The sequence below is a fragment of the Xenopus tropicalis genome, chromosome 5 (assembly GCF_000004195.4).
Source record: "Xenopus tropicalis strain Nigerian chromosome 5, UCB_Xtro_10.0, whole genome shotgun sequence".
NCBI lineage: Eukaryota > Metazoa > Chordata > Amphibia > Anura > Pipidae > Xenopus > Xenopus tropicalis.
This window is the reverse complement of record NC_030681.2, coordinates 112,525,339-112,769,131: the sequence shown is the minus strand read 5'-3', so window position 1 is coordinate 112,769,131 and position 243,793 is coordinate 112,525,339. Positions and strand designations below refer to the sequence as shown.

The 243,793-nt window shown below is 38.4% G+C and overlaps 2 protein-coding genes, 1 long non-coding RNA gene and 1 other non-coding gene across 14 annotated transcripts; 2 read left to right on the top strand and 2 right to left on the bottom strand.

Moving 5' to 3' along the window:
* Nucleotides 1-289: 289 nt before the first annotated feature.
* Nucleotides 290-25,154, bottom strand: LOC101734375 (transient receptor potential cation channel subfamily V member 6). 6 transcript variants are annotated; one of them, XM_012963422.3, is made up of 16 exons: nucleotides 25,049-25,154; nucleotides 22,820-22,858; nucleotides 21,636-21,730; nucleotides 20,719-20,841; nucleotides 19,602-19,742; nucleotides 15,151-15,252; nucleotides 13,936-14,108; nucleotides 11,635-11,781; nucleotides 10,156-10,350; nucleotides 8,864-8,950; nucleotides 8,148-8,224; nucleotides 7,128-7,293; nucleotides 5,903-5,969; nucleotides 4,124-4,389; nucleotides 1,364-1,473; nucleotides 290-1,022 (listed from the first exon to the last, which is right to left on the bottom strand). In XM_012963422.3, exons 2-16 carry the CDS (start codon nucleotides 22,846-22,848, stop codon nucleotides 878-880), a joined length of 1,923 nt encoding a protein of 640 aa, XP_012818876.1. In that variant the 5' UTR covers nucleotides 22,849-22,858; nucleotides 25,049-25,154; the 3' UTR covers nucleotides 290-877. The 6 variants fall into 6 exon arrangements, with proteins under 6 accessions (XP_012818876.1, XP_004914897.1, XP_012818875.2 ...); XM_004914840.4 differs by lacking the exon at nucleotides 25,049-25,154 and adding an exon at nucleotides 24,709-24,831; XM_012963421.3 differs by lacking the exons at nucleotides 22,820-22,858; nucleotides 25,049-25,154 and having other exon boundaries at nucleotides 21,636-22,249.
* Nucleotides 25,155-30,733: 5,579 nt separating this feature from the next.
* golim4 (golgi integral membrane protein 4) lies at nucleotides 30,734-98,038 on the bottom strand. Of its 6 annotated transcripts, none has more exons than XM_031901810.1 (16): nucleotides 97,431-98,038; nucleotides 64,351-64,425; nucleotides 58,608-58,657; nucleotides 57,097-57,150; nucleotides 54,684-54,834; nucleotides 53,786-53,868; nucleotides 50,614-50,697; nucleotides 47,570-47,719; nucleotides 46,655-47,026; nucleotides 45,721-45,959; nucleotides 44,819-44,898; nucleotides 38,868-38,977; nucleotides 35,853-36,011; nucleotides 35,257-35,322; nucleotides 34,333-34,407; nucleotides 30,734-31,278 (listed from the first exon to the last, which is right to left on the bottom strand). In XM_031901810.1, the coding sequence occupies exons 1-16, from the start codon at nucleotides 97,615-97,617 to the stop codon at nucleotides 31,138-31,140; spliced, it is 2,076 nt and encodes a 691-aa protein (XP_031757670.1). In that variant the 5' UTR covers nucleotides 97,618-98,038; the 3' UTR covers nucleotides 30,734-31,137.
* Nucleotides 98,039-126,482: 28,444 nt separating this feature from the next.
* LOC116411061 lies at nucleotides 126,483-165,667 on the top strand. The gene is made up of 3 exons (XR_004222797.1): nucleotides 126,483-126,844; nucleotides 154,536-154,680; nucleotides 162,717-165,667. It is a non-coding gene; the product is annotated as an uncharacterized LOC116411061 (long non-coding RNA).
* mir551b (microRNA mir-551b) lies at nucleotides 156,257-156,336 on the top strand. The gene has a single exon (NR_161936.1). It is a non-coding gene; the product is annotated as a microRNA mir-551b (primary transcript).
* Nucleotides 165,668-243,793: the final 78,126 nt, after the last annotated feature.

Genomic DNA, 243,793 nt, shown 5'->3' with positions numbered 1-243,793 from the left:
TCACAAGGGCAGTTGGTATTCAGAATTACAGACGACCTGTCACCCCAACATAGAAAGCTGCATAAAAAAAGTCCGTCACAAATTAAAAAAAATCTAGCTTGGCATATGCTAGTCAGTTACACATTATATATTTTGTCAAAGTTTTGTTTTACATAATTCATTCTGTAAAAAACTGGTTCTGCTGTATGGATGTTACACATTTGTGACAGATTCTTGTTAAAATTTACAGAATGGAGTTTGTAATATAGTAATGTCTTTTGTATATTTGTTACCAATTTATATGGCCACACATTCATTCTGTGTACTGGGGATTGTTTTCTGTATACAGAATGTATATTTGTAGACAAAATGTACTCCGGACAAACAGCACCCCATAGGCATGAAGGGCAAAAATGGGTGGATATGTCAGTTCTGCCAGAATCAATATCCTTCCCTATATAAACCAGCTCACCGCCCTCCACTTGCTCGACTCGTTCTGTGCCACTGAATGACTCTTGTTGATTAATTCCCTTTAGAACTGCAGTCTCTCATTTTAGAATTCAGCTCCAGCCTGCAAATGAGTTACAAGAGCATCCAAACACTGAGTGCACTGCAGTAATGTAGCCTTGAGGAGATTAATATATGTGCCACCGTAAACAGCTCACGTGTTGACAGGGCACCCCTGCCGAAGAACTTGGACATGATACATTCTATTCTTTAGCGATATAGTCACTGTGAATTCTATGCCGATCTCTTGCTGAGAAAAAAAATATAAAATATATAAAGAACAATTTCCATCTCTTTGATTCATGTAAAAAAAGAATATGTGCTGAAATTGTAAGTCTAATGTAGCATAGATTTCATTTCCCTTCCCAGTGCTGCTAATTGCACGACTGTTTCATGCCGGTGCATCTGAAGAATCTTTCATGTTGATGATCCATGAGATACTTTTTCTGGTGATATCCCAACAAAGGTAGGGCTGGGTCGGCTTAACTGCTGCTTGGGAGTTTTCAGGAGCGTTTTCGTTCAAGATTTCTTCAACCCTACAGAACAAAAGGAGGACATTTGCAAATTTTTCAAAATTGAAAAAATGAGAAAAGCACCAATGTTTCCTTATTTATTAAAACTACAACAACAAAAAATGCGGAAACCAAAATGATGCAAAACCTTAAATTGTGGATTTGACATCACTTAAATAGCTCCTATTGACTTCTACATGACCGCAACAGCTTTTAGATGCATATTATTACATTTTGCATTTTTCTTGGTTTTGATGCACAGACAGAAATAAGAAAAATAACAAAAGCACTATACATTTGTTTTATACATTAGTTGCAAAGATTGGGTTGCCTTATAAAGTCATTAGAATTCCAAAAAGCCATACCCAATGTACCACTTGTCATCATCCAGGCCCAAAGATTTGCCAGAAATACCAGATCGTGTCTTTAGGCATCTTGGGATATGGCGCTCGAGGAGGAGAATGGTAGCTGCAATCTGGGGAGAGGTTTAAACAGTGGATAGAGGTGAATAATATTCTGTTGAGAATGTGAAGGCCGTATGAGTTTTTCATTTAAGGTGCAAGATGCTCTTTTTGGATGCCAATCAAGTTTTTTTTACCCACAATGCATAGACAGAAAAGGGAACTACCGGGGTTTCTTAGCATCCATGTGTGCACTTATGGGCAAATTTGCATGTATACTATTATTCTATATTCTGCCCATAGTTTACAGTTGCTACACTCCACTATGCTCTTCATTTGTCACATCCAAGCTAATAATATCTGGCATTCAACCCTCTAATCTCCATGAATGCTTTTTGCCAGACATTTATTACTTCCAGAGGTTCCCTGTTTGCTTCCAATTTTGCCATTTCATGTTATCCGCATGAGGCCTGCAACTGATCTATAAATATAATTCATAATATTTCCACTGTCCTTCTCATAAGCCAAGATAAGTGGCCTGTACTGCCTGGTGGCACAATACTACCAATAACACAGGTATCTCTGTAATGATAAAACAGTGCCTTGAAGTTGATCCAAGCTAATATATAATTAACCCTTACTGGTTGCAAAACAATCCTATTGGGTTTAATATTCCAATCATTTTTTAGTAGACATAAGTGATCCAAATTACAGAAAGATCCCTGATCTGAAAACTCCAGGTCCCAAGCATTCTGGATAACAGGTCCCATACCTGTACTGGTAAATGTATGGTGCCTGCAGATTCCGACCAAGCTATCCACTAATCCAGTGCTGTCCAACTTTTGTGGTGACGAGGGCCGGAATTTCTCTAGCATACATAGTGGAGGGCCACTAATGGAAAACAGTTTTGACCACTCCCCTTTTTAAAACCACACCCATGTTATCACAAGAGCTTTTAAGACCATGCCCACATTAAAGGAGAAGGAAAGGTAAAAACTAAGTAAGTTTTATCAGAAAGGTCTATGTAAATACAGCCATAAGCACTCAGAGAAAAGCTGCACTGTGTCCTCTCTTAATAGAAACATAGGATTTCTCGTCTCGTTTTATGTAAACATGTTCTTTGGGTATCTGACTTCCTCTCTCTGAAAAATCCTCTCTCTTCTCTCCTGCTCCCCCCTCCCACAAGAATGCTAAGAACTCCCTCCCTTAGGAATGTGTGAGCTGAGCTATAATGGCTAGATCTGTAGCAGGAAGCTACTTAAAATGGCAGCTGCTGTCTTAAGCAAATGGAGAAAGTTTCCAGCATGGTAAAGTTCTCGGCTGAATAAATATAGTGTTTAAGGTGGCACTAATGTGGTGAAGCTATTGCCAGTAAAATGTCAAAATGACTCTCCTTCTCCTTTGATGGTGGTAGCGCAGCAAAAAACCCAAATGGTTGGTGCTAACTGCAGGGATATCACCCTTCATTCATATGTAAAATAATTATATTTTGTCAAATTAAGACACACCCTTAAATCCATATGCCTCCTCCCATGTGGATAGCACAGCAACCCCAAGCACATAATTACACACCTTAAAGACCATTTATTGGCCATTTCCAACATTCACAAAGGCAGCATAGGGCAGGAAGAGTATGGCACACACAGGCAGCATAGGGCAGGAAGAGTATGGCACACACAGGCAGTACTCTGCATGCCCTACCCTGCCTGTGTGTGCCATACTCTGCCTGGCTTATGCTGCCTGTGTGTATATGCCAAACACAGGCAGCATACAATGACACAATGCTAGCACTGCTCTTACAGTCAGTCAGAGTTATGAAGAGGTGAACAACGTGGGTGCTTACAGTCTGAGCCTGAGGTGTGAACACTGCAGGAGGTGAACAATGCAGGGACTTAAAGGTAAGAACAGTACAGGGGATTACATGTTTAAACAATACAGGGGGTTTACAGCCTGAATTTGAGGTGTGAACCATGCCAGTACTGATACCATTTAAAGCTTACACAAAGGTAAGCCATCAAAGCAGTCAGACAGGTGGGGGACTGCCAGTTGGACAGCATTACACTAGGCAACCCTACTGCATAATCTGCATCCAATTGGCCTATGGGCTTATTGGTCAGTGTGTATCTGATCAACCCGTCTATAAAAAAACTTTCCTAACTACAAGCTAAAACAGACATGGGGCCTACTTTAGAGGTCATTGATCTCTTTGTTGGTTTTGGCAATAGGAACCCCATCTTTTAGCTGTGGAGTTGCCTTTCTCATACTAAAGTTATTCCGCCTGATGTCAGTGGCATTTATTGACTCCGTGTAAGTTTATCTCTTTGTGTTTTTGGAAAGAGCGGGGCTATTATATGAATGTACTGCTAACTGCCCTTGCTGGAGGGTGTGTGTATATGTTTACTATAAAAACAATGTAGTGTGTTTGTGAAGTTCAAGTACAAGTTGTACAGATAAAAGCTAATACTTTGAATAATAACAAGATTGATATCATAGTGCGTAAATGAACACATCTTCCTGATCTAAGGATTTTGTGTGCATATTACACAATGATGGCTACAGGCCACAGCAAACAGAGGTATAGTAAATGCAGTACAAGAAAGAAACAAACACAGCCATAAAAATAATTACTGCTTGTTCTGAAGATGTTTGACATTGTTATTTTACAGAGAATGAAATATGCTGCCTGGTAGAATATATGTTGTATTACACAGGACTGACACATACCTGTATTTTCCACAATACCTCCCTCTCATGCGCTATTCGCCAGAATGTGTCTTCCATCTTGGCAATAAGCATGTTTGTCATGAGTAGGTAAACAAACACCATGTACACAGTGTATGTGATATAGAGAAAAGGAGGCGCTTTGTCCATTGGAAAGGGAAAACTACTCAGTCCCATCATCATTTCAATTGCGGCATAAATTGTCATAGGATAGTCCTTTAGGTGAGAATTGCTGTCAAGTTCCAGCGTCTGACACATGACATAGAAGGCTGTGGATGTAGAAATATTTTCATTTATCATTGAATAACTAAAGAGACTACAGAATATCATTGAAATACCACAGCACTGCTATAAATAACCCATTTAATACACCCATATAATAATGATGTGGTATGACACGGGCACAGGACTTGTTATCCAGAATGGTCGGGACCTGAGGTTTTCTGGATAAATGGTCTTTCTGTAATTAGGATCTCCATACCTTAAGTCTACTAAAAAATCATTTGAACATTAAATAAATCCATTAGAATTGTTCTGAATCCAATAAGGATGAATTATATCTTAGCTGGGATAAAATACAAGGTACTGTTTTATTATTACAGAAAAAGGATATCATTTTTAAAAAGAAAATGACCCTCTCCCTAATTTTGAATTTTCTGGACAACGGGTTTCCAGATAATGGATCCCATACCTATATAAGAAGAAAATCCCAAGTTAGCTTGTCTGCTCACCCCAAGCAGAAGGCTCTAGACAGTCAAAGAAGTTATGTAGTAGCAATGTCATCCTCAGCTAAGTAACACACTGCTCTCACATGTTATATTTCTTTATTTAACTCTGCTAGATCAGTAAAAACTATATTGTCCCTATCAACCCAACCAAAGCAAAGTCTAAAGCTGTCCATAAATTAAAAGGAGGGTGATACCAGGCTGATTCAATCCTTTGGCCCATATCTGTAGTATGAGAGTCATATTGCAAATTTATTTGCAATTGTAAATGGCCCATATGTATCTTTTTGTACATTCGAAACGTCTGCTCTTTTAATTTGTATACACTATAGGGCTCAATTAAAATAGTAGATGCACTAATGAAACATTTCACCCATTGAAACATAATAACATAGTAAGTTAGGTTGAAAAAAAGAGACACGTCGATCAAGTTCAACCTTTTATGCCTATATGTAACCTGCCTAACTAGTGGGGTTATGTAATAAAAAGTTTGCCCAGGAGCAGTCACCCATAACTACCAATTGCTATGGGTTACTGCTACTGGGCAATGGAAAACATCACAGAAGAGTATTCAAGTGATTGCCCATGTTCTTTTTGTGCCTTTGGTGGTAGATGCACAGATTTGCACTTTATTACTACAAAACCATATTGCACTGTGGGTAACAAGACATGACAGTCTGCGCCATTTTTTGCTCTTTGCCCATCTGAACAAGTCCTTATGTGCCCTTATAATTTAGTAATTTATGGTTGCACATTTCCATTTTCATAGACCATAAATAAGCATTGCTGTGTGCAGGAGGAGACAGTTCATCTTGCTATGCGGGTGAATACACTTTAATTTGATGGATGACCTCACTGTTTTAGTAATAGATGGCCTGAAGCTAAATTCATAAAAAAGCTTTGTTCTTTTTACGTGGCCCAATATCCTCCTGAGCTTCTTGTATTCAATTATAAATCAAAGACTTAACTGTGAAGTAGCGATGCATTTCATACACAATGTGATTGTTTTATGCACAGCTAGTTTAACATGGAGTACATTATATGATGTGCTTCTCACCTGAGCTAAAGCCAACAATAATAATAAACACCAGGCAGAACCAGGGGAAAAGGTCTGCAAATATTATCTGTGGAAAGAAAACATGCACAATACAATGTGATTACAGGGCACTTACTCTCCAAAATAACAGCAATTTAAAATAATAAATATATTTTTCAGCAAATCCACAGTTACATAGGTCATGTGAGCTAAAAAGGCACTGGGGTTAGCTGGTTCAGCCATTCACAGTGTCTCATAGAAATGTTATCTATGGATCTATGTCATATATGGATATATGTTTTGAGGCGACCATACAGGCCAACCAGATGCATCCTCCGACCAATAAGCCCACATGCCAAAGAGGGCCTCTCTGCAGAGAAGGAAATGAAGAAAAGTAGAATCTTCTCTTCACTTCCTCCTCAGCCATTGCACCATGTCAGTCTCTGTATAGTGCATTGGTAAATGAAATGTCCAAACCTGCCCAATTCCCAAACAGACTGTTCCCTATACACGTTTTGTACTATATTATTAGAAAATGCATGCTTTAGCCCTTTAAAGAAAATTGATTGAATACTGTGGGGTTGAAATTTTTAGGAGTTGTTCCCACTGGCTGATCTTTTTAATAAGCTAGTTCAATCAATGCAATAAATATCGGTACTTGGAAGCTTATTTACCAATATTAAAATTCAAGCTTTTTTTTTAAAATTCAGTCACAGATAAAAAGACAATTGATAGCATATTTCAGAAAAACTTGTTTGCATTAATTTGAGGAAAAACGTTTCACTGCAACAGGTATGCTCCATTCATTTTCCCAAATGTTTTTTTTTTTTTTAACTTGAATTTAAAGTTCTAGTACATCAGTCGCAATTGACAGTCTTTCCTAATTATTTTTTTGATCAATTAAGTTGCACATCTAGGTACCTTCTTCAGCTCAGACATATTAAAGCATAAAATGCCTTTACCACTTTTAAATGAAAGTACTTTGTTAGTCGAACCAAGCTCATTATATATATATATATATATATATATATATATATGTATGTAATAAAAGCTGCAAATGTTGTTACGTGGCTAGTAACCCATAGCTACCATTCTGCATTTAGCATATACTGGTCAAGTGTTAAAGCAAACAGCTGACTGGTTGCTATGGATTACTAGACTTTGGCAAACTTTGCTATTTTTTTTACATTACCCCATATATCATGGGAGAAAACTTGCCCTGTTATTGTTAATTTTCACAACTTACCTTTTGAATCATTATTGAAAACTGGCCCAGCATTTTAAATCCTCTAGCAAAATAGATTGAATTACACCATCCAATTATCAAAGCAAGAGAAAGTGGAATTACTTCCCCTTCGTGGCATAACACTCTCAAAATTGCAGCAGAAAAAATTAATATGGAATATCCCACCCTAAAAGAAATACAATCCCATTAGTGGGTACAGGATGAAACATACCACCATAATCAAATAGCATAGACTTTTATTTTTTAACTTTTTAGATTGGAACCAAGGTCACAGTGCTGGCATACAAAGAAGCCAATAGGTTGGAACTAGAATTTGAAAACATTTGCATTCCATGGTGTCCTGTAATTCATGTCCCTGTGTCATCTGCTAATTGTGCTGACTATAAAAGCCCATTGAAAGAAAGCTTTCATAATATCCATTGTAAAGTTGTTCCATACAGCTTGCCAGCTTAGTATATAAAAAAATATTACTTTGGATGGTAATGGAATGTATTCTAGATAACGGCAGCCAATTAGCTCTTTATTGGGGTTAATAGTTCTTTCTATAGCTATACACAAAAGAGCTGCATTTCCATTTGGTTGCTGTAAGAAAGCAGTGACAGAAGGTGTAATCCTGTGCATATGGGAGCAGATAAACATTGCTCATTTTTGCTTGAAAAGCAATGCTCCCTGATTATCAGAATAGAACATGCCTCTTTTATGTGCAAAGCTGGCATATTGGCATACAAGATGACAGCCGCGCCAGAGCATGGAAGAGAAATACTTCAAATGTTAGAAATGATTCTGTTTCTGTGAACACTTTATTTACAGGAACATCATCCTGTTTTCTTCAACCAATATCAGGGCTGATTTCTTTGCAAACCTGAGTATAGCTCAGTATAAAATGATCACAAATAAATATTCACCCATTGTTGCCTTGAGCATAAGGCTATATTAACATACTAAATACAAAGCAATTTTCTCTTTTCCACTGTTCATTGTGTTTATATACTGTATAAAGACGGTAGAAGGTTACCGTACATTAGCAAGGAAAATGGTCCTCCAGTGGATGCATTTCCAATGTATATTTTGGGGCCTAGTTTAATGAGCAGTGGTATCTGTAAAAGAAAAATAACATTATAAAATAGTTGAAGATACATTATGTATTGTTACGCATTGATCATTTCCTGGTTCTGGGATTAATGAAAATAACAAATATGACCTGATCAGTTTGATACAAAAGCATGTCTGTGGTTCCATTGATATTGATCTTATAGACAGGAAAAAAGACAACCCTTCTTTCAGGGACCCAAGATATTGTATCTCTGGAAGGCTCAAACAATGTTTTACAAGTATAGGACCTGTTATCCAGAATGGTTAGGAGTCAGGACCTGGGGTTTGCTGGATCTTTCCGTAACTTGGATTTCCATACGTACAAAATAATTTAAACGTTAAATAAACCCAATAGGGTTGTTTTCCCTCCAATAAAGATTCATTTGGATCAAGTACAAAGCATTGTTTGATTATTACGAAGAAAAAGTAAATAATTTAAAAAAATTAGAATTATTTACTTATATTGGAGTCTATGGGAGATGGCCTTCCTGTAGCTTTCTGGATAACGGATCCCATACCTGTATATGAATTTTGATCAAACTTGCCTTCAGGATTCCCAGACTAATTTCTAAATGCCCCCTTGATTTTATTGCATTTTCATTGGTTTTGGTAAATCATTAAATAAAAAAAATGAAAATCTGTACCTCACTGATGAATATTACAAGTGCTCCCAATAGTGTAATGAGCTCCCCCGTCAGTCTCAAGAAGTCCCCTTTACACTGATATGAATCCTTAATAGCAAACAAAAGCCATTATGATTTTTACCTGTGAACTATAAACATGGTAACTGAGTACTATATAACATTGTATCAACCAAATGTATCTTGGGAAACCTAAACTGACTAATAAGTGAAAAACCTTTTGATTACACCCACAATAGATCATATTGCTAGAATGGTAAGAGGAATTCTACCTTACAGGCAAGTACAGGAGTATCTTTTTCTCTGTGTCCATCCCGACCATGACACAATGGTTATTTATCAGTTTTCAAATAAACTAGATTTTTTTGGTATGTTTGCTTATTTGGATAAATAAATAAGCAAACTGGAATGTTTGGTTATTTATTAAAAAAAAATGTAATAAAAAAAAAACTGCAATGCATTGAATTCGTATACATCTTGTAATTTTCAATGGGTCTACAAACTCTCAAAAAAATGTTAAAAATTCAAAAAAACTGAGAAAAAAAATGTAAATTTTGCCTAGGACAACTCCCATTGACATGTACATGAACTCCCAAGCATTTAGAAGCTGAAATTTTATATTCCAGATTTTTTTTAATTTTTTGCTCTTAATAAATATCGAACATTCGAGTTTTGGAAACCACAGTTCGAGTTTTTCCTCACAATATTGGAATTACATAAAAAAATGCAATTAGAACATTGATAAGTCAGTCCCTTCTTCTACCACCGACATAATTACAAGTAGATTTCTTAGCTTTTTGTCCCAAAGGCTAAAAGCTTGCACTACCTGCATTAGACTTTAGACAAATGCTTCTCAATAAAACAGAAATCTCATGAATTACTTTATGACAGTTCATATTTTTGAAGACAGATTCACTTAGATAATTAATACAGGTTTTTTTTACATAATATGTAAAGGACTAGACACAGGATTGAGTCCTCTGATACACTTACATTTATATATATGTAAAAATATTCTTAGGAGTTAGTGCCTTGGATTCAGTTAGGTCTTCTAATTATGCCTTCATAAAACACAATAGATTCCTTCAATATACTCTGATCTTTGGTTTATTCCTATTCACTGCTTGGTGCCCTTGTTATTATGAATTCCTGTATATGATCTCTGGATATGGCATCCTGGTATTTTTCATTGCTGTGCTATAACCATTATAGGACCATACCCCAATACCAGAGCTCTCGCTATTTGGTAACTACAAAACAACAGCTGACTGGCTACCCTGGCATATTATACTTACCAATACAGTTACATGAGTGTTATTAAACTGGTTAGTGGTTACAGTGTTGAAAGGTCGGAACATGCTAACAGTGGTAAATACAAGCATGTAGAGAAGGTAGCTGATCATCCATATTAGAAAGTTTTTACGTCCAAACAACTTCCATTTGAGATTGAGCAATTCTTTGATTGGTGTTACATCAATGAGTTTACAAACCTTATAAACAACAAGGTAAGCATTAGAAAAAAAAAATTATGTACAATAACCATTGTTTCACCTTTGGATATATGTATATTGATTTCTTTATTTGAATCATTAATACATAAGGGCAAGGTGCAACTACCTTATGCATATTTATAAGCAATATTATTATTAACATTTATTTATAAAGCACCAACATATTCCGCAGCGCTGTACAGTCCCTTACTTCATGAAAAGGCCTGAGCCCCAGTGGAACAAACATTATGGGCAGGCAGTAGTATGGCATTTACAAGACTTATATAAGTTCAGGTTTTAGGTTCATTTTGCTACGTTTCATTCACATACTGAAACGTTCATCAAGAAATTGTTTGTGACCAAGGTCTCAATCTGTGAAGGAAAAATACACCAGATATAGATATTTGAATAATATACTGAATATATATATATATATATATGTCTTGACAAAGGCCCAAGATGGGGGCTGAAAAGTTGACCTATTTTTCCATGTACTAAGTTTTATATATTTCAATAAAAGCTAACTTTTAAAGGATTCCCAGTGTGCACCGCTATACCCTTGGACTATATATAATATAATATCACCTAAAGCTTCTGTTGTTTTGTATTGCAGTGCCTCCAAACAAACCACTAAAATGATCCTCTCTTTTTATTCAAATCATTAAAGAACAGGTTAATTATATAAAGGTACGGGAGCTCATGTTTAATTCAGCTGCTTATTATGACAATACATTTTAGCGCAAATAAATGAAATTTTTCCTAATGGTCCAAACAAAATATTTATGAGGCACATTAATATTTACTCAGTGCCCTTTGCAGGAGGCTTTATGTGGAAAATAATTCCTTAGAAACTTGTACTTTTTCATGAAGACATTTATTTCAGAGCTGCAATAGCTGTAACAAACAGAAGCAAGGAGAGCAGCCAAACTACTGTAAATGGTATTGCTGGCTATGAATGCACACTCATTATATAGGAGCATGGTTTCACTTGAATAATTCATCACAAAACATATTAAAAAGCTCTGTATTTCAGGTATAAGTGGAAATGGCATCATGTCAGTGATGATTGACAATAAAAAGCCAATGAAATGATTGTGGAGAAGGATATCACTTGGGAGCAGATTAGGTTTGTGTTCTTGGTACATTTTTATAAAAGACTATACTGATAGACATCACAATGGCCCTTGGTTTGTTACCCACTTGAAATCCTGAGGATTATATTAAAGATAGACAATGCAACAGAGAACAAATACAGAGAACAGAGAGAGATCATTTCCTATTTACCTTGGAGCTTTTATTGGATGTAATAATATCCAGCACAGATCTTTCGGTATCCCATGTGTCAATATCAGTTAGGTTATAAATGCTGTATGAAACTGTACCAATAGTCCAGTATATGGCCTTTTGCTTCTTAATAAGGTAGTTGAACATCTGTGGGTTTTCAGAATAAATTTGGTGAATACATTTGTATGAATATATTTTCTTTGTCCTCTAAAATCCAGAAGGACTTGCCAGTTAGCCCTGTGTAAAACATCTGACCCATGCAAACCAAGTATCAAACAATACAAAAGCCAGGGACAAGCAAGACCTAGTGCCACCAGACATGCTGTTCTGTTACTGATAGACTTTTCTACTTCCAGCTAATGGTGGACTTCCTGGAATTCTGCCTTTTAATACGATAAGTATCCACAAAGCACCCTCTAACTAACTTATATACCCCATTTATGTCTATTTATGAAATTTCAACAATTTTTGCTAGAACAGCTACACAAATATCTACACAGCTGCCACAGTTTGGGTTTCCTAGAACCCTGCCACCTTTTGCAAGTGTTTCTTATGAGTCAGAGGGCTTTCCCCCATTCAGGCACCTGAAGAATGAGAACTAGTTGTTTGTAATCTTACATTAGTGAGTGCCCACTATCAACAAGTAACTTTTGGATTTTTCTTTCTTTGTCTGTCTGCAAAATTAAACACTCTGCAGCCTTCTCATGCAAACTCAATTGGTTTGGAATGTTGTATTATAAATAAAATGATTTAATTGTTGACTATTGTAGCAGAAAATTTTACTAATAGGAGCCAAGACAACCCACCATAAACAGCATGGGAACCAATTCTGGGTCGTAACCCATAGGTTAAGAATCATTGTTCTATATTATATACCTAACTGCAGATGCCTGGTATTGTTGATCTGGTATCAACATAATGGCTTATTTTAGTTAATGTGGTGGTTCACCAATTTAACATTTAGTATGTCATAGAATGACCAGTTCTTAGCAACTTTTCAATTGGTCTTTATTATTTATTTTTTAAAGCCATTAAATTATTTTGTGCATACGTATGACTTTTCCAAGTTTTACCCCAGCAGTCAAAAGACTCTTGCTCTGCGAGGCTACAATGTTTTTGTTATGTTAAAGTTAACTCCAAGGTGAACACCCCCTTTAATTAGACCCAGTGTCTACAGTGCTACAACAATTATGTGCAAATAATGAAAAACATTTTTTCAGATTACTTGCTAGGGTTGCCAACTGTTTGGTTTTGACCCAGACAGCTCAGTTTTTGGAAGGAATGTCAGGATCAAAACTGCTTGCCTGGTTTTCCAAATCACAAAAATGGGACAGGACTGCCCCAACTGACATGGTGGTTTGCCAATCCTAGATCACCACATCATAGCCCTGCCCCTGTGATGCCATGGTTCCCGTCCTTGTGGTGTCACTGCTCAACCCTCCCCCCGTGACATCACCTGCTGAAAGGTGCAACCTTATTTTTTCCTAGACTGAAGCTTACATACCAAATCTTATCCTTATTTGGGTAAAATATTATTTTCAATTATAGGGAAAAAATAAAAAATAATGGCATAAATAAAGTCTGCAAGTGCAGAATCGAAGCCTTCCTAATGAAGGGATACTCTTTAGTTTGTACAACGCTGGTTCCTTAATTAACCTCCTTCATTCTCTATTATACAAATGCAGCAAAGCTTATTGAATCACATACAGCTTTACCCCTTTTTCCATTTAAAAGTATGTGTCATAAACACTGAGTGTTACAAATGCATCAGAAAGTTTGCAATAATAACAGAAATGTCCATCGAAGTCTGTGGGGTTTTTTTTTGTATTTAGGCTTACTATTAATATGTGCCAAACATTGCTTAGCAAACTAGATAAGATGGAGCAGCACTGGCTGAAGGCAGTCAGTATTGTTCTACATTGAGATTAATGTAACCTTATATTTAATATTACTGTTACATTAGGCTGTTAAATAGAACTTAGAAATTAGAACTGATATAGGAAAGATGCTTAAATGTTAAAAATAGAAAACGTCCCATATATAATTAATACTCACACACCCACAGAAAGATAAGATTATATTGTTAACATTTTTTCCTGCAAGATTTCCTCTTTTCCAAAATTCTTTTTGATTTCAGCGCTCTCCTAAAATTCTTTCGCTTGAGCATGTGGAGGCAGGCTGCATTATTTATGAATTTTTTTGCAAGAAAATGGAATTTCAGAAAGTTAACAAAGGAACTCAGCCAATGCTGCTAGTTAGAAGCACAGTTATGATGAATAATTAAGAAACTTATTCACTAACTTCCATGTCTCCCTCGTTGGCTGCCAAATTTAATGTAGTGAAACCATCGTTATTTTGTAGGTGTTCTACGCAGTGAGAATCCTTGAGCGGCACGAGTGCTAAGATCATTTCATACATAAGACAGGCCAGTTCTTTATTTGGCTGCAGGACCAGGATATGGAGCACTGTGTTACCTAAAACAAATAAGGGGAGGTTAATTATTTGTTTGCATGCAAGAAAACTTACTGGTCAGCTTTTATTTGTCAGTTGTAACTGTGCACCAAATAGTAAAAAAGAAACAAGCATGTGTAAAAAAATACAGGACTGAAGCTTTCAGAGAAGATGCAAAAGATATATAAAGCAAAGCTGTCCTGTTAAAAGGCTGTACCTCAAAGTATTTTTATCGCCCTTTATCTGCCCATTGACTCTATAGACATTTTAACATAATTACACATATTTTTCATCAGCTTATGGGCCCACGACGATATAGGAGAGTGCGTTGTTAGAGGATAAAGGGAAAAGACAGACCATGGGGTCTGCTTCCGCTGTAGTTTTTAGAAATAACCTCTTCCCAGCCACTCTCTTACCTACCCTGGCACAAGCTGTCAGGGAGCAGGGGAGGCAAACGCACAGGCAGATGGGGGGAGGGCTGGGTAGGGGCTGCTACGTGCCACTGAAAATGACCCCTGGTCAGTTTCATACATGCAATACAATGGACATATTTTTACCAAAGAGATAATTCTGCCATAACAGTCTGAAGGTTGTCATGCACAGATATTTGTGGCAGACAGGCAGATATTTGTGTACTGAATATGCACCAGTGGTTTCTATAACTGTGATAGTTGCCTGCCTCCTGAGGTACCATATACATATATAGATGGTCAAGGAGTAACTGCTGTAAGAGGCCTGAGGTACCATATACATATATAGATGGTCAAGGAGTAACTGCTGTAAGAGGCCTGAGGTGCCATATACATATATAGATGGTCAAGGAGTAACTGCTGTAAGAGGCCTGAGGTACCATATACATATATAGATGGTCAAGGAGTAACTGCTGTAAGAGGCTGCATTACATACACTGCACACTGGCCCAAACGACAAAATGCACAACTTTTGTTCCACTGGCAGATAAGTAGCTAACTCACTTCACAAATATAATATAATATAAATATATATAATATAAAAATAAAATCTATATTTGTTCACCATTCGCCAACATTTGTGGCACAGATTTACCTAAAGAATCCTGAGCATTCACAGGGGCATTATGATCCACCAGAATGAGTTTTGTAATTTCCTTATGTCCTGTACATGCCGCAAATGATAGAGGATATTCTCCTGAAAGGATCATTAGAATTTCAAGTATTAATTCATAAAATCATATGAATACTCATATATGTCCTTTTAGGGTTGTATTTAAAGCTGTGAAAAAAATGTGCTAAACAAATCAAACCTATTTATAAACCTGTGCAATCATTTAATGAGGATATGAAGTAAAGTGTGAACATTCTGGTGTAAAAATAGGCGTTAGACTTGTAAGAAACAGTTTTGATTACTGCTGCTTTTAACAGCCCCTCTCTGAAATTATCCCAATGACTTAGGTTAAAACCAGGTCTGAAGCATTAGACTGGGCTAAACCATACCTTTATAAATAACACCAATTATCACTTTAATTAGCACTAAAGTATGCCTAAAGGTGTCTTCTATTCATTTGCAGAGAGATGTAATTACTGAAATTGACTCAGAATGTTGAAATCATTGCTGTACTGTATTCAGAACATTTTGCTACATAATAAACTATTAAATAAGCAGTACAGGTATAGGATCTATTATACAGAATGCTTGGGACCTGGGAGAGATAATTCAAAGAACCTTTTTTTAAATCTCAAACGTTTGAGATTTATAACACGTTGGGGCAGATTCATCAAAGTACAAGTTTGAATCCCGAAATGGGTAAAATTCGGATTAGATACGATAATTTCTGATGATCGAAAATGTCACGAAAATGCTTCCGAAAAAATCGTAATAGGCACGATAATATCGTATTGGCAATCCGAAAGTCACAAAATTTTTGTATCCGAATGATTGTAAAAGGCGGGAAACCTTTCTGACATTGATCCTTCTGTGCATGATTTTGGAAGCCTCCCATAGGACTCAATGGCACTCTGCAGCTCCAACCCGGCCCAAGGAAAGTCTCCCATAGGGCTCAATGGCACTCTGCAGCTCCAACCTGGCCCAAGGAAAGTCTCCCATAGGGCTCAATGGCACTCTGCAGCTCCAACCTGGCCCAAGGAAAGTCTCCCATAGGGCTCAATGGCACTCTGCAGCTCCAACCCGGCCCAAGGAAAGTCTCCCATAGGGCTCAATGGCACTCTGCAGCTCCAACCTGGCCCAAGGAAAGTCTCCCATAGGGCTCAATGGCACTCTGCAGCTCCAACCCGGCCCAAGGAAAGTCTCCCATAGGGCTCAATGGCACTCTGCAGCTCCAACCTGGCCCAAGGAAAGTCTCCCATAGGGCTCAATGGAACTCTGCAGCTCCAACCTGGCCCAAGGAAAGTCTCCCATAGGGCTCAATGGCACTCTGCAGCTCCAACCCGGCCCAAGGAAAGTCTCCCATAGGGCTCAATGGCACTCTGCAGCTCCAACCCGGCCCAAGGAAAGTCTCCCATAGGACTCAATGGCACTCTGCAGCTCCAACCTGGCCCAAGGAAAGTCTCCCATAGGGCTCAATGGCACTCTGCAGCTCCAGCCTGGCCCAAGGAAAGTCTCCCATAGGGCTCAATGGCACTCTGCAGCTCCAACCTGGCCCAAGGAAAGTCTCCCATAGGGCTCAATGGCACTCTGCAGCTCCAACCTGGCCCAAGGAAAGTCTCCCATAGGACTCAATGGCACTCTGCAGCTCCAACCTGGCCCAAGGAAAGTCTCCCATAGGGCTCAATGGCACTCTGCAGCTCCAACCCGGCCCAAGGAAAGTCTCCCATAGGGCTCAATGGCACTCTGCAGCTCCAACCTGGCCCAAGGAAAGTCACGATAACGAAGCTTGAATGAATCCGAAACTTTCGTACTTCGTGAGACAAATACGATTTTGTTGCACAAATTGTCGCAAGGTATGAAAAAGTTGTGCAAATTAACAAAACAGTTGCAAAAAATACCCACAGCACAAAAACTTCGGATTCAATCGTACTTTAATGAATGTGCCCCTTTATGTGACTTTTTTAGACTGGCAAAAGTACTTCAGGTTTAAGCTGCCAAGAACCACGGAGTCCTGTGGAAACTAGAGAGTAATAGTAGAGTAATAGAATAGTCAGTGACAGCCTGTCCTTGACAGTTGAACACATAATTATTTTCTATTTTACACACTCTCAAGGCAAAGTTAATCCCATCATTGTTTTCTGTTTCACACATTTTCAAGGGGAAGTTAATTACATCATTGTTTTGTATTTCACCCAGATGTATTTCACACATTGTTTTCCAAGAATGAGCACCAATGCTCCTAAAATGGCCACCCAAGCACTTCCTGTTTGGGAAAAATAAAGAGGATTCATGGAAATGAATGACCATTTAAATGTCACTAATTTATCAAATTTTTTGGGCTCGGAAAAATTGTGATTTTCAGACAATAAACTACATATTTTTGTTCGACCCTACCAACATTATTGTGACATTTAATAAATGCAATAATGATCGTGTTTTATTCGAAAAAATACCAAGTTGAGTTTATACAAGTTTCAAATCCAGAAAAATTCTAGCTTTAGTAAATCTGCCCCATAGTTTAGAAGGAAATGAGTTCAATGAGTATAAAATAATACTGTAAAACATATGATTTTGGGTTCTGGGGCTCACTTGTTATATCTGAGCAAATTTGCCCCAGATTTTATTTGGTTGCTATGGGTTACTGCTCTCAGCATATTTTCCATTGTTTCCTGAGGCCCAATGACTACAGGTATTGCCATACCATTTGTACACATCAATCATTTTTTCAGGTAATGAAAGAGCTGCACTAATAAGCCCAACAACATATCTAAAATGTTTCCTAACAATTCATCGTACTTTTTTCTGTAGTTCAAAAGTTTAAAATTGGAAAATTTGCTTACATATTTCCACTGTGCCGAATAAGCTCTCGGAGCCAAGAAAATACATCAGCATTCAACATAGCAATGAGCTTAAAGTGCTAAATGCTCCCGCTAATGATCCCATTACAAGGCTTGTTGTACAGGCTAATCAGCACTTATTTGGGCAAGTCATATTGCCGCTGATTGCCAAGTACTGCATCTAGAAACATATCATATCGCTTAGATGTAAGGATATCTCAATAGCAGAAAATGATTGTGCACTCTAGTTTAAGTGACTGCAACTCAGGAAGTTGGCACAAATGCACAAAAACAGAAGGTACATTTGTATTAATATTCAAAGGGATGGCAAATAAAATAGCATTACCAGCAACCTTACTTCAAGTTAAATGCATAAAAAAGTGTTCAGACACAGCTCCACGCAACAATGTTTAGCCCATACACTCAACATGATGCATAAACTCCCCAGGTGCCTGACATGGCACCAATACTCACAATATTGCTAAACACAGGAATCATACACACTATAGATTCTAATACCAGCCATGATAGAACAAAGAATATGTCTAAAGGTAAAATATTCCCAACTGCCTATAACATAGTCATATTATAGTCATGTTTAGTCATTAGCAATTCTTTTCTTACTAGAATTGTATAACCTAATGTTTGGATCCCACAGCATCATTTGGACCCAATTGTCATGAACAGAAATGGAACCTACATACAGTATACTGTACAACTATTAATCAACTATATAGACACTAATGGACTTATATATTACAACTTTACTCCAGGGGGTGATGTCCTGCCTCTATGTGCATTGTGGGAGAAGCTGGGTTTGTTAAAGTTCATTATACTGACAGAATGTGGCATATGCCCCAAAACGTTAATGATTTTCAATTTTCTGTGTCTGCAAATAAATTGGTTAAATATCTTTTGCATTCTTAGTGGTTGTGACTCCTGTTTTCAACAAAAGTATTAAAATATCTAGGAGTAAGCAGTTTTGATAAGAATACAAAAATATTGAAAAATATAAAATAGATAAAGAGAAAACCTATTTATCTATATATGCATAAGCAAATAATAATAAACCAGGCGTTAAAGAAGCTTAACTAATCAGTAGGGTGATGGCCAAAGCAACAGTAAGGCGTTTATTGAATATGGTCTGTATCATGGTCCCAATGAACAAATATACATGACATGGCAGTCTTTATTAGCAATCATGTCAAGAAAACTGGTTATGATAATGGATCATAAGGTGTGTGTGTCATTTTTATTATGTTATCTTAAGCTAGAGTGGAAGGAGCAGGATGAATATTTGGCTTACAAACAAAGCAGCGATTTGCGGAGTGGCCCACCAAAGATTGCAAAATGACCAATTTCATGGTCTCCTCTATGCCATAATTGTCTCTGTTGGGTTACATCAACCCCCCCTCTGCACATTTCGTAGCTCCCCTGTTCATAAAAGAACATTAGATAAAAGAATAGTAAACCATACAGTATAGAGAGATCGAAAATGCAGAGGATACATGTATTTATATGTGCCTGTTAATGTAACAGCAAGCAAACTCAGTAAAACATTGAAGTTAGGGAAGTTCACAGCAATTCAAATCTTACCAAAGTAGCACAGGCTCTTCTTTCCAGGGACAAAGCAGGTTCCGGTGGCTCTGGCGTTGATAACATCGGCACCATACTTTAGCAGCAGTTTAACAGATTCTATATCTTCTTTCAAGATAGCTATATGAAGAGCAGTTTCACCTGAAACACAGCCATAATGGGCATCATGATGATTCTACTCTATACTTACTTCTAAACAGGGTCGCTGATGAAATATGCATGGTGCGGGGTGTATAGGTTTCAGCAAAGGTTAGCCCTATGCATTTTTTATAAGCATCTCCCGTTAAAGGGGATATTTGATACTGTTACTCTAAATAAATTTTAACTTGATTGATACTTTAATTGTCTAAACAATAAACAAGGAAGGTTCCAGCACTCAAAGTATCCGAGAATTTGTGAGGGTCTTTATAGATTCTTCTGTGAAAGCAAGTTTTTAAAGTGCATACCTTCATGCTATACCTCTTTCCATGGATAAATAAAGCAGGGGTCCCCAACCTTTCTTACTTGTGAGCCACAGTCAAATGTAAAAAGACTTGGAGAGCAACACAAGCACCATAAAAGTTCATGGAGGAGCCAAATAAGGGCTGTGATTGGCTATTAGGCAGCCTCTATGCACACTATCAGTTTACAGGGGGCTTTATTTGGTAGTAAATCTTGTTTCTATTCAACCAAAACTTGCCACCAAGTCAGGAATTCAAAAATAACTACCTGGTTTGGGGGCACTGAGAGCAACATCCAAGGGGTTGGTGAGCAGCATGTTGCCCCTGAGCCACTGGTTGGGGATCACTGAATTAAAGGGACCAGAGTGCAGTAATATATATAGGAAACTTGCTTAGAATTAAATTTACTTTCATTAGACAAAACAATATTTTGGGGTTTTGTGTGCCAATAGTTACACGCATTATGCAGCAAGAGCTGCACTGGGAAAAAGTGAATATTTGTCAAAATTTATGTTAATTTGCCATTTTTTTAATCTTCTTGCCAATGTTGTCGTGAATTTTTATTTTTGACAAAAATGCTCCAAAGTTTAACTTTTGCCTATTTCATATATTTTTGCACCACAATGAATTATCAAAAATAAAGTTAAAAGTGTAAACTACTGAATGCCTAAACCTACCTTTGTACATGTCTGAGGTCATGGCATTATTAACTAAGGTCGGGACGTTTTCTAATATGACTTTGGCGAGTTCTCTCTTTCCATTGAGTACGGCAATATGAAGGATTGTTTCTCCCAGGCTTCCTAAACATAATACAACAAATAAACAGCATAAACATATTTTCTATGTGCATAACTTAAGGATATGTTCCACTATCTGCAACTATCTGTTCCATTATCCTAAACCTCATTTTACATCAAGCGCCTTGTAAGTTATTCATGTATTAAAGGGATAGCTCATCTTTAAGTTAACTTTTAATAGGTTATATGGCCAATTCTACACAACTTTTTAATTGGTCTTCATTATTTAACTTTTATAGTTTTTGAATGATTTGCCTTTTTCCAGTTTTCAAATGGGGTCACTGACCAAAGTCCAGCTTGGGACTCCTCCAGTTACATGGGAGTAGGAGAAACAATAGGTTACCTGAAAGCAGTTCTAATGTGTAGCTCTGGTTCCTTCTGAAAGCTCAGACTCAGGCACAATGCACAGAGATGGCGCCTACACACCAATATTACAGCTAAACAAAATACATTTGCTGTTTTAAGAATACAATTTTAAATGGTAGAGTGAATTATTTGCTATGTAAACAGTGTAATTTAGAAATAAAGAGTACACCATAAAAATCCCTTTAAAGAACCTTTCAAAAGTTTCAGCTCTTTATTGTAGGCCACTGTGGGTCATAACTGTATTATGGGGCTGTCTTTCTTCATTAACATCTAAATCAATGATTTCTACAGATCCAAGACATGTCTTGTAGGGGAGTCAATCTATGCTGAAATTAATTTAACACTAGATAGCTGACCTAAACTTGGCCACTTCCCATCTTATTCAGTTTAATTAATAGCTTAAATTAACAAGGGAGAAAATGGGTTGTCACCTCTAGCAAAAGGATCAGCGTGTTTACTTTTCAGCAGTCGCTCCATAGCCAAGCAGTCATTTGTTCGTGCAGCCTGAAACAAAAGTCTGGCGCTCCTGAAATAAAATACTACAAACTGGCATCGGCAGCAGGAAGTCAATGAAAAGCGTATTTCCAGGCACAAATGAGATCCAGTTTTCATACATTTGTCTATTTCATGGGTGGATTGTGGCTGCACTAACATTTTAACTTATAATAAATGTAACTGCATATTAACATTCTGTGAGGCAAGATTTTTCTGCACATTTAACATTAAAGCTGTGTGTGATTCCAGAAGGGCACACTTAGGGGCAGATTTATTATGCAGTGTAAAAACTCTGATAATATTCTCCACGCATTGCCAGGCTTCACCACATAAAAACATCATCAAATCTGGCATTTGAACGGCAAACTTCTCTATTTATTTTACACAGTTTTGTACACTGTTTTTTTCTGAGAATTTCATTTTACACAGCATAATACATAGGCCCCAAAGTAATGGTCTAATGAGGAATATTACATTGGGAAATGCAAAGTACATTGACACTAAGCGGCAGAATGATCAAAATGTGAGTTAAGAGATTCATACATAAAAGCTCATCCACATACTATTCATTCCTATAGGATTTTTAGAAGCATATTTCTCAATGAGTGAGAGTTCACCAACTGATAAATACACTTCTTAAAATCCCATAGGAATGAATAGAATGTGGTTGAGTTTTTATGTATTAAGCTCTAAACTCACATTTTGATAAATATGCCTGGCAATGTAATAAAAGTGATAAATGGAAAACAAAGTGGCATAAACATGAACAACAATTTACATATTGTAATATAATATTCTTCATTAGGCAGTAATTACAAATTGTTATTTCACAGAAAACATATTTAAGGACCAGTCTGAAATTGGCATTATTTTTAGTGCAAATATACTGACTTTTTCAGCAAGAAGTTTATTACATGCATTTACAAAACATAAATGAATGAATGGATGAATGGACCCTGTACTCTTGCTAATTCCTCTATTAATATCAATTTGTCTACCATAACTACTATTATTGTCTCAAAATATTATTGTTTTGTCATTGTTTTACAAAAAGAACAAATACTGAAGTAGTTTCCTCTCAAAGCTGAGAATCCTTTATTTATTGATATATATTGCATACCTTTGAGATTCATCCATAGTTGTACACATTCAAGAAAACCTGGGAGATAAAATACAGGATTCAGCAATAGCAATATATATATATATATATATATATATATATATATATATATATATATATATATATATTGTATATAATCCATGCCTTGTTGTTATTTGATTTGGAAAAGGACATTTTCAAGCTAACAGACACAAACCTTTAATAACTGCTGGATGTATGACCTTCTATTTAAAGCAGCTTATGTTTCAGATACTACATTCTGTCACTATAGCTATTGTATCTGGCAGTTAGAGCAACCTTAGGGTATCAATCCACAAGTCTTTTTCAGTGCATTAGCTGCGGATTATTATGCATTCCATCACAGGGTTTTGGAACTGTTAGCTGATTTCAGTCTGTAACCTTGTTGGTGGACATTAACATTGGAAGCATTAAAAATAGGTACAACCCCATGTTAATAACTAATTTACCCTGTTGTGGAGCTTGGCCTACACAAGGAATAGCACCAGTGGGTAAATACTGTATTGGTTTTAATGGTCACAGTTTCCCCATAAGTCTTTTTTTGAGGCCTTGACATTAGAAAGTGGTAAAGACACCTGACCATAAAAGTTGTGTTTAAAAACTGTGGACTTTTTATATCTGAAACTTTCTCTGCTTGTGCCCAGAGGTAGTTCATTATGATTTAAGAAACAGCCTATAGTTATGGGGTGTCAAATAGTTTTCTGCTTTCTCTTCTTTGAGCAAGCACCAAGGACAAATATCTGCTCAGTCATACGGTTTGATTCTAAAAGTTGATAAAACCTCTGTTCTACATGTTTTGGGTAAACAAATCCATATTTGGGCTATTTGATTCCAGGAACTTAACTTCTTGTAGACAAATATATCCTAGAGGGCTGTACACAATTAGCTACCATTAGGATACTCAATACTCGGAAAAAATAGTATCCCTCCCATAGAGAAATGACTACACAATAATCTATTAGAGGCAAGGGAAGGCACACACAGGTATATTGAGATTCAGTGTTATGGTCATTTTTGAGGCAGTTAAGTGACAAATGATCTTTGTGGTTTTAGAATGTATTTATCCCTGAGTTGTATATGCTATAGCACATGTAACTGTGCTTCCATAGAAGATCAGAATACTGTAACTTTGTGACTGTGTAGCGACACCTGCAGTACATAAAGCCTGATACCATTCATTTTACTCACTGATATAGTATTATAAATCAGCAATAAATTATGCAAGGAAAAAGAACCATAAGCAGAGACAGGGTGCTTTTTGCTGAAAAATAAATTTAGCTGGGGCCAGGCAGGTTTTCAAATATACTGCAAGTTGAAATGGTTGTTTGAGAAATTGAAATACCCAAGTCTTCCCCCAGCATGTGACCTGCACCTTTCCAGGATATCTTGAAGGAAGAGAGGGGCAGCTAGTAGGTAGACTTGGGGGATCAAGATTGGCATAGAGTATGACAGAGACAGACATGTGGGATCAAGCTAGGGACAGATTAAGATTGAGACACAGGGCCCAAGGAATGTTATTCTTTGGCCCCACTTTATATTTCAGCTTGCAGCTCTCTAGTTGTTGTTAAATTTTGACAGTCACCATCCCCTGATACCATATATTCCTGCTTGGACTCCTCTGAGAAAAGCTATGTAAAATGCACCACTATATAAAGTTTATACATTTAGCTCATTGAACACTTAATTAAATAAGTAAATAATTAAAATCATCCTAAATATAATCAGTGTGAGAAAATCTATGTAAAAGGCTTTTCCCAGCCTTCTTAAAAAAAAGCATATAATACATTTATTAACACACAAACACATTAGGGCTCATTCACAACCAGGGACAAGGGGCAAAATACTAAGAAATAGGCACAGGTTTTGCTTACCTCCCCTGGACATTTTACCCAGTGCCCATAGATGCAAAATATGTGCTGTTACACCTCTCTCAAAATGAGGTGCTGCCTACACCTGTCAATGCTTCCTGGCGGAGGGGACTCACTAAAGCCACTTGTGGCCTTCCCCTCCAACACACCCCTACATTTTGTGTTAAACAGGTCATGCAAGGCAGCACCAACCAAAGTGTTATGTGTACAGGCTATAAGGGAAGCAAATTTACTCCCTCTTGTTAGCAAGTCAATGTCTGCCTCTGTCAAAGAGACCTTTTGTCCTATATGGGTTAACAAACATTAGCAAAATTGCATTATTAAAAAAAAGACAAAATCTTACCTGATTGAAATGGGCTTAAATGTAGGAGCAGGTTGCTGTGTGTTGCAGTTAATGGCAACATTACTCCCTGTAAGATGTCAACACTGAATAGTGTCTCCACTTAATTGGTCTGAGGCTGCTGAAACCAGAGTTTCCTATTTTACTGGAAAGTAAAACATGTAACACCTCTGCCTGGGGGTAAATACGGAGTATTTTAAAATAGCTTTCTGTTTTTCACACTAGGAATAAATCAGAATCTTTGTCCAACACAGAAATGCATTTCAAGTGGCTCACTCAATTGGCCAGCAGTGTCATAGCATTTAGTGAGACCCTTATCAAGACCAAAAGCAAAATACTTTGCCCCCAAGCATTACAAACCCACAACACACACACACGCAAATATATGTGCGTTCAATGCATTGGATTGGCATGTAATTCATATTGGTTTTTGTCATGATTGAAATAGCAAGAAAGGGGTGGCATTGGAGGAGATTTAAGTTATGAACAAAGCATGTCAGGTAAAGAACACGAGACAAGTGTGCCATAGCCATTGGAATACACATCTTAGCGTAATAGATTGTGCTAAAACAATAAATGCTAATAGCATACAGGTTGTCAAGGCCCCTCTCACCCTATACATCTTTTACCGGTGGCAGCTATCTTCCATTTATATGAATAGGACATGGGTTGTCTATGACAGACACTGGCAGAAGTAGATATACCCCCAACTCTGGATGCACCGGGCACACTGCAGCAGATATCCCCCCAAAAAAACAGTAGACACCCATGTGCCAAATGTCTACATCTGCGTGCCATTGTTTTATGTCTATTGCAAGTTCATTACCTTAAGCAAATTAAGAGCTCAAGGCTGACCAGATAAGAAATAAATAACTAGAAAAGTATAACTAGAAAGCACACAGCAAGTGACAGCAAAGTAAGGGCAAAGTAGTGGAAAGAGGGGTTGAAGGAGAGAGGGGAAGTGGAACTAGGAAGAGAAAGCATAAAGGAAGGTCTGAGTTAATTTTAGGGAAATGATAGAGAAGGAGAGAGAATAAAGGAAGAAGAGGCATGAGCAAAGAATAAAGGAAGAATGGAAGAGCATTGTTAATATGGGGAGAAAAGCAGATAAAAAATATGGATAATTAAAGGTTTACTGAAAAGTAAAAGAGAAATGTAAAAGAAGGGGCAAAAAGGAAGAAATAAAAGAAGAAAATAACATAAAGGAAACAGAAGCCTAGAATGTGCCACACATGTATGTACGTACATGCACGAGCACGCACGCGCGCACACACAAACACGCACACACAAACACACGCACGCACACACAACTCCCTCTGTACAAACTCCATGAACAGATCTCAACTCATTTTAAGGTTTTGTGTGCAAATTTATTGCCAATGAACCCACATCACTAAAGGAGAACAGAAACCAAAAACTTTTTTTTTTTTTACTTTATTAAATAGAGGAATTCTCATTAAAAAACACAAACTAAGATATCAAAATAGTTTTTGCATTCAGAAATACCTATGTACATATTATACATTTTACATAAAAAAAACTACACAGCTTGTATTTTCCTTTTTCCCATGATATACTGTAAGCCTAAAATTGGCAAAGTTTATAGTGCCTGGCCTATTAGATTAAATAGCAGCCAGAAATGTCCTATTGTCTTCATGCAGCACCTAAAAAAGTACATTTACAGCATAATATCAATCATATTCAGAGTTTTAAAGTTAGCATTGAAAAAATGATATTACATTTGTACCAAGGGTATAAAATTCCATTCAGGTATACAAAACTGTTGCACGCAAGGGGATCCTAAAGGAAGTAATGGTCCCTCAAAAATGGGCATTAAATACATTTCCAATGAAAAGACCTTAATTTCACACTTGGTCCCTGCTCAGTGTTTCATAGATACGACAAGTACTGGAAAGGGGCAGTTTAATCACACGGAATGGCAGCCGAGGGACTGGGCAAACACATTGTGTTGCAGTGCTGTAAAGCGTCTCCTGACAAATGCAGCAATTTATCTCTTTAGGACATGTGCAAAATCATTAATGGAAAAGTAGTGTCGAGAAACAAGTTTTTTTTTACCTAGGGAATTATTTTGCCTACACTCTTTCCCTTGTTAGATTAGTTTTGCGTAAAAGGATTGAGGGCACAACAGACCTATTTAAAGACAAGTTATGCCCAGATACACTTTAAATACCAATCATTGTTTTTATTTTTTAGTCCTATATGATTTATACAGAAGCTTAAATAGTGCAGTGTTATTGGTTTCAAAAATGTCAATAGTTTTTTTGCCCTGCCTTTGCCAAGATTTATTTTCTCTTCTAATCTCATAGATAAATCATCTACAGGAATCTCTAAATATGGAGCAAAACTATGGGCATTTGTGCGCACGTTGCACCTAGTCCTTCAGAGCAGTTCTGCCTTATAAATGTAAATATGCCCTTCATTTAAAGGGTAATACATTTTAATGTTTCTTTTAGACTACCATATGAATAAATAAATAAAGGGGTTGGCTCTCAGTAACCAGAGCTTTTGGGACTGTATCTTAATGAAGGCAGCCATGAGCACCAAGACATCCACTTTACAAAATATTGCACATTGGTTTCAGTCATAAGTAAGCACTTATTTTTATGACAGCCTCCCTATAACTAGCGTATTTTTCACCACATCTGACAATTATAGAGACCTGATTTTAGGCATTTGCTCTGGGGCTCCAGCCATAGTTAAGGCTTCTTGGTCACAAATGTAAACTTGTAAGCAACATAATAATAAATAATGTAATCATTATCTTTATCTTTTTAGTCAGGGTTATAAAGAAGGTCATACACTGCATCTCCAACAGACAGTTGGGTGCTACAGAAATCCTGCATTGCCCTGGGCCCCTTTCCACCATTTATGGCCTTGTGTATTGTTCACTTTAAAGGGATACTTTCATGATTTTTATGGTGTACTTTTTATTTTTATAAAATAATTTACTCTAATAAAATAATTTACTCTACCATTTAAAATGTTATTCTTAAACCAACAAATGTATTTGTTTTAGCTGTAAATTGGTGTGTAGGCGGCATTCTCAGTGCATTGTGCCTGAGTCTGAGCTTTCAGAAGGAGCCAGCGCTACACATTAGAACTGCTTTCAGGTAACCTATTGTTTCTCCTATTTCCATGCAACTGGAGGAGTCCCAAGCCGGACTTGGATTTCTTACTATTGAGTGCTATTCTGATATCTATAGGGAGCTGCTATCTTGCTCCCTTCCCATTGTTCTGCTGATTGGCTGCTGGGAGGGGATGATATCACTCCAACTTGCAGCGCAGCAGTAAAGTGTGACTGAAGTTTATCAGAGCACAGGTCATGTGGCTGTAGCACCCTGGGAAATTTCAAAATTAAATATGAAAAAAAAATCAGTATTTTTGAAAAACAGATTTCAATGCAGGATTCTGCTGGAGAAGCTCTATTAACTCTGTTTTGTTTTATTTTTTTGGAAAAAAAATATGTTTTCCCATGACAGTATTCCTTTAAAAAGCTAATTTTTGATTATTTTATTTTTTTGAGATTATTTTTAATATTTTATTATTTTGGGTCATTTACTTGTATCTGATTCAATAGGCAAAATGCAGAAGCATCATGGTACTTTAAGGCACTAAACATAAGGCACTGTGACAGTATTGATGTCAAGTCACTCATACAAAATGCACATCACAAAGGCACAGCATTTAAATACCATACCAAGGGGGTGAGCAATGGGATAGCATGTTTACAAATATGTTTGTATATAATTTTCATTATTCTTCACTGGAAATTCTGTTAAGGAATACAATGAAAATAGATTGCATAGTGTTGTTATTACATAGCGTTTTTAATAGTCATTACAGGCTGAAGAGCACTTTAGTGTTTGGCACCTATGGATATCGACATTCCATGAGAAATAAAAGGCAGCAGTACACACAACCTATAGTTAAAGGCAATGAGACACAAACGTGTGGTAGGATGAAGAGCAGTTGAAATATTTATAGAGGGGAGATTTATTCTTTTCTAAGAGCAGTTTGCTCAAAATAACTTTAAAAAAAACAAATCTCCCCAAACCCAATTTGCTAAAGCAAGAACATAAACCACAAATAATTCAATCATAAATAAATAAGTTGCTTGTATTATAGTTTCACCCACAGACTTTCCACGGGGATCAGACAAAGCAATCTGTGCAGCCCAAGGGCTTGTATCCCCATCTATATTTTTTTCTGAGAATACATATACATGTTGTGTAAAGATCTCTCAGCTTATCTAGAAGCCTTCCATTTCAGAGAATGCTTTGATCTAATCATATTGCTAATGAAAGGTACTGTAAGGGCTCTGGTATACGGGGAGATTAGTCGCCCGTGGCAAAACTCCCTGCTCGCGGGCGACTAATCTCCCCGTGTACCAGAGCCCTAAAAGAGGTTTAGATTATGAGATAAGTCATGGTACATACTATGACATAACAAGACCCCTGTCACTATGCATTCTGATAACTTCTGAACAACCCTAGAATTTGCTGAAGTAGAAGTCTAATGGGTTAATAGAATAACTATAGCAAATTAGGTTTTGTAGCCTACAGCATCCTTTCACATGTTGCTCTCAAAAAGCCATTAGCTGATTGGTTGCTATAGATTACCCCAGCCGGAGCAAACTGTGCAGTGATTACTTCTGATAACTCCTAAGGCTGTTGCTTACAAAAAAGTTATTAATTATATAATTTTATTTGTTTGAACATTTTCTTGCTTTTAAAAAATATATTTCATGGATAGTAAACCTAAGAAGAGGTCATTTAATAGTGTTTGAAATGGCTGGAGTGGATGAAGTACCTCCACCCATAAGTCATAAGCATACCTGAAGTATGAAAGGCCACAGGCTGGGTGTATTTATGCAAGTCACAGAACTCCAAAAGAGATATATATATATATATATATATATATATATATAAAGAAACAGAAAGGAGCACACCCTTCAAGCAGAGGCAAATGCCCTCGGTGCTGGTCAAAAGATTCAATAGATAGACAGAGTACCGCACACATAGGGACTTTGTGAAAAACAAAAAAGATTTATTGAAAAAGATCCAACGTTTCGAGCACCAAACTGTGCTCTTCCCTGAGGAAGAGCACAGTTTGGTGCTCGAAACGTCAGATCTTTTTCAATAAATCTTATTTGTTTTTCACAAAGTCCCTATGTGTGCGGTACTCTATATATATATATATATATATATATATATATATATATATATATATATATAGCTGTATAAGTATGAACAGAACACGTAGTAAAGGAAAAATCTGCCTTTTAACTGGACTGTGCAACCAACCAAACATTTTCTACCTTACAAAGGTCACCCCTTTAAACTATGCTTTGCCAATGCACCCATCAAAATACTGCAGTCCAAAAAGTGGAAGCTATAATGTTAATTTCTGTCACATGCCTGAGAAATGTGTATTATAATATATAATGCACCCCCACTGCTTTATTGCTTCCACTGTATGCAATTGGGAATATACATATTTATGTTGTTGCTTTGAGGGCATTAGAAGACACTTTATTCTGTAAATGAACTTTCACATTATCGCTTGAGACAATTTTGTAGTGTCTAATAATTCAAGAGAAATTTCTAAAAGCTGACTTTATATTTCTGATGGAGGGTCACAAGTTGGATATTCTTGTTTCTCATAACCTTTTTGAACCTGACCCAGTGAGGCATATCTAAACATTGTGGTACATGCTTTCCATTTCATAAATGGCAAATTCCACATATATATATTTTCAGACCATTTATATAATGCATATTGCATCTAATTGCCAAAGTGCTGCTATATAAAACTAAGCATCAGATGTATCTAACACAACACAAGGCAATTTTTAGGTTTTGAAACATCTGCTTGGATAAATTATGGGTTTAAGATGCAGAACTACTTTATAAAAAAAAAAAAGCCTATATTATTAAAATAAGCATTATTTAATAAAAAATACAGTCTTTATATATAAAGGTCAGATATATTCGAATATAAAAATACAATGAAAAATGATAAAGGCCAACTTGGTTTTTGCATCTTATCGTTTTCAACAGTACTGGCTGTAACTACATCTCGGCTCTTCGCTTATTTTTCACCCCAGCTGCCCCATCTTCCTCCTCCTCTTCCTCTTCATAGTTCTCTTCATTTCTTTCTTTGTTCTCTTCTTGTTGTGCATCAGGTTCTCTCTCTGCACCGATCTGTCTTTCCTGTTAACAAGTCAAAACAGAACAGTAATGACATCTTATGTTCTAGGTGTAGTGGCAAATCAGATTTTAAATTGAGAAAAAAATGTACAATGGTCTTTATAGTCTAGTAGAGCAGATGCAGTCAAATTCATGGTAAGTGAGTTTAGTATCCTTAAAGGCTCAGTAACATCAAGAATTGTTTTTTTTAAAGTGGCCACACTCACAAGTAAGCATATGCAAATTGCATGCACGTTTGCTTGTGCTTGAACCTGAGGGTTCATCACAATTTCCTAAAAAGCAATAGCCACCATAAAATCATTACCATGCAACTGAGAAAAAAATAGTAGATGTAAAGATTGTATGGGAAATGTATTATGTGGGTGACATGGTGAGGCTGCCACTAGTCTGCTTAGCATTTTGTTTACACTGAATCGGTCATGATTTTATGGTGCTTTTTATTTCTAAATTACACTGTTTACATAGCAGTGTAAGCAGCCAATAAGTGCATTGTGCCTGAGCCTGAGCTGTCAGAAGTAGCAGTACTGCACAATAGAACTTTCAGAAAAGCTTAAGTTTCTCCTGCTCAGTGTAAGTCACATGATTTCTCCTTGTTGGGTGCTGTTCTTATGTTCACCACTAGATAGGGGCATGGGAGCATGTTTAGCAATGCAAACGATTTCTGAATCTGTTTTGACCTACAATCCTGAAATTTTATTCAGCCCTCAGGAAACCTGCTTTTTGGAAGGGTAAGTGGGTGTGGGGTGTCAGATATCATTGCCTCTAAAAGTTCTTACAGCTTCTCAATTTATCTAATGTATTTTTGGTGCCACTACCCTCTGTCTCTTACTGCATTTAATGTATTTTCAGCGCCATGCCCCTCACTGTATAATGTATTTTGGATCTGGAGTTATTGTTCATAGAAGTCTATGTGCCATTATTTGCAAGTGCATATTGCGTGTATATATCTATATCTATTTTACTGTACAAGCTAATTGAAGCTAATGGAAAATGGGGCAGTTTTTCCATAGTGTATTTTAGCAGGAGAGAAATGCTGAAGCCACCCTATATTATTGGAAGGCAGTACAGGCAGTTTTGCCTGTTTACCCACTCGCTAAAATTCAGGACAGAACCAGCAGTGCTATTAGGCCATGCAGCTCCTAACAGTTTTGGAAGCAGAATCCATCAGCAGAGGTGTCAGTAAGCTTCTATCTCGCTACCTGCCCACTGTTCTGCTAATAGGTTGCTGGGGGTAGGGGGGTGGGGGAAGAAGGAATGGGGATGACAGTAGTCCAACTTGCAGAGCAGTAAAAAGTGATGGAAGTTTGCTAGAGCTGAAGAAGGTCTTCAGTGAAGAATTCTGCTGGAGCAGCACTATTAACGGAGGCATTTAAACAAAAAAAAAAAAAAAAGGTCCAACTTGCAGAGCAGTAAAAAGTGATGGAAGTTTACTAGAGCAGAAGTCATTTGGCTAAGGGCACTTGGGAAACAAAGAACATGTCTAGTCCCAAGTCAGTTGTTTTGCTCTTTTTAAAAAAGGATTTCAGTGCAGAATTCTGCTGGAGCAGCACTATTAAAAAAGTGGCAATGCCATCCCACCAGCTGGAATGTAAATTGCCGGTGGGATGGTATACGCAGCTCCGCAATTTGTCAAAGTCACCTTTAGAGGAAACTTTGGGGCGACTTTGGCAAATCGCGGCGCCGCGTATGCCATCCCACCGGCAATTTACATTCTAGCCAGTGGGATAGTCGCCTGTGACAACGAAGATTTTTCATGCGGCGACTAATCTCTCCGTGTGTCACTGTCCTAAAGAATGGAGAATTACAATAAAATGAAATGAGAAAAGGTTAGTTGTATACTCATATATATGACGGTCCCGTGGGGATTGAAACATGTAGATATTATGTCTGAATAAAGGACTTGATTTGGAGATGTTTATGCCGTGAGTGCTTTCTAAGGATTGTGTGTATATATATATATATATATATATATATATATATATATATATACAAAAACAGTGCGGTACTCTGTCTGTCTATATATATATATATATATATATATATATATATATATGTAATTTGGAACCCATACCTTAAGTCAACTAAAAAAAAAAATCAATAAAATATTAATTAAACCCAGTAGGATTGTTTTTCATCCAATAAAGGATTATTTATATCTTAGTTGGGATCAATTACAAGGTTCTGTTTTATTACTACAGAGAAAAAGGAAATCAAGTTTTAAAATTCTAAATTATTTGATTAAAATGGAGTCTATGGGAGACGGGCATTCCGTATTCGGAGCTTTCTGGATAACGGGTTTCCGGAAAAGGGATCCCATACACATATATATATATATACATACACACACAGGTGTCAGTTTTGCTGAGTTTTGCTGAGTTCTTTAAACAGTGAAATGGACACTGAACAGAACAGACAGCACACTGTCATACTATCAACGCATTTTAACTCTTTGTATAGTATTTGAACCAATGGACTCTCTGTACTTCAGTTTTTTGTCTCCAGCTACAAAGAAAGCAAGATTAGAAGGGAATATTATGTTCCCAAAGAGGCCCCAGACGGGCCCTCACATGCTTATAAAATGATTTATGTGATTTGCCCTACTTATTGAAATAACAGCCGTGCGTGATAACTGGAACATATAAAGCCGCTACGGTTTGCCTTCTGTTCCGGTTTAAATCCTGCCAGTGGTCTCCCTGGAGCCCAGAGGTTTAGATAAGCAATGAAATGGATTTCTGTATTACATTACAATATGCTGCGAGTGTCAGTGCTTAAACAGATAGATTTTATTATTTACAGTAGAGAATAGACTGAGAAACTGGTGGATGTGTCAGTCAGCGTGGGCTTCATGTAAATGCACAAAGGCTGTTGCTAGGAGTGAGCGCGGCCTGAACTGCTACAGATCACTGTAATGCACATGAATATAACACAGTGTTCCCCAGCATGCAGTATTAGTACCACAGGAATAGCAGCATTTGTATTATTCAAGCCTGGGTTAGGACACACTATGAGAATGCTAAACAGACTACATTATTTGCTTTCATACTGTAACAGCCTTACATTTTCCTCATTTTCCCCATACATCTCCTCAGCATTTTGTTCCCTTTTCCTTTCTTCTGTTAAATCTTCTTGGACCTTAACAATATACAGGCAGTTTTGTGAGAATTACAGCAGTTAGTTATAACTCCCGACATTGGCAGTACTACAAATGGCCCGGCAATTAGACTTCTATCATGGCAGTCACCTAAATATCATAGCATATGACTTAAGCATAGTCAATCATTTGCTAAACTACAACTCATATAATCCCTTTATAGTCAGTAGGTTATTATGAGCTAGAGATATGCAGGCTGGACAACTCTGCATGGCCATGGGGAAAAAGTAGGCCCAAGGTCTTTGGGTGTAAATAGTATGATTGGATTTGTAGCTCAACAACAGCTAGAGGGCTGTACATTGTTTATCCCTGAAGTAAATAAGAAAAGAAACACAATTATTACCTAGAATAAAAGTACAAAATATTGGCCAAGGGGCCCTCTGAGCCATTACCTAAAAGCAGCCTTGCAGAGATGGATACAAAGTGGAAAAGCCAAGCAAAGCAGCTTATCAACACAGCAAATCTAAGGAAACAGCCAAATGTGGCTTACCATATATTAGGAAAAGAATAAAATGTTATTGCATCAATGTAATGGGTCACTTGGACACAAGCAAAGCAGTGTTTTACTGAGAGGAATATGCAACAGGGAATTCAATCTCATAAGCAATCAATTCACTTGTCCCCAGTAACCTTAAGTAAAACCATTTGTGGCTCTGCCAGTCGTGAAATTAGTTGCAGTCAACACTTGTACAAATAGTTTTGTCTTCCCCCCTCATTCAGCTTTCTTGAATGGTCAGTCCTTTGCTCAGTCATCCAATGAGAACACATTATATGTCTCCCTTCTTTTTATTTTTAACCCCTTAGGTATCAAAGACAAGAAAAATGAATACCTCCTCCTCTTCTTCTTGGTATTGTTGGTCAATATTGTCTTCTTGCTGATCAGGGTTCCCAGCCATCTTTAAGACAAAAAAGGTAGTATGATTAAAGCAGGTTGAATGAGGAAGGCATCCTGTTCCACATAACAACCAGTCTGTGCGCTCACTGTGGGGGGCATAACACTCAGACGCTAACAGGCAGTACTTTAATGTCGCTGCTGTCGGTTTGTGTGCTTTTGTTTATAATGTCTGCCTGCCACATTTACAGTGGCAGAACACAGCAGGACTTACCAGTGTTCACGGAATGCCAAGCTGCTAGGGGCTTAAAACATAAATTATTTTTCACTGTACGGTTTTAAGGCAGAACAAACAGGAGAATTTTGTAAAAACTAATTATAGTGTCAGGCGGTAAAAAGGTTGTTAGCCATTTGCATTGGAGCTGAAGCAGAACAATTTGTGCTTTATACATGTGTTTCCTGTACTGGCTCAGAAAGCATGATGAAGCTTAGGTGTTCTTACTAAGTGCTGTGTGGAATTCAGTCTTGTGGAGTACTTCTGCCTCCAAGTGACTCCTTGTGGCACTATCATCTGAAATAGGGAGAGCTGCTTACCGCTAAATGCTCCTGGACCTCAGGATGCTCTTGCTGTTGCCTCTGTGCCTCATTCTCATCGGGCAGGTTCTCCTCTCGTTCTTGTTCTGCTTCTTCAAATTCATCTTCCCCTTGGTTATTTGGATCATCAGCTGGATTCACATCTTCTGCAGCAGCCTTCTAGACAGACATTATTTTCTTTATTTGGCTGCTTGCATTAGAATATTTCCTTTTTTCATGCATTAAGTTACGTGGTGGGGAACAATATTTAGTGCATTTATTCCTGTACTAGAGGCTGATGCAAGCTGTATTTGTACCTTGCCCCAGATTAAAAATTTGGCACATGACTGTGAGAGTGCATAAGTGCAGCTCAAAAAGGCACAAGGGAGTCCTTAACTTAATGGCTACCTTTAGCAGGCACAAAGTACAGGCCTCCTTATAGCCTTTTATCCCCAGGCACACCTGCCCTGCATATTCAAGGTGGGGGCATGGCAGGGGAATGTCCAACCCTTGGCCCGTAAGTGCTGCTAGCGCAGCTCAGCCCATACAGTATATAGGTGCTGCCAACTCTGCTCAGCCCATACAATATATAGGTGCTGCCAGCACTGCTTGACCCACAAAATATCTAGGTGCTGCCAGCACTGCCTGGCCCATACAGTATATAGGTGCTGCCAGCACTGCTTGGCCCATACAGTATATAGGTGCTCCCAGCACTGCATACTTAAATGGGTGCAACAACTCATTCGAGAGGCAGCAAGTTCAAAATGCAAAAAAAACAATGTGGAGAAAAGAAACCTGGGTTGTCCAGTATAGAATATTCTGTATGTTTTTTGCTTTATCATTCATAATGTGTTTGCATTCCTATCACTGATAGACTAGCTCCCTCTAACCCTGCCATGAATTATTCTGCCATCCATTCAATCAGTCCATCCATTCTGACAGAATTTTTCTTTTTTACTGCTGGTTATTCTTTTTTTTTTTTTGGCTAAGTCTGGGCAGTGCTGGAGGATGCAATTTGTCTATGCTCTACAGACTCTCAAATGTTATTCTGGCTCTGTCTGCAAAGAGAGGTTCAAGCCCAAAAAATATGCCAACCTCCTATTTAGGGTATTGGCAAGACCACAAACAACCACTGTAATTTGATACAGACTGACTTACAGATTCTTTACATTGCTGTGCAAGAAGATGTAACTGAGATAATGCTAGAAAATTGCCTTAAAATGTAAAACTTTATACCTAGTACCCTTTAAAATATTCTGTCCTGTTAAACACCATAACATTAGAGAGAAAAGAAGCATTTCTTTCTATTAGCCATACCAGCTTGCAGCTCAGTTCATTTTTAAATAACTGAGGGGTTAATGAAGCAGCAGCCAGTCTCAATTCTCTCCACAGGGGGTTGATACGAGGTGGTATATTGTTAGAGTCTGGGCTCTTTTCCAGGTCAGCTTCAAACATTATATGAGCGCATAATTTCCCTAAGGTGAGAACTGCGGCATCCCTAAGCTTATGTACTTGAGAATGAGAAGAGAGAATAAAGAATGTTTACAATGTTCTGCCCTGCGAGCAATATCCAAGCTAGCAGAAAAGAACTTATGAGTCATCATCGATCATCAAACGTCTGATAGGGGAGCGTTTGCAGCTTCAAAAGCCCACAATAAGAATTTCTAACTTTAGAATATATTGTATGTCTTAGGAGACTATAAGGGTATGTAATAAAAGGTGCAAAGTTTGCTAAAGGTCTAATCAGTAGGCAGCATTTACTGGTCATAGCTTACTGCACCTGGTCAAACTGCATCCCTTTTACTACATATGGGGGATTAAGGTACAACATGTAGCAGGGTTCTTTTGTGAAGTATATTTAGTATATACACTTACTTGTTCGCCTAATTTAAAAAATCTGCTTTTCTTTATACAAAAATAATAACTGTTTGTTAAAGAGGTGCTGTACATAATCAATCATATCCACACTTTCCCAATTTACTGTGCAGTCATGCCCACAGCAATGGTCTAGACTCAGTGCATGCTATACAGGTATGGAACCAGGATGCTAGGGTCCATGTGTTTTCCAGATACAGGATCTTTCTATAATTTGGATCTCCATACCTTAAGTCTACTAAAAAATAATTTAAACATTAAATAAATCCAATAGGATTGTTTTGCCTCCAATAAGGATTAATTATGTGTTAGTTGGCATCAAGTACAGGTACTGTTTTATTATTACAGAGAAAAAGTAAATCATTTTTAAATGAAAATTTGAATTATTCTATTAAATTGGAGCCTATAGGGAAAGGCTTTCCTGTAATTCGGAGCTTTGTAGATAAGATAGGATTTCCTGATATTGGTTCCCATACATGTACAGTATATGCATATAAAGCAGTTTCAAGCATACTCTGCAATGCTAGAAGGGGTTCCAGAAAGAAGTAGAAATAATGATTATACTGATGACACATGATCTAATCATGTAAAAAAAACCATGTAACAGCGTACATTCTATTCCAGGTCTCCAAACTGTGATATGGATATCAGCGAATTTTAGGAATATAATATACTTTTTCATTAGCATTCTTTAACATTGGATACGGGCAACTTTACAGTTATCATTAGAATCTCAGCCTGTCAAAGCACTCATAAGTCATCCGGATTCTCTCCGCAAACATTCTGCTTGACTGAGCAGACTGAATCAATCTCTTACAGAGTGCTATTCTCCTCCGTAACAGTCAGTGAAATATTATGAATCGATAGGGGCTATGAGTCAATGGATACAATCGCGCCAGACAAACGCATACCTTACAGAGGAGCAAACTTTCTGACACTGATCAATAAACAAAATTAAAATGCTCCATTAGATGTCTCTACATTGCATACAAGAGTTTCAATCACTATAACATGGTACTGTACTTTGCGAAAGAAGCAATGAAAATAATCTGTATGTTTCCTACAAAAAAACGACTATGCTGTGAAGATTTTCATTAAATTAGATTGGTCAGTGTCAGAAAAAAAAATTGCTATCAATTTATCTCAAATGCCCATGTGTACCTCTTGCCCCTCTCTGCTTTCAGCTTCTTGATCCAAGGCTTGCTCCTCATTCGCATTGTTAGCAGCATCTACGTCTTCTGCCTCATCCTGGTGATTATCTCTTTCATAAGCTAAAATAAAGTAAATATACAAAGACATTGGATCTTGAAATGGATGCTTAGTATCTGCATTGGAAGTTTTGTTTGATGCAGCAAATTATAATTATATTATATATATAAAACATGACTTTTATTACATCATACTGATAAAACAGGCCGGTTTTATCAGTATGATGTAATAAAAGTCATGTTTTATATTTAAAATCCTGGTGTGCACCTTATACTTCTGGATTTGTGGATAATTGGATACACGGAGGTAGCACCTAGGTAATTTGCATTTATATGTTTGGTGTGCTGAAATTCTTTTGGACTGTATATATATATATATATATATCAAACTCAACAGTAGAAAGCACTCACAGCTACAGCATCAATCAGGTCAGTGATTTATTTCAGCATACCATCTACGCGTTTCGATCACCACAGGATCGTCATCAGGATGATAGACAGGAAGTGAAGTGTCAGGTTAAAAACCCGCAGTATCCAATCAGTGTTTATACAACATTAACCCATTCAATAACATGTGCAAAGTGTAATCAAATACCAGGCACTTAAAAAATCCCCATATGATCAAAAATAAAATCATCATCAAACATCTAGACATATTAATACATAAACTAGGACATATCCCATATATATCAATGTGGTAAGCCACATGGCAAAGCTCATAGTGAAATATAATTTTAAAACACATATAAGTCAATCTATCAAGACACATGACAAAGTCACATGTCATGACTAAAAATTGAATTTATAAATATCACCATTAACTTCAATACTCATCTAAACTCATAATAGTGCATAAAATAGGACATATCCCATATATATAAATGCGATAAGCCACATGGCACAACTCATAGTGAAATATAATTTTAAAACACATATGAGTCAATCTATCAAGACACATGACAAAGTCACATGTCATGTCTAGAAATTAAGATGATAAATATCACCATTAACTTTAATGCTCATACACATTAGCTATTACATATTAATAGGGAAAAATAAGTTACCCACCCAAAGTTATAACGTGATAAAAACTAGCGTGTTGTAAAAAGTTATTTCATATTCATAGTGAAATTTAGGAAATGTGAACAGATAAACGGACAAAAATTGTCCAATACTAATAAAAAGCATTTCTTACAATCTTTATAAAGTTAAAAGCAGTCACACTAAAAACATTTAAGGAAGTCACTACATAAAGAGAGTGGATGATCAAAATAGCATCAAATATCTTAAATTAGGATCACGTTAATTAACGGACTTCAAATTACATAAACCAATGCTATCTAAAAAATTGGTCATAAGGCCATCATATAGGAAATACCCAGGGACACAACAGTCAGTTTATATAAAACAAGATAGTGATAACATCTCATTTAATCCCCTAGGGGCAATTGTGTCAAGTCTCCGGATCCATTGGGCCTCCCTCTGCAGCAATAGCTTGGATCTGTCTCCACCCCGTGCAAGGGGGGGGATATGATCAATCAATATTGCTCTCAACATAGGCAGTGAATGTTTGCACTGTACAAAGTGTCGGGCGATATTTATAAATTCAATTTTTAGTCATGACATGTGACTTTGTCATGTGTCTTGATAGATTGACTTATATGTGTTTTAAAATTATATTTCACTATGAGCTTTGCCATGTGGCTTACCACATTGATATATATGGGATATGTCCTAGTTTATGTATTAATATGTCTAGATGTTTGATGATGATTTTATTTTTGATCATATGGGGATTTTTTAAGTGCCTGGTATTTGATTACACTTTGCACATGTTATTGAATGGGTTAATGTTGTATAAACACTGATTGGATACTGCGGGTTTTTAACCTGACACTTCACTTCCTGTCTATCATCCTGATGACGATCCTGTGGTGATCGAAACGCGTAGATGGTATGCTGAAATAAATCACTGACCTGATTGATGCTGTAGCTGTGAGTGCTTTCTACTGTTGAGTTTGATGTATTATTTTTGTCAGCACCCAGCCTGTGCCCGATACTGGTGAGTGCCGATTCTTTGCAAGACTATATATATATATATATATATATAATATACAGTGGCTTGCAAAAGTATTCGGCCCCCTTGAACTTTTTCACATTTTGTCACATTACAGCCACAAACATGAATCAATTTTATTGGAATTCCACGTGAAAGACCAATACAAAGTGGTGTACACGTGAGAAGTGGAACGAAAATCATACAAAATTCCAAACATTTTTTACAAATAAATAACTGCAAAGTGGGGTGTGCGTAATTATTCAGCCCCCTGAGTCAATACTTTGTAGAACCACCTTTTGCTGCAATTACAGCTGCCAGTCTTTTAGGGTATGTCTCTACCAGCTTTGCACATCTAGAGACTGAAATCCTTGCCCATTCTTCTTTGCAAAACAGCTCCAGCTCAGTCAGATTAGATGGACAGCGTTTGTGAACAGCAGTTTTCAGATCTTGCCACAGATTCTCAATTGGATTTAGATCTGGACTTTGACTGGGCCATTCTAACACATGGATATGTTTTGTTTTAAACTATTCCATTGTTGCCCTGGCTTTATGTTTATGGTCGTTGTCCTGCTGGAAGGTGAACCTCCGCCCCAGTCTCAAGTCTTTTGCAGACTCCAAGAGGCTTTCTTGCCCTGTATTTGGCTCCATCCATCTTCCCATTAACTCTGACCAGCTTCCCTGTCCCTGCTGAAGAGAAGCACCCCCAGAGCATGATGCTGCCACCACCATATTTGACAGTGGGGATGGTGTGTTCAGAGTGATGTACAGTGTTAGTTTTCTGCCACACATAGCGTTTTGCATTTTGGCCAAAAAGTTCCATTTTGGTCTCATCTGACCAGAGCACCTTCTTCCACATGTTTGCTGTGTCCCCCATATGGCTTGTGGCAAACTGCAAACGGGACTTCTTATGGTTTTCTGTTAACAATGGATTTCTTCTTGCCACTCTTCCATAAAGGCCAACTTTGTGCAGTGCACGACTAATAGTTGTCCTATGGACAGATTCCCCCACCTGAGCTGTAGATCTCTGCAGCTCCCCCAGAGTCACCATGGGCCTCTTGGCTGGATTTCTGATCAACGCTCTCCTTGTTCGGCCTGTGAGTTTAGGTGGACGGCCTTGTCTTGGTAGGTGGAAAAGTTCAAGGGGGCCGAATACTTTTGCAAGCCACTGTATATTATATATATATATATATATATATATATATATATATATATATATATATATATATAATAATTACGTATCTATATGTATTCCTTTGTACTTTTTTCTGGCACTTTCTATGATTGATACTTTTTTGTATAATTGTTGCGATTTACAACACACTGTGTATGTTAGGCATCGTATATATTGTATTTTAGATCATGCACTGCTTTTTTACTATATATAATTGTTTGGGCTTTAAACTGTCTGTCTATTGTTAGAGTGATGTCACCAGCACTTATTCCTTGTCTGTATTTTCCCGCCGTTTGATGGCTGAGGGTTCAGCCGAAACGTCAGTTCACCATACAATAAAAGATACTTTATTTTGCACATAAGACCTGTGAGAGCGACTTCTTCGTGTTCAACTTCTATATATGTATATATATATATATATATATATATATATATATATATATATATATATATATATATATATTCCTTTGGAGCAATACCTAGACATTTCAAACAACCATTATTTTTTAACCAGTATATCTATTGATATACATATAGAGGAATAGCATTTTTCACAGTGCTGGAATTATATAAAACACTGCCTTCAGCAGTTACATGGGAGCTGTATCCGTCCAGATGAGAAGCCTATTATCTGCATTGTTTGCAACAGCAGTAAGTGAGGTGCAGAAAATGGACTTCTGAATAAAGCATGTTGTTCTGTGCAAATGGTGCAGTTTGTTGAAGTGTTGCAACACTACTGACCCCTGCTATTCAATGTGGGTGAATGATGTGGGAGCAGAGCATGCTTCAGTAAACTGTACTCCGTGGGTATAACTTTAGAAGTTTGTAGCATTCAAGTCAACAGAGGAAACATTAGCTATAGCATTCTGTGGAAAGAAAGACATCGGCTGCCAATTCCAACTTTATGTTCTTTTTAAAGTGATACTGACACTTTTCTATAACAAATAGGAACATCTAACTATTGCTAAAAATAAAGGGCCACAATCTTCACAAAACTGTGCCTGAGCCACCCCTAGCCCAGATGTACTCTCAGACAGCAATGAGGCATCAATCGGAGTTGGTGTGACTATTCCATAGGGTGATGTACAAAATGTTGTAAATAGTACTCCAGATTATGCAAGGAAGGTGCCGAGCCCAGGATGGGTGACAGAATTGGCTCTCTGCAATCAGGCAACTTAATTTTAGTTGAAGTGTCAAGAATGGTAATTACCACTGGGTTGGAGGTATAAAGATTCAGCTCTTTATTAGAAGCAATACTGACACGTTCATACTGACGTACTAATTACTGAATGTATGTAATTACTATAAGCAGCTAGCAGTCTCACTATAAGCAGCTAGCACAAACTCAACATGGCTCAGATGTGTGTTTGTAATGCTTACTTTACATTTAAGGGCCACAGAAAAAAAGACCTCAGACTCAGGAACTTCATCGCCTACACCACAACCAGAAGGACCATCTCTCCATTTATTAATATTAGAGATAAAGCAGACCAGGCAAGCTCTAGAAGCCAATGTAGATTCCATGGTTAATGAATTAAAAACAGACATATTACTCCTCGAGAAGGATCTGCAGTCCCTACAAGAGTGTATGAGAGAAGTTGAAGGCAGAGTAGGAACAATGAGCATCATACAGAGCTTCTCCCTAACAATATCAGAGAACTGAAGCAACAGTTGGAAAAGTACTGAGCCAAAGCTGACTACACCTTGAGGGCAGAAAAAGACACAAAAGTTTATTTGAAAACCTCCCAAATGTAAACAGGGTGCAGAAAACTTTGCAACTTGTGCCTACTAGAGCACCTGCAACTAGGGAGTCTTACTAAGACATGGAACCTAGCAAATGTGTTATTAATAACCTGAAGTCAGTCATACACAAACGCCACGTTGTGATGATCTTCTTTTGCCCCAGCCCAGTGCATGCATAATAATTTGAAAAAGCCAGCTTTTTGCTTAAAATTTGACTTTTCATACTACTGCACATCCAAAGACGGAAAAAAATAAAATGATCCCTATGTGGTGCTCTACAGCAGTACGCTGGGCCAGTGCAGTTTTCAAATAACAGAAGCACAGGCCTGGGGTATCAAGTGATTATAATCACTGGGGGGTGCCTAGCATTAAGCCCCCCCCCCCAGTGAATATTGCTTTACTTCTCCTTTAAAGAAACTGTATCTAGAGGGACTTTTTCTCCCTTTGACCATCTGAAAGCAAATATGGACCCACCTCAGTTAGCACATTATCAAGACTTAATCCAGAAACAATTTTGAACTCCATTTTTACCCATGGCCCAAAAGAAGATGATCAGCAATGGATCCACCTTAAAACTAACACTCAGGCTAATGATATATGCCTAACATTAACGATCTGCAGAAAAAACTTAACATTGGCGGGAAGAAACCACAAAGTACTCTCCCTCTCCCCCCAACGTGTTATAAGTGTATATACTGTTCACATTGTAAAAACAAATAAAAACTACATTTAGTAAAGCCAATTTCCCTGTTTGACCTACAGGAGTTTGCTAGTTCATTGCTGTCTGAGAATCTGCTAGTGTACTGTGCACACACAAATAAAAAAAAATAAAAAAAAAAGTATCTTGCCCCCAAAAACATGTGCTGATCAACAAATACTAACATTCAGTGGTGTTTATAAGTCAACGGAAAGTAACAAAGCAAGAAAATACCTGCTTCCTCCTGCTGTATAGGTTGCTCTTCTTCTCCTTGTACAATATCATGGTCAGCATTCTCGTACTCTGCCTGCTTCCTAAGATGTAAAACAAAAACATGATATTAAAAGAATGGATTTACTGTGTAATTGCTTAGTTTAAAGGGATTTAACATACAAACTATGTCAAATTTAGGAGTGGCTGCCACAAAAAAGGATTACCTCTAGTAATATGGTGTAGATTTACTGAGAACAAAACACCAAAAAAATCAACAGAAAGTGGTGCTGTGAAATCAACAGAAGGAAGAATTAAGGAAAACAAGAAAAGTCACAAATGTGCATTCTGCAGCTACTCATCAATTGGCACCCCTGGTTCTCACATAGTTAGGTCTACAATGCCCAGCATCTTTTTCCAGCCAGCACAAACACCAGCTTCTTTAGAAAACTGAAATTGAACTTAATAATGGTAAATTATTTGTAATAAAATCACAATAACTAAGGTAAGCTCAGGTGAATTAAAAAGGCAAAATTGTGCTCAAGTGAATAACTATGCAAGCATAAAATGTCTTATAAGAATTCCAGGAAATGGTCCCTGGTATTAAAAGGGCCATTCATATTACATCATAACACATCCCTTGGCAGACAGGCCCTGGTTTTCTGTAATAGCATAATAAACAACACTGGAGCTGTGTGGGAAATAATAAGGAGTTTGTGGCCAGCTTGCAATTAGACAATGGCTATTTAGGCCAAGCTAAAATTGAAAGTACAGCTAGCAGTACATTCACTTAATCTATGCAGAAGCAGGGCAAATATAAAATAAAATTCATTTAGCTTTTAATATTTCCATTAAGCAAACCTATAGGGAAAATATCAAATGACACTATATTTAGCCCTCTCATAAATGAGAACGTAAAAGGCAACCTTAGCTTCTCAGCAAGCTGCTCCTCTTTATATTTATTTTGCCTCTGCAGTTCAATGTCATTCTCATGTAGTTGCTGCTGGCGGAGAATATGCTCTTTGAGCCTCTGTTGGTGCAGTAGATCCTGTTGCTCTTTGAGGTGCCTAGCTTCCTCCATTTGCCGTGCTGCTAGTTGCTGCTGCTCCAGCTGCTCCTCATAGGCAGATTTGTACTTGCTGTGAGGCTTGAGTGTTGGGTCCCTCTATCACAACATATAGGAACAAGAAAGACAAGGTTACATACAACCTACATACCCGCAATGGCACAGGAACATTAAATACAGGCAGTGCATATCCATTCCATGTTCTAACTGTATAGTTGGAACAATACAGTTTTTGGAGAAAACCAAGCATGTTTGACAAGGTTCAGTTTCACATAATCCTTTCAGTTTCACTTTAATCCTATTCAGCTAAGCCAAAAACAGAAGATGCATTTATGTAGATTGGAAAAAAAAAAAACTAAAATTTATGCTTGAGCTTTTATTGGGCCTGCAAATATGGTGCTATATAAAGGAAAAAATATTGGCAGACACACAAGGCCATAGAATATATACATATTTATTTAGTATCCATACTTTTATAACACATTGCATGGCATGAATACTTTACAGTAGGGCACAGCTCTACTAAACATTATATACACAGTCATAATGAGAAGTACACTACATTCATACTGAACACTAGAATACTCAAGTTTATTCCTCCTTTAAGTTTCTCCTTTAATATGGAGCACAATTTAGTTGCCTTACATTGCTGTGTGCTACAGTGTCACAAACTATCTTTGAAACGTAGCTCTCATTGTTTTGGAAGGATTAAATCATACCAGCCATCACATGCTTTCAGACATGCGATAACATATTGTCTAAAGATTTTTATGAATTCACAGTAATTATCTCACCTCAGTATGTTTATTTCCTTGCATATTGTTGGTCTCCTCTTCCTTTTGCTCCTCGTTATTTCCTTCCAATGCATCGTCCTCTTCTGGTTTGTGTTGTTCCTGTTCCTCTTGCACTTGATCCTGTTCTTCAACCAAACGTTCTGGCTTTCCAACCTGTTCCATTTCTTCTTCCTCCAGTTCTTTTTTGTGTTCCTCTTCTACTTCAACAGGATGCTCAGTAGCAGCCTCTGCCTCTGGCAATGGCACAGTGTCTTCATCTGGCTTGTCAAGATTTGTTTTTACTCTGTTCAGATGTACAGCTTCATCATTGGCAGCAGTGCTTGACCTGATGATGATATCATGATCCACTACTTGGCGAGTCTGAACATTTGTCTGCAGACATAAAAGATACAGCACCCTCTTTAAATGACAGTTTTTCGATATGCAAACTCTCCAGAAGAGTAATTCAAAGCTATAGCAATCAAACATACAAGTTCCTTACAAATACTGACTGAAATAGGAGGTAAAGAGAGCCTGCTTATTAGAGCTTGCAATCACTCAGATTATCAAATGCTGACTTCAATGTTTTAATAAAGTAAATTTTGTTTCTATTTACCATCTGTGAGAAATTATAGGTGACAAAACACTGCATTTGGGTATAATGAAAAATTAAGTACCCCCTGTTCCAAAATATAAGGATATTAGAAATTACCTCAGAGTTACATGACCTGTATAAAAGCACTCAGCCTTCGGCTTCATGTTTTTATATGGTCATGGAACTCCTAGGTGACTGACAATTATTCTTATATTTTACAATTAGGGGTACTTTATTCACAATATAAATATCTAAATTATCTATATATATCAGACACACACATATATAATAATTTAGCCTTAAAACAGTCTTAACCAGATCAGACTCTGCTCAGAGCTTACCATAAGCTCTTGTTCTGTGGCGTGTTCCTGAGTGGGTGCAATGGTCGGTGAATTATTTCGTCCTATTGGTACAGTGTCCTTTTCTGGTTGGCGTAGGCTTGACATTTTATTGAGCGCTTTTTTTAACTGCACATACTCTTCTACCTGGCTCTGAGAAACATACAGAAACAGAAAGTATGCCCTTTATACATAACAGTAAATTTCATTTGGAACAGAATTCGATATCATAACTTTTAAACAACTGATTGCATAGCCAGGCAAACAAAGCAACAGACAGTGTACAGAAAAATAGAAAAAGTAGAAAAATGGATATTTCTGGAATTAAAAGCCCCAGGAAAAAGAAATGTTTAGGGAACAATAAGTACTGCAGACAGATTTTTTTAGCTTTCAGGCAAAGTACCAAAGGAACAACTGTCAAATGGATTTCTTAAGTTAGGATTTATGGGAAATAAATTAAAGTCATGTAATCCTACAGACGGGTGCGGGGAAGTTAAATCTTCTTCAAATCTTGGCAGATTGCAAATTGACATAAAGTCAAAAGGTGACAGAGTCTGATATTGTCTTTAGCATTCTGGTCAGGCCTCAGCAGTCAAAGCAAAAATAAAACCAAAAGGCATTTCTATTCCCACAAATGACTAAAGAAGCTAGGTAATGTAATGCAACTATGCACGTGCACATACACACCTTGGAGTTGCCCCTTTGTACTCATTAAGGGTGCCAAAAATCTAGTACAGGTAATATAAAATATGTTTTAAGTCTGCAACTGCTTGCGTACAGGATATCTGTGTGACTGGTTTGCTAAATTTGCCATTTATGGTTGTACCCCACATGGCAAGTACATTGTACATATAAAATGTGTATGTGATGATCTGTATTTTCTTATTGTATGTAATGCACTGAAAGAAGTCAATAGTAACATTCACCTGGCATTCATAAACCTAACATAAATAAATTATTTTGATATTTATTTCTTTATGCATATGGAAATTCCATGGCTAACAGAAGGGAGTATGCTCAGACATACTCATCTCAGACATGTCTGTGACGGTTCTTATTCATCTAGATCAGGGATCCCAAACCTTTCTTACTCGTGACCCACATTCGAATATAAAAAGAGTTGGAGAGCAACACAAGCATTCAAAAGGTTCCTGGGGTGCAAAATATGGTCTGTGATTGGTCATAGGTAGCCCCTATGTGAACTCATACCATACAGAAGGCTATGTTTGGTACTACTCGTGGTTTTGATAAAAAGGAATTTAAAAATAAGCACCTTCTTTGCTACTTTGAGGCCACAGGGAGCAACATCCAAGGTAAGCTTGTGAGCCACTGGTTGGGGATCACTGATCTAAATCAGTATATCTATAGTAATAAGTCTGTAGGTTTGTAGAAACAAAGTAGAAAGCAGCAATACTTCAGTCTGCAATGTAAATTTGGTGCTTATCATAATATGTTTTGGGAGCTTAGTCCCTTTTTTAAGTGATCATTTACTGCTGCTTTCTGCTTCATTTCTACATTGAGTTTTGCATTTGCTATTGCATTCTGGATGGTGTGTGTGCCGTATACCTACTAGTGACTAAGTCTCAGAGACAACACCGATACCTGTTTTTTTTTTTTCATACCATCTGTGGTCTTACCCCTAAGCCACAGGTTCTAAAAGATTTGTTAGCAAGAGTTTTTGGAAGACCGATGCATTCAAATGTCTAGTTTGACACTAACGTAGGGTAACTAAAAGTGGAATGAGGGAAATAACTGTTGATTATTATCAGTGGGATGTGCTAAAGTTATAGCTCAACAGGGAGAGTATCAAGAGCTCATTGCTTCCCACTGACAACAAGGTTATCTGTTAAGTCACTGAGATTTGCCACAAGGAAATTTTTAGAGATCATGCAGGGTGTGTGGTCACACTTAAATTAGAACCGGACAACAGCTTAAAGACTATATTCTAGAAAAAGCCAGAGGCAAAAATCTGCTTAAGCTCTCATGCTTATGAAAATTTGGGGTTTGGACTTTCCATGCTGTTTGGAATGTCCATTACATACTCATTTGTCAATGTTATAAAATGTATTTTCATATTGGGCCACCTTGAATATCAGGTTTGATCATCATGGTCCTCTCTAATGCAGAACTGAACCAATTAAAATGCCCTTATCTTTGATCCGGTGGGGAGTGGCACATCTAAGCAAATATTATTGGAGCACTTTGACCCATCAACACTACAGGCCCGATTCACTAAAGTCCGAAATAAGGAGTGCTATTTATAGCATGCGTTAAAAATCTTATCACTTCTTATTTTTCGCTCGATTCACTAAAAGGACACTTGTCATAATTAAGAAGCGATGTTCTTGGCGTTATTTATCTTGCGACGACATATTTTCAAGCAATATATTACGCTGCACACAACATATTACGCAGCACATTGCTTGAAAATATGTCGTCGCAAGATAAATAACGCCAAGAACATCACTTCTTAATTATGACAAGTGTCCTTTTAGTGAATCGAGCGAAAAATAAGAAGTGATAAGATTTTTAACGCATGCTATAAATAGCACTCCTTATTTCGGACTTTAGTGAATCGGGCCCTACATAACCTAACGCAGTTATATACACTATTATAGTGATAATGGGGAAGTCTTCAGGTGTCTATTAAACAGTGCTAATTCAGAGCTATGTTGTTCACACAGATAACATTTGGAAAAACAGAGGAGGCCACATACAAGATATTAGTAAACAAAATAAACATGCACAACACAGAGGTCCCTACTATTAGCATGCATTTTAAATAGGGGTGTCCAACATAGCCAAAAGGGGATTTTGGGAGTTGTAGTTTAACAGTGACTGGAGTGCTGCAAGTTGGACATCCTTGGTTTATAATGTTGCTATCAATGGGAATGGAACAGTCATTAACATATAAATGAGATTTTTAATTAAAGCTTTTACAACATTAAGGGTTACTGAGGGTCAGAGCACCAGGATTTTCCCCGCATGCAAGCAGAGCAACATTTTAGAGAAATGACAGCAGTCTGGATGCAATAATTTCTTCTGACCTGTGCGGCTGCTAGCGCACTCTTGTGGGTTTCCAAGTTCATTGCAACTTGTTCATGTTCAGAGAGCAAGTTCTTATGCTGTTGCTGTATCAACAAAAAAAGGTATGCTTCCATGATATTCTGTACCACCACACCAAAATTAAAATAGTCAGTAGGGCTAGCTAATATATATATAAAATACATAGTATATGTTGCAGGGATGTCCTCAACGAAGTAACATCGGTGTCCAGAAAATTTGCATTACTATTCATTTAGTTATTGAAGGAAAAGGCCTGTTTTAAGATGTGTCACTCACAGTGCCTGCACAGTATCATTTTGCTTACAGAAATTGAGATTTTGACAGTCACGGAAATGTTTTAATTTCATATGCAAAATAAAATATGGTACTTTTCAGAATTCCAATATTTATGTGGAACAATGATTCTTCATCACAAACCCTGTGGATTTTGAGCAACAGTCCAATGAAAAATACATCCAACTAATCAGGATGCTGATACCACAACTGCTGGGTACAGAAGTACCCTATTATTGCTTATTGCTCTGCTAGGAACTGGATGATAGTAACAAATCTACACCTAAACAACCCGATATTGATCTACTTTGATATACGGTGTAATTGTAAATAAAAAGCACATTTAAAGCCTATATTTAATTGGTAGTACAGAGACAACACACCAAATTTTGAAACTGAGAAATTTGGGTTCTGAAAAATATATGCTCGTTTCAAATTAAATGCCAGCAACACGCTTCAAAAAAGTTCTTTTGACACCACTCAGCAGTTTAGGGTCCCGTTTGCTATATTTCTTGTTTAATAAAGTACCAAATATTTTTGATGGGTCTGAACTGCAGGCAGGACAGTTTAGCCCTCCAATTCTTTTATTGCAATTTTATGCTGCTGTAATATGTGCAGAATGCGGTTTGGCATTGTCTTGTTGAAATAAGAACGGTCTTCTCTGAAAAAGATGTCTATACTACAGCATATGTTGTGCTAAAAGCTGTAGATATCGTTCAGCATTAAGTCGTGTCCTCCCAGATGTGCAAACTATCCATTCCCTGTGCACTAATGCATCCCCATATCATCATGGATGCTGGCTCTTAAACTGTCTGCTAATAACAAGCAGGATGCTCCTTATCCTCTAAAGCCCAGAGAATGCTGAGTCCATGATTTACCTTACTTCAGTCCATCTTCACTAATTCACCTCAGTTTAAATTAAATGAGCTTGGGCCCAGAGAAGGCAGTGGTGTATCATGTTTACATATGGTTTCTTCTTTGCATGTTAGAGTTTTAACATTTGTGAATGAAGCGATGAACTGTGTTCACAGTCAATTGGTTTTCAGAAGTATTCCTGAGCCCATGCAGTGATTTCAACTACAGGACTGTGTCTGTGTTTAATGCAGTGCTGCCTAAGGGCCTGGAGATCATGGCCATCCATTGTTGGCTTTTAACCTTGTCCCTTGCGTACAGAAATTTTTCTAGATTCTCTGCATCTTATAATGACAATATGTAACGAAGGTAATAAAAAACCTTAATTCTTTGTAGTTTTATATTGATGAATATTATTCTTAAATTGCTGTATTACTTGCCCTTCCCCATTTTTACCTCTGAGACGGATCTCAGGGATCCACTCTTTTTAGAATTACATAACATTTATAATCTTTTGTTGCCCAACTTTTTTTTTAAGCATGTTGCTGGCATCAAATTCAAAAGGTGCATATATTTTTCAGAATAATAATGATTGGATTGGTGGAAGAGTATATATGCTGAGGACTTCCCATACCATTCAGTTGAACTGAAGAAGCTGCTCGGATGAGTAGTGAAACGTCTTCAATGATTACTTAACTTAAGTCTAGTTGCTTTAGATTTATTTATACTAGATATACCATGACCTGGATGAATGAAAATCTTCATAGTCTTAATTGGTAGCGTTTGTGCAGTAGTTCTACTTAAAGATTCTAGCACTACCACAGTGTTCTACCTGGTAAGCTCGGGCCTGTGGCTCATTTCCAGTTATATAAGGAAAACGGTGTCAGCGGTTTGCCAGGCTCTGTTGTAAGCTTTAGGGGGTCATGTACAAGCTGAGCATCAATAAGTGTTTTTTCCATTATATGGAAATCCATTTGTTCCCCATTTCCAGTAATGTAGCACATAGCTTTATTCTGAATCAAGACAAGAGTTGCTTTATAATGGAAATTATATTTCAATCATATTTCCCTCCCGGTGCTCATTACAAGACAGAGGCACAGATGTAACAAATATTTTCTTTTATAGCACAGTGGTGCAATAGACACTACAGCAAGAAAAAAATAATGTCTGAAAATTCAGCTTCTCCAGGATCTGTTTACAAAGTATTGTGCCCACTTCTGTAACCCGCCAGTTTTATAACGTGTCCACACAGACACAAGGGGAAACGCCAAAGCAATGCCAGCTGGCTTGGACAGTTGTACGAGAGATAAACATAAAAAACAGTTACATTTTTAAAGGAAAGCCAATAAAAAAAGTTTAAAAAGCAGTCTAGAAACTTCCATATGTTTTAACTTTGTTTAAAGACAGATTATTATGTGAATTGTACATTCCTTGACTGTGTACTTTCATACATACTATACATATGCTTGGGCTGAAATATTCACCATTGATAAGTACATGTCTGGTGTCACAATGATAGAGATTTTCCAGTTGTTACATATGTAAAAATCTTAATTGCCTGAATAAGCCCCCTTAAAGTCATAAGTGTGCCCTTTGAAGAAAGAGAACAGTTAGATAATTTATTAAATAAAAAATAAAGTTGAATATTATTACAGAACCTGGGCTTTCCAAATAAGGGATCTTTCCGTAATTTGGATTTCCATCCCATAAGTCTGCTATATAATAATTTTAACATGAATTAAGCCCAGTAGGATTGTTTTGTGGCAAATAAGGGTTAATTCTATCTTAGTTGGGATCAAGTGCAAGGTAGTATTATTACAGAGTAAAATTAAATCAATTTTAACAACTGTCCTTTCTGTAATTCAGACCTTTTTGGATAATGGATCCCATACCTGTAGAGCTAAACTGTATGCTATGTTAAAATAGGCAAAAACTAAGCTGAAGAGGCTAGTCCTCTGGGCTGTGGCACAGACCTTTCTCTTGTTCTGACACAGAAAATCCTCTAGGGGTATGTTAGACAATTTGTACCTTGACATCTTGAAGCTGGAGGTGAACATCCTGATGGGCCTTCCTGAGCTGTTTATTCTCCTCTCGTAGATTGTAGATACTTTCTGTTATATTGAATAAATAGAGAGGGCACACAGAGCCAAGTTCATATATATGTAACATTTCTGCACAAGCAAGTAAATGGATAACACACGGACAACACCTGGCTAGAAACATGTTGTATTTTAGGAGAAGGGAAATTAATATATCTACCAGTTAAAGTATCTGCATTACCCTACAATAATGAATCAGAAGATGGTATAAGATGTAGGAGCAGAGATGTTACATTTGTAGCTAAGGATGCAGAGAGATAACAACTACTTACACAACTACGAATACATTTTAGCACCTTTATACATCTTTAGTAATGGGAGTGATAGACTGTATGGAGTGAATCCAGTGTGAAAAGGCATGCTATCACTAATCCTAGTAAGAAAACAATTCCTTTAAAGGTGATACTTATCTTCCATTGTTTCTCCTTATGCAGCCAGTATAATATGAGGACATAGCTTTAAGTGTTTTACTTTAAAAGAAAAACTTAATAAGAGGTTTAGCTCTTGTATCAGAGAGCACAGTAGGGCACTCTCTGACATAGGTCCCCACTCCTCAGTCCAAAAAAGTATTAGCTTTGGAAGCCAGGTGAATAGGGTTGTGCAAGTTATTACATTTCTAACATTATATGTGCTCTCATAGCAACTGCTACTTTCTCTTCAAAGGAAAATCATGACCAATTGACTAAACAGGGGGTGAAACATTACAGAATGAGAATGTGCAGAGTAGTCAGAGTAGAGTAGTTCTTAAAATGTGTTTATTTTTTTTTTTTTTTTTTTTAAATAAATCACTGCATTACTTTTTTTTTTACATACTTTGGCATTATTACCTTTTAGCTTAGAGTGTTCCTGCTCCTTTTCTTGCTGTAAAAGTAAATACTTCTCTTTGTGATTGCTGTATGTCCTTGTAAGGTCTTCCCCCAGTTTCTGATGTTCTCCTTGAAGCTCATTGTGCTGTTTCCGTAACTCTTCATGCTGACTCTAAGTAAATTCAAAATTAAATTATTAGAGAATAACATTTAAAAAACAGTTAGACTGAGCTGATAGGTGCACATTAATGTACATTAACAATGTCCTCCTGAAAGAAGAATTTTTTGCCAGGCCCTTCTACTACAGGACAGCTTCTGCAGCTCCTTAGGTAACATAAGGAAACCTGTCTAAATATAAATTCGATTCTGTAGGTAATGGTAGGCTGTTTGATAATTTCACTAATCACCAATTTTCCAGTCTCCAAGTGGTGCTGACATCCTGCAAGAGTCACCCCATCCATAGTGTTCTGCTGTGGCACACTAAATTGTAGGGTACTACTACCCACAACTCTCCTATCAGTAACTTTTTCTACAGTTCCTTTGAAAAGTTGCCTTTCAACGTGTCACCTTTGGTGGAGAACTTTTTCCGTCTTAGAGCTAAACTCTACAGGAGATTTTGTAACATGGTGTCGGATTGACAAAACGCATCCCATGTTGGATGTAGTTGTATGGGTCAAAATAAAATGTGACAGATCTGATGTGTAAATCTGATGTGTAAGCTACATGAAAGGATTGCCATCCAACATGACACGCCTGTCAGAAGGGAACGCTGCATGCTGCGTCTTAATCTCAAGAGATCTAATTGTGTCTGACAGGCGTTTTTTCTTATTGAATTGCATTGACTGTCTGATGTAGATGCAGGAACTTTATATTACAGCCTATGGAGATCAGATTTTGTAGGATTCTACAAAATCTCATGCTGCTGCATGTTGTGTGCTATTGCAAGACAAGAATGGATAAAATCTGCCCCACAAAATCTGTTCAGAATCTCCCATGGAGTTAAGCTCATAAGTGTCTCCCTATTTTTCAAAAGAAGCAATCTCCATCTTTAAATTATTCTGTGAAACCCTTCAAGCCAATAGCCTAGAGTTTAAAAGGAAAGGCTAAGTCACTGGGGGGGGGGGGGGGGGGGGGGGTGTTGCCAAAATGTTAGGCACCTCCCCAGTGACTTTAATAGCTTACCTTTTACCCCAGGCTGGTGCTCCAGGAGAAAACAGTACCAGTCCGGGGTACCTGAAAGCTAGTGTCTCCTCTTCCTTCTTCTGTCTTTGAACGCTTGCACATGCGCAGTAGAATGAAGAGCTGAACAATAAGGTTGGCTTTTTCACTGTACTGCACATGCGCTGGTGCAGTTTTCTCCTAACAGGAGCACCAGCCTGGGTAAAGGTAAGCGATTACAGTCACTGGGTACCTAACATTTTTACCTTTCCTTCTCCTTTAAGCTATGGTGCAACATTCAGGTTTCTAGTCCACAAGATGCACCATGGTGACACCTTCAACACTACAGTCCCCAAGGTACAGGAGTTAAAGGGATTTTATCATTAATTTTTATTGTGTCCTTTTTATTTCTAAATTACACTGTTAGCAAATAATTCACTCTACCATTTAAAAATGTATTCTAGGACCAGCTGTAATATTGGTGTGTAGGCAGCCATCTCAGTGCGTTGTCTCTGAGCCCGAGCTTTCAGAAGGAGCCTGCTAACTGTTTGCAGGTAGGCTATTTTTTCTCCTACTCCGATGTAACTGGAGGTGTCACAACCCCGACTTGGATTTCTTACTATTGAGTGCCATTCTGATATCTACTAGGAGCTGCTATCTTGCTACCTTCCCATTGTATTGCTGCTCAGCTGCTGGGGGAAAAGGGAGGGGGTGATATCACTCCAACTTGCAGCTCAGCAGTAAAGTGTGACTGAAGTTTATCAGAGGACAGGTCACATGGCTGTGGCACCCTGGGAAATGAAGAATATTTCTAGCCCCATGTGAAATTTCAAAATTAAATATAAAAAAAAAATCATTGCATTTTTGAAAAACAGATTTCAATGCAAGATTCTCCTGGAGAAGCTCTACAAACTGATGTGTTAAAAAAAAAAAAAAAAAAAAAAAATCATGTTTTCCCATGACAGTATTCCTTTAAATTCATAGATTTTTCCAGTGAGACAAGTCACTAAGTTAGCCTATGAATCTGTTAAATGATGGGAGCTCTATGTTATTACACCCATAGATTCCATCTTTAAGTTTGCCCACATCTAGTAATCCATAGCAATCAGATCTAAATTTACAAACAGTTAATGCCAGTAAATGCTACCCTGTTTGCTATGGGCTACAAAATAAATAGTTAAGTAGCTTAACCATTTATTACATTGTCCAACAGGTCCATGATAAAAAATAGAAAGTGTATCAGATTCTAGAACTGAAATTACCTTTCTTTACCTACCTTTAACATTTCATGCTGTACGCCCAGAGCATTATATCTGTTATTGGAATCTTGCTGCATGGCAAAGATAGAAAAATAGATTATTTGTCACAAATAGATAATTTATCTAGAACTAAGAAACTAAAAATAACAGACAGAACATTAATACATTTTTGGCATGGGGCGATACATTAAAATGCATAAATTGCCCACAAACTGGGAAATTCTAAGTAAACTAATATGGGTTGCACTGTTAAGAAAAAAAAGAAAACCTGTAAATAAAACTGAAAATAGCATGAATGTATGCCACAAAATATTGATCGGATATATCCACTGTACCAATTGTGTCTGGAAGAACAGCTCGGAAAAACCTTGTAAATTCCTCATCGTAGTATTTGCAACCCATGCCATAGGAAAAGGGATACGGTATATATTACTTTTTTGACGTACCCCAGTTAATATCTCGCCAGGTATCAACTGGGTAAAATAATGCCATTGAAAGGATATAAAAGCTAGGAAGGACTTGTCCATAGGTCTTTCTGAGTGATGATCAGGGATAACTAATAAAAGGTGAAGGCCTAAGGAAACTTATCTTGAGGAAAGTGACCAGGTACAAGTCAGAACCATCTGTATGCCTCGGTAGGCTATCTAATGACAAGCAGAGTGTCACCATAGGCTAATGTCAGACGAGGCGTCTGGCTTATATTTTCAGCAAGCTGAAAATCGCTTGCCGAAAGTAGTGCCATCCGCCTCCTACCTGTGCCTGCACCCGAATAAATGAGATACGCTCATTATGAAAATATATGCCAGACGGCTCTTTTGAGATTAGCCTTAGGGGTAAAAACCAAACCCAGGCTGCTCAGCTGACTGGCCTGTTCCTGGTCAAAGAGTTGAATGGGGATAGCACCCCAACAGGCATTCCTACATTCAGGGTGACAGTAAGGTTCTGTTGGTGGTAGGAACCATTAGTGTGTGTGCCAATGTGGGTGGATATAAATTACTGCTACTTTTTAAAGCAGAACACTACTTTTCAGAAAACAGTGATATTTCTGGCTGCAAAACAGGAACAGAATTATATAGCACCTGCAACAATTCGGACCCAGGCACCTAAAATAACCACTCTAAATTAAGTAAGCCGAAATAACATTTCACTTGGTCTTACATTTTTATTCTGGCCAAGAAGCTGTGAAAGAAACATGATGGAGCACTATTTTCCTTGTAAACCACAGAGAAAGGGAGACCAAACTTCTTGAGAAAAATACCACCTTTCCATCTTTCTAACTTCCTTCACTGTTAATGAAACTTGACACTGAGAGCCCTACAACATGCCCCATTTACATGTCTTGATCCCAACTACTACTATATAATTAATCCTTATTGGAGGCAAAACAATCCTATTGTGTGTATTTAATGTTTAAATGATTAGGTTATGGAGATCTAAATTACAGAAAGACTGCTTATTCGGAAAGCCCCAGGTCCCAAGCATTCTGGATAACAGGTCCATATCTGTAATTAAAATGCATGGTACTTACCCTTCCTTTATTTAAGGTTTCTTGTGCTTCTAATTTATAAACAAGGAAATCTAAAAGGGAGATTGGAAGAAGTCAAGAGAATTGAAAAACAAACCCAAACTCTTTTACCTTATATTATATTAAGATAATCTACATGTAAACTACACCAGCGTTTTTCAACCGCTGTTCCGCGGCACACTAGTGTGCCGCGAGATGTTGCCTGGTGTGCCGTAGGCAGGGCCGCAATTTTTACTTTAAAAAAAAAAAAATCCGGGCCCTGTCATTGGTTGCGCCCCGTGTGTACGGGTGACGTCAGTACGCACGGGGCGCAACGTTATAAAAGGGCCTGTGTGCGGTCACGTGTAGGCAGAAGTGCAGAGGCGGCGCGCGTGAGGGGAAGATGCTGCTGAAGCCGCCGAAGAGTAAAATGCTGCTGGGCACCAATGTATTAGGGGGGGCCACGGGGCACACTGACTTATGGGGGCACTGCTGCTGGGCACCAATGTACTAGGGGGGCTGGCTCTTGGCACCAATGTACTGGGGGGCACTGCTGCTGGGCACCAATGTACTAGGGGGGCTGGCTCTTGGCACCAATGTACTGGGGGGCACTGCTGCTGGGCACCAATGTACTGGGGGGCACTGCTGCTGGGCACCAATGTACTAGGGGGGCACTGCTCTTGGCACCAATGTACTAGGGGGGCACTGCTGCTGGGCACCAATGTACTAGGGGGGCACTGCTCTTGGCACCAATGTACTAGGGGGGCACTGCTGCTGGGCACCAATGTACTAGGGGGGCACTGCTGCTGGGCACCAATGTACTAGGGGGGCACTGCTGCTGGGCACCAATGTACTAGGGGGGCACTGCTGCTGGGCACCAGTGTACTAGGGGGGCACTGCTGCTGGGCACCAGTGTACTAGGGGGGCACTGCTGCTGGGCACCAGTGTACTAGGGGGCACTGCTGCTGGGCACCAATGTACTAGGGGGCACTGCTGCTGGGCACCAATGTACTAGGGGGGCACTGCTGCTGGGCACAGAGTTACATTTTTTAACATTTTCTAATGGTGGTGTGCCTCGTGATTTTTTTCATGAAACAAGTGTGCCTTTGCCCCAAAAAGGTTGAAAAACACTGAACTACACAGCTATTGATTGCAGAATATTGTGTATTGCTTTGTAAATGGCTATCTAATAACTTGCAAAAAGTTGCAGAGAAATGGACACATCCGCTTTATAAATTCACTTTTTTAATTACAAAGTCACTTGTTATTTTATTTAGAAGAATTTCGAAGCTGCTTACATTTACAAAATGTTGATATAAATGAGAAAATTGCACTTTTTGTAGCACTGTGGCACTCTATATAACAAAAACACGATATTATTTGTTGAGACTGGATATCATTTATTTATATTAAACTATGGGGCATATTTATCATGTTGTGTAAAAAGTGGAGTAAAACATTGCCGGTGATGTTGCTTATAGCAGCCAATCAAATGCTTTGCTTTGTTTTTATAACTAAATTTTAAAAAAATTTGAATTACAAAAAACTGAATTCTAATTGCTGATTGGTTGCCCTGGGAAAAATAACCGGTAATGCTTCACTCCACTTTTTACACAGCATGATAAATATACCACTAAAATTGTTTTGTTATTTTTATGCTGAATATTGAGTATCTACTGAAGACTGGTTTATCTCATTGCAAATATCAATTCAATGATCATCAAAAAAACAAAAGGATTTACTATTTCTACCACTGTTGTAGAGTTGAGTTGTGCTAATGAAACACATATAGGGTTGCCACCTTTCTGCTTAAATTCTACTGGCAGCTGGCCAGGACAATGAAATCAAATGGACGGGCGATGAGCAAATGGGCCGAGTTATGATGTGGCAACAGCCAGAGGGAGGGTTATAGAGCACATTCAGGAAGAAATAAGGTAAGTTCTTGGCAGAATGGGGCTGATTGGGGGTGGGCCAGGGGCCAAACACCTGGCTTTGGCAGGTGTTTTACTGGCTAGGCTGGAGTCAACTGTACACACATGGTGCTTTCTAGGCCAGCAGAGAAACACAATTTAGCCCCTTACCACACTGTATGTGTGATCATGTGTGACAAAAGCAGACTTTGCCTGTCCCACTGTACACAGAGGGTGGATTTCAGCCAGTAAATTATCACTTCTTAACAAAATCTGCCCCATGCTACAACCTTGCATACACTCTCAACTGCTGCTGGACTAACCCGGACTTTAATGAATGAGATTTGTGGAAACTAATTCAACAGAAGGCTGTGGAAAGCTGGTTTCAGTACCAGAAACACTAATATTACTAAGGGAAATAGTACTTATCTGTAACCACAACCTACATAACAGATATCAGAATTTATATTAATTACAGGCAAGATAAACTGATGCCAAGCATGATCTATTCTACATATGCAATCTCAGTACTATAAAAAAAAAATAATGCTGCAAACTTGGGAGGTGAGCAGGAACTTAGACTTTGGAATGGTAGTGGATGTTATCTACACTGGATATAAAAAGTCTACAGTACCACACAGAGGGTTAATTAAAACTATTTGGAATACTGGCTTGGAACACAATATTTGTACTTGGATAGAGAACTGGCTGAAGGATAAATTACAAAGAGTGGTGGTAAATGGAACATTTTCTAATTTGAACAGTGTTGTTAGTGGAGTGTTAGGGGTCTGTCCTTGGTCCTTTGCTTTTTAACTTGTTTATTATTGACCTCGAGGCGGGCATTGAAAGCACTATTTTTGCTAAAAATACTAAATTGTAAAAAAAAAACAAAAAACTAAAACTTTTATGCAGGATGCTGCCACTTTACAGAGCAATTTCACAAAACGTGAAACACTGTGCAGCAAACTGGAAAATAAGTTTCAATGTTGATAAGTACAAAGTTATGCACTTTGGTAGTTTTAGACTTTGCAAGTTATACACTAAGTCAGGGGTGGCCAATATGTCGATAGCGGTCGATCCCCCGAGAATTTCTGGTGGACCGCGATGAAGCCGGGGATGCGAAAGTGCTGTGTGAATGCGTACGTACGCTACCTCACATACATACACATTCACACCGCACTTCCGCATTCCTGGGTCGTCAGTCGATCGCGGCGGAAAAAAGTCTGGCCACCCCTGCACTAAGTGATCTTCTTCATTGATTTCAATATTTCCTTCTCCTTTCAAGGCAATGACACAACAAGCTCCTTGTAGCAGCTACAAAATACTGATAATTGCCTCCAAGTGTGTTTTAGCTAAGACAATTCTCAGTATTTTCTATGGCAGGGAATTTTCTGGTGCTGCAACAAGTAGCTCCATGTGTCATAGCCCTAAGGGTGAAGGATTTTTGTAGATAACAAGTTGTCTAATTCCAGACAGTGTCAATCACTGGCTGCTAAAGCAAATAAAGTGCTGTCTTGTATAAAAAAAGGGCATTGACTCAAGGTATGAAAACATAATTTTGCCATCATTTTATAGGTCTCTGGTAAGGCCTCACCTTGAGTATGTGGTGCAGTTTTGGGCTCCAGTCCTTAAGAAGGATATTAATGAGCTGGAGAGAGTGCAGAGACGTGCAACTAAACTGGTAAAGGGGATGGAAGATTTAAACTATGAGGTTAGACTGTTGAGGTTGGGGTTGTTTTCTCTGGAAAAAAAGTGCTTACAAGAGGACCTGACTACTCTGTTCAAGTACATTAGAAGGGGATTATATATATATATATATATATATATATATGGTGTTCTTTTTTTCCATAAACAAGATCAAAGACCCCAGGGGGCACACTTTAGATTAGAGGAACAGAACTTCCATTTGAAGCAGCATAGGTGGTTGCTCACGGTGATGCCAGTGAGGTTGTGACTATATCGCAGTAGTACCGTATATACTCGAGTATAAGCCGATCCGAGTATAAGCCGAGGTACCTAATTTTACCTAAGAAAACTGGTAAATCTTATTGACTCGAGTATAAGCCTAGGGTGGGAAATGCAGCCGCTACTGTTAAGTTTCAGTAATCAAATTATTTGTCTAATGGCAGTAATGGGGCTTTCTGTCATGGCGCTGCCCAGGGGGCTGGCTGGCTTCTTCCAATAGCTTGGCCCAGAACACACAACAGTGCCAATTCCTGATTTTGATATGCTGTACTACTGTATTGGATGTTGTGATGCCAAGTGCCACAAAAATGCCCTGTGCACAAACCAGCCAGCCCCTGGCAATGCAATGTGTTTATAAGCATTTCTGCATAAGCTTCAGTTTCATCCTACTGGCCCTTTAATTGTTATTAATTATTATTATTTGGGACATTTTCCACAAATTACTTTTAGTTTTTTGACTAGACTGTTTTGTGTTAATGTGTTATATTTGGCCAATACTGGTTGGCTGCATAAAGATAGGGCAATAGAAGCAATTGAAGATATGTGATGGCTGTAGATATGTTAGCAAGGATATACCAGAGTGTATATATTTAATGCTGGTTCTATATAGTTTGCTTGGGATGTTAGTTAATAGTGATTATTCCCAATAAGCTGGGCCTGCATCTGTGGGCCCCACTGAGCTGCCAGTGCAGGTAGAAAGAATAGGGGGAAGCTGGTACAGTAGGCAAGAAGGTCACAGCACTGTTTGATATCAATGATGCCCTTCACGTTTTGCTGAAGTGCCTTAGGTTGGGCATGACTACTTTATATAAATAATCTGTTTGGCATTAACCCCACCAGTATTTCAGAGATACCTGTAAACCAGTAAAAATAGCATTTTATTTTCTTAGTGCCCTTTAACATAGATTTAATGCTAGGGATATCATATACTGGTCCAGGCCTAGTGCAGAGCATTAAGTCTCTTATGCTCATCACTGGTACAAATAGCCACAACACCACCCCCCCGAGTGTCACCCGCGCACTGTCACTCTAAGTCGCGCCGCCGGAGTACTCACAGTCCTATGTCGCGCCGTCGGCATCCACCAGTCCACGCCGCACCAGGCGCTGGCCCGTGCTCTCCCAAGCAAACCATAGCGTCAGTCATACTGACTTAGTACAGGAACATCAGGCACGTCGCGCGCCAGTACCTAACCCCTCCCCTTTACATGCGCGTGTGTTGTCATGCATGCACGCTCATCCGGCCATGAGGGGGGGTGCGTGTGGCTACACACTAGGACAGCATTATATCAGCATCTACCATATATACGCGAGTATAAGCCGAAGGTTACTTTTTGAGCTCTTTTTTAGTGCTGAAAATCTCGGCTTATACTCGAGTATATACGGTAAATATTATAGGTACAGAAAAAAATATTAAAACAGGTGAGAGAAAGCCTTAGTGTAACATAATTACTCCTACATGCTGACCCGTGGCTCACCAAAAACTGCCCCACTAGAATGCTAACCTGCAACACACTTCATGGCTACACTTCGCCAACAGCTCTGCTAATATGGCATACATGCTCTACCTGGTCCAAGCTTGCTCAGGCGGGGCTGTTCAGAAATTTGATGGGAGTATACCCTCTGAGATGCGAGTCACAACTGATCAACCAAGCGCCAAGCTAAGCTCTGAGCATTTGTACTTAATTTTGGGAGGAAAGAAATTGTATCCGTGTATATAACCTCAGTGGATGCATTTTCGCATAAAATATTTCTGCAGGACATCTGCTTAGCACTTCAGCTACAATATTTTGGTTCATCAAATATTTATAAGTCTGTAAAAGAGATGAGGTGCTAGAATACAATCCCTCTGATAAACCTGCTAAATTCTTTGTGCTAAAAAAAGAAATATTTACCTTCTTTAGCTTTCTTGTGTTCCAGTCTTTCCTTCTGTAATGATTTTTCTAGTCGTGACCTGTGCTCATACACCACTAAAAAACAAGAAGATTTGCTGTGAATGACTGATGTACATCTGTTCCACCAATGAATATTCAGAAAATAATAAAAAACATGTTATTTCAAATATCATTAAAGCCAAAATGCCAAGGTTTGCCTTGGTTTAACAACTGGTAGATAAAAAGCTCCTTGCTTAAAAGTGCCTAGCTTGGTACAGGGGAAAAAAAGGTCAGGGATGAGAATGCTAAAGCTTTATTAGTATAAATAGCAACATCTTGGAGATGAGATTTGTTTGCAAGAAATATTGTTTAGCTAACCTCCCATGTATGTAAAGACACAGATAAAAAATCAGTCAGAAGCATCATCTTCTGCCCCTATTATTCAATCATTATGGTTAGTGTGACAACACACAAACAAATATTATTCTTCATTTGAGACCAACTGACTGGAATTTTCAAACTAGTCCAACCAACAAAATAATTGTATCCATGGTATGAGGATTTCTGTTCTGATCCTTAAATTGATATGTTCTGAAAATAAAACCTTATATCTGAGCTCATGGCTTTTTGTTTATGCCGAAACAGAAATACAGAAACAGAAATGCAGAAACTCACACATTTGCCTTCATTGAAGCAATGTATTTTCTAAATTCAATATATGTTGTTGTGGGCTGATATTTCTACAAGTATTGATCACGTCTAAAACAGTTCAGTCATAACCAGTGCTAAATATTGTCTGCTTTAGGCACTGGCAGATTGGTACCTGACTAATAAAGTCATGTGCAGGCCCAGAGTCCTTGCTTGCCATGAGTACAGACAATATCAGAACATGAGTACAGACAATAACAGAATGGCAGGATCTTGTTCCGTATGCCATTAAAACTAGTTTGGTGACTCTGTCAAAAAGCGTGATTTAACTGTTCTTTTTTACTTAGAAGTCACTGGACTACTAGGAATTGAGTGGTGTGATGTATGTGAAAAGTATCAAAGAAAAAGTAAAGCGCCCCAGGTCAAGTTGACTATCTCAAAAGTTGCTTAAGCTTGTTTACCAGGAATTAATAAAGCAGTACAGTGAAGTTAAAAAGTTAAAAGCGTAAGTAAAGAAAAAATTATAAAAAAGTGCTACTCAAAGATTAAACCTATTTTTAATTATCATAACAAGTGTTAAAGACATAAAAAAACGCTGTTGAATAAAAGGGGGAAAGATCCGAAAATGAATTGTGTTCTGCATCTACTGTTCCATTTTGCGAATCCCAGAAAACTGTAGCAACAAAAAAAATAGGAGTTTTCGAGTAAATTCATCAGTAATCATCCGGACCGTATTACTTATTTACCAGGGCTGTAACCTTCCAGCATTTCAGGATTTTAAGCCCACTTCTAGCCTGGGCCCTGCCAATAAAGTAGAACGGGACACAAACGGAAAAAAAAAAGCACAGAGACCCGCAGCAATTGGTTTACAGAGAGTGCAAAGTCAAAATCATATGGCAGATTGTGCCCATTTTTGCTTGTCTTCTTGCTTGTAAATACAGTGATCTTTTAAGAACAACTCTTGAACATTGGTGCCTTTTCGGCCTGGCAACATAAATATGCTTTTTCTTGTGTTGTTTTTTTTTTTTTTTTTTGGTGATGACGTGATTGGGAGTAAGAGGGCTTTAAAAACCAGTTATAATTGTGTTATATATTTCTAATACACAGTATTTCTCTATATTTTGATCAGTTTTGCTTTATATGTATTTAGAGTCATACGTCTTGTACAGAAGTCGATTTACACAGACATTCTGGCAGATTTAGAAAGATCAGGTCATCCTGAACACATACAATAAATGTTAAAATGACAGCAGACATTCAAAGGGTTTAAAATATATTCCCTTTGTTTATTCATTTCAAACACTATAATGTTTTAGAGTTAAACCCGTTTACACCACTGTTATGCCACTGAGCCGGTTTCTGTGAGGTTCTTTTCAGTGCAAGCTGACACTTAGGTGTGCACAAGAAACAAAGCGCTGCAGAGATAACGGAGGTGTGGTACTTGCCGTTTTGTCTCTTTACATGTCATTTTATTTAACAGTAAAGCAGGAGTGGTACAAAAGCAAGGAGTATGAATCAGCTTACACAGTCCCCTTGCTGCTGTTTTAGAGAGAGCAAAGCCAAACAAAGATTCTACAATTTTACATAAAGTAATGTTATATGAATGTGAGCACCTGGCATGCAGAGTAGAGAAGCGTTCCTACCCTCAATATGGCTAATTCTTGTACATGACTACGGTAACCCTGTGTCTGTCCCAGACTTTCCTGAATCCCTCTACTGTGTCGGCACTTACAAGACTTCTGGCCAGCTCCTAGAGGCATCCACCACCTGCTCGGTAACAATAGCACGTTGTATTTTGTCAGAGAGCCCTTTTTTGAATTGTGACTTTCAGTTCATTTATACATTTCACAGTCACACAGTGTTATCGCATTTAAATATCCATTTATGTCTCAAGAAGGCAAGAACATCTACCGGAAATATTCTGGTTCGTGATTCTGGTTTCATAATTGCTAGATTTGCTTTGATGAGCATATAGCAGTATGATTGCTTGTATAGTGAACTTCCTACCTTGTTAACTAAGCCATTCAGTTAAAAATGGAGAAGTATGCACTCATGGCTTACTAAACCACTGATTTAAGCACCTTTAAGCAGGGCATGAATAGATGGGAAAAGTCTGAACTTCTTCATGCCTTGACAATCACTGCTTCTAAAGATAAGGCTGAAAAGAATGATTTCTAATTAATCAATGTTCTCAAGAACAAGCTCTGCAGGTCTTACTAGAACTTATCCAACTCTATGACTAAAGTTTCTTTTTTTTTTTTTTATGATTAGCATTCAGAGAGTCTGGTATAAAAAAAAAAAAAAAAAGTATGATTACAAAATTACTTGTTTGTTCTAAAGTTTCCAAGATAAAAACCAGATAAAAAGGATTTGAGGCCAGGAAAGCTATAATAGCTGGACATACATGTACCAATAATTTGTGAGGTCTTCCAGATAAGGGATCTTTGTGTAATTTGGAACTTCCTTTAAGTCTACTATAAAATCCTTATAACATTAATTAAGCCCAATGGGTTTGTTCTGCATCTTGGTAGGATCAAGTACAAAGGTACTGTTTTATTATTACAGAGGAAAGGGAAATCATTCTAAAAATTCATCTAAAAATAAGATTTGTTTAAAATGAAGTCTATAGGAGATGGCCTTCCCATAATTCGGAACTTTCAGGATAATGGGTCCTATACCTGTACAAAACTTTCTCAGAATGTGCATGCTGGCTGAACAATGGCAACTAATATCTAGGTACCATGGAGAGCATGGAGGTTAATTAATAGGGCAGGTTAAAAATGAAATCTGTTGATGCACCTGAAGAAAATTAGAATAGAAAGTGGAAAGGTGCTGTAGAGATTCTTATTGTCTGTTGGGCTGAATGAATGGACAATAGAAAGGTGTTCATTACTAGAAACAGACCTTCATATGGTAAGGCTTGCATGCCAATCGGCCAGATACAGTATAGTAATGATAGGACTGGCTCGTGTACAGCTGCCTTTACAGTACATCCCCTGGATCCACTTGCTTCCCTTAAAATACCGCTGATTCCTGACCCAGAATATAAATCCATCTGTAATATGATTCTAAATTAACATAACACAACATGAGACTGCAACTACTGAATATAGCAACAGTCAAATACTAAGTATTAATGGTATTAATGGTATGAGCTTTCACAAATGGGAATCTGAAATTACATTCCCCAAAAGTGATGCTGCTGTAATAAACTGTCATGAAAGAGATGGAAATCGAAATGGTTTTCTTTTCTTCTGCTCCGAGCAAGGAGTGTAATATTTCCACTATAATTACTGGCAACAGTTCCGTCCTGTTACATAATATTATTTATTTTTGTCACATTTTAATCATGGAGCAATAGATGAATTGTTCAGTCTCCTAATGCAGAACAGCACTCATCAAACTAAAAGGTGGCCATACACAGGCTGATTTAAGCTGCCAATTCAGATCGATTTGGCAACCTATCTGCCTGTGTAGGGGGCCCTGATACAGGCCTCCCAGACTGATCTGTCCAAAAATCTGCTAGATTTCTTTTGGGCAGGCTTGATTTTTCTGTCAGACTTGTCACTCTAACTTTTCGTATCCCCTTCAAAGGAACGCATTAGCGGGATATTGCCCAGCCAAGGTTGGCATATCAGGGAAAAGATTACCGTATATACTCGAGTATAAGCCGAGATTTTCAGCACTAAAAAAGAGCTCAAAAAGTAACCTTCGGCTTATACTCGCGTATATATGGTAGATGCTGATATAATGCTGTCCTAGTGTGTAGCCACACGCACCCCCCCTCATGGCCGGATGAGCGTGCATGCATGACAACACACGCGCATGTAAAGGGGAGGGGTTAGGTACTGGCGCGCGACGTGCCTGATGTTCCTGTACTAAGTCAGTATGACTGACGCTATGGTTTGCTTGGGAGAGCACGGGCCAGCGCCTGGTGCGGCGTGGACTGGTGGATGCCGACGGCGCGACATAGGACTGTGAGTACTCCGGCGGCGCGACTTAGAGTGACAGTGCGCGGGTGACACTCGGGGGGGTGGTGTTGTGGCTATTTGTACCAGTGATGAGCATAAGAGACTTAATGCTCTGCACTAGGCCTGGACCAGTATATGATATCCCTAGCATTAAATCTATGTTAAAGGGCACTAAGAAAATAAAATGCTATTTTTACTGGTTTACAGGTATCTCTGAAATACTGGTGGGGTTAATGCCAAACAGATTATTTATATAAAGTAGTCATGCCCAACCTAAGGCACTTCAGCAAAACGTGAAGGGCATCATTGATATCAAACAGTGCTGTGACCTTCTTGCCTACTGTACCAGCTTCCCCCTATTCTTTCTACCTGCACTGGCAGCTCAGTGGGGCCCACAGATGCAGGCCCAGCTTATTGGGAATAATCACTATTAACTAACATCCCAAGCAAACTATATAGAACCAGCATTAAATATATACACTCTGGTATATCCTTGCTAACATATCTACAGCCATCACATATCTTCAATTGCTTCTATTGCCCTATCTTTATGCAGCCAACCAGTATTGGCCAAATATAACACATTAACACAAAACAGTCTAGTCAAAAAACTAAAAGTAATTTGTGGAAAATGTCCCAAATAATAATAATTAATAACAATTAAAGGGCCAGTAGGATGAAACTGAAGCTTATGCAGAAATGCTTATAAACACATTGCATTGCCAGGGGCTGGCTGGTTTGTGCACAGGGCATTTTTGTGGCACTTGGCATCACAACATCCAATACAGTAGTACAGCATATCAAAATCAGGAATTGGCACTGTTGTGTGTTCTGGGCCAAGCTATTGGAAGAAGCCAGCCAGCCCCCTGGGCAGCGCCATGACAGAAAGCCCCATTACTGCCATTAGACAAATAATTTGATTACTGAAACTTAACAGTAGCGGCTGCATTTCCCACCCTAGGCTTATACTCGAGTCAATAAGATTTACCAGTTTTCTTAGGTAAAATTAGGTACCTCGGCTTATACTCGGATCGGCTTATACTCGAGTATATACGGTACCTCATTTGTAATAAGAGATGTTGTGGTACCATGTGCTGCTGTACACAGCAGGTTTAGTGCTAGTTATTATTATATACTTTATATAGCACAAACACATTTATATAAAGCTTTACAGAGATGGTTAAGGTCCCTTTCAATCTCATACTACCAGGGGCGCTTCTGCCATTAGGCGAGTTGAGAAACTCGCCTCAGGCGGCAGAAGCGCCCCAGTTACCTGGGGCGGCAAAAAGCCGCTCCTGGTAACTTTAAGAGCCGAATTTCCGGTTTTTAATTGCGCTCTCTGCACTAGCGATCTCACCGCCCCCGGACCCGCTCCTGCGCACAGAAGGTAAGTGCTGGGGAGCGTCATCCAGGAGCCGCCTCAGGCGGCGATATGTCCAGAATTGCCCCAGCATACTACGTACATTGAGGTCAGTTCTATTAGGAGCTAGTTAACCTCTCCGTAAGTTTTTGGTCTGCAGGAGAAAAGCAAAGTAGCCAGAGTTAAAAACCCATGCAGACACAGGGAGAATATTCTAACTTCTAAAGAATAGTTGAGCTGGAAAAAATGAACAAAACAAAGAGATTATTTTATATTTTTTTAAATAGAATGGGCCTTTTACAATGCAATTTTTATTCATTGCACCCTGTCTTATTAGACCTATTTGATGCCTACAATTAATTTACAATGGCCAATGGCCTACATGTAAACTAATCATTTTCTAACAGCCTGATTCGGATTCCTGTAGCAGACCCTTGTAAAACTGGATATATTTCATGCATACGATGGCTGCGCTGATTGCTGTAAGCCCCCATAAATTCCAAATAATAACTATAAAATTATATAATAATTTAATTATATAATCAAATAAATAAATATAAAATGTGTAATTGGTACATTGCTTCTTACAGTACATTAAGGCCATGTGGTGGTGTTATCAAATTAAGATTCCGATTAGACAGATCAAAAACTATGTTTAAGAAGGCTATTCTCCCATACTACTTCCCCAAGCAGAAAGGTAAGTTTTCTGTCTTCAAAAAATGATCAAAAGCATCTAGTAAAACAACTCCAGTGCTCTATAACACACCTGTGAGGCACTTCTAAGAATGTGGCATTCTCTGTGACAACCTTTCAGCGGCTTTATACACTCGTTATGTGCTTAGTGTTATAAGGAATGCTTGTTGCCTTGAAGTATAAATGAGCCAGTGGAACTGGAATATCATTCAGCCTTATAACCTCTCCCTGCTCCATGTCACCCCCATCGTCCAGAAACTCTCTGTAGTGATGCTAAGAAAGAACAGATTTAATGACCAGCATTCAGATTACACAAACAGGAGGCTTTCCTTTCACAGCACTACAGAAAAGGCTGGACGTGCCAACTTTACGCCAGCCAGGAGCAATTTCTCTTTTTTCAGTGGAACAAAGCTTTATTTAAATGGACCTGAAAGGACACTTGTTTATGTGATTATTAGAAATGGGGCTTCCCCTATACATATTTAAGGATTCTAGAACAGTGAGAACAAGGTATACAAATTTAGGGAATGGCACATTCTTTAATTTTAATACTTATGGCCTCATCATTCTTGACTGTTCTAATCCACTGTGGGAAGATTCAGGGCTAAAATAAAAATGGTGTTTTGACTGCCCCCCCCCCCCCATTGCTTCCTGTTAACTGGCGGCTATTGCAAGTCCTTCAAGAGTAAATGCAAGAAATGATAGTTTGAAGTGAGACAGAGTATGACTCCCCATTAATATGAAATTTAATGGATCACAAAGGCCCAAAGTACAAGGAGCAGCACTATAAAAAAAGTATTTGCTATTGCAGTATAATACTACACAGCTGAGACATCTTGGCATGGCACACCCTGCAGCCATTATATAAGCATAACACATCCCATTCCCATGTTAATATCACTTTACACATACCATACAATATGAAGCTAGGAACAAGAAAATGGGCTCATTTGCAATAGGCAGAAGGGAAGGTGCAAAGAACACTAGGGAGCAGATTTATCAAAACATGAGTTCAAATCCCAAACGGGAAAAATTCGGATTGGAAACAAAAATTTCTGAAGACCGCAAATAGCACGAAAATGCTTACGAAAAAATCGTATTAGTCATGATAATATCGCATTGGCGATCCGAAAGTAACAGAATTTTCGTACCGAACCATTGTAAACAGCGGCAGAGCCTTTCCGAATTTTTAGCACGGGCGCTGAAAAAATCGTGCGGACGCGCAAAAAAGTCGGCGAGAATATGCTCGGAGCGTTCGGATCTTGGTACAGCTCCCCCTAGGAGGTGTATTTATTAAGACCGGAGACAAACATCACCAGTGATGTTGCCCATAGCAACCAGATTTTTCCTTTTGTTTTTAACTTGTAGGTGACTTTCTATGGGCAACATCAACATTGAAGTTTGTCTCTGATGTTAACAAATACGCCCCAAAGAATCATGCTTTTGCATCAATGCATCTTGCCCCCTCAGCAGCTCACAGGAGAAACCCCTTGTGCCTAACTCTACAAACAAGAAGCACACTGGTAGGATAAAGGCATCCTGTGAGACTTTATCGTGACAGAATATCAAGGCAATGCTTAGGGCAGCCTCTAAGTACAGGGCTCCCTTATACTGTGCTCGCACTCTATGAACCATTAAAGGCAAATATTGAGCAAGGACACAAACAGCAGCTGCTCTGACCCAGTGCCATGCACATGCACAAGTTGGGCCCAGTTGCATGGATACTGCTTTTGCTTGGCATTAGCAAATGACAGCTATAACTTTTTTACAATCAACAGCTGACTGCACTGGAAATTATCACATTTAGCTCTTGATGATAGCTAGAAAAGTCATTCTGGTCTGAACCCAGCAAGAAACAATCTAGAGCAAAGAAAAAGTCAAGCTGCTATGAAACAATCATATTTTACAAATAAAAAATAAATCTTGCAGAGAACATAGTTAGAAGGGGCTTTGTAAGACAGATACATTTGCCATTTGATTTTAAATGAAGCAGGGAAGATATAGCCAGAAATTAGTAAATAAAGTGAAGAGTGTTTTACAACCTGTAGCCTGCCCAACCTCACCACCAACTTTTTGTACTGTATTACATTATGATTTTATGATAATCCACAGCCCTAATCCATGCACTATAGTGGTTAACTTAATTCAAAATGTTGGATAGCACTGGTCAGGACATAACAACTTGACAACATGATAACTTGTTTGTTTTGACATGATTTGATTCCCAGGAGGCTGAAGTGTCAGGGTGATCTTCAGTCAAGTTGGTTCAACAAGTGCAAATCCAGTGAATTGAAAGTGACTGTTCCTGCTAGTATAAATGATTTTTGAAGCACAGAGCGGCGGAGATTTTATTGCCAAAAGCATGGGTTTTGCAGTTTACTTCTCCTTTATGTTTTAAAGTAATCAAAATATAATGTACTGTAGCCCTAGCACTAGTCAAAGTTGTGTGTTTGGTGCAGAAAGACTTCTATAGCAAAAAATAAACAAAATAAAGCTGCTGTGTAAACATGGAGCAGCTATTCAAGGTGTAAAAAAAGGAGGAAACGCACAGGTTACATAGCAGATAACAGATAAGTTCTGTTATCCGTTATCTGCTATGTAACCTGTGCCTTTTCTTCTTTCTTCAATTTGAATAACTCCCCATGGCTACACAGCTACACATATAAACTATATTAAGTTTTCTGAAGCAAACACACAACTTGTGTGCAGTACTACAGCACATTATATTTCAATTATTTTAATACACTTTCATTTTTTGGTGTTCCTGTTCCTTTAAATGACAAAAAAGACGCCTCTTTCACGTCCTCTTCTGCCTCTGTATGCAGTTAGCAGGGATCAACATTGATTTTTCGGTAACCCTTGCTGCCTGAAATTAGGGAATTTGTTTTCTGGAGATTTAGAGCTGGCATTTCAGGGAAGCCTTTGCAGGCAATAATAATGTGAATTTAAATGAGAAGATCTGTGCAAAGCTTATTGTTCATTCACACAACTCCTGTAAATAGTGTTCTTTTCAAACACCCTCTCTAGTCATGTAAAAAGTATTTCCTTAGTGACGAGAGTTTCCAATGAATGAATTCCAAAGCAAAATTATTCAGGGGTGTGCCAACCAAGTGTATAAAAAAAACTTTAAATATTTTGCTGCAATTAATATGGCATCTGGACTATATCTAAAACAACATTTATAATTTCCTTGTAAATTTGTAAACCAACACCCACTCTATTTAATTTGTTGCACTGGCAATGAAAAAGACATGAAGGGCAGCATAACACTATGAACTTATTACATCACTTCTAATAGGTTGGCTCCAATTGGAGAACCAGGGGCCGTTTGTGGCCCTCCAAAGGATATTTATGGCCCACAGCCAGATCAAAAGCTCCTTGGATTTTACTGTACAACATCTACATTTTAATATAATCTGTCTCTCAAACATGCTGTATGAGAAAAAAATTATTACTATATGTAATAAGTTGGAGAGCACTGCTTTAGCTGACTGGAGGCTCTTGGGAACTCAAAAAGACTTACAGCCCTTAACCATCATAATGCAGACATGTCAACTCTTCCAGGGTTCTTCAGGAATCATCCATATTATAAAACTAATTGTGTTATGAAATCAGACAAATACAATACCCTGGAGGTTAAGGTCTATGCTTATGAGCAAACAGACTTATTTTAAACCATCATCATTTTACTATAATCTGTCTGAATTAATATAGGTATGTTATGTTGAATGATTGTCCACTATATTTAAAATGTTGGACAAAAAAATACAAATGTTTAAAGGGTGCAATAGGTCCTACAATATGTAGTTCACCACCAAGGCTCTTTAATGTTTAAACGTATATGTAGCACATGCTTATTTTTACCTTTGCTAAAATAAAGAATACATTTTACCATTATATATCTCTGGTGGTTCATTTATGTAGAACACTTTTTAACAATTGCTTTGTTTTCATTACATGTAATTACCCTGTGAAGGCTTCACATCCATTCACAGAAACAGGTTTGGTGGAACTAAAAAAGGCAAAAAAAACACTTCCAGACTGAGTGCATCAGTGATTGTTCAGTTTTCTCTGGTACCATAGGTAGGACAAACATACAAAATCTGGTGATCTGACTCATAACACATAACAATCAATATTTTTTAAGGCAAATGTCCCCCCTAATAACAGACCTATTCCTTACATCTTAAAAGTCTAGTTTCTAGAATTAAGATGTTCTGCTGATTGCACCTGATGTTGACAAAACGTCCCAACATTATTAATATTTCTTATTTAACAAGATTTGAGCTTTCTTTCTTTGGTAAAACAGGCCAAGTATATGAAAAGACAACTTGAAATCTCAGTATTACAAGCTATTTGCTCTTTTCTGTATGATTTATATGGGTATAAGTGTAAGCTAGGAGCAACTCCTCTTTCTCATGCAGAATTAACTAGGGAAACAACTGCCTCTGTCATTAGCTGAGAATCAGCCCCTACGCTGGCATCAGCCTTTGCCTGTGCCTGCACCCGGGGCCATTGTTTCTATATGCAAGGGGGCATTACTCTGCTGAAAGAGGGTGAACCTTCATCCAACTGTTGTTACAAAGTAAATGCACAGCATTGTTAAGAGGCTTGCTTTCAATAGAACCAGATGCCCTAGCCCAAACCATGGAAAACAGCCACAGATTATTACTTCTCTTCCAAAAAAACGTTACCATCAGAATTATGTAAATCCAGTCAGGTAGTGTTCCCCTGGCATCTGTCAAACATCTGTCATTTGGTCCACTGCCATTTTTAGCTCCAGAGAAGTTACTGATCCAAAGTGGCCTTTACACTATTCCAGCTTATGTTTGGCATTGCACATGAGAAAGTCAGGGTTTTTCTATGAACAATTTATGTGTTGACTTTGCTTCCACAGACAGTTTGTTTTAAAAGAGGACGTGTTGTTTTAGATAAGTACATTTGGCTAAAAATATACTTGTGTACTAGTGTATGTTATAGAAATCTACATTAAAAGGATACAATCTTATCTCTTCCAATTTTCTGAGTGCATACCAGAAAATAGATGTGATTTATAGTAGCTCAGTCAGGTGTATGTCTGGGTGGATCAGGGGCCGGAGCTTAAAATGGCAAGGATTTCTGTGCAGGAGTGATGGGAGTAAACCTTCTAAAATATTTTGATTCATTCTTGACTAACTGGTGATAAAACATATCTGCAGTTGTCATAAAATGATATAATTATACCTCACGGGAGTAATATCCATTGCAAAATGTTATCTCAATCACTTTTCTAATTAATTCTGGTATGGGCTTTAGGTCTGCATTGATGTAAATAAAGGGATTCAGACAGGATTTCAGAACACTGTAGTTTGAATTATCTCTTAATAAAATAGTTTGAATGTCAGCTATAAAAGAGTACTGCTGCCAAGCAAATACAAGGAAGAAGACTTTTTGACCATTTTATTAAAATTCCCCATGCAAGCACTGAAGTGAACTAAAACTTTCATAACTACTTTATTAAACTCCTCCTACCAACCAATCAGCAATCTCATTTGTAGCTATGGTTTATCATTACACCAAAGACACAATCTGCAAACCGTTTTGATGATAGTGTTCCTTTAAAAAAATGAGAATAGCGGAAACAGGTCTGCTTCTTCATTTTATTATTAGCACCCAGGCAAGCCACCTCAGCTGTCAGTTGGTTAGGGCTATGTATGACATGAAGCATTTGCAGTCATTTTTTCTAATACAATTCAGAACTGAACAGGGTTAAGGGTAAAATCACTGATGAAAACATCTGTTTTCACTATAGCTTATGATGAAAAGGCACATTGTTTTCATTGCACTGCAATGATTAAGCTCCACCAGCAATAAAAAGGGTGCATTTTGGCTACACAACATGCTGTTTTATTGAAGAGAAAAAGAATCCATAAGATTCATATCATTATAAAGAAACAGCTTGACAGAGCAGCTCTGTCAAGGCAAATGACATGGTAGCTTACATATACCGGAATAAAAAATTGATAATACAGAGGAGGAATATACTGGGCAGACATTAAAGCTGGCCATACACGAGCAGATCCGCTCGCTTGGCGATGTCGCCAAGCGAGAGGATCTTCACCCAATATCCCCACCTACGGGTGGGCGATATCGGGGAGCATTTAGGTAAAAAAAAAAAATAATTCGATCGTTTGGCCCTGGGGCCAAACGATCGGATTATGTGGGCGCAATGGGGCAGTCGGTTCGAGGACCGCATCAACGAACCAATGCGGTCCCCGATCCGACTGGATTTTCTAACCTGGCCGATTGATATCTGGCCAATTTCAGCCAAGATATCGGTCGGCCAGGCCCCTCGGTTCTGCCCCTACACGGGCCGGTAAGCTGCCGAATCGGTCCTAGGGACCGATATCAGCAGCTACTATCGGCCCGTGTATGGGGACCTTAAGCTATATACTCAAATGTGATGCCGTTTAAAGTGCACCTTAATTAGAGAGCCATATTACAGAAGAAGGAAAGAGTAAAATCATTGAGGGGATTCCAAGATGTTTGGCACTGCCCAGTAATTCTATTTACTTACTTGTTACCAAGGGCTAGTGCTTTTCCTGTCACCAGAGCTACAAAACACTGGGTGGCAAAGGCTCCATATTGGCCTGTATGCCATAAAACTTATAGTATCTGATCTTCAACATGTCCTCTGACACAACGATAAAAACATTATAAATTTGAATGCCAAGTTTGTGGCATGCAGAGAATATTATGGCCAAAAATTATCTAGATAAATCCAATACACTCAGTCAAGTAGGTTAAAAGGTCAGTTCCACTTTTTTCCCCAGTCCAATTTCTTAGCCTGGAGCTATCTAATAAATCTGGGTAATTTCACCTACACATTTGGCCAAGTGACTCACAATCCAATCCTTCAGTCCAGTGCAGGTGTGTTGCTAGTTTATAAAAGGTACTAAATGCCTTGCATTAAACTTGCTGTTTACATCAAAGCTGTTTTATACAATGAGGCCACTAATAATAATGTCCAATAAACCAAATGTTACTAAAAATATATATTATATATATATATATACACACACACAGTGGCTTGCAAAAGTATTCGGCCCCCTTGAACTTTTCCACATTTTGTCACATTACAGCCACAAACATGAATCAATTTTATTGGAATTCCACGTGAAAGACCAATACAAAGTGGTATACACGTGAGAAGTGGAACGAAAATCATACATGATTCCAAACATTTTTTACAAATACATAACTGCAAAGTGGGGTGTGCGTAATAATTCAGCCCCCTTTGGTCTGACTGCAGTCAGTTGCCCATAGACATTGCCTGATGAGTGCTATTGACCAAATAGAGTGCACCTGTGTGTAATCTAATGTCAGTACAAATACAGCTGCTCTGTGACAGCCTCAGAGGTTGTCTAAGGCTGATGCCACATGCGGCGTAGGGCTGATTTTTTCGGCAAGCGGAAAAACGCTTGCCGAAAATTCAGCCCTACGCCTGCTACTTGTGCCTGCACCCGAATGAATGGGATACGCTCGGGTGCAGGCACATGTAGCCGATATACACACGAAAACGCGAGAGAATGCAAAGTCTCGCATTTTCATGCGTATATCGGCTACATGTGCCTGCACCCGAGCGTATCCCATTCATTCGGGTGCAGGCACAAGTAGCAGGCGTAGGGCTGAATTTTCGGCAAGCGTTTTTCCGCTTGCCGAAAAAATCAGCCCTACGCCGCATGTGGCATCAGCCTTAGAGAATATTGGGAGCAACAACACCATGAAGTCCAAAGAACACACCAGACAGGACAGGGATAAAGTTATTGAGAAATTTAAAGCAGGCTTAGGCTACAAAAAGATTTCCAAAGCCTTGAACATCCCACGGAGCACTGTTCAAGCGATCATTCAGAAATGGAAGGAGTATGGCACAACTGTAAACCTACCAAGACAAGGCCGTCCACCTAAACTCACAGGCCGAACAAGGAGAGCAGAAATGCAGCCAAGAGGCCCATGGTGACTCTGGACGAGCTGCAGAGATCTACAGCTCAGGTGGGGGAATTTGCCCATAGGCAACTATTAGTCATGCACTGCACAAAGTTGGCCTTTATGGAAGAGTGGCAAGAAGAAATCCATTGTTAACAGAAAAGCATAAGAAGTCCCGTTTGCAGTTTGCCACAAGCCATGTGGGGGACACAGCAAACATGTGGAAGAAGGTGCTCTGGTCAGATGAGACCAAAATGGAACTTTTTGGCCAAAATGCAAAACGCTATGTGTGGCGGAAAACTAACACTGCACATCACTCTGAACACACCATCCCCACTGTCAAATATGGTGGTGGCAGCATCATGCTCTGGGGGTGCTTCTCTTCAGCAGGGACAGGGAAGCTGGTCAGAGTTAATGGGAAGATGGATGGAGCCAAATACAGGGCAAGAAAGCCTCTTGGAGTCTGCAAAAGACTTGAGACTGGGGCGGAGGTTCACCTTCCAGCAGGACAACGACCCTAAACATAAAGCCAGGGCAACAATGGAATGGTTTAAAACAAAACATATCCATGTGTTAGAACGGCCCAGTCAAAGTCCAGATCTAAATCCAATCGAGAATCTGTGGCAAGATCTGAAAACTGCTGTTCACAAACGCTGTCCATCTAATCTGACTGAGCTGGAGCTGTTTTGCAAAGAAGAATGGGCAAGGATTTCAGTCTCTAGATGTGCAAAGCTAGTAGAGACATACCCTAAAAGACTGGCCAGCTGTAATTGCAGCAAAAGGTGGTTCTACAAAGTATTGACTAAGGGGGCTAAATAATTACGCACACCTCACTTTGCAGTTATTTATTTGTAAAAAATGTTTGGAATCATGTATGATTTTCATTCCACTTCTCACGTGTACACCACTTTGTATTGGTCTTTCACGTGGAATTCCAATAAAATTGATTCATGTTTGTGGCTGTAATGTGACAAAATGTGTAAAAGTTCAAGGGGCCAAACGATCGGATTATGTGGACGAATACTTTTGCAAGCCACTGTATGTCAATATATCTCTCTCTCTATTATATATATACAGTGGTGTGAAAAACTATTTGCCCCCTTCCTGATTTCTTATTCTTTTGCATGTTTGTCACACAAAATGTTTCTGATCATCAAACACATTTAACTATTAGTCAAAGATAACACAAGTAAACACAAAATGCAGTTTTTAAATGAGGGTTTTTATTATTTAGGGAGAAAAAAAATCCAAACCTACATGGCCCTGTGTGAAAGAGTAATTGCCCCCTGAACCTAATAACTGGTTGGGCCACCCTTAGCAGCAATAACTGCAATCAAGCGTTTGCGATAACTTGCAACGAGTCTTTTACAGCGCTCTGGAGGAATTTTGGCCCACTCATCTTTGCAGAATTGTTGTAATTCAGCTTTATTTGAGGGTTTTCTAGCATGAACCGCCTTTTTAAGGTCATGCCACAACATCTCAATAGGATTCAGGTCAGGACTTTGACTAGGCCACTCCAAAGTCTTCATTTTGTTTTTCTTCAGCCATTCAGAGGTGGATTTGCTGGTGTGTTTTGGGTCATTGTCCTGCTGCAGCACCCAAGATCGCTTCAGCTTGAGTTGACGAACAGATGGCCGGACATTCTCCTTCAGGATTTTTTGGTAGACAGTAGAATTCATGGTTCCATCTATCACAGCAAGCCTTCCAGGTCCTGAAGCAGCAAAACAACCCCAGACCATCACACTACCGCCACCATATTTTACTGTTGGTATGATGTTCTTTTTCTGAAATGCTGTGTTACTTTTACGCCAGATGTAACGGGACACGCACCTTCCAAAAAGTTCAACTTTTGTCTCGTCAGTCCACAAGGTATTTTCCCCAAAGTCTTGGCAATCATTGAGATGTTTTTTAGCAAAATTGAGACGAGCCATAATGTTCTTTTTGCTTAAAGTGGTTTGCGCCTTGGAAATCTGCCATGCAGGCCGTTTTTGCCCAGTCTCTTTCTTATGGTGGAGTCGTGAACACTGACCTTAATTGAGGCAAGTGAGGCCTGCAGTTCTTTAGATGTTGTCCTGGGGTCTTTTGTGGCCTCTCGGATGAGTTTTCTCTGCGCTCTTGGGGTAATTTTGGTCGGCCGGCCACTCCTGGGAAGGTTCACCACTGTTCCATGTTTTTGCCATTTGTGGATAATGGCTCTCACTGTGGTTTGCTGGAGTCCCAAAGCTTTAGAAATGGCTTTATAACCTTTACCAGACTGATAGATCTCAATTACTTTTGTTCTCATTTGTTCCTCAATTTCTTTGGATCTTGGCATGATGTCTAGCTTTTGAGGTGCTTTTGGTCTACTTCTCTGTGTCAGGTAGCTCCTATTTAAGTGATTTCTTGATTGAAACAGGTGTGGCAGTAATCAGGCCTGGGGGTGACTACAGAAATTGATATTGAAATTGATAAACCACAGTTAAGTTATTTTTTAACAAGGGGGGCAATCACTTTTTCACACAGGGCCATGTAGATTTGGAGTTTTTTTTTCTCCCTTAATAACATAAACCTTCATTTAAAAACTGCATTTTGTGTTCAATTATGTTATCTTTGACTAACAGTTAACGGTTTTTGATGAGCAGAAACATTTAAGTGTGACAAACATGCAAAAGAATAAGAAATCAGGAAGGGGGCAAATAGTTTTTCACACCACTGTATATATATATATATATATATATATATATATATATATATATATATACAGTATATATATACATGTATGTTTATGCCCCTCAAAGCCATCAGTTGGATAGCCCCTCTTAACATCTTGTTTATTTATTAGGCAACTGAAAAATAAGATAAAAAAAGAAAAGCAAAGGCAGAAGAAACAAGTCATATGACAAATCAGACTTTAATCAAATGTGCACTTGCGTATATGTTCCATAGAATAAATAAAATTTATCATACTGTACAAGAAAAAAAAAACAGAACACTGCAAATCAAAATACAGATTCCCTGTTGTTCTGGCAGTCTGTACTGAGTTGGGGGGGGGGGGGGGGGGTTGAAAGAAATTAAACATATTTTGTTAGAGTACAAATTACAAAAGTACAAAATACACTAACAGGGTAATATTGTGAAAGCGGGATGTCAGAGATCAATCTACACAGTTTGATTGGTAGGTTTTGGCAGATGTCCAGTTATCTGGAAAAATTCAGACAGGGAAGAAACCCAAAAAATCTTAAATGTCTGTGTTTAATTCATTTTAACTGCAAGTTTGTAAAGAAAGTTGAGGGAAAACTAAATCAGACCACTAAAACCAGTTGTGTACACAAGGCCTTACTGTAAGATTCATGGTTTTCTCTCTCTCTTTCCTTTGAGTTCAGCATACCATGTAATTTGGCTTCTCCTTCCGATTTCCTCTCAGTATTTTTCACACTTTGTCTGGCCAAATCATAACCTTTTTTAGCTTCACAATTCTATGCATTTCTCGGCTAACAAGACTTTACTTCTGGCCTGATCAGGACCTTAAAGAGTTCCAATTATCTCTACTAATCTGATCAGGTATCCAAGCAGCAAGAGTATCTGTGCCGGGCCACAGAGTGTTCTGAATATAAAATGGGATTTACATTATGTATCTTTTCTAGTGGGGCAGACAACATATTTCTCACTTGCTCAGCCAAGATAATTATGTAGTTCTCTTTTATCAGTTTATTAGAGTAGTCCCTATATCCTAAGTACACTGGTACTTAGGATATAGGGACTACTCTGCTAAACTGATTGAATTGCAAATAAAGCTGTGTTGCTGCTATGCCTTTACACTGTAGTTTGCTCCACACAGCAGTTTGTTAAAGCTTCCTTCCCCTCGGGCTCCTTATCTGAGTGATGAATTAGTCGCAGAACATGGCCGGCCTATACAGTACCTCACCAATCGGCCCATGCAACAAACAGACAAATATAGTATTAGTGGGCATGGCCCACTAATACTGTGTATGGCCACTTTTCTGTTGTTCATATCTGGCTAGCTTTAGTCTGTATTTTTTATAGATGCAGAGCCTACACTAGATCATTTATATTCATGCATCTCAGCAAGAATTCGAGACAGTTACTATATACTGGTGACACTGGCTTTTTAAAGTTATGTGGGGGGGGGGTAAAAAAAAATTCAAATACTGTTTAAATCAACAGGTAGATCTGTCAGCAGTCCAGCAAGTTCAAATGGCACTTGGTCAAACATTGGGCTTATTAAACTTAATGTTGGACTTCAACTCTTTGCACTTTATTGTTCAATTTCTGAATGGGGGTAGGCAACAAATGGAATCCCCATTGTAGGACGGACCTAAGAAAGTAAATCCTCATTGAGTACCAGTGTGGACTCTGAAAGGTCATCTGTGAGAGTATGACACATCTTTCCAGCACTTGCATGTGGTGAGGGGTTTAACCAGAAAAACAAGTTACCAAAGCAGCATCCATGATAACAAAACATGGTTCATGCAATAGACAGCAGCAAAACCCTGCTATAGTATTGCCTACATCTTGCAGCAACTGGAACCAGGTCTCTTTTTCCACTTTTGGCCTTTGCCCTTTGTACCTCAAGGTCACTCAGGATAAAGATCACTGTAAGTACACAAAGTCAAATCACAAATGTGTCACCCCCATTCTTGTCAACAAGATATATAGGCCAATGAGGAGGATTTCAGTTATTTGAGATCCCATTCCCAAATGCAAATACACAGTCAAGGGGCTTAATGTTTATTGTCAAGTCATCTCTGAAATAAAATGTTTTCTCAGTGCAACCGAGGCCTGTCACCTGAGTAAACAGAGTAGGAATTTCACATTACTGTTCTACATTCTGGGGTGCATCTCCAATGAACACATGGCTTCAAATACCTATACTTTTAACTTAACAAGGAATTATACATTATATCAGCCTAATGTGTACTATTTATTTACATTTTATTTGACTGCAAGTGCAAAGCAACATTGGTGCATTTGTTTTAAAATTTTACAACATTTATCCTACATTTTGTTTTAAAAATGTGTAGAGTCATTGAAGAACTGAATATAATGACACTTTGGGGCACATTTACTAACCCACGAACGGGCCGAATGTGTCCGATTGCGTTTTTTTCGTAATGATCGGTAATTTTGCGATTTTTTCGGCGTCTTTACGACTTTTTCGTATTTTTTGCGATTTTTTTCGGCGTCTTTATGATTTTTGCGTAAAAACGCGAGTTTTTCGGCGTCTTTACGATTTTTGTGTAAAAACGCAAGTTTTTCGTAGCCATTACGAAAGTTGTGCAAAGTCGCGATTTTTTCGTAGCGTTAAGTTTTAACGCTACGAAAAAGGCGCGACTTTGCGCGCAAGTGTTAACGCTACGAAAAACTTACGTTTTTACGCAAAAATCGTAAAGACGCCGAAACAATCGCAAAAAATACGAAAAAGTCGCAAAATGTTCGTTTCCAATCGGAATTTTTCCAATTCGGATTCGAAATCGTGTCTTAGTAAATCAGCCCCTTTGTATAGGTTAGGCAAGCAGTTCACCAACCTACAGGCAAACCAGAAAAGTATTGTTACCCAGTATTCTCTTACAATATTGTATTCTTTTAAGCTTAATCTCTACTTAAAACCAGTAAAAACTATGGCGCAGTAACTGTGAGGGTATAGAAGTCTGCCCTCCATGAGACAGATTGGATTGGTGGAGAATAACTGGGTCTGTGTTCACTTGAGAGTACCAGTGCACCAATCTGGTTTCAGATTTATTTTCATTTGTTTTTCTGCATGCCATGTGAAAGTAAAAAGATCCCTGTCTTGTGGAAAACCCTCCTGTGAAAACACAAACACATACCTCTTTGAAGAAACACTGGGGGGCAGATTTATTATGCAGTGTATTATGCAGCGACAAAATTCGCCACAAGTCACCAGCCTTCACTGCATAAAAAAAACATTTATTTAGGAATTTTTTTTCTTAAGGTGACCATACACAGGAAGATTTGCTGATTTGGCGAGGTCGCCAAGCAAGGGGATTGTCTGCCTAGGGCCCTAGGACAAAATGATCGAATTACAACGGGGGCATTAGCGCCATTGGATCAGAGGCTGTATTAACAAGCCATTGTGGCACCCAATCCGACAGAAAACCAATCCTACTTGATTGAGCTCTTGCCAATTTTAGGCCAGATTTCGGTTGGTAGGCCTGTCGGAGGTGCCCATACAATGGGCAATAAGCTGGATCGGTCTAAAGGACCCAAATTGGCAGCTTAAATCTGCCCGTATGGTCAACTTCCACTGGAAATAGCATCAGATCTGGCATTTGTTTTACACAAAAAAATAATAGTTGTATTAGTTGTATTACAGATATCCAGCATATCAGCTCTTTTACACATCTTGGAGGTCACTATAATTATCAACGGTCACACTCTCTACAGGCGATAACCAGCTCAGATTTAAGATGGCCATACACATTTATGATCTTTGCACAATTCGGTCATCTACCCAAAGGACCAACAGTAATACACCCTGCTTTATTCCTGATCAGCTAGAGAACTACCTTTACCATTACAATTACAATACATATATAAAAGCAATGTGACAATAACATGCACATTTATGATTAACGGTTTAAGTAACACAGAACGTAGATTCTATGTTCTACAGTATTTTTGGGTTCTGGAGCAGAGGAGCGGCTTTTAAAGTTATAATTTGGTAAATCGATGCATATTGGGCATCAAACTGTTTAGTAGGTACGTTATGAAATGTGGGGTATAAAATGGGGTAAAATGCAAGCTCTGAGACAATTTTCAGAAATTACATAAAAATAACTACATTTAGCTTAGCTTTGCTGTTTGGTGCTTTTCCATACAAAGACATATTTAGCCATTTCATATTTCTGTTGTCAACTTACTGATTTCCCCCTTTTACCATATGTATTCTATATTTCTACTACCAAAAAATACACTGCCTGATTAACAGGCCATGAAATATGCATGCACTAACTTATTTTGGGGTCTCTAAATGCCAGATACTTTGCACAATGGGCATCAAACCATTCATCAAACCATTCAGTGGACCGTTGGCTTTCATATTTAGGATGTTTTTCTTGGTACCTAATGTTATGTGGAAGATAAGGTGGTTGAAAGTGGAAGCTTTGAGGCAATGTTTTAGAATTTTCATAATTTTTTTATAGAAAAATTCAGGAAAGCATTGCTGTTTGGTACTTACGAGTTAGAGGACATGGTTACCCATTTCGGATTTTGCAAAATGTGTACTTTTCAAAAATATATGGTTTCCTGGGGTAAACCTAATGATTTTTGGATTTGGAGTATAAAGTATGCCGTATTCTGCTGTAATGCTTTAAGAATTTGGTAATTTACTGCAGGGAGTTTTGATCTATAGAAAGTCAGAAATCTCCATAAAACTATACATATAAGGTATTGGCATGTTTGGGAGACATGAGGCTTTCTGAATCAGTTGAATTTTTGTCCATAAAATAAAATATTTTTCTGGTATAAATCCTACATTTTTTTGGTATTTAAAGCTCTAACTCTTGCTGCAGAAGTGGAAATACACAAAATGTCAGGCAGATTTGGAAAGCTCAGGTTCTCCTGAAAAAAACAATATATAGTTTGCCTACCTAAACTAACCCCCACCCCCAGTAAATGCCCCTAACATAAAGAGCACAAAATGTTTGCAAAACGTCTGGCACTGGGGGAACTAAAATGTGAAATTCTGCTGCCAAAGGGTTAAAGGGATTCTGTCATGATTTTTATGGTGTACCTTTTACTTTTAAATTACACTGTTTACATAGCAAATAATTCACTCTACCATTTAATATTTTATTTTTCAACTAACAAATTTAGTCTTTCAATGAGTCTGAGCTTTCAGAAGGAGCCAGCGCTACACATTAGAACTGCTTTCAGGTAACCTATTGTTTCTCCTACTCCCATGTAACTGGAGTCCGGCTGGAGTCCCAAGCCGGACTTGGATTTCTTACTATCGAGTGCTATTCTGATATCTACTGGGAGCTGCAATCTTGCTACCTTCCCATTATTTTGCTGATCGGCTGCTAGGGGGAAAGGGAGGGGGGTGATATCACTCCAGCTTGCAGCTCAGCAGTAAAGTGTGACTGAAGTTTATCAGAGCCCAAGTCACATGGCTGTGGCACCCTGGGAAATGAAGACTATGGGGCAGATTTATCAAAACACGAGTTCGAATCCTGAATGGGAAAAATTTGGATTGAAAACGAAAATTTCTGAAGATTGCAAATATCACAAAAATGCTTACGAAAAAATAGTTTTAGTCACGATAATATCGTATTGGCAATCCGAAAGTCACAAAATTTTTGTACCAAACGATTGTAAACAGCGGCAAAACCGATTTTTTTGCGCTACAGTTGTGCACGCGTCGAAAAAGTTGTGCAAGGTACGAAAAAGTTGCGGAAAATACAATTGGACCGATCGAACGCTCGGAGCGTAAATGTGCCCCTATGCCTAGCCCCATGTGAACTTTCAAAATTAAATTAAAAAAAAATCTCTTTGCATTTTTAAAAAAATTAAAAATTTCAATGCAGGATTCTGCTCTATTAACTGAAAAAAAAAAAACATGTTTTCCCATGACCATATTTATTTAACTGTTTTTAGAATAATAACAGGGGATAATGCTACTTCCCTCTATATATTAATTAAAATTGTCAATGATTTGAAGGTTACAATATTATGAACTGCAATGTGTTATGTGTTAGTGGTAACACTTCATGTTTCGGGCCTATTTTGCAATTGAAGCAGTTTCGGTCTGTTCTTTGTATTGCGTTTTCAATTTGCCAGCCTACAGAAACAATACAGTAGAAACCAGCTTTCCTCCAGACAAGACTCTAGTACCCACAATCCATCACACACATATGCTAATCAAAGATTATGCAAGGCATCATGGGAATTAAAGTCTTGGCCTGAGAAGAGCTGATGATTGATACCATGTTGCAATGATAAGTAATCAGGGGAAAAAGAAGGGAAATGTTAGAGACGAGAGAAACTGTTTTTAATAGCAATTAAATTTACAAATAAATATAATTGCATATTTTTAATTAAAGTTTATACAGCAGGGAAAATTTACACCAGATGTTGGTAACAACCAAGTAATCCACACATAGAAAAAATTGGAGAAACTGCATTGCTCAGGTGTAATTTTGGCTCATTCTTCCACACAAACTGTTTCCAAATCTTGAAGGTTCTGGGGGCCTCTTCTATGAACTCTGATGTTCCATTCTTTTTGTTGATTTTCAATGGATTCAATGTGATTAACTGGGTCATTCTAGCAGCTTTATTTTCTCTCTCTGAAACCAATTAAGAGTTTCCCTGGCTGTGTGTTTGGGATCATTGTCTTGCTGAAATGTCCATCTTTCTGCATCCTGGTAGATGGCAGCAGATTCTTATCAAGAATGTGCTGGTACATTTCTCCATTCATCCTACCTTCAATTATATGAAGTCTGCCAACACCATATGCTGAAAAACAGTCCCACACCCTGATGTTCCCAGCTCCAAACTTCAATTTTGGTATAGTGTTTTGGGGGTGCCATTTCTCCTCCAAACATTGTGTGTGCAACAACATCCAAAGTGTTCAATTTTGGTCTCATCTAACCAGACTATATTTTCCCAAAATTTAAATTGGCTTGCCCAAGTGTTGTGCAGCAAACTTTAAACGAGCTTCAACATGCTTTTTCTTCAGCAGTGAAGTTTTGCACAATGAGCATGCATAGGGGCCATGTCGGTTGAGTGCATTACTTATTGTTTTCTTTGAAACAACTGTACCTGCTAAATCAATGTCTTTCTGAAGCTCTCTGTGAGTGATCCTTGGCTCTTGGACAATCCTGCTAATTATTCTTTTGACGCCTCTGTCAGACATCTTGCGAGGAGCACCTGATTTTGGCTGGTTTAGGGTGAAATGACGTTAAATACTTATTCCCTGTGTCATTCCATTTTATTACGCATAACTTAATTTAAAGACTTATTTGTTTTGATTTCTTTGTATATGTGGATTACTTGGGTTGTTACTGACTTCTGGTGTAAACTTCATGGCAGTAGCCCCAATAGAAATATATTTACTGAGAAAAATTTGACGTGTTTAAATGAGAAGGAAAAACTAAGTCACTTGGGGGTGCCAAAATGCTAGGCACCCCCAAGTGACTTGAATCGCTTACCCCATACCCCGGGCCGGTGCCCCTGTACGGAGAGAACAGCACCAGCCCGGGGTACCTGCAGCACTTCCTCCTTCGCCGCACGCGCAGTAAAGTAAATAGTGGAACTTTAACAGAGAAGTCGGCTTTTTCACTCTACTGCGCCTGACTCACAGTCAAGGCTGAACGGAGCAGGAAGGAGGAAGGGCATCGCCCCAGGTGCCCCGGGCTGGTGCGGTTTTCTCCTAACAGGGGCACCAGCCCGGGGTATGAGGTCACTTGGGGGTGCTTAACATTTTAGCACACCCAAGTGACTTAGCCTTTCCTTCCCCTTTAATACTTATTTTCCCTGTTATAATATATGTTCTTTTATTATTCTGAAAAATGAAGCTGAATGGAGGCTGAACATAGGCTGTGACCATAATGATAGCCTTAAAGGACCAGTAACACAAAATGTTTTTATGTAAAAACATAAAAAATTCTACCCCACTCCTTTAACACACCTAGACAATGTAAATTATTTTGATTGCTGCATTTGAAAAAAAGGAAATGGGGCAACATGGATTCTCAGAGCTCTTATGTGTACATTCCATTCTCCTGGTAGCCTGACATTCTTGAAACCGGAAGTTAGTAGCTCTAGCTTCACAGAGGATATCTTAGCCTGCTAGGTTCTCTGTTTATTTGTTTGTTTCCCCGCAGCATTCATGTTCAGGAAGATTATGTGTGGGCAGTATTATCCTCAGCATTAGGAGCTATGAGCAGTAAAGGAAAGATTGTGTGCTGTGGGTACTTGGAAGATTTAGGGCCGACTCCAGTGCTGCCTAAATGAACTGCTTGCAACTGATGCACAAAGAAAACACGCTGATAAAAGTTACAGTGCATTCTGAAAATCATCTTTAAAGCTGGAGCTCCTAACTTCCGGCATCAAGAAAGTCAGTCAGTCTACAGGGAGATTGGAACATGCACATAAGAGCTCAGAGAATCCATGTCGCCTCATCGCCTTTTTTGAAATGCAGCACACAGCCAGAAGAGATATTTTACCAATATTTTACCAATACCAATAGTTAACTTAGTCCAGGACAGATGTGTTATTGGAAGGGGGTAGAACTGATTTTTTACATAAAATTTTTTAGTGTTACTGTTCCTTTAAGCCGAAATTTGGAGCACATTTGTGGGTAAAACCATAGCCATGTGTGACCTGAGCATGCCCACATTTACACAATCATTTCTTTGTATTAATACATTATTTGAGTATAATTACACCTAAGGGTATGGGCACACACACAATTTAAGTCTGCTAAAAATAACTGAAATACTCAATAAACCCAATAGGCTTGTTTTGCCTCCAGTAAGGATTAATTATATCTTAGTTGGGATCAAGTACAAGGTACTGTTTTATAATTACAGAAAAAAAGGAAATAATTTTTAAAAGTTAGCATTATTTGCTTATAATGGATTTCTGGATAAGGGGTTTCCAGATAAGGGATCCCATACCTGTATTACAGATGCTGCTTTCTTTTTACCCCATTAGTACAAATTATGTTAAATGCTCCCCTTGTTCCCAGTAGTAGCTCAATAAACCAGGTCACAGACTCTCACTCTAAACATTTACAGTTTGATACAAAAATGGCTCTCATATCTCCTACAATTTCCTTAAGTCCGTTACGGAGCAGCTGATACATTACGATACATTACATGCTGGCAAAGATTCAAGTCAGAGAGTATGTTTGGTCATTGAGAAATATATTAAATAACATTTCTAATTTTAACAGTTCAGAGAGTTGGTGATATAGCTTAGGGAACGAAAAATTTAATTTAATTTAAACTTAAAATTAGTTTTTAAAAAAAGGAAGCAATTGAAGAAAGTCACTTGAAGGCAAAGAGTCAATGTCAACTAACCCCATTTAATTGAACAAAAATGATGCGTCACTGGAGGTTTAGGCACTGTTGCTTAAAGGAATACTGTCATAATTTTTATGTTATACTTTTAACATGTGAAATTCCAAAATTAAATATAAAACTAATCTTCCCACAATGGCATCCCACCAGCAAGAATGTAAATTGCCGGTGGGATGGCATATGCGTCGCTACGATTTCCGAAGTCGCCCAAAGTTTCCTCTCAAGGCAACTTCTGGAAATCATAGCAACGTGTATGCCATCCCACCGGCGCTTTACATTCTAGCTGGTGGGATGGCATTGCAGGGAGATTAGTCGCCTGCAGCAATGAAGATTTGTATTGGGGCGACTAATCTCCCTGTGTGCCACTGCACTAAACCTACAACCAGGAGACGTTCAAGACAAAAAGTCAAAGGGGCTCTATGCAGGGGATTATCTGTGTATTGGTAATCAAAATATCTACCACACATGGGCCAAACATGGAGTGGCTAAAATTTCACAGTTTAGGTCAAGAAATAACAAAAAACACATTTTTTGTGATTAAAACAATACAAAAAACTGGTTAAGTGCGTAGTACATCCTTTTGCGCATATTACATTATGATCTATAAAAGTAATACCCTGCTGTAGCCTTGCAGCAGAGTCCAGGGTCAGCACACAGTTTTGCTAGAAATGCTACATACAAACAAAAGATTTTTATCCCTTACTTAGGAGGCAACCACAAAAGCCTTTTAAATAAGTCCGGTCAGGGGGGTAGAAAAATCCAGAGTCATTTGTGCGTCTTCCCTTTAAATTCCTTAAGTGAAGTTTAAAGCCTCTCATTTTTGGTTTTAAAGGCTCTCATTTTGGATTTAAAGCTGTGATATGTATGTAGCATTAGGCATTTTAGCTTCTGTTTTAAGAAGTCTATTAACCTACTGCAATCAACAGGCATCGCTTACTGTTCTATAGCATTGCTAAAAGCAAGCACCTGATTGGTTAACATGGGCTACTAGACCTGGGGAAAACATTGCACCTGTTTTTACATACACCATATATTCAAATGATCAAAAATCATTTTCAACACAAGCCTCATTTATTTAACTTCTACTGAACAAGTAGTGGTAGTATGTATTATAACTCTTTTGCAGATTTTCCGATTCCGACATCAAAATATATTCTTCCTACGCTGGCATGTAAGGTTCCATTATGCTTTATTGCATTGCTCAGTGGAGAGCCTGACAGTGAGGTGTTTGTTGTGGTGTGTTTCACACACACACAGCACACTCCCCATGTTTAGGGGCATGAATGTAATCGATTGTAATAGGAAACACCACCAAAGGTGCACACAATGGCACTAGTATAGATCGGGGCTGTTCTCGGTTGATGTAATGTAGCCATCATATTACACAGGGATGACAAACATTAGAATAAATAAGCATTACTACACAGAGATTAATATCCCTGTGGTGACACACAGGCACAAAAAGGAAGGAAATGTACAGATTTGGGCATTAGCCCTTAAATTCCAAAACAGGGTAAGTAAAGGGAGGATCTTTAACTTTTAAATAAATAACTTTTAAATAAGTATAGGATCCCTTATCCGGAAACCCATTATCCAGAAAGTTCTGAATTACAGAAAGGCCATCTCCTGTAGACTCCATTATAAGCAAATAATTCTAATTACTAAAAGTGATTTCCTTTTTCTCTGTAATAATAAAACAGTACCTTGTACTTTATCCCAACTAAAATATAATCCATGCTTATTTGAGGCAAAACAATCCTATTGGATTCATTCAATATTTAAATGATGTTGAGCGGATTTGCGTTATGGACATCCAAATTACGGAAAGATCCCTTATCTGGAAAACCCCATGTCCCGAGGATTCTGGTCTCATAACTGTATATGCCCCTGATCTTTATGTCTCTAGCTGTGCATATCTAAGTCATATATTTCCAAGAGTGGTTGGAAGTAACCCAAAAAACAAAGGCTACACACTTTAATTGTTATGGACTCCATATGTTAACATTTCAAAATGGTTATGATACATACAAAGAAAAGCTTTCTGGCCCTTACTTAGAAGCTAACCATAAAAGTCTCTTTCAAATAAATTCTGTCCCTAAAGGTAGAAGATGCCAGAGTCAAGTCTGTACAACAGTCAATATTGCCTTGCAAAATGGGCTTTGTATCTGGTCTGAAAATAGCAGGCTGCCCTTGGGTAAATGGCCACAATCCAAATAACACTTGAATAATGGAACTTTCAGTGTACAACTCACTCACTGCAGCCTGGTGCAAGAAGAGCGAATGCTGATTCTATGGGAAACCAGCAAGAATCCCTTTTAGAGCGGTGGCAGACGGGGAGATTAGTCAAATCTCCTTTGTCGAGGGGGACTAATCTCCCCGCAATGCCATCCCACCGGCTAGAATGTAAATCGCTGGTGGGGTGGCATACGCGGCGCCAAAATCACCAAAGTTTCCTCTCAAGGCAACTTCGGCAAATCGCCGCACCACGTATGCCATCCCACTGGGACTAATCTCCCCACGGCCCTTAAAACAGAAGGAAAGTTTAAATCACTGGGGGGGTGAAATGTTAGGCCCCTCCTCAGTGATTAAAATCGCTTACCTGATACTCTGGGCCGGAGCTACTGTTCAATAAAAACTGCACTGGTCCAGGGTATTTCTGAAGAAAATTCTTGTCACCATCTTTGGGGTATCAGGTAAGCTATTACAATCACTGGCGCTTGCCTAACATTTGACACCCTTCAGTGATTTAGACTTTTCTTCTCCTTTAAGTGCAGGTCTTATCAGATTAGTTGATTTAAGGAGCAGCTTCCTTTGGATATCCTTTAATGTAAGTAAAATAGAATGTAAATCGCTGGTGGCATGGCATACGCGGCACTGCGTATGCCATCCCACCGGCAATTTACATTTTCGCCGGTGGAATGGCATTTCGGGGAGATTAGTCACCCGCGACAAGGAAGATTTGTCACGGGCGACTAATCTCCCCATGTGCCAAAACCCTAAACTGACGCAAGAATATAAGAAACCTGCCTGTTCTGTTTATACTTCACTCTCACTTCACTCTTGGTTTTATACAGTTGTGACCAAAGGAAGAAACAATATTAATTCTCCACTGCTTAACCCTTGTCATTAACACAGTAAATATTGCATTTCAAAGTAAAATTGACTCCTGTGCTTTTATCCTTTGAGCACTTCAAAAATTATTTGCTTTAACACTTTCCCGGATTTCCCTTTATTTTTCCTGGTCTTCTGAAAAATATAAAAGGGTTCTACTATAATATTATAGGTTTTCCAAATAAGGGACCTTTATGTAATTTAGATCTGCAGACGATAAGTCTGCTAAAAATAATTTAAACATGAAATAAACATAACAGTAAGTATAACCTACTGTTCAATTATTACAGAAAAAAGGAAATAATCTTTAAAATCTTTAGAAATTAATTTAATTTTCAATAAGGGGTTTCAGACTGTAAACTCTGTTGAACAGGACCCTCTTTTTCCTCTTGTATCAACCAAAGTATTTTTGCTATCTGTTTGTATAGTGTGTACATACCCATTGTACAGAGCTGCGGTATATGTTGCCACTTTATTAATGCGTTTTAATAAAATATAACTCTGAAGTTTGAATACAGTGCAAAATTTGCACGCTGACCTGGGAATGTTAGTTCAAAAGAAAATCGATGTAGCACTAGGCGGGATGAGCCCCCTTGAATCCCATTCTCTTTCATGAGCAATTTCTTTTGGGATAGCTACTTTGCCACAAAGAAGACAGTTTCAGTGAAAGGTTTTATCCCCTTTAATGCACACACCCTCCCTTCTCCTTTTATTATGTATGATTATTTCACATGAATTCCTACCGCTAAGAGAAGTTTCAGTGGGTATAATCGATAAAATGCTGCAAACCTTTCAGGAAACTGCCCTAGAGCAGAAAAAGGGTGCTACACAATTTTCAGCACGACAGGCTGCTAGCCAATATCCTTTAACATTACTAAACATGTTCCTAAATACAGTACAGTGCAAGTAACTCAAAGAAACATATGGATCCCACTGTGTGTGTGTGAGTAGGGAAGGCAGGAAAGGGGGAGTTCTGGCAAGTGCGGTGCCTATCCAGAAACTGTACACGTCTAGTAGCCTGAGGGGGGAGGAGGGTAAGGAAAGCAGAAGAAAAGTTTACTTTAGAGGTAGGATCAGAGCTCTGACATTCCTATGGACAGGCGGATGTGCTCATCTGCAAACACTCCCAGGCCAATATACTAATTAAAGACTTCATGCGGGGGGGGGGGGGAGTTTAATATGTAGGGGATATTTGATCTAAGCTATCCTTCACTTGCCTCTATGTGACTTATACCCTAATATAGGATTCGAGGATTTGTTAATCACTACATTCTAGCTGGAAATAATTGCTTTTCTCTGCCTGAACTTTGGCTCTCATGCTGTCCACACACAGGGGGGGTCGTTTTTAGGCTACCAAATCGATTAGCTTGGAATGTGATTGTTTCCACTCACAGAAATAATGATCTCCCAAAGCAGTCTCCAAAGACTGAATAAGGGCTCTGGTACACGGGGAGATTAGTCGCCCGCGGCAAAATTCCCTGCTCGCGGGCGACTAATCTCCCCGAGTTGCCTTCCCTCTGCCATCCCACCGGCGAACATGTAAGTCGCCGGCGGGATGGCAGACGCGGCGGCGCGATTTCGCGCAAATCGCCGAAAAAGACTCGCGAGGCTTTTTCAGCGATTTCCCGAAATCGCCTCGCCGCGTCTGCCATCCCGCCGGCGACTTACATGTTCGCCGGTGGGATGGCAGAGGGAAGGCAACTCGGGGAGATTAGTCGCCCGCGAGCAGGGAGTTTTGCCGCGGGCGACTAATCTCCCCGTGTACCAGAGCCCTTAGACAGCAAACAGCATTTGGCAATATTTGTGTATCCCTGTGCACATACTCCCAGCAAATATTGCTTTTGTTTTTAAATCAATAGTCAGAGAAAAACAGTAGAATGTGCTTTATGACTTTTCAATCTTCTGTACTTGATAGGCCAGTTTTTTAGCCTGCACAAGGAGAAGTAATCTGTGTATACTGACCAGAGGCACCCACCCTGCAACAGTTACTGAACTATATCTGAATGTGGCATGTTAAACAACCTAGAAAAAGTTAAAAGTTAGATTCAGCACTCTCACCGACACGGCCTGGGTTTGATTTCCGGTCAGGGAATGTTTGCTTTTATTTAGATTGTAATCTCTACAGGACAGGGACCTCTATCCTCATGTCTCTTTGATTCTTAACTTATTGCAACTGTACATTGTATTTATTTGTATTTACTGATATACTTTGTATTTATCTACTATTATATTAATAATCCCCAGTTTGTTTTAATCTATTCTACTGTACAGCGCTGCGTACATAAGTAGCGCTTTATAAATAAAGATACACATACTGAGTTGGAACCCCCTGTAACAGAGCTATGTAAAATGATTCCAAGTAGATAGAGAAGTGGAACTGAATTGCAGAGCAATGCCCAGGCTTGCAGGCACAAGTCTATTTATTAGCTCACCTTAGAATACCTGATTAGCCCATGACTGGGGGACATGTAACTTTATCAGAGCTGCCCTGCCTGCTCTACCGTACTGACTCTGCTTTGTATCATGTGTGTTCTATTGGATCGCATTATTTTCTATTCTGCTAGGGGCCCAAATGTACAAGAGCTTGGCCATGAATAGCACAGACCCCTTCCCAGCCAGATCTCATGCAGGTCACAGCATCCCTCCTGCTTGCTCCTAACAGCACCCACTGCACCCCTCCTGCGTGCTCCCAGCAGCACCCACTGCACCCCTCCTGCGTGCTCCCAGCAGCACCCACTGCACCCCTCCTGCGTGCTCCCAGCAGCACCCCTCCTGCGTGCTCCCAGCAGCACCCACTGCACCCCTCCTGCGTGCTCCCAGCAGCACCTACAGTACCCCTCCTGCGTGCTCCCAGCAGCACCCACTGCACCCCTCCTGCGTGCTCCCAGCAGCACCCACAGCACCCCTCCTGCGTGCTCCCAGCAGCACCCACAGCACCCCTCCTGCGTGCTCCCAGCAGCACCCACAGCACCCCTCCTGCGTGCTCCCAGCAGCACCCACTGCACCCCTCCTGCGTGCTCCCAGCAGCACCCACTGCACCCCTCCTGCGTGCTCCCAGCAGCACCCACTGCACCCCTCCTGCGTGCTCCCAGCAGCACCCACTGCACCCCTCCTGCGTGCTCCCAGCAGCACCCACTGCACCCCTCCTGCGTGCTCCCAGCAGCACCCACTGCACCCCTCCTGCGTGCTCCCAGCAGCACCCACTGCACCCCTCCTGCGTGCTCCCAGCAGCACCCACTGCACCCCTCCTGCGTGCTCCCAGCAGCACCCACAGCACCCCTCCTGTGCCGGCCCAACCCTACATCCCCATACCTTGCAGCTGCGCCGACATGGACTCATGATGTTGCTGGTACTTCAGTGCCACAGCTTCTGCCTTTTTGAGATCGTTCTGCAGATGATAGTTCAGCATCGCTCCATATACGAATCCTATGGCCACAGCCAGGCAGGCGAGAGCCTGGAAGATCCTCTTCTGTCTCCTAGAGCACATACCGTTTCCCATAGTCCCTTCTCATAAGGCTGCAGCTCCGGCTTAGATGTGCACAGATGCTGGCACTAGGGACGCTGCAGGCATCTCATAGGATCTGGCAGTCACACTCAGTGATCGTTTGGAAGTTGCAACTTTGTTTCCTCTATGCAAACCTGCGCTCGGCAAAGTTGGGCTGGCCCCCGGATTACAGGGAACAAGGGATGAGCATGCTACTTTAACTCTTCCTTGTGATATTTGCTTGCCAGTCAGACTTATACACACAAAGAGAGCTGCTCCAGCTGAAACATCCCAGCAATGTGAACTGCTCACTCCACACAGCCCTCTAGCTCTCTCCTCTCCTGCACCTTTTTTTTTTCTTCGGAATACTTTATTGGCAGTGTAACAATATGAACACACAGCACAGCCTTCTCCGTGCACTAGCAGGAAACTGCCGCTGCGCTGTGTGTTCTGACTCTGCCATCGTTCCTGGCATGTTACTTAGTGGGAAATCACTTGCATTTACTTTAGGTGCATGGTTATTCCACCTATGGCCCCCAAAATGTGTAAAACTGGTGCAAAATAAACCATGTATTTATAAAGCGTTCTTGTTTTGTGAATGAATCAATGCAATGCATTGTGACTATTTTATAATCCATAACTAATATATCTTTTTTTTTTTTTTTTTGTGTTTCACCAAAATCTTTATTGCAATAATAAGTACAAAGTTACACATAATCCATAACTAATAATCTTATTTAGAAAGATATGTATTTGAAGATATTTGTAAGGAAAGGGGTGTCTACATTTAACAACTAAGGGTTGCAAATAAAAAATATACTGGGACATATGTATTAGCATATTAAAAACAGAGGAGTCGGAGTCGTGGAGTCGAAGTCGGAAGTATCAGAAACTGAGGAGTCGGAGTCGGAAGTGTCAGTAACTGAGGAGTTGGAGTCGGAGAATTTATCTACCAACTCCACAGCCCTGGTACATGCACAGTATGGGCTCATTAATAAACATTGGGCAAATTTGCATCTGGGCAGTAACCCATAGCAACCAATAAGTGATTTGCTTTCTTCAGCCAGCTGCAAATTGAAAAATTAAAACAAACATCTGATTGGTTACCATGGTGAAAATTTGCCCAGTGTCATTCAGGGCCCTCCATATAGACCATGCCTACCCCCCCCCCCCCCCCAGCAGTGACCAGTTTTCAAAGATAACATGTCTGATTTGTGGTGTAAACCAATTTTGTATGTGGATTTTATAACATAGCCAGAATTTGCTCTTGGCTACACAGCTTTATAAATAAACACACTTTTACCTGCTGTAATATAGACTTAACAATGTAATAGCAATGTCTGGTATAGTTCAAAGGCCTTTTATTACACACCTTTATACCTCTCTCGGGTATGGATAGGAAATTAAAAGTCCTTGTTCCCAGTTAAAGGGCTTGTCAATCCGGCAAGATGACACTGTGATGTCAATTCTGACGTTAGACAAATTCTAACGCTATAAGGACACATAATTTATATTATTCCTTTTGCGTAACAAAACGTTGCCTGTTCCCTTTGAAACTGTAAATGCAAATGAGCCACTTTAACTGCAGACATTGTTGCAAGAGAGGACCTGGGACCCAACTGCATCTGGGAAATGATACATTTCTTCTGTTTCTTGCAGAATTTTCTTTATAAACACAGGACAGGCATTATATTTATAACCATTACTCAGAACAGACATTTTGCATGACACTTGAAAAAAGTAATGGATAATGCTTCTTTACAGCAGCACATGTAAAAGGATTCAAACTCAAGCTTGCAGAGATGACATTAGGGTGCCAGAGAGAATCCATTGGAGGGTGTGTGAAATATGAAAATAAGTGAGAGATTGCTTTTATGAATAGAGGCTGTGCATTATGTTTTATATATTATTCGGCCAGATATTAGAGGCTATCGTGAATTCAACAGAGGGCTAAATGCAACCATTAATGCAGGTCTTTCCCAACAAGTCTGTATAGGCTGCTATTGTAACTGGATTGTTAGTGACCTTGCCAAACAAGAGGGTCTTTCTTTTTATAAAGAGTCTTTTTCAGTTAAACTGGTACACCGTGGGTCAGGAGATTATAATTTGAAATGCTCACTACCGCATTTTGAAGTAATAATCGCCTTAACCCAAGCACAGAGTGCAGGGGCAGTTCCTCCCTAGAATACAGCCCTAACTGGGTTAGTCAGCTCTATATTGATGAGGACTTGGGGGCATCATTCAGACATGCAATCTGGCATAAGAAACAGATCAGAGCTTCTCTGGGGCACAAGTGCTTGCAAAGTGATCAAGAAGTGGAGCCATTTGCACCCCTCAGTGCTCTACCACTTGTGCCACAGGTAGTGATGAGCGAAATTTTTCACCAGGCATGGATTTGCGGCAAATTTTTCGCCATTGGCTGATTTTTTCCGCAAAACGAGCGGAAAAATTTGTCTCGTCATGATGCACGACATTTTTATTATGCAAACAACAGTATGTTTTTCGCTGTTTTGTTAATTTTTTTTTAATTTTCACAAATTTTTCCGCAAAGTGCAACGAGGCAGGATTGCTCATCACTATCCACAGGGATAGTAACATAAATGCCCCCTTATATACAGAAATGGGATCCGTTATCTAGGAACCCATTATCCATGAAGCTCATTATTACAGGAAGGTTGTCTTCCATAGACTCCATTTTAATCAAATAGTTAAAATTTTAAAAAATTATTTTTTCTTTCTCTCTGTAATATGAATTAAGATATAATTCATCTTCATTGGTGGCAAAACAATCCTATTGGGTTTAATTAACGTTTAAAAGATTTTTTAGAAGACTTAAGATAAATTATGGAAAGATCTATTATCTTGAAAGCCCCAGATCCTAAACATTCTGGATAATGATTTCAATTTAAAAAAAAATAATAATATAAATCCAGATCTGTCAACTTGCAGGGTAAATGTGTGCTGCCAAAAAATCATAGCTCATACCGAAAAATTCTACCAGCTCAAGCGCAAATGTATCAGATGACGCCACCAATTGTTTATTGCGTGTGCACACCCAGAATTCACTGCCGGACTTTGGGAGACCAGGGGAGAGCCACCATATTTGGTAAAAAACGAACAAATAGAGGGGGTTGACAGCTCTCTAAATCAGGTTTCTCCAAGAGTGATCTAACTGACTAAACATTAAACACTGTTTCCATGAGTAAATTTACATGTTTCTTTGAAGTGCCTGCAGCTTACATTGCTGGTGGTGGTAATTTGTGGCCCACGGCTTGTGGGACCTGAGTTATACATTATGTTAAGAAACTATATTTATTTGACACTGGCAAATAAAGCCACAGAGGACATTTTAGTGCCACTCACCGGAATAGTTGTTTGTCTACCTAATAAAATGACGGAGCAGGTTTTATTAAACCATCTGGCATAGTACATCTGGGACACAGTTCAATTAATCTATGAAAAGAGAGAGCCATGTTGTTGTTGTGTCAGATACTTCAAAAAAAGCTGTTCCATGTGTAAATAAACTTTCTTTGATATGTTATATGTAAAAAGTGTTTTAACTAGATTTTTTTGGCTATTTACTGTTACAATGCTAGGCGGGAATTCTAGGAGCAATGCTAATCCAAATGAGGAGTAAAAAGTAAAAAGTAGGCACCAAGAGAGGTGCAAAGAATTGCAGTTGCCATGCAGAGTTTTTATTATATTCCTGTATAAATGTGTGTTCTAAAACCTAATTTGCATAGTACAATTAGCAAAATCCCTCCAAAAAAATTCAGCATGCAAAAAAAAAAATCATCTTTTTCTAAAGTTACATAATACTGTATATTATATACATCCTATATTTTAATCTTATTAAAACGAAGCCAGGCTTTACCTTTTCCCGATAATATTATAGATTTACAGTATTCCAATGTAAATAGTTTAGGGCAGTGCTGTCCAACTTCTGTGGTGCCGAGAGCCAGAATTTCTCTCGCATACATAGTGGAGGGCTGCTAATGGAAGCCAGTTTCGACCACTTCCCTTTTTTAAACCACACCCACTTCAAACCACACCCATGTTATCACAAGAGCTTTTAAGACCATGCCACAGCATAAACCCAAATGGTTGGTGCTCACTGTGGGTATATAAACCATCATTCATATGCAAAAGAATTATATTATGTCATATTAAGACACACCCTTAAATCTATATGCCTCCTCCTCCCCTGTGGATAACACAGCAACCCCCGGCATAAACTGTAACTACACCTTAGGGACCATTTAATGGCTACTTCCAACTTCTAACAAACTCCCAGGTTCCCCTCCCTCAGGCAGCATAGGGCAGGCAGAGTATGGCACACACAGGCAGCATAAGGCAGGCAGAGTATGGCACACACGGGAAGCATAGGGCAGACAGAGTATGGCACACACAGGCAGCATAGGGCAGGCAGACTATAGCACACACAGTCAGCGTAGGGCATGACGAGTATGGCACACACCTCAGAATAGGGCAGGAAGAGTATGGCATACACAGGTAGCATATGGCAGGCAGAGTATAGCACACGCAGGCAGTACTCTGCCTGCCCTATGCTGCCTGTGTGTGTCATACTCTGCCTGCCCTATGCTGCCTGTGAATGCCATACTCTGCCTGCCCTTAACTGTCTGTGTGTGCCATACTCTGCCTCTGCTTCACTGCCTGTGTGTGCCATGCTCTGCTGGGGTCGCAGGCTGCCAGTTGGACAGCACTGGTTTAGGGGATTTAATAGTTTGGTCTGTAAGTGGCTTCCAAAAACATGCACAAAAGGTTCAAAGTCAGAATGTTTTTCGCTCCTGTTATGATCGTTCCGATAAGAAAATGTCAGAACTTTTGGATCGTACCACAATATTTTTGTACAACCACAATGCGATCCGACATTTTTGTATCTAATGCGATTTTTTCCCACTCGTAATTTTTGAAGTCCTAAATTCGGACTTTGATAAATCAGCCCCTTAGTGATAGTGAGTGAACATACTGTATATTTATGTTCATGAGAGGAAAGTGCCGTTAGTGCTAAAAGTCTGTAATATTGTCAACCCTGTGGGAGCTGCTGCAATAAAGTCTGTTCTTTTGTTTATTGCATCCACATGTGCCATGTGCTCCTCACAGTAATGGCCTGGCTAAACTAGTGACAGGAGTTTGCCTGCCACGGGTGGCCCCATTATATGTGTAAAACTAAATGGAAATGTTTGGGCTGCCCTCCTAGGCTGCAGTCCTAGGCATAGGCCCTTGGATGACTACATGTAAAAATATAGCCCATTTCTATTTCTTTTCAACAGAAAAGCTGGGTGTGTTTTTTCTTAAAAAAAATGTTGACAACAGTACACAAGGCATTGTCTCAAATGGCTTATCATTACTGCTTATGACAGTACCATAATTGGCTCCGTATAAAAATCATTTTAGGGTCTCCCTAAAATGTTAAAATTGTTTAAATAAATGTATATGTAATCTGCTTAGCAAACAGTGCCCTGCTGGGCCCCCCATACCTCTTTGGCTTCTTTGCAGTTGCAGGGTTTGCTTTCTCTGTAGTTACTCCACCATAAGTCTAATGGCACACAAAAGGAATTAACACCACAAAACACAGCTACAAAACATTACATGAGCAGCCTACGTTACATACATATCCCTGCACTGGCTGTTAGGGTCATTTCTGCATGTGAAATTTGCATTTTATGTTGCTATACCTGTAAATTGTAAAATACAGTCAAAGATATTTTAATAAACAACTGTAAATATCCCAAACACCATGCCACCAGGGTGTAGAACTATAAGCATGTTGTTCAGTAACTCAGTAAAGAGCATCCTGAAAGCATTCTCTGTTTATTTTATATTTGGCAGACATGACCTCACCTGTTTGTCCAAACTGGAGTCATTCTAATGTGCAGTACACTGTGCAATCAGATCTTTACCTTGGGAGAATTCCTGGAATAAATCAAAATGGTTTGTGGCACTTACAAAGTTAGATACAAATGTACTAGATAGGTTATTAAATAATTTTAACAAATATTAATTTATTAAAAAATGTTACTAAATTATTATTATTATTATTATTATACACATATCAAAGTGGTACTTACACTTAACTGTACTTTTTAGTAATAATTATGTCAGTATGATATAGAAGCATTACATGCACTGTTTTTTGTTTTTCAATCTGCCTCATAACCCTCTGAGATGGCCAGCCTTACCACTGAGTACCATACTCTGGCCCTCCTGCTGGTCCCAGTGTTGTGCTCTTGTATGCTTTAGTATCAATGTACATGAAACGGCTGCCACCCAAAATCTTGGAGCCCCATACAACTAAATAGAAAGAGCCCTCCTATCCCCATAAGTAGCACAGCCAGCCATTTGTAAACCTTACTGACCCAGATTTTGCCTTGTATTGCCTGCCTGACAGGCCCCAAAGGACCCCCTGTTAAAATGACACACCAGGCCTAAAAATTGCTGAGACGCCCACAGCAGTGCTGTGTGCCAATCAATTGCATCTCTGCAAACTGTATTTTAGTCCAGCAAGATTGTTGTTTCTACCTTAAAACCCACAGAAGGGCTAGAGAGCATGGTTAGATTTCTAATAGAAGAGAGATTATTTTTGTGAAATGAGGTGGCAGTGGGTTTATTTATGTGTAATCCTATCTTGCTATGAATGGTCTTGTCCGATTAGTTGAGATAGAACACAGGTTACATTGGACTCTCTTTCTACAGGATAGGTCTTTCCTTAGTGGAAATGTAAAGGTGAGATGGTATTGTGCAACTACACCTCTCCACCGCCAAAGTAATAAAATTAAAAGAAATTACCCCAGAGGTTCTTTGCAAGCAAAACAGGATTGAGTTTTTATAGTCTGTGACAATCCACAGAGTAAATACTCACAGCACTTAAGGTAGTAGACTAGAAGCTAAATATCAAGTACAATCATAAATAGAGCAAAGATCTGTGACACCACTGTGGAGACAGCTTAGGGAAGTTTAAAGGAGAACTACATCCCCAGGTATAAAAGCCCCCTTAACCAGGCCTGCATCGACCCCACTCATCTCTCTCTTCTTGCATAGCCTATAACTTTAAAAACTGGAACAATAGAAAAACTGTTTAGGGGAAGACACATTACTGGGCCTTGTTAATCCCTAAGCACATTCACTCATATTAACCAATGAAGGCCAAAGAATACCCCACTCTTTCAAGTACAGGTATGGGATCCCTTATCCAGAAACCCGTTATCCAGAAAGTTCCGAATTACAGAAAGGCCATCTCCCATAGACTCCATTATAAGCAAATACGGTAATTCTCATTTCAAAAAATGATTTCCTTTTTCTCTGTAATAATAAAACAGTACCTTGTATTTGATCCCAACTGAGGTAAAATTAATCCTTATCGGAGGCAAAACAAGCCTATTGAGTTTATTCAATATGTAAATGATTTTTAGCAGATTTAAGTTATGGAGATCTAAATTACGGATAGATCCCTTATCCGGAAAACCCCAGGTCCGGAGCATTCTGGATAACAGGTCCCATACCTGTACTATAATATAGTGTGCATGAAGTGGTCTCTATCCTATGGGCCAATAACAGAAATATGGTAATACTTGGGCTTTTGCCTAGTAACTAGGTAAATTAACTGGCACGGGACTTAAAACCATAGGGACTATTAATCCTATGGGTCCTTACATATTTTAAAGAGGGAAGGTGATCTGACACAGATAAAGTGATATACCATACCATACAGAAGTAAGGTGGCAAGGTGAGAAGAACTAACACTTTTTGACAAAGGGCATGTTGCAGAGTGGAAGAGCAGAGACCCTGTTTTATGTAGGGTAGGTGAGAGTGGAAAAAGAGATGACATTTATGGAGAAGGAGATCTGAAAAAATAAATTCACAGAAGTGATGATGCTGGGGGTGGGGAAATAACACTCTTTCAAAAGGGTAGAACTGATTTTCTGAGAGAGAGTACAGCATGTGGGAAAACTGGAAGCTAAGAGAAGTATAGTTGCATAGTATATTGTGTAGTGTATAGAATTCTTATTACAGAGAATAAAGCAATTCAGTGAAAAATCAGAAATGTTTGTTTAAATAAGGCACTATGGTAAATAGTATTCTCTTATTAGTAGCTTTTTGGAAATGGCATTTCCCAATTATGGAGCCCATAACAACAGAAACTAAAAAGTATAATTTTCTGTATGCCATACATGTGAAATATGAGAAAGCATATTATGGAAGTATGAAGACATGTACTGACTTATAAAGTGCAAAATTTCTCATTGGAAATCCACAAATAATATGCACACTGTAGCAATGTGCTTATATCCTGCACCCTTAAGAACATGTAAAGTCTTCCCATTCCTGAGAGCTTCCCATATTTCCTTGAGAAATATTTGCATTAAACATTCAGCATCACAGCTATAGTGAAGGAATGAGTGCTATATACACAGTAGGAGAGAGCATGATCAGTAGCTGCTAATTACTCATTAAACTCCACCACATCCTGTCACACTCACACGTCAACAGGATGTTAAATTAAATCCGCATCCACTATATATATACATATCAGTGCTGCTGTAACCACTGGGATTCCACCTGAGAACTAAACAGAAGCGTTCTCCGTTCTGCTTGCTTAACCAAAGCATATCCACGGAACATATTTATAAGGGTGTGTAATGCTTTTATTCAGCACCTTAGATCTAGTGTAATTCACTTCATTTAATGGGACATGTTGAGGTAGAGAAACATTTCTGGCATAAAAATTGGTGTAAAAGTTATGTGAAAACATCTCTTTTTATACTTGGCTACCTGTTGTACTGGTGGAGGAAGGGTTAACTACACCGAAATCAACACAGAACTTGACCTCTCAAACAACTTGGGCATCATAAGCAAAATAATTTCTCTTTTTAATTGAAAGGTTACAGTCTCTTGGTTTGTGCTCATCTAATGGTACAGACATCAATCACATACACTTCTTAGTACTCTTACATTATCAACTGTATTGTACCAACACCCCAGAGCTTGTACTCACTGCCTTAGTAAACAGTCCCCAGTGCTAGGTGAAGCAGTCAGTGTGCTATGAATTTCTACTTTAAGTGGATCCAGGGGTTGGGTATAGATAATCACTAGTTTTATGACAAGAGAACAGGCAATTCCCTGGTAGACAGCTGCAATGAACACTGCCTGAAAAGGTTCCAAAGTTACAAGATCTTGATTAAACACCAAGGCTTTTGGCAGAGTAAGCAGATTATACAACACAGGATTCTGATACAAAGGTAACAGAGGTGCAGCAGCTTACAACAATTCAGTACTAGGGAATTTACACTGGGATAGTGACAGAACAGGCCGAGTCATGAACATAACGTAGGCAACCATTATTCCATGGAATTGCTATCCACAGAATAATGGGGACACGTACAGGGTCATACACAAATTAGCAATAATAACACAGTACCCGGGATTTCAGTCAAACAGGCCATAATCATACACAACTGCTAAATCACAACACTCTAATTTGATTGCTGGAACACCCTTAGAGGCATATTTATTATGCTGTGTAAAAAATGGTGAGAAAATTTGCCACACATCGCCAGGCTTCGCTGTGTAAAAAGAGACGGTAAAAACTAACGATGTAAAGGTCCCAATACACGGGCCGATTCTAGCTTCCGATAACAGTCCCTTAGACCGATTCGGAAGCTAATCGACCTGTGTATGGGGACTACCGACGGGACTGCCTGACCTATATCTGGCCTGAAATCGGGCAGATCTCGATCGGTCAGGTTTAAAAATCTAACAGCAAAAAAATCCAGTAGCACACTGAAGATGCAAGCCGTAAAAAAATTGTATTTTATTTGCCCAAGTTCATATAAACAAGCAAAGAGCAATGTTTCGGGACCCTCAAGCTTGAGAAAGGGTCCGGAGGGTCCCGAAACGTTGCTCTTAGCCTGGATATTGACCCCCATGCAAGGTGAGGTTCTTCCAGTATTTGCACCTGATACCCGTTTGGGTAAGTTAACAGAGGGTTGAGCTCCCCAATACTGCTATAGGTTTAAAAATCTAGTCGGATCGGGGACCACATTGGCTCGTTGATGCGGTCCCTGAACCGACTTTGCCTATACCCGTCGTTATAATTCAGTGGTTTGGCCCCAGGGCCAAACAATAGAATTAGCCTGGATTCTCCCGATATCGCCCACCCGTAGGTGTGCGACATAGCTAAGCGAGGGGATCTTAAAGTGTATGGGGACCTTTAAATCTGGCGTTCGGATGGCACTCTTCTATTTATTTTACACAGCTTTTTATGACGTTTCTTCTGCACATTCATTTTACACAGCATAATAAATATGCCCCATAGTCACAGAAAATACCTGTTTGCTCAGGCAAGGAATGACAGGGGCGAGGACTATAAAAAAAGTCTTCTCCCAAAGCTGATTGGAGGAGGCCATCCAGTAATTAGCCCCCTGCCCTGACTGGAAGGATTCTTACACAGTAGTTCATTACTCCAGGAATATCCTATTCCTGAGCCTATTTGAGTCCCTAAACTAGTGGTATTAGCACTGAGTACTAACCCTTACTTGACACCTCATGGGAGCCTCTGGCTGCTCTACTAACTTCCCTGGTCCTGCCTCTCACTACTAAAGTGAGCTATTACATGTCTTTCTAACACTATCTTCACCTACTGGGAACTACCTCTGTTTGAGGCTTATCACCACCCCAAATAGGGGGACCAAAGAGACAGAACAGGTGGTGGCTTTCCCACTTAAAGACTAAGGAACCCAAGGAATGAAGAACAACTCCTTCTCCCAGCTGTAAATCAGGCCCAACTCTTAGCCTTCCAAAACCCACCTGCGGACAAAATAAGGGTTGGCAAAATCTTAACCCAGGTGAAAAATGTTGTATTCTTAAAGTTTAGTTGAGCCTTAAAAGGATTTTGCTATGGACCCCAGTAACTTCTTGTGCCTTGTGAGGGGAATAGTAAACTAGAACCCCTTAGTATATTATATTCTAGTGGGACAGGGAGAAAGTTAAACTGCTATTCTCTGGACATAAATAAAAATATACATACATTTCACCCGAAACATTGATCCTTAAAAATTCAATCAAGAATTCAATAAAGACTTCAAAATGAGCTACAAATTACCAGAAGGTTTTCTACTTTTGCACTTTTGGACACAGGGCCACCTTTACCTCTTGTATTGGTTATTAGTGGTAATAGCATGTAATTTTTTGTGTTCAGTATTTCCACCCATTTACTGTACAGTACTACTGAATATGTTGGAATATGTTATACGTACGTATAAATAATATTACATGATAATGATGCTTTGGTTGCAGGGGCACCAGTGTGGCTTTTAAAATATGTATTTGTGTATGTAGTATAGCAGCTCCCACTCAATGACAATACAAAATGAAAAATATATTATATATTATATATTATTGGTCCCTTTGCAGAAGAACCCTTAGCAGTAGACTAATTGCTAGGATTACTATTTTGCCAGTATTTTACCAGCTTGGCTGATTACAAAGATGCCAATGTTTTTAACTAGTAGCACATAGCAGATACAGAAAGACTGGTATTTATTTTTATTTTTTATAAAACCTAATGGGTAATTGTTTCCAAATCCTAACATTAATCTTAGTCAGCACTTCATCCAAGACTGTGAGTTTATTGTGGTTACATTCATGAATATGTATTGAAAGCAAGGTATGCTCTTACAGAACTGGGATTATCTAAATTCCATATGCTGTTTGAATTTGAGCTATATATAATGTAGAGACAAGTAAGCAGCACCATCTGGTGGCCAATAAGCCTATACACAACCTACAGATTGTACTTTAGTCGTCCTTCACTTCAAAGCACAACTGTATTTATGTAAATGTTCCCTTCATATATTGCAAAGGCTTCATAAAATAAATTACCTCTGTCTGAGAAATGCTAGGGGAAAGACTTTTCGTTTAACTTACACAGCATATGGAATTTAGATAATCCCAGTTCACCCTCCCATATAGATTGTAAACTCTACGGGGCAGGGACCTCCTTCCTCTTGTGTCCTCGACTTAACTTATTGCTGCTGTATTTATCTGTATTTATTATTATACTTTGTATTTATCTATTATCTTATTAACACCCTGTTTGTATTAATGTATTCTACTGTACAGCGCTGCGTACATAAGTAGCGCTTTATAAATAAAGATATACATACATACATACATCTACCTGGGGAAACCCCAGTAACCTTTGAAAGCAAACTTAAGTACTACCAATATAAAAAAACATTCCATATGCTTGGTAGTAAGATAAGTGATATGTTCTTTACTTGCTGAGATATAGAAAATGCAGATATGTTGGTGCTACTTCCAAGCAATATATTGTAATGAAATTGTTTAATATTATGTATAGTTGCACACAAGCAAATGTGCTATATCCATACTACAGTATAGCTTAGCAAGTCTAGAGCCTGTTGAATAAGGCATAGAATTTAGCTGAACATGTCGTTTATTGTCAGGTCAGTCTTCTAAGACAGGTTCACTTTCCAGGACTCTCAGCTGAGAGCAAAACTGGGAACCTGGCTCCTTCTAACAGTAGAGGGAGACTTTGCAACCTTGTACAATGCCTGCAGCTACTAGGTCAGAGCTATAAACCTAGCAATAAACTATAAAACTATAAAACTTTATATATGTGAGGGGGAAAAAAGGACATCTTATCTGACAATGCACATTTTTAATGGGAATACACAGGTTCAACCTTGCTAAACAGCATACATAAATTAAAGACACAATACCCTTATAAAGTTTGAGTGGTAAAAAGTATATGCAAAGTTAAGTCAATACAATAAGTTCAAGCTGAGCTATCTTCACTAAAGTACCTTCCCTTGAAAAATAAAGTTGTATCTACCTATCCAGTACTAACTAAGGTGATGGGTGCAGTCCTGCCACTACATTTCCAATGGTGGCTTGTCGAGTTCGAGTAAATCCCCCCCCCCATGTGTCTAATCTGCTCAATCTACAATTCCATGAGGTTCCCTCATATTTGGGAACACTCTTTTCCTATGCTCACTTGGAACAAAACCTGCAAAACAATCTCACCCTAATTGTGGTGCATTACTGGACACTATAGTAGGTGGGAAAGAAAAATGGAAAGGAAAGGGTTTTTATATATGGCCCTTTACCATGATGATTTGTTGAAGTCCTAATGTGGCCAAACAAGACTAGACTTTCATAATCTTTCCCCAACTAAGCATACTTTTAAAATGATAAAACATTTTAGCAAGGTATTATTTTGAGCTGGCAACTACTGGCAGAATAATGTGTTTGCTAAAGATATTACATTTAGCACGGGTTGATAAAGCACCATTAAAAAGGTACAAAATGCTGCACTTTGCTGATTAGAATAGGTTTGGGTGGCTGATAAGTGATGTTATGTTGAGGCTCAGAACAGTAATTCATAGGCTGCAGTGATAAATTGGCAGCGTTGCCGACATGAGGTCTATGGGATCGGATAAATCTCTCTATTCCTACATGCTAAATTTTAATTTACAATCAAAATCAGTCCAGCCCTGAGTCATTGAGCTGAGAACAAAATGTAATCTTCATGCAGCTTCCAATAATGAAAACATATTTCTGTAATCATCTTATGAGCACATTATGCAGTCAAAAGTACAATACCTGAAAGTCAATGAAGTGTTGTTAATAGGTTTTGATTTATTTTTATTTCTCTGTTTATTTTCTTATGGTCAGTGTATTAACACAGAGATATAGAAAAATCATTCTCTTAGTAACAGCCATTTCTGTGGGGCCTGATCTTACAGTACAGCATGTGAGGGTTTGGTTTCTCAGTGCATTGGAGATCCATTTTGCTAGGGGTGAATCAGTACAAAAAAAGGCCCCACTATTTGCAGGCGACTGGCTAAACACTGCAGCCCCTAAACCTAAAGGGGGTCCTTTGAATTATTCAGGAATGGGCACATGCACATTAGAGGGAAGTTGGACATTTTAATATACTGTATCCTAGACCACCGAACCGGATGCACAGGAAGAAACTGAATGCATGCGCAGCCCATGGAACCCCTAGGTAACTAAAGAAAGATGGCAGTGTGGTGCTCACATATAAGTTACCCAAGGTCAGTGCAAAGAGGAGTACTGGCCAAGGGTTCAAGGTTAGCTATTACATTCACTGGGGGTGTCTAACAAATCAGGAGAATTTTCCTTATCCTTAAGGTAATTGCACTGTAATATGATATTAGAGAGACCAGAGAAGGATCTGGTATAGTCAGTGCAGCTTTTTCCAGCTATGAGTATGGCTAATTGCACCATGTCCAGTCATTCTGTCCTGAAAGAAGCACTGTGTGTGTTGCAAGGGATTAGATCATGGGATTACTGTCTGACTGAATACTGTCATACAATTGTACCATGAGTCACAAATTGCTTTCTACAACATTAACTGTGTAACAGATCATACCAATGACTTGCTCTGACACTGAGCACAACCAGAGATTGAAGATTTACAGAACAAAATCAAACTGAAAAGAGCCAGGGACTATTGTGAGGTGGATCTAAAATCCCAGTTCTCATAAAACATGCAATATTCTTCTCCTGCAACCTGCCTATGACTTACAGTTTATCAGATTCAGAATTTTCTTTTAGCGATCTCACTCCTAGGACCTTCTATCTGGACTCACAAGCTATAAACTCCACTTATTTCTTGTCTTAGATGCTTTAGTCAAGCCAACCAGAGACCTCTCTCCAACTAACACAGGACAAAGGACCTTTCCTTTCAACACCTAGCTAGAGGCCTTTCCTCTAAACACAAGACCAGAGACCTCTCCTCAATACACTTAGTTAGAGACCTCTCCTTCAAACACATGGCTGGACCTCAAGGTACATAGAAGCCCTGCATTTATTTGCATCTTAAAGGGAAACTCTGACCTAAAATTTGTTGAAAAGCCCCACACAACACAGAAACCCCTAATATACTTACCACTGTAATCTGTTTCTTCAAAATGTATGAATAATACAGTTTTTATATGCTGAAAAAACTAAAAATGTTACAAACAACTTCTTCACAGCTTACAGGCAGCATGCAGGAACTAAATAACCCATAATGCATTGAGGGCAGGCTGAGGACCGTCGACTACTGACTATGAAGATTTTCATTCATTCAGGTCATGGTATATCTATTATAGGTAAATCTAGAGCAATTGGACTTGCTGAGTAATCATTGAAGACGTTTCACTACTCCGAGCAGCTTCTCCAGTTTAATTTATGTGGTGGAGAAACCATCCCTAAACAGAGGTGGGGGCCTTCAGCACCACCTGTCTGATACATTCAGTGCTGTTGTATATCTATAATCTGGCGGTTTCAGAACAATTCACACATCCATTCATCCAACTCTCACAAGTAACACCTGTCTCTATGAGTTGAATGATACCTTGGAAATCCTCTCACAGTAACCCCACAGCATTCAGGTGTCACTTCTCTGAAGAGTTACAAAGTGCCATTGTGATTGGACTAATTTATGGAAGAATTTATGTGCCAAGGACTTCCCATACCAGTCAGTTGAACTGAAGAAGCTGCTCGGATGAATAGTGAAATGTCTTTAATGATTACTTAGCAAGTCCAGGTGCTTTAGATTTACTTATACAAGATACAGTCGGCTACTATTACATTTGAGTCTCAAAGTAGTCAACTAGATCAGCAAGAGAACAGGCAGCTGGGCTTGGGTAACTGTTCCAAACCATATTATTACATTAAAAATCATGAAAAGGCTGCATATCTTTTGATTTTTGATTGATGCATATTGCAAAGTTGCTTGAAATTATGTTTAATGTTGCTTGAAAAGTGTAAGTTGTGTTTGGGTTGTCCTTTAATCATGTTCAGTGCCAAGAGGCACCCTATGGATGCTCCTTTATTTGTAATTAGAGTATAGTGCAGTTACTTACCTAACCTGCAATTAATACTACTAGAAATTAAATGTAAGCCTTGTCAATGTGTTCATTTTTACAAGGTGCTTTTTATAAGCCCAATACATACATTTTAAACAATTTTAGGTCCACGTTCTGCCAGTAAAACAACTAATAGCTGTATTCTTGAGGATGAGGAATTGCAATGCCAGATGTTTACCAGCTAGTGGTGCTATGCTTTCACCCTACTACCAAGGAAGCAACAGTGTATCTTACAGGCACAATAGAAATATCACTTATGTCCTGGCTTACCTTTTCTCTGCATTTAAATAAATAGCTCATTGAGACAGTACTAAGGATATTCCCTTTATACCTGTATACATGGAATAAAAATGCTGCTAACCTTTTACTTTGGAGGCTCCTGAGAATGACAAATCTAACAGAGAAAATGTAATGTACAATCTGAAAGTACTGTGAGGGCATACAGACTATTGAGAAACTTGCCATAGCTAAAATTTGAAATGGAAGAAGTTACTCCTCTACTACTTTCATTTAGGACATTTTAACCAAATGCACTTTTTATAACCACAGACGATGCAGATTTATATTTATTGTACTAGAAAAACCACAAACAACAATGTTCTTAAAATGTTTAGGCCCCTACTGAGTTGACCCCTTTCTCTAAATAAAAATGTCATATAAAGGGTGTGGTAAATGGCAAGTGTGGTTGTTATAAAATAGCCCAATAATTGCACTTATTAATTCATTAAAAGTACTTGTGTCCAAACATACTCCTTGCATTTGTGGATAGTTGCATTATTCTTTTGCATCCATCCTGTCTCTTTTGCTGAATTGTTCACAAGTGTGCCTATTGATTCTGGGTATCCCTGCAGGTACCACTTTCATGGGCTTGTTTGCTATTCCTAGCTACCTTGTATTCACTGTAAACATTTATTTCATGTGGGTGACTTAGTGCCATGTGTTACAGGATGTAAAGGGTTAAATTATTCCCTGATTTGGATAGTTAGCTTGCTACAGCCATTAGCAGCACTGGTGCCATCTGTCTTCTGAATCTAACACCTAGCCAAATGAGAGCTTCATTTTGTGGGATTTGCATCAGAAAATTGTACTTTGCACACTGCACTCTGTTGATAAATTACCATTATAGTCTTATTTTGCTTAGGTCCTGGACATCTGACACCAAGTGATACTTAAAGTAAACCTTCCCATGCCATCTGCAGTGATAATCCCTGAGGCTGGCCAGCCGCTTCTACCTGCATCTAAATGTATTGAGTAGCTTAGGTCTGAAGTTCCCTTGTGGTCCCTGCAGTTGATACAGTAAAAAATTGTTTTAAATCCAAAGTAACCTTATTGCTGGTTCAGAATACTTGGGTGACTCTTCTTGGCCCACATCATATCGTTATTACTTGTATGGCCTTATCTTAAGAAGGATGTGCAAATGTTATTACATTTCCATAACTTATGCTGAGCCATGCCAAATTAAATTCAGTTCCCTTTGCTGGTGTGTTTGCCTCACTCCTGAGAGGTTTGCTGCTATATAATGTGTATGACCTTCCCTGGAATTCAGCCCATGTCATCCTTCTTTAGCCGCACTGTCTCTCCATACCCCCAGGGTGTAAAGTGGCTGCATTTTGCATTGTACTTGTGCAGGCTGGCATTAACCTGTTTCTGCTGTGCTATAATAAAGTCTTTAGAAAACCCTTTAATTATTAATTAAGAACTGTAACTTATACTTGAAAGGGTTTGGATGTAGTCATGGTAACATCTTTTCCAACTTTAAGGGAATCCGTCTGAGAAAACTATGAGTGAGATTATAGCACAAGGTTGTTATTTAGAGCAGAGCAGCAGAATGGCAGATGATGCTCACCTTTCATAGGCTTCCCCGTGTCCCTTTACCTGGCCCTTGCCAGTGTGCATAATAGTTAAATGCCTGTACAATAGAAGGATTATGGAATCTCCGTAAAATTATAGTGCAGTATATCAGAGGCTCCCAACCATTTCTGTGGATTCTGGCAAATGCCAGAGGGGCAGCGGTAAGTTACCATAGACCGTCGCTATTCATTGGCTGGTAGGGGGCTGTTTGGGCCCCTGTGTACTTAAAAATGCTAGAGCCAATGCTCAGTCTCAGTCTGGACCTGCTTGCAAGTAGAAAATTCAGCGCTATTTGCTAATTGGTTTCTATGGTTTGTTGCACTAGTGCAAACCTTCCCAGCGCAGCTTGCACTTGTTGGGAGAAATGAGCTTTACCATGCAGCAAGTAAGTCTCTCTGTGTAGTTGGATTTCAAAGGTTTCTGAAAGAAGGCTGCTCTCAAGTTGCACAATGTATTAAAAAAAAAAAAGAAAAGTTTATATCCCTCCAATTAATTAAGATGCTTTTTTTTTTAATTTTACAGATGCCAAGCTCCTGGGACCCATACAAGGGTACTTGGATAGATTAGTGGCCTGCGACAAATCTTTGCTACCGCAGATGACTAACCTCCCAAAATGAAATAAAGTGGAAAATAAAGTGAATCGCCAGTGGGAAAACATACGCAGCAATTGATTTTTCCTGAAGTCTCCCAAAGGCAACTTTGGAAAAATAAAGCACTGCATATGTTCTCCCACCAGCGATTTACTTTATTTCTAGTGGGAAATCATTTTGGGAGGTTAGTCGCCCGGGGGAGGGGAGATTTGTAGCAGGCCACTAATCTCTCCATGTGCCAGTAACCTTACATGGATCCCAGGAGCTTGGCATCTGTAGATTTAAAAAAGCATTTTAATATAATTGAGGGGATATAAACTTATCTTTTTTTTTTAATACTTACATTGTTATTGTATTTTTCTTATACACAAACATTCAAAATGAAAGTGATACACAGAGGCTGTTAATGGTTTAGTAAGTATTTAACTACCTATCAAGGTCATGAATAAATAATAGTATCATGTGTAACTGCTAGGGGCCTGATATTGTAAGCTCCACTGGGGCAGGGTTTGATGTAAATGATATATATGTATTCTCTGTGCTGTGCTGCGCTGCAGAATACTGTGGCAGAATATAAACAGAAAAAATTAAAACTGCTAGATTTCAAGCAGATAAACATTCTTTTTTGTCCCTTTTAAGTTGAAAATGTCGTCATTATCAGTCACATCAAAACCAGACATGACTGCACCGTACGTTACAGATTGTATTTTATGAAGAACAATAAAATAACTGATTCAGAGGGGTATAAATCATGAAGTAGTGGAGACACACTGGCACAAAGAGTTTTAAACTAGAGAAATCACATATCAAGGCTGTGTCACCCTTTTTGTGCCACGTTTTACTGTTCTGCAGTTGTAGTTTGTGCTTGTGGTGGGTTCATGATCATCACAGATCTATGACTGCAGTAGTTGTGTTCTGTGGGTCCCACTGGCAGAAACTTTCCCATCATCAGTTAAGGGAATGGAATACAAGTAATGTATGAGGAAATCATGCGCAAGAGTATCACATTTCCCTTTGTGCAGATTCAACATCAGTTTCGACAATCTCCAAAAGCAGTACCAAAACAGTACTGTTTTGAGCACCTTCCCCTTAAAGTAGAAGGAAAGGCTAAGGGGCATATTTATTATGCTGTGTAAAAAACGGCGAGAAAATTCGCCACACATCGCCAGGCTTCGCCGTGTAAAAACGGCGTAATTTTTTTAGATCTTTTCCATTTATTTTACACAGCTTTTTAGTCCGTTTTTTTGGCGAATTCATTTTACACAGCATAATAAATACGCCCCATAGTCACTTGGGGGTGCACCCCCAAGTGACTTTAATCGCTTACCTCGTACCCCGGGCTGGTGCCCCTGTTAGAAGAAAACAGCACCAGCCCGGGGTACCTGGAGCGATGCGCTTCCTCCTTCCGGCTTCGTGTCGCTGCAACTAACACAATAGGTGCATGCGCAGTAGAGTGAAAAGCCGACTTCTCTGTTAAAGTTCCACTATTCACTCTACTGCGCATGCAATTTGTAAGGCGAAAGTGTGCACCAGTGTGCAGTGTATGTCACGAAATTTCTCACTGAGAAAATCATTATATTTGCCCTCAAATATATCCCACCTTCAAACATTCTCTTGTCATTGCCATGGGCATGGCTTCTATAAATTTTTTCCCCACTTCTTGAGTGGCCTTTTACCTTGCGCAGTGCGTTGCCAGCGCAATGCAACCCTGTATGTTAAAGGTTGTAGAAAAATTCCTAAGTGCTGCCCACATACACAGTTGAGCTCCAAACATCTCCGGACACGATATGCTGCTAAAACCAGGTCTTTATTATTCCATCTAAAAGCTAGACGCCTGACGCGTTTCGTGCACGCACGCACTTACTCATAGGCATATGAGTATGAGTAAGTGCGTGCGCGCGCGCACGAAACGTGTCAGGCGTCTAGCTTTTAGATGGAATAATAAAGACCTGGTTTTAGCAGCATATCGTGTCCGGAGATGTTTGGAGCTCAACTGTGTATGATATAGATTCTCCCTCCAGCTACGGGTTCGGGGCCCTGAGCACCCGGACCATTTGTGGACTCTGGTGAGCTTTTTCTGATTCTGCATCATTTGCAAATTTCTATTTGGGGCCCCCCGGGGATTCTTTGCAATTACGCTAGGTCTGGGGTGTTCACACCTGGACCTTACTTATCCATTTGGTACGGGTTTTGATTTATTTGGGGCTTCAATTATTATTGTTTATATTTACTTTGTTATAAACATTATTTAGACTTTAGGCTTTATTAAGTGCTGCCCACCCCTCATACGTACACCATACACATTATAAACTTGGTAATACTTTTTCCAGGTCTTGCTTGTGGTTTCATTGATTGCCAACAATGAGAAATGTAGGAAAGAGTTAGTTTAGGAGTCTGTGATAGGGTCAGGAAGATGACTGAGGCCAAATTTATTGCCACAGATAATCAGGAGAATGAAAAGAAACTGTAATATATATATACTGTATATAGATTACCTAAAATCAAAATATATTATGGAGAATCTGGGCTGTAAACCAAAGAATGTTTTAGGGCTCATTAATGTTTGTTGACCCTTGATATCAGATTCTTTGGTGGGCCCTTCATGTCCCAGTCCCACACTGTGAATACAGAGCTGTCAAATGCACAAAGCACCATATTCACAATACAAGTGCAGGTCTTTGCCCTCCATTTTGGAGTATAAATATCTGCATGTATGGGTGCTAACAATGTTCCCTCTAAACTGTGAACTCATGTATGTACACACATGGTGCAAGGTGGTAGTTTCTGTCTATTTCTTCCAATTTGCAACTTGTCTACGAGTAGTAAATAAGCCCTAGGCTATGAAAGGATGACAAACCAAGTAAACCTTTAAAGGGGAACCCTATCTTTCTCAAAAGGGTTGTCAAACTTAGTACCTAGTAGTATAAGGTTTAAAAAACAATTTTTATATTTTCACTCATTTTCCTTTCATTGGATTTTGGCCATATGCACGCACCCAGATTGTAAATCTTTACCACCTGTCATGTAATAATAATAAAACATCTGCAATACATACAGTAAATTGTTTCTGCTTCTCCCCCCTCCCATTATTGTTGGTAACTAAGCTGCATATGTTTTTTTTCCAAGTGCTTTAAACTGCATCACCACTGATCCGTACGCTGGAGCAATTTTACAGTATTCATTGTGATAAATATTGCTACAAGCAATAATCCTGAAACAAATTTGCGATGGCTTTTGTCCTTGCTCCTGTGATATATGGATCGGTCTATCTTTTTTCACCATGTGAAAACAAAAAAGACAATTGATGGTCCTTTGGACAAATTGATCAAAAAGCAGGCGTTGGTAAAGGGACATGACAGCATGAAAAGAGAGAGTGCGTCCGGCAGTTGCACACATTTGTGCGAATAGATTTAATGTCCCTTTTGTGAAGCATACAACACTCAGGCAGCACTAAAAATGAATGAACAAACAGACCTCTTAACAGTAAGATAATTATTCTGTCCTGTGCAATGACAAAGCTTTATTTTCTAGACGAATCAATTTTGAAACATGAGTCAAGTCTTTGTGATAAAAAAAATTGCAGATAACTGATAATTCAGCCATATTTTATTTTTTTTTTGTTAATGGGCATTCATAGATCTGTATATCATTGACCAATGGTCAAAAAATGCACTAAAAATAAAGAATAAATTGTATTGAATGTTATTTTTTGGGGTTTCCAAATAACCTTCAGCAGGAATTGGACTAAAACACCTAGCATCCCTGCTGGTGATGCTGGGAGCTACGAAGCTGGAGAATGGACATCCCTGTAAAAGAAGAACTATATCAGCAGAGCCTCTGTTCTCAGTTCATAATGAAACCATCTTAGTTGACCAGACTTCACAATGGCCAGGGTTATACAAGTGACATGGAGTAGAATCGATATTTCTCCGACCTTTACATTAGGGTCCAATGTACTCAAGACACAGTATCTCATGGAGAGGTTGTTGCATTTCTGAAGCATGAGCTCCAAGGTCTTGATGTCCACTCATCCCAATGTATCAAAGCTGATGAGAAACAATTCAAAAGTAGACATTTTTAAAATTGAAATGAAGCACTGTCTAGGTGAGGCCCCAGAAATATCTTTACGAAGGATAAATAAGATTTGCCTAAGATGGGGAAAGAACCCCTGTAAATGTTTTATCTTCTTTATGGCTAATGGTACTGTATATACAGATCTTCATGACAAGTTTTGCTCATCATTAGATGTCATGGGGCGATATTGTTCACTTTGTACACAGAAGTCCAAAAAGAGGTCATCCTTACACAACTGGAACTTTGACCATATCTATCCTATGTAACAACACAGCTCTCATCTGCAATACATTTTGAAGACAGTACTATGGGAAAATATTAAAAACACATATTAATATAGTAGTTTATCTTGAAAAAAAAAAACCATAAAGTGCGCCACTACCTGAGTATACTGTGGAAGATTGTGAGGGTGTTTGAGACATGCCCTCTAAAGTAAATATGACTCTGTATCAACACAGCTTTAATGGTACCCAGGTAGTAAAAAACAATCTCCTGTTTGATTTGTAAGCAATTTCTTGCCCCACTGATTTCTCAGAAGATGCTCATCCTTTTAGCTCAACTAGTGTTTCAAATGGTTAATTGGGACATGTTTTTTAAAAAGTAATATATGTAGAAATGTGAAAGAGGCTTTGCATTTAACTTTACTATACTTGTGCCCCAAGAATTAAGATGACAGTTTGATCTGTACCTATTAGCATGAATGATATTAAACTATGTTCCGTTAATCATTTCCCAACTGACTGTAGCATTTTTCTTCTGTAATAAGAGGGCCATTTATGTCTGTGCTGCATTGCAGGAGATAACCCAGCAGGAGGTCCACTGAAAGTAAATTCCAAAGGAGTTATTGCTGTCTCCCAGCAGCAGCAAGCTCCGAAATTTTCAACATTCAACTGCATTTTACATGGATTTTATTTTAAAGGCAAAATGCTCATAGAACTGCTTCCTTTATTAACTGTTAAGGTGAATTTACTGTGCTTAACTTCAGATTTTTGTATGGATAATATAGGAACCATATTAGTATAAACTAAATTACAGGAAGACTGTCTTCTGTAGACACCATTATTTAAATATTTAAAAATATTAAAAATTAACTCTCCACAGAAACATTCACCAACTTTCTATTCATTCCTATAGGACTTTTTTGAGGTGTATTTTTCAAATGGTGAACTGTAATGTTCACGCATTGATAAATTTACTTTTAAAAGTCCCATAGGAATGAATAAAAAGGGGGACATTTTTCTGAGGTGGGCTCTCATCTAACATTTTGATAAATCTGCCCCTATGTGTATAGGTCCATAGGCAACCATTTTGGGCAGAAGAATCCTTACTGAGCCACAGTCAGTTGTTTAGATGGTGCCGCATCCCACATAAATCTATACTATATTCTATTCTTATTGGGAAAACATAGGTTCATTGGGCACTAATAAATGTGGCAAAGAGTTGGCAACTAAATTTACACCACATATGGACACTGTTGTTTAAGGGGAGGTTCACTTTTAGATAAAATTATCTATACTAGGAACCAGGAACCTTTAGACCAGGGTCAACACACCTAAATAAATAAGATGGCTTCTCTTTGTATATTTCATTTTCTTTCCTTTAGACACTTACCTTCCCTCCTCTGCTTTTTGTCCTTCTTCAACCCTCTATTTTCTTAATAATTTTTGCCCTTTGAACTTTCCAAAATGAAACAACTGATTGCAGATCCGATTAAAAGGGCAATCTGATTTTAGGTGTATAGATCCAGCAACTCTGAGCATAAGTGTACAGTCAGCGTTCCGTGCTTACAACTTTAGCATTGGAGCAGGTCCAGAAGGAGCTGGATAGCTAGCACAAAGAGCACTATAGAGCTCTCAGCACTAGCAGAGCTGATTTTTTATTTAAAAAAATTAAAATTCAGCTCTGCAAGTTACCAGAGGTGGCTTTTTGCTGCCCCTGGTAATTGGCTGCTCCCTGCGGCCTGAGGCAAGGTTCTCACCTTGACTCATGGCAGGAGCGGCCCTGAGTACAGTAGCAGTTGCTGGTGCATTATTCAGCCTACATTCCCTGTACAAACTGGCCTGGTTATGGCCTGGTATTATTTTTATGTGTATTTACACATGGGTGCCATGAACCTGGTTTGCTGTTCCTACTTCCTGTATTTACAGAACACTTTACTTCATGTAAGTGATTTAGTGCCATGTGTCACAGGATATACAGGGTTAAAATATTCTGTGATTTGAAGAGTACTCATGTTATAGTCCTTAGAGGCACTGGTGCCATTTTGCCTGTTGAACTAAACACCTTTTAATTTGGGAGCTCCACCCCCTACTGTAATTTCTGTCCATACTTTGTCTACTTCTATTTCTTCACACCTACAGCTCAGAAAGTTTAGCAAAGGGAATGAAATAGTATCCTCTTTCTGAGGGGAGGGGTGAGGAAAGTCAATAGATAAGTTAGGAAGCACAGTATGTTCCAAGGGGGCTATGAGTGACTGTGTAGCTTTAGGCAGACTTAGGAAAAGGAAGCAACTGGCAGATGCCCATGGAGGTTTCAAACCTTTGTAGCGGCTACTTGTCATGGCTACTAAACGCCAGAAAATACCCTGCTATAGACAACATTGGGAATTGCCTCTGCTAAAACACACATAGAGAAAATTTCAGTGAATTAATCATCATCGTCTATTTTTGTAGCAGTGACAAGTAGCTGCTACTAGTAGGTCACCCTAAAGGAAAGGAACTATCTTTCCCAAATGAACTGAGGCCCGGAGACCTACATCCCTCCCAGTAATGCCCTTTAAAATCTTATGGAAACATCAGCCTCACTGGATCTGTGCAACCTGGAGGAACAATAACTTCAAGGACTGCAGTATACCAGGTAATCTGTGGCTTGGCTACACATGTACTATCAGTAGGACACTCTAGATAAATCCTGCCAGTTGGTGGTGCTAACTGTTATCAACTTAAAATGGCACCAACATCTTGTGCTAATTACTGATTACAATTTCATTAAAAATCTTAGTTTTCTTGCCAAAAAATATATCATGTTATGGTCATGATGTTCCAGTGGGTAACAGTCTAGCACTAAATGCCGGAAAATGGGTCAGGATGTTTTCTTATTAATTGATATTTGATGTTTTCCCTTGTGCATACACACTAGGAAATAAAGAGAATCTTTTTGTACACGTCTGCCATCTGCAGGGTGGAGGGCAGACAGGACGGAGGCTGAAAGGTGCCAGTTCTACATAGCCCCATCTGCAGTACTAATAGATCCACTTGTGCTATAATGGATGCATATTTTAATGTAATAGAAAGAGAAAGCGTTAAGAAGGATGTTTAGAAAGATGACAGAATGCAAGAGTTTTACATTCTTCCTAAATGATTATTGTTTTTCGCATCAGCTGCCAAAGTCTCAATTAAAAATGTGAGATAAGGTTACAAGCCACAGTGCTTTTGTTTTTATGGAAAATCTGATATATGTCATTACTCAGAACAAGGAGATCTAAATATACATCTTGTGCTTGCGATCAATGCCAGCTCTAACTACAACCCATTGCCGTGAAAGTTTTAACACCTTTGGAAAAGGTAAAATCAACAAAAGCATTTTAATGGCACATAAACACTTATCTCTGTACCTTTACCTCATTATTAAATATATTTAGATGTTCTTTTTCTTCCTTAACTCCCTGAGCAAAAGGCTTGATCTGTGTTGCTTTTGATTTACTGACCAGTTGGTTCTGGAGATATCTGTGTTTATGTGCTAGTGTTTCTGATCCCTTTAGGGAAATCAATATGGCCACTTCCCACATCTCCCTATCATGCCATTATGTTATGACCTTGGTTGCTATGTTTGATTTCCGTATATCACTTTCTCCAATGTAATTATTTACCGTGCTTAAAAAATAACCACTAAACAGCTATTCAATTTTGTGAGAGAAATGCAAATGAAGTATTTTTAAACCATGATTTTAATTTGATATCAGACATCCACACAGATAAGATAAAGGTCATGACTTAAAATATGAATTGGTGTAAATGTATTTAGAGTGGTTCTCTGAGCACTTACAATTTACATTCAGTTTCTATTATAAGTGGTTTCTGGGATATTCGCAATTTTAGACCGCTTTATACTGCTAGGCAGACTTGACTTAAAAGCTCTCTTTGAAGGCCAAGAGTGTTAGTTACTCTAAGTGGCATATTTATTATAGTATGTAAGCCAACATCACCGGTGATGTTGTCTTTTACAACCAATCAGATCTTTGCTTTTGTTTTCTTACTTGTAAGTGACCGTTCTAATAGCTGATTGATTGCTATGGGCAATATCACTGTTGATGTTGGCTTACACCCTATATTAAATATGCCCCTAACTGTCTAGACACTTCCTGGATTCAGTTAACCCTAGGGTTGCTGACTTCCAGTTGAGCCAAAAGCCTGGTATTAGCAGTCTAAACATGATAATATCTTAAAAAACCTTAAAAACAGAAAATTAATGTAAATTGCGAAAATGCTCAGTGATGTACTGTGATGTAATTTGACATCAGTTGATGTTTTTGGATCTAGATCCCCCTGACAAGAGACAGAGACCCACAAAGGTTAAATAAAATTTTGGTTCCTTCACTCTTAGATATTTTAGTTATTTTTCTCCTTTTTTTTGCTGCTGGCAAAATAGAACCCCTAGATGGCTGTTGTCCTGATAGCACTATGGATGACTAAATATGCACTTTTTCCTATGTAATGCTCTGCTCGCATAATTTTTTAGTTTATATGAATTACTAGAGAAATGGAAGAACTCTAGACTAGAAAGCTCTCATAATATTATATCAGGTCACACTGACAAAAAATCTGTTTGCTGTCCATGGAGTTAGTGGGGCTCATTTATGAACACAGGTACTAAACTGTACAAGTGTAGCTGAAAATAAGTTTTAATTATGAATTTGTTTTGTAAAGAATACTTCAATTAAGAAAATTAAAGAACCTTGCACCTATATGAGTAAATCAGCCACTGTATGTTCTGCTTATTGTGTGGCTTTCTTTGTGTGTTCTGGTTCCCTCACATAGTCCAATAACACACTGGCAGTTAATGGGATTTAGATTAAATTAACCCTACCATGCATTTGTGTGACTATGATAAAGGTATTAAGCTGTAGGCTTCCTTGGGGCAGGAACTAATCTAATATCTGAATATTCACTGTAATGCGTTAAGACTACATTGATGAAATACTGTCACAAACATTGTACGAAGGCCAGTTTGTAGGTGAATGTCACTTTTTTACTCGAAAAAAGCATATAAATAAGGCAAATTTGTGGGTGGGCGTTAAATAGAAATAGAGAAGGCCAAGGATAGTGGATTAAAAATTAGATGGAGAGAGCCTAATAATGGGGTACTGAAGAGAGAATACAAAGGTATGGAAGAAGGCCAGAAATGCCATTTGCTCTATTTCCTTAATCGCAATATAAAATGGCAAACTACATACGCTGTGTAATAATGCATCATAACACCTTGGCATGTAAACCCTGTTGCTTTTCAGATGTTGTTGAACCTCCTTCAGCAGTCAGTAGGCTATGGGGAGTTGTAGTGCATTTCTTTCTTGGTTTGGAGGCCCAGAATTGGAGCATTACCCATTATTAATTGGCACTCATTGGTATAGAATATATCCATAGGGCAGAAAGATATTGTTTAATACTTGTGTTGGTGTGCGGTAGACAGCATAAAACTTGCAGGCAAGGCAACATTAAATGCCTCTGAGTGCCTTCCCTTAAACATTATTGCTCTGTAGGTGTAAATTTTTCCTGGGGCATTTGCCCTTATACATCTGCACCCCTGCAGCAATATAAATCAACAAATTAGTCTTCATCTATATATTTCATTTAAAATAACAAAATAAATGTTGTACATCGTGGCAAATTTCAGTTAGTAAAGAGTCCTCTCGCTATAATGTTTTCAGAAGTTGCACTTAGCTGCCTAGGCAAGGGGAGATTAGCAGTTAGAGAGGGATATAAGTCAGCATTGCAGGGATAAGCAACCTTTGATGATCCAGCTGTTGGAGAATTACAGGTCCAAGCATGGATGCAGGGTGTTCTGGTTCTGTAACAGCTGGAGCTTGAAATGTTGCCTATTCTTGCGTGTCTCTGCCAGCACAGTGTCTTGCAAAGGAACCTATGGCTAACTGCAACTTGCCCAAGTCACTCGAGCTGCCTGCATCTTTCCTAGATACTGTCTGTCCCTGTGCAGGGAGAGAAGGGAAAAGGAATTCACTCATATATAGTTCCCTACACCAAGGCTGAGAGTAAAGAAATCTGGGGGATCTAAGACATATTTGCAAAGAAAGGGAAACAGTGACAAAGGAATGAGTGACTTGGACAGGAAATGAATGACAGAGATAAAAGCAAATGGGGAGGGTGAAGGAGAGGATCAGAAAGTACGAAGAAGAGATCTGGGGGTGGAGGATCAGGCTCAAGCTGAGCTACATTACACTCTCTTGAGACCCTGCTGACATCTCATTCAGTGCGAGTAGGAAGCGCCCCTGCTTCCCCACCTCATTCATTAATTCAAACGCTAGAGAAATGACAGGGACGTGCAGCATCCTTCCACTTATTCCAGCGCTGCAGCACCAAACTCTTCAGTGATTCCTGCTATCTTTCCCAGGCTTCTCAACCCTATCACTTCTTAGAACTGCACTGTCCTGTTATGACTGTCTCCCTACCCCTAACTTGTCTTAGCTGTCTCCCCAGTGTCCTGTGTATAATGGGCTTTATCCCATCCGGAGGGAACAGTTTATCTCTGGAAGAATGACATGTTCAGCTTCATCGGCTTCTACTTTAAACTGTAAGTCTATTTACATTTCCTTTCAGCATGCACTGCCTATTGCCTCAGGTGAGACCTGTTGTTCCAAACCTGTTCTTTCATTTACTAAACTGTAACTCGAACTCTGCAAATTATAGCTAGTTGGATTTGAAACTGTGTTGAATGTATGAATGAGTGTTGTGTTATCCCTGTATTTATTATACTTGACCTTGAAATATGCAATTTATACTTGTTAAAGGAAATATATTTGATCAGCATATCGTTTGTCAAACAGAGGCGATATAACCAAGCAGGGGGTAAGCGCATGGTCTGGAAAAATGTATACTGGTCTGTATCTAGGGGCTATTGTATGATTTACCACATGCAGGAGTGCAGGAAGATACTTTGCGTAGTGCACACAGCAGGCAGAACCTAAGGTTAGAAAAGAAATTTCATGTGCTATTCACAACAGAAAAGTTCTTTGTATGCTGTTAACCACACGTAGCAGCTGAGGGCCTGGAAAGACACTGTTAGCAGAGAATCACCTATTTAGTCAGAGCTTCATGAGGCAGTCATTAGGGAATATGGCTTTCTGAGTGTAGCACAAACAGCAATCCATGCATACAATATATATAAATTCACATACACTAAGAATATACAACTTGGGCCCCACTTCTAAACCTATCGATAACTTACTTCATTTAAATGCAATGCACACCAGCAATTTGCATTTATTAGTCATGCCCCTGATAATTAGAAGGATTTGGCTACCTTTCTGTAACTCTTAACACACACCAACAACCAATACCCCTGTGTTAGACCCTAGATGTGCTGTCAGAGTATGCTGGGACTTTAGCTTCAGTCACAGCTAAAGAGCTTACAACTAATTACCATATATTTCCACCCATTAAGTAACTCAAAAAGCTAATGTGAAAATAATGCTGAATACTTATTATATACAGTATATGTTTGGATTATATTACAATACAATTGGAGGGAAAGTACTGAAAATTACTAAGGACATTAAGGATCATTTACAAACACAGTGGAGTGTGCAAAGTGCAATTCATGGCAAGTCATGTCCCTGTGGGGAGCTGTACCTGCTGTGTTTGCACCTAATGCATCAAAACAAATGTAACTGCAAGTGAGTGTGCTAACACAATGTGAAATTGTGGGTAACATGTAAAATTGTGCCACTTTAAATTTTAAAATTACATAAGCATGTTGGCACAATGTGTTGTGGGAACCCTGGAATTCTGCTATGTTCTATAGGTGCACTTGTATGTAATTCAGCAGAAGATACAGGATGGATGCAATGGTGCTTGATGCACTATATAAAAATGCAAGGGGTATGTGGGGCACAAGCAACTTCAATAGGGTCAATGATGTATTTACTAAAGCTAGCAATATATTGAACGATCATGGACCAGTATGGTTGGTGGTTTGGCCTGTGGATCACAATTGGGCCCATCTAATCCTGTTGGTAGAGAAGGGCATAAACATGCCAGTGTGGTCCTAGACTGAGGAGATTTTCAAACCCGCTGGTACGGCTGTAGTTTTAGCACCATCCACTGCACTAATACTCTACTAGTGTGGTTAAGACAGTTGTAGCCTGTATATGACCACCTAAATGTTGGAGAAATGCTTTAATAAACAGTGGAAAAATACACATTTAAAATTTTGCAGAAGAAAAATAAATTAAAAACTCTACCTGATTCTAAGTTTATGAAACCCTGAGTTTCATGTTCTCCACCCCTTCTCCAAATAGCAAATTGACCAGTATTGATATGCTGTAAGGCCAGTAAAAGTATTTTGCTTTCCAACTGAATGCCTCCTCCTAATGACAAAATCATTTATTTTTTAGCAGTGGCTGTATGTGTAAAATGTAGCAGCTCCCCAAAAGTGCTCTTCTCTTTCCTTCTACTCTTGAAAGGCCTTAAAGACCACCATGATTATTAATGCTTTGTCATTTCTTTTTCCCCAAAATTATTTTCCCTTGGTTGGTGGTATAGGTACATCACAATGAAAAGATTGATGTACTGATGACATTATTAAAAAATATTTAAAGCATTTTCTGTTTTCTTCCATATGTAAAAAAAAGTATAAAATATTTCTATATGAAACACACCCAGGCTGTTTGTGTCAGTATTGAACTAATGTTTGCAGAAAAATCCATTGGAAGTAAAGAATTGTGTAGAAAAAACCCATAGATTATGTTTGGGTCCATGGTTTATGGTAAATTCTCAGCAAGTGTATGATCATTCTTAGCATCCATGACTCTTTTTTAACCAAAGTACTTTTTGTTAGCAAGTTGGATGACACAGTAAGGAAGAACATAGATGCATTATTCAGAGCTGGATGGAAAAGTGCTAGGATCTTAATAAAATATCACAAGGTTTTTGCACATTGCATGGTTGTGTGGGTGCCATACTCTTCTACAAGCAGCAGGAGTACCAAAGTACTTTATATAATAGGATGAAGCAAGTTCCAGCTGTGCATTAGGATTTATGTATCAGGCTCTTCTGTTCCTTTGCTGGGGATGGACGTTTGGACATTGGTGGTACAAAGCAGCATTAGATATCTGTGGCAGTATAAAAGAAGAAAGGTAGATAGGAGCTGCGGATAAAATAAAGTCCAACAAATGTAGCCTTAGTCTTAGTCGGTCCCCAAGATTTTCACCTTTATACCTTTATAAACCTTTATATGCTCCTAAAGCAATTAAGAACCGACCAGTGGTCTTATACAGTATAGTTACACAAACCTAAGGATCGCCAAAGGCAACATAAATGATCTTTGGAAATATACAATCTTTTCAAATTTTGGTTTCAGAAAAAGAGGCACAAACATTTCCAATATGTAATGTAATTTGTCATAAAGAAAACAGTGTGTTTAGTCTAGGGCTCTAGGCCATTAACTAACCCCCCTCTCTCTCTCTCAAAAATGTTATGTGAGACTTTCTTAGGTGGATAAGGACAAGCACGGGCAGAGATTGAGACGCATCTGAAGTATGATTAGAGTGCACTTGATAACAGTGTGTGTCTTCTGATGTTTGCCATGCATCTGAGGGGACCCCACTGGGGTCATCGACAGGGGAAAAATGCATACATAGTCCAATTCTTGTTGTTGTGGTTAAGGCAGAATTATGTGGGGCTATGTACATTTCTAAAATTTTTAGAGTGTGATGGATTCAAAGAATTATCTTAAAAGAACTTCCTCTGTCTGTTGATTATTTTAAATAGAATATACATATCAATATTTCCGATATAATAAAATGAAAAGCCGGCAACATATATAGATACGATAAATTAATTAAATTAAGTAACTGAAAACAGCAGAACTGTATAAATGGAAACAAATGACAATGCACAAAGTCAAACGAGCATCTGATCTATTGCACTGCCTATAATACTGCAAAGTATAGCGTTCATCCCTATCATGCATTCCTATTCATCTCACAATGTATCCTTGCCATTTTATCACTGCTTTAGCTGCATCGAAATTTTCACACATTGTTGTCTTTTTGCTCCTGTGTTTAGGCAGCTACTATCCGAGATTTAATTCTCCTTTAAAGAACATGTCAACTCCAAAAATAATTTGTTGCCTAACAATAGAAAGCATAATTTGCTAAGCAACTTTCCTATATGATTCTATTAAAAAGTTTTAAAAGGTATTTGTAAATGTAATTGCTATTGAAAGCAGCATTTGCTGAACTCCTGCATGTTACTTTTTAAACAATGTTGCAAAGGTCAGTCTCCTCCAGCAAGGCTGGTCTGTCAGCCTGCTGGTTTGTGTTACATTCTCAGTCAGAGCCACCAGAGCAGAGAATAGAAAAGGACAGGCTAACATTGTATTTAATAGCAATAATATAAAAATAAAAACCTTTACAAATTTGTATGTATATTTCAAAGTTGCTTGGAATTATGTTTTCTTTTATTAATCCAAAAAAATATTTTTTTTATATGTTCTTTAATGTATGGTTGTTATTTACTGTCTTTAAGGGTCTCTGCTTTTGCAGAGGACAGTGGCAGTAGACTTTTAAGGTAGACTACCCCTTTAAATTCTCCTTTCTAACATGAGCAATTTTGCCAAAATACTGTTTTTGCCAGCTGCTGTGAGCTTCTCCAGTGAATTTGCAATGAATGATGATTCTTTTTATCCTGCCTTGTGTATAATAACCCTTCTACCTGCCCCTTCTAGCTTCCTGTAACATCAGTCATGTTAGAAGCTTGGCCTACAAAGAAACAAACAGAGATAAATGAAGGCAGTGTTACAGCAGAGAGTTTTCAATGGCAAATCAATACCAAGGGCAGAAGCTCAAGCTGTAAACACTATACCATCAATGGAGCAAGGCATGTTAGTGTCTGTAAGCTGCAACACGTTTAATGACTACTGAGCACATTTTCTTAGTGACATGTGTAGTTTGTAGTATACATGCTAGTTGGGGGACTGTGGACACTTAACTGCTTGAATTTATTTAAAAGCATTAAATATCAGTGACGCTACTGACTTGTCACTAATGAGGGTTAGAATGAAACATATCAGCTCTCAAGCTCAATATGCAACTTATTAATCACTACCAGGACTGATATGGCTAACATCTACCCCCCCTTTAATATACCCAGCACATATACACTGAATCTACACCATTAGGAATCCCTGATGCAAGAGAACCCATATGAATGTTCAAGTACTAAAAATGTATTATATTATTCATTTTATAACTTAAGCTAAGAAGGTATCTAAATAAATAGGCAGATGTCTTTAATGTGAAAATATTTGGTCATTGGTGCCTGTCTGATGTACTTGGGGGGCATTGCAGTTATGCCTGATCCTAAGGATAACACCTGACCATTTTTTTGCTGAGTCCTCTATCTAAAGAAACACAGGATTTCTTGTCTCCTTTTTTGTAAACATGTTCTTCAGGTATCTGACTTCCTCTCTCAGAAAGATCCATTTCTGTGGCCAGAGTCTGCGCAGTTCTCTCCTGCTTCCCCCTCCCACAAGAATGCTAAGGACTCGCTCCCCCCTCCCACAAGAATGCTAAGATCTCACTCCCCCCTCCCTTAGGAATGTGTGATCAGAGCTACCAAGCTAGCTGAAAGCAGGAAACTACTTAAATGGCAGCTGCTGTCTAAAGCAAACAGAGAAAGATTCCAGAGCTGTTACTAAGGTATGGTAATGGTTTCTGCAGAATAAATATAGCATTCTAGGTGGCACTATTGTGGTGAATCTATTGGCAGTACAATGCCAAGATGACTTTCCTTCCCCTCTAAATGACTTGCACTAAGTGAATCATGTGCTACCTCCATTATTGATCCCACATTTGCACCAGAAGTGATGCCATTCACAAACAAATTGACATTTTGCTTATTTACTAAAGTGGATGCTAATCTGTGCTTACAAAACACAACTCTCAATAATCCTTTAGTATATTCACAGGTCCTGTAACTCATAGCAACCAATCAGATGTTTATTTAAAATAGCTGAGCAGAGAATGTTTCCTGCTGATAAGTTGCAACAAGTCCAGCAGCAAATGTTTATAAATCTGTGCTTGTGTCAGTGTTCACTTACATAGAATTAAGTAAATTACAGAATAATATTTTTTGGTGCTAGATTTCAGAGAGGTATTGTTGTTATATTGTAATTGATGAGTCATTGTAATTATTTGCTAATTACTGATTTTTTTTTTTATTATGTTGGGTTGAAAAACCCAACAGACTGTTATTCGACTTCAGCTTATTCTTCCGCTTCTTCTTCTTCTTCTTCTTCTTAGCGCCCCCCATTTTCTAAACGCTACTCCCCTACAGTTTTAGGGGTACAACACCCAAACTCTCCACACTTCTTCGACTTCTTCTTGACTTTGACAGGGAAGATTTTACAACTGCTGTCACTCTTTGAAGTGAAGCTACACCCCCTCAAACTTGAATAACATAATTATGGGGTCACTCCAAATGAAACAGCAACATTTGTTGGACGACCCAAAGTGGGAGGGGCCAACAACAGCCAATCAAATATCACCCATTGACTTTAATGAGGAAATTGAAACTGCTGCCAATCTTACAGCTTTGAGGCAACACTCCCCAAACTTGAATCACATAGTCATGGGCTCAGCCTGAATGAAAATATGATGACTGTTGGATGCCCAAAAGTGGGCAGAGCTATGGACAGCCAGATTTTATCTATTGACTTGACGGTAATTCAACCTGCTGCCATTCTCACAGTAATAACGATGGGGTCCCTAAACTTTACAGAGTTAGGCACCAGGTAACTGCAGTTTAAGGTTAGAAAAAGTGGGCGGCGCAACCAACAGCCAATCAGATTTTACCTATTGACTTTCAATCAACCTGCTGCCATTCTCACAGTATTAACCCCAGGGTCCCCAAACTTTTCACAGTTGGTCACTAGGGGACTGCAGTTTTAGTTTTAAAAAGCCAATCGGATTTCACCTATTGAATTTTATTGGTTTGATGCCAGGGTTCCCAAACTTTGCACAGTCAGTCACTGGGTGACTACATAGTCAAGTTTTTTTTTTCCCTAAAGTGGGCGGGACCACCAACAGCCAATCGGATGTTACCTATTGACTTTCAATGGGGAAATTCAATCTGCCATTCTCACAAGACCAGGGTCCCCAAACTTTTCACAGTTGGTCACTAGGGGACTGCAGTTTTAGTTTTGAAAAGTGGGCGGAGTCACCAACAGCCAATCAGATTTCACATATTGAATTTTATTGGTTTGATGCCAGAATTCCCAAACTTTGCACAGTCAATGTACTAAAAGAAAAAGTGGGCGGGCCACCAAAAACCAATCACATTTCTTTCATTGTTTTCAGTGGGAAATTCTGCTGCCATTCTCAATGTTAGGGTCCCCAAACTTTGTACAGTTTGTCACTGGGTGACTAACTTCAAAGTTTAGAAAAGTGGGTGGGGCCAACAACAGCCAATCAGATTTTACCTATAGACTTCATATGTTTAAATTTAAACTGCTGCCATTCTTTAAATATTAATACTAAGGTCCTCAAACTTTGCAGAGCTAGTCACCAGGTAACTGCGGTTCAGAGTTCAACAGCCAATCAGATATTAACTATTGCTTTTCAATGGGGAAATTCAACCTGCTGCCATTCTCACAGTATAAACATCAGGGTCACTAGGGGGCTGCATTTTTAGGTTTTAAAAAGTAGGTGGAGCCACCAACAGCCAATCAGACTTCACCTATTGCTTTTTTTTTTTGGTTTAAATTTAAAATGCCGCCTTTCTCTCACAATTTTTAATGTCAGGGTTCCCAAACTTTGCACAGTCACTCGCTGACTACGTATTCAGGGTTAGAAAAAGTGGGCAGAGCCACCGACAGCCAATCCATTTCTACCCACTAAATTTCATTGGTTTATATTTAAACGGATTCCATTTTTAAGTATTAAGTTAGTCACTGGATATTTGCCATTCAAAGTTAGAAAAAGTGGATGAAGCCACCGACAGCCAATCACATTTCGCCTATTTACTTAATGGTGAAGTGTAAAATGCTGTCAGTCCCAAAATTTTTATGCCTAAATCCCCAAACTTTGCAAAGTTGGTCCCTGGGGGACTGCAGTTCAAAAATAAGAAAAGTGGGTTGGGCCACAAACAGCCAATCAGATTTCATTGTTTGAATTTTCTTGGTTTAAAAATGCCCTTCGTTTCCCTTTTCCTATTGATGGCACATGCATTAACCCTGTCAACTTGTTTGGGGTGATCATTGATGACTCTCTCTTCTTTTCTGACCACCACGTCAAAACCACTGTCACTTTTTGTTACACAATACAATATTGCCAAAATCCATCCTTTTCAATCAACTGTAACAGCTACTGTAAGATACTTTCCTGGCTGACTTGTTCACTACACTCAGAACAACCACTTGGTTGCACCCCCCAGTGTTACTGCTGTTTCCTACTTAAACCTTTCTGCCTTGCTGCTCCTTACATTTGAAATGCTTTAAAAATAAAAGGGGGTACTTCAGGGCAAGTTCAATGTTAAAAAGTCATAGTATAATATATTAATACAGAGGAACCTGTGCAAATCACAGTCTTAGTCGCTAACAATCACATGTTGGTCAAACCGATTAATAGCTGCAAAATAAATTAAAAGAAGACCACTCTCCTTGGTGTAATACATTCATGTAACTTTTATTAAATAATAAAATTGCACTTACTAGATTGTAGTGACATACTCGCTCATCAAGAATCAATGCTCAAAGCAAAACAAGTGAACCTAAATCGAGCATCATTTTTAAAAATACATGGTCATTTTTCTTTAATGCTATAGATATAAGTAATAAGGATCAGATTTATAAAATGCTGCATATATAGATTTATTTCAATAATTCATGAACATATAAGCAAAATTATCCTTGATTTTGCTCTCTAGGAAACTTTTCTTTTTATAGTTTATTCACTGGGCATAGTTAGTTAATTTGTTTTGTTTTTCTCTATTTAAATTACTTATTTTGTTTCTCTGTAAGTATTCTATTTTCTTCATTTCTTATCCTTTTGAAGGACAAACTGTCGAATGTGACTATTGTTGTACAACCTATATTTAAATCATTTGCCATTATTCACCCTACATGTTTATTGCAATACTTCAATAAAATGTTTAAAAAAAAAAAAAAAAGAACCAATGCAGCTGTTCCCAATGCTTTTTATTGTACATCAACTTCATCAGGGGTGGAAAGCTTTCTCCCAAGCTTGCATATTATGCCTACATATGGCAGGTCTTTTTTACACTGTCCATATTATTTCAATCACCTTTGGTACTTTGGTGCTATATACACTAGAAGGTAGGCACACCTTGCAACTGTTCATGGTGTTGGAGCCTGAAAAACCTTCTAATTAGTATAGGGCAGTGCCTATCTATACTTTAGAGAGATAAGTAAATAATATTAGTAAGGAGGAGCATAATTATACACAAATGCATGCAGCACAGATAAATCATTATTGCAGTTTTAGCTTTATGGTTCTCCTGATGCTAACTCTTAACTGAGGCTCTGCTAAAGCAGTCTTACCAACTGAGAATTCTGGTAGAAAACAAGACAGATATAACAACACAGTTCAGACTAAGTTCAAGCATCTTCCTCCCCAACTCAAGTTTAACTGGCATGTGTCTTTAACTGATTATACTACAACAGTACACTTTGAGGTGCATAATTATTATAGTGTGTAAGCCAACATCACCTGTGATGTTGCCCATAGCAACCAAACAGTCATCTACAAGTTAGAAAACAAAAGCAAAGATCTGATTGGTTGCTATGGCCAACATCACTGGAAATGTTGGCTTACACACTATAATAAATATGCCCCATATCAATCTTTTTAGAATTCTTGCTAACTCAATAGCCACTATTGTCACAATTGTCAATATCATCCCAAACGAGGCAAGGTCAGACTGGCCTTCCAAAGTTCCAATGGTACTACCAGTGGCCCCAGCCCATAGCGGGCACCAGGCTAGATAATTCCCATCAAACCATGCTTATCCAATATGAGTCCTTATAGAGCCCTATTCCCTTTGGTACTACCTATATTTAATTGCAGAAGGAAGACCCATGGTGTTCGGATCTCCAGTGTGCCCTAGCAGACCAAGTCTGAACAACGGGCTACTCACACTGAAGGTTTTTTGCCGTTTTCTTGGGTTGGGACCACTCCTGTACAAAGTTGCTGCCTGTAGAAAATATTGTGTGTGCTCCAAGGGAATTCATGTAATTTTAAGAGTCAAGTTTTTTTTATTCTTTTTTTACAAAATTTCTCCTCTTACAGAGCAGAAAAGCACTTACTACATAGTGCCTCCTAACTACCCTAGTCATCTAGGTAGCCTAGCAAGAGTAGTGCTTAGTGAGGAAACGGCTGATAAATAGAGCAGGTCAGTGTGCCTCAGGCAGCAGAATTGTCCTAATCAAGAATGATATCATAGGCACCAGTTGAATGCACCACAAGGGAAGAGGGGAAGGAGGCAAAGGGATCTACAATGGCACTAAAAACCTAACAAAATTCTATGTGGCTATGGCATTCCCTCAATATATTCTAGAATACATGTCTATATGACAGTGCTACCAATTTTCAACAACACAAAATATAGTAGCATAATGGGGTGATTTGTATATTGTCAACTTGACTTAAGTAAAAATCAGTGATATGTTATGTCATTTAGCTCAAAATATAATTACTTGTAGAGCTACATTTCCTTACTATAAACAGCTTACATTAACGAAGGGTAAACATCAGGATTGATCTTCTACTTACTATTTAAAAATAGTAATTAATTGAAGCTTGCATGTACAGTATGTGTAGTGAAAATTGTGCCAGAAGGAATGGTCACTTTACAAATGCAGAAAAACTGAATTTAGACAAGTGAGTAGCTTACATATCTTTCCCAGTTTGCTATGGGTTACCAAACAGTATCTTATTCTTCATTACAATGAAAAAATGATAAATGTTACTGTATATAGAGCCAATTTTATCTTTGTTACACAAAAGCTTGGTCGTGTGGATCCATCAGATGCTGAAGACATTTCAGACATTTATATAGTCAGCAAGTTTCCAGTAATTGCAACAACCTACTCATGCCTTGCAACTTTACCGTGGGTTTCTTTACTTTGAACTACATAATGTTTAGCGTTGTAATAAGGCAGCAGCTGTTCAATGGGAATAATGGGCTGTGAAAAGAAATGTTTTAACAACCTCTGCAACCACTTGCCGGCACAGAACACAAAATTATCGCATTTTGGAGGATTCAATCTCATCTACAGAACAGATTGGTAGTTTGACATAGTGAGCTTTTTATTTTTGCATACTGTTTTATGGCACAGCATATGAAGGCTCAGCTGGTGTAGTGTTGTTATGTCTGTAATCCACAAACACTGAAAAAGGGATGAAACTACTCCTAAATGTCTTTCTGACAAATGAAATGCAGTTTCAACACACAGCTATCTTCAGAATAACAAAAATTAAAGAATATCCCAATTATAAGCTATCGGTTCCATCCATTATGCTTGGAATGTGATATGTAATGATTACTTTTCTCAGGTAGAGCCATTACACAGAGTATCCAAAGCTAACAGCACAGTCATCCGCTTCAAGTAAATGAACCTTTAAAAGTAATCATCTCTGTATTAAGTACTCAAGAGATATCAACAAATACGGCTCTCAGAAAATCTCTGCTTGACATTGATGTTGCCATTAACTCGAGGCAAAGCCACTCCTGCACATTAAAAATGGGACAAATTAAACAAATTAAAGCACTTTTAGTCCGTATATCTATTTGACCCTGTTCCGTCCCTCCATAATTGTACAAGACCATCAGTGCCATCACGCTTGGCCACCGGGCCCCGCACCCCCCAAGGTGCCGCGTCCCTGCAGGGGCCCCCGCCAAGCACCCCTAAACCCCCCCCCAGCAGGGGGCCCTGTCTGACGTCCTCCCCATAAATCGTATGTGAAACTCGTCAGGGGAGGACATTGGAGGCCAGAGGAAGCAGCAATAGGGTCAGGTCTGAGCCGCTGGGGCCCAGCGGATATTTTCCCGGTGTCCCCGCGGCCCAGTCAGACCCTGGCAGTAAGCGACCCCTTATATGTGTTTTCAAAGCAGCACAACTTTTCAGACCTGCCTGGTTAGCACAATTGAAGTACCTCAGAACAGCCAAGGTAGCATTTATAATCTGTTACTTCAAAGAAAGAAGTCATTAAAATTCACACTTTTTCAATAACATATTCACCAAAACAAAGCATTTCTAATGCAGCTAAGTCTTATCTATGGGGATTTCATACTTTTATCAAAAGCTGAAAGTCTTATTCCTCCCCAGCTACAGGAAAAGAATAGAAAAAGCATACCCTAAGCATAATCTTGTGCTTAAAAGACATGTTAACCCCAAAAATAATTTTTTGCCAAATAAAAAAAAAACATAATTCTAAGCAACTTTGCAATATACATTTATTACAAATTTCGAATGGTTTTAAAGTTATTTGTATATATATTTGATATTAAAAGCAGTGTTTGTCTGTCGTCTTTTCTCTGCCCTGGGGCTCTGACTGTTGAAACAATGTAACAAACGCCAACAGACTGACAGACCTGTCTTGCTTTAGGAGACTGACCGTTGCAATTTTGGGGGAAACTCTGGAAAGTTGCTTAGAATTATGTCTTCTAAATTATTTTGGGTTGACATGTCCTTTAAGTTATAGTTGTCAAAGAAAAGCAAAACAACACTGTGGGAAGACCTGCACTAAACATTGGGTATGTCCATATGGGACGGATGGGGGAAGCCCATATTGCTGTCAATATTATTGAGGTGTGAGCTGGCCTGCTTGCTAAGTTGCTTGCAATTTTCTTCCAACAAAGAAGCCCATGTTACCATGTAACCATGCTCACCCTATTTTTTATTCTGGTAAAAGAAAACAGTGATAATTATAGCAGGAAACATGCTTTTTGCCTAATAGGGCATTATTCACCATGTTAAGGATTGTGTAGGGCTTTGGGTTACTTTACTTTTCCTTGTCCAGACTGGCTCCCAGTCAGGGCTGACTGTATAGACTAAGGCCCATTGTCTCATACATTGCTCATTATTTTTATATGTAATATATAAACAATGATAATGGTGTGGGGATCTCAAAAGATATGATGTGACATTTTCTTAAATACTTGCTTATAAGTTTCTGTGGTCAATTTCAAAATCCCTGGTCTTGACAAAGTCACAATGGAGCTTGCACCCAGCCTGTTCTAATGAATTACAAGCAAGTGCCCTTATTTACATTAGGGATCCCTAGAATAACTTCTGGTGGACATGGTGGAAGGGCTCTACCAGCAAGTTGCATTAATAGCTGCAACTAACTTGCTTCAAATGAATTATATGCAAACTTTAGCCATTGTGTCCATATGAGTCCATATGAGTCCATGCATGTTGCAACAGTTTCCATTTAGGAATTCTGGAAAAACGCTGCATTGAGTAAAAAAATATGATTTACATTTCAAAAAGTGCTACTATAAATACAGTGCAGCAGTATTCATACTGTAACAGCCTAATTGTATTTCATAGAATCCCCCAAATGAACTGAGGACTCTTGCAAGCCTCTAAGGGGGCAGTGCTGCAAACATTCAAATGTGTCTATTTCTTGGAAAGGTTAGCATCTGCATATCCAGGGGAATATGTTGGGAGAACCATGGGGCTTGCTGGGATAAACTCTAAGACCAAATCATTAAGAATTACTGCCAGGAACCAGCTTTACAAGGCCAATGGCTGCCACTTTGCTTGAAAGTAAAGTTGCCACCTGGCCAGTAGTTTACCATCCCAGCCTGTAAAAATAAATGTTATTAATAGGGGAGAACTATAACTATATAAGTTAGGTTATTAAGAACAAAAGGATCATTTAAATAAATACACACTTAAAGGACAAGGAAAGGTTAATATAAATGAAAAGTAAGTCTAAAGGCATTCTTTTTAAGTACTTACTGCATATCTAAATTCCCAGATCCCTGCTTGCTTCTCTGAGATATGGTGCTGGCAGCCTACAGCAATGGGAAGACTACAGTGACATCACTGAAATCTCTCTCCCCTTCCTGTAGGTGCCAGCGGCTGCCTTCCTATTCTCTGAGCATGTGTGTAACTTGATCCTGTCTCCTGTTCTGAGCTACACATGCCCACCAACCAATCAGAAGAAGATCTGGCAGAGGGGGGGGAGGGAATGAAACACATGTGCAGTATGAAGCAAGGAGGGAAAGGAAGGGAGAATACTTTTTTAGAGATGGCTGCCTGTTCTAGAAAATGTGAAGTAAGTGTGACTGAGTAAATATTTGATTAGGTGAGCCAAAAGTGTGGCGTTTTTACTAAACAATAGGAGGACTATTGGGCAGTATGCTTTTTAAATTTTGACTTGCATTCTCCTTTAATCTGTAACATATAATATACTATTTCCATCTATTCATGCTGTGGCTACACTGTGCTCACCATTATATGTACAGGATGTGCCTAGTAATCAGGTACAAGTGACTGTACATTAGTATATACCAGTGATTATACATCATCATGTGAATGTGGGACAGTCAGCCTTTACTGCCTTTAATCGTACTGCTTTCTGAAATACACAGACCATGAGAAAATCCTTAATATTTTCAGTTGTTCCCGAATTAGGTAACTGACTGCTGGCATTGCTGGTTAAACAGTCAAGTCAGATATTTCTTGCCATCATAATTTTTTATAAGATGTTATTGCTGTCAGCATGAAGGGAGTTTATCCTTCAATCACCCATACAATTTAAGCAAACAGCTTTTACTCCCTGCCAATATACAGTAACAAGTCTTCAATTTTCATTACAAGGCACATATGTTATGTGTGACAAGCAATTATTCATTATATAAAATCAGGAGAATAATATATTTAACTATTGATAAAATTAGTTGATAAATTGATCAACATATTGATAAAACAGAAGGTTTTGCAGTTTGGATTTTGATTCCTGTGGTACTTAAGGTGCAGTACTCACCCCTGCGTTAACCCCTTGTCTATTACCATGTTCAGCCCTAGTTAAATCATGGCTTGTTGTGCTTGATGTTGATGAGCATAAATTAAAAAGAAAGTAATTTACTCCTGTAACTTATTTACTCCTGTACTATATTACAGTACAAAATCATTATTTATGTATATAGCACAATCAAGTTATGCAACAAAAGGTTTTACAATAATTTATTAAAGCAGGGATACAAAATGGTAATAGGATCATAGGGCCCCTCTCACAAGAGCTTACAATATAAAGGGTAAGGAAGTTGAAATAGATTGGCTTTCTTGGTATTTTATGATAACTGCTGATCAACCATGGTGCATTGGGTAGACATCTCTAGACAGATGTTTTTTAGGAAATGTTGGTGCATTAAGGGAAGGGGAGAGTCTGATATGTCATGGTAGGGATTCCAGATACAGGCAGAGGTTAGAGAGAAGTCTTGCAGTCAGGAATATGATGAAGTCATGAGATGATAAGAGAGGCAAAGGTGTGAAGGAGTGTATTGTAAGATCAGAGATATAAGAAGGGGCTTCATAGATAAGGGCCTTGAAGCAATATGAAATGGTGGGTGAGTTAAACCGCAGCATTAAAAACAAACTGAATTTGTGAAAAAATGTATAGTGTAATACCTGCAAGTAGCAAGCTGCAGTAGTGAAGGCAAGAAATTTGTTTGTTTGTAAGCTAATGTAGGAGTTATTCAGGCAGTGTTGCCAGATGAAAGGTACAGGATTTGACAAGGGTTTGAATTTGACAGATGGGAATCAAATATTTCTTCTAGGAATTAAGCATTTGAGGTTAAGTGGAAGGTAATATTGTTGACTGCGAATGAAAACCTGGGGTACAGGGGAAAATGATGGTGGATATATATTACATTTAGTTTTGGTGAGGTTTAAGTATAGATGATGCTATGACATTGAGGTGATGACAGCAGAAAGGCTGTGACTTGGGAAAGAACAGGAGGAAGAGAGGTCTGGAGGAGACAAATTGGTTAGGGTGCCATTAGCACACAGGTGGAATTGTAAATCAGTTTTCCTAAAGAACTGGTATAATGTGAGAACAGGGGCCATTAGGCAGAGCCTCGAGGAGCTTCAAAAAAAAAAAATAAGGAAGAAGGTGGAGCCAGGAAAACTAACTTTAAAGCAATGATCCAAGAGATAAGGTTTAACAATCAAAGATCAGTGCCACGAGTTCCAATAGAATACAAACACAAAAAACTTGTGAGAGGGATATGATGGCTCATTTACAATACTGGATGCCTTTTGGAAACCATGTACAGGTATGGGATCCGTTATCTGGAATTCCGTTATCCAGAAAGTTATGAATTACAGAAAGGCCTTCTCCAATAGAGTCTATTATAAGCAAATAATTCTAATTTTTAAAAATTATTTCATTATTTCATCCCAACTAAGAATAAGAGACAGACAGAGAGAGACAGACAGAAAGACAGAGAGAGAGAGGCATTCTGTACGATATTCGGTGCGTGTATGACATCGCAGGAGGCTGCTGATATCGGTCGACTCACCGATCGGCCAGGTTAGAAAACTTTGATCGGGCGTCATAGAAGGCGCCTGACCAGAATCTGCCGTCAGGGCTGAATCGGCAGAAGGAGGTAGAAATCTGCTGTTTCAGCCCTGACGGTGTGTGGCGGATCTGACGATGTTTCGTGCGACTTATTGATCATGATAAATCTCCTCCACTGCAGGCAACTAATCTCCTGCAAATGCTTAACCTAAACTTAAATTGCCAGTGGAAAAAAACATACGCATTGTTTCCTGATGTAGCCTGAACTTGCCTCATGGGTGACTAATCTTCTGCCATAGCCATAAAGGTGAACCACCCCTGTAATAGTCTGCACAACATCAAAGGGCAACTAATGTTTGAAAAATGATTAGACAGTGTTGTCATATAAAGACAAAGATAACAGTTCCAGTAAGGAGGTACATGCAAAAGGTATTACTGAAGAAGACAATGGGGTTAAGGATAAAATGTTTTATTAATAATGCAATAATAACTCAATTATTAACACTTTTTTACATGTAATTTGGCCGCATTATTGGCAAAATACATACTGTATGCAGTGTTTCCTCACATCTGTCCTCTGCTATGATACTCCGATATGGAAGACTATTTTCTGTATATTGAAAGATTTTTTTGGTTGCTAGTACAATAAATGACGGTGCCCTTATTAGAGAGAAGGGATTTGACACAGACAGAAAAGGATTTGATTTTCCCTTTCAAGTAATTCTTTACTTGAACTTTTTTTTATACCTCAAGTGAGCGTGATTTCAATCCCGAGTTTGATTTTTTTTTTATTGTCACTGCCATTCACCATTTGCATGAAAAGCTGCTCTGCTCTCCTTTCTCCCTGCTTAATTGGGATATTTAGAATGATGTTCTGGGTTTTATGGGTAAAGCTGATTGCGCATCTACTTTGCAGGATCCATTACATGGTTTATTTTGGGATTGTTGTGATTTCATTGTTAAATATATGCGAAGTTAATCATATAAGCACACACTGTTGGCATACTTTATTGAAACAATCAGAAACACACAGGGAATATATTTACATTCTATGTGGTAATGAAATGCCACCCCCACCCTTTAATCAACCAGGCATTTGCTAAGTCACTGACTTCTTTTACACTATTAAGGTGTCTTGTAAATGTATTATGCAGTGTAAAGACAATATCACAGTTAACATGTTGCTTGTCATTCCTAAGCACATCTCAGTTTTGCTGCAATCAAATTAACTTATTCGCCCCCAACAGATGTTATTATCTTAACTTTAATTTAGATGTATATTCTTTAATTTCCTTTTGACCATGCCACATAGAGTATTTACTACTATAGGACTTCATAGAGAACATGTTTCTTACATACCCTTGTTGCCATAGTAATTGGTTGCAGAAGCTTTCAGATAATATTCTAAACCAGCACATAATGCAGAGTTCCAAAAATTGTTGAACTTCACATTGTTTTTTTTTACCCAAAATGCAACATTCTTTCACAGAATTCCAGCAAAACTGTATCTGCTGCAAAGTGGTGCAACATTTTGTACTGTAGTGAATTGAGTGCAATGCGGCACAGTTTAAGTCTGTGGTGTGGTACCATGAAGGCAAGATGGACATGCCCTTTAATTATATGTAATATAACCTGTGCTTTTGGCACAGTAGGGATCCCATACTTACCACCTAATCAAGACAACTGGACAAGACAAGGAAATAATTTTTCCCCCTCCAATTGGAGAGGCTTCAGAAGGGGATTTTTTGCCTTCCTCTGGCTCAACTAGCAATTAGACAGGTTATATATAGGTATAAAAGGTTGAACTGGATGGACATGTGTCTATTTCAACCTAACCTTCTATGTTTAGTACAGCATTGTACTGCCTTGAGCTTCATGCACAAAACTGAATAAATATGTGCTCAAGGCAAGTGTTCAATTCGAAAATATCAGTACATAAATCACAGTGCCGTAGTAGAAACATAGATGCACCAGCTCTACGAGCACTTAATCATAGGCCAAATGAGATCAACAGAAAATGACTATTATACAAACATCCACCAATAAAAACATAGAAAAAATGGGGCCTTAACAAGAAAGGACACTCTCTTAGACACCCATTTTTTATAAACATAAATATATGCAAATATATAAAATTCATTATTTTTTTACAAACATAGAATACATCTAAGCAATAACAGATTCAAGAAGCATTTATCAAGTTTATAGTAAAGTACATATAGTTTTAAAAGACAATGTGCAATAAATAGGTAAATGAGGGGAATGGCCACACCACTCAGAAAGGGCCTCATCTTGGCTGATCTCAGCAGCGAATTGGGCTGGACCTGGTTAGTACCAGGATGGCCGACTGCCTGGAAATATCAGGTGCCATAGGCTAAATAAGATAAGAGCCTATGGCCTCACCACCGTGAAAGAACCTGATCTCAGCAGTGAATCAGGGCTGGGACTGGTTAGTAATAAGCTCTAATACATTCCTCTCCTGAGATATCAAGCTTGAAGTTTATGGTAAATTCTGACTTGATTTGCCATTCAGTAGTTACCTCCTACATACTCTTACATTGTATACCCTCCAAAGTCATTGGCAGTGATTTGGTGAAAAGCACAATCATTAGGGCTTGTTTTCCCCATGCAGCCTTTAGAAAGAGAATTCCTGGCTTACAATTAAAGGTTATGTTCTGTGTTCTACTCAGCAATCTTGTAAACTAAGTCCATCCCCTTGGGTATCTTTAAAGGGACAGTTGAGGATTTTAATCTCTAAGAGGTTTTTCCCTGTCTCTTTTACTATTCTGTTTATAGAGAGTCCTGCTCTGAAAGGTCAGTGTTTAATGGATGCAAGCTCCTGTTGGCTGTCCTTTCCAATAAGCTCACAAATGTAGTGTAGTGTATCCATAAGGATAAAGAGCCCACTTATGATCTCACTAATCATGAAAAATATGTTATGAACAATGTCTAATTTATAACCTTTGTACCTGTTCAATAAATCCACTCCAATAGCATACCACATGTTTTATACAGAGATACGATAAAATATTTTGGATAAAGAAATTCAATGATTATCTGGGATTTGCTAATATACTACAACTGCTGCATATACAAAGGATTTCTATAATAGGATGATATTGTATTCTTACATATACAGGATGGACAAACTGTAGTGCCCCAGAAGGTGTTGACGTACTTTACCCAGCATCTCTTAAAGAGGATCTCCACCCAAAAAAACGTTTCTGCATAATGGACTGTAGCCAGAATCAAGTCTGCATTTGGGTTCGGTGCTGTTCGAGGCACTGGGCTTGTGCATAACCTTTGGTGCATGGGCAATGACACTGGCGGAAGTGACATCAAGGTATAATGTTCCTGTATGTGTCATCACTTCCAAGTGACTGACATTCTGTTCCCTGTGCCACACAATATACCCTCTACACCCCTCCTCTGCTGCTGGATTTCATAGGAAAGTATCTGGCGGCAGTGGAAGAATTTAAATTTTTTTTTGTGAAAAATGTTTATTTACCATATATGCATCCAAGGGCCACCCCCTAAAGCTGCCGCCCTAGGCATGGGCACTTTTCCAAAAACCTGTCCAGTTTAAAATCATACAGGTGGCAACTCTAGAGCCGTTCACTTTCCGTAAACTGTGTATTTCGATATAAGAAACCTTTCCAGAACTGTTCAATTGCTGATGAAAATTACTAGAGCACTATGTTAACACTTCTATTTAAGTAGCACCCCAAGAAATAATAAACTTGGCATAATGAAGTTGTTTAATTAAGTGTGAAAGTTGCTCGCACTTCTTAATTCCCATGAAAGTGCAGCCTCCTTAATCTGATAACACACATTGGTTCCATTTAATAAAGTCCTTTCTTTCTTTCTTTCTTTCTCTTTCTTTCTTTCTTTCCACCATGCATGCATGCCTAAGAATAAATGAAGAATACCTTTTTTGTCTTATTAAATATGTATACGGAGATGCAAATAAAAATATTGTACTGCTGTAGCTGCTGTAGCCCCTTTTACCTATAGCAACATTCTAAGCAACCCTTTGTAAGACATGGGCTCTCATTTACAAAAAGTAAATGCAAAATATAATTTTTAAAGGCACACCACCATAATTTTGCAATGCAGAAATTTTTCCTCAAAATTCCAGTGTCACTGCTTAGTGCAGTAGTCCCCAACCAGTGGCTCCCGAGCGACCCTTGGCTTAGTGGGTACATCAGCTTTCACTCAATGCAACAGTACAAATGTTAAATATGCTGCTATTGTCCCCTGCATTTGTTTTGGAATGGTGTCACTTCAGATTCTGTTCTCCCCAAAAGCGAAACAATTCACTGCAAATACATGCCTGGCGAAAAAATAAAGTCATCACTACTCAAGAATATCGTCCTCTGCATTTTTGGCCAATTGCCAGGGATTGCTCCGTGTAATGTGTTTTACATGTTGTGATTCAAATGAAAGTAAAGGAAAAGGTATTGTTCACTTCATTGCCTGCGGGAGAGGAGATTTCTTGCCAGGTGATGAAGTGTCCATGTGTCATGGCCCTTAATGTTAAGCTAAAGACGTTTATTTGGCTCTGGTTACTTGGGAGGTGCTACCCCCTGAGGTAAGGTTCTCACAGAGACTTATGGCAGGAGGGCCCCTCTTCCAAAGCTTTAATGAATTACTCAGCAGTGTATTGTTGCAATTTATGTAGGAGTCAATGGTGCTAGCTGAGCTTGTTTATGCGGTCTATTTGCTTAAAACCTTGTAATTTACCACCCAATGCTGGGTTCCAACCCACTTACCAGTAACACTGTGGTATTCTGTATTACCGAAGAACTTCTCAGCTGTGGAAATATTTTGGTCACTCTATTATTTTAAAAGATATAGTATCATATTTCCAGAGAAATGGTAGTTACATTATATTCCCCACAAAGCCTAAAAATGGCAGCGGTATAATAAATCAATGTACAAAGTAGGTGGACAAGTTTGGGAATTAATTTGCCACAGGTTTGGGAATTAATTTGTCACATTTTATCCTGATTTTAAGTTTATGACAATGCTTTTTTATTTGCAGTAAATGGATTTTGTGACTATTTTCTCTTGTGGGACCTTACACTGCAAAAGTTAAATCCATTTCATACTGGATGTGATCTAATGAGATTAAATACTGTGTATTTGGCAAGGTGCCTCAGGTATAGCTTTGTATTTGTACAGGTATTGCTATGGTTCAGTTGGCACAGAGCAAGAAGGTCACGAGCCATAAATAAGACATCTCCAACAATTCCTTGGTGCAGAGTAATATATTTTTACTCTGTTTTTTTTGTAACAAAATTCTTGTCCTTAACTGACTGTGCAGTTCTCCTGCTTTGTCTGATAAGTAACAAAAATTTAGCTTTTTCCACTGTATATTGCAAATGTGGGCTTGTTGACGGTAGGACTGCATTCGTGCAAATGGCAATTTCCATAGCAATATGGTCACCAAAGTGGTCATTTCCAATTGTTGCTTCCCATAAGAGACCATTATGAGGTGGTTTTAACAGTTGTAAGCACACAGAATTAAATAGTGGGGTTATGTAGTAAAAGGTGCAAAGTTTTCTACATGGTCACCTGTTTAAAAACAAACATCTGTTGCCAGGTTACTGCATCTGGGAAACTAACCGTTTTCCCCTTCATGCATGCAGAAATAAAATCAGTTCTGCAAGTGTTTCCCATTAATGCATATGTGTGGGCATCAGTCATCTTAAAGACCAAGCAAGTACATCAGTGCTATATTCATATATACATTTCTTATAAGAGTTTTCATTTTTGTTTTAATATTACAACTTTTTATTCAGGTCACTAACCCCCATATTGAATAAAAGACACTAAGTTTGCCCAGGAGCAGTAACCCATAACAACCAACAAGATGTTGGCTTTTAAAGGAGAAGGAAAGGCTAATAAAGAGTTAATCTCAAGCTGCAGGCATACCTTCAGTTCTCTCAATAGTGCCCTTAAGTCTCCCCATATTTCTCCGGTTCAGATGATCAGAAGCCAAACAGGAAAAAAAAACGCTGAGCTGTGTAAAGTAAGTTCCCATAATGCCTCGCTCCTGCACTGAGACCCAGACCAAGTGAACATGCTCAGTTTGTAAGACTATGAGGAAGCTTCCTGCTGATTGGCTCAAATCCACATTCCTAAGGGGGGGGGGTGAGTTCTTAGCATTCTTGAGGGAGGGGGGAGCAGGAAAGAGCAGAAAGCAAAGAGCTGCGTGTCTCTGGCAGAGGAAAACAGACACAATTAAGCTTTTGACAGAGAACTCTTTCTGTGAGTGCTTATGGCTGTATTTACATAGACCTTTCTGATAAAGCTTACTTAGTTTTTACCTTTCCTTCTCCTTAAAACATGTTATTGGTTGCTATGGGTTACTGCTCCTAGGCAGACTTAATGCCCCTTTATTACATAACCACCTAATAGCTCAACATGAGTGCAATAAAAAGGGCTTTTGTCTACTTGCAAGGACCAAACATGGAGTAAAAAGACTTCTGATAATTAAAACAGACAAAAAGTATGTTCAGCCCAAGCCCTATTTATTGCTCATGTTAAACAAGGGGGTATAGTGCCCTTTTATTGTATCAAGGTAGATATTAATTGTGCTTAATGCAGATGTTTGCTTTCTGTACATTTCCAATTCCTTAGCTTGGCAGAAGAAGGTACGACTTCAGCATCTCAAAATTCTCAGCGGTGAAACAATTTGTCATCTCCTATTAAAAGTAAAGCTAACAATTACATATTGTTAGTGATACCATACCATAACACCGGGTAGGCTGATTAGAAGTTGTCACAATGCTGGATGCTATAGAAATGTTGTGATCCTATGATCTTAAATGTATAAAACTTAACACACATTTATTCCACTGTTATATTTGGGTGCTGTGTAAAAATAAATCATTACAGCCATTTTATATATGTATTTTGGAAAAAATCCTGATTTGAAGGTCACTTGCTATATTCAGAAACCTTTAGGTGTGAGATAATACATGAGTATGTGTATGTGTACAGCAAAATAAGGATCAACATCTGTCAGTTTATGAGAATGCTAGAAACGAACTGCTCTGATTCCAAATACAGGTCTCTGGAGAGATTAGGATTCAGTGAGGAAGCACTGAAATGGAACCATTAGGCAACACTGATGGGTTTTTCAATGACAGCCTCAGTGATAATTACCTAGTTTAAACTTCATGTTGAATTTATCTAAAACCCCTGTTGATAATTGTGCTGATTATGTCTAAGTATAAAAAGAGCTATAAAGGTGCACGTTTGAGTATCTTACAAAACAACAAATAGGTATGTATAATTAATATATATATATATTAAATACATCAGGCTTGATTTACCAAGTATTGACCTGAGCAACAGCAGCAGTTCAATATTTACACCCATTTATCTAAACTTTCTTGACAGTCAGGAAAGTCCTGAACAAAATGACACATTTATCAAAGTTGACAAAGGTGTAGTTTGTCAGAACCAGCATGACTGCCTCAAATGCCATTCTATTCAGAGGGGAGATAGTGCTCAGCGCTGCTCAGTTATTACTGCTGAGGTAAAAACATATCAGGCATAGGTAAATTGGCCTCATAATATCACAATAAATAATATCAGGAATGGATACATAACAGAACTGTACACACATACTGTATATATAGGGGACCACAAGCCTCTAATGATGCCACTGTTCTGAGCTGATTCTATGAGCTTTTATGTCCATTTTGAACTTCTCTGAAGAAACCCCATGTATATATGTATAAAAAAGAAATATTTCTGTATATTCTTCTTCTGACAGCCCTGGTCAGTCAGGAAAGTTGAAAACAAAACACTATAAACCTGTGTTTATAGGTAAATAAGTAAATATAATACTAAGTTTCATTACGGACGGAATCCACATTTACAGAACAGTTAAACTATTGAAACCTTATCTGTTTTTGTGTCTGCTTTCTTGTGAAAGGATCTGCTCCATGGCTTTGCTGTTGCTAATTTAGATAGGCATGCTGCTTTTCATAAGATAAAATGTTAATGCTAATTTAAATACATTTTGATCATACTTCAAAGGCATGTCATGCAGGGATGAAATGAAAATAAAGGATACAACTTGATGGAGGATGAAGACTTCATGGCTTAATGCCAATGGCGCAGACTAGGCTCTTTTAGAGAAGCTTATTAACGAAAGCTATATATCAAATACTTTTTTTGTTCAAGAAAGCAATCATTAGTTCATATTATTTACATGAATTTCTGCAACATTAATTGTAATATTGAATCATTTGGAGGAAAAACCAAAGACTTTTTACTGATGCTTTGATGTTTTGCTAAATCTGTTAATAAGAAGTTTAACAAACAGGATTGAGAGACTTTTTCAGTGTGTCCTTGTTTTTAATATTGGGCATGGGGTGCTCGGAACATGGATGAAAGTTTACCAGGAGATTCATTACAGCACCTACGTTACTCTATGAAAAGCTCTGTTACAACTTGTAATTTTTTTAGGTTTGCAGACCTGTTTGGGAACTGCAGAACAGCAAACCTAACATAGATATTTTGATTCACGTGTTGTCATTTTTGTGAGCTGCACTGCTTGTTTTATTGTTGCATATTTACAGTAGTAGTCCCTGAGTTACTGCACTGGAAATATCGAAATCTGTAGGTACCCATTTACAATCTATATGTAGCTGTATTCAGTTCTGCATTATATTCCACTAAATGCATCAAAATGCAGGGTTAATCACATGGGTTTTGGCCTCATATTTCAATAAACATTAATTTCTGTACATCAGGGGAAAATTCTGCTTGGGATCTGGAGCCAAATGACTTCAAGTGACAACATCGGGCTCATTTACCAATGGTACTGCCCAGGGATATTTTCTTCTGTAGCATTGGGAGGAGAAAACTCCATCCTCGGGAGTCGGGGCTGGGCTGCCGGGGCCCATATTTTTCCCAGTGTCCCGGCAGCCCAGTCCAACCCTGTCAGCATTGTCTATTTTAGTAGCCATGAGAAGTAGCTTCTACTAATAACTCTGTGTGTCTTCACCCTTATACAGCTGGAGATTGTGCCTCGGTGCTTGCTTATAATGGAGTCTATGGGTGTTTATAGATAAAAGGTTTCCAGATAACAGATCCCATATCTGTGCTTGCAGAAATTCATTTTACCAAGATAAACCACATTCCTATACCCTGGCTTCCTAAAAACACTTTATATTTTTCAAGAAGGTACATATGCTTTCTAATCCAACCAACACTTAAATCAGCACATTTAAAGAAAAGTAAATTAATTATTACATTTTAATAAGAAGCTCCTGCCTCTTACTTTGCCACAGTGTAGCAATACCAGCTTTCTGAATGTTATTTCATTTTCTGAAGAAAAAAAATTATGGCTTGGGGCATTTAATAATGGGGGCACCATAACGGGGGATGGGGGGGATGCTCAACACTGACATATTTCCTACTGTGACATGAGCATATTTTACAATACAATTACCAATATATTTAGCAAACTGTATTCTGCTTTTTACCAAAGGTTATAGTCCAATGCAGTGAAATCAGACAATGCAAAATGAACAACTTTCTATCAACCACATTATTGTAATGCAAATACAGGTATCTCTGAACCCATTTGTCCTTGAAGAAAAAGATTTAAGGATGTTTTTTTTTGCAAATAAATTATTTTTAATCAGGTATAAAAGTATGATGATCTGTACATAAACTGTTTATACTTGATCCCCACTTAATGTCCTACTTTTCAGTTCTTTTAATATACAGTATACAGAAGCTTTATAACAACATTTCAGTTTCAGATACATTTGGATCGGGAATATGACCTTTACTGGTCTATTGTTCACTTTTTTCTTTCTTCTTTGTAACAAAATATATTTTACAACGTGTGCCTTTGTTTCGTGTTTTGGCTATGGAATTACATTTCCAACAATGAAGCTCTGTAATAATGCATTCTTGAAATTAATAGAAAGGGCTATGGTACATTTCTGTTAATGTCAACCACCTTTGCTCTTACAGAGGAATAATGCTATTCATAATGGCTACAAAGGAAAAGTCCTTTTCTCCCCGTAGTATAACTATTTTCTTAAAATTTCTGTGCTCTCATTAGTAATTCAATTCTTTGTCATTTTCCTATCTGAGCAGCTATTATGTTTTTTGGGTGAGACCCTCTTCGTGTTTGAATTCACTACCGTATGATATGTCTGCCAATATCATCTATCATTTCTATACTGCCATTTCTGATTTTTTTTGTTTACCTAATTTGCACTTCACAACTCAATCAAATTCTAACTATGCATCGTCTCTTGAATAGATGATTTCTGTACAAAATGCAGCTTTCTCATTTTGTTGGTTATTATTCAGTTCTAAGATTTTGCTTGCTACTCTTGCAGATTCTTTACTGGTCATTTTTCTACTATGCTACCCTGTATATTTATGTGCTTGATATTGCATATCTTTGATGTTCATATGATGTTTCATCTATAAACTATGTTGCTCCTATTGTAAAATACTGTGTATAACTCACTGTTTGTAGGTAAAACAGCTTTACAATTTACAAAAAGAAGAAGCAGATATACTGTGATAGATATTGAGACTTGAAAGTTATGGCTTAGTAGTAACTTTTTTTTTTATAACAGACTACTTGTAAGACTTCACCTATTACAGTATATAAGAATACATATATGTATGCCTTCTGCCTTTGCATGGTGATTTAATCATTGTGCATCTCCTAGCTAATGGGTGAAATCAGCAGAGCAACCATGCCATACCATGATGATCAAAGGATAGGAACTGACCCTTGGAGTTTGCCTGTGACAGGAAATGGAGCAGATGATATCTCAAAGTACTATCTGACCACTGGGGTTTGCCAATAGGAAGCAGGAGACCATATGATATCTGAAATGACTATCTGACCATTGGGGTATGCCAATGGGAGGCAAGGAAGCAGGTAATATCTGTAATTACCATTTGACCCTTGGGGTTTGCAAGGGAGCAAATGATGTCTGAAATTACTATCTCATCCTTGTGGTTTGCCAATGGTTGGCAGCGGAGCAGGTAATATATGAAATTACTATCTGACCCTTTGGGTTTGCCGATGTAAGACAAATTACTATTAACCCATGGCTTGTCATTGGGAGGTAAGGGAGCAGCTGATGCCTGAAGTTACTATGTAACCATTTAGGTTTGCTAGTTAAAGGCAAGGGAGCAGATTATATCTGATATTACTCTGACCCTTAGTTTGTCCTTGAGAGACAAAGGCCCAGGCAATATGCACAGTTGCTATCTGACCCTTGGGGTTTGTCAGTGAGAGGCAAAGGAGCAGATAATGTCACATTTTAGATAACGTCTCTGCTGAGTAAAGACTGCACCTAGCTGCTGTACTATGATCAGTTGGAATTTTCAATGCTGTAGAAAGTTGGTTTAGGACAAAAGGGAAGAAATTGATGCTCTTACTGTTGAGAATACAGATTTACTGCAAGAATGTATATGCCTTAATTCAGATCTTTTGCACCATTTTTCATCTAAAGGCCATATACTGTATGTTTAAAGGCAAAAGTTGTCGGCAATGCAGTCATTTTTCTAACCTCACAACCAGTGTTCTATTGTAGAAAGACAAAACATTTATTAAAACTTTTTTTCCCTCAGAATAAAATATATATATGCATTCTGTCTTTCACCTCAGTGCTCAACTAAAGCAGCTTGCTTGTCTATTTTCAGAAGTTTTAAATTGAACATTTTGACATGATGCTTGGCTCCTTTGGATCTACTTGATAGCACAGCCTACTGTAAAGAATGAAAGAGCAATCAGGCCTCTGACATGAAAGAAGAGATTAATGTGGCAATCCAGGCAAAATCGGAGCAGGTAGTATCTCTTCTTATTGTATTGCAGGCAGTACTCCCACTCTCTCCTCAAAAAGTAATTACGGATGTCGTGTACATCTGTTGGAGGGCTACCGCACTTAGCGCAACATCCACAAAATAAAGATGTCAGTGATTTATATCCAGCTATGGAGGACGATAGCAAAAGTACATTAAATTAAATATCTTACTGGGCTGAAATTGACTGCTTTGGTATCTGAAACACAATCAGGTTCAAAACTTTCTTCAGAAAAGGTGAATACATGAACTGTATGATAAACTATTCAGTTTGTTTATTGCAAGAAGCTTGGTGAGATTCTGTTGGAGTCTTTCTACACTGAAGCTGTATATCTTTGCTTGTGCCAGGAAATTAGACAGGCACTCTGATATATTCACCCTCCATTCTAGCCGCTGCCCTGTTGCTAGGTAAGAGGCATCCTAGAAACAAGATAACAGCGGAATTTTCAACTACAGGGGTGCAGAAAAAATATTTCAAATACCCGGTGCTCAAAAACTATTTCGAAAGGCTACAATTGTATTGTTATTGTTCCTTTTTATTACTTAATTTTCTATCTATGCCCTGTCTCTCCTTCAAACCATTGTCTGGTTGCTAGGTTAAGGTGTACCCTAGCAAACAGACTGCTGCCGAAATTCCAAACTGGAGAGCTGCTGAACAAAAAGGCAAATAAACTAAGAAAATGAAGACCAGTTGCAAATTGTTTTAGGATAGCACTCTCTACATTATACTAAAGTTTTTAAAGTTATACAAGTTTTTAAAGTTATAGAAAAACGATGCGAGAAGGGAGAGGTGAAGGAGGTCTATGCAGGCCAGTTAAGGGGGCTTTTCGGCCTGGGGGGGGTGTAGTTCTCCTTTAACGCAACAGTGCAGCAGTTCTAACCATGTTACTATGGTGATGCTGTGGGCAGCATGGTGGCATCCTGGTGGACATTGCTGCACTAAAGCTCTGGGTCTTAAACTGAGCAAGAATTTGTTTTGCATGGGCTTTCCTGTCTACACTAATTTCTTACCACAATCCAAAAAGGTTAATTAGTACCTTATAAAACTGACTTAAAGGGGACCTGTCACCCCAAGAAATAATTTCAATTTCTTTTCTATTGTGCTTGTTAAGCAAACTTAACTTCACATACTATATAAATCTTGTTTCCTTCAGTCTTGGTAATATACAATCACAGCCAGCAGGCATCTGCCATTTTCTGGGCACTGTTATTAAGGCACGCTTTGTATCGCCCCAAAATCTACACAATGAGATGGTGAGAAGGTAGGGAGAATGTGAGTTCTGAATGCCTAAGGCATAGAGGCGGGACAGGTAGTATATGATTGACAGCTGGGATATTTAAATGCATTTATAATGGGTTTGAATGTGTTAATATAAAAATGAATTTTGGTTTCATGTTTCATTTGACTTTTATTATTCAGCTTTTTATGTCTGGGTGACAGGTCCACTTTAAATAACAAGAATAATGTTCTCTGTGCTGCATATTGGTGCTTTATAAATAAAGGATAATAATAATGTTTGTTCACAGGAGACATGCGGAATAATCACAGGGACTGATCACTCTGACCTTAGAAATCAAGCTTGGGTTAGACCTGGTTCTTATACACTGAGGCGACCCATACTTGGTTTCTGAGGCTGAAGTGCTATAGCTGTGAATGCACACTGAGCAAAATCATCATTGCTTTCACATGGTTTGCTATTTTACAATTCAAATACAATTCCATTAACTTTTTCTACATTTTAATTGGAAAATGAAGGCAGGATTTAAAACACATTTTCTTTGTTTAATGTTTAATATGCCGTTTTAAAGAAAAAAGACAAAAACTGAGTGGGTGCCATTGTGAAGGGGTCTGTAGAGGGATAAAAAATGATCTTCATATGGGGGTGGGTAAATGATTAACAGGAAAAAGAGGGAAGCAATGTTTACAATTACTTTGTTGGCTAATGGATATTGGAATTAACTGATTAGCAACATGTACATTTGCTGAAATAAAATAAATTGCAAAGGGAGGTATGGCTGCCTGTAGATTTCTTCAAATAAAGTAGAGAATAGCTACAGTATATTAAAGCGGGCAGGATATGAAAATCCCACCACCTGACATGGTGAAGTAATAAAATAATTGCAAGCTTCTATGACAACTAGGTTCTTTCATTATGTTGATTTGAAAAACCCAAACTACTTTTCTTCCACTTTAGCTTATTCTTCCGCTTTTTCTATTTCTTATTCTTAGCGCCCCCATTCTCTAAACGCTACTCCTCCTACAGTTTTAGGGGTACAACACCCAAACTCTCCACACTTCTTTGCCCTATAGTGGAGCAGGTTGCTTGTGCTTTTCTAAGCATTCCCCCCTCCGGTTTTTAAATATAAAATGCTGCCTTTCTCACACTATTTATGCCAGGATGCCCAAACTTTGCAGTTTGTCACTGGGTGACAACCACCAATCACAATTCACCTATTGACTCTTATTGATTTAAATTTAAACTGCTGTCATTCTTTAACTATTAATCCTAAGGTCCCTAAACTTTGCAGAGTTAGTCACCGGGTAACCACAGTTCCAGGCAAGAAAAAGTGGGTGGAGCCACCAACCGCCAATCAGATGTCACTCATTGACTTTCAGTGGGGAAATTTAAATTACTGCCATTCAGACACTATTAAAACTAGGGTCCCCAAACTTTGCACAGTGGTTTTTACTATATCACTGTGGTCCAAGAAAAAAAAACTGGGTGGAGCCTGCAACAGCCAATCAGATTTTATTCAGTGATGAGTTTTTCAAACCAACATAAAGTTTGTTTTTAAATTTTTCATTCTAGTTAAATGTGTTGTCCATTTTTCCCTGAAAAGTATGAGGCCTAGTTTATAAAGTACATGGCAGAATGCAAAGAGCAAAAATGCTGGTTGTCTTGTTAAATATTTCTTGGATGGTACTGTCAATAGTGCCCAAGGGAAAGAGGTAGGAAGTAGAGGTTATTGTACTGGGGTGATTGGCACAGGGTTACATGACACATATCCTTACTCTACTGCACTGGAGGTTCTGCTGTAAGATGTCATAGACAGTCACTATTTAGTGGGCCTGTGGGGGCTGTTTGAGCCTCTGTGTTCTTTAAATGCTAGGGCCAATTTTGAATTCCAGTCTGGACCTGTCTGTATATATTTAAGAGTCTGATCACTCCCCCCAGGTCTCTAAGGGCGAAGACACACAGGGCAATTAGTCGTTGCAACTTTTAAGGAAGTCCATTGCGGCGACAAATCTCAGGGACTTTTCTTCCATAGGCTATAATAGAAGTTGCTGCAGCTAAATGCTCACAAATTCTCACTGCGCCCTGTTTGTTATTGCCCTAATGTTACAGTCTAAAGGAATCTTAACATAACTACTGGCATGGACATTCAGGTATGACTACTTATCAGGGCAGCAGGAATGACTTAGTCTCAGAAGTCACATTAGATTCTTTTGGATTGATCTTCTGGTATTTGACCCTCCTGCTTGATTGTAACCATTCTGTTTGCTGCCCAAACTGACCTGTGCCCTGAATATGATTACAAGATTGTTTAACCCTTCTGATACCACATTGTCGGACGGTTTGCTGGCCTGAACACAAGCTTCCTCCTCAGAAACCCATAAGGAGCCGAGTGGGCCCTAAACAGTGAGTAGTTGGTCAAAAAAAAAAAGAATTCCTGTGTGAACTGCTTTAAAGCCAGGATCTCCATCAGAACCAGGGAACCATTCTAATGAAGAGCATTCCATCCACAAAAGAAAGTATTTCTTAGAATATGTGCTGATTTGGTGCCTGTGTCAGGTATGAGTGTGTCCATAGCCATAGAACAGTTAAGGGCTTGCATTAGTATGTGGGTGTATACTGTGTAAAAATGCCTGTGCTGCATAAGGGAAAATTCATGTGTTAAAAAAAGAAAACATTGTAAAAATAAAATTGTACAAGGAATTGGCTGCTAACATACTACAGGGGTACTAATGTATATAAGGGGGAAGTTAAGCGCTAATATACTTTAAAAGGAAATTTCATGGTGAGCTGGAAAAAAAATTAAAGCAATCAACATTTTTTATTTCACAAAGCCCTTGGTCCACCCCATTAGCTCACTAACTGCATTTCTAATCAATTATAAAGAAAAGCTATGTAACCTGCTGTGTTGCCGAGGATTAATGCATTACATAATCAAGATCAAGTTTAGACATCAAAGACGGAATAGAAGCAAATTTGGTTTTCAATTTGTTATAGTTTGTAATAATTTTATTACTTCATCATGGGAAGGCTTTTCTGGTTCACAGACACTTAGTATAAAAAGCAATTTTCAGTGTCAAAATCTGCTGTATAAATGTAGTAAGTTTGAGAGCTGTCATGTTCAGATAGGCTATAGATTGCTACCCATTCTTTTACCCATCAATGTAATTTTAGTTGCATCACAGCTAGAGTCCTGCCATGGGCACATGTGGGTTACTCACAAAGAGCAATAGTTGTTTGGTTTGCGCATGTCTCATAGTCGCATGTCTCATAGTGGGATTCTCTGCCTCACTGCCTCCTTCCCCTAAGCTTGGATGGCATCACTTTTATGGGGTTATATAATAAAAGGAGCTAAGTTTGCCCTGGTACAATAAAGTTAAGGGCCGTGACAGATGGGGAGATTAGTTGCCCGCAACTAATCTAACTTGTCACAGGCGACTAATCTCCTCGATATGCCATCCCATCGGCTAAAATGTAAATCGCCGGTGGGATGGCATATGCGGCGATTTGCGGAGAGGCAACTTCGGCGATCGCGCCACTGCATATGCCATCCCACCCGCAATTTACATTTTCAATGGTGGGATGGCATTTCGGGGGGATTAGTCGCCCGCAACAAGGGAGATTTATCGTGCGCCGACTAATCTCCCTGTGTGCCACAGCCCTTAATGGTTGTCTGGATATAAACAAGCATCTTATTGGTTTGCTATGGGTTACTGAATCTGGGCAAACTTAGTGCCTTTTATTATATGTGGGAGTTAGTGTTGTAGTGGCCAATGGGAAGTAAGAAGCAATGAAACTCTCCAGTTCGGAGAAGTCTAAACAGTGTCATACCAGCAATCCAGAGCCTACAGAGTTCAGTGAAATAAGCTGGGTTGGACAAATAATTGTACACATTTGCTTTCTAAATTTATGACATTTGGTTTTCTTCAGACAATATGTTAATGTATTATCAATCTCTTTAATGTATTATCAATCTCTACCAATATTTTTTTGCCCTCATTTATGGTATGCCAATGTGTTAATGCCATGTAGTTGTATATGCACGGCACACAAAGGGAGGAACTTCTCAAGGCAAGTGTTAATTCCAGAGCTCTTTTGCATCCACATATCCTCTACTTTGCACCTTGCATGCATTCATTAAGAGCTAAACTACATGGGCAGTTTTGAAGAATGGTGTTGGATCGACAAAACACACGTGAGATGTAGTTGCATTGGTTACAAAAAAAAATGGAACTCATTTGGAAAAATCTGATGTAAACTAGATGGAAGCTTTGCCATCTGACATGACATGCCTGCTGGAAGGGAACACCGAATGCTATGTCTGCATCCGATAAATGATGATCTGATGGTGCCTGAAATACTTTTTTCTCTCATTGAAATACATTTGCTGTCAGATGAAGAGGCAGGAGCAAAAGACATCAGCCTCTCCAGATTAAAATTTGTGAGGGTTTGTTCAACACCTGTTATCAAACCATGCCTAAGAACACACAGACATACTTTACCTTTTTCTTACCTCCCCAAACGCTTAAATAACTGGTGATTTAGATATCAACCACTGATCATGAACATGGAGAAGAGGGGGTGAGCTGACTTTCACTTTTTTACTACAGCTGCTTGAGCAAGGTAACTCTGCGACCCTCTCCCTCAGCTGAGCCCTCATGATGGTGTTGGAGGAAGTAGAACTACAAATTAGATGCTGTGATGAACAACCAACCATGAACTGTTGATTTAACATTAAAAAGACACTTGTGTAGTAGAATGGTCCCACTCTAGGCAATGTGAATGTAGTCATTTAGTACAAGATACAGACAATTAGGAACCTGTACCAATTAGAAGATGGGCAGAAGTTTATGGTAGAGACACCCTGTAGTTGTCTGGATTTGCTGTAGTGGAAACCTCTCAAGGACTTATACTGACTCTTTTCGCATGAGTAGCCCCATAATTTAGGTGAGGTATGGCCTGGGAGAGCTACCTCTGGTCTATCAATCCTTGATGGATCCAAATGCTGCTTTTGCTAAGATAACCTGATTATCTAAATCTTTAATGAGGTCCCTGGTGCTTGACTTTGCTAAGAGGTTGGTTCCCATAGGGTGTGATCTTCTCTCTGGGGTCTTCTGCTCCAAGCTCTCCAGCTGCATTCACCCATGGTAACAGGTGGAAGCGTCATGTGCACCCTCCCATACCTAGTACAGGTATTAACCCTTTGGATCCCCTACAATGCAATCTCCTAATGCAAAATCGATTTTGTTATGCAAATAAAAATGTTGCCATATCTTTATAAAAGAAAATATGAATTTGAGTTTTTTTGCATCAATCTAGATGAACTTAAAAAGTTTCTAGTTGTACAGTCTGCTCTTTTACATGCACAGTATCTCTGTAATTAAGCAGCTGCTTCAGAATGTGAGTCCATGACCATGGCACTGGATACCAAGTAATAGAATTCTTCATCAATTATTTTAGACCCCTGAGGAAAGTGTTCCCTGGCAACACTTTGTTATAAAGGAGAAAATTGTTTATTTAATATTTTTGTCATAACCACATGATTTTAAACGTGTGCTTTAGTATTAAACATATAATTGTTTTAAATATCTTGTAATAATAAAAAATGTAATGTTGACATTAATAAACCCTGTTCTACAGAGCAGACTCCACCAATCAAACTAGTACAGCCATCAAGAAACATATTATTTTTAAGGTGTTGGAAATATGAGCATGGTGACTATACTATGGTGACATATAAACATTGCAGTCTTATTTGCCAAACCCTCCCTAAAATCCCACCCTTACCCCTTTCCCTAACTTACCCTAACTAAATCAACCTATATTAACATAACTTATACTTTGCAAATATGTCTTTTTGATTGTAAAGAGAAAATGCATTACACATCTTTGCAAGTTATAACTTGGATAAAAAGGCATATTAATAAAGGATATCAATACAAGAAATGTGCACCTTTACTCTGTGTAATGGATCCTATAAATACATATACACCAAGGGGGGGAATTCAGGATAAAACTGAATGTATATATCATGTTACAGTCGGCTGCACAAAGTAATAACCATAAGAACAAAGGGTCAGAGAAGGGCAGCACTGAAGCAAAAGGTCCTATGTATTAATAAAAGGTATTCTTGGTGTTTATTCATACCCATGGCCTGATCAGGACACAAAATGGATTAGTCACAAGCTGTTTGATGCTGATGGTTGAGGATTTATTTTGAAATGCATGTCCCAAAACGGGGCTTACTTAATTGGTGTGTGCTTCTACCAACTTTTCAGACATTGGCGTTGAGAAAACCCCAATGTTTCGGAACACAGTACTTTGTCAAGAGGATTCAGCTGTACCCACGTCCCCTCCCCCCTGCTTACTTCCTGGACAAAGACTCCTTTCCTTTTCCATAAGTGATTACACATCAGTTTTGACACCTGGACTAGGCTTTTCCAGCCTAAGTGAGCACAGCTCCTGTTATTTTCCACACTTGCTCTGTCTTATTGAGCATTTCAGAAGAGAGTTACCTCTAAAATCATTTAATATCATTTAATATCATTTAATATCATTACTAGGGATGCAGTTTTGTATATGTGGTCATAAAACTTCAAAAATATCATTATATTCTATAGTAGTGGAAACATGGTAATATTACTGCATAGAGATTTGAATGTTGCATTGCTAATAACATCGTGTTTAATATCACTAGTCAGATAAACCATGTTCAGCTTTGTCAGAAGTGCTATAACAAAAAGTAACCTTTTCCGCTTGAAGCCACTAATTATTCTTTGTTCTACAGATGATCGTTATGCAGGCATCTACCTGTTCCTTGTGTCCGGGGCTCGCCATGTGAGTGAATAGTGCAATCCATTCAAGTGTGAAAGGTTCGCCAATTAAGGACTGGAAAAGGGCAAATTGAATTAAAAAGCAAATGGAAGATTAAAGAGAAGAAGTGCTTTATTGCTATTGTCCTGCATAAGATAAAACATTTCCTTATTGCTTTTCCAATGAAAGAAAGATACTTAATGATCAAAAGAAACCCTAATATTATGCCTGACCAGCTTCTTTGGCCAATATACTTTAGAAGGACATTGCTCCATGTTGTATGAACACACTCATTATCTGACCTTCACCATCCAGCACATCTTTACCCAGGCTAGGGAAACAAAACACAGCAATATATCACTTTTTGATAAGTGAATATGAGGACAGTAGTAAAATGTACAAATAAATGCAGTTATAGGTGCACTATCATGTTCATGTGGCACTGCAGGTGTATATGTATGTGTCCCTCTCTCTGTCTCACAGAAATGAAACAGTTGCAACCAGTGGAGGAGGCCAAACTGCATTAAAGCTGATGAGGTTCCCTTACAGGATAGCTCTCTGTATACATGTTATGAACAAAAACTAGATTTCTATTATAAGTTAAATGCATTTGAAATACCAACGTGGTTCTTTTAAGAAACAAATGTTTTTTAAGAACCATTACACAAAAAATATATATTTATGATCCATAAGTTTTTAATGCATTAAAACATATCCTCATATTTGTCTATCTTTCCTTATATCTAAGGTCAGAGACAAATACATTGGTAATTAGGCAACAAAATAAAGAGAAACATATGCTCATAAGTAAACAAATCATCAGCATCTCACCCGTAGTATAGATGGGCCCAGGTGCTCATGCCCCAGACCTTCAGCTTAAGGGAGCCATCATGGATACATCACAAAGGTAGAAAAAAGGCAGCCACTCCAGGATTTTAGTGAAAAAAAGGCAGTTGTTCACGAAAGAGTGAAGTAAAATCACAAAAGGTTTATTATACTAACACATAATACATTAAGGTACCTTATTTTAAAATATCATTGAACTTCAAGGGGACTTCTTATTTCATGGATAACATTGCCGAAATATAAACCCATATCCATATCCTTTACATTCAGGCACCACTGAAATACTTTGCAATTCTTTTACACATTTAAAACCTATAGTTTGAGTCTATACCCTCCTTTGGACAATGCTTGAAATCTGCCCACTTTTACCAGCAAATGTCATTTGTATGTCATACAGTGGTGCCAGCCCCCCTGCAAAAAAAAGAATCTTCAGAGGGGTCCAGCACATACAGTAAACCCTCACTGCCTGCCCTGGTCCCTGTCTGCTTATGTGATAAGAAAGCAGCTGGGGAGGGGTGATTTTCATAGCTATAGAGGAAGCTGTCCCAGTGGTCTATAAATGTAATATTTGAAGCATTTAACTTCACTTTCACACATCACGCTCTGCTATAAGAATATCAGTAGGATTGTCAGAGGCATCCTACCCACTTCTGTTAAATGCAATAATACTGGGAGCCATAAAAAAAACTCATTGGCAGCTTGTAATATTACACTTAACAGAAAGGCTTTCTTAATAAATTAAAAATGTGTCCCTGCACAGTCACCAAGACCTCCATAAATACAGTAGAATTTGGTTCTACAATATGAAAATATAATTAAAGCAAGGTGCATAACTGATTGTAAGCCAAATTTGGGCCATAAAGCTGATTCTGTAACTTAATTTAGCTTTCTCGAGAAAATCTGCAGTAAGGATTATATTTATTGATGTTATAATTGAATGATTAACATATAAATGAACATTTATGTATATGCTAAAAATCTACAGGGGTTTTAGTGAAATTGAGGAATATTTGCTCCATTTTTATCCATCTTTTTAAATTCCATACAGAGCAGAGATTATACATCATTCATAGCAGCCCAGAAGAGGCACGTACCTAGGGTGCAAGGATGGTGGGGGTGCTAGGACCCTAGGCACATACCTCCTCTAACACTTTGCAATGGATATTCCGGGCAGGGACTGGATATGAGGGTCAAATTGCTGAGCAGAGTTAGAGAGTTGGTGAGCTCAAACAGCAGGGTGAAAGTAGTTTTTGAGTGGAGGTGGGCGGGGTGAGGCTGGGGGCCTGCCTAATGTGTTGGCCTGGCTCTGCATCAGATGATGCCCCAGTGGAGCCTACAATCTAGTCCCTATCACATTCACACAAAGGGAAGTTACATTAGGAAGTAGCCTGCCTGTGTGTTTATTTAGTATGTGAGTGAAGCCAAACAAGCACGGGGTAAACATACAACCTTCTTACAGATAGGACTTTCTCACATTTACTTTCCAACTGGGAGCTAATAATTTGCTAAAATTAACTTTATGCACATTTCCAAGTTCCTTGCAGAAATATTGAGATATATGACATAGCTTCACACACAATTGAAAGCATGATTTTTTTTCGGTGGCAAATTGGAAATAAAGCAATCAGTGATGAGTTGGGCTTGCTTCCCACATCGCCTGTGCGCCATGCAGAAAACTTCACGTCTGAGAGACAGGAAACAGTCTGGTAAACAAACTTAATTAAAACATTAAGAAGAAACTTCACTTCGGATGACTTCATTTGGATGTGCCTTGCTGGAGAGGTAGCCACAATTATGTAGCGAGTAACTCAGGGTGCTTCTCTGTAAATCATTTCATACAGAAAGCAGCATCTTTGCAGCCGAGAAACATACATAATTTACAAGAATCTCTTGAAATGTAAGTCATGTTGGTTATTTATTGATACTGATTTCGTGGACATAGTATCCTGCCTTTTCTGGTGTTATCATGAGGAAACATCTACTGGCAACATACATATTTCCTTTTATTATATCCGCTTGTATTTCATGATCTACTCTACCGTCTTGTGTCATTTTATATATACAGTGCTTTGACAGGTTTCTGCAGTAGCAATGGCTGGTGTTTGCTTTAAAGTGTAGGAAAGAGTATGAATGTCTTTATTTTCTTAATTTTTCTATTAACCTTTCTACATAGACCTGGCTACTCACCAATATGATGAATCCCTTCTCATTTATTAAGGAATAGACTTGATAGTGTAAGAAAGTCAACATACATTTTGGTTTAATTAATGCAACAATAATCATATTTTATTTTGCACAAAAATATGGTCTGGAGAAAAAAGGGTTAACTTTCCCTCTCAACCTGGTAATCAAGTGGCAGCTGAGGGTAGAGCTGTTTTTGCTTGTAAAAGGGATGTGCTCCCACACCTATGGGCTCTCTTGTGTGTAAAGGAGACACACAGACCTGGCTGTTTCTTCTGTGTAAGACTAATGGAGCCTGAAAGAGAGCCAAGGGGACAGAGAAAAAGGCAACCTGTGGTACTGGCTAGTGAGAGAGAAGTTGCCTCTCCAGTTACAGCTGTGTGTAGAGATGGAAAGCCGTAAAGGTATTGGATACCTAGTTTGTGTTTGGGAGGTGAAAACCCATATAGATCCTGAGGAGTCTGGGTTATTCATCTATTTACCAAGAGACTTTGGGAAAAGTGACTATATTTTGTTGCCCTATTGCATGAAAGCAACAGATTCACTCATCATTAGGGAAAGCTGAACAGGTGAGAGTTAGGCCTAGTTAGGACAGGTGTAGCTCTGTAATAGCACACTATAGCAGTGTGAGCCAGGCCAGAAAGTTAGAATGGGCAGTGCTTGCCCCACTAAGAGGAGTGTGGGGGTAGCTTCATAGCAGGTAGCCTACCAGTTAGGGGTGGACTAAGCAGGACAGTGTTGTGGTAGGTCCTATCAAGGTGCTTCAGGCAAGGAGTCAGACTGGCGTTGGAGACCCATCACAGACTGCCCGGTGAAGTTGGTGTCTTGAGCTCAGCCCTTTAGAGTGGAAAGTAATGACAGGTTCCCTATTATTCCCACTGGAGGCTAATCCGGAGGCTAATGACCAAAGTCCTGAAACAATTGCTTGGCACCTGACACTGGTTCTCAGTCTGAATAAAACTAAAATACAACTCCTGGTGACAGTTTCCTATTGTGGGATTGGTACTAGACAAGGATTACTGCCTACAGGTTTTTATGTACATAACTGATATCATTCAGGTGTTTCAGGGCCATACCTTTTGAATGAAGCATCTCTTAGACATAAATACCAAAGTTTAATTCAGCAAGAAACACCAGTATAATAAATACAATGTGTAAGTGAGATATTACCCCTGTTAAGTATTATTGGGTGAGCTTTCATACTGATCTTGTGTCATGTGAATTGATGCTTGCCTGTTAATGCTAAGTATTTATAAAGTTAAGACTTCTTGTCTGTCTGAAAGCTGAAGCTCATATGAGACTGAGCTAATATCACATACCTGTTATCCCACCAACAACCCCTTTAAAGACTTATTTCACTGACCAATACACATTGTATACATTGTATCTGTCTGTACTTTACATATAAAACTATGGCACTTACATGTCAGACTGTATGCCTGCATAGTAAGTGAAAATGTAATGCAAAAAATTGAAGTTATATATACTGATACATATTTATTTATATCAACTATAGGCTACCTGTGTTATTAAGGGGGTCCTTCACCATAACCCATTTGTGCATAGTTTAAAAAAAAAAAAAAACTATGCAAAAAGTAATAAAGTGGTTTAAAGTAATATATAAACTGCTATTAAATGCTGTATCTGTCTGACTGGTTACATTTTCTGCACTGCTGGCTCTCACTCCTGATACAATATTGCCAGCCAGCTGACAAAAGCTGATTAACAGACCTGGGAGAGACCTGACTTCAGACCCAAAGTACAGAAAAGGAACAAATGCAGCTTTCAGTGCAATTACATTTACACATACCTATAAACCATTGAACATTTTTAATCAATGTATACTGGAAAGTTGCTTAGAATAAGATTTTCTTGATTATGAAAAAAATAAATCTGTTTTTGGGTGGAGGAACCTATTAAGTGAACGTCTAATTTCCTGTCATAAAAATGCTTATAAAATTATGGTGACATCTTTTTTTGGAATGAATGAGATCCTTTTTATGTGTCCCCAACAGCTGTGTATGGGCAGCTGGAAATCACTTTCTATTCTCTCAGAATGTTTTGTATACTGCACTTTTAAGCTCCCTACATGCGAATCATATCACAGACCTCATAACAGGAAATCAGAGCCTTTCAGGTCCATAGTAAATTATGACCATCAATCTTGACGCTCACTGTTAGGAAAGTATGACCCTTTTCTTAGTCTCTATCATTTTTTGACATTCTCATTTTCTTGCATCCTTTAAAAGCAATGCAGAAATGTTTTTTTGACTCCAGAGAAGCATTACTATTTCTGATTGAACTAGGAATAACATGGATGGAAGCTGTCATCGCTGCTTTGAAATGTCTCTTCCAACTTTATATATACTTTTTTTATTTGGGCTCCAGGAAAGTTTACTGAAACAGCATGAATTTCAACGCCTGAACTTCATTATTGCCATTTTAATCTCTAACAGTGATTGCTAGCATGTTACTGATCACCAGTAACTAGTAACTGCTGGTATCTTAGTTATCTTAGTTATAATGTTTAAATAAAATAAATAATTTTGTATTATTTAAAAACCTATTCAATATCCAAATTCATAAATGGCAAAGTAAATATAAACTTGGACCTATAATATAAACTGACTACTATTTTTGGCATTTATTTAGTTCAGACCCTAAACTATATTGTAGGTATTGGACCAGTTATCCAGAATACTCAGGATAAGGGGTCTTCCCATAATTTAGATCACCATACCTTAAATCTGCTAAACATTAATTAAACCCAATGGGATTGTTCTGCTTTCAATTAGGATTAATTATATCTCAGTTGGGATCAAGTACCAGGTTCTGCTTGATTATACCTGTATAGGTTGTAGTAACATTTTATGTATAAAATAAAAATAAAAGATATCATAGGTATGTGATCTGTTATCCAGAATGCTCAGGACCTGGGGTTTTCTGGATAAGTGGTCTTTTCAAAATTTGGGTCTCCAAACATTTAAGGCTACTAAAAAATCATTTAAACATTAATTAAATCAAACAAGATAGTTTTGCCTCCAATAAGGATTAATTATATCTTAGTTGGGATCAAGTACAAGGTACTGTTTTATTATTACAGAGAAACAGCAAATAGTAATGAGCGAATTTTTTTTGCCAGGCATGGATTCGCAGTGTCATACCACAAAATTTGGCAAATTGATTCGTGAAACTTCCACAAAATTTACTGGGAAAAATTAGCAGAAGGGTCAAAAAAGATGTGGTCATATAAAAGAAGGCACTGCTGCTTCAAAAAGGGCGCAGCCACATCAAAAAATGTGCATCTGTGAATTTTTGCACAGTTTGGCTAATTTTTTGGCGCGGTGAAACGGGACAGATTCACTCATCACTAAAAGTGAATCATTTATTAAAAATTAGGATAATTTGATTCGAATGGAGCCTATAGGAGATGGTCTTTCTGTAATTCGGAGCTTCCTCATAGTGGGTTTCTGGATAACTGATCCTATACATGTACTAAAAGCTATCAGGGACACTTGTCATTTACCCCTCAGTGTTATTTGATACAAAAAAAACAATAGTTTCAGAAATAAAGACCACACTCAACATGTTGGGCTTCATTCAGAAATCATTTAGTAAATGTATAATTTGCTCTGTAGCTTCAGTTAGAGTTCAGTTGACATTCTTGGATTTAGAAGTGCTGCTATTGGGTACCACAAAAACCAGATTCTGTTTTTTACATTTTCTTTTCCTTCTAATGTGTAGAGATATGTTGTATCCCTTGTTATTAGCAATTTTAACATACAGTTACCTCCTCTTTGAAATTGATACTGCTAGTTCCTGGTGCAGTAGGTGCTAGCAAATATTATTATTATTATTATTATTATTATTATTATTATTATTATTATATTATTATTATTATTATTATTATTATTATTATTATTATTATTATTATTATTATTTATAAAGCACCAAAAAACAATAAGTGGGTTTCATACGTTGGATATACAGAGTAACATATAAAGCAACCAATAAATGATACAAGAGGTGAAATAGCCACATATTGTATTATAGATGCATGAGTTTGTAAGTCTGTGAGTGACAGTTCAACTAGAATGAGAAGTGAGCAGAACCCTTGCACGCTGTGAGATCATACAGTATGTGCTCTTTTCCTCCCAGATTTCAACATTGTTCCATATGAATTGCAGCCTTTACTAACAGGCTGGTGGCTGGTTGAATCAACTTGCTTTCATTTCAACTAAAAAGGGATAAGTATTCTTTACTAACTTTATCAAAACCATTGTGTTTTTTTACTGTTGGGTTTTATTTATTTTTTTCATAAGTAATTGTTGTTTTTGGAGCTAATTTACAAAGTTTGTGGGATCCATAGGCTTACAGCAGGTTACATTCCCTTGTAATTACCCTCAGCTTGAGGAGGGTGGGGTTTGATTAGTTCACCTTTACAGACTGCATAAATAGAACCACAGGCAGTCCAGTGAGCTGCTTACTAACAGGCTGGTGGCTGGTTGAATCAACTTGCTTTCATTTCAACTAAAAAGGGATAAGTATTCTTTACTAACTTTATCAAAACCATTGTGTTTTTTTACTGTTGGGTTTTATTTATTTTTTTCATAAGTAATTGTTGTTTTTGGAGCTAATTTACAAAGTTTGTGGGATCCATAGGCTTACAGCAGGTTACATTCCCTTGTAATTACCCTCAGCTTGAGGAGGGTGGGGTTTGATTAGTTCACCTTTACAGACTGCATAAATAGAACCACAGGCAGTCCAGTGAGCTGCTTACTAACAGGCTGGTGGCTGGTTGAATCAACTTGCTTTCATTTCAACTAAAAAGGGATAAGTATTCTTTACTAACTTTATCAAAACCATTGTGTTTTTTTACTGTTGGGTTTTATTTATTTTTTTCATAAGTAATTGTTGTTTTTGGAGCTAATTTACAAAGTTTGTGGGATCCATAGGCTTACAGCAGGTTACATTCCCTTGTAATTACCCTCAGCTTGAGGAGGGTGGGGTTTGATTAGTTCACCTTTACAGACTGCATAAATAGAACCACAGGCAGTCCAGTGAGCTGCTTACTAACAGGCTGGTGGCTGGTTGAATCAACTTGCTTTCATTTCAACTAAAAAGGGATAAGTATTCTTTACTAACTTTATCAAAACCATTGTGTTTTTTTACTGTTGGGTTTTATTTATTTTTTTCATAAGTAATTGTTGTTTTTGGAGCTAATTTACAAAGTTTGTGGGATCCATAGGCTTACAGCAGGTTACATTCCCTTGTAATTACCCTCAGCTTGAGGAGGGTGGGGTTTGATTAGTTCACCTTTACAGACTGCATAAATAGAACCACAGGCAGTCCAGTGAGCTGCTTACTAACAGGCTGGTGGCTGGTTGAATCAACTTGCTTTCATTTCAACTAAAAAGGGATAAGTATTCTTTACTAACTTTATCAAAACCATTGTGTTTTTTTACTGTTGGGTTTTATTTATTTTTTTCATAAGTAATTGTTGTTTTTGGAGCTAATTTACAAAGTTTGTGGGATCCATAGGCTTACAGCAGGTTACATTCCCTTGTAATTACCCTCAGCTTGAGGAGGGTGGGGTTTGATTAGTTCACCTTTACAGACTGCATAAATAGAACCACAGGCAGTCCAGTGAGCTGCTTACTAACAGGCTGGTGGCTGGTTGAATCAACTTGCTTTCATTTCAACTAAAAAGGGATAAGTATTCTTTACTAACTTTATCAAAACCATTGTGTTTTTTTACTGTTGGGTTTTATTTATTTTTTTCATAAGTAATTGTTGTTTTTGGAGCTAATTTACAAAGTTTGTGGGATCCATAGGCTTACAGCAGGTTACATTCCCTTGTAATTACCCTCAGCTTGAGGAGGGTGGGGTTTGATTAGTTCACCTTTACAGACTGCATAAATAGAACCACAGGCACTCCAGTGGAGCTTGCTCTGGTGGTAGGTGCTCTGTAAGTGATTGCTCTTTAAGTGGGACTCTGTAAGTGGAGTTATAAACTCAGGAGTTAAACACTAAGGGAGTTAAAAATAAGGTAAAACAAGGTATTTACTACAAGTCCTTACACCTATTTTTGTTTAACTGTTCTTGTAACTGGGAGAATGAGTGGTAGCAACATTGAAGGTCTGACACAGTGCACAGCCTGCCACATGTATGCAGTTGTGGAACAACAGTTCCAAAGTGCATACCTCTGTTGTGGATGTGAGCGAATTGCCACTTTAGAGGCTCGCGTTAGAGTCCTAGAGGAACACGTCGCAACACTGCGTTCAATCAACAATCTTGAGAGGGGTCTCTTGTTAACTGAACAAGAACTAGTGGGGTCAGATAGTAGGGGGGGAGGGGAGCAGCAAAAGGATGATAGGGCAGTAAGCTGGGTGACAGTTAGAAAATCTAGTGTGGGGAAAAGGAAAAGGGAGGCTGCTCCAGGGTTTGCGCATCCCAACAGATTTGCCAGATTGTGTGAAGAAGATGGGAGTGTGAACTCTGGATTGGCGGTTCTAGGTGAGGCTGATCTCTCTAACAGCCGGGAGACCAGTTTCACTAGTAGTGGTGGGGAGGAGAGCAGAGCTAGGCCTAAACAGATGGTGGTTATAGGGGATTCGATCATTAGGAAAGTGGACAGGGTAATCTGTCAAGCGGATCGCTTCAACCGGACAGTTTGCTGTCTTCCTGGTGCCAGGGTTCGGCATGTGGTTGATCGGGTTGACACATTATTGGGAGGGGCTGGGCAAGACCCGGCTGTCTTGGTACATATCGGTACTAACGACAAAATGAACGGTAGGTGGGGGACTTTAAAGAGTGAGTTCAGGGATCTAGGCTCTAAGATTAGGCAAAGGTCCTCCAATGTCATTTTTTCGGAAATTTTGCCGGTGCCGCGTGCAAGTTTAGGGAGACAGCGGGAGCTTAGGGAGCTAAATGCGTGGCTAAAGTCTTGGTGTAGGAAGGAAGGGTTTGGGTTCCTAGAGCACTGGGCTGACTTTTCCTTGGGGTACAATCTATACAGCCCTGACGGATTGCACCTCAATGGAAGGGGGTCTGCTGTGCTAGGGGAGAGAATGGTTAAGAGGTTGGAGGAGTGTTTAAACTAGACAAGGGGGGGGTGGGTGAGCTAGAATTCCATGGGAAAATTAGTGTAGACGGGGTAGGGGGACTAGCAAAGGGTTGTGGGGGAGGAGTGAGGGGGGCATATAGTTTATCAGATAAGGAGCTTCCGTTACAAGGAAAGCAGTCTCATAATTGCCTTAGCTCTAATTCTCCCTTAGCTAATGTAAACATCAGAGGGAGAAGTAATAATCTCCGCTGCATGCTGGCTAATGCGCGTAGCTTGTCGGGTAAATTAGGGGAGCTGCAAGCTATTGCATGTATTGAAAATTATGATTTAATAGGTATCACTGAGACCTGGTGGGATGATAAATGCGACTGGGCTGTGAATTTAAATGGGTATACACTTTTTAGGAGGGACAGAGAGATTAAAAAGGGTGGAGGGGTTTGTCTTTACGTAAAGTCAGACTTAAAGCCATGTAATAAAGACATTACCAATGAAAACGTCGAATCTCTTTGGGTAGAAATTTCAGTAGGGCTGAAGGTCACAAAGAAAATGATCATTGGTGTATGTTATAAACCACCCCGTATAGATGAGGGGGATGAGGCCCAGCTATTGTTGCAAATGGAGGAGGCTTCAAAACTGGGTCAAGTTGTTGTTATGGGGGACTTTAATTATCCGGACATTGACTGGAGTAATGGGGTGGCTAAGTCAGAAAAAGCTAGTAGATTTGTAAATATGCTAAATGACAACTTTTTATTTCAGGCAGTTCAAGAACCCACTAGGAATGACGCTATTTTGGACCTGGTGATTTCTAATAATAATGAACTTATCTCTAACATTTGTGTGGGTGAGCATTTGGGGAACAGTGATCACAACATGGTCTCCTTTGAGATAATGCTGCAGAGACAGCGCTATAAGGGAGTAACTAAAACACTCAATTTTAGACGTGCAGACTTTGCCAGTATAAGGGCATCTCTGCAATGTGTCAACTGGGAAAGGCTTTTCATGGGGTTAGACACAGAAGGAAAATGGAACATCTTTAAAACATTGCTTTGTAGGTATACGCAACAGTATATCCCCCTAGTAAGCAAGGAGAGGCATCGCAAAGCAAAACCTTTATGGCTGAATAAATGTGTTATTGTCGAGGTTGGTAAGAAAAAACGTGCTTTTAGGGCATTCAAGTTAGCTGGGACAGCAGAAACTTTCATCAGGTACAAGGAAGCAAATAAAGCATGCAAAAAAGCTATCAGGCAAGCTAAAATAGAGATGGAAAGGGATATTGCTGCTAGGAGTAAAAAGAATCCAAAATTATTTTTTAATTATGTGAATAGTAAAAAAATGAAGCAAGAAGGGGTGGGAACTTTATTATCACGGGGGGGTACGTTGGTTGATGAAAACGGGGAAAAAGCTGAAATTTTGAACTCTTATTTTTCATCTGTCTATACATCTGAGGAGCCAGATAATGAAGGCTTCCCTTGTAATATGCCCAGTTCTAGTAATTTAGCTACTGACGCATGGGTCACTCGGGAGGAAATTCAAAAGAGACTTGAACATGTAAAGGTAAACAAAGGTCCAGGGCCGGATGGGATTCATCCCAGGGTATTAAATGAGCTGAGCGCTGTGATTGCCAAACCTCTTCACTTAATTTTTCAGGATTCATTGAGGTCTGGCATGGTGCCAAGAGACTGGCGGATTGCTAATGTGGTGCCGTTATTTAAAAAGGGATCCCGTTCTCAGCCTGAAAACTATAGGCCTGTTAGTCTGACATCAGTAGTAGGAAAACTTTTGGAAGGGGTAATAAGGGATAGGGTACTTGAATACATTGCAGTTCACAATACTATTAGTTTGTGCCAGCATGGTTTTATGCGTAACAGATCTTGCCAGACTAATTTAGTTGCCTTTTATGAGGAGGTGAGCAGGAACCTTGATGCTGGAATGGCAGTTGATGTCATCTACTTGGACTTTGCTAAAGCGTTTGATACAGTACCTCACAGAAGGTTAATGATCAAATTAAGGAATATTGGCCTAGAACATAATATTTGTAATTGGATAGAGAACTGGCTGAAGGATAGAGTACAAAGAGTGGTTGTAAATGGAACATTTTCTAATTGGACCAGTGTGGTTAGTGGAGTACCGCAGGGGTCAGTCCTTGGGCCTTTGCTGTTTAACTTGTTTATTAATGACCTGGAGGTGGGCATAGACAGTATTGTTTCTATTTTTGCTGATGACACTAAATTGTGCAAAACTATAAGTTCCATGCAGGATGCTGCCGCTTTGCAGAGCGATTTGACAAAATTAGATAACTGGGCAGCAAACTGGAAAATGAGGTTCAATGTTGATAAGTGCAAAGTTATGCACTTTGGTAGAAATAATATAAACGCAAACTATCTACTGAATGGTAGTGTGTTGGGGGTTTCCTTAATGGAGAAGGATCTAGGGGTTTTTGTTGATAACAAGTTGTCTAATTCCAGGCAGTGTCATTCTGTGGCTACTAAAGCAAATAAAGTGCTGTCTTGTATAAAAAAGGGCATTGACTCAAGGGATGAGAACATAATTTTGCCCCTTTATAGGTCCCTGGTAAGGCCTCACCTTGAGTATGCAGTGCAGTTTTGGGCTCCAGTCCTTAAGAAGGATATTAATGAGCTGGAGAGAGTGCAGAGACGTGCAACTAAACTGGTTAAGGGGATGGAAGATTTAAACTATGAGGTTAGACTGTCGAGGTTGGGGTTGTTTTCTCTGGAAAAGAGGCGCTTGCGAGGGGACATGATTACTCTGTACAAGTACATTAGAGGGGATTATAGGCAGTTGGGGGATGTTCTTTTTTCCCATAAAAACAATCAACGCACCAGAGGTCACCCCTTTAGATTAGAGGAACGGAGCTTCCATTTGAAGCAGCGTAGGTGGTTTTTCACGGTGAGGGCAGTGAGGTTATGGAATGCCCTTCCTAGTGATGTGGTAATGGCAGATTCTGTTAATGCCTTTAAGAGGGGCCTGGATGAGTTCTTGATCAATCAGAATATCCAAGGCTATTGTGATACTAATATCTACAGTTAGTACTAGTGGTTGTATTTATAGTTTATGTATGTGAGTATAGATTGGTAGGTGTGGGTTAGGTGTGCTGGGTTTACTTGGATGGGTTGAACTTGATGGACACAGGTCTTTTTTCAACCCTATGTAACTATGTAACTATGTAACTATGATTGCAGTTACAAGGATGTTCAAGCAAACAGAAATATTTATTGTATTGTTTGAAAGCATAAGTAGAATGAGGATGAAATCAAAATCGATAACAAGAACATCTGGGATGCTGTCATGGTGCTGGGTCTATAAAATAAGATTGTAAGCTCTCAAGAGTAACATGTAGCCTAAAACATTTAAAAAAACTTTTTAAAAATCTATGTCTAATGAAACTCTAAATATTGTATAGTTCTTCTGCTCTTTTACTATCCAACGACACAAGTTTCACAGTTCTTTTGCAAGGCAAAGTTCTTATTAAGGAATCCATTACAGAATATGTTTGATAGGGCCAGTGGCATGCATCCTTATACAGACTCCTCTAATAACCCTCACAGTTGGAAGACTGTCAAGTATCAACAAAAAAAGTGCTTACAGTTAGCTTCCCCCAGAGAGATTTCACTGTACACAGCTTTATAATTGCTTTTCAGAGCCCTCCTCGGCAATAATGCTCTAAAGCTGTTACTCTAATACATTTTTGTTAACGGTTTGCAGACAGTAATCCCATAAAGTCCATAGCCGTTGCCTCTCTGTGCAGTATGCGTGATAGCGTAATCAGTGCTGCAGGGCAGACAGTCATTTAGACGGAGTGTTTTATGGTAAATCATCTCTTTAATGAAGTAGCTTTATTTCCTTGCATGGTTCCATTCTGTATTATGTCTGCTTAACCTGTACTATCGTAGACACTGGATTTTTGGCCTCCTTAAAATCTGCACTAAAGAAATTGTCACAGTAATATGATTTATCCACCTCTCCGTCATGTCTTATGGGAAACATAGCAAAATAAAATGGAGAAATGGAAATTTTCCCCAAAAAATTTGTATTTTCTTTTAAATAACTCTATAATTTGAGATTTATTAACGTTTAGGTTACTTTTTTTCTTGGTAAAAAAATGGCGGGTTTGATTTGTCGAGTACCATTAAGTCCTATGGAAGGGTTCAAATACTAGAAATGTTTGACTTTAACTTGAAAATGATTTAAAATGTGAATATTCATTGTCAGCCTGTCCTTTTGCTATACATTTTCAAGGGAAAGATAATCCATCATTGTTTTCTATTTCACCCAGTTTCAAATGAAACTTAAACACATAATTGTTTTCCAAGAATGAGCACCAATGCTCCTAAAATGGCTGCTGGAGCAATTCCTGTTAGGGAAAAATAAACGGCCATGGAAATGAACGGCCACTTAAATTTCACAATTTAATTTCACAAAAAATCATGATTTTCAGACAATAAACTTTATATTTTCGTTCAACCCTACCAAGAATCCAGGTGGGTAACCAGTACCCAAGTGAAACTGTGACTGCTGTTATGTGATAAGCCTATGATCCTATGGTTACCCAGTGAAGCACCTTTCCTTTCATTATAAACTTCATAAATGGAATCCTTTTTAAGAACCAAGTTAGAGAGAGTGTGAGAACATGTTGAATGTAGAAGTGCTCTATCTATGTCCATAGTGATACAATATATTACTATGAATCTCAAAAACGTTCATATAAACTGTAGGAATATAATTTTAAAAGTGAGAAACAATTTTAAAATGTGCAGTTTGCATAGTCCATTGTATAAATACCTTTACTTCCTAGATAAATGATGAGCATTATTTTCACAGTAGAAGACTTAACACACTCGGGACCAATTCCCCTACTGAGAACACATAGGGGTATATTTATTATGCTGTGTAAAAAGTGGAGTGAAGCATTACCGGTGATGTTGCCCAGGGCAACCAATCAGCAATTAAATTTCAACAGGTAGAAAACCAAAGGAAAGCATCTGATTGGCTACTATGAGCAATATCACCGGTAATGTTTTACTCAGCATGATAAAAATACTACTAAGGGACACAGTATTGCAGCTGTGGGTCCTCAGAGAGAGCCATGGAGAAAGAGCAGAAACCATGGCTGTTTACATCTTGTTATGCACTTTGTTAATGGCCTTTTAGTGCTCTTTAATCAAGACATAATGGAAAGGTAAGGCATACAAGAGTAAATATGAATTGCATTAGCACGTACCATTGTAACAATTGTAAACAGAACATTTCTATTTGACAACACAAAACTGTAACATACATTTTAACATTCGTTTTTCTGTCAATATTCTGGAGTAGCTAGGCTGTCCAGGAAGCTGGGCCTAACCTTTACCTACCAGACACAGCTCTCCCTACTCCTACTTATAGCCAGAGTTTCACAAAATCAGCACAATTTTGCAAAGTTGACTGACACAGGCTCATTAGACATGAAAGATGTCAGAGGTTTCCGGAACAGATGTAGGTGTTCTCCATAATGGCCAGAAATTTTTTGCTAGTTGGTTGGTCTCCTTTCTGCTGGTCACTCTTCCCATGGTTAGTGCTCCCGATAACCTTGCTCCTGATCTGATCTCTGTTAAAGGCTTTACCTACTCCTCACACCACTTCAGGTGATGTCACAGTGGGTTTGTTTTCCTTGGATTACCCATAAATCTCCATGCTTCTTGCAAAGTGGTCTTGTGATAAGTGCTCCAACTGTGTATGTAGAATAACCCCTTACAATTGTTTTTTTGTAGGCAAAGGATGAAAATATGAAATAGGATGATGGCCCTTTTAGAATCTGAGTATCCGTGATGTCTGGCCAAAATGCTGGCTTATTATTCGAGTTATTGGTGGCAGTAGCTTGTGCTTAAGACCATAAAATTATACAAAAAGATTTAAACTGCAATCACTTCAGCTGCCTAGCTTTTATGTTATATTACAGAGCATCAGTCCCTTCCAACAAAGTAACGATAGAGAACTCGTGATTTATAATATGGTTTTTCTATTTGAAGGCATATTATATTGAAATACTATTTATGCAAGTCAGTTGTTGTGTATGGCTCACTGCTTTCTTTGCTACAGACTGTCAGCTAAACAATAGAATCTGAATGTACTGCTGCCCGGGCTGAACTAAGCTGTGTCTAACACAGAGTTTCATTAATTTTGGTTACAGATTTACTCTAAAATCCCACCAAATATAGGAATAGAGGAAAGCAAAAAAACAAGAACATTCCAGTGTGATCCATAGTGGTCTGATTAGAAGTTCAACAGAGTTCTGCACTAAGCTAGATTGGTGCCAAATATAAATAATAAGGAAAAGGTCTCATCTTAATGCAACATAATAGGAAAAAATAAGAATTTGGAGCCTATATACAGGCAACATGGATAAAGTATGTAAAAAATAATCAGTTCATTCTGCTGCTGACAGCCTTACAGAGCTGCATACAGAAGGGGAACCATTCCTTACACAACACTTATAAAGTAAGGAGCACCCTAAAGCAAGACACCTACTGTATGACAGGCATTAGGTAAAAGGTAGGTAAGTGCTGGGCATTGTGTCTTACACTGGATACATCATTAAAGGTTCATAAGGGTACAAAATGCAGCCACACTGCACAGGCCCTAGAGCTAGTAATGGGCACTGTTGCTATAATTCTGTGCTTATTATACCGTTGTATCTTGTGGATAGACTGCTGCACACTTTTAGATTTGTCAGGCATATAACTTGGAGAAAAGACATAAACAGACACAAATACATTTGCCAATGTGGAAGACTCACCAAAGTGAAATAGTGGCCTGGTGCTCCAGCCCAGCTTAGGGGAGTGGACACTCCATTTTTGCAAACAGAAGAAAAAAAAAAAAAGTATTGGGCACTCCCAGGATCCACAAACATGCCCATGAATAAAGTAATTAAAAGTAAATTACTATCTTTATTTATACCCTCATCCCAGAACCCTTATGTGTTTTGTGTGTGAATGACACTTTATTATAAAATTGAAACGCGTAAGGTTTATGAGAGGATAAATAAAGATTGTGAGGGTACAAATAAAGATTTTCTTTACTTTTAAATAGGTATATAACGTGCCCATAGCCTGCCTAATACACTAGCATAGGGTGAGGGGGCCTATTGCCCTAGACCATACAAAACCAAACAGAAAAAAGTACTTTACACACACATAATCAGGCAGCTAACTGGCTGGAAAACGAGTCAACCTGGAGTGGCCTACAGCAATGCAGAACTCACACACTCTTCTCTATTAACTCTAAGGACCCTATAAAACAGAATTAATTAAAATGTCCAGGTGCAAGATTTTTTCATTTTATTTTTTATTTTCACTTGCATTTGACAGGCATGAGTAATAGTATTAAACGTTGGTTAAATGGTTATTTTTACTGTATAAACTGCAGAAAATCCAAGTAAATAAGCAATATTCATTCACTGTTAAATAAAACATTTATTCGGTGCGATGCAGGCTCTTCATGTCTGTGGAAAAGCAAATCTTGCAATGTACTTTTTTCCAAATTAAATACAGGTATCGGACCCCTTATCCGGAAACCCATTATCCAGAAAGCTCCGAATTACGGAAAGCCCGTCTCCCATAGACTCCATTATAAGCAAATAATTCAGAATTTTAAAACTGATTTCCTTTTTTTATGTAGAAATAAAACAGAACCTTGTAATTGATCCCAACTAAGATAGAAATAATCCTTATTGGATGCAAAACAATCCTATTGGGTTTAATTAATGTTTTATTAATTTTTTAGTAGACTTAAGGTATGGAGATCCAAATTACAGAAAGACCCCTTATCCGGAATACCTGTATACTGTATGTATTTCAAGTCTCACCCCGGGGAAGGCAGCACCCACATGTCTTACCTTAAAGAGCCACAAAACAGCACCAAATATCTCCTGTACCCCTGTCCATGAGTCTTGGTACTCCAGATGTTGCAGATCAGCCAGAATCCCATAAATACAGCTCTTAGGGTCATTAGTAACCGGTGTTGTACTGTGTTTTGTTTTTTTCACAGGCCACATTTTTCTTTTTTATTTTGTGAATATGCAACATCAATAACAACATTTACCAGTGTCTTTCACTGCTACCTTCTGCCATGGGTTCTGCAGGACTAACATCAGGCTTTGTTATGGGCCACAGAAACAATGCTCCATGCTATTGGCCTTTAAGTGTGACTCCAGTGCTGGGGCAGCCATGGGCGAAAGCTGCTTCTGTGCAGGTAAACAGGTAAGTGTAAGGGGGCTTGGTGGAGGTAAGATGTTGGTTTTAACTAAGTTGAGTTAATGCCAACACGCATTGTAAGGGGATACTTACATGATAATAAAATAATTTTAATGAATTTATAGAACCTGGAACAGTTTGATTTGGAAAATCATGTAAATAATGAATTTTAGCTGTTAAAAATGTATTTCTCTTGCCTGAATGATCCTGCTGTGTAAAAGAGAACAGAGGGAATAGTTTGTGATACATATCTGGTGTATAGTAGCATGGTGTATATTTTGGCTAATAATGAATCTTCAGTCTTAGATTTTATTAATCATTTATATTTCAGCTTAAAAAAACATGGTAGGCATAGCACATTGACCGTTGGGGTCAGAATGGTTTTTTTAATGTCAGCTAAACCTTTCATTTGAATTCTGTGTTCCTGAGAAATACCCTCCTAAGAGACCACCATGCTTCAGGCTTTGTGCCACTTTGCACTATGAGGTACAAAGAGCCAACGTGCAAGGAATCCCATACCAGGCAACATGCAGGGCCGGATTTGTTTTCTGGGCGCCCCTAGGCCACCCCCGTTGAGCGGCCCGGCCCCGCACCCCCAATGCAAATGCGCGAACAAGCGAACAAGCGCGCATGCGCATACATTTAAAGCCCCATATGGAGCAGTGGGGAGAAGTTCCCACTGCTCCGTATTGAAAAAAACTTTAAAAATTCCGTTGCGGCGGGATGGCATGCCGCCCCTACATTTCTGCCGCCCTAGGCCTGGGCCTTTGTGGCCTCTCCACAAATCCGGGCATGGCAACATGTCTAGGGCTCCCATCTCTTGTTGCACCTATAGGCATATACATACAGTTAAAGGCCTTATAAGGACATGCCCTTGACCCACCCTTGTGCCACATCTTACCTTCTGCCCATTTTTGTGGAATTTACTGACTTCTGGGATCTGTGGCAATTTTCGTTCATGTTTGCAATTACAGAATTAAGAATTCTTGGAAAGAGTTTATCATTGTGGTTGCCAAATGAGCCCTACTGTGCACAATAATCTGTTGGCTGGCAGTACAAATGAAAAGTATTTGATTATACAGTTTATGAATAAACATATATTGCAGTTCATAAATGATAATGCACTGCTAAATATATTCATTCCTTTGTCCAATGTTAAACAGTGGTTAGTAGTTGTTTTCTTTCTTTTGGTTGTAGGCTTGGTTTTGGCTCCATCTAGTGGAGAAATTCTAGTAAAACAAATAGTAATTGTGTTAAATTAAGATAGTTAATACATTGGTGCTATTTCATGTGATTTGGATTACAATTACATTACCATTTCGTACATGCATTGATACTTCTGTTAAATCACGTTCCAAAAAGCACAAATGCAAGAAGTTACATAACAGTCTAGTACTATGCTTCCTTTGGCCCCACAGCTGAAGGACTTGTTATCACAAAGAGTGTTTCTAGAAGCCCTTTAAAAACAGAACAATGGCAACTATACCTAAACATATTGAAATACAGTTGCTATGTGCATGCTTCCTTTGTAGTAGGCTTAATACAAGCTTGTTTAATTGCTTTTCAGTTGTTACCTGAAGATATTGCAGTCTGCATTTTGGGCAACAATTGCCTTTAAGCAATTGGACACATATTTTTAGGTGACAAAGAATTGAGTGATGATTTGGGGCATTTTGATATCATCTTATATCTTATATCATCTATTAAAAAATCTCAAAAGTAGCAATGTGCCATTGTCCAAAGTAGCATATGGTAGCATGCATATCATATTCTGTAAGGCTCATTTAGTATGGGAGAAACACAAGCCATTCAGTTAGTGAGTGTTCTTTCTAAAGAGCTAGTTACGGATTCACAAGGGGGTACATGGAGCTGCAGTTTTAGGTCCCTTTGTTAGGAAATATATGGGCTAAGTCAGGGTCGGACTGGTGGGTGCAGGGCCCCAGGGGCCCCTCACCCCCCAAGGTGCCTCCTCTGGCCGCGTCCCCCGCCGTGCACCCCTAACCCCTCCCCCCGCAGGGGCCCCTGTCCGACGTCCTCCCCTGAACGCATATGTGAAACGCGTCAGGGGAGGACACCGGAGGCCAGAGGAAGCAGCAATAGGGTCGGGTCTGGGCCGCTGGGGCCCACCAGGGCCGGGGCCCACCGGGTAATTTCCCAGTGTCCCGGCAGCCCAGTCTGACCCTGGGCTCAGTTAATAAAGGGACCAAAGAACAAGAGCAAAATACAGATCTAAAGGCATTGTTTTTTACCGACAATGCATCATACTCCATCTTTTTTGCTCCCACCACTGGGAGTGAAGTTAATTGTATATTTTCCAATTTTTCAGTAATAGTTTTTAAAATTCACAAAGTCTTAATTGAAATCATTTGCTCACAGTTCCTGCCAAAATATTTTTTTCCAAGGTGAATTGTTGGCAAAATGTACAACCCTCTGGCTTGTTTCTGCATAGTGTCCCCTTTAGCTAATGAGCCCTTGTATTTCCTGCATACACTTGTGTGTTGATTAATCCAATTGGATGCTTGAAGAATATTTGGTCATATCAGTCTAACTTCCATTATACTTTACTGTTACTCTCATTGGTTTTGGAGTACTCCCACAACCCCTTTTGTATTTTAGAATGTAAGGACCAACTTCCATCTGCTTGTAGCACCTCTATACTCATCCTTTCTTAATGCAAGTATTGGTGGAGGACTAAACCCTATATGGTTTGGGGCAATAAGTTCAGTAAAGTTTCAGCATCTCTATAATAGCAATGAAAAAGTTCTTTAAAGTAGTCGCAGGGGGTCACAATTTGGATTTTGTTAGAAGCGACACTCACATTGGCAGTGGGCTCTGGGCAGCTGTTGAAATTAAGCTTAGGGGTTGTAGCAAAATATTAAACAGAAAATCAAGTCTGTCTGTCATAAAAGTTGATGCTACAGGGCTGATTATTTAATTTCTGATGCTAAATGCATTGGTTTCAGAGCTGCCATGCACTAATAATCTGTATTATTTCTAATCAGCCTTATAATGTGTCCTTTGTATATATATATAGTATATTGTGAGTGGGTCCCTAAGCTCAGTAAGTGACAGCAGCACAGAGCATGTATGAGCAGAAAGACATAATGTACAACATTTCTAGCTACTCCTTTAGATAAGCTTTAGATCCCCTTAACAAATATAACCACAGTTAAATATTTAGGACCACTATATGTTGTTAAATTTGATGTATAGGCGACAAACTTTCTGTAGACAGTAGCTGTCCTATGCCACAAATGAGTGCTTTTTTAAGGTTACTGATTGTATGGATTTTCCTGTCTGCTTAACTGAAGTGGGCTCTGCCATGCCAACATTCTTTATATGAGCTGTAACATCAGTAAACCCTCATACTTTACTGAGTCTGTAAAATTGATAAGTTGTGAGTCCATCTGTATGTATGTATGTATGTATGTATGTATAACTTTATTTATAAAGCGCCACAAGGGTACGCAGCGCTGTACAATCTTAGAAAATACAAAATTACACACAGGGAGGACAAGTGTTATAATAAATAAATACAATATATATATATATATAAATACAAAGGGAGTAAGTGCCATGTGGTATGAGACACAGTAGGAAAGAGGTCCCTGCCCCGTAGAGCTTACAATCTAAGTGCAAGAAGGACATTGCAACAGTGATTTTGTTAATGCTACAGGACATAGGGACCAGGATCCATAACTACACTTCTATGACTCCCAAAAGAAAAAAGGTAAGAATGGTGCCTATTTTGCCCATGGCCCTTGTTATTTAGCCCTTACCCTATTGACACAAGGCTCAGTTTAATAGGTCAAAATCTTTGCTTCTTATTCTTCCTACCTCAGAGAAGCACAAAGTCTGGGTGCTACCCAGCCAATTTAAAAAAAAAAAAAGCAGATAATAACTTGCATTTTTAGCTCAGAAAAGCTGTTACATGAATTTTAGAGACGGACAAAGCTTGACTTTTATGCTTTGGGTTGAGTAATACTCAAAGCCTGTAACTGGGGTGGTGATAGAGACACCATATTCTTCTAAAAATGGTTATTTGGCTAACAAGCCCATTTTTTTGTGTTTGTAAGCTCATTATGAGCTAAGGGGGAAAGGTTGTTTCTCCTAATGGGACTGAACCAGTTTGATACCCATTGCTTTGGGGTGACCAGATGGGAATTCAATGGCCGTGCTTATTATAAATGACAAAGCTACAAAGGCTGGCTGAATTTTCAAACAATGTAATATACCTTCCTGTAAATTACAGGACAGATATAACAAAAAGAACCAAAATCAGTCTGTAATTCTTTTGCACTTTAAATATTGTTTTCAGACAGTATTTTAACAGTAATGTTCCCTAAATAAACTGCAAATGTTGATGTTTACATGAGGTCTGTTTGCAGATCAGAGCTGATTACTGTGTGAGGAGTTGCAGAAGGATAGTTGAGGTTAAGAGCCCCCAGAATCCTTTTGTGATGAGATATCTCCAGACAGCACACAAATTCTAATAGTTATAATGTCTGCCCACTAGAGGGTCCACTTGCTATAGACATATATTTAGAACCATATCATGCACAGTGCAGTGCAGCAAAAATTGTATTTTTTTAGTTTCATTCTACCTTTTCTTTTTCCTTTCCATCCCTATCAGACTGGCGGGAATGCAGTGGAAACCATACATATTTCAAAGATGTGGTAACACTGTCAAGTCGTGCTATTTAGCAAGATTCTACCTCAGCTCTGGTTTCTTGATTAGGAATATGTTAAATACTGAGCTAACGAAAAGCAATTACATTTGTTATTTCTATGCCCTGATTTTAAATGCATTTTGTGGCCTGTATATTTAGATGATGGGGTGTAAAATGAATATTAAAGAGGCAGCAATTTACTTGTCAGTAAGTGTAGTTGGTACAGCATTCATTTATGGGCAAAGGCAACAATATCACTAGCTGAAGAGAGAGAGATTACATCAGACAATATAGGTTTCATCCTTGTATAAATAAAACAGAAAGGAAAGGAAAATGTAATTGTTAATGGGGTTTTACATGCATGAATACAAATATAACAGATGGATTTGTCTAACTGTTCTGTTGGTCTTTTATTCTTCCAATGTCTGACGATCCCTGGGCCAACCTTATTTAGTATTAAAGTTTGCTTTGCTACTTCATCTCTCTGGGTACTCACATGTTTAGTTTGATGCACTTCTCTTGCTCTCTAAAGGAGTGTCTCTTTGAGTATAAAAGTTCCTTGTCTCCTCCCAGGATTCCTTAAGTGAAAATTGAAACCAATTTTTTTGCGAAACAGGCTATTTTTGCTCAACACTGGTGAACAAATTGAACAAAAGTGGACCCAGTACAGAACCTTGTGTGACCCCACTAAGAGCCCTACTCCAAGCAAAGAACACATCATTGACAACCACCCTCTTTACCAAACACATTTTCTATCGATGTGCAAACAACTTCACTAAGACCAATAGACCTTAGTTTAGAAATAGTCATTTGTGGGGCACGGTATCAAATACTTTGGCAAAATCCAAACAGATCACATCTACTGCATCCCCACTGTCCAGCTTCTTACTTACCTCATCATAAAAAGCAATTAAATTGGTCTGACATGACCTGTCCTTCAAAAAGCCATGCTGATTACTGCTCATAATGGCATTCTCCAGAACACTGTCTTGATTGTGGTCCCTTTTCAAATACTGGAATTACATCAGCTTTCCTCCAATCCATAGGTACCATACCAGATAAAAGACAGTCTAAGAAATTTAAAAAAAAGACTGGCTAAAACTGCACTAAGCTCTTTAAGTAACCAAGGATGTATTTCACCAGGTCCAGATTTCTTGATTGATGATTTACACACTTGTAGTATTCATTGATAGAAAAAAAGCATTGGTCCCTAGCCATATCTTGTAAATTTAAATTGCTTTTCTCTTTACTTGATAAACTTCTTTATATCTGATGTAATCCAAATAGGGTGGCCCTTAAAGGCTGTAGCTAGGGGTAGGCAGAAGAGGCACCTGCCTAGGGTACAATGGTGGGGGGAACACTAGGCAGGTAGCTCTCCTGTCTACCCCTAGTCCAGGCCTTCTTTCCTCCACCACTGGTCTGCACAGTCCTTCTCCACCCGTCCCGTGCATACGCAAGCGTGCACATGGCGAGAGGGTTCATTCTTCGTTTGAATAGGTGCATGGAGGGTGAGGTGACTGTTCAGGTTGCCTTGGCCCTCCCCTGCTTAAGGCATATGTAAACATTTAAAAAAATGTGCTTTTCTAAGCACCTAAGCATCTGCATTTATTTTTTTCTCCTGCAGCCTCCTGCTTGTCATCTCCTCTGACTGTTGGGAGAGATGTACATTCAGTAGAAAAACAGTTCTGATGTTGCTCTTCTCTGAAAGAGACAAAAAAAGGCCATCTGAGGCTTCTTATTCCTTCTCTGTTTTCCTTGTGAGGGTATATCTTGTATATCTCTCTATACAGTCATATGTATGTATGTATTGTGCGAACATTAAAAAGGGGAATATTATGGCCAATATTATCCAGGTGCTCTTGGCTGCTAGAGATCATTAGATCGAGTATAGCATAATTACTGATTGGTTCCTAAAAAATCTTTGACATGGAATTGTCATGCATCACATGTGTAAACTTATTTCCATGAACTGTACAGACAGTAAAATTGGTCAAATCAATATCTGGGTAATTAAAATCTCCCCAGATTATTATGGCTTGCCTCAGATTTGCAGCTTTTTCTATCTGGAACAGGCAGTGTCAGGCCAAGAGATACTTTTACTTTTACCCAAGGAACAGAGCCTCTTCCTTTTATCTTATCTAAGGGGGTCTGTAGCGTACAACAATTAATTTGCCAGTCGCCTTGCACTTGTGAAAAGTTGGTTTCAGATAGTACCAGAAATTAAATCTGTTTTCAACTACTCTCTATTTTTCTAAAACTTAAGTTTAAACTTTAATGTTTGTTTCACTTCTGAGTAATCCAGGGGCAGACACAGAATTGACACAATTTGTCACACTAGTTGTTACATTTGTCGGCAACATCTGTGGCACATTAGCAGCTATCATATGAATGATACCTGCATTTAATGAAACTCAGAAATTATGCTCAGTAGGGCTGACATTAAGAAATGTATCAATAAATGTATCAAATTAGAACAGTTTACAGGTTTGCTCCCCCCACCCAAGCAGCTCCAGGGAGATATAAGAATGCCAAAAATAAAGCTTTAAACTATATATTGGAAAAATGGTCAAAAATAAACAATTGAAGTTATTCTGGTGAACTATTAGAAAACAATGGCATTTAAAAGAAAATGTTTGGAAAGCAATAAACCCCTTACAGCACTGCAGGGTTCAGAGCACAATAGCAGCGGTGGAAGGGTTAATAAACAAATGAGATTATGCAGCCCTTAGCACTCTTACAATTGCAACTAGTTCAGTGAAAATGTGCCCTCCAACATTTATTCCAAGTATTTTTATACAACGTAATTAGCGATGAGTGAAATTTTTCACCAGCCATGGATTCGCTGTGGAATTCTGCATTTTGACATTGGCAAATTTTTTGGTGAAGCCAAAGTTGCAGTTGCGTCAAAAAAAGCCACATTTGCATTAAAAATTTTTGCGGTCAAAAAAGTTGTGGAGGAGCCACATTTCACAATTTTTTTGCTCAAATTTGCAGATTCACTCATCACTAAATGAAATATTTAAGGGGCTACACACCAAAATAACTGGTTTGGGTTTCCCTCTTAATCACAATAAGCATCTGTAAAAACTGATGTAATTTTAAGCCCAAATTGCTAAGATGCAAAGAAATTTTACAGCATTAGTTATGGTGATTTTTAGGTGAGGGGCGGTGTTAGGTTTCTCACACATATTGCTTTTACCTTAGGCAAAAAGCTTCTTGGTCTCATTAAACTACAATACCTTTTCTCACATTGCAACTGGGTCACATTCATGCTGCCAGACCCCAGATGTGCTTTCACATGGTTCTGTTTGAGTTACAGCTGTTTTAATGCCACCATTTCATGCAGGCCAGTATTATACAAGGGTTATAATATAAATTACCAATGCGCCCTTCCTTAACTATCAATTAATGAACTCCTTCAAAATGATTGTTGGCTACATTGTGGCTTCTGTTAGGAGTCTACTTCTTGTCTGCACAGAAGGTTAAGGAATGGCCTTTATGTTTCTGCTTCCTGATAAATCCCTAGACTTCCAAACACTTGCATATATTTTATGTAACCTTTTTATAGTGTATACAAATGTCCAATGTTTTACTTTAGCCCTAAATTCTTGGAAATATTTTTTGTCTACATTTTCACAGACAAGAAATGAGGTGGTTATTTTACTAATTCTCTGGATGATGCCAGTTATAAGGTAGTGTCCTTATTAGATCATTTGTTTATCAGTATTTATGCACACAGCATTTATCTTTTTCTAATAATGTCACATGTCAATGCTTTAAAATATAATATTGCAAAGAAAAAAATTTCAGGGCAATTGAATAGAATAAGAAGTAGAATAAGAGAACTGGTCCAGGATCCGAATAGTTTTGCAAGGCACTGCACTTATAATCAATAGGACATGAATCAATTGGTAACTCAAGCTAGATTATAGAATTACCCTTTAACTCCTCCCATATTAACAATCTGAAGCTCCCATCATATAAAAAGTAAAGACAGTTGTCTCCCAGCTAAGCATTTAAATGCACCAGGCTGTGCCTGATGTCCAACATGCTCAATAAGGGTGTTCCTTATTGTCCCATAAATTGGAATAACAGAAACAGTCACAGCTAAGAGACTTTAAATGGACTTCTTCTTTCCCACATTAACATCACATGGCCACTGTACTAGTTTTTATAAAAGATATATTAAATTGTACAAACTGGAAAAAAATATTTTTGTTATAATAAAGCTGAGAGCCATGGAAAGCAGAATACCTGACAAATTCACCAAGGAGTCTGGCGGTGATATTCTCTTCAGTCGCTCCTGGTCATTCTTTGTTCCTTATGTCTTTTTATTCATTTCATAGCTTATGGTAGTGCTGTCCAACTTCTATGGTACAGAGGACCAGAATTTTTCTGGCCTAGGGCAGGCAGAATATGGTACACACAGGCAGCATAGGGCAGGCCCTACCCTGCCTATGTGTGCCATACTCTGGCTACCCTATGCTGTTATGTGTGCCATACTCTGCCTGCCCTATGCTGCCTGTGTGTGCCATACTCTGCCCACCCTATGCTGTTTTGTGTGCCATACTCTGCCTGCCCTACCCTGCCTGTGTGTGCCATACTCTGCCTGCCCTATGCTGCCTGTGTGTGCCATACTCTGCCTACCCTATGCTGTTATGTGTGCCATACTCTGCCTGCCCTATGCTGCCTGTGTGGGCCATACTGTGCCTGACCTACCCTGCCTGTGTGTGCCAAACTCTGCCTACCCTATGATGTTATGTGTGCCATACTCTGCCTGGCCTATGCTGCCTGTGTGGGCCATACTGTGTCTGACCTACCCTGCCTGTGTGTGCCATACTCTGCCTGCCCTATGCTGCCTGTGTGGGCCATACTGTGCCTGACCTACCCTGCCTGTGTGTGCCAAACTCTGCCTACCCTATGATGTTATGTGTGCCATACTCTACCTGCCCTATGTTGCCTGTGTGCCATACTGTGCCTGCCCTGCCAGCACTGGCCTATGGGATTTATTATAGTGTTTTAGAAAATGCTTGATGGGCATACGAAAGAATGAATTCTTCCCTGCCTTACATACACGGGGGGGGGGGGGGTCCATATGCCCTTGTTTATTATGACTGCAGGGTCTAAGCTCATCCACTATCTTCTATCCCAAGAAAATAATTATCCTAGCGAGTGGGTTCTATATTACATTCACTCATTATGAGGTCCCAATCTAGATGCATACTCTTGAAGCATGTAGAGCCCATAATATAGCATTCCTACATAAAACCTGATTTATTCTGACCCCTTATAGAAGAGCACAGTTTGTATCTCATGTTTCTGTAACCACCTTCCCCTGTACAGTTTTATGTCTAATGCTCTAAAGCTTTCCTTTGTGAATACCAATAAGTTGTCTTCTTTTAATCTTTTGCTATCAATATCAATGTCACGAATGGTCCTAATGGAACAACGAATGACCTCTTGGCTAAAAGGCTAAAATACTTACTCATGAAAATAATGTTTACAATATCCAGCTGAATATTCTGCGCATGATACAAAATTGTTCTTATTCAATAGTGGAGCTGAATAATTTTTGTGGAAAATAAGAAATAATTATATTATTCCTCTAGTGCTTTTTTAAGCTGTGGTTGTATTTTTCATGACAAACTAATAAATTTAATGCAGAAAATACTATTTTTTCTGAGCAATTCATATTCTTCACATATTAATTTCCTAACGTAATAAGTATTAGAAACATAATACATTAAACAACAATTTCTTATAGCCTTACTTCCTCCATTTATTCATTTGCTCTCATAACTACCAATACATTGTGGATTATAATTATAAAATGACTTACACGTACTTGTTTAAATATTTGTATATATGAGCCCTGGGATGAAGCAAAATAACTAGCTTAAATAACTTATTATTTCATTTCATTTATACTTTTTTTTTTCCTTTTTTTACAATTTTTCTGTGGCACTGAACAGAAATGCTTTGTGAATAGTAATTAAGGGTGAAATTTCTAAGTGGTGTGTGGGGAATTGAATTTATAATGGCAGCTGTGTGCATAATTTCCTTTACACCACCTTAAATGTTTTCTCTTTAAGTTCTAAGGTGTCAATAGCATTGCTTGTCACAAGATAATATAGCCATAAAAATACATAAATTAAAGGGTTTCGAACTATAAAATGTTTTCAGATCCCTACAACTCAATGAAATGTAGAGGAGAGTTTAAGCATTAGTCAGACACTTTGCAAAGAGCAGGAAATTGCTCTTAAAATCCTGGTTGCTGAATTAGCTCTTTTAGGATTTTTTTTTTATGCTCTCCTATGTTTTTATATTAATTTCCAGCTTGTCCAGATGGATTTTTTGGGCTTGAGTGTCTCAAGATTTGTGATTATAAGAATGGTTCTCCAATGCAACCACATCACAAGACAAAGCCAGTGCTTTCCTTGTTGGAGCAGAGCCATGTGTAACCAACGTCTGTATATCAGTCACTCTTCCAGCACAAACATTTTCCAGAACTTTAAAAATCTTCCCTTTGAGGGGTCTGAGATGTTAACCCCTTCCTTGCCAGAGAGGATAATATATCCTAGTACTAACATGCAACATGAGGAATATTTCAGAAGGAAAAAAATCCTAAAAATGATTTATTGCCTGCTATCTCGTAACATTTTTTTCTTAGGTATGTAGAAGAATTCTGTATTGCTGGTATAAAAACCCGGCACATCCAATAAGAAATATTCTGTTCGGGTAAACATGAAGCTTAATAGAGCTGTGCAGTTTAATAGAATAGATTGATCCACAAATTCTTGCTATTTAAATATGAATCAGTGGACTTTAAACAAAATGCTACACTGTACCCCTATATTATAGTCTGTTAAACTGGCTACCCCTATATTATAGTCTGTTAAACTGGCTACCCCTATATTATAGTCTGTTAAACTGGCTACCCCTATATTATAGTCTGTTAAACTGGCTACCCCTATATTATAGTCTGTTAAGATGGCTACCCCTATATTATAGTCTGTTAAACTGGCTACCCCTATATTATAGTCTGTTAAGATGGCTACCCCTATATTATAGTCTGTTAAACTGGCTACCCCTATATTATAGTCTGTTAAGATGGCTACCCCTATATTATAGTCTGTTAAATTGGCTACCCCTATATTATAGTCTGTTAAGATGGCTACCCCTATATTATAGTCTGTTAAACTGGCTACCCCTATATTATAGTCTGTTAAGATGGCTACCCCTATATTATAGTCTGTTAAACTGGCTACGCCTATATTATAGTCTGTTAAACTGGCTACCCCTATATAATAGTCTGTTAAGATGGCTACCCCTATATTATAGTCTGTTAAACTGGCTACCCCTATATTATAGTCTGTTAAACTGGCTACCCCTATATTATAGTCTGTTAAACTGGCTACCCCTATATTATATTCTGTTAAGATGGCTACCTCTGTATTATAGTCTGTTAAGCTGGCTACCCCTATATTATAGTCTGTTAAAATGGCTACCCCTATATTATTAGTCTGTTAAGATGACTACCTCTATATTATAGTCTGTTAAGATGGCTACCCCTATATTATAGTCTTTTATAATGGCTACCCCTATATTATAGTCTTTTAAAATGGCTACCCCTATATTATAGTCTGTTAAAATGGCTACCCCTATATTATAGTCTTTTAAAATGGCTACCCCTATATTATAGTCTTTTAAAATGGCTACCCCTATATTATAGTCTGTTAAAATGGCTACCCCTATATTATAGTCTGTTAAGCTGGCTACCCCTATATTATAGTCTGTTAAATTGGCTACCCCTATATTATAGTCTTTTAAAATGGCTACCCCTATATTATAGTCTGTTAAAATGGCTACCCCTATATTATAGTCTTTTAAAATGGCTACCCCTATATTATAGTCTTTTAAAATGGCTACCCCTATATTATAGTCTGTTAAAATGGCTACCCCTATATTATAGTCTGTTAAGATGGCTACCCCTATATTATAGTCTTTTAAAATGGCTACCCCTATATTATAGTCTGTGAAGATGGCTACCCCTATATTATAGTCTGTTAAGATGGTTACCCCTATATTATAGTCTGTTAAAATGGCTACCCCTATATTATAGTCTGTTAAGATGGCTACCTCGTTATTATAGTCTGTTAAAATGGCTACCCCTATATTATAGTTTGTTAAGATGGTTACCTCTATATTATAGTCTGTTAAGATGGCTACCCCTATATTATAGTCTGTTAAAATGGCTACCCCTATATTATAGTCTGTTAAACTGGCTACCCCTATATTATAGTCTGTTAAACTGGCTACCCCTATATTATAGTCTGTTAAAATGGCTACCCCTATATTATAGTCTGTTAAGATGGCTACCCCTATATTATAGTCTTTTAAAATGGCTACCCCTATATTATAGTCTGTGAAGATGGCTACCCCTATATTATAGTCTGTTAAGATGGTTACCCCTATATTATAGTCTGTTAAAATGGCTACCCCTATATTATAGTCTGTTAAGATGGCTACCTCGTTATTATAGTCTGTTAAAATGGCTACCCCTATATTATAGTTTGTTAAGATGGTTACCTCTATATTATAGTCTGTTAAGATGGCTACCCCTATATTATAGTCTGTTAAAATGGCTACCCCTATATTATAGTCTGTTAAACTGGCTACCCCTATATTATAGTCTGTTAAACTGGCTACCCCTATATTATAGTCTGTTAAAATGGCTACCCCTATATTATAGTCAGTTAAGCTGGCTACCCCTATATTATAGTCTGTTAAAATTGCTACCCCTATATTATAGTCTGTTAAGATGGCTACCTCGTTATTATAGTCTGTTAAAATGGCTACCCCTATATTATAGTCTGTTAAAATGGCTACCCCTATATTATAGTCAGTTAAAATGGCTACCCCTATATTATAGTCTGTTAAAATGGCTGCCCCTATATTATAGCCTGTTAAAATGGCTACCCCTATATTATAGTCTGTTAAACTGGCTACCCCTATATTATAGTCTTTTAAAATGGCTACCCCTATATTATAGTCTGTTAAACTGGCTACCCCTATATTATAGTCTGTTAAACTGGCTACCCCTATATTATAGTCTTTTAAAATGGCTACCCCTATATTATAGTCTGTTAAGATGGCTACCCCTATATTATAGTCTGTTAAAATGGCTACCCCTATATTATAGTCTGTTAAAATGGCTACCCCTATATTATAGTTTGTTAAGATGGTTACCTCTATATTATAGTCTGTTAAGATGGCTACCCCTATATTATAGTCTTTTAAAATGGCTACCCCTATATTATATTCTGTTAAAATGGCTACCCCTATATTATAGTCTGTTAAACTGGCTACCCCTATATTATAGTCTTTTAAAATGGCTACCCCTATATTATATTCTGTTAAAATGGCTACCCCTATATTATAGTCTGTTAAGATGGCTACCCCTATATTATAGTCTGTTAAAATGGCTACCCCTATATTATAGTCTGTTAAAATGGCTACCCCTATATTATAGTTTGTTAAGATGGTTACCTCTATATTATAGTCTGTTAAGATGGCTACCCCTATATTATAGTCTTTTAAAATGGCTACCCCTATATTATAGTCTGTTAAAATGGCTACCCCTATATTAAAGTCTGTTAAAATGGCTACCCCTATATTATAGTCAGTTAAGATGGCTACCCCTATATTATAGTCTGTTAAAATGGCTACCCCTATATTATAGTCTGTTAAAATGGCTACCCCTATATTATAGTCTGTTAAGCTGGCTACCCCTATATTATAGTCTGTTAAAATGGCTACCTCGTTATTATAGTCTGTTAAGATGGCTACCCCTATATAATAATCTGTTAAAATGGCTACCCCTATATTATAGTCAGTTAAGATGGCTACCCCTATATTATAGTCTATTAAGCTGGCAACCCCTATATTATAGTCTGTTAAAGTGGACCTGTCACCCAGACATAAAAAGCTGTATAATAAAAGCCCTTTTCAAATTAAACATCAAACTCAAAATCATTTTTTCATTACCACATACATACCTATTATAAAAGCATTTAAAAATCCCAGCTGTCAATCATATATTGCCTGCCCCGCCTCTATGCCTTAGGCATAGAGGTGGGGCAGACAGTTATTTTCACTTTCAATTTAGAACTTCTTAGATGTTGCTGCACTTCTCACATTCCCCCTCCCTCCTCACCATGTCATTTTGTAACCAGTGCATTGGCATTTGTATCAGGTCCCCCCATACTGGTACAGAAACAAGATTTTGGCAGGATGCAATGCCTGCTTTGATAACAGTGTCCACAAAATGGCCCCTGCCTTCTTGCTGCAATTGTGAATTCCAAGGCTGAAGAAAATAAGATCCAAATAATTTATATAGTGTAAGTAAAGTTTATTTTGCTTGAAAAACACAATAGAAAACAATTTGGAATTATTTCTTAAGGTGACGGGTCCCCTCCATGCGCATATATAATAACAATTTTCGGACCATGTGTGGACTCCAATTAATCATCCCAACAATTGCTGTTGCCAATACTATTGCAAGTGTTATGATTAATTTATGGCCACAACATCATCTGATTTGTTATTTTGCGTTACATTAAAACGTAGGATCGGCATGTGAACAAGTCATACAACGACTAAAATCTGAATGTGTATGGCCAACTTGAATCATTGTAGTGAAAAACTCATGTTAAACCTATGAGTCTATGACCAAATGGAAAAGATTATAATTATATTATACATTGAGATTAGCTTTATCAGTCAATGACCATTGACTGTCTTGTTGCTTGATGCTACGCGTAATTTTTACACTATTTCGGTAATGAAAAAACGTAGAGCTTGGACACAATTCCCTAATGTGGATACTAATTTGCTTCCCCACATTGGTCACATGAAAGTTGCAGTGCAATCAATGTCATTAGGGCCCTCAATGACACTGGGAAAAAAAGTTGTGTTGTTGGAAAAAAAGACGATCTGTCTATTTTCATACTGTGCGCACCCATTTGAAGAATTAGCCCTAGTACCTTTATCTTGGATTAATAAAGAAAATATAATCCAGTATTTCTTATGTAAACGTTTTTTGTAGCCATAAGGCGTGTTGCTTCACATTATGGAAAAGTCCCAACATTCTGCCTAACATATCCCATAGCTGTACTCACATTAATAATCTCACTGCTAAGAATATTTAAATGGCCTTGTTAATTAAGACAACCATCCTTCCCAAACTGACATCACATTCTCAAATTGTAATTCCTTAAAAATTACCCCTGGATATTTCACTTATCCAAGAAGATATCAAAATCTCTGTAAAAGACATCAATGGACATTACAAGTCACCTTAATTATGGAAAATTATAATCTCAAAGGCAATTCTACCATATCAGACTCTCAATTTGTCTTTCCCCTGATGTAATGAAATATCACTTAAGTACACATATATTTCCACTATCCTAATTAGACTTGTGCAGTATTGCTTAGCTCTGGTGTACCTCGCGGGCAGAACTGAACAACAGTGACACTGCCAGTGCTGCTGATGGTTGCTGCTTCATGTTCAAGTTAAATTGCAAGTTAAAGTTAAATTGCTTCAAGTTAAATTGCAGGAAAATTGTGTTTACAGCTTCCACTATAGTATACTCATGACATCTTACCATGAGTGGGAACTGGTAGCTTGAATGAACTGGGGCATTTACTGGGTATAATTGCCAGAAGAGGAATAGAAACACATATTTTTCTAAAAATTAAAAAATACGGCATATTGTTTGTAAAACACTTTCCTAATATCCTAACATCAAAATTCACATGCAATGACGGTAGACAAAAATAAGGCAGAGTAAGGGACTGGTCTTACATACTGTGAAAAATTGCCTTTTGATATTGTAGATACTAAAGAAAAGGTTTGTTTGTCAATTTTCATAAGTATTTTGGGTCCCTCCCTTAAGTCAGCTGTGAAAGGAACAATAAACAATAATGCATGACCCAAAATTTTGACAAACAAACCTTGCTGCAATATATGGTGTGCAAATGCAGGATGTTTTCTGCACCAAAAAAACTGCATCTGGAAAAACTTTTATTGGTAAACTCACACAGACGTGGCCAACCATTGGGCCACTAGCCTTAATTACATAAAGCACAGGGAAGACTAAACTTGACAAGTATATGGTTATTTGCTGAAGGAACACCAGAAATAAAGCATCTCTATTTAAACAATCCACTGTTCAAGTTAAAAATCCATCTCCTGTGACACACAATATGTACAGGTATGGGATTTGTTATCTGGAATCCTTGGGATATGGGTCTTTCCAAGGTTTTTTAAAAGCCTGGTTAATAAATAACCCTCTGACCATTAGCCTTAGAAACATAAAACAACCAAAGGGCAGACCAAACGTGACAAGTATATAGTGATTTGGTGAAGGAGCAGCAGAAATGAAGCATCTCTATTTAATCTCTATTTAAAGAAATTACTATTCAATCTAAAACTCCATCTCTGTGGCAATATGTACAGGCATGGGATTTGTTATCTGAAATCCTTGGGATATGTTTCCAGGGTCTTTTTTTTAAAGCCTGGTTAATAAATATCCCTCTGTCCTCTGCTCTAAACCACAGTTCATTCCAAAACCTCTTTTCTAGTCCATCTTTCTTATTCCACGTGATGAAAGCCATCTGTCTTTAAGTCCACCATTTTCACAGAGAAGATTAATAAGAACAGTCAAACATTATATTTACTATGGAAAACAGCACTAAAATATTCCTAGATTTAACTTTGGAAAGAGATAAGGAGGGAGTAATATTTACATGGTATCTCTGGAGAAAAACTAGAGGAAAAAAAACAGTTTGCAATTTAAAGGAAAGGGCGCATCACTGGGAGGTGCCATAATGTTAACTCCCCCACAGTGATTGTATTCAGATTCAAGATTCAAGATTCAAAGATTCAAATAACTTTATTAATCCCAAAGGGAAAGTGCTTATGCTCGGTTACAGGTGCTCACAGTTATCTAAGAAAAGATAATAATTAAATAAAAAACCTTCGTAAAACAGTAAGTACCAACTTGTAGAAGACTACTTGCACAGTAATCAAGTATATGTATGCAATCTATACTATTATATATAATCTTGAATTTCATATTTTATTGAAAAATACTATTACAGTTAACATATTATTTATATGAGTAAGTATCAATGCCCTATTATGTAACAATCAGTGAAAAAATCCACATACATATGTGTATGAGTTACAGAGAAGAGTTATACATTTTTATAGCCGTTGGGAGAAAGGATCTCCTGTGGCGCTCTGTAGAACACTTAAAAGTAATCAGTCTCTGGCTGAAACTGCTCCTCTGCTCAGCGAAAACACTGTATAGCGGGTGAGAAGGATTATTCACAATGGATTGTACTTTGGATAGAATCTTTCTCTTTGCTACTACATCCACAGAGTCAAGCTCCATGCCTAGCACAGATCCGGCCTTTTTAATAAACTTGTCCGGTTTGTTCTTATCAGACACCTTAATGTTACCACCCCAGCAAACCACAGCGTAAAAAATGACACTCGCCACAACGGTTTCATAGAACATCCGTAGCATGGTGTTACAGACGTTAAAGGACCTGAGCCTTCTAAAAAAGTACAACCAACTCTGTCCTTTCTTGTAGAGTGCCATTGTGTTGAGTGACCAGTCAAGTTTGTTGTCCAGATGGACTCCCAGATATTTGTAATCAGAGACCATGTCCACTATCTCCCCCCTAACAGATATAGGAGTCACATGGGTCTTACTTCTCCTAAAGTCTACAACCATCTCCCTTGTTTTCCTGATGTTCAATTGTAAATAATTACGCTCACACCAGGAAACAAAGTCATTCACAACAGACTGGCACTCAGAGGTGTTACCCTCCTTTATACACCCAACAACCACAGAGTCGTCAGAAAACTTCTGCAGGTGGCATGACTCCGAGTTATATCTAAAGTCGGATGTATAGAGGGTGAAAAGAAACGGAGACAGTACAGTCCCCTGGGGAGCTCCCGTACTACAGATCAGAATCTCAGACACACAGTTCTGTAGTCGGACATACTGGGGACGGCAGGTCAGATAATCCATGATCCAGGAAACCAAGCGGGAATCAATGTTTATGTTCCTTAATTTCTCCCCCAGTACTGCCGGTTGGATGGTATTGAAGGCACTGGAGAAGTCAAAGAACATCATCCTTACGGTGGTCCCAGGCTTGTCAAGGTGAGAGTAGGTACGATGTAGCAGGTGTATTATGGCGTCATCAACTCCCATGAACGGCTGATAGGCAAACTGAAGAGGGTCCAGAGAAGACTTCACCAGGGGACGAAGTGTATCCAGGATCAGTCTCTCAAACACCTTCATAATGTGCGATGTTAAAACAACAGGCCTGAAGTCGTTCTGGGCACAAGGACGTGGTGTTTTGGGTACCGGCGCAATACATGATGTTTTCCTCAGTGCAGGAACTCTCTGTAAAGACAGACTCAAGCTGAAGAGGTACTGAAGGACACCACATAATTGAGGAGCACAAGATTTCAGGACTCTCGGAATGATCTTATCCGGACCTACAGCTTTCATTCATTTATCTGATACCCCAAGTTGGTTCTCCTGTTAGCAGAAATCCACACTGGCCCAGGGTACCTGCAAGTGCATGCTTAGTAGAGTGAAAAGCTGAACTTTAACAAAAAGCCAGCTTTCTTGCCGGCCCCAAGATGGCAGGGAAAGAAGAAAGAAAGAAAGAAAGAAAGAAAGAAAGAAAGAAAGAAAGAAAGAAAGAAAGAAAGAAAGAAGATCACTCACTTGCATATACCCAGGGCTGGGCAGTTTTCTGCTAATAGGAGCACCGGCCCAGGGTATCAGGTAAGTGAATACAATCACTAGGGGGAGGGGTACCCACCAGTGATTTTAATTTTTCTTCTCCTTTAAAGCAATAGTGACCGTACTAAGCTGGCCATACACGGTAAGATCTTTCCACCGACATCCCCACCTAAAGAGGGTGATATCTGAGTAAGCCAATTGTTTGGCCCTTGCGAACAACTACGGTGAAAGGAGCCATCGGAACAACGGAATCAAACCTGCCCAATCAACACCTAATTTTCAGCCAGGTATTGGTTGGGTAGGCCCATCGGCGGTCACCATACATGGGCAGATAAGCTGCCAAATCTGTGGCCGGTGTGCCTGTGTGTCAGTGTGTGGCCACCTTTCAACCCGTGCACACACCTATTTGAGCAGTTACCCGGGCTCAACCCACCTCTTTGTGCACACACAGCCTGGAAAAAAAGTTAAAATGACATAAGGATTAAACAAATCAAAAGAAGCACAAGGAATATGTTTCCATATAGGGGAAGATTAGCTCGTTTGGCAAGGAGGGCTTATTCAGACCTGTAGCGAACCCCCGAAAACTTGCATGTAAAACTTTGCCATCTAAAAGCTTGCGAATGCATGAACTTGAAAACTGATAAATAAGCCCATTTGATTCACATATAAGGTCCATATTATGATTACTGCCACATACTGACATGAAACAAAGTAAAGAAGGTATATATTACTGTATTATGGACATTTATTAAATATATAAAGAATAAAGGAATTAATGTATTTATACGAGGACCAAAGGAATTAGGGATGCACCGAATTCAGGATTAGGTTTGGTCTTCAGCCTTTTCAGCAGGATTTGGATTTGGCCGCATCCGCGTGCCTGGACAAACTGAATCCAAATCCTTAATATCACATGACTTTTGATCACATAAACACAGAAGGAAAAAAAAAATTGTACGCACACGCTAAGCATATGCACATTAGGATTCAGATTCGGTTTGGTATTTGCCCGAATCTTTTATGGGGGATTCAAGGTTGGGCCAAACCCAAAAATAGTGCATTAAGTGCATCCCTAAAAGGAATTACTAAGTAATAAGGTAAAACATGGTTAATACAAAACAATGGTAAAAAGTGAGGTAAAACATGAAAGAGCAGCAGCCGGCAGTTAGTTCTGAACATTATTGCGGTTAGAACTATTAAATCAAATGTTGTCGTGGTTGCTGAGATTTACTGGACTTCCTTTTCCCTATATAATTACATATCGTAAGCCTTTGCCTCTTTTGTACAATGGGCTTTTAGAACTAAGCCTACTGCTTACACATTGCTCTATAAAGGTTCTGTAGGGTGTGACAGTGAACTACTGTATTGAGTAGTGGAAAGTCTAATGCATCTGGACTTTCTGAGTTATCTTGAAAATGTTTCCCCACGCATCCAGGCCCGGGCCTAAGGCGGCACAAATTTAGGGCTGACATGTCGTCCAGCTGCACTTTGCCCACATATGGTGCAGTGAGGACAGGACGCACAGAAATTTTTCAGGGGTCCTATCCCTAGTGCTCCATATGTGAGGTGGCCAAGCATGCGATCCTGAGTGAGGGGAAGGGCGGCAGAATTGGGGCGGCCTCTGGGTGCCGTAATTAGAAATCTGGTGTTGCACACATCTGATCTTCAGTTTATCTGAACAACATACTTTTCAGTTCCATGGCCCAACAGGCCTTAAAGGGATTGTTCACCTTTAATATACAGGTATGGGATCCCCGTTATCCAGAAAGCTCCGAATTATGAAAAACCCATCTCCCATAGACTCCATTTTAATCAAATAATTCAGATTTTTAAAACTGATTTCCTTTTTCTCTGTAGTAATAAAACAGCATCTTGCAATTGGTCCCAACTAAGATATAAATAATCCTTATTGGGGGCAAAACAATCCTATTGGGTTTAATTAATGTTTTATTGATTTTTTAGTAGACTTATGGTATGGAGGTCCAAATTACAGAAAGACCCCCTTATCCGGAATACCCTTGGTCCCAAGCATTCTGGATAATGGGTCCTATACCTGTACAAATCATTTTAAATCACCAACAATGCCCTCAGTGTATTAGAATACCATCATCACATCCAGGCATTGGTTAATTTCTCCTTTGCAATGGCATAGGCATCAGCATATCAGGAATCTAACATACTGTATTATGTGATTTGCAGCACTCACAGGCACAGGAAGCAGTGTCAGACTGACAGCAGTCACAGCCAATAGGAGTTAAGTCTGCTGCCAGTACTATAGAAGTGAAGGATGATTCTGATGTGAATATCTCTTCAGCTGCTCATTTTTTATTAACTATGTATATGGCAAAGATTGTTCTATTAATGTGAGCTGTTAGATTTGCGAATGTTGCACAAAGGTGAACAACTGCTTTAATCAAGCATATGGGTTCTGTTATGCCTAATATCTGATCAGCTGCATGTAAAGTAATAAACCAAAGCCTGGGGCAGATAGTCTGTAATGGGCTTTACTACAAATGCCATTTGTGGGTATCTAAAGGATAAAAAAAAACCTCCAGTGCATCACAAATGGCACAATCCAATACAGAGAAATAGCTGTGCTTAAGTAACCATGAAAGTTAATTCTATTGGTTGTAAAATGTCTTTATTCACATATAGAGTCTCTAGTGATTTGCTCTGTTGTTTTACTTGATTTTACCTGACGTGATTCTATGATATTTATATATTTTTTTTTTACTCTTGCATTATGCGTGACAAGAAAATTGCAGCTTGTCCTTGACACACACAAATTGAATGAACAAAACAAAATCAATTGGTGAAGTAATCCTAATGTAAATGTAATAAAACTGGAATCCCACAAGGCACCCTGCCTCAGCAGACAAGAGGCTTTATTCAATAACATTTCTCACCCTCTCTTTTTCTTGTGTTAATATATGTTTTTACCAATGGCCCTACAAAGAAAAATTGAATGAATTTCTTTATATTTCCTCATTATTTATTTACCATACATACATGTGAATGTATTTTAACCCATTTTGCGATCGCTAGATGACTGCAACCATAGCATAATGACAGTTCTCTCAGTCTGATCAAGGTGGTCATAATAAATGGGGTAAGCTCCCCGACTGCATATGTTTGTGTGTGCGGCTCCGTTACAGAAACAGTTCTCTCAGCCTTACCATCAGTGTGGGCTACGTTTGCCCCATCTTGGACAAAAGACCACCCCTGCTAGTCAATTTTTTTTATTAACAACTTTGTATAATGTTATGCTGAGGGAGAAAATGTAGATCCGCTTCCTTCTCCTCCCAAAATCACTGTATATTAACAGACACAGGATCAGCCTGTTTGGATAAGGGCCATGTTGCACGTAACATTCTCTACACTAGTGTATCCATGCCAGGGGATCCACCTAAACGGGACACCTAAAAGGAAGTTCTAGGAACATATCAAAAGATGTGGTTTTAGATAGCAGAAGTTACAGCTAAGTAAAGGCAACTCTTATACATAGAAGCCACTTGCCATTCTAGCCAACTCAGCCATGCAACACTAGGCAACCCACCAGCATTTTGTTTTGCAAGTTTACAGAGCAACATCAACTTAAATTACTGATGCAAAAAAGATTTGTCACAAACAGTGGCCCTAGCAAGTGGACCCGTTCCTAATGAGTAAAGTATAGGAATATGTGATCATGATCAACTATGTTTTCTAATTTGGGAGCACAAAGGGCTATTTTATGCCCATCTGGAAGGACTAATGCTAACGTACTGTGTTTTAAGGAAATATGACTATAATACACACTTTTTACTTGATGATACACACTTTTTACACCCAATGTAAATTTGATGAGCACATAATCTTGAGGAAAACACCACCTATCTGCACTTAAAAGCTTTTACCAGAGAAGAAAAAAGCTGGAACAGTTGTGTAAAATATATAGGAGCTTTAGAAATACAGTGAGATATTGGGGGGGGGGGGGGGTCAAAATATAAGAAACACTATGTGGAAAAAAGGTCTAAGTTAGAAGTGACTGAATCGCAATTTTATAGGCAGCTGCATTGTTTAAGAATATTCTGCAGAAATAGGTACAATAGAGGTCTGACATCCTGTACTTCTATCTATGAATTCCAAAGTAACCAAAGACCAAACAGTCAGTGCCTGAATAGCAGGTGCACAAATCTGCAAAATTATGTGTCAAGGAGAAAAGCCTTGAAAATCACAACAACAAATTCCAAACATAGAGAAACTGTGAAAGTAACAAGAAGTCGAAGCCTGTTTGTACCAAATATTAGAAGCAATAAAACCAGTGCAATAAACAGAAACAGGAAAACACAAAAGGCATTTCCAGCTTTCTGGCTTTCAAATTGGGGTTACTGATCCCCAGCTACAAAACTATTGATCTGTGAGGCTACAATTGTTTTCTTATTGTTACTTTAGCACTTTTAGTACTATAGCTTTGTCAGTAGCTAAAAGCAGTTCCCCAAAGTGCATGTTGAGAGTGTGAATTTATTAAAAATGAAAAAATTTTGGTTATGTGGTAAAGTGAGCAGGGGCGATTCTGGACATATCGCCGCCTGAGGCGGCTTCTGGATGCCGCCCCCCCCCCCCCCCCGCTCCCCAGCGCTTACCTTCTGAGCGCAGGAGCGGGTCCGGGGGCGGTGAGATCGCTAGTGCAGAGAGCGCAATTGCGCTCTCTGCACTACAAGAGCCGAATTTCCGGTTTAAAAACTGGAAATTCGGCTCTTAAAGTTACCAGGAGCGCCTTTTTGCCGCCCCTGGTAACTGGGGCGCTTCTGCCGCCTGAGGCGAGTTTCTCAACTCGCCTAATGGCAGAAGCGCCCCTGAAAGGGAGCATAAACAAGGCTCTGAGGCCTGCTGAAATATACTTTTAAATACAAAGAGTACTTAGTGTATTGAGCTGGCCACAATATCTACTTTTCTCAGTCTCAGTCGGGCAATTATATACCTGTAAAGTTGACGACAGTAGTGGAGGCGTTTATTTGAGAGTTTGTTAAGAGATCACATTTAAGAGTATATTCTGGAGAATGTCATTTTAAGTAGTAATCAGTATGGTTATATGAAGGACAGATTATGCTTGCTTTTTATGATCTAGTTATTTGGATGCTGGACGGTGATACAGGTATTGCAGTAGATGTGCTGTAATTATATCGTATTACATCCTTTGATACGGTCCCATATAAATGTTTGCTTTCTAAACTAAAGTTTATAGACCTTGCTGGTACTGATGTACATGGACAGAGAAGTGTATAAAGAGAGTTTTTGTCAGTGGCACATTCTCTGATTGGACTAGGGCTCCAAGTGGTAAGTCACAGCTTTGTGTATTGGGTCCATTAGTATTCTGTTCATTATTAACTTGGAACAATAACACAAATCTATGCAGAATAATTTATGCCATTGAGAATCCGCAGGGAGAAAAGATAGTCCAGAGGAAAGTGTAACCAAAGTGTTAACGAATTCCTGAATGTTCATATTCTTTGTGCAAAGTACAATTTTTTTCTTGGAAATTTAACAAAAACCACGAAAAACTTGTCGAATTTTAACGAATTGTACGCCAGAAAATTATGCCCAGGCAACACAACATATTCCCTGGAAACCTTGGAAAAATAGACGCTAAACAGTTTTTCACAAGTTGCGACTTTATATTTCCAAAATTACCATCAACGCTATATATTTGCACACACTGACCACACACAGTGATTATGCTCAGACAAACACCCATTTGGAGTCACAAAAAACAGAAAGACGGGCACAACAAAACAACCGTGTGTGAATAAATATGCAGTGGTGTGTGCAAGGGATCCTGGCCTTCTGAAAGGTAAGATATCCCACCAGTCTCGTGGTGTCCCTTAAAGTGCTTTAAACACATTCAGGCTGCTTATACTCCTTGATAAGCTTATACACCTTGCGGCAAGAATTTCCTGCAAAAATTTTTGCAACACAAAACAAGAGAAAGGTCCATTGATTTTAATGCATTTGGGGTGAGGAAAAACTTTGATACCCATTGATGCATATGGCTTGGGAAAATGCAGAGAAAAAAAATGGCCCATAACTTAAATTTTGCTTGAAAAAAAAAATGCCATTGACTTTTTCTGCATTTTCTGAAATTTTCACCGTTTCACTGAACTTTTGGCAAAGGGAAAATGGACAGATTTGCTCATCATTATATCTATCTAAATCTCCTTAAGCTAAGTAAAAGCCCTAAAAATTCCCAAGCATTTCCAGTATATCATAGCACTCAATCATAGCACCTTCTAAATGCTATCTGCTGATTGGCTGCTAGAGCTGGTACTTTAGGTGGCAGATTTATCAAAATGTGAGTATATAAAAACTCACCCATGTTTTATTCATTCCTATGGGATTTTTAAAAGCGTATTTATCAATTGGGGAAAGTTAGAGTTCACCATTAGATAAATATCTAAAAATCCCATAGGAATGAATAGATTGCTGGTGAGTTTATATGTATTAAGCTCTAAACTCACATTTTGACATTAGCCCTTAAAACTTTTATTATGGTTTCCCTAAAGACAGAACAGACTGTGGTTCTACTGAGAAAAAAATCAAAGGACCTGCCACTAGAGCGTAGGTAAAACAGTTAAAATCACAACTTTTTCTCCAAGAAAAAAAAAATTCTGGAAAAAAGAAATGCGATGTCAGTCCAAATGACTTACTTTTTTTTTTTTTTGGTTACTGCTCTTTAGTCATAGTTCACAGTGATAACATATACAGTTGCAACATAATCAGTTTAATGCAAAGCACTGTCTCTGTCAATGTACCATGGCCAGATTTTATAGTCCAGTGACAGTAGGAAATACTTAGATTGTTTTAAAAATGTAAAGGCATCATCAATCTACTGGTATTGAGCGAGTTCATAATCAAATACAAATGGCAATTTAAACTTTTTCCAATTAACCTCCACCTCACTATTGATTGCATTTAAATGATACCGCATCACCGAAAGCATTCATGTCCTGCGAGATGCTTTGAAAGTCTGTACCTGTCTCCTCTGTTAGATTCACATTTCTTTAGAATAAAAGAGCAGTTGACGTCTCTCCACATCTGCTCTTCATTTTGGACACTGCTTCAGCACATTTCCCGAATGCTTTGCCTTAACGTTAAGATGCACCAAATGACACAAATCACGCACATAGGAGGTGATCTTGTGAGAGTGATGGCGGTTGCATGAGGGAGTTGATTTTGATTATGAAGGATTTTACCTCCATCAAATACAAAGTAAAAATGTGTCCTGTTACATGACGTACCATTGCAATGAAGAAAATGTATTACTGAATATTTACTTTGCTTAATGTAGTGGGTGGCCCATAATGGATGAATTCTCAGTAGTTCCAAGATACACAATGCCCAGTGGGACAAAGCACTAAAGAATCATTATAGAGGGATTCGTCAAGGAAATGCCACCTAGGCGGTAAGCTTACAGAGTTAGATTTATGCCCTGACTCCATATTAATATATCAATATAAGTTATTCTTGGAATATATGTAAAAGGAATGTCATTTGAGCAAATCATTTACATATAGGGGAGGATAAGAAGCCAAACCTGAAAGCTCTTGGTAGTCATATAGAAAGAAAAGCGGAAATAAAGGGCAATAAAAAGTAAATTATTGCTAAGACATAATGAATGTTACGAGATAAAAGTTTTTTTGTCTTTTAGAACAGCAGGGCTCAACCTTTACTAACCATGGCCTCACATGCTTCTTTTAGTTAATACTAAGGTCACAATTTTTAATAAACCTTCATTGAAATTGCCGTTTAGGTTACAAAAAATTACTAGAATAACTGGAATATAATGTTCTGTCTTCACCCAAAACATCATTTTCTGGACTTTTAATTCACAGCAAAAGGGAAGAGGTCGGTCATAGCTTAGTCTATAGTAGTATCTATTGGCCTAAAGTAGTATCTACTGGCCTAAAGTAAAGCCTATTTGATTTGCAGGCCTTATAAATATGGTTGACTTCACTCTTTTAAACCAGTGTCTGAAAAGCATGTCTTGATGCCTTTATGATTGAAATTGAAACATGTAACATGTATGTATGGTGATAGAATAGGGCAGAACAGAGATTTAGTAAAAATAATTAAGCTTAGGGTTCCCATTAGTCCCCATTTCAACCCTTGGTCCTGGGGGAAAAGATTTCCTATACAGAGCCCCTGTCTGCAGCTATTTACTCAATAATGTTTCAGTTTTTTGGTTCACATACTCCACAGTTTTGCTGTAGGGGGAGCTGCTTTTGTACTGACTGACAACAGCAGTGACAGCAGCCTCAACGTAAAATATACTTTCATTAAATGAAACTTTGTGGCCATGACCTTTAGTGAGTGCGGTTAATGGAGAGTGGTCAAAAATTTGGTGTGGTCTATATGTAGTAATTTGCACATTGCACTTGGCTTCAATTAATTAAGTTGTAATTGTGCCAAGGGGAATATCACAGAGGTATTGCCCTAAATACGGTATAACTTTCCTGGCAGAATTCTGTATACGTCATAGTGTATATAAAAATCTGTGTAAGGAAAGTTAAGGAGGAAGCAGTGGTGCTCAGAACATCCCTCTTCACCTGTCATTGTTACTTAGTCAATGAGATATGCAGTGTAAAGCACACAGAGCAGTGACCCCTATCAATAGGGGTTTAGTGTTAGGGCTTAACGGTAATGGAACTTAAAGTCTGGTCAGGGCAAGAAATGTAAAGCCCTTTGCATGTCAAGCTACTCCAAACTATAGACCACATTTTGGTGTGTGGCAAAAACACACCATAGCTGAAAGGGCGCACATTTCACTGGATGCCGTTTATTTTGGTACAAAATGATAACTGTACTTTTTCACAAATGACCCCCTAAATCATTAAAAGTTTCGCTCTCTTGAGTACTTTAACTGCATTACTAAGATTTCTGTTAACCCCCTCAGTTACAGGTTCCTGTTTGGTGCAATTTGGAACACACATGCAAAGGGCAGTAAATAGATAAATGCCAGCAAATCACAAATTCCTTAGATTGTGTTTTCACTGTGGGCAATGTAGAATGCCATTTTTTGCAAGTATGTCACCAATAACCTGCTTTGCATAAATAAATGTTTTCCTGTGGATGTGGTCATCTTTAATTTTGGTAGGCGGCAACACAAGAGTTTATCGTATGAATAAATGCATGAGGGCCTGAGGATACCTAGTGTATATCATTGCATAGTGCATTCCTGCCATAGATACATCATGTGAAACACAGAGGTGGTCACACTGTGTTGATTTGGTATCAAATGGCACTGTTAGACTACTAATGAAGCTCGTTTGAAGCATCTGATTAAGTTTTTTGGCTGGCCACCATTTGTCTGTGGTACATCTCCAGGGATTTCCTTTGGAATACTTCATGTACTATATTTAATAGTTGGTTATGATTTTGACCTGAATTGCCCTCTTATTCACATAGACCCTGCAGCGAAAGTTTAAATGATTTAAAATAAAATTTTCTTTAAACCGCTTTGTGTTTATTTCCACATATTTCAAAAAGAACATGTATTACTATTATAAATACCTGTAATATTGCTGCATATTGTGTGCCTTTATATTCAAACAAAGTAAAAGTAAAGTAAAAAATCTTTATGCCCAGAAGAGAAAAGAGTGTGCAAAGTAACTTGAACACTAACTAGTAAGTTGTAAAACTCCAGTAGCTGTACAATAACTATTCCTTTTGGTTATCCTTACTCTTGTGGGTATCAGCCTGAGTAAAAATGTCAAGTGGATGATCAAAGTAATAAGGATTTCTTTAAACAATGAATTTTGTTTATTCACTCCAGGCATATGGCATCTGGTGGTATCAATATGTCACTGACAGTGTTAAAAATACCTTCAAAATTATTGTATGTGATGTAATTACTGGAACTTAATCAAAAGTCATAGAAAAAGTTGAATATAAAAATATGTAGTCCTTTTTGTAACAGTTTTCTGTGCACATACTGATCCCTGTTGCAGCATTCTGAGGCCAACAGGCCATGGTTTTTACTGTAGAGCTGAGGTCATGTTTGGATCTGCCTCACCTGGTGGAGGAAACACTGCTTTCTTCATATGCATATTTTATTTTAGTTTAGTGTACAATAAAATAAAATCTGGTGTCAACATTCAGATAAACCGGAAGGTAATATTAAATATTTTCTGTATAGACTACTGTGTTATGCCCAGTAAAATCCCCTATCACTGCAAGGAGACTGATTTAATCCAGGACCATTTTTTATCTAACCTAACCCTGACATTGGGAGCAGCTAAAGGCAGGCTTTTATACTTACTTGCTCATAGCATCCTAGCCATTTAAATCCACATTTTCTTCTGTTTAACCACTTCCTTACCTGTTCCAACATAATTTAAATCAGATGCATTATGTAGTCCCTATATTAACTAAAACTGACATCCGCTCTTCTTTTACATACTGACTGCCCTGAATTAAATGCTAAAGCGCTGCTTTGAAGACCATAGGTAGCATATTTTATTTGAATTACAAGATTTCCCCACTTCATTTTTTTACAGGACTGGGCTTCTATTTGTGAGCTGATGCTTTTCAAATAAAGTCAGTTAAAATGCTATTTTTAAACAAATCTATTTAAGTCAAAATGGTGTGTGGCCAAGAAACAAATGGCAGCATGAACTTGTACAGGGGTTTTAACACACTGAAACATGAGAAAAACTAAACTTAACACCAAGAATATTATTTGAAAATATAGTGTATAATGTGCCCCCTACTGTAGTTTATAAGCATTTTAAAAGTCACCTGTGATCACATAAAAGCCAAAGCTGCAGGTTAGGTTATTTTATACAGCCCAAGGTGACTTCTAATGTAGTAATAATTTCTAGTAGGAAAAACCTATCTTCCCACTCACTGTTGTGGCAGTCTGTGCTTACAATTACATGCACTGTTATACACAGAAAGGTTACAAATTCATGATGCGCTGTAAGTTTTTTTTGCCTCCATGTACAACTACAATAACCAGTTACCTCTTGATAATGCCACTGTGCAGTGCTCCATATAAGGAAAGTGACAACAAAAGCCACAGTAGAGAACCCTGGAAGCTGCATGCCTGCCTTCTGAATATTTTAACTGTTCCATTCCTTTGAGGTTAGACTGCACAGACAATTAGTAGCTGCCTGTTCAGAAACATTAGTTAATAGAAATATACTGTATATACTCGAGTATAAGCCTAGTTTTTCAGCACCCAAAATGTGCTGAAAAAGTCACCCTCGGCTTATACTCAAGTCGGGTGCCATGGGTCCCTCCAGACTAGCACTCTCTGTCTTTTGTGTGCAAATTAGGCCACCCGCAACCAGACCCTCCAGTGCCCTGGCCCGCTCCCAAATTCATCTTCATCTACCATCCTCACCTGTCCCATTCTGCACTAGACATTGCACTTTAAATTCTATATAATCTATATATAGCTTTGAATGATTTTAACTCTTTGTGTTTTAGCTGGGTTGCAGATTGAGCTAAGGGGGTAGTACACTTAGGGGTATATTTATCATGCTGTGTAAAAAGTGGAGTAAAACATCACCAATGATGTTGTAAATAGCAGCCAATCAGATGCTTTGATTTGATTTTCTAACTATTGAAATCTAATTGCTGATTGGTTACTCTGGGTAACATCACCAGTAATGCTTTACTCCACTTTTTACACAGCATGATAAGTATACCCCTTAAGGTATCATTATTGATGCCATATTGTTTTTGTTGACCCTCTTCTCCACTTACAGAGCTAATTTACTGATTTTCTTTGAAATAAATATTTAAAAACATATACCCCACTGATGCCTCATTTAATGCAATTGTATTGGTATTTATTTTGATTATTGAAACTTAGCAATAGCCCCTGCATTTCCCACCCTAGGCTTATACTCGAGTCAATAAGTTTTTCCAGTTTTCTTAGGTAAAATTAGGTACCTCGGCTTATATTCGGATCGGCTTATACTCGAGTATATACGGTAGCTCATTTTTATTCTGATCTGGTTTTCTGCTTCCATTACTTCCAAAGAATGTTTTTTCTTTGAACTTTTGGCTGTCCTCCTTTTTGCTTTGATTTGTTTTGCACTGCTAACAAATACAAAATTCCGGTCATCCTATTCCTTATTTTTAGGCTGTCCATACATGTGTCAAAAATATATCACATATTCTTTTCTTGCTTTTCCAACTGATCATTTTCTGCCTCTTTTTCTAATAAAACTTCTTCTTAATTTCAAGTTTGCCTGGGATGCTCCAGGCTTCTGCGTATGTCTATCTGTTGATTTGGCTTCATTGATTATGGGACAGAGGTGATCGCCGCAAAAACTTAAAATTTTCGAACTGTCACACAAAAAACTAGCGTCAAAAATCTGAAACCTCTAAAGTTTTGAGTCAATAGAAGGATCTACAAGGAAAGGGAAGGGACATCTGCCATTGACTTACTTCTACATAATCTCGGCAGGTTTTAGCTGGTGAATTGTCAGATTCAGATTTTAAGCCATTTTTACGCATAGTAAATCTTGAAAAAATCATGACTTTTTGCACTAAAAATCCAATGGATAAAAAAAATCAGATGGTTAGTAAATGGGCCCCTAAAAGTCTCTAGTGGACTAACAGTGTCTAGTGCTCAGTGTATGTAATTCTGATTTATTAAAGGTGATAAGGATTTAGTCACCCCTCAATCTCCACCAGAGTTACAATTGCTAGACACTATTCTACCTATTTGTTGAGTTCATGCAAAAAGAAGAGAAAGATCTGGGCAGAAACATAAAGTAGTATTACTGAAGTATTTAAATCACTTTAAAATCACTAGCAGGAAATACATTTACTGCCCTGCTACAGAATGCCTTTTTCATTTCTCCCTGGTGCCTACAGATGTACAGTGTTTCAGTGTTTCTTCAGCGCACAGGGACTTCTACCCGCCAGGCCACCCCTTTGTGAGTGCCTTGCGTCCCCCACTCCCTGCCTCAGGTAGGAGATGGGGCATATATTTGCAGCAGTAGAAAAGCTTTCTCTATAGTTTTGCCGGTGTGAATATGGGCATACATTTTTATTTCTATTCTGCGAGCACATAAGATTAGCACATCAAGGCAAAGCAAAAATAAAAAAGTACCAATTAGGCATTGCATTTACATTTGAAGGATTGCAGGAGCAATGTAACATTTATGGCACACTATACTATAAAGTTTGCTGGTATTTGTGTGTGTTGTTATTTACCACTTCATGACCTGGCATAAAGTTTCAGTTACATTACCAAGCATTTTGCCTAAAGGCTCAAGAGCTTTCTTTATCAAATAAATCTATAGCAGGGTACAAAGGGCACGCGATGCATGTAACTCCGACACACATCATATAATACACATAGCTGCTTCTGTACCATTCCTAGGCTAGGTGTGAAATATACACCTTAGACAGAAAACATGTGCCTCCTCCTGCAGCCTTGTGTTCATTTGATGAAAGATTTATTAGGAAAACATTAAATGGGAAGAAAGCCCTAATAAAAATGGCCCTAAATTGTCAAATATTGCTAAGTTATATTTTTATAACAAAGTCTCATGTGCAGTGTCTGACATCACCCACGTTGCTAAAATGTTATTAGAAACTATAGAGTTCTGCCACACTTTGGAAAGCCGTGTGCTTTTTTTACCTCTAAGGAAGATGGGAGAAAGCTGAGTACCAGCAAGGTGATACAATTTAGAACTATTTTACGGTGCACTATGCTATGTTAGTATTGAGTTCTGCCGCCAACTCCAAAATACACACAACAGGGGCTTTCACATAACCACGTGAAAGAACAGTAACAGATACATTGATTATAATGTTAGAATACATTTTTTTAAATAATACATATATGAATGCCCTTTTACTTAAAGGTAAACTCCCAAACAATGTAGGTCTCGGGACTTAAAGGATACCCCCTGAACAATGTAGGTCTCTATACAAATATATCTCATAAACAAGCTCATATATAAATCCCTGCTTCAGCTAAATAAACCATTTTCATAAAAATATACTTTTTTAGTAGTATGTGCTATTGGGTAATACTAAATAGAAACTTGCCATTTTAATTACTAAGAGCAGACCATAGCAAAATGGTGGGTCACGGTAAAAGATGTAAAAAGGCAATATTTACTAATACATATATTCCAGTCTGGTGAGATTCTTTAATAGGTCACTTATAATATAAACTATCTGTTGGTATATTCATTCTGGGGTATAGTTTTCCTTTTCCTTTAAAACTTTAAATAAGCTCTACATATACAGAAAAACTAGCTCATTCTTTATTCTTTACCAGATAGCAAACACTGTAATAAGAACAGAGAATATTTTTAAAGAAATTAGATTTGCAGAATACAAACGGCAACTTGCACACTGCTCAAAATAAAATTATTTGTGCTATATGGTGGAAAGAAATAAGAATCGTTAATGCAACAAAATGTTTTGTTTAATAAATGTAAGTTATGCCAAAAGCCTCATAAACCAGTGGAAAAAACATGCTGTATTTAATAATACTTTCCTGAAAAAAAGTCTGCAAAAATATGCTATGCACCATCACAATTGCAGTGTTATTAATGTCTAATGAAGGCTATTACTTTGCGTACCTTAATATTCTAACACTTGCGCCTGTGCCTGAGGTAAATGAGCCCTTTGATATCTTTATAGAATTTGTTGTAGAAGATCTGGTATCTCAGCAATCCCCAACCTTTTTTGCACTACGGAGCGGTTTCAAGCAAGAATTTTTTTCCAAGGAAAGGCCGAAGGGAGGTCGGGTGTTGGTGCATTTCAGTCACATAATAAAGCACAAACGATTGCATAGTATATACAATAATTTAGTTATTAAATTTATAATGTAAATGTCATTATTACATTTTATATTATGCACATTATTTCTATTATTATGAAAATGTAATGTATAAAATATAATACAACTCACCATAATACAGAATCAGTTTAAGACCTAAGCTTGATTCCCTGCAACTAGATGTGCCATTTGGATTGTCTTTGAAGCTATTATAGACTGCAGCCAGGACAAGAGGGGGCCCAGTTTGGCATATTTCACAGCCCGCCACCAGTCAGTGGCCCGGTGGTTGTGGACCCCTGCCTCTCAATATGCTGAAAACCATGTATAATATACAGGAAGGTTATTAATGGCATCACATACTGGAGTGTGTATAAAACATTATAATCATCTTGTAGTGATATAGTCATCTTGTAGTAGCTAGTTTTAAGTACAGTATATTAAGCAATACACTTATGTTTTTAAATATATACTTTATATTTAAATTTATACATGTGGCTTTCTATGCTCTTATATATGATCAGTAAATATATGCTCTTAAGCCATCCATATACTTTTATAAAGGGTTAGGAAGCAAATTTATAAAGAATAAAACATATAAAAGAATAAAATAAGAATATGTGTAAAGGATGGATTAGCAATGTTTAGTATGGGAAGCTGGAAATGCATAGGGGAGCTGAAAGGGTGATTCCCAGGGATTCTTGATCCTGAAACGTCAGACAGAGCATACATTCATCAATTCAACTGATTAGAAACTCCCGGATACCTAAAATTGCTGCTTTGTTGGGTCATAAAATGATTCAGTACTTAGGGGCATATTTATTAAAGCGCATAAAATGATTTACGTCGTTTTTTCGGCGTTAAACGCGGCGTAAACCTAAACTTACGCCATTAATTCTGCCGTTCTTCAACCGGGTCTTTTCCCGCCGTTATTCGTCATCGCGGAAAATAGCACGGCGATCTTATTCATTTACGCACGTATGCCGGCGGCGCAAATTTTACGCTGTAATCGGCACAGCCCATTCATTTCAATGGGCGTAATTATCACCTTTTATATAAATTAAATTAATAATGCCGTTTTTAACCAACCAATGAAAACAACTTGAGGAAACTTTAATAAATAATGCCGTTTTCTAACCAACGTATAAATGAAAACAATAGCTTGAAGAAATAGAACGCGCATGCGCTAAATTACATTCATGCTTTAGTGGTCATCGCCTAAGAAAGAACCCGGTATACATGGTGGTTTTACGCAAAGCAGAAATAGCTGCCTGTATGTAAGTACGCTGAATTTTACGCCGCGAAACACCGCGAACGGCGACGTAATTTTCAGTGTTATAACGCCGTTTTTTCTGCACTTTAATAAATATGCCCCTTAGACTTTGCGGAACAAATGTTACCTCCTTCTCCTGCACTGTTGCCTCAAGTAGCCAAAGACTTAAGGCCCCCATACACGGGCCAATAGAAGCTGCCGATATCGCTCCCTTGGACCGATTCGGCAGCTAATCGGCCCGTGTATGGGCAAAAACGAGCGGCCTGGCCGACCGATATCTGGCCTGAAATTGGCCAGATATCGATCGGCCAGGTTAGAAAATCCAGTCGGATCGGGGACCGCATCGGCTCGTTGATGTGGTCCCCGAACCGACTGCCCCATGGCCGCAACTGTAATCCGATCGTTTGGCTCCAGGGCCAAACGATCGGATTATTTTTTTTTAAAGCAACTTGCTATTCGATATCGCCCACCCGTAGGTGGGGATATCGGGTAAAGATCCGCTCGCTTGGCGACATCGCCAAGCGAGCGGATCTTATAGTGTATGGGGACCTTTACAGTATATTTTCTGTCTTGACTTGTGCCTGCACCAGGAGAGTGGTGGTTTTACCGGGTCACTTCTGGATCTCAAAGTGGCAGTTTGGGGGTATTTGGTGGGTACTACAACAGGATGATGGCTGTGTTCTAGATGGGGTGTTCTAGAGCTAAGACACCAATTTATGACCTATATACTTTCTGGATCAAAATTAGAGTAAAACCACTCTCACTGCACAATACCTTGTGTTTCTAACTAAACTTTCATATGATGCTACTGACATTTTGTACTGTCAAACTGTTTTTTTAAATTTTTTTGACAAAGCTTCTAGTAAAGTCCTGTTTCTTGACACAGAATTACAGTATTAGCTGAATGATGTGCCTTTAATAAAAATGCTCATATAAATGCAATAACTTCATATACCAACATTCATTTATATATACAGGTATGGGACCTGTTATCCAGAATGCCCGGGACCTGGGATTTTCCGGATAAGGGATTTTTCCATAATTTGGATATCCATACCTTAAATTTGCTAAAAAATCATTTAAACATTAAATAAACCCAATAGGATTGTTTTGCCTCCAATAGGGATTAATTATATCTTAGTTGGGATCAAGTACAAGGTACTGTTTTATTATTACAGAGAAAAATGAAATATTTTTTAAAAATGTGAACTATATTCTTAAAATGGAGTCTATGGGAAACGGCCTTTCCCTAATTCAAAACTTTATGGATAATGGGTTTCTGGATAACGGGTCCAATACCTGTACTTAATCTTTAAATTTCCAATGTATATGCATTTTTAACATTGTATAAAATCACTTTTTTTTGTATTTCGCCATCAGCAAATATTTTCACGAAAGCACCGCAAAATGTTGCTGCAAATGCTTTCGCTACGAAAAACCATTGTGACAAACCGCCAATGGACCCAATGTATTTCTGCAGCTAAAAAACACCCATTAACTTTAATGCATTTTTATGAACATTTGCACATCACTACTGCCAAATACACTTATGTAGATTGTGGGCTGTTCTGACAAACAATTTCAGACACAAAGCAGAACTTAGGCAAGCAAGTTAAAGTTTACACATGACCCATGTTATGGATTTTATACGTATTTAAAACAAGCAAAGTCTAAAAGCTAAAATTAAACATGGGAATCTGAGATCTGTGTGCTAAGAACTTAAAGGGAAAATGTGTTTTTATAGGCATCATATTAGATGTAGTATTTCTTGCCCTCGAAGTAGCTATAAAATATAGGGGAGACACAAATCTGTTTTTACTTTAATATTTCCTGTTTTCTTTTTAAGATTTAATCATAGAATTTTATTTTTGTTGCACTGAGAAGTAAGTGGGATTGATGTAGTAGTTTATCATGGATCAAGGACACAATTTGTAACAGTGCTTATCTCTGTCCCAGATAAACATGACACAAGAAAAAAAGATTTGTCAGTGGCAAAGAAAAGAACACTTGTCAGGGCAGCTACAATGTTGCTCTGCAGCAACTTCACTTTCCATATGCATTTCTGCCAGTGCTATATTCTAAAGGCTAGTGGTTTTTCCCAGATAGGGCAAGCATGAAAGGGCCCTTTGTATCCTATCTAGCAGTTAATGTGAACCATATTGGCACTGCTGGTATTTAAAGAAATGATTTATGTAAGAGAATAGAATGAACTTGGATACAGGGATTTTCCTTTAAAACTTCCATTATTCTATGCATTCCACTACATTGCTCTAATGTATTTATTATGAAGTTGTTACATATACAGTTTTATGCATTGTATTGTATGGAATGTAAACTGCAAGTATTTACACAGTGTAACAGGATTTACAATGTGTTTATTTATTGTGTTTTTAGATAGTTAGATGGAAATTTGATTGTAGAAAGATCTGCATTTAGAACATGATGATTTGGTACAACTGTAAAACTGTAGCGCCTTGGCAAAAGTAAAGAAGAAGAAGATGGCGGCATGATGCTCCTAAAATAGTACCCTGTGCCAATACTGTTTACCAGCACACAGGGGCACCATCCCAAGGTCTCACATTAGAATTGATTATCATGGCAAGTGCCAATCATTTTGGCACCCCTAAGTGATTATGCCTGTCCTGACATCAGACCTTAACTCTCATATATTTGATCCCTTTAGAGCTATATTTTTGAATCAGCCTTTCCAAATCATATGTTAATCAAAATGTAATGTTCCTTTGCTGCATAAAGGAGTAATAACAAAAGATAACCCAACGGCCTGGAACAAACCTTTGCTAGGTTTTTTAAATTACCAATTGTGATTGCACTTTACAGATCTGTTGTCAAATCAATGGGGCGATGTAATAAAGGCTGCAATGTTTACACCAGGTCTAGTAACCCATAACAACCAGTGAGAAGTTTGCTGTCAGACTGGTGACCAGTAAATGCTGCTAATTGGTTGATATTTAGTGACTGTTATTACATTAGCCCCCAGAGAATTATATACAGTTGTGCAGACCAGATGTTTAGTAGAAAATATATCCTATTTATAAGTACAGTAGCATGTATGTTATGTTTAATATAATGTTACAAGATATGTTATGAGGCACAACTTGTGCAGAGTACTGTTCTACTCGAGATGTTTATATTTATGAGTGGTAGCAGACATGTTGTATGCCTTGGCCAGCAGTTTATATTTATTGATATGCTGTTTGAAAGCAAACATCTGATTGGTTGGGAAAGATTATTAGGCATGGGGGAAATATTGCACTTTGGAACTATTTGTTGATTCTGGTAGCTGGCTGTGAACATTTAGGGGTTGATTTATCAACATTCAAGTTTGATTTTTTTCAGCAATTTCGAATTATAGTTCAAAAACTCAAATGTCTAGTCCAAAAAAACCTAAAAACTTGAATGTAAATCTTTGCTATCTAAAAGCTTGCGAGTTTCTATAGAAGTCAATGGGAGTTGTTTAGAGTTTTATTTGAGTTTGTAAACTTGAACATTCGAGGTATTTTTTTTATTTGAACAATTTACCACATCAATAATTCGATTTAGAAAAATACATTTAAATTTGCAAACTTGAAAATTAATAAATAAGTCCAATATATTCCGTAACTCTTAGGGGCCGTATACAAGTGGATAGATATTTTTCTTCTAGGCTAGGATTATTTAGAGCAAAAGTCACAGAAAAAATTCTGTAGAAGTCACCGACAGATTCCTTCCTTCCTTCCTTTGTCTGAAGGATCCTTCTTTTGCTTTAGAGGCTTTTTACTTTAGAGGCTTTGGATTTTTGACACGGATTTTTGTGCGACAATTTGAAAAAGAGGTTTCGCTGCAGCAATTTGAGTTTCACAACTTTTCTGTGTCCCACACAAACTTTTTCAATTCAAACTTTTAACTAAATGTCATGACATTCGTGGAAATGAGTTTATTCGAATTTTAAAAAATACAAAAATGAGAATGTTAGGGTTTAGTAAATGTGCCCCCTTAGACTCTTATGGGCTTATTTATCAATTTTCGAGTTTGTGAATTTGAATTTGTTTTTCAAAATCGAAGTAACTCGCATCTGGAATGCTCACTTATTTATTTATAAGAAAAACTTGAATACCTTGAATCTTCAAGTTTACAAATAGAAAAACTTTACAAATTTGAGTTTACAAATATGGCTTGACTTTGACAACTCCCATTGATCGAGAATTTTTACATTCAAGTTTTCGGGTTTTTTGTATTTAATAAATACCAGACATTTGAGTTTGTGAAGCACAATTCAAATTCGAGTTTTCTTAGCACAAAACATTTTTTAATTGTGAGTCTGATTGTGAAATCACACTCAAACACTGATAAATCTCTCCCTTAGGGTGAAGACACACTGGGCTACTAGTAGCAGCTTCTTTTTCACAACTACTAAACTCCAGAAAATACCTTGCCATAGACAATACTGAGAATTGCCTCTGCTAAAACACACATAGAGACAATTATCAGTAAATGATCAGCATTGTATTTTTTAGTAGCAACGACAAGTAGCTGCTACTAGTAGCCCTGTGTGTCTTCACCCTAAAGGGGATATGTAATTCGAGGAGCAAAATTTGCTACACTTCTTATCATCTATAGCAACCAATCAGCAGGTAGCATTTACTAGTCACCTGTTTAAAAGCTAGCATTTTATTGGTTGCTATGGGTTACTGCTCCAGGGCAAACTTAGGGCCTTTTATGTGGGGGCTAGAGTGTTAGGGCACCTGACTGCCTCACCACAGTCTTGCCTGCATCTTGTAGGCATACAGAAAGAAGCATATCTGCTCCTATCCGCTCCTGTGTCTAGCTGCGCTGACAGGCACAGTGTCAGCCTGAATGCAGCTACATGGAGCAAAGAGCGGCTACAAAAATGCAAAAGCATATATTGTATTGCCAATCCCCACTCTGTGTAGCTGCACTTAGGTCAACGTTGTGCCTTTCAGTGCAGTTAGACACAGAAGAATATAGGAATGGATCAGCTTCTCTCCGCCTGCGAACAAAATGAATACAGATAGAAGCGGACCCTATGCTTATTGTGCCATTGCCCTTAAGGATACATACAATTAAAAAAAACAATATGGGTAATTTACAACTGCAAGTGTAGTAGGTTGGGTACAATTTAGTGTGCAATTGTTTTACCCACAATGCAACATTTCCCCCCATGATTACAGTGTTATTGTGGCTAGATGCACTTGACACAATAGCCAAGCGTCACTTTGACTCAAATCGGCTACAATTGGACTGAAAGTTTTCTAACTTTGTTTTCTGAAAGTTCCTTAATGAATGGGATTCTTTGCACAACTGACTGCATGCAAAAAACATTCAGTATAAATAAAAAGTAAATTGCTGCATATTCCTCACTCGAGTTTGTAGCTGATTCATTTGGTGCAAGTCTGTTGTTCGTAATGACACAGACCCCTGTGGGATCCCTGGAATTACCACATTGATCAGGATGGACTTCTTTGCCTCAAAAGGTGCACTTGTGCTAATTTAAGCAAAAGAGGGAGGACAAATGCGATGGAGCTTAGTGCAACTAAATGGAAGTGTTTGGACACAAGTACCTTTAATGAACAATACAATCAGTACAGGCAACAGTTGCATCCATTTTACCATGACTACACTTGTGGATACATTCGTAAATAAGCCACTTTACCAAATTAAAGCTAAATGAAGCAGCTCTCAAAAGCAGCAGTACCATTATTCTGCACAACCTTGCAGTATTTACTGGGTGTTTTTTTTTTTTACACAAAGTTCCAGTTTGATTATTATGTCTATGGGTAATGTTCTCTTCAATTATGGTCTGCATTATCTTGGCATTATTTCTCCATAAGCCATAGGGGACAATGGGAAATGGCTGCCAGCAGTTCTAACAGTTTTCTTTCTAGTTTTCCTTGGCAATATTTCATTGATAAAAATGAGTGTAAAATCATTATGAATATGCTTCACAAATGCTTTGAGTTTCCTGCACATGTTTCAGACCTTAATTTATAAGATCAGTATGCGGATTTATAAATATACACCGCCACAATTAAAATACAGCTGTGCACCGGATGCATGTAAAGGATGGATAGTTTCCTTGTAACACTACACTGAGTTATGAGGAAAAAGATGAAACAAAATGACAGCACTGCTTTACTGTAGAAAGTATTAGATGTAATTCTGGCAAAGTGTAGACACTCAGAGATATAATTACAAGCATAATTCACTGTACCATCATAGTTACATCTCAGGAATACAGCTGATGCTCTCAATTAAAAAAGCCAGAAATAAGTTGATGCTCTCAATTGCACAATTCAGATCTATTCTCCTTCTTCATGTAGATAACCAGGGATACATAGTTACCTGGACTTTCTAGTTCCAGGGTCCTTCAACTAAATAGAAGGTGATTGCTATTGATATTATACTTGTAATAGTATAAGAGCGAGATGAGAATTCACTTTCAGGCAGCAACGACTGCAGTTCTTTAAAACCAGAAGGTGGTGCTGCAGTCTTAACTGGAGTCTGAGCAACATGCACAAAAAAAATGTAAAGGAATTTTAATCTTTTAACATGAAATCAAAGAAAATGCATGGCGATGTAAGGTCATTAGTTAATATAGTATAGTCGTGTCACCGAAATAATGTTTTATGGGCATTTATGTAAAAATATAGGCGTGTAAACTGCAGTTGACTGGAAGAATTGGAAAATGATAGAGCACATCTGTGTTCAATATCGCTGCTTTGTTAAACAGTGTTTAATATTTCATGTCAAAGTAAGAAGAGTGACAGAACATTTCTGAACAAATGTGTAGGCCGCGTTTATAGAACTCTTGTATACAGTCTGTTCTTTGTCACTCACACCAATAACAAACCTAGTATGGCAAACAGCTTTACAGGGGCCCATAGACTTTTGGATAGTAACCTTATATTCTGTTTCACATCTTATTCAGTTCAAAAATGACTGTCATTTCTATGGAAAGACTTCAATATTTGGTGTAACATAACACACAAGATGGTGGGAGGTACTTGTATTGTCAGCGTCCCAATCTTTTAATGTGTACTCAAGAGAATATCTAAGCTTGGTGGAATTCTGCCACACTGGAGGCTTTCAGTGAATTTCTGCTCTATAAGGCTTACAATGTGTGTAAGGGTGCCCAGATGGAAATGTTTTCAATTGCTAAGATGCTGTGTCAAAATAAAAACTTCAAAAAAGTGTAAACAAACTTTGCAAAAGGGCTGGTAACCTTTAGCAACCAATCAGCAAGCCGCATTCACTTGTCACCCGTTTAAAAGGAAAGATCAGATTGGTTGTCACAAATGTGTGACTTTTTTTTATATAACCAGAATAGAGATTGTAGGATCAGTGGCTTTTCCACATTTTGCCTCAATAAAATGCAAAATGTTTACATGGTTTTATACAAATAAAACATTTTGTATCAGGAATATATTTTTCTAATAGTATATGTCTAGGGTTCCCATCTGGCCAGTATTTTACAGACCTGGCCTGTAAAGACGATGCTTGAATTTTATTTATAGGTTAAGAAAGATATAAAATATGGAAACAATGATATTTTTTTAAAGAAAAAGGGCTAACCCTGTATATTCCATTGGAGTGCTTAAATCCATCTCTCTGACTTGTATTAAGCACCGTGCTCACACACTAAACAAGGGCACACTTACATACAGGTATCAGTCCCCTTATCCCGAAACCAATTATCCAGAAAGTTCCGAATTACGTAAATGCCATCTCCCATAGAATCCACTTTAATCAAATAATTCACATTTTTAAAAATGATTTGCTTTTTCTCTGTAATAATAAAACAGTATCTTGTACTTGATCCCAACTAAGATATAATTACCCCTTATTGGAGGCAAAACAATCCTGTTGCGTTTAATTACTGTTTAAAAAATGTTTTTAGTAGACTTCAGGTAGGAGATCCGAATTACGGAAAGACCCCTTATTCGGAAAACCCCAGGTCCCTAGCATTATGGCCCTATACCTGTACTAGGTTACAACAGCCAATCAATAGAAAGAGCTGTGTCTTTTATGCACGTCTTCCTGCTACAGTCAGAAGCTGCTTTTTCCTGTTAGGTGATCAGTAAGTGACACACAGAACCTCATGGTGGCTCGAAGAAAAAGGACAATATTTACTTACATGCATAGGCCAATGTCACAAGATTCTGATAGATTACTTGTTCAGACAAAGATTTGCTAATTTTTATATATTTTATATATATATATATATATGTATATATATCTCATATATAAACATGTTTTGCGTATGTGTATTCAGTCAGATCACGCCTTACATGTATCTATATTTTTATCCTGCTGCTTGCATGGGCAGCACAGTTACACACATGAACACACTAAGCGCATTGAAGAATTAATGAGTGAACTATTTTTGAGAACACATGGACTGGTATATCACATGCCAGATCATAGAAGGTGGCTTAAAAAACAATAGTAATTGTACAAATAAAAAACTGATCAGTTTATTTCTGTTAGCAGTACTTCCCTTAAACCTAATAAACCGGGCTTGGGTTGTAAATGTGTCATGCCGGAGTTTCAATTTAACTTAAATAAATTCTATTACCTGTTTTTATATAGTTTAGAACACTACATTACATTATTTGTTTTATTGTACAAATGACTATACATGTCCATGGTCCTTCAGAGCCAATGTTACTGGAGAAAAGGTATGTCATAATGGGTTAATGAATTAGTTAAAGATGGAGTAGAGGAGATGGCGAGCTCATAAACTAACTTGGGAGGAGTAAAGTTAAGAAATCTCCAATTATCCAAGCGTTCCTTTAAGTAATCTATTTTATTAAAATATTAGGCAGCTTTTATATATATAATATAATATAATATAATATAGAATAATATAATTCCTAATTTATTGGCCCATGCTTGACATATAATGCCCATTTTTGTTGATTAATTTAAGTGTATTTTTTATTAAATATCCTATATAGTATGAACAAAGAGGGGGACCACCAAGAACAAAAGCACAAGTGACTGGTATGTAGCAAGCAGCCAGAATGACTTCAGGAGAGTCCCAAGCCAAAGAACGGGCCAGTCTGTGCAAGCTATGTCTGCAGGATGAATCACACACCATCACAGCTCATTACTCTGAATTGTGAGCTATCTTGCCACGGTAACAAATTCCTTCCTTATCCACAGAGGATTCGCTGCTTAAAGAACAACTAACATTTTAAATGGCATTAGCAAATCTGTGAAAGCTTTCAAAAACAGAATCTCCATAAACATTTGGGGCTTATTTACAGATCAGTGTGTGGTTGTACCACAAAAGCAGGTTTGGGATATAGAATGCAGCTGCTGGGTTACTTCACTCTGGTGCTGATGTGAGTTGTGTGACAGTACAATCCAAAGCTTTTTCTTGGATTCCCTCAGGTCTTTGGGTACAGTTTCATTGACTGCAAGATCAGTTATAGATCTCTCGCCAGGTAAATATATATTAATAGTAAAGAATCATAATATTTCTTTTATTCTTTGTGTTATTCAACATTAAACTTTTATTCTTCGGAAAGTCCGTAATGCAATTTTATTTATGTTCTGGAACAAATGGAAAATGTTTTTTACAAAGTACAATAAATATTAAGGGTTGGTGTAATAAGAACAAGTATTATGTAAACTGAAGGATTACCAAAAATTTACAGACTGAAAACAATATTGTGCTCATTTACAACTGCCCCTGTTGCAATTGCGGAAGCACTGAGCATGCCCATTGGTGCTCATTCACATCCAATTGGTGGCAGTGCAGCACTTGTGTTGCATAAAAAATCCACCTCTTCCTGCCCCCTTATGAAAACAGGCAGCACTGTATTCTTGGGAGTGGCCACAGGTCTCTGTGCTCTCACATAAAGCAGCAATCATTTGGGCAGAAAGGCAGTGTGCAAAGTGCACAACCAGTTTGTTATCTTTCATTCATATGGAGAAACAAATATATGCAGATCAATAAGGCTCAATGCAGCATAGCCTTTATAATAATTAATTGATAAAATGACGTTAAAGAAAATGGCTACCATAAGAGAATATTGCCTAATAATAATCTTTGTGCTTAGAAAAAGACTGCAGTATTATTGGTTTTCCATCGATTGCTTCAATTGCAGGTTTGTAAGTTGTTTCTTACTGTTTCCTATTATGTTTCCTGGTTATGTGATAATGAATATTATACAATATTATACAATAATAACCTTGGATACGGGTATGCCTTGGGCAGGGGCAAGATACTCCTCTACTGCCAGCCACTGCTTTAGCAATCCCCTAAAGGCTGGAGTGACCACACCACATGGCAGCAAAATCAGAGCACAATAGCAAAAGTGAAATCATTTAACTCTTTAAAGGACAAGGAAAGGCAAAGTCACTTGGGGTGCCAAAATATTAGGCACCCCCAAGTGACTTAAATCGCTTACCTTGTACCCCGGGCTGGTGCCCCTGTTCGGAAAGAACAGCACCAGCCCAGGGTAGCTGCAGCGCTTCCTCCTTCCTGCTTTGCATGCACGCGCATGCGCAGTAGAGTGAAAGAGCCTAACTCTAACAGAGAAGTCGACTTTTCACTCTAGTGCGCATGCGCTGGTCGTGGGGTCCCGGCAAAACGAAGCAGGAAGGCGGAAGCTCTCGCAGGTACCCCGGGCTGGTGCTGTTTTCTCTTAACAGGGGCACCAACCCGGGGTACAAGGTAAGCGATTAAAGTCCCTTGGGGTTGCCATTTTGGCACTCCCAAGTGACTTAGCCTTTCCTTGTCCTTTAAGTGCCAGCACTGTACAATCTATGTTGCTAACCATTACAGAATTCCAGCAACATAGTTCCAACATTTCTGGGTCCACCCATTTGAACCGGAACAATGTGGTATTAGGAAAGGCTCAATGCTGGAGTGACCACACCACATGGCAGCAAAATTGTTAAACCTGTTTAATCACAGCCAAACTAGCTTTATTAGAAGTAGCATAGCCAGTTGTCCATTGGCCCCTAGTACAAAATTTGGTACAAAGAGAAGCTCTTTGTTACCTCCAAACAATTATTCCCCAATCAGCACCAGCTTAATGTCCTTAACCCTGCATGCATTAGACACAGGGGCCAATTCACGAAAGGTCGATAACGCTTATCGCATGCTTTTTTGCATTAAAAAGCATGCAATAAATAAGTACAGATTCATCAAAGTCATTTAGCATGCGTTAATCTGCATATCGCATGCGCAAAAAAACCCTGCATCATTGCAAAGCGTTATTTCTAACACATTGCGTTAATTAGCGAATAGAAATAGTACTAATTGTGATTAGTACATGATTCACAAAAGCATATGAAGCGTTAAACGCGCTAAATATCGTATTAGTTTGTGCGAATATTAACACCTACTTGGGGCTGGCAGTACTTAAAGAAAATTGCAGTTTGTGAGCTTTTGGCAACACAACATGGAGGTTGCAGTCATATTTTTTCAAGTATGTGTTGGCCCTAGAGTGATGCATCCTCCAGTTTTCAGGGAAATGGTCATTTTCAGAACAGTAGTTTTCTGAAAGTAATGGTTACGTGCGTAATATCATGCGCTAAATATCGCGTACGGGAAATAACGCAAGAAAATCGCTCATCGTGAGTTAAATAACGCAAAGAACGTCGCTTTTTAATTATGACACGTGTCCTTTTAGTGAATCGAGCGTTAAGTCACAAAAAGTAAGAAGTTATAACATTTTTAAAGAATGCTATAAATAGTGCTCGTTTTATCGTGAATCTCCCCATATTAACACAAAATTTTCTCCTTTTTTTGTGCCCTCCCAGGTTCTGGAATAGATGGGGGTATTAGTGATAAAACCTTCTTCTTATACTCCATGTTCACAAATAAGTAAAAAATGTTTTTCTTAAATGCTTAAGAAGTCAGTAGGTGGCACTATTACAGCTTTCTAATAAATCTAAAACTAAGTAATCTCATATTACTACCATAAACATTCATGGATGTAGACAAATAAGCCTTTAAGAAGCATCGGGTTACATTAACTAGACTTTTCAAACCCTAAAAATGGGTATTAAGATAAGTTATATATGAGTTGTAAGAAAAACATCACTGACTCCAAAAGCATCTTACACCTACAGGCGCTTCTACACGTCATCAAATGAAAATCCTAGATATCATGTACATTTTGGGATATTTTAAAAAGGTGTTGAAAAATATTTAACCCAAAAAATTATTTTGCAAAATAAAAGTATTTAAAAAGAAACACCAGTGTACTTTATAAAGCTATGTTGTATATATGCATGAATTAATGCTATACATTGCAATTGCAGAAATAATCTATAACAAAGAGCTGAACATTTTATTTTACACCACTTCAGATAATTTAAGCTGCTGTTTCTGCCACTTCAGACCAAGTCTGCAGCTTATGTGCCTGTGCATGGAGCCCACTGACTGGCCTGCCTGAAAATCAGGCAGATATCAATTGGGCAGGTTTGAAAATCCAGTCACACTAGGAGCACATCGTTCTTGTACGAGGGGTCTTCATAAGCCTCAATGGATGATCCAATCATTGGCCCTAGGGCTAACACGTGGATTACCCCTATTCGGCCCAGCATGTGGGTGGCCAGATCCTAGTGGTAAAATGTAGTGTAAAAATCTATATAAAAAGCAGTGGGATTCGAGGTTTTTATGTGACTTTTTTCAAAGTAACACCTTTTTTTACACTTGGCTACTCATATCTCAGCATAGCTTTAAATTGACACATGATTTTACATGGTGTGCTTCAGTTTAATGTTTGAGGTATTCTAACACACTTTTTACACAAAAGATAGTCACATAGCTCTGCATTTAACAAAAGTATGTATGATATCTGGAAAGGATGTAATTATATTGAAAAATCCCACTTTGCCTTTGAAGAGAAAGCCTAGGTAATAAAACATGTAACATGGTCATACTTCTATCACAGTGGTTCCAAAATGATGGTGCTGGCCTGCCTTAAGATCATTTTGGTTTAAATTTGAGGTTGTGGTCTTGTAGAACCATGAAACCATAGCACGTGACTGTTACATCCATGTTCATGTAATGTTTCTGTAAGAGCCCAGACAGTTTGCCCTTTGTGTAACCAGCCTAAAGCAAGTACACATATAACTCTACTCTACTGGTCCCTTCATGCTAGGAACAAGAAATTAAGTTCAGCCTAAGCTGTAGATCAAGGCCTCTCCTTTAGTTTACCTGTGAGATGGTGGAGTCAGATCATAAGGTTACCAAACAAATCATATAAAGAAGACCATACTGTATGTCCCTGTAGTAATGCTACTTTCTCTGCTTCTAGCCTGATTAAAAACTTAAGGTTTCTTAATATGAGAACATTTTCTAATATCCAGAGCATAGACCAGGCTGTCCCCAGTCATTTTATATGTCTCTCTTCTCACTCAAAATGCTTCATTGAATTGTTTTGAACCTTTATTAAAAAGAATTAAAATAATAAATAAAATGCTTGCCATGTGGATTCATATATCTGATTCTCCCCTATCCGATCTGATCAACAACTACCGTGCAGTGAAACCCAATGGGAGACCATTAGCCTATACATCAAGGGTTCCCAGATTGCAGAATGCCCCCCCCCCCCCCCCAGAAGCTGCAGGTTTCCTCACAGAGGGACATGGAGAAGTGTTTAGGGGAGGGTCAGACTTAAGGTCATTTAAAGTGAGGTTTAGGGAGAATGTCTATTTGATCTTCCAGATATACCTAAAAGTCCATCATTTAGAGGGTCAGTTAGGGTGAGATTTGGGGCAAACAGCAATTTGCTGTGCTATCCTAGATTGTTGGAACGATTGCTAAATCACTGGCACACCTGTATTTTCCTATATTGGTACTGTTATGAGCTAAGGGGGCCCTGACTAAAGCTTCAACCTTCAAGAAGGGTTTGAACTGAAAAAGTCTGGCAGTCACGATTGGGTATTCCAAGAAGATGGAAACTTGTAGGAAACTTGGTGTCTTTCCCTGAATTCCCTCTGCATTGCATGCAAATGTATAGTGGGTCTCCTCCCTTAAAGGGGTTGTTCATCTTTGAGATAACTTTTAGTATATGATGTAGAGAGTAATATTGTAGAGAGACAATCTGCAATTGGTCTTCATTTTTAATTTGTAGTTTTTTTTAGTTATTTCACTTTTTGTTCAGCTGCTATCCAGTTTGGAGTTTCAGCAACTATCTGATTGCTATGGTCCAAATTACCTTGGCAACCAGTGAGACTGGTATATAAGTACATGAATATGCTCTGCTCTGGAACCTATAACATCAGGTAATCCTCTTGCTTTCTTGCAAGCTCTGTTTCTGTTGTAATCAGCTGTGCTGATTGGATTCTTCTTCTCCAATCAGAGCACAGTTCTCTTGACAGACAGTAAAATTGACCAATCAAGGTACAGATTTGAGCAGGGCTGAAAGAAGGATCTACAGGCTGTAAACTTGTAAACTTTACCTAAGATCTTTACCAACTCTTTTGCTGCAAATTCCATCCCACTCCCACAGGTACTATACTGTATCATCATCCCACTCCCACAGGTACTATACTGTATCATCATCCCACTCCCACAGGTACTATACTGTATCATCATCCCACTCCCACAGGTACTATACTGTATCATTATCCCACTCCCACAGGTACTATACTGTATCATCATCCCACTTCCACAGGTACTATACTGTATCATCATCCCACTCCCACAGGTACTATACTGTATCATCATCCCACTTCCACAGGTACTATACTGTATCATCATCCCACTCCCACAGGTACTATACTGTATCATTATCCCACTCCCACAGGTACTATACTGTATCATCATCCCACTTCCACAGGTACTATACTGTATCATCATCCCACTCCCACAGGTACTATACTGTATCATCATCCCACTTCCACAGGTACTATACTGTATCATCATCCCACTCCCACAGGTACTATACTGTATCATCCCTATCCCACAGGTACTATACTGTATCATCCCACTCCCACAGGTACTATACTGTATCATCCTCCCACTCCCACAGGTACTATACTGTATCATCCCACTTCCACAGATACTATCCTGTATCATGCTCCCACTCCCACAGGTACTATACTGTATCATCCCACTCCCAGAGGTACTATACTGTATCATCCCACTCCCACAGGTACTATACTGTATCATCCCACTCCCACAGGTACTATACTGTATCATCATCCCACTCCCACAGGTACTATACTGTATCATCCCACTCCCACAGATACTATACTGTATCATCATCCCACTCCCACAGGTACTATACTGTATCATCCCACTCCCACAGGTACTATACTGTATCATCATCCCACTCCCACAGATACTATACTGTATCATCCCACTCCCACAGATACTATACTGTATCATCCCACTCCCACAGGTACTATACTGTATCATCCCACTTCCACAGATACTATCCTGTATCATGCTCCCACTCCCACAGGTACTATACTGTATCATCCCACTCCCAGAGGTACTATACTGTATCATCCCACTCCCACAGGTACTATACTGTATCATCCCTGAATAAAAGTGTTATTGTCGAGGTTGGTAAGAAAAAACGTGCTTTTAGGGCATTCAAGTTAGCTGGGACAGCAGAAACTTTCATCAGGTACAAGGAAGCAAATAAAGCATGCAAAAAAGCTATCAGGCAAGCTAAAATAGAGATGGAAAGGGATATTGCTGCTAGGAGTAAAAAGAATCCAAAATTATTTTTTAATTATGTGAATAGTAAAAAAATGAAGCAAGAAGGGGTGGGAACTTTATTATCACGGGGGGGTACGTTGGTTGATGAAAACGGGGAAAAAGCTGAAATTTTGAACTCTTATTTTTCATCTGTCTATACATCTGAGGAGCCAGATAATGAAGGCTTCCCTTGTAATATGCCCAGTTCTAGTAATTTAGCTACTGACGCATGGGTCACTCGGGAGGAAATTCAAAAGAGACTTGAACATGTAAAGGTAAACAAAGGTCCAGGGCCGGATGGGATTCATCCCAGGGTATTAAATGAGCTGAGCGCTGTGATTGCCAAACCTCTTCACTTAATTTTTCAGGATTCATTGAGGTCTGGCATGGTGCCAAGAGACTGGCGGATTGCTAATGTGGTGCCGTTATTTAAAAAGGGATCCCGTTCTCAGCCTGAAAACTATAGGCCTGTTAGTCTGACATCAGTAGTAGGAAAACTTTTGGAAGGGGTAATAAGGGATAGGGTACTTGAATACATTGCAGTTCACAATACTATTAGTTTGTGCCAGCATGGTTTTATGCGTAACAGATCTTGCCAGACTAATTTAGTTGCCTTTTATGAGGAGGTGAGTAGGAACCTTGATGCTGGAATGGCAGTTGATGTCATCTACTTGGACTTTGCTAAAGCGTTTGATACAGTACCTCACAGAAGGTTAATGATCAAATTAAGGAATATTGGCCTAGAACATAATATTTGTAATTGGATAGAGAACTGGCTGAAGGATAGAGTACAAAGAGTGGTTGTAAATGGAACATTTTCTAATTGGACCAGTGTGGTTAGTGGAGTACCGCAGGGGTCAGTCCTTGGGCCTTTGCTGTTTAACTTGTTTATTAATGACCTGGAGGTGGGCATAGACAGTATTGTTTCTATTTTTGCTGATGACACTAAATTGTGCAAAACTATAAGTTCCATGCAGGATGCTGCCGCTTTGCAGAGCGATTTGACAAAATTAGATAACTGGGCAGCAAACTGGAAAATGAGGTTCAATGTTGATAAGTGCAAAGTTATGCACTTTGGTAGAAATAATATAAACGCAAACTATCTACTGAATGGTAGTGTGTTGGGGGTTTCCTTAATGGAGAAGGATCTAGGGGTTTTTGTTGATAACAAGTTGTCTAATTCCAGGCAGTGTCATTCTGTGGCTACTAAAGCAAATAAAGTGCTGTCTTGTATAAAAAAGGGCATTGACTCAAGGGATGAGAACATAATTTTGCCCCTTTATAGGTCCCTGGTAAGGCCTCACCTTGAGTATGCAGTGCAGTTTTGGGCTCCAGTCCTTAAGAAGGATATTAATGAGCTGGAGAGAGTGCAGAGACGTGCAACTAAACTGGTTAAGGGGATGGAAGATTTAAACTATGAGGTTAGACTGTCGAGGTTGGGGTTGTTTTCTCTGGAAAAGAGGCGCTTGCGAGGGGACATGATTACTCTGTACAAGTACATTAGAGGGGATTATAGGCAGTTGGGGGATGTTCTTTTTTCCCATAAAAACAATCAACGCACCAGAGGTCACCCCTTTAGATTAGAGGAACGGAGCTTCCATTTGAAGCAGCGTAGGTGGTTTTTCACGGTGAGGGCAGTGAGGTTATGGAATGCCCTTCCTAGTGATGTGGTAATGGCAGATTCTGTTAATGCCTTTAAGAGGGGCCTGGATGAGTTCTTGATCAATCAGAATATCCAAGGCTATTGTGATACTAATATCTACAGTTAGTACTAGTGGTTGTATTTATAGTTTATGTATGTGAGTATAGATTGGTAGGTGTGGGTTAGGTGTGCTGGGTTTACTTGGATGGGTTGAACTTGATGGACACAGGTCTTTTTTCAACCCTATGTAACTATGTAACTATGTAACTATCCCACTCCCACAGGTACTATACTGTATCATCCCACTCCCACAGGTGCTATACTGTATCATCCCACTCCCACAGGTACTATACTGTATCATCCTCCCACTCCCACAGGTACTATACTGTATCATCATCCCACTCCCACAGGTACTATACTGTATCATCCCACTCCCACAGGTACTATACTGTATCATCCCACTCCCACAGGTACTATACTGTATCATCCCACTCCCACAGGTACTATACTGTATCATCCCACTCCCACAGGTACTATCCTGTATCATCCTCCCACTCCCACAGGTACTATACTGTATCATCCCACTCCCACAGGTACTATACTGTATCATCCCACTCCCACAGGTACAATACTGTATCATCCCACTCCCACAGGTACTATACTGTATCATCCCACTCCCACAGGTACTATACTGTATCATCCCACTCCCACAGGTACAATACTGTATCATCCCACTCCCACAGGTACTATACTGTATCATCCCACTCCCACAGGTACTATACTGTATCATCCCACTCCCACAGGTACTATACTGTATCATCCCACTCCCACAGGTACTATACTGTATCATCATCCCACTCCCACAGGTACAATACTGTATTATCCCACTCCCACAGGTACTATACTGTATCATCCCACTCCCATAGGTACTATACTGTATCATCCCACTCCCACAGGTACTATACTGTATCATCCCACTCCCACAGGTGCTATACTGTATCATCCCACTCCCACAGGTACTATACTGTATCATCATTCCACTCCCACAGGTACTATACTGTATCATCCCACTCCCACAGGTACTATACTGTATCCTCATCCAACTCCCACAGGTACTATACTGTATCATCCCACTCCCACAGGTACTATACTGTATCCTCATCCCACTTCCACAGGTACTATACTGTATCATCCCACTCCCACGGGTACTATACTGTATCATCCCACTCCCACAGGTACTACAGTATACTGTATCATCATCCCACTCCCACAGGTACTATACTGTATCATCCCACTCCCACAGGTACTATACTGTATCATCCCACTCCCACAGGTACTACAGTATACTGTATCATCATCCCACTCCCACAGGTACTATACTGTATCATCCCACTCCCACAGGTACTATACTGTATCATCCCACTCCCACAGGTACTATACTGTATCATCCCACTCCCACAGGTACTATACTGTATCATCATCCCACTCCCACAGGTACAATACTGTATTATCCCACTCCCACAGGTACTATACTGTATCATCCCACTCCCACAGGTACTATACTGTATCATCCCACTCCCACAGGTACTATACTGTATCATCATTCCACTCCCACAGGTACTATACTGTATCATCCCACTCCCACAGGTACTATACTGTATCCTCATCCCACTCCCACAGGTACTATACTGTATCATCCCACTCCCACAGGTACTATACTGTATCCTCATCCCACTTCCACAGGTACTATACTGTATCATCCCACTCCCACGGGTACTATACTGTATCATCCCACTCCCACAGGTACTACAGTATACTGTATCATCATCCCACTTCCACAGGTTCTATACTGTATCATCCCTCTCCCACAGGTACTATACTGTATCATCCCACTCCCACAGGTACTATACTGTATCATCCCACTCCCACAGGTACTATACTTTATCCTCATCCCACTTCCACAGGTACTATACTGTATCATCCCACTCCCACAGGTGCTATACTGTATCATCCCACTTCCACAAGTACTATACTGTATCATCCCACTCCCACAGGTACTATATTGTATCATCCCACTCCGACAGGTACTATACTGTATCCTCATCCCACTTCCACAGGTACTATACTGTATCATCCCACTCCCACAGGTACTATACTGTATCATCATCCCACTCCCACAGGTACTATACACAGGTACTATACTGTATCATCCCACTTCCACAGGTACTATACAGTATCATTCCACTCCCACAGCTACTATACTGTATCATCCCACTCCCACAAGTACTATACTGTATCATCATCCCACTCCCACAGGTACTATACTGTATCATCCCACTCCCACAGGTATTATACTGTATCATCCCACTCCCACGGGTATTATACTGTATCATCCCACTCCCACAGGTACTATACTGTATCATCCCACTCCCACAGGTACTATACTGTATCATCCCACTCCCACAGGTATTATACTGTATCATCCCACTCCCACAGGTATTATACTGTATCATCCCACTCCCACAGGTACTATACTGTATCATCCCACTCCCACAGGTACTATACTGTATCATCATCCAACTCCTACAGGTACTATACTGTATCATCATCCAACTCCTACAGGTACTATACTGTATCATCCTACTCCCACAGGTACTATACTGTATCATCATCCCACTCCCACAGGTACTATACTGTATTATCATCCCACTCCTACAGGTACTATACTGTATCATCATCCAACTCCTACAGGTACTATACTGTATCATCCCACTCCCACAGGTACTATACTGTATCATCATCCCACTCCCACAGGTACTATACTGTATCATCCCACTCCCACAGGTACTATACTGTATCATCCCACTCCCACTGGTACTATACTGTATCATCATCCAACTCCTACAGGTACTATACTGTATCATCCCACTCCCACAGGTACTATACTGTATCATCCCACTCCCACAGGTACTATACTGTATCATCATCCAACTCCTACAGGTACAATACTGTATCATCATCCCACTCCTTCAGGTACTATACTGTATCATCATCCCACTCCCACAGGTACTATACTGTATCATCATCCCACTCCCACAGGTACTATACTGTATCATCATCCCACTCCCACAGGTACTATACTGTATCATCATCCAACTCCTTCAGGTACTATACTGTATCATCCCACTCCCACAGGTACTATACTGTATCATCATCCCACTCCCACAGGTACTATACTGTATCATCATCCAACTCCTACAGGTACTATACTGTATCAGCATCCAACTCCTACAGGTACTATACTGTATCATCATCCCACTCCCACAGGTACTATACTGTATCATCATCCAACTCCCACGGGTACTATACTGTATCATCCCACTCCCACAGGTACTATACTGTATCAGCATCCAACTCCTACAGGTATTATACTGTATATGTTCTAAAGGCTGAATCACTGGCTGAAATGAAATAATTTTTTGGCAGCTATAATATCACTATCTCCCTTGCTCCAGTCCTAAAGTAACTTTTTCCCCCTGAAAAGCTAATTGTGCTCATATATATTTGTTGTTGTTTTTTGCACTTTCTTTTTTCTTACTTTTGTCACTGTTTTGTTAATTTCTAGTTAATTACAGTGAAGCCCTCATGAGACTACATACCTGGGAAACAAACCAATGTTGGGTTTCAGTGCCAGTGTTATAGTGCGAGGGCCTGAATATCTGCCATCAGTACCCACTGCATCTCACTGCAGATAATGTGCCAGTACCCACTGCATCTAACTGCATATAATGTGCTGGTTTTGTAAATTTAGACTGCATTTTACTGTAAATAATGTGCCTGGGATGTCAGTACCCACTGCCTTTCTCGCTATAAAACTAACTAAAACTAGTAATGAGCGAACCGTTCCTGTTTCACTGAAAAATTAGTAAATGTGCAAAAGATCACGCAACAGTGAAAAATTCGAGTGCACCAGAAAAACGACACACAGCAAATTTTTCCCTGGTGAATTTTGTCCCCTGTTTCACAAAATAATACACCAATGGCGAAATGTGGAAATAGATGGGGGTATGAATAGTTCTACATCCTAAGCATTTTAGCGTGAAAAAAGCACCCCCCCCCCCGCACTTTTGCACAGTATCCCTGGGAGTCAGTAAGTACCGCAAGAGGTAGTTGGGAGGTTAATTTTTAAGTTTAAATTAATGTATATATGGCCCATCTTTCGCCTCCCCAAACAAAAAAGTCACCCTCCGCCTATGCCTATGTATTACCAATAACCAGTTATCTGCAAGGGCATATACAGGTATGGGATCTGTTATCCAGAATGCTTGAGACCTGGAGTTTTCCAAATAAGGGATCTTTCCATAATTTGGATCACTATACCTTAAACCTACTAAAAAATAATTTAAATGTTAAATAAAGACAATAGGATTGTTTTTCCTCCAGTTAGGATTAACTATATTTTAGTTCCCATCAAGTACATTATTTTATTATTACAGAGAAAAAAGTCAATCATTTTTAAAAATTAGAATTATTTGCTAATCATGAAATTTATTGGAGATGGCCTTCGCATAATTCAAAACATTCTGGATAACTGGTTTCTGAAAAATGGATCTCATTCCTTTTATTTTCAAAAAGAAGGGTTTTTACCTTTATTCAAGATTGCTACTTGCTTAGTATCATAACTGTATTTAAACAAATGGTGGCCATAACATTTTCACAGGGCTCCCCTAGAAGAGGCCAGAGTTCCAAAATGTCATGTTGTTCCATGTGGCAAAACCCAAAACCCCTTTTGTGCACTTTCTACTGTATATGTAATATTAAAACAGTTATTTCATGAAAAGCTTAATCAATAATTTTCATTTTAAACACATTGTGGCTTATTTCCCAGTCTGACAGGTGCAGGTTGCATTGTACAGCAAGGTCATCCCTTTACTTAATGCCTGACATCTGCATCTGGTAAATGCCGGTCTCCCATGCTTTGATCCACCTTTGTCTACTGTGTTATGTGTAGCTTATCTTCATATTTAGGCTATACCTATTTACATCATCCTCATATTTCTTGAGAGCCATAATAAACACTTGTACTAATCAAAATAACAGTGCACCAATACACATATTATGCCTGTACTGCAAACGAATTACTTTTTATTGGTACTAGGATTATGCCTTTACTATGTATAAGGCTAAAGAACTAGCCAATAATATTACTAATGGTACAAATGCATTTCTAAATTATTTTAATCATGTAACAATAACAGCGCACTCGCTCACATTCTTGGTTTGTAGTTGGATACGCTCAGATAGGCAAAGGACTGCAATTTTCTTTTCAATGTGTTGATAAAAGTGTGGAAATGCCAGTTTGCGTAATACAACACTTCTTAGGTTAGAATGGACCAAGAAGTTTGCATTACATTAAAAACTCCCCCTGAACTGTGCTAGGCAAAATACTATAAAATGAAGTTTTATAGGAATGAAATGTTTAATTTCCCCTCTCACCTCTAATGAAGTCACTCACTTTCCCCCTAGCAGTTCATGCAATACAGGTGACGTCATAGGGGTTAGAAAAATATACAGGCTTGCACTGGGACCGACAGGCACTACCACAGTGTAACACATTGGGAGATATTTTCCAGGGGGGTGGTGGACTGGCACTCTTTCCATGTTAATCAGCTCAATGCTTTGATAAAAAAAAACTTTATAAGGGTTAAGTAATAATATGGGCTAAGTTTGACCCTTTCTTGTACTCGCAGCAATCACTCAGATGTTTCACATTGTTACTGCAACTGTCTTAATCTAGATGAAACAACACAAACTTTCGATAGGTTGCTATGTGTTTCTGAGCCAGGTTAAACTATAGGAAAGGTGCTACTAGCCCATATGTAGGATTCATGTATAAAAATACATGGCAGATCTACATACAGTATATGTAGTCAATACATCTTTAAAACTTTGTTATTGGTTTTAAAATTGATAATCCTACACAACCTATATACATTATACACATTATTCACATTTAACTCACAATTATAACGCCATTTATCAAGACAGTTATCATTAATTTCTTACATGGGTCTGCTGTACATTATCATTTTTTTTTAGCATTTGCTTATTTCTTTAACATGATGTTGTATACTTTTTTATGTTGAATACATTTATGCTGATCCAGGACCCCAAAGGTTTCTCTTTTTGTAAAATACATTTCTATTGAAGTTGTCTGTATTATTGCTTTATGGATATGTTTCTTTGAATTGTATCTCACCCTTGTTAGTAGTAACAGGAATGTATTTATTTATAAATATGTGTACATTTTTTCATATGTGTGCTTACTGCTATCAACTACACAGCCCATTATAATGTGCACTGAAGGTTTCCAGAGTAAGGGGGGCAGGGGTTAACTACAGAGGAAGCAGACCCTGTGGTTGTAGGGGGGCCCAGGATTAAAGGGGCCCAGTGAGGCCCTAATTTTAGAGCAATTTCAATCTGATATCTTGATAGAATAAGTCCACTTTAGGTTCCCTAAATTGAATTTGCTGTGGGGCCAAGTATCATCTAGTTACACCACTGAAGAGGGGCATTTATAAACATTTTGGTTTTTGTGGTTTTAGAATTTTTTTAAAATCAACTAAACTAATTTCAGAATGTCAATCATCAGCTATCAAAACAGCTAAATTAAAAAGGCACGAGCAAAAAAAAAAAAAGAGGAAAAAGGCAAAAAAACTTGACTTTTTCGCATTGTCGCAAAAAAAATGCAATTTTTTCATACTGTTGTATAAATGACAGCTTAAAAAAACTCTGAAAACCTCTAAACCCGCGAAGAAAAGAAAGTCATACCAGTTGAGTAGATGCAATATAAATCTCAGCAAACCCTGTAAGTTAGAGAAAGGTAATTGGAACATTTAGGTGCAGATCTACATCTTTTTTAAAATCCTAATAAACTAACTTCCACGAATATCTGACATTTATCAAAAAATCCTAACTGAAAAAGTCTGTGCTGGAAAAAGTCATGAAACTGTATATTTTTCAAATTGTCGCACTAAAACTCGACTTTTTTGAAAAACCAGCATCAAAAATCTGAAACCTCTAAAGGTTTGAAGCAAAAGAAGGATTCTTCAGGGAAAGGAAGGAACATCTGCCATCGACTTTTACATGATCTCCGCAAGTTTCAACTGGTGAATAGTCAGATTTGGATTTTTAGATGTTTTGCTTAGTAAGAAAAAAAAAATCTGACCATTTGTAAATGGCCCCTAAATAAATATATATATATACTATTTCACTCTTACACAAAAAAACTAATACATGTATGGGATGTATTATGCAAAATGCTCAGGCCTGGAGTTTACAGTTAAAGGATATTTCTGTAATTTTGGCTCTCTGTACCTAAGGGCCTATTTATCAATTTTTGAGTTTGTGAATTTGAGTTTTATTTATTAACAAGGAAAACTCGTTAAAAACTCGAATATCTCAAATTTTTCAAGTATATGAGTTCTAAAACTTGCAAAACTCGAAAAATTGTGAGAGTTTTAGAATAAGGGTTGACTGTATATGGTAACTCCCATTGACTTTTATAGAAACTCGCAAGCTTTTAGATGGCAATTTTTACATTCGAGTTTTTGAGTTTTTTGCACTTAATAGATCATAAATTTAGAGTTATGATTTGAAAACACTTATGAGTTTTCAAATCATAACTCTAAAAATCAGACTCGTTGCTAAATCACCCTCCTAAAGTCTGCTAAAAATCATTTAAACGTGAAACAAACCCAATAGGATTGTTTTGCCTCCAAAATGAATTCATGCAGCTTAGTTATCATCAAGTACAAGCTACAGGTATAGGACCCATTATCCAGAATGCTTGGGACCAAGGCTATTCCGGATAAGGGGTCTTTCTGTAATTTGGATCTCAATATCTTAAGTCTACTAAAATCAATAAAACATTAATTAAACTTAATAGATGGTTTCACATCCAAAAAGCATTAATTATATCTTAGTTGGGATCAATTACAAGGTACTCTTTTATTATTACAGAGAAAAAGGAAATCAGTTTTAAAATTCTGAACCAATGGAGTCTGTGGGAGATGGGCTTTCTGTAATTCGGAGCTTTCTGGATAACGGGTTTCCAAATAATGGATCCCATACCTGTACTTTATTACAAAGAAAAAGAAAATTATTTTTCAAAATTAGAAGTTTATGAAAGTTGGCCATATGGATAATGGGTTTGGATAATGGGTTTCTGGATAATAAATCCTATACCTGTATTGTCAATAAAGGAATGTATACTATTAAAAGCTTGCAATCTAACCCAGTAAACCAAAGGCTTTATATATATATATATATATATATATATATATATATTTGTGTGTGTGTGTTATGAGCAGTATAGTTCTACCTAAAATTCTGCTGATAACTGCAGAATTAGACTGTATTATTCTAAGATAATCTGCAATAAGTCTTTCTTTTATTATTATTTGTGTTCTGCAGCTCTCAAGTAAACATTTGAACTACTATCTGGCTACTATATCTTATACTATATAGCCAAAGTCCCCTTTTAACAAGGTGAATACAGATTCCCATTTGATATAACACTGAATAATATACATGTCTATTTGCCTAAACTTATTGGAAATTAGTCTCCTTTATTCAAAAGAGCTGCTTTGGCAGATATTGCAAATGCTGATTCACAGGTATTGTAATGTTATTATTGGACGGATCAGCTCCCAGTGGGCTGGCATTGCAACAATACTAAGCATTCTGGCTTTATTTTACTGTCTATCTGGAACGGTGTGAGAGACAAATGACCATCTTCTTCCCCTTAGATGTTTTCCTTCCAAGGACAGTGACAGTTGTTGCACTATTGACAGACTTGTAGAGTTGCTATGTGTCCACCTAATATAATACAGAGTTTATCTTGTTTCCATAGCAGTAAGATACATAAGGATTTTTGGCCTATTGTGCTAGTCTTCTTATTCGTGCAGTTGTTAATGGCTTTGTTACAAGCATTCACCATGTCTTCCAAAGTTTGTAATTTATTAGTTGAGGCTTTGGTTTTTCATTTACAATTTCAGAAAGTCTGGTTATAATCAAACAATTATATCTTTATATCCAAGCTAGCATACATGTGTGTGTTCTTAATATCCACAGAATGAACATTCACATTCTGTAAACTCTCTTTAAAGGGCTTTTTGTGCTGACTAATTCTTTGACCTCCATCATCCGGAATGGCTTGTACACTTGGGTTCCTAAATACCTTCATTAAAACTCACCACTAACGATTCCAAGGTAACTCAAGATATTTTGAACCTCTTGCTAACAGCAGAATGAGAAAAAAAAAACTTTGTGGAGCAGCTAAAAATGCTTCTCAGAGACTAGGATTCTGTTTTCATAATACTTTTTTGTTAGTAAAATAAATATTTAGTAATTTCTGGCCGCTTCCTTAGCTGATTCACGGTAGGTGGGCATGTATGGGTATGAAAGATTTCCTTTGTACCTACTATGTGGCATGTCCTATTGGATGATTGATCACACAGACCCACTTAGTGACTTGAAAACTCGTGTCGGAACTTCATGTAAAACAGGATATTGTTAAGAAATGTTCCAAGATTCACAATGATTTGGAATGAAGAAACAGAGGGTGCTGCATTCTTTATCCTCTAGAGCAGGCAGGAAATAAAACAAGATGCCAAAAGCAGTGGTACATGGTATTGCACCCTGTACGTATTTGTTATGTTGCCTTTGATTTAAATATTAAACATTATGAGATAATGATGGCTTAATGTGATTGTGGACTGTGTATTCCGTTTTCCAGCAA

Coding starts and splice junctions, on each gene's coding strand:
- LOC101734375 (XM_012963421.3), bottom strand. CDS start 21,858: ATGTTAGTGCAGCCACAATCCACCCATGAAATAGACAAATGTATGAAA. Junction 10,351..11,634: donor CATCCAATAAAAGCTCCAAG/GTAAATAGGAAA, acceptor GTTGTTTATAAG/GTTTGTAAACTCATTGATGT. Junction 8,951..10,155: donor ACACTCATGTAACTGTATTG/GTAAGTATAATA, acceptor TTTGCTATTAAG/GATTCATATCAGTGTAAAGG.
- golim4 (XM_031901810.1), bottom strand. CDS start 97,617: ATGGGAAACGGTATGTGCTCTAGGAGACAGAAGAGGATCTTCCAGGCT. Junction 54,835..57,096: donor TACAGCATGAAATGTTAAAG/GTAGGTAAAGAA, acceptor GAATTTACTTAG/AGTCAGCATGAAGAGTTACG. Junction 45,960..46,654: donor AAGGAAATAAACATACTGAG/GTGAGATAATTA, acceptor ATGTTGTGATAG/AGGGACCCAACACTCAAGCC.